The 224,804-nt window shown below is 39.4% G+C and overlaps 1 protein-coding gene across 1 annotated transcript; it reads left to right on the forward strand.

The window, feature by feature from the left end:
* The first annotated feature begins 13,237 nt into the window (after positions 1-13,237).
* Positions 13,238-125,590, forward strand: GABRB3 (gamma-aminobutyric acid type A receptor subunit beta3). Its single transcript, XM_059839446.1, has 9 exons — positions 13,238-13,414; positions 13,581-13,672; positions 13,828-13,895; positions 91,793-92,013; positions 97,926-98,008; positions 99,056-99,193; positions 107,054-107,206; positions 113,293-113,537; positions 125,163-125,590. Exons 1-9 carry the CDS (start codon positions 13,335-13,337, stop codon positions 125,511-125,513), a joined length of 1,431 nt encoding a protein of 476 aa, XP_059695429.1. The 5' UTR covers positions 13,238-13,334; the 3' UTR covers positions 125,514-125,590.
* The last annotated feature ends 99,214 nt before the right edge of the window (positions 125,591-224,804 follow it).

Below are 224,804 nucleotides of genomic sequence, written 5' to 3' on the forward strand. Positions count from 1 at the left end.
GCATTGTGTGATAAAGGACTTCATATTGTTTGCTTTGAATTGACCACCTGATCATCTGAGTGCTTCTCTGTTTTTTCTAATACACATGATAGCAAATAATCATTTAGGCAGCCTATGACTTCATATACATCCATCATCTCCCTCCTCCCTCCAGCTGCCTTCCAGACTTAAGTGTCTCAGCCAAAATCTTGTTCTTCCTACCAATTCCATTCCATAGTCCTAATCATCCCTGTAGCTCTTTCCTGTACGTTTACTGAGCTCTCAAGCTCTTTGAGATGGAAGAGAAGAGCTTCAAGGGTGTGGGTAGAACACAGATTCCTACAATACTGTACTGACCCTATTTTGTTTTATTAATTCCCTCATTGTTCTTAGCACTTGTTTACCTTTTTGACCTCTGCTAAGCACGGAGCTGGAACCTTCACAGAACTATTTGCAGTGACACTGAGATCTTCAGGGTCAGGATAATGGAAAATTTATGCACTGGTCTTGTGTGTCTTTTCATAGCTTTCTCTATGCCTATTATTTTGATATTTGGAAATAGAATGCATTAAAAAGAAAAGAGGAAATAAATTCTGTGGACTAAAATAATGCTATAGAAACTAGAGAATTTAAACTAGAACTAGGCACACTCAAAAATATCAGTGATTAAACGTGAGCAAACAGGAGTCTACAACTTGACATAGCCTCGCTTCATCCTTCTTATCTTGCTCTGAAATGCCAACAAACAGGTTTCTAGACTTGCTAATTCATTGGCATGTTTCTGAGCAGTACTAAACTTCCCATCTCTGGCTGATGTCAAAAGGAGTCAAGACTGGCTTGTCCTCATAGAAGTGGAACTGAAGAGTATTGTTCTGGTAACTGTTTATACTATGTGACATTGTCACTTCCATACTATTTGTGGAGCTTGATGCTGGGAAAAATGATTTTCTAGAGAGGTTATGAAAGATCAAGAATGCTATAATGTCATCATAATTACATGTAACTTGGGCATCAGTATTACATAAAAGCATATTGAATGCTTACTTAACATAACATTTGAATAAATCATGTTTAAAATCATGTTCACTGAAACATTTATTTCAGCTAGAGCTACATGGTTTAAGCTGCTCATACATAAACATTTTTGGCATTATTTATGAAAACTTGGCTTGCATCCACTTAATTTATATTTTAAAAAATAAGAGATAGCTATGTGAATCTCATATTTATAGCAAAAACTTCCATCGTCTGCTGCTTACTGAGGTTTCAACAGATCTACAATGGTAATTCAATAACTGTGTCTACAATATCCTGGGAGTTTTAAACACAGTTTCCCATTTTTGCATTTGACATTTTAGTCTGTACTTTCTTACTTTTCTTGATAGGCTTCTAGGTACTAAAAATAATTAGTTAGTGCCTATCACGCTATGTGACAGTGATGCCCTTGAATACCTAACGTGGATAGCAAGGGTTGAACCTCCTAGGAAAAGTGAATTTTATTGACTCATTGATGCAAGTGCCTCACTGCTTCTGAAGTTTCTGGAGGAAGAGTTTGCAAAGTGGGTCGAATAGTCCTGAGGTAGAAGCCTAAAATCAGCTGTTCTAGGGAGGAAAATTTACACTTGGGCTCTGCCTATGTAACCAATAGTTATTGCACCAGAGCCATGTAGAATGGGCTTCACTTGGCCTCTATTGTGCATGCTGGCTCAACCAGCAACTCTATTTTCTTGATTTCAAAGTGAATAAGGCTCAAACATAATGAGGTGTACATTCCCCGAGCCAGTAGAGAGGGAGTTTAGCATCACAGTTTTTTTTCTTCCTGTTTGAAAATAACTTGTGTGAGATGTATTCTGAGAATTCTTCCCAAAGAAGAAAAAGCAAGTATTTTTCTCTCAGTGGTGGCCTTCCATGTTCAGATGCTTTCAAATCTGAAGCTAAAATATCTCACTTCCTTACTGTTATCATTGTCTAACAAGCTATAAAATTAGCCTTTGTATCTATATTTTCATGCTGAATCATTTTGTTAGACACATAATGTCAAGAGTCCTTGTTAAGCATCCTGTGACTCACTAGCATTGAGGTATAAAATCATAGAATGGTTTGGGTTGGAAGGGACCTTAAAGATCATTTAGTTCCAATCCACTTGCCATGGGCAGGGACACCTTCCACTAGACCAGGTTTCTCAGAGCCCCATCCAGCCTGGCCTTGAACACTTCCAGGGATGGGGCACCCTCAACAACCTATTCTAGTATCTCACCACTGTCATAGTTTGAATTTTTTTCCTAATATTTAATTGAGACGAACTCCCTTTTAGTCAGAATCCCTTTCTGTTTGTCTGGTAACTACATCTTCTTGCAAGAAATACCTCTCCATCTTTCTTATATGTTCTCTTTAGGTACTGGAAGGTTGTGATTAGGTCATCCCAAAGCCTTCTCTTCTCCAGACTGAACAAACCCCAGTTGTCTCAGCCTTTCCTCACAGGAGAAGTCCTCCACCTCTCCAATCATCTTGGTGCCCCTCCTCTGGACTTGCTCCAACAGGTCCATCTCATTCCTGTTCCGGGGATCCCAGGGGTGGATGCAGCACTCCATGTGGGGTCTCACCTCACCCTGCTGGCCATGCTGCTTTTGATGCAGCCCAGGATACAATTTGCTTTCTGGGCTCCAAGTGCACATTGCTGGGTTATGTCCAGCCTCTCATCACCAGCACTGCTTTGTAGTGCACCCTTAATACAGAAAGGATGATCCTTGTTTAAAATTCTTCTTCCATTTGGATAAAAGACTCCAGAAAGTCCAGAAATAAACCATTAACTTAGCAGCTTTTCTGCTTCTTTGCTGCCCACTTGACATTAGCAGAGATATTCTTTATGGAACTCCAACCTAAAGACATCTTGGTCTAATAAACTTTTGTAGGGCAATATGCTCAATGTACTGAAACAGATTTTCCCTTCATTCCCATTAAATCATATGAATGGAATATATCTTAGGCAATACTACCTACCCAAAAGTTAGATGTCTTGCTAACCATGGGCTATATGTTCCTAGTTATTAGGTACTTCTGGAGGGTGATTCATTTACACTATTTTAGTCTATTTCAGCCTCTGGAGTTTCTTTCAGTCTTTGGACTTGCATTTGCTGTCCTCACTGATTATTAAAGTAGTCTATGGTAACTGGCTCAGACTTACATATTTAATCTCTGATGCTTACATCAGCAAGGAGGAATCCCAACCAGAGGCATTCTGACTCATGGTATCATCCAGAAATTCTGTGGTCTTTAAAAAAACACACAACGTTCTAAGTTTGAAGTTCAGGGAAGTCCTAACATTCCAGCATGGGTTGTTCCTAGCATGTTTTTCTCTATTATATTGAGCAGGCCTTCAAGAGAGCTGGAAAGGAAAAAAGGGGAAAAAGATAAACTACTATTTCTGTTACTTTAATAATCCTAAATGCAAAACATTAGCTCTTTCTAGCAACAAAAACTCCACCAGCAGCCATACTGAAACCATATGCCCTCCATTTGATTTACCATCAACAACTGCCTGGCTGCACACAGAGCCTCTCTGCTTAATAGTGGCTCTAGGCAAGTGCATGCATAATATTCAAAGCAGTTTTGTTCTTTTATTAAAGTTGTGATAAGGAGGCAAAGCATTTTAATGGGAATAATCAATTATATAATGATATTCATATACAACAAAGTGCTTTTAATATAAGTACTTTTAATGTGTTGCTTTTGTGACAGGGGAATTACTTCTGTAATACTTTCAGATGTATGTCTTGTTGCCAGGCAGACAGAGACACACTAGGAGACTCCTGAACTCCATTTAGTCCTCATTCACAAGAAGGCATTTTTCAATGCAGGGACCACATGATTTAACCACTCTGCTGAATAAGAGAATTTCAACATTAAGATGTGTCTACATTTTTCTGCAAGAGAAGAAAAGAATGGAGTGCATTATCAGTCTGAATAAAAGCTGATTGTGAAACTTCAACATTTAAAAGATTAAATTTGATTCTTTCCTGTTACGTTTGCCTGATGGTTTATTTTCCTGATATCCTTTTGCCATTGTAATCTCTCTACCTATAAGGAAGCTAATTCCATTCTGCCATTGGCATTTTTGATGATGGATGTCAAGTCATAAACACAGAGTGGCCACACATGATGTTTGCCCAGTTCTGAAAATTTTCACAAATCTACTAATTAAAAAAAAAACTCTATGGTATTCAAATTTGTTTTTATCTCATGAGTATGGATCTATTTAGGTAATAGGACATGGAAACCAGATGCTTATTCCATCTATGCTGTAGGTTTTCATTTAGAAGTGGTGCCCTCTTCCACCCATAGCTAATTTGCTGTTAAGTCCCATGCCAGTTGTCATGGTTACAAGTTGAGCTGTGTCTGTCTCCTAGGTGTCACTGGCTGTGTTTGGGAACATTGTCCTAAAGGATGATGAAGGCTAAGTTTGCTCCCTGACTCTCTGGACCCAGCCTCTGCAAATGCAGTGGATGTTCCAGTACCTTGCAGCAAGTTGCAATGTGCACTTCAGAAAAGAGCCCAGCCATCTCCTTGTCTCAGCATTGACCATCTACCAATATGAGATCCCTAACTATAATCAAGAGATATGTTTGGGTCAGAGTTCAGGATTCAGATTCTACTTCTCTTCTATCCCTCCCCTTCTCTCTCTTTTGCTGAGCTCAAGAAATTACCCAGTGGGGGTCACGGAGAAACAGAGAGCTAAGAAGTGTGGAGAATAAATGAAACTGTACTTGAGAATATCCATCAAAGCTCAACAGAGCAGCCCAGGTGTGGTTGCAGGCATCCAATACTATGATCTTTAAATCCAGAGCAATGTGGTTTGTGAATCTTGATGCTAGAGCAATCAAAATAACATAAGATATTTTGCAATTTGGAGTGGGATTAATCTGAAGATTAGGCGTAGGTGTCTACACAAGACCTGGGTGTTCCCATTATGTCAACAGAGATCTAGTCAACTCAGTTAATGTAGCCTTTGCATAGAAGGCTGGGGATCCTTCTCTTGGGTGGAATCTGACCTGAGAGTTTCAGCCCAGTTCTTCCCACACACAAGCATTCTGAGCCATTGGAATTCTCCAAGATGTCCCCCTGGAACTCCAATTAACTTTCCAGTAGAGTGTGGGTGTCATATAGGTCCTGTGGGGTAACTAGCAACTCTCTGCAGTGTCTCAGGTACCTCAGGGCACCTAAATGGACCAAATGTTGGCAGCCAATTTGAGGCCAGCCTAGCAGCACCCACTGTGTTTTACACAGCTGGCTATTTCAGGGAGATCCAGGAAATGAGAGAGACCCCACATCTCCTTACGCAATGCACAAGAGAGTTGAGCATGCTGAAAACTCAGCTGTTAATATCCTTTAACCAGTGCATATTTAATGTAAAAGGCATAACCACTCCAGGAACAGGGACCAAACTTTCCCATGCAAGTGGAGCTTAATGCATCCAAACTCAGGATCATTTACCCCATGCTTTCAGTTGCTTCTCTTGAACTTTTCTAAGCAGACAGGTAAAGTAATGCTCAGAGACATAAATCAGATTGTAAGATACAAATCAATACTTATTATGGAGTGCCTCTTAGATTCATCACGCCTTCTCAGAAACTACTTAGCTAAAACTTATATTTTATTGCTGATTCCAGCAAAGCCGACACATTTCAGACAACATTTCTTGCTCTCCCTCAAATCACTAGGACTATTTCAGAAGAGTATTTTTTTTCCCCACATGTTCAGGAACAGTCCAACAAAAAAAGTTCAAGAAAAAAACCCCTCTTTTTTATAGTTAAAGAATGCAAAATGTGTTTTGCAAAGTAATGTGGATTTCAATTGAAAAAAGCTCCAAAATATAGACTCCAGCTTTGCATTTTCAATATGTTTTTTTTTATATGAACCTCAATGTTTAATCATACCTAAAAGTATTCAAAATATCAGTGTTAAATTATTTACTCACATTGAGTGCACTGCATTAGATTTCAATGTGTTTGTTTAGTTTCATTTATCAAAAAAATAATGAAATAACTGAATTGGATAATGTTCATCTGGATCAATTGGAAAGCGTTGCTGAGAATTATTCACGTAGCTCTATCAAAAACATATCTTTTCATTGTGTTTTTCACAAAAGCAGTTACTATTTTTTTCTTTTTTCATTTCTTGGCAACAGAGTCATGGATCTATAATTAAAACCCACTTAGGCAATTTCCAAAGGATTATTACAATCTTGTCATGTGAGGGGTTGAACAAGTCAATTTATAGGGGTTATTTTTTCCCATTTCTAAATTCTACAATGATGGTCTGAAAACATTTAGAGCCATAAACAAAGGGGTTTTTTGGCAATGGACACAAGGCCTGCAACTAATATGCTCTTTTTCTCTCTTTTTAGGAATGCGGTTGAAGAAAACAAAAAATTGTATGCAATTTATGACACAAGGTGAGTTACTAAAAGTACTTTAAGCATGTGATTATTATCTGTAATAGAATGTAAATCCTTCAAAATGTTAAAAATTTATTATAAACATTTTATTCCAGAGCCACGAAGTAATCTTTAAGGCAAAATGAAAAATATTTTAACCCATCACACACAATTCTAAATATACCTAATAATGACTTCCCCTAAAATATAGTGACTTCCCCCTCTGAGTACACTGCATATGACAAAGAAATACCATTACACAACCAGCTTAATTTACATGTTATTTCCCAGATGGAATATGGCCCACGATCCTGATCTGTGTATTATGAGCTTAACTGTGTCTGCTTCTGATGCCAGTGCTTGGGGAACGAGAGCGAAGGGCTAGCTGGCACAGCCTGGGGAAAAGAGGATGCCTTTAGAGAGACCAGCAGAGAGCTGTGCCCTGGCAGTGGAAGGCTGCGGATGCAGCCCCTGCATAAGCACACCTCCTCATTCTGAAGCCTTTCCTTTCCCATCATCCTTCATGGACTGGTTCCTGTTAAGGGCACTCCTTAGAGTAAGGAAAAAAGGATTTGTGTCCTTCTCAAAGGATAAGAGCAAGACACACATCAGATTTTCACTTTATTCTACCCATAGCTTTTTCTTTGTTACCCTGGATTTTCACTTCCTCAGTTGTGTCTTGAAACTGAAAAAAAATTCACTTCTTTCTCATTGCTTATCCTGTTTTATGTGGAAGTGTTTGCACTTCCCTCCCCTTGATCTTTTTTTTCCTTGTCTTTCCTCTTTTCCTCTGTTGAAATTCAAAGGGACATTTGGCTGAAAATGCCAGGAACCAACATCTTGGTGTTTTAGCTAGTCCTAATACAGATGCATCAGTTAGGATTCTGGCTTGATCTTCCTTTAAATATACATAATATTAAATATAAGCAATTCAAACAACTCATGCTTGTCTTCTTCACTCTGTATAATCTCCTGCAAAAGGCGACTGGGATCTTAACTTGGAATTCTGGCTGCTGTTAGTAAAAATTGCATAACCAATAATTAACATAAATAAGGTTCATAAAGGCATTGATAAATATGAGAACATAAATATATGGACTATATCCTTCTGATATAGCCTTATGGAAAAAAGGTAACTGCTGCATACTGTTTTGTTAAGAATAATGGCCTCCTGACAAAGGGATTTAGATGAATCCACTTGAGTTGAAACTTAACACAGAAGTCCTATATAAAATAGCACTTCCTCAACTGCAGTAACAGTAAAAAAAATCTAAAATGTCATAACTCAATTACTTATCTGTTTTTCTCAAAAGACTCTGTTTTTATCCAGAGACTTAAAAGAATTGTGTTTCTAATATACCATAGGCTTCTCTAATGTATTTGTGTTATTTCAGTGCATAATCATTAATCTTTATGATGAAAAAATGTGAGCTATAAAGAGCCATGATTATTTCTTCCTCTGCCAAAGTGTCAATGGATTTTTATTTTGACGTGTCTGACTCACTATGTGCATAATCCAGAGGTTTTGCCGCATAAGGAATGGAATGTTGCAGGAACACTCTTTTAAATTCATTCAGACAATTCAAATTTTTGTTCTATGTTTTTTCACTATGAAGAAAAAATGCCCATCTGAAATTTAAACAGCTGCTCAAGACAATTTGGGTCAAGCCTCTTATTAAAGGCAAATTTTCCCCATTACTTCTATGAATTAATAACTTATTCTTTATGTGGCCTGCTGAAACATTCAGATCTCCACCACATCAGAACTGTTGACATAACACCATTAATATTTCTGTATAATTAAATGTAAACCAGCAAATTATGCAACCAAAGCAAATGCATTCATGCAATGCTGCTTTCAATCTGTCTGACAGAAGTGGGGACAATGAGTATAAACTCACTGTCAGTTAAATGAACTGTTGAATATTACCCAACAGCAAATATTACACACCATTTTTGATAAATAGATAAATAGGCATAATCTTGTTCTCCTCACATAGTATGTCAAATAATCACTGCTCTTTATCTGAATGGGCAAAACACAGTGTAAAAACTGCCAAAGTGCAGAGTATTCCCTAAGCCCTAATGCTTCCCAGCATCTGCCTGTCACTCTAAAGCTCTGCTTCTGCTGAGATACTGTAGGGCAGAAAATAAGAAAGTTGAGCTTTCTGAAGGAAATACTAATTTTCTGATGTATATTTTTGTATATTTGTATCATTTTGATAAAAATGATCCTCAATTTTTGATTTCATAAAGTGAAAAAGAAGTCAGGTTAAGCCTAAAAAAAAAAAAAAAAAAAAAGAGCTGAAATTTTTCTTGTGTACTTTTTCTCAGCCAGTTTTATTAATTACACCTTCTCAGCAGGTTAAACCAGCAGGCTATTAAAATTGCTGCAAGGCAACATAGGTAAGCAGCAGCATGGGTCTCAGCCTAGTAAGATTAATGTCCTTTGTTCCTCAGAAGACAGCATTTCAGCCATAACAGCATTCTTCCCACTTACTTTTAGTTTCAGTCTCTCTCTCTCTTTTGTATCTCTGAACACTTTGTGATTGCAGTTTGCTTCAGGATAAGACTGGATCTTTGTCAAAATCAGTTAAATGACAGACAAGCCAGAAAGGAAAATGAAAAAGAAAATGTTTGATAAGTGATTCTGACCTCAGTCTCTAAGTGGAGTTAAGTTCATTTTGTCAGGTGAACCCCTAGCACCGCTTTCCAGTGCATGAGTTCAGTGATGTATTGCACGGTGTGATCAAATCCTTCTTTCCTGATTCCCAAGCCAGGCTTTCTCCTGCATCTGGTGACTGATAGTGGTAGTACTGCAAATCCATCAGTTGTGAGCAGACCTCTCCTCTTCTCTAGCCTTCCTGTCATTGCCTCCTCTGCTGTGTCTCCATTAGTACTGACAATGATGAAGGAAACTGGAATTTGTTCCAAAATTTTGAGTCGCTTCTCATTCCAATCCCACTGCCTTCAACCATTTCTGTCCTTTGACAAGGGCTGAGTGTGCTCTGTTCCAGCTCCCTCTGAAATGAGATGATGGATGCAACTACATAGCATTTTACTGCAGACCAGGACTGTGCTTGCAAAGCGAATCACTTGATCATTCCCACTTACTGTGCTTTGTTTCACATCTCAGAGCAGTCTCAGAGTACATGAACATGACTCCTTTCAAACTCCTTTCGTAAGTAGAAAAATGCACCCCAGCAGCACATTGCTCTAACTGCTAATGAGCATTTAGTCTAGTAGTCCAGACTTCCCCACTTTTCCTAATGGGGTAAAAAAAAAACAAAACAACCAAACACAACAAATGTGTATGGCATGGACGTCAGATGCTCAGCAATGAGTTTTGCTCTAGAGACCAGCCTCTGTACCCTCTGCTAACCCAGACTTAGTTGATGAATCCATTATAATCCAACTTCCCCCAAGGACTTCTTTCATGTGTAGGCTTAGCAGTTGTATTCTTCAACACTTATTTGCATTGGAGCAAGGACAGTCCTTTTTCTCCTTCACACATAATGCTCACCTTTGCAGTTTAGGCTTAACCATTGTTGAGGTGGCCTTTACAATATTGGCAATGCTGAGGAAGTAAAGAACAAATGCTGTGCTTACCTCATTGACAAAAATATGATCAGGAGCATAGATCTTAACTGTCCAGTGGCTCAGAGGCTGGAACATTCACCAAAGTTGTATAAAATATGATGAATTTTAGTCCCTGATCTACAATGTTCAAAGTCTCATATGTTTACAGGGATAGTTTTACTGGGACAGTAAGACTGTACATTGAAAAAAGAGCAAGGAGCGAGAATGAACAATGATGAAGGCACCTAAAGGCAGGAGAGAATTGGGTTCTGTTCCTTATACCACTGAACATTGATTTATTTTGCCCAGTAATTAATTCATGAATCGCTGGATTATTTATGAAATAACAGTACTTCCCAGGCAACAGCCAAACCACTAGGCCACAGAGTAATGTTAATTCCTTCCCTCTCCCCTACTCAACTATTTGCTGAAAAGTGGAACATTTCAAAAAACAAAAGTTTACCTGGACATTTCAAAAAACAAAAGTTTACCCTGAGATCCTGGAGTCTGGGCTTTTCTCAGAAGATACATCCTTGGGGTTTTGTTGGATGGACAACCTACAGGTTGTGACTGGATGCTTTGTTTTGCTTTAGTGAATAAAAGTACCCAGACTCCTTCCAGCCGTGCCTTGAAATAACCTGCTTGCCTTTTGAAAGGAGATGTTTGGGAGCCTAGTTCCAGAAGCAAATTCAGGATGTTGAATTCTGAGGCAGGACAAGCAATCTATTTCTGTGCCCATTTTTTCCTTATTGGCCATATAAAATAGCTTCCCAAAAGCCTGGGCTTCCACTATTTCTTTTAATACTGTGCCTGGTGCAGGTCTTTGCTGGGTCTCACCTCCAGTCCATTGCCACAGAGGCTTATTTATGAGCCTTTCCTGCAAACAAAACCCACAGTGCTAAACTACAAGTGCCATGTCACAGAGAAGTCAAGATGATTTTTACCTTTCATGAAATTCATTGATTGTTTATAGCTTTTAGCATCTTTCAGTTACTGCTAAGCCTAATTGAACCCAGAGTCCCAAGGAACAAAAGCTCCATAACCCACTAAATACTTCCATGTTCCATCAGCTCCAGCCTAGATTATCTTTATGCTGTTACCTAGTAAATGGTTGCTTTGTCAGATCAAGAAGACAAATACTTAAATGAAGTGTGATGAAATACGGCAGACTCTACAGCACTGTTGATTCATTCCTACCTCAGATGTATTTCCAAAGTACCAGGAGAGCACATTAATCAGAAATAGTGCTCTATAACTTTTTTTATTTCTGTTATAAAACTGACAATCTATTTAAGAAAAGTTATTAGTGTTTAAATGTGCTTTTAAACCACGTTAAACTCTTTAATATTTTCTTTGGTGTTAATATTTTCTTTCAGAATTTAGGGGGACAGAATTGAATTAGTACCCTTTCCTACATTGGCTTGCTCCAAAGTCTTTGAAAGAACTAGTCTTCAATACTGCCCATCTATAGCATTAAAAAAACCATCAGGACCCAGGGCCTTTAAATTACTTACAAAGTTACTTATTATTTGACTTTTCATTTTTGAGCCCTTGAGTCATGTATGCTTCATGCCACAATTTTCAAGCTTTCATCATAAGTCTAATAAGGTTTTTAAATAAATGCTAAGATTTTCACTTTATAATCACAGTAATTATGGCACTATTAAAAATCCAAATATTAACATGAAATCACAAGATTTGGCAACACTCAGTTTCTCTTACTCTTATATTTTCCTGCATTGCCTATAGAGCTCGATATTGTTTTTAAAACTGATCCAGCTCCTTCTTTTGTTTGGATCTCTATTATTAACTGTAACAGCAACAAGGTCAGGACAATGGATTGCACTTGTCTTTCTTTTCAATAATTTGCTGAGGAGAGGAAAAGCCGTCCATGTTTTCTCACCTGTACCTGCATTACTCAATGTCCATCCTTTTCACAGCAGTTTCTATGAGGGAAGAGAATGTGTGGAAGGAAAAAGAGGTGTTAAGAGAAAAAGTGCAAAAGAAAGAAAAAGCTTTTATCTCCTGGCTACTGAAATGTTGTGCTTTGTCATGGACCAGTGGCCATTGATTGCAATGTAACCAGAATCAGAAGCTGGCCAAGGGCATGTCTGTACTTTCATAGAGCATGGTGAGGAGCTGGTGGGATGGTGAGGAGCTGCCTCTGAAACCAAAGCCAATATCCCTAAGTCAACATTCTTCTGTTTCCATGCCAATAAGTCCTCATGAATGTACTAATTAGCATGGAAGAAGATTAAAAATAATAGCAGCTGCGCTGTCTTCCCCCAACCAATGTTTTATACAAAGTTGAGAGCATCCAGAAGCTCACAGGAGACAACTCTCACCCTACATTTCTGGTACCAGTGCCACTTCCCTTCATTACTGTCCCGTATGACAAGCCTGGCTACGCTCGTTTTGAACCCAGCAGAGCTTCTGCCTGGCAAAGCAAGTCCATCTCGGTCAGTGCAGCTGGCACCCCCGCAGGCACGGCTGAAGGGAGCCTCAGGCCCGGCATGCACACCACCTCCCTGGCCGTGGCAGAGACAGCTTCAGGCCCTTGCAAGTCAAGGCAGGGCTCCCAGGCCAGCTCCTTCTCCCGCCCCAGCGGCTCACCCCGGGCATCCCTCCCAGGATGCGCGACTGGGCAGGCGGGCACAGTCCCCCAAAACAGAGCGGCAGGCCGAGGGGCAGGGGCGGACAGAGGCACGGCGTCGGGCAGCCCCTGCTCACCCGGCTCCAGGGTGGACCCTGCGGGCTGCCCTAGTCCCGCTGTCCCGCTCCTACCCCGGGGAGAAGGAGCCGGCTGCGGGGAGACCCCGCGGGGGCTGCCGGTGACCATCGCCGACTCCGGGCGGGTACCGCCGGGCCGGTGCCGTGCAGAGGTCGGGCGTGCCCCGAGGCGGTGCCCGGGGAGCCACCGCCCCTCGCTGCCGGTCCCGGCCCCTCCAGCCCCGCTACCCCGCCGCCCCACCTCGGGCTCTCCGCCCGGAGGGACGCCGGCGCCCTCCCTTCGTCCCCTCCCCTCCTTGCTGGCGGGAAGGCGGCAGGGCGGGCGGCGGCGGGCGGAGGGGAGGCGGCTGGCCGGGCTCCGGCGGAGGGCAGCTTCCTCCGGGGCTCGGCGGCGTCGGGCCGCGGGGCGAGCGCAGCCGGGTGCGCGGGCGGCTCCCGCGGGCCGGGTGGTGGTGCTGGGGCAGGGGGTGGGGGATTTTTTTTTGGGGGGGGGGAGGGCGAGGTGGGGGGAGAACGGGGACTGTCGCCTCCGCCTCCTCTTCAGCAGCAGCCGGAGCAGCCGGATCGCGGCGGCGGCTGCTGCTGCTGCGCGAAGGGAACGTGGAGCGGAGGGATGTGGGGCTTTGGGGGAGGCAGGATCTTCGGGATCTTCTCTGCTCCCGTACTGGTGGCCGTGGTCTGCTGCGCCCAGAGGTAGGAACCAGCGTGCCCCGGCGGCGGCGCGGGATGCGTTTCTCCAGGGGAACAAGCTGATGCGCTCCCCCCGCCCTCCCCCTCCCGCCCCGCTCCCGCCGTCGCCCCTGGCCCCCCGCACCCCGGCTTCTGCCTCTCCCGCCCGACACTCTCTTTCTCCCGACAGTGTGAACGATCCCGGCAACATGTCCTTCGTGAAAGAAACTGTGGATAAATTGTTGAAGGGCTACGACATCCGCCTCCGGCCGGATTTCGGAGGTGAGTCGCCCTGCCCGGGCTTGCCGCCCGGCGATCTCCCCCTCCCCCGCAGCTGTCCCCGGTGCTGCCGTCGCTCCCGCACGGCGGGTCCGGCCACCCCGCCCGCACTGCCGCGGCACCTCTCGCCGGCGGCTGAAGGTCTGCTCTGCTTGCAGGTCCTCCCGTCTGCGTGGGGATGAACATCGACATCGCCAGCATCGACATGGTTTCCGAAGTCAACATGGTGAGTAGCGGGCGAGCCCGGCCGGCGCCGGGGCTGTCGCCCGGGTCACGGCCGCCCGTTTCCCGTCCCTCGTTTCTCACGAAGTCGCTGCTGTCTCGGCGGGCGGCGGCGGGGCGGCGCGGCGCTCCGAGCGCTGCCCTCTTCGCTTGAAAACTTTATTTCCCTGGAGACGCGCTTTCCTCCTTCCCCCCTTTTCCACTCTCACTGCCGGCGGCGTCTCCGCGAGTGTGCCGGGCCGCCGGTTTGCACCAACCCGCCTTCTCCTCCTGCCGTACCCCCGGGCGGCCGGAGCTCGCTGGACTCCGCCGGGCCGGCGGCACCTGCCGCGGCCTCGCAGCCGGCGGGATGCGGGGCGGGATGCGGGGCGGGCTGGTGGCGGCCGGCGGGCTGGACGGTGGAGGGCCGCGGCTGTCGACATCTCCCCGCTTCTTGCGCGGTTCAGGGCGAAAAAACCGAAGAGCCCAGCTTGTCTGTGGGTAAACTCTGATACGTGCGAGTGCTTTAAGGCTTGTTGAGCACCCAGTGCCGGCGCGGTTGTGAATGGACTTGGGAGGAATAGTAGTCTAGTCTTGTCTCGGGAAGTGATGCTGTGTGGGGCTGTCGTGATCACCGATGGACAGGGAGGTGTCTAGTACTTTTCTGCGTTTTGATCCTCTCGTCTGTATACCTTGATGATTCAATGCTAGAAGCTACAATTTCTGTTTCTTGTCCTAATTCTAAATCTGAGGTGGATTTTTCATGTTCCTCAGCAAGTTACTCCTTCTCTCTGTGTCTCAGTTTTTTTTCCCTTGTATTCCTTTTGCAAACCTCGTGCAGAAGGACCAGTCACTCTGCAATGCTGTAGTTACATTTATGGCATTAAAAATAATATGTATACATTTGGAAACTGAGCTCTCTTGTAGTACATATGACGCTAACGCAGCACTACCTCTCCTTCAATGCACTGTTGCAGTGTTGCATGCTGGCATATCTTGGCGTGATACATGTTCCCTCTGTTGTCATTAATCCTGCCGCTGCTTTCACCCCCTCTACTTGAAATTCTGAGAGAGAAACTTTTGCTCTACTTCTCATCTTCTGAAAATGTTTTTGACAGAGATACAGTTACCTGTTGGCCGTTAAGTGTCTCCAATGGCAGCCTTTCTACTCATTCAGGAGGGAAAAAAATGAGATAGTTCTTACTTTACAAGAGTTTGTCTTAGGCTTCATGCAGATTCAGGCAACTGCAGAGAGACTTCATGTATTTGACAGGCTTTTCTGTACCTTTAGGATTTCTTCTCAAGTGAAAAAAATGGGAGCTGAATGAAAGCTTCTCTCTGAAGTGTAATTGAAAAATCTGACTTCACTATCCCCACTGCCACCTTCCCCACCTCTGGATATGTTCCAGTCTTAGGGAAGCATTACATGACTCATTAAATTAATATATAACACTGTGTATGTGAAGTGCCAGAGAGGAAATAAATAACAGAGAATGGCATACCGAGATTGGAAAGAAAATGAGGGGATGTATGCTGCTTTTTGTGCTTTTTCTTTCTTTTTCCCTAGCTGCAGGAAAGCCTGTTAGGTTTAAATAACAGCTTGTCCAACCCACTCTAGCAAGGGAATAAGGAAAAGTAAGTAATTACACTGCTTCTTATGCTAGGCTGGGTAATCAGATCCTCAGTGATACAGGAGCTCCTCAAGAAGATGGTCAGTTTGTCCCCAAATTGTGTGTCAGTGTACCAAGTGCTTAAGTTTCTAGCTGCCCCAGGAGTCAGTGCCCACTCTTGCCCATTAGTTGCCAGAGCAGCTATAGAGAAGTGGCAGCTTTTTTTCTGTGCCCTCTCATGGAGCAATGCAAAATCTGAAAAACATCAATACAGATCTTGCAATAGAAAGAAATTATGTGTTTCTGAAGCAAGTTGCTAGAGTTCCTTTACTATAAAAACTGTAGTAGTTTACTTCAGGAAAAATGAGCAGGAAGGGCTTCTGATTGATGAACACCTTACTACAACCAGAGCTTCAGCTAAGCTTGTCTCACCTGCCAGGAAAAGAAGTCATCTTTGACTAGGCACAGCTATGTTCACGTACTACCTGAGTTGGTTACTTCACTTGTTTAAAGTAACTTTTTACTGGTCTGCAAGAATTCTTGAGTATCTATCAATGAACAGCGAATAAGAATGAAGAGAAGGAGCTTTTCAAGATTACTCAAGTATTTATTCCAAGTAGTAATTTGGGCAGGAAAAAAAAGGCCTAGTTAGTTTGAAGAACTGAGGCATAGCTGTTTAACTTCATTCTGGTTGCCAACTAAACTTTTAAACTTTGGCATATTCTTTCATTTAATTCCAAACAGATATTGTGACTGTTGACCTTTAGCCTCATCAACTATTGAAATGTGTTACAAGAATTTCTCTGTGTGAACTGTGGTAGTGTGGACATTAATTCCTTTGATTTAAATCTAGACACTGGTGTAACCTTTTATAAATAAGCTTGTTAAAATTCATCTCTGTATTAAAAATAAAATAACCAGAGATTTACCATTCTTCAATTTTATGGACATAAATAAAATGTTATTACAGCAAGTTTTATTATGCTACTTTCTAGGCAGCCTGTAATAATGCTTTCAGTGACATGATGACAGTTCTTTGTAACAGGAATTACAGCTTGTATCATGCTTTTTTCTATTCATAATCAAACTGTAGGTTTATATATAATATATTCCTCTATGAATCTTTATTTACTAGCTGTTTATTAAGCTTTCCAGCATTTTAAAAATTTATTTGTGCAGTTTTAGTCTTTCTGTTGAAAATCACTAAGAGTCCTTTGCCTATACATCCAGGATACCTGTAGATATTGTTTAGAATAGACTTACATATAGCCATGTACACCTTCCTTGGATTACATGAAACAATTCACATTTTCCTTTATTTCTGATGCTGAAATGCTAAGATGGATCAGGACAGATGCAAGTATCAGGACTGCAGGCCATCAACTTGTTTTACTGAAAAGTTGTAAATAAGCAGTTTCTATTTGATTTCACAACATCTTGAAAATATTGAGTAGCATTAGTGAAATTGCAAACCTGTATTTTATAAAAACCACATGATTAGATATTTATACTTTAAGTTACATATATATGGTAGCAAGAGGGAATTAATGAAGTTGCATATAAGAAGTTCATTGCTCAGGGGAGGGCTGCAGTCTGATAATTACTTGCACATATGTCTAAATCTATATGTCAGTGTGTTTTACTCCCCTGCTTAACCTGTACATTCTTTCCCATAATCATTTGAGTATTTCACAAATGATATGTGTAACTGGATACTTAAGCACCTACCTATTTCTGTGCCTACCGCCAATAATTGCATTTCAAACCACTAAAAATTGTACAGAAATATAAATCTCCAAACAAAATACTGATCAATAATAAAAAAAAAGATGTATAGGGAGAATATACTGCAAGTCATCTTACAGATAAAGAGTATGGAAGATTACTGTTGCCAGGTTTCAAGAATTTACCCATAAATTTTATCATTTTTAATCATTCAGGTTGATTATATTTCATTTTTGCTGTGTTTTCAGGTGTTTTGCTCACATGACATGAATTGAAAAAGAAATAGTTCTTGTGCTTTTACTAGTAGGTCAGCCTATTTCCATTCAGACAAGTGACCACAATTTTCAATTTTTTTAACAGTCTGATTCTTCTCGAATGTTTGGTCTGTGAATCAAATGCGTTAGTTCCAGGCATTCAATTTTCAAGCTTCTAAATGCTTCTGTATCTTAGGAAGTTAAATAATCAATGCTTTGAATCTCCAAATAACCCCCTCTTTAAAGTCATTATTATAGCTGGAAGAGTAAAGTACTGTACTTTCATTTGACTATAATTTTAGAATGTGTTTCATAGTTCATGGGAAATAATGCTATAAAGTGGATGGAGAAAACAAGGGGATTAGTGCAAAAATGAACCTTTCTTCTTAGAGATAATGTTTTGCAGAGAAGAGGAAACGGGCTACTGCTCTCAGAAGTGCTGTCTGCATTGTCTTTGTTTATAGAGAGGACTTCAGAATTGTCCATCTAGGGTTTCTCAAAGGCTCTAATTTTTATAAAATTAAACCAGCAAAACCCAGGAGGCATCATTTACTATAGAGTCATCCTGCTGTTTTGAGAATACTGTAGTCAGAAAATTAGTTTGACATAAAGTCAGACCTTAAAAGAGATGAGTTGTTGTTTCTGAAAAAGATGTCATCTATTCTGTGCTGTCACTCTAAAAAAGATGTAATCTCTTCAATGCTAACACTGTAATTTTTATTTTTATGCATGTGCCTTTATAAAACTGCAAGTATGGATACGGACATCACTGGGTGCCTGCTGATTTTTAAAGCAATTTTGACATCTTTCTGACAAGCTGTTTTAGTTGCTGCCCTAAGGTTGACTGAAGTTACTACTCATTGAGACTTAATAGTGTCTATTTGCCTTGATAGGAATACACAAATAATTTTTTTAAGGTGAATTAATTCATACTTCACCTGAAGTTCTGAGGGCACAGAACGTCATGCTTCTCTTAATGAAATCTGTCACATCTTACTTTTTATGATAAAAAAATGTGGTGGATTCCATTTATGTAAATTGAGATTTTTAGCATGTCTAAGTGAGAGCTGGATTGCTAGACTCAACAAGTGCAGTTAATGGAGATCTAGAAAAGAATGTGGATGCTTGGGCAAAGGTGTTTACCATCATTTTGGTTTCACAGTCTCATACTTGTCCTCCTGTTTCCTGTCCAGGTTGGTGCAGATCTCCTGCAAATCCTCTGCCATGACACAACACCAGCTCCTGAAATTTAAACAACTGAGTCTTGTTCTTGTCAATACAGGTGATACAAGCAAGAGAGCTTAAAATAAAAAGGCAATGTAATAGTGCCTCTTAGATATTTTAGGTGCCTCAAGGTGTTTTGTTTGGACTCCAGCTGCCTCTCTAGAACTTAAGTGAACCTGCATAGATCTTTTGCTGTACCTACCAGCCCTATACGAGGGTCCTGCATAATCCAGGCATCCAAAATGGCATCAGACCCCTTTGCTTAGGTAGCTGAATTGTTCCTTAGATGTAGCCAAAGCCTATCCTCCAGGCTCCCTCTGGAATCAGAAGAAGGAGACAGTCACTAATTTGCAACAGATATCTTAGATGTCTGTGTGGTTGTTATTTTTAAAATTGAAGTATTAATATTTCTGGGAGGTGGCCTTGTTTCCTGAATGGCTATGGAGAGAGCCAAGGCAACTTGGTTCAGTTTTCAGAACACACAGTGAAATGTAACCTATGTTTCCAACTGGAAATGTAGCTTATATTTCCTGCCATAAACAGATATTTCCTAAATATTTTTCAGGCAGAATCTGGATATTACCTCTTGCAGGAAATCATAACCAAGTTTTGACAAACTTCGCTTTGAATATTCAGATGGAGAAATTAAAGGAGTTGTTCGGATACAATGGTTACATAATCATATTGCAAACACAAGTTTTCTAGCTAGAAAAAGATCCATGTGTGCAGTGCCTATTACTAGTTCACAAATCACAGGAGTATAAAATAGAATATGTAACTTTATAATCTGATTTTGCTTTTTTATATTTTACAATTTAATGTATTTAGCGAGAGTAGTAGATCATACTATGGTAGAAAGACCACATAGATAATTTTGCATATATGTGTGTATATGTTTGATACATACATACATCTATTTGATAGATAATATAGAGGGGGAAAAGGAAGCAGAAAGAAGTAGTGCCCAAGCAGGGAAGAATCTCCTGAGGCCAGCATAACCCTGCAAAGAGTGCTGTCACTGTGCTGGTGATGAGCCAGCATCCATCCACTACCAGAGGGGCGCAGCATCAGGCACTGATCCTGGAGGATAGTCTATCTTACAGGTCACCTGCTCTCTGGTTACCAGCTGGCCACAAGATCACCCATCCTCTGCCTTGTCTCCATCTGTTTTTCTTCCTCAGTACAGTACCCATGAACTCCCCCAGCCGGCCTCGCTTTCTCTCTCCCTCCATCTCTGTCATGTTTCATAGTTCTTATTGACAGAGAGAGAGAAAGAAGTGCTTGTAGCAGACAGTGTGATAGGGAAATGACTCCTATTTGTCCAGGGGAATTGATGACAGGCTTCTGCTTATCTGCAGTGGAAAGCAGCTACCCTGAAGGGGAAGGAATACCTGCTCATGCAGAGACAGGGAGGTAGTAAATGTTGCTGGGAGGTGCCAATAGACTATTTAAAAACCAACTCCAGCTGCCAGAGTTGAATCATCCAGACTTGGATGATGAAATAGATATGATCTGTGATGACATCAATCTGGAATAATTGCAAGTATTCCATGGACAAAAAGGGATTCAAAATTATGTTTACAAACTAGAGAAATAGCCCAAATAAAGAGGGAGCAAGCATGAAGTGCTGCATTCTATAAGGAATGATGAATCCATTATTTAAAATTATGCAGATTTGGCTAAGAAGTAGGACACTAAAAAAAGGTCTTGCTGGACCAAAATCTAAAGTAAGTGAAAAAGTCACAGGTGCAGTATAATTGAAAAAAGAAAAAAGACACATCTTACCTTGTGGTACATAAATAGAAGTGTCATTCACAAGACAGAGTTTGCTTTGTCATTAGTTAAGCCTGAGCAAGAATGCTGTGTCCAGTGTTTCCTCATTGGCTTTCAGGGAGATGGAAAGAAGCAGGAGGTGTAAGGAACAGAAAAAAAGTGTTTCTAATTAAAATAATTACACAAAATGCATATGGGGTGACGTTGTAGTAAATGGGTTTGTATAGCACTGAAAGATAGAATGGGGAGAAGAAATAAAAGTTCTAATAAGTAGGAGGCTAGCAGTGAAAGAATGATGATCAGTTCCTCTTTGGAACCAACTGAATTAAGATCTGAAGAAATTAGGGAATTGATTTCCAATTGGTTTTCATCTAACTACATTTTTTGTAGCATCTCCTTTTTTTCAGGTTTTCAAGAAGGGATTTGATAAATACCTCTTCCAGTGGTGTTGCTCTTGCCTTTGGGGAGGCTGGGCTAGCTGATGCTTTGAGCTGTTTTCCAGCACTCTTTCTGTGAATCTCTGCTCTGATTTCATTATTATTTCTGTCAGTGTTCACAAGTGGGTCTTGGTGTGGTTTCAGCTGCTCCTGCTGGTATCATGCTGATGCCTCAGAAGATGAGAAGTTTCCCATAGGACATTTGTAAATAAATGCCAGTGCCATAAGTATATGCCTTGCCAGCTGAGATGTCATTAGTCACCAGCATCGTATATAAATCTTTATTGTGTTCTTAATACCTTTGCATCCATTGCACCAGGTGTCACATATAAGTTCTTTCAAATATACCTAGTAGCCATTGAAAAAAGTTTTGAAGCTACAAGGTCAGGACTTCTGTGCATGTAATCATTACATATTTTTACTTCTGCTGAAAGAATTTTATCATGCCCAGGTAATGAAGAAGTGCACTAATTTAAGTTAACAGGAATAGAAAATTGACAGAAACTTTATTAATTTTTACCTACTCTATACCTATCAATTTTTTTCACTCCCTTGAAGACAGAAAGAAAAAGAGATAAAGCAAAGAGGGACATTTATATGGAGATCTTTATAAGTGCACTGAATTTTTATTTAGATAGTTTAATGTCTTTAGTGATACAGAAAGCTTAGCAATTTGATAAAGGCATGGGAGGCAATCTCATGCTTGGCAGAAGACAAAAGAAAAACATAGAAACTTCCATGACACAACTGCCACCGTGGTCCTCAGTGCCAAACGTCCTGACTCTGCTACTTGCTGGTGCTGGATACTCGGGAAGGAGACCAATAAACATGTTACTGCTTCTCTAGGTTACTTTTACCATGTCCAGTGATTTGTAACTTGAAGAGAGAACCTTTTGTTTAGGTGTCACCAGAGCATTGGGATGATTTAGTAAAAATCCACTTTTCCCCACAGTTTTCCTTTTAATAAAGATATGATTCTATAAAGAATTTAAACTTGGGTAGTATCAAGTGCAATCCATCAATACTGAAGGATAATAAAAAACTTTCAGTGGAAGAGGTTGAATAATATTAAGCTACCATTAGGGGTTTTAGCTTATCCAGGACAAAATTTCTTTTTTTCTCTCCTGTGACATGGAGTCATAAAAAATAGCTGGAAGAAGAATAATTTCAAAGCGATGGTTTATTTAATATTTGTAATTGAATGTCACAGTTCCTCATAACTACAGATATTGCAAGGAGAAAAATCCCCAAGTCTGGGCATGTCTAATTCATTATTCACTATTACAGATTTGAACTGATAACTTTGGCAAAATAATTTGTTCTCTCAGCAGTTAGGAGCTGGTTACAGGTCGCTGTGATAATGTAATCTGCAATATGAATGTAATATTGCATGCAGCAGAGAGGGAAGATAAAACAGCTGTGCTGGGAGGTCTGCAGTTACACTGGATAATTGGCAGTTCAATAGCAGTTAATGACTTTTTTCTTAATACTAATATGAATGTTGAATTTTCATTAGTTCATGGGTATGTCTCCATGGCACAATGCAGCACTCTGCAGAGATGCCAGAGGTACCTCTGGTGCAGCTAGTAGAATTTCTGGATGCTGTGAAGTTATTTCAACATGGAGCTCTGTACAGAATAGTTGTACCAGGGGGAGTTAGGTCTCAGAATAAGACTTGTCTCACAAGCTTTAAATAGGTTATCTGGTGTGTGACCAGCATCCAGCCAGAGCTGATCATGAGAGTGCCCTTTAACAGAGAGGAGCACTTCAATAAGGGAGTATTTTTTGTTCTAAAAGAGGTATTTAAGAGAAGGATGACTTGCCCTCCTGAAGTACCCAGCTGGAGGTACTAGTAGGGTAATGGGATGGAGAAGACAATGAGAGGAGTTGACTGACTTAGGATAGATGCTTTTTTCCAGTTAATGTTGGAATGAATTCCACCTGTTGCTCCTTCTTAACCTGCCTTTTTGAAGATAATTAGAAGACAGCCCTGAACTGGTACACAGCTGAGCTTTAGTTGACTAAGTAGTGTTAGCCAGCAGGTCAATGTGAATTCTGTGCACAGTGTGAACTGCAGAGAGTTTTTCATGTAGATTTTGTGTGAATTCTGAATCAAAATACATGTAGGACAAAGAAGATAGGCTTTGAAAGTAAGCTCAAATCCATGTGATTAAAAATAGGTCATCCCTTGTTCTTTGAATTAAGATACAAGATAGCCCCACTGTCTTACTCTGCTGGCCTGTTAACCCTGAAGTTACTTGAAAGGAAGAGCTCCATTCCCCTATGTCTTGTTCACATGAGGGATATTTTAAGGTTTCCCATTCTGGTGGTTACTTACCCATCATAGTTTTAGCATGTGAGCTCATTGCTCAGCTGCAATGTCAAAGGCTGAGCTGTAATCCAGTGCAGGTGCACCTGAGCTCTGCTGGGCAGGGTCCTTCATGCTTTTGGACTGGGCTGAAGCACAATCAAAAAGCTGAGGGCTTTGGCTTCCAGGAGCTGCACTTGGCTGTGCAGGGAATCGGAGCCCCTGTCACATTTTTCAGTGGGGAAATAATTCAGGAAGAGTAAGAAATCGAATCTTCCAGATTTTGAAGCCTAAAATGCAAACTAATTTTCCTACTTTATCAGATGTTATTTTGTAAACAGATGACCATTTTTCTTGGTGTTTTCCGATGACCATTTTCCCTGGTGGTTTCTTATGCTGCTGTGCCTTTTAGAATGCACTGAAAGTTTGAAGTTAAAAATACTAGATGATACAAAATTTCATTTAAATTCCCCATATTAGTGGGTAATGCAGTAAGTCTTGTGGTTAAAGATACCAAGAATTTATTTAAGCTTTTTTTCATAATATTGCACATTGACATGTCTTTTTTTTTCTCTGCATCAGAAGTGATTTGCTTTAGCGTCTGACCTCCTAGGCTATTTAGATGGGAATCCTATGTTATTCATTTGGACTTTCTAAGCATTTTCCAATCATGTACGATGGGTTTCTATTTGGATAATAAAAATATCTCCTAAATCAACTGGAACTTTAAATAGGAAGAGGTCTTCAGAATTTGCAGAACCATATATATAACCCTTAGTTTTGGTTTTGAGCCACAAACTATGGCACTGGTAAATTTCAGAGTTGTGGTGCTCCTTATAATCTGTAGAATGTCAGTACTTATGTGCTTGAGCGCAGCACCTGTGCTCAGTCATCCACTTGTATGTCAGTCACTAGCATGGATTTGTCTCAGCAGTTTCCCAGGTCTGATCTCTCTGAAGGTCAGCACATGCCAGCTCCGCTGGTAGTTGGCAGCTTGGATGCAGCTAGTTGTGCTTTGAAATAAGTTAATCTAGATAGAAACAAATTGTGCTGTGTATCAACACTTGTCCTTCAGAGAAGAAAACTCCTTGGCTCACTTCATTTGTTAGGTTAGATCTATCCAGAAAGTGCAATTCCTTGCATCCATGTGAGGTTAAGTAGCCATCCTTTCTAGTGGGAGAGCTGTGACTCCCCAGAGGCCCATGCAGCTGATCTGATTGGCAGGTCTGTGTTAGAACACAGCTCATTGTAGAGCCCAATGAGCTTGTAGATAATTCATTGTGCCTTGTTTCCATCCATTCTCTGTACAGTGAATGTGGCTTAAGCCAAATGCTCATCTGTTACCCTTCTGGCAGCAAGTGACATGAATGCCCACCTGCACTGCTCTCAGAGCTGTCAGCTCTTTTTTTTTTCTCTTTGAGAAAATAGGTGAACCGATATTCCCTGGATGTTGGGAAACTGCTGTTGCAGACTTGTTTATGAGGGGTGAGCTCTGTCTCTTGGTCTTGCTTGGCTTCATGACCCTTTACAGCAGCTCCATGCAGTTCAAATGCTGCATGGTGAGCTGCCTGACTGAGCAGAAAGATGTGATAGGTGAGAGACAGCCACCAAAGAGAAGAAGGAGCTTGAGGTGGAACACAGGACAGCTACACTGGGGAGTTTACATGCACTTAAATTCAGAGGAGATGTTGTTCACCTTATTTTAGATAGATAAGGGTCTACAGGTGAAGGACTTCCAGCATACTTTGTGAAAACAAACTAAAGAAAGTACCAGAGTCCCATAAGCAGCCTTTGTCAAGTACATAGAACGTAGGGGCAAATTAATTGCACAGATGAGATAGACTGGATTTCACTTTAACCTTGTGTGACAAAGAAAGCAAGTTGGTTTTGGGCAGTAAGGGCTTATAGAATGTGTAGAGAAGTAGTTAGCAGTAGCTGTGTGTGTTTGTGTGATGAACGAGAGGTGATTAAGAGAAATCAATTTTAAGGAGGAAATATCTCATTTCCTTTTAATCAAAAATGGTGTCTCCTTTGGCATTTCATCCTTTTTTTTCCCCCCAGAAAAATGGTTGAGCTAGCTGGGGAATAACTTAGCTATTTTAAAAATGCTGATTATCTGCCTGCAATTCTTTTTATAAACCATCCCCCTTAAATGGACAGGAAAAAAAAAAAAAAGAGAGAAATGAAAAGATGGGCAGTGAATTAGCAAATGCATTTAAGGTAGTTGATCAGCTTATCATTCCAGTAGACCCACTTTAGTCACATGCTCATATATTATTAACCTGACTGCATCAAGGCTAATACTGTATGTCTTTCCCAGCATACCCATTTATGTGGCATTGGGTGCCTTTTGAATTGGATGCTGGTGCTGTAATTTGGAAAGGGAAGCCAGAAGTTTGCATAATGTAATCTTGTTATCCGTTAGTTAGTTTGCATAATGTAATCTTGCTCTCCATATTCTTTATTGGTTTTATAAATATCTGTGTAATACCATCATGAGTGATCTGGAAGATGGGATACCTTCTGAGCTGGTATTCTATGATTTCATGATCTTTACATTGAAAAGAAAAGCTTAACCTCCGAAGAAGATCCCTTTTGCATAGCCTACCTCAAGGAGTCATCTAGCCCTAACACTTGTGGTGGTATGCTTTTCTTTCATGAGTCACATCTATAAGGATCTCATTTACAATCTTGCATTATATTCCTGTAAATTACTTAGAGACACACATCATTTAGTAACCTGCTGGCACAATAGTTTCTATATGAGCAAGGTGGCCTAAATGAAAAAAGAATTACTCTACTGAGATGTAAGATGAATTTGACTGCTGGTGCTCACTGAGCAGCTGTCTTTAAGACAGAAGTCACAGTCATTTGCTGCTACTTTTTTCCTGCAAGTCCCTGAATGATTTTTGTTAATAGCTTGAGCAAGTGACCAAATCTCATGAGACTCCTGTATTAATCTTTTGTAATTTTTCTTTCTCATCCCTCTTGACTCTTAATTATTCACGTCTTTTGTGCTGGAAAGCAGGAGGCTGGGTTTTTCTCATCATTATTTTTATAGTCCTTTTCCTAGGATATGTAGTCTCAAAAATAAAAAAAAATAAAAACAAACAAAAAACCCAAAACAAACAAACAAACCTTTTGTAGGGAAAACCTGATCCACCCCTCTCCCTGAAAACACTGCTGAATGAAGCTAAATACAAACATAGCTTGCTACTCTCTGGCACACAATTAGCTAGCTCTCCTGAGCATGATACTGCAAAACATGGTAATAAATGAATTCTAAAATTCTTTGCACCTCTAATTGTTTTTAACATTTACATGACATTGAATGTCATCTGTACCCTAATGTGTGTGGCATTGTTGAATTCTATGTCTCTTTCTATATTCATGTTATTGTGGTGCCCTTCATGATCATAAAATGAGAGCAAACCTGAAATAAAATGTTATGATGAATCTATACTTAATGGCAGATCACTTTGGAGGGGTTCGATTAAAACATGGCAATAATGCAGTAACAGTGCTGAAGATTCAGAAGATGGATTTAGTTAATTGCTTCTAGAGGACACAAAATTAAACACTACCTTTCAAAAATGAGTGATAAATCTTCAGATACATGAAAATAATGGGTATGAAGAATTGACTAGATGTAATGTTGATGAAGGCAATCAAAGGATGAAAGTGTCAGGGTTACTTTTCAATCTGTCATTGAATTGTGGTCATCTATCACTGCAACTAGATTTTGTCCTAGCTCTTACTGTGGCCACTAGTATATTTCCATCTTCTTCTCCCTGTTGTCCCTTGCCAAGCCTTCATGTCTGTTATTCTCTGGTCATCTTTTGTTATCAGTAGGGTGATTTTTTTTTCATCAGTTTGTGCAGCATAACCAACCCCCTGCCAGTCAGGCTGTTTCATATTCTTCAAGATGCCCTTGCCTACAGCCAGCACCCTGGCCTCAGTGCTCAGCCTCAAGTCCTTTGCCATGTTGCCTTTTCTGCTGGTGTGCCAGAGCTGTCAGTACTTTCATTTATTTATCTATTATTTATTTATTTATTTATTATGGCATGCTAATTTCTTTGAAAACAAAAAGTGCTTATTTTTAATGACACCATTACACAATGTCTTATTTCTTTACTTATTTTGACTTTTGACTCAAATAGCAGATATTTGTGCTGTATAAAGGAATACAGGAAGAGTTATATTTTTAAAAGGTTGCTGTACAAGACCTTTGCAAAAAAATCCTCCCAGTGTACTCCTACCTGTGCTTTTGCTGCATTGAGCCATACCATAACTGTGACTGTTTCTAATGGCATTCGAGAATGCAAGGAAGGAAGGTGGGAGGGAATTGATCAGTGTTTAGATTACTCTATATGATCACAGTGGAGTGAAAGTTCAATTTTATTTGGTTATCATTGCTCAGCAGGGACAGCGTATGTTGATTGTTTTTCACAAAACCCATTGGTAAACAGGCAGGCACTCAGAAGCAGCTGCAGTCTCCATGTCATCAAAATCATGTATTCAATAATCCTCCAAGTCAGTTATTTTATTGATTGACTGAAAAAACTCCAGAGGAGACTAGTTTAGCATGTTATGTCATATCAGACTTCTGAGGAACACATTGTCTTTTCCTTTCCAGGGCAAGCACTGTGTCAAATTTGGCTGTTACATGCAGTGGTGCAATTCCAGTGGTCAAAGAGAAGAGGTTTTGGCCCATCTCGTGTTGTCTGTCATACAGAATGGCAGAAGCAAATCCATCCAGTGCTAATGCTGATATCCTGACCATCAGTTGTCCCATTGTGTCATCATAGAATGGCACTAAAGCTACAGACTTGCAGATCTTCACACCAAGAGTGGAGCTTTTAAGTATTTAGGTATCATCACCTGAATTTTTAGGTGCTTTGAAGGGCAAGGAATGGCCATGTTTTCAATTCTGTGTATAATCCCTGAAAAACTAGGACCTCCAGCATTTGAGTATTGGAGTGTGTGCTAAAGGCAGCAGCAGAATTGTATGTAATTGCAAAACTGAATTCCAAAAGCACTTCAAGTCTCCATTTCTTTGGGTTTTTTTTTTTTTTCCAGACATTATCTATGTTGGTTGTCCCTTGATATGTACAAATTTTACGTCTCATCCTGTCCACTCCTTTTTTAAAAAAAAACAAAACAAAAGTAGCAAAATATGTAACAGAACTGGGGCTGTGTTCAGTTTAACATCTTCATACAGATGTGAACAGTATCAGTCCTCAGGTTTGCAAGAATATTGGCTGGAGCTCTCAAATAACAATGTGTTTCTAAAACCTGCCCTTTCTCATTAATTACTCTCCAGCTTATCTTTGTTGTTATTAATAGAGGCATCTCTTTTGTGGCCAATAACAATAATTCCAGTTGGCATTCCTGCTGACACCTTTCTAGTGTTGTTATGTAAGTTTTATGTATGAAAAGGGGATTTTCTAACCTAGAGGTACAGGAAATAGCCAGATCCTTTTCTGGGGTCTAGGTGTTGGATGTTGTTTCAGTACGAGAGACTAAATAAGAAACTGAGGATTCTCTTTGGGCATGCTGCTGAAAATACCTCCCTGGAGCTAATACTCTCTTTTTGTCTGGGTGAGATACAGAAAGGAGCTTGTCAGGCTGAGCAGAAAACAGAATTTGTGTGCAATGGGCTCTGTTTGACACTTAGAGGACTTATCTTTCTTATTTCTGTAGTCCTTGCTGTTCTGCAGTTCATGCTGAGGGCTTCTCAGCCTGGCTAGCTTGGAATCAGAGGAAAAAGAAGGTGTTTTGAGACAACTTCTCCCATTTTTCCCTTCAGCTGTTCAATTCTGTCTGATGGAGATCAAAATATTTTCTTAATTCTGTTCAAGCTAAACTCCCAGTGAAAAATACAAAAAATAAATAAAAAAAATTATTTTCCCAACCAATAGGTCCAACACCATTTTCCCCTTTGTTTTCCCTCCACAGGAATAAACAAACCAGAGTATTAAAGATGATAAAAGGGGAGGCAATTTTTTTTTTTAATTATTCAGTAATCTTCAGAGCCTTGGTGTCATTTAGAGTTAGTATACATCCTAAAGAAATTTTTTAAGACTGTACAGTTTAACAGTTACTGCTGGGCCATGAAGAAATATCCCCAAGAACTGAATTTCCCTGAGCTGCTTTTATGTCTGTGTGTCTGTGTTTTTTCTGCTGTCCCACCATGACTCTTGACTTCAGAAAAAAAAGCATAGTGGGGGGATGTGTGCAGACATTGCTGCCATTAGGGTACTTCACAACAGATGTTGGAAAACATTCCTGAATACTCTACCTCCAACCAGCCCTACCAGTAAATTCTTGGAGCACTCACATGTGGTTTTGGTCCCTGCCAGCTGTTACTCTCTTTCCAGGCTTTCCAGACACTGCCCAGGAGTCTGCAAGTGCCAGAGTTGCTTCTGACACCCAGCTAACATATGGACACCCCGTTTTGGAGGGTGAGATAGTCTAACAATAAGGATTTGAGATGCTCATGCCAGAGTATGTGCTTAATATTCTAGTCATGTTTAATCCACGAGTAGAGAGATAGCTATAGAGTGTCTTTGAGAAATTTATCTACTGATCTGCAGGCCTAATAAATTCAGCTTTTTTTTTGGTACCAGAAGTACTGTCTGTACTGCATTTAACCTTATTAAGCATCCTCACTAAGCCATACGTGTTGAACTTTTAAATGGAGGTGAATTCTCAGCAGGAATTCAGAGTTGGTAAAAATTCCCTGCAGTTTTCTGTGACAAAAGGCTCCAGTGATGTTTGCAGTTTAGCTTTTCCCAAATAATTTTTTTCTGGACAAAGTGCATGGCTCCCTACTCAGCCTCAGACCTACAGCTGGTGCTGCAGTGGCAACTTGTCTCTGTTGGGTGCCATGGCCAGTTGTGTAATGCCATCACCTTGTTCTTTTCATCCTTGGCACCATTAGAGTGCTTTTGTGATGCAAATTTAGCTTCCACTTTCCTTTATAGCACTCCAAAGAAATATTTCATATTCAGTATGGATAAGAGATGAGGAAAAAAATGTCAATAAAGTTAACATGGATAAAAATTTGTTTGATGTATACTGATCAACTTAGGTGATTTTTTTTTTCTTAATACCATGTAGAATTACTGTGGAGGCTTTATGTTAACAAAAGTGGGAAATTGTCTGTTTTGGAATCAAATCAGTGGAAAAGGAAGCCAAGAGACATTGCCATTCCTAGCAACAATCTGTAAGATTTCCATTAAAAATGCCTTCTTGGCACTGAGTTACCTGTGTGCTCTGCAGGAGGACCTCACAGGGTCTGGAGAACTTGTTTCTGCCCAAACGTGTCTTGGCTCCAGTGAAGGGTCTGACAAGTGAGATGTGGGTGAGGAATAGGTAGTTTACAAATCCAAGGTACAGCACAGTTTGTAAGGGGATGGATTACCAGAATGTCATGTTTACTATGTGTTTTTGAAATAACTGGAAGTCACTTTCCATTAATAGGTCTCAAAGTTCCATCTAAAGGGGCTTAAAAGTCTTGTGCTGGAGGACAGCAGACAAGAGAGGAAGCATGTCCTAGATTCTTCAGCTGACCAGTGAAACCTGTCTTCCTGAGGTCTGGTCCAGTTTTTGGTGACAAAAGCTGGTACTGTTCAGCCCAATAGGTGAAGATCTGTGGAATGCTGCTGGGTGGCCAATGTCCATATTAAATGCTGAGAGTTTGCTTTGTAGAAGTAGTTCTGGTTTGATTCAGTGGGCATAATTCATAGTTGGTGCTCTAGGTATGCTTATGGAGAGCACCTCTGCCTTGGGCCCATCCCAGTTGTACAGAAAAGTTGTGGATCCCCCCATTGAAGGTCGTGTTGGATGGGGCTTTGAGCAACCTGGGATGGTGGAAGGTATCTCTGCCCATGGCAGTGGGGTTGGAACTAGGTGGTCTTTAAAGTCCCTTCCCATCCAGAACACCCTGTTATTCTATGATTCTGTGCCATGCTCCAGAGCAGGTTTGCAGCATGCTCCAAGGTGGAAATGGAGACCATTTGGCAGATGCACTTCAAAAGCATGTTCCCAATTAGAACGACAATGCTAATATAGATAACTCAAAGACATACTGACTCCTGTTTTTAGAATTAATTGTCATTTCATTTTGGGACACTGAAGCACATCTCCATCTGACGTGTTACTTATTCATGATTTAATTAGCAGCTACTTTGAAGTGACACCTTCCTCTTTACTCTCACTTTTCAGCTGTTTGTGAGTGGCAGTGGTAAACAGGTGTAAGAATTGCTGTGTCAGTTCATACCAAATGTGTCTTAGCCCAGTATCATATCTCTCACTGGGGCTAGTGTCAGATGCTTAATGAACAACAGAAAAAACCCTGTGTTTCCCTGTAAAAATCTCCCAGCCTCTATGACTTTGCTTCAGGATTATATGTGATGGCAATTGGTACCTTAATGCTTAATCTACAGGTTATTAAAATAAATCATTCTCCTTGTTTAGCCTATGTGCACCTACATAAAGGGAATATCTATACATAAGTTTTGGCCATGTTTTTTCTTGGACATCATACTTTTCTACACCATACTGTTGTAATGCTCATCATCATCATCGTTAGCTGCGCTCATTAAATCCCCAGAGCTGCCTGGTGTTAACTACTGACACTGCCATGAAATCTGCCTCTGTGCACACATGCAGATTTTGGAGGTTGCTTACTTTTCCCAGCTGTTTCCTCTGAATGTCAGAAAGCTTCCAGGTGCAAGCAGTATAAGGCAGTGTGTCTCTGTTTGTGGCTGTAACAGGGAAATGCTGTAAACTCTCCCTTAAATTTCTGAACTTTCTAGTCCAGAATTTTGCAAGCGGCAGATCTTTTGCATTAATTTGCACTAGTCCTCAAAAATCTTTCTGAAGTAATGTTTGAATTATGCTACTGGGAACTCAGGAAGAGAAAATCCAAATGTCTTTGAATATTCAGTCATGGATTAATAGAGACTATTCCTCAAGCTCCTTTTGCTTACAATACTGAGTTCCACGGTATAAGGTAGTGTGTAATCCTTGAGATGAGAGTTTTTGATGGCTTCAATGAACTTTAAAAAAAGAAACTGTAATAAATTTTGAAAGAATTTAAAATCTGTGTTTTTTTAATGCAGAATAGGAATTGAGAGCAGATGAGATATTCTTTCTGGAACTCGTGACTCCTCCTTTCTAAAAAGATAAAGCTTCAGAACTAAGTCATTGTGAAATCCGGGACAGGAAATCCAATAGAGCTCAGGTTTAAGTATTGCATCTCAGGGAGTGGACAATAATTTGTATTTGCTTCATTTAAAAAAATGGAAAACAGGATTATTTTCCTGTGGGGAGGGTCCTATCTGAGGTATGGCACCTGAAGACAAACTCCCTTAATCAGGAGTTTGTGATGAGTCCCCCACTGTCTCAGATTAGACATAGTTCATGCTTCCTACTACACACACAGACCTTTCACTGACACAGTCTTAATTTTTCAGTATGTACTTTCTCAGGTTCTTCACCTCAGCATCTTCTTTGCTGTTACCTACCCTGGAACCAGTGTAGAGTTTTCCAGATAAGTCAGTTGCTGTAGTCTCAGGTGTGCTGAACAGCAGGAGGTGAACAGAAAGTGGGCAGACAAAGGGAGAAGCTAATCCTTACTGCAGAGTGCTCAAAAATCCCTCCAGTGGGTTTTTTTCAGTTCAAAGATTTTTTTCACCAAATGACCAGATGGTGCAAGAGAATTCACTAGTGCCTAGACATTCTTCACCCCTCCTTAAGGACAGCTATGAGTTTTTAGACTCCAGTGTGGATTCCTGCTATGATCAGATGGGAGACAGGCTCAAGGTGCCTTTTGTGGACTTAAAACTCTTAGTTTGGCAGGGTATGAAGAAAAGGCTCTGTAGAAGCCTTCTGAAAGAATTCTGGAGTTTAGGGCAGGAGCACACCAAGTAGTAGACTTAGTATTATTATCACAATGCTGATTTTTTTTCTTATGTACTTATAATTTGATATGAAACTGAATAATATAATACTGAAACATTTACAGAGATGTTGCAACAAAACATTGATTTTCTTCAATGACTTTTTTTTTCTAAATTACATTTTCTCAAAATCAATATATTTTGGTAGACAAATTTTGATGCTACTTTTTATCATTGTGGAATTAACTACAATGCTATTGGAATCTACTCATTATGGTGCTAAGCACTCTTGGCAAAGTAAAAAAAGTGTGTAACAATACCACCATCTCTGTGCCTGCTGATTCTCTTTGACCCAAGTGGGAAAATAAAGATTTAAAATGGCTTTTGTTTACTTAGTATTATGTAGAAGCAATGCCACAGCTAACTGCAGGAATGCAGAAGTGGATTATAGGCTGAGTTTTAAAGTTCTTTTGTCGCTGTTACTTTAGACAGCACAGGTAAAAACAGTATTTCAGCATATGATGACCACTCCTGTGTTTTGTAATTTATTCCAATGCATGCTCTAGGAAGTCTCTGTTTGAAATCAGTTTATTGCATAGATATGTTGGCCAGTTTTTTTTTTTTTTTTTTTTTTGAAAAAAGCATGCCTAAAACAATTTACTCCTTCCCAGTGAGATCCAGATGCATCAGATACTTTCAGAAAAGTAAGCATCACATACCTATTAAATATTTCTCTGAGGGTTTATAGTTGCAATCAGTTCTGACTGACTAGTCTCAAAAGATAGCATGTGAATACAGCCCATTAGGTAGATCTTTATGAGCCATTGTAAAATTACATCCACTCAAAAAAGGTCTGCTGCTCTTACGGTGTTGTTTCCTCTGTGAAGTTAGCTGAATGACTGCGTGACATGCAATGGCTGTCACTGTGGACAGGGCAGATGTGAAGGGTTGTTGAGCCATTTCATCTGATGCAGCCTAGGATGAAAGGTGTGGTGCTAGGACTGGGTGTGCCAGCCAGCAGTGTGTGCACAGATACAGCAGCATATCCTTAAAGACTCTGTAAGCAGGTTGAACTGAAGCAGAGCCAGACTAAGAGAGTTGTTCTGTACCAGGACTGTAGAAGTCATTAACTGATGCATGCATTGATTAGATTTTTAATTCCTAGGTAAGACCACAGGTATCACAAAAACCACAGAAAGCCCTCAGCTCTCAGCACAGACTTAGTGCTGGGGCCATGCTGGGATAATTACGTGCTCCTTAAGATCCTGCTGTTCTGCTTACAGTCCAAGCTCAGGAAAGTAGGTCCAGGTATGTGCAGTGATGTGGCATTTTAAAAGCCATTGAATTAGAGTGATTGCTACTGGAGAAGCAAGACTGCTTTACAAATTGCTTTAAAATAGAGGCTGAATCTCGGTGAATTTTATTCTTGATGCATAATTTGCCCATTTATTTTCACATTAGAATTATTTAATATGTTTTTTACACTTTAGCCACCACAGAAAGTACATCTTTTATATCCTCAATAACTTGTGCAGCTACATATATATTATTGAATTATAGTGAAGAGGAAAGGAAATACTCCAGATGAAACTGAAAAGGTTTTTTTGAAGTTGCAGTATTTTCAGTGGTGTCTTCCAGTGAGGCTGCTGGTAGCAACCAACAAGCTGCCATCTTGCCAGAACCTTCTGAATTGCTGCAGAAAGCTTTTTTCTTGTTCTTGGGGCTGACACATGACATGCATCTCAGATGGTGGCCTGTGAGCACTGTCATGCACCCGATACAGATAACAAACTTGTTTCTTTGATGAGATCATCCCATGACTCAAGACGTGTGCCAGTGCCTGCAATATCTCACTTCTGAAATTCGTGCAGAAAACTGTCACTATTTTGTATCAATTGGGAATTTTATTTAAAGGTGCTTTATATCATCTCTTGTATGAAAATAGGATGGTATTCAAATATGCTACATTTCAATAGCTTAGATTCGGTGCACTAGAATAAAGTTATGGATGCAATTGATTGCCCTCCATCAACTGCCCAGGTTTTGCTCAGGTTATTTTTTTGGGGAAAGTGTTGCATTTTGTTCCTTTGCCTGCAGAATAATTAAGTGTGAGGATAGTATTGTTTAACGTTAAACTTTATTAGTTATATCTATGCATAAAACAATCTATTTAAATTAATTGGAATGATGATTGCAAAAAAGGTCTTAGGACCAAAATTTCAGAAACATGCTGATTTTGGAAACATTTCAAAGAGGAATACAATATAATAGGCAAGCAAAAATCCCAGCTTCAAATATATCTCTTTACTGGGTCCTAAGAACATATGAACATAAAAAATTATTTCTTATAATTTTGGGTATATCTTACTGATGCATTAGACTCCTAGTAGTATGTGCATGTGAGGGTACTAATAAATGTAAAAAATATTCATTCAATAGTGCATAGACAAGCATGTCATTATTTATAACTTGTTGATTGCTTAATAGGACATTACTCATCTGGATTGTCATTTTATTTTCCTTTAAGAGATCTCATCATATTAGAAATTAACACAGACAAACTTTGGACATTTTACATAAATATGTCCTGGCCTGTTGTCATTTAATTTTTCAAAATAATTTTTTTGGGGTTTTTTTTTGTACAGATCATGTTTCTGCTTAAACAATTCATTTGCATTTTTGTAGTATCTGAACTGCTTCTCCTCCTAAGGTAGGCATTTGCCTCCAAGGTAGAGTCCTGAGTGTTGCACTCAGTCTTCTGCAAGTCTTTAGTTAATGTCTTAGAAAGGTAAAATCATGGATAATTCTGTATTCTCATAGAGAAGGAAGTAGGATGAACCAACACTAAATGTTGTATTGTTTCACTAAACCCTGTTTTTTGTTCCTGTGCATTAAAAAACAGTGCTTTAAAGAATATCCTTCTTTCAGGCCAATAATGCTAACAAAAATAACTCCTGTTTCCATTACCACCTTGAGCATTTTTTTCCTAGTACTTGGATAAAATTAGAGGATTAAAAAAATTGTTTATTTTGAAATTTATTTTCTTTTGCTGGAGTGTCTGAGTATTTCTTAATAATAAATTGGATGACTGCAAGCAAAATGTAGAGAAACAGTACCAAAAAAGGCTTGTTTTCTTTCTGCAATTGCATTGTTATATTTAGAGTTTTCAAAACCGGGTGTTGACCCACTCTTATTAACATGTTACTGTTAAAACTCTGAAGTACACTTTTTCACTGGTTTTACTGCAGGGACTGATAAAAGCAGTAGCAATTCTAACATTTTCCCTTCTCGCAGTTATTTTAAATGGTCTTTTATACTTGGAGAGTTCATCATAAATTTCTAATGCTAGTGCCAATGAAGTTTGTTACAAGTTCTTGTACTGCAGTGACACTGTGTTTTGTAATGCAGCAGAGTGGCCACCGGAGGAAAAACCCTCTGAATAAGCTGTAAGTGACTTCCAAACTCCCAGAGCAGCCCAGAGAGTCTCTGGAGGCTCTGGGTAGGTTTTCTGCTATGTTAATTAAAACCAATTTCTTTAATGTAGAGAACCTGCCTTGATTATAGTCATACATTTCTAATTCCTTTTTTGTCATCTCTTAGAAGCGTGGATGATTTCTGACAAGAATTATTCATTTTGGCTTAAATGTTTTTATCGTGTTCTTGAGTGGAAATATGAGCAAATGCAGCTTCACCTTTTGGGAGTAGAAGTGGTTTTAAAAGATAAACATGTCTTGCTGTTTTTATTATTTTCTCTATCACAAAGAAATGGAGAAATGAAGAGTCAGGGATCACAAATGAATTATTCTTCCCACTCTCCTAAATTTATTGTTCCGCCAGAAATCAGATAGAACTTGAAATACTTACTGTCCCCTCAGAGCCACTAGATTTAGTCAAATTGAGAATATTTAACTCCCATGCATTTAAGAAGTCCCAGAAGGAGCAGGTTGCTCCAGTGGTGTGAGTGACACGGGTGGGGTGAGGCAGTGAGTGGCTGCTCCCTTCTGGGAGCCTTCCCCAGGAATCGCCATTTCCAGACCCGTGCTGCTCACCCCAGGTGATGGAAAGTTGCAGCAGCTGTGGTGTTTTAATTCTTCTTCCCTCTTGCTGACTGCACAAACCTCTGTACCTGCTTCAAAGAGAGATTGCCAGCTGCAAAGGGAAGGAAAGAATAAACATGGTGTGTGCTCTGGGTCAGCTTTGTCAGTGCTCTGTGCTCTGCTGAAACATGCTCAGCCTCTGCAGGAGCACAGCCCCAAGGCCCACAGTTTGTAATCTGGCTGCAGGATTTCCTTTCAGCTCATCCATTCAAAACCCCCTTGGGACTGTCAAAGTTCTGGGCATTCCAGTCAGGCTTTTCCAGAGTCCTTTTGACTTGGTTCACAGTGGCACTGTGGCAGAGTAATGCAGAAAGGATGGAGAACAAGGGGGAAGCCTTGCCAGGGTTGTTCAAACTGGCAATGATGTTTTAAGTCCTGGCTTTAACATCACTGTGAGGCATGCTCTGCTCAGAGTGTGAGTTACACGCAGTCCTGATGTGAAAGGTTTTGCTAAATAAAAGTGGATCAAAGTGCTTTCCTGACTTGGTGTTGTAACTGGAGAAAAAATGCTTTTAACATATTTTTTGGGGAAAATTTTAGAAAATACCGTTTCAAGGTTTATGGTCCATTTAAAAACACAATTTGATAAATGACCTAATACTTCAAGAGTAACATATTTTCTGAGTAAAGCCTTATTTTTCCCTTACATTGTTCACATGCTTGGCTAGTTCATGTACAACATCATGTACAGTATTAACTGGCACTTTGTTCTATGCCACATAATCTTCTTTACATTTTAAATTTTAGAACCAGAATGCACATTCTGTAGGAAGATCAGGAGTAAAAGTCCAAATGATTGTTAACAATTAGCTAGAAATCGTTTACATCTCAATGAAGGAATGGCAAATTGGCTTAAGGTTTAAGTGGCATCACATCAAACACAAGAATAGTTTCTCTAACCACATGATACACTCTAAATTAACACCCTAATCCTGAGATAATCTCTGCTTATAGTGCACAGATATTGAAAAGATTAAGAGCAATCCAGAGTCATTAGAGGAAACATAACATATGCATACCCATGAATAATTTTTGTGGTGGTTGTTCAGAACAACTGAGGAAGAGGTGGTCAGTGGGATTTGCTGAGCTGTGGAGGAGATTTACAGTTAACTCGTGGAAATCTCCATTTATAAACTCCATACCTACATACTTAAGAAGAAGCAATTTCAAATCATTAAGTGACAAGATGACTCACTCATAAAATTTGAATAATACAGTTTTGAGTGTACATACCTCATTTGTAAAACGTATTTCTTCAATACCATTGTGATCCTTAGCAAAGACAAATGATTGAGAATGCAGAAGTAATAAGCCTCTAATGTTTACCTTTGAAGAACTCATTGAACACTTTTTATCTTCAGTTAATTTTTGAATTGAGGTCTGAGTCATATTCATGACATGATCTTAACCTCCAGGAAAGAGTGTAGAACTGGAGCAATGTGAAATCTATATTCTCTGATAGGAGAGAGAGCCAGCACTGGAGCAGAGGGATGGGCTGGGATAATCTGCCAGAAGAAAGTCAGATTGCTGAGCGGGAAGGTGGCAGTGCTGTGTTTTATGGCCAGGTGTCAGATGTGAAGTCTAATTATGTCTGTCACATCTTGGAACTGATTATGAAGTTCTAATAATGCTTCTCAGATATTAAACCAATTTGTAAGGCATCTTGTTGTGTTCTGGGTTTTGATTCATGAGAACTCACTTTTTGAAGTTTTTTTTTTAATGCAACTATAAGGGCTAGAAACCTCTAAAGCCCATGGAGTTTTCTGCCTCCAAAACCAGAGCTGGTTTCCTGTACCTTTATTTTTTTATGCAGAGCTCCTTCCTAATGGGATGTACCTCTGAACAAAACCTCCAGAATAAAGAAAATCAGAGGGAGGTAGTCAGGATGAAAGAGAAAAGCAGAGGAATTTGTTAGGGTTTGTTCTTGAGTTTTAGTGAAGCAAACATAGTTTTTGATTCTTCTCTCATGAGGCTGGTCCTTCGAAAAGTCTTTATGCAAGGCCCTACACAATATTTCTTGATGTGAAGTTGGAGTACTGTGAGTAAATAATAAGTGATTGAAAGAAGCATTTTCCATTACAGACTAATGTAAAATAAATAGTAGCTAAGTTTCTTCAGTCTTCCATTAGGTTCTGTATGTAATGGAAGTTCTTTTTCCACTTCTGATAAGGGTGGAAAAATTTGAATATAGAAGTGGATAGTCTTCAGTTTCATAGCTGTTTTACTTGCCAGCTATGTGCCCAGATGTATTTCTAGCTGTATGTCTACAATAAGTGTACCTGAAAATGTTGGAGACAGAAAGAGTCCAAATTATTTGAAAGGCACCATGATTCATTATTTCGCCTCCAAGTGAGATTTCTCTGGCTTGACAGCTCTGAACCTTAGCCATTTTATTTGAATTTTCAGACACTTCACAGAGAACATCAAAAAGACAGGTTTCATTGAAATCTCTTGACCCATAAATTATTAAGAAAACACAATAAATAATTCTTCCACTGTTTTGGTATTTTTATAGGGAGTTGTAATGTTTACATGGACCAAGAGCACAGATAACCTAATTTATTATTATTATCATTACTTGAAATCTGTCTACAACATGGCATACTTTGGTTTTGTTAATAATTGAGAATTTCATTAGGGTATGTGCAGTAGGCTCCTTTTCTTTCAGACAATGAAACCAGATTAAGAATTGATAACTGCCTATGTTATGCATGTTTAAGAGTCAGAGTTTAGCTTCAGTGTTTGTCCACTGAGTGGATTGCTAGTCATTTAATTAACTAAATATGTTTTTATTGAACAGATTTGAAAAGATGCAGTATGCAGTGTAAGTGGGTTGTAGTCCCACTATATTTGTTTATCGCCAGAATCACTCAGTTTATGTTATTTGGATGAAAGCTAAGGCATAATTAAATTGAATCAGGTTTTCAAGGCATGTAAAGGAAAAATTTTACTCTCTAATGAAAATGTTAAGAGGAGGAAGAACTAATTTGGCCTGTGTTGTTTACAGCTTTGAGCTTGCATATAATTTTACCAGGACTATTTCAAACCATTTATTTGATGTCCATCCCCATTTCTTTGAAAAATAAGGGAGGGAATGAAGAAAGCTGCTGATATTTGGAAAAGATTGTGCTTTGGATTTGCAGAGGTTTCAGTCTATATGGAAAGCTACTGCCAAATCACTTCACAGCCTGATACATCCTAGGGTACTTAATTAAATTAGTTGGTTGTATTTGGGACAAAGTGTTTAATTTGGGGGATGTTGAAAAACCTATCTTAAACTTTGTGAGGTTTTACTCATTAAGCTGATCAAACTGCCAAAATTTCTCTTGATGACTGGAGTACAGGACTAAGGCTGTTTTTGCATTTTAGGGAAGGGAAATTGAACATAGACCTCAACTACAGGTGCTCCACTTCTAAGGTCACATGTGCTACTGCATGCTTGCAAGGGCTGGGTCACAAATCCCACTTCAGATATTCCCATGCCAAGATGAAAAAACTGATTTTAGCAAACATCAGCCTGGATTATTCGTGCTTACCCCTGTGGAACACTGATGTTCTGTAACACCAGTATCTAGAGGAGAAGCTGCTGGTAAACAAACACATGTAACTCAACATTTAATGCAGAAATATACCAGAAACACAAAGTAAATTGTTTACTTGGGTGGTAGTGAATATTTTAGGTAAAGAAAGAAAGATAATATCAATGGGTACAGAGTTCAAGAACTGATAATACAGATAAAAATACTCCTTTTTTTCTATGAATCCTCTAATGATAATACCTGTCACAAATTATTGCTTGTAGCTGAACTAAATGTGGCAGATATTACACCTGGATCTTAAGTGCAAATCTGCTTCTTCTGCCCTCCACAATCCTACTGAGATATGTACTGGGCTCTTGTTGAATGGCTGCATAACAATCACACTTTGACTCACACTGCTTATTCCAGGCTGGAATTTTGATTAGTTAAGATGAAAATAACTTCTTTGCCTACTTCATAATAGATTGTGTAAAATAAAAATTGGGTGCTCTTAGATGTACAGATGACTTGATAATATTTGTACTCCTTTTAGTAATGTTGGGATATGGTGCCTTTTGTGTCCTTGTAAAATGTAATTATGTATTGAATGTTTGCCTTCAAAAATGTTCAGCCTGAGCTGCTTTTTTTGAGCAGTGTGGCAATAGACCATGAAGTGGAGCATACTCAGGTCTCCTGATGCATCACATCCCACAATATTTTCTTCATGAAATGTTTAGTAATGTTTTAATGTTTATTTAACGGGCCTTATTTACTTTGCTGCAAACTGCAGCTGAGAGACATCAAACCACCTATCTATGTGCTTAAAAATGCATTTAAGTGCCTAGCTCTGTTCAGTTTGGGAAGATGTTAGCTGAAGTGATACACTTGCTGAAATGGAGTAAATACTGTGATAAAACTTGGAAGTTCTTTGCTGTCCATACTTCCTGCAAACCACTATCCTCCAGAACGAGAAATCTCAACTTTAAACTTTATTTATAAAAAGGTCCAGTAATTTCCTCCTTAGCTGAAATATGGCTACCTAGCTGCACAGAGTGTTGTTTCTTGTTTTCCTCTTGCAATAGCTTTTGCCTTAGAGGACACCCCAAATGAAGAGCACAGTAGTAGTATAGGTATGGAAGATAAGTTTCAAAAGAAATCACCTCTATTTCTGCAGCAATGAACAAAATCTGCATTTAAAAATTGATCCCAAGGCCTCTTGCCCATTTTCTTTATCTTTGCCTTACATCATCCACATTCTTTCATTGGAATATTTCTCTGACATAACTGGGGTGCAAATTTTCTGCTTTTTTTTTCCTGTTTGTTTCTTCAGTTCTCTCCCTATTGGTAAAATACCAGAGTGTTTTTCTACTCAAAGTTTTCAGACTTCACTACTCTGAACCAAGACCATGACAGGGCAGTGTTAATGTCCCTTTTCTGGAAATGCCCCACATCCAGAAACAAAAGGCAAGTAGCTTGTGCTACATTTGCAGTCATCCCCTTCAGTGTGGGGAAGTCCATCGAGTCATCCAAGCCAGCTGGAGCAGGCTGCATCCCTCTTCAAGGCTGTGTCTTGGTGGCACTGGCTCTTCCAAGGGCATATCAAAACACACAGAGGCCCTGCCTGTTGGAGAAATGCTGTTGTGGTCCTCTTACAGATCATGGGTTTGGAGGACCTGGCTAGAACTGCTGAGCCATGGTGCCATCCTACTGCATGTGCCATCCTACTGCTGTGCCATGGGACTGAGAGCACGAGCAGGACGTTTCACCTCTCCCTTTCCATTTGTACTGTGTATCGGGGTGTTACTCAGTCCTCTTCTGTGTCACCTACCACACAGAAAAACCTGTCATGTCTAAACAATTTCTGTTTGCAGTGCATCAGATTACTTTGGGAAGCAGACCTGCTCCAGCACTGCTGGTAATTTCAATATATAGGAAGGTAGTACTTTGTGTATAAACACTGAGATATCTAGTCAAGCAGATACTGATTTGCCAGATTTTATCTGTCAGCTTTCACTGTTTGGCCACCTGGATGCTAAAGAAACAGCCCTGGCAGACAATCAGGAGATGAACCTGGCATCATTTTAGTCCTGAAGCTGATCAGGAGGTGCCTACTCAAAATATGCCAAAAGAGTTTGCATTGTGTCCAAGAACTTTGATTCTGAAATGACAGTGGAGTTCTGTCCATTGGCATTCTCAAAGGCTGGTCATTCCACCCCATGGTAAAAAAATTCAGAAGTGAGGTTCCTGAGATTTTGGAGAAGACACTCTTTATTGTGTTGCACTGTTTACCTGAGCAGTCATTGCTTCTTTTTAAACTGTGTGACTTCTGCAGGCACTGAAGCAATTTAAGTTTTGCCCATAGAAATGTTCTGGAAACAGGAACATTAAGCTTGCAAACTGGAAGTCTCACCTGTTACATAATGATTAGTAATAGAAAAAACAATGTCCACCAGTCTTCATCTCATCAGCCTTAATTTAAGAGTCTGCCTCTGCCCTTCCAAGGTTACTGTTTAGTAACTTCTGATTCGAACAGGGGGTGGAATTCTGACTCCATCGAATCCTGCCATTGCAAGGGATGGCATTCAGTAATTTTTATGGCACTTCCCATTCTCTTAGAAATCTGTGGTGTATTCGTTTAAATGCAGCCAGTATTTCCAGAGTCAAGGACTCTACCGTGCCCTGTGTGCAACATGATTAAAGTTAAGAAGAGGTGGTCAGTAAGGAGTTAAATAATAATTTTTGCATTCAGGGCTAGACCAGTGTACAGGCTGAAATTATTTGAATATTTGCAAATCTTGCTTGATTGAAAACTGTTCCTTTCCCCCTTTAGATTCAGAACTTCAAAATGCTGAAAATGTCTTCATAAAAATGTCAGCAGGCTAAATCAGCCTGGGCAGACAGTCCAGAGACTGCAGACAGACTGCAGATGTAACCTTGAAGTAATCTTACAATAACCAGTGTAGGCTTTCTTTAGAGATTATCTGTATATTGTTTATCCTCAGACATTAGGTTGTGCCACATAAGGAAACCCGAGGTTTTTTAAGGCACTTCTCTTCTACAAATCATCATTTTCCTTTCCAGAAACACTTCTAAGCTTGTTTGGCTTATCAGGATGATCTGTACAGCTTGGAAAACAAATCTCATGAGTTGTTCTTGGCCAGTCTGCAGATGGAGAACCCTGGGTGAACTGTAAGCACTGGTGTTTGTAATGATTACTGGCTGTTAAGAGGGCCCATGTGGCAGCAAATGAGTCAAGCTGACGAGATGCAGACAACTGTACAGGTCTCTGTGTCATAAACAGTTTTTGCAGAACATTTTGTAGCACATGAGCTGCAGCATCCTTCACCTTGCACACCTTTCCTGCTCAAAAATGTGGTTTTAGTTGGGAAATTTCTCTGGGTACCCAGGAAATAGGTAAAATCTATAAATCATACTCTTCTGTGATTCAGGCATCCCATCCATTCCAGCTGGAGTGGCGAGGTTAATGCCAGCTCAGCAGTTGTACAAATGAAGATGGATTTTCAATTTAGAAACAGAACTTTTGACAAGATTGCCTTTATTTGAGGATGCTGGAATTTGTGTCAGGTATTTTGCTGATTAGTATTTGTGATGTTGAGGGATTGCTTTAAACCATCTTTTTGTTGTTTGTGTTACCTCAGCATTATCAGTTTGTACTTTTGGTATTTATGGTGGCTCAAGTTCTAGAGGGCCTTCTGATGTATTCATCAGGCAGCAAAACTGTTCTCTCAGAGATTTTGCTTCTTTCAAGCTTTATCATGCTGTGGAAATCCCAGATCTCTTATGTCATCTGGTGCATGTTTAAAGCAATCAGGAGTGTGATTAGACATACCCTTGCCATCACCTTTGCTCTGCACCAGCTGGAGTATCTATTACAACTTCTCTGTCTTTTCCTTTCTCCCTTTCCCTGATTCTGCTGATCATTGTTAAAATGGTCCAATGTGTGTTCTGATGTCCATTATCTACTGTAGCTCTCTTCACACCTGCACTTGTTAGTGAGCAAGGAATCAGACTGGGAGTGAGTAAATTATAATACAGGGCTTTCTCCTGGGCTGCACTCTCTCTGTTACTTAATAGGACGTTTTGCCAAGCCTCCCCTCTCCCCCCAAAAAACCCAAACAAACAAAAAACCCACCCAAAAAACCCAAAGCAAAGCAAAACACACCAAAAAACCCTCGAAAAACCAAAATTAACGAAACCAAAAAGACCCAAAAAACAATGACAACAACAAAAAACACACAGACACACACAAAACAAAAAACAAACCCAAACCAAACAAAAAACCCAAAATCCTGAAGAGAATTGCTAGGTAACACCAAAATATTTGAAAATAGTTTGGGGATGTGTTTTTCAAAACACCAGATTTTCTGGGACTTCCTCATATTTTGGTTTGTTTTTTTTTTTTTTTTTTTTTTGAATCAAATCTGTGTTTTAGTAAAACCATCAGATTTCACTTGGAAAAGAGACAGAGAGCAGGATCTGATGCTGATAGTCCTAACCTTTATGATCAGTTCTTTTATATTTGGGGTTCAAGTGGCTTCTGAAAGGCTTACTGCAGCAGAATGAAGACTAGAGTCCAGCCTTCCCTGCAGTTTTCTTAGGTAATATTAGCAAGTGCAAAATAATATGATACTTGTGTGACACAATTTGCATTGAAAGATTCCCCCCATCCATTCCAAATCACACACATTCCTTTCCTTGCTTTTCCTGTTCAGGATATATAAAGGGTGCCCCAAGTGTCATTCTCTATGAAGAGTTTTTCCAAATTCCCTTAGGAAACTCCATTTTATATATAAAACAAGATAAGGTTTTTTTCCAAGATACTTTCATTCCTGCTGAAGAAGACTTCCTTTTGTTTTGGGTATTTACCTAAAACTACAGTTTGATAATTATCACTGAAGTGCTGCTTTCTTTGTATTCAGCTCTTAATGATCCGGAAAGTACCAATCACTGAAACAGTTATTAAAATTCTTAGTAAGTAGATGTAATTTAAGAGATCCAGACTGTCCAGAGGGCAGTAGACATAGATCTCTATTAAAAATGCAAGACATGTAAACTAATTTTTGCCAGCAGTTAATAAATAGCATGAAAAGTACAGAACTTCTGACACAGTAATAAGTTTAATTATTTTTACTCTGGTAGACAAAAGTTTTTCTAACTCTGGGCTGAAAGCATCACAGTTTCCTGTGATGCTGGGAAATTTTTTGGGCCTGTCAGAACATGGGTCATCAGATATTTTTTTGGTTTTTGGCTCTTCCCCGCTTTCAGAACTGAAATGTCATAATGGTATATGATGCTCTTTAATGCTATAAACACACGGTGTCTAATTTTCCTTTTCCTTTTAAATATCATTTCAGTTACTTAATACATGAAATAGTATAAATTATATACCTTAAGAAGCATTCTGCAAAACTCATGAATTTTTCTTGTATTCCTTGTAACATAAAGTTGTAGAAGCATGCATGTTGTAAAAGACCTCCAAGATCATTGAGTCCAACAGTTAACTGTATCCCCAGGTGCCACTTCTAAATGTCTTTTAAATACCTCTAGGGATAGTGACTCAACTACTTCCCTGAGCCACCCATTCCAATGCTTGACAGCCCTTTCAGTGAAGAATTTTTTCCTCCCCTGGAGCAATGCGAGGCCATTTCCTCTTGTTTTACCACCAAAATGGAGCATGTGTGTGTATTCGACTAATCATTTTCCTATTTTGGGTTGTTTCTGTTTGTTTGGGTTTTTTTAGTGTATATTGGGGATTGGCTACATGTGTGAACAATGGAATGAAGTGGGTTGTGAGGACACAGTATCCCCACCCTTAATAATGGGAGACAAGGAAGCAATACTGACTCTAGAAGATTTGACAGCAAAAATGACTGCTGTCATGATTACTGTGATGTGGGAGTGTGTATGTGCTCTGATTTTTTCAATATTGAACAGGAATATGTGGTCCAGCCAGGTAGTTACATAGAGACTAATTTGCTTTAAGGCTGAAATAGGGAATCCAAAACTGAGAAAACAGCAACTGACAAAGTTTTTACATCACAAAGGATTAGCAATGCTTAGGAACATACAAGTTTTCAAATCCAGGGAGAAAAACAAGCACAAAGCCCCACAGCTTGCCTTTATAGAATTATAGAATATCCTGAGTTGGAAGGGACCCACAAGGGTATAGTTTATTAAGAAAAAATATTAGAAAATCTTGTATTATGATCTCTCTATGGCAGGTAAAGATTGACTTGGAGCTTGAAGAAACATTTCAGATGATTGAAATTTCTGCTGTATACAGATTCATTGCTTATTTTGTGCTGCTTCAGCATTTTTCAGAATAAAATCATGGTACCTTAAGTGAACATATATAATACAAGAGATTTACTTGATGAATTGCTCCAAAGTCTTCCTCGTGTATATTCACTGGAATTGTGCCACAGGTGAAATTGGTTTGTGGTTTGGTTTTTTTTCCTCCTTTACCACTGAATTATATTCTGAGTTATTATTTTGCATCAAAAGGCAAATGCTGATAATAGCAATCAGCTTGCTTAGTCCAACGTCCTAAATGTGTAAGTGGCATAATGATTTCAGCTATGGTGCTTTATCAGCAATATGCTTGGGTCTGTGCCAGCTAAAGAGTATATAGTATAAAAGAGCACCACTGACATACTAGCATTAAGAATTTTTATTATTCCTTAAAAGTACAATGTTTTTGAAACTATTAAACATAAGATTGTTCTCATTCAGTCTCTGACTTGTTTTATTAACACCAACTGTAAGATTTGCTTGGAGAATTGGTAGTAGATAGAATTGCTTTCTCACTGCTGCACTAATCTAAGATTCTACACATGGCTGATATTATATGTGATAGAAAAGAGAAGAGTAGAGAACTTAATTAAATTAAATAACCAAGTTGTCTCAGTCCAAACACATTTGGTCAAAAATTGTGCCAGCAATTGCTGTAACGATGATCAGGCTGACCCCAACTGAAATACAGCTATAATACTGTTTGAATTTTAAAAAAAACCAAACCAATATTAGAAGAAACAGAAACCCCTTAAATAAAGACCTGGGGCATAATATTACCTATAAAGAAAGAATTTACAGCTACTAACTGAAGTTTTGTTTGTATATGCCACAAGGACACACACTTCTTGATGGAGTGTCTTGCTTTGAATTCTGCAAAAGACTTGCCAGAAAAGATCCACAAAAATTTTTTTTTTTTGTGGATCTTTTCTGGCAAGTCTTTGCAGATCATCCTATTTTTCCCAGGTTCCCTGGTGACCAGCACATTATCCATCTACAAGTTCCCCTTCTACACATTCAGGCATTAAAAGGGTTTGTGTGAGAGCCCCCTCGCTCATAAAAGCTGAATTTCCCATATGTGCACAAAATGGTTATTCAGAGTTTTCTGGCTCTTGCTGTCTCAGGTGATAGTCAAACTCTTCTGTGTTCCAGAGGTGATACAGTAATAAGTTGTCAAGCTCATCCTTCATCCCAGACCAAAGCCTAAAAATAAGGCTCTGGCAGCAATAAGCTTCAAATGTGATAATGTATGTGTTTTACATATTTTATCTATGTCTTATATATTCTTCTAAACAGTACTTTGTAAAAGGGAAAAAAAAAAATCCACCAAAAACAACTCCCAACACCTTAGGATTTATTCTTGTTTACTTATTCATAAATAGATTTACATTTTTGTTCATTCATTGATTCTTACTTTCTCTTCAAAGTCTTAAAATATCTTAGATATTTTGTTGTATTGCATTGTGATACTTTGGTGCATCCATGTTTTCTTTGGTAGTAGTTTTTATTACGTAACACACATGAGACAACATAATGATAAAAAAACCCCCCTTCCATTGTGTGTTTGATATCAACAACATTGAAAATAATATTATCTTAGTCATCCATTCAACAGAAGCCAAAGCCTGATAGCTTTATATAGACCACCCTTCTGAATTTAATCTTAGTGGAGCAATACCAGAATTCATAAAAGATTTAAAAATTAAGGGGGGATATTGACATCTTGTTTCAGGGAAAAGGGGACTCATTGCTAAGGGAACTGAGGATGCCATATTTTCTCCACTGACAAAGGTGGCTTTGCTGCTTTCTCCTTCCTGTGCCCCAGGTGCTTCTTTGGCCTTTGCCACCGCTGTGCCAGGTTGATGGTCACGGCACTGCAGTGCTCGCTCCACCTGTGTCAATTATTTTTCAGCTCATGTGCTTCACAAAAGAGCTCTGTAACTGAGGCATTGGCACAATTGCAAAACAGCATGCAATGATACAGGAATTTGAAAAAGCTTTTGTAGATGCACAACTTCATTACAATTTTTGACATGTTTTCAGCTTTCCTTCTAGAAACAGGAACTGCTTTGGTTTATGTTTTCCCCCAGATTTTCCCTTAAAGGTATTGCCATCTTTAAATCCCATCCTAATTACAGTGTTATGAGGGCAATAGATATAATTTGTTTGTTCATTACTGTGTTGTCTTTGTTTGAGGGAGTTTTCCTTTGTTAGATAAACATGCTTTGGGCATATGTCAGCTGGCTAGCCAGCATTGGTTTTGAGTTTGGGCTGTAAACAAAGTGTTTATGCTAAATAACTGTTCCTTTTCCCAGGAGATGAAGTTGGTAGTACTGAATTGCATTATTCCCTCCAAAATAGATATGAACTAAATCCACAGTTTTCCTAACATACACATGCAGAACTGATCATCATGGAAAGACATGAATCTGAACATTCATGCTGTCCATCATTATCTCTTGGTACAGGTACACCAAGAGATAATGATGGACAGCATGAATGTTCAGATTTATGCTGTCCAAACCTTGTGCATGAACAAGCGTGTGGTGATTGTGCCCTCAGCTCAGACAAGAGCTGCTCTTGCTGAGGACACGGAGCTGCTGTCACTAAATGAGAAGCTGGATGCTACCTCAGCATCAAGTGACTGCACTCACAATCCTGCATTCCTGTTCTTGAAGTACACTTTGCTGGTTAAAGTCACTTGCCTGGGGTTCTAGGTGGTTTTACTTCACCAAGGGGTTGGGCTGAGGGTAGTCACTCTCGAGTTGCAGAGTTACAGCTGGAATCACAGGCCTTTACAGGTCACCTGTGATCATTTGTGTGGTCATCTGTCCATCCACTAACTCTCTGCCTAAACTTTTAATATGCAAATTTTTTTTTCTACCATTTCCTCTTCTGTTGAGCGCTCCCTCTCTGCTGACATTTTTGCCTTCCCAATTCTTTTGTGATGCTGCCTATATTTATAAGTGGAAACCATGGTGCTCTCTCTCTCTGACACTAACATGACTTCTTTTGCTGTCATGCTCTCCTTTCTACTTTTTTATTTTTTAACTTTCCTCTTTTTAGAGACTAGTTTGTTTTAGGTAATAGCTCAGAGACTCCTGATGTGGGATCCTGTTTTAAATTAATCCTGTAGTGCAGTCTCAATACAAAACAGTGACACAATTAACAGCATCTTCTGAATTCTGCTTTTGATGAGCATTATGTATAAGTACCATGCATCCAGGAGAAAGAATTTTTAAATGGGCAAAGGGTAAGCTGAGGGAAAAAAATCTTTGTTTTCCTATTGTACATACTTTTATTAGAAATTGGATTCAAGGAAATTGCATGTGTCTTTAAAAATTACAACTACAGAAACATCATTGGCTTCTGTTTACAGAACATAATGCAGTTGGCTTCAAGAAAAATCTTGTATTTATTCATTCCATAAACAGAATTTACTGGAATAAAATATTCTACTAAATTATATGCATTTTGATAGAACTCAACATGTAGGAGATGTATCAGGTAAAATATCAAATTTGTGCAAAATATGTAAATAGATGGTACACATTATACTTATGACTGACAAGAAGTAATTTTTGAGTATAGTGAAAGTGATGCTTTCATCTGAAGATGTCATTTTTCTCAAAAACTAAAAATAGCTTCTTATTCAGATAGATTATCAGGCTGTGTTGCATGGAAACCATTTTTCTCTATTACTGTTCTTATGTAACACTGGCTTCAGGCTGAAAAGCACAATTGTATTTTTGTTAAATTAACAGTTTAAGGTCAGGTTCTTTCTCCCTCTGCTGCTATATATATGTGTGCAAGGCTTATTTCACATATCCTCTGTGTCTTTTTGTGACATAGTGAACTGTAGCATAACGTGAGGGTTCACAGGAAAACCTTGTGGAAGGTGGACTTGAGTCTTTTGCCCTTAGTCAAGCTGATGGGAGTTGCAGCACTAAGTTACAGTTTCTGTCTTGAGCTCTCTGTTGATCCCAGAGGATGGTATTAGTATAAAAATTTAAAAATTGAATTTAAATAATTGTTTTTCTGTATTGCTTATGAAAATTAAGCCCTTTTTTTCTGGTGAAACAAAGGATATCTCAGAGTTACTGAACTGTTTTTTTGTTGTTGTTGTTGGGTTTTGCATTGAATAGCTTTTGGACAGACCCAAGGGTACTTGGATAACACATTTTTCAGTGCTTTTGAATCTTTCCATTTTAGTTGTATTTAACACTCAATTTCCTCTTCCTTTAATGTTTATTTCACTACAGATAAAATACTTTTGTCTTACCATTAGTTATTAAAGTATGTTCTGAGCTATAATTTTAGCTTAATACAGACTTTTTTCTCTAGAAATATATTTTCTGTATATTTTTTCTCTGCAAGACATGGGGACAAACTATTTGGAGAGGAGTTTTCGTGAGTCTGTGCGTTCTTTATTCTACTTTATGATTTTCCATTTCCCTTGCCTCTCCTCCAGCCTTTGGAGAGCTGTGTCTGTCCTCCTTGGCAGTTACTCAGTATCCCTGCAGTCTGCACATATTGATTCCTGCTTCCCCTCCTTGCAGACCTTCGGAGATACAAAGCTGTAACAAACAGGGCTGCGGTCCTGGGTGTTCACTGACACAGCGTCTGTATCTGTAACTGCTGTGATATGCCTTTGTTATAGATGAGGAGATACTTCAGACTCAAGGCTTGAGTTGGTAGGAGCATATGCCCTCTTAAGAAAGGAAAAATGAAATCTTTGGGATAGCCATTTGGAAGCAAACCATTTGACTAAGACAGAGTCACATGTAGTGGTGCATCTAACTGTGAAGCTCTGGGCTGGAAGGTAAGAAGAAGGCAATTGTATAAAGAAATGACTGCACAGAGACTGTCAAAGAGCCTAGGTTGTTCAGAGATCATAAATGGGTTCTAACCCTTTATTTTAAGAGGGAATTCTAATGTGCAAATTTTGAGATTGTATATTTTTGTTGGCTGTAGTTTGAAATCCTTTTTCCCACTCTGTAAATGTCTGGTTCCAGCATCCCTATAAACATACATTAGAAAGTTGTCTGCTACTGATTATGATTTCCCAAGAAGGAAAAACCCTCACAGGTGCTGGAAGCTCAATTAGATGTGCCAGTTATCAGCCACTTTTTCCACCTGCAGCTGACCCTTATCACAGCCTGTGAGCAGAAGCACTGCAAGACTTCATCCTCAGAGAGAAGACTCCAAGACATTTCTTAAATGCTGGACCTCAGCACCCTGTTTAGGGGTCTGGCTGATAAACACTGTGATCATTTTCTGCTCTTCACAGCATCATGTGGAAGAGCTCTTGGGTCCTTTTCTTTGGATATAGGATGCAAAGGTCCATATGTGTGATACTGGGAGCCGTAATGTGTAAGCCTTGGCATGGTAAATCTTCCAGTTTAGTGGTAATATGCTTTTCCAATGCAAACCTAAATGCAGCTTCTCTAAATCAGGTACTAATGTCATGCTGAAAACTTAAAGTGCTGCTGGATGTAAAACTTCTTGCTTGTTGCTGTGAAAAGTGGACTTCACTCACCAATGTGGTAGACAGCTCAGTTCCACCATTTTAGCAGTCTTGTTACTCCTTTGTTTAGTGCAAAACTGTATTTTCCCATAGTTAAGCATAATGATTAGGACTCCAGATAGTATTTAGTAATTTTGCATTCTTTAAAAATCTTCAAAGCTCCTAGGATTCTTCTTATTTTTGTGACTGCCAACAAATAATGTCCCAGAATGCCTTCATGCCTCTTCTAATGGCTCTTTTCAGCTACATCTCACTTCAGATGAGCTTTATTTGAAATTTTCAGAACAGACAATTTTTGGAGATGCAACATGTCAAAAAGTGCTAAGAGACTCTTCAAAACATAATTAGCACCTATTTATCCTGACTATTGTATCTTACAAGGGCTGTATCCAAGCACTGTCAGATTTGGGCCAATGGCTAATGAGAAATATCTGCAATATCTGAAAAATAAATGAGCATTTTTTTGTGTTAGGAGTTTCTTTTGGGTTTGTGTTTCAGGGCTGTGGGGGGTTTGGGGGTTTGTTTGTTTGTTTGTTTGGTGTTGTTTTGTTTGTTTCATTGGTTGTGGGGTTTTTTGTTTGATTTTTTTTAAGTTTGCTTGGTAGTTGGTGTGGGGTTTTTTCCAAGGATATAAAGACTATAGGTGGATTTGAGAATCCTGGAAGGAAAGCAGAGAGCCAAATGGTGCATGACTAGATCTTCCTCTCATTTTTTCATTTTTAAAATCTATAAAAGAGCAGGAGCTAAGAAATTGAAAAATTACTTTATTTCCAATTTTTGGAAGGAATATGATATAGGATCAAGGGACCAAATGTCAGTGAAATGTTTTCTGTGTAATTAGAAGAAAATCTCAAACGCATGGCTTCTCTCCCCTAAAAAAACAGATTACAAATACCAAATCAGAAAAGCATCTTAATTGTGCAATTTCCTTTAGCTACAGAGCTTTTAGTCCCACTGCATTTTCCATTCACCTATGGAGAGGCAGCCTGACAGGACTGCTGTGCACAGCTATTAGGTTTAATTGCCATGGCTTTGCTTTGCTTTGCTTTACCCAGAACATGTTTGCAGCTAAAAATAGAGCCATTCTTTTCTGATGTAGATATAACATCTCTAGGGGCTTAACAGGTTGCATACTATTCACCAGCAGAATAGTGATTTATAAAATACTTACAAGGGAGCAACTCTGTTCGTAGAAAGCTAACATTTTTCAGCTGAAGAATTGTTTTAGATGGTCAAGCCATATTTGTGGTCTTTAATATTTAATCTGTAGTCTTTCTCCTCTGCAGCCCTCTTTTCCTGTTTCCATTTTCCATTTAAGAATTTTTTTTTCCCCTCAAATTACACATTTTGCTCTACAGGATGGATCAATATGAGCCTCATTGAACATGAATGGTCAGATAAAATGAGAAGATTACTGTTCAGTACTTTATATGCCTTTTGTCAATATAAAGAACAGCCCATAGAGTAGAGGCAAAGATAACTATGAACAGCCAGCATGATTTTAGGAAGGGCTGGCCCTTCCTGATCAATCTGCTTTCCTTTCATGACCAGGTGACCTGCCTGGTGGATGTGGGGAAGGCCATGGATATTATCTACCTGGACTTCAGCAAAGCCTTTGACACCATCTCCCATGGCAGACTCCTGAAAAAGCTTGAACAGGTGCACCCTTTGCTGGATAAGAACTGTCTGGATGGCTGGGCCCAGAGAGTCCTGGTGAATGGTTTTGTGTGCAGTTGATGTCCTGGCTCCAGGGGTGTCCCCCAGGGACTTGTTGGGACTAGTTCTGTTTAATATCTCCATTGATGATCTGGATGAGGGGATTGAATACCATTAGCAGATTTGCAGATGACTCCAGGTTGGATGCTAGGATCTAGGAGGACTCTGCAGAGGGATCTCAACAGGCTGAGTAGATGAGCTGAGACCACTGCATGAAATTCAACAAGACTAACAAAGTACACCTTGGCCACCATGCAGCACCACAGGCTGGAGCAGAGTGGCTGGAAAGCTGCCCAGTGGAAAAGGACCTGGGGGTGCTGGCCCACAGCAGCTGAGCATGAGCCAGCAGTGCCCAGGTGGCCCAGAAGGCCAATGGTGGATTCTTCCAGAGAAGGGAAATGGACCTGGTGAAGGGTCTGGAGCAGGTCCTATGAGGAGCAGCTGATGGAGCTGGCAGGTGTTCAGCCTGCAGAAAGGGAGGCTCAGGGGTGACCTCTCTACAACCACCTGAAAAGAGGCTGTGGCCAGGTGAGGGTTGGTCTCCAAGGCAACCAGTGACAGGACTAGAGGACACAGTCTTAAGCTGCACCATGAGAGGTTTAGGCAGGACATTAGGAAAAATTCTTCACAGAAAGGGCAATTAAATATTGGAATAGGCGGTCCTGGGAGGTGATGGAGTCACTGTCCCTGGAGGTGTTTAAGGAAAGACTGCAGATGGCACTCAGTGCCATGGTCTAATTGACAGGCTGGTGTTGGGTTATAGGTTGGACTCAGTGATCCCAGGGGTCTTTTCCAACCCCTTTTAATGGATTCTGTGAGTCTGTGAATGGTGTGCCCCCAGATGGAAGACAGGCCTTGTCTACTCACTACTTTGAGTACTCTAGACCAGCTCCCTAGAGCCAGCTGCATCTACTGCAGTTGACAGGCTGTTTCTCCACTGATTTTGGCAAAGTGAACTCAGGGTTACTATGCAGTGAACATGCTGTTACTGAAAGTAAACTGAAATTTGCTAGCAGCAATGCTAAGTCAATCACCACCTGCCAAATGTTTTTTCTTTCTATTTGTTATGGTAAATTAATTATCATTTCAAACAGCTAGACTTTTTTTTTGTCCTTCTGACATCTTGTTCACATAATGTGCTTGATCTCCTCTTGCAAACTGGAGTATGCTAGGAAATGAATGACTTTTGTTTTCTACTAGAATATAAATCCAGGAGTAAAGAGTGCAGAAAATAATGTGAAAACTCCTTGGGGAGCTCTGTAGCCTGGTTCTCCAAGATAATAGAAATATTATTATTTTCATTTTAGTTATCAAAGATGCAGGCTAACTTATGGTCTACTCATCAGTAGCATAAAAAGTCTTTTTTTCTTTGGATATATTGGTATGTATTTGAGTACAAATAATTTGAGTAAGGACACCATAACAAACAGCTAGATTGGAAACGGTATTCAGTAGAGTGACACTCCTATCTCAAGACACAATTCAGTCACTGCTGCTTGAGAATTATATCCTTAGCTCTTATGTACTCAGCTTAATAGTGCATGCTTTCCAAAGGTCTTATTAACAGAGGTTATCCTGCTCTTCTGAGAGCAGGATATTTCATCTTCCTACATTACTCGAATGCCAGTGAACAGCCCTTCAAATCTGGAATAAAATTCACATTCTGGATTTCATCTGTGGATTTTCAGGTTTTAATTTGAGACCATGTGGCTAGCATCCTGAAAAGCAGCATGATTGTTACACAAGAAGTGGAGAGCCAGGCTGAGATCTGCTCAGGAGCTCACTTCAGAAGCCCAGGTCCCCTGGAGTGCTAGCAGGGGTATAGGAGGGTATTGCTTCATTATGGCTCTCCCTAGTCTGGATAGAAAATCATATCTATCTATCCTCAAAGCAGAAAACTCACAGCCCCCTGGGGAGAATGGAATTCTCTTTGTGTCTGGAGGAAGAAATATCTGAGGGCAAAGTGGTAATTTGTCCTCTATGGCTTTGGCCTCCCAGCTGAGCTTCCTCACAAAGGTGTAATTTAGGTCTTACTTAGCAGCTCACCTTGGTGTGTCCTCAACCTGGAGCATGTATGTTGTGCCCCCTCGTTCAGTGTGACCTCTGCCCAGGCATAAAGTTAGGAATGCTGTGGACAATGTGAATTTATTTAGTCAAGCTTAAAAAAAAGCCAAACCAAACAACTTCTTAATCATCTCTCCGCATTTGTGCCTTAACTATGTTTTTTATGTGCTTTTTAAGACTTCATTAAGGGGAATGAAGTATTCATATAAGCTGTAAACCACACTTGGTATGGAACTGAATGTCTAGCTTTTTAACCTGTGCTGAATTTAGCCTTGCTAGAGATGCTCAAGGACTGTCTGGACACAGTCCTGTGCCATGTGCTCTAGGATGACCCTGGTTGAGCAGGAAGGTTGGACCAGATGGCCCCACCATTGTTCCCTTTCAATCTTATCCATTCTGTGATCCCGTGATATTGGGATTTTTCATGCTCTTTCTAAACTAAACACATTTAAAAGTCTCTACCAGGGAGCTCTTCAGCCAGTTAGCATATTATATCAATAGGAATGGTAATTATTACTGGTTACTTCATGTTTTCTAGGATGTGCCTACAGATTTTCATTTTGCAGCTATCACAATTACACTAATTATACAGATAAAAACACCCTACACTAGTATGCAGATTTCCTTTTGTTTGAAGAATGCACATACTAATGGGATCTTTTCAATACAAATTAAGCCATTTTGAACTATTCCAGTTAATTTGCATAATAGACCTTGCCTATGAAGCTTAGCATATTGGTCTTGATTAAACAAGGATATCTGGGAGTGCACTCATTACTCCTGTGAAGCCTCCCTGCCGTGAAGAGGAAGTGAAGTTTTGTTTGTTTGGATTTTTTTAAAGTTTGCAATCAGATTTAAGCCAAAACATATTTGGGTAGAAATGTTCTTCACATCCCCTCTTTTCTTCGTTCAGCTATAAATGACAGTGAACAGCACATATTTCTAGTGTTTGTTGCACTGACACCCATTTCTACAAACAGGCAAGGAGACTGGGCACAAGTTACCAGGCCAGGTGGCCCCCTCCCTCTCTTCTGCCTTTCAGAAACAGAGGAGCATACCCCAGGTTGCAAGTAGAGAAGTCTGTTGAGCTCGGGGAGAAAGAAGGACTTCAAAGTAGTCTCCTCTTGCCTTCCTCTCATACTTGGTCTTCAAATTGTCCTCCTCTCTGTCAAGAATGGGGTGAGGGGAACAACAAAAGCAGTCTGCAAAGATCATAGAGAGGGACTAGACTGAGGCTGTAAAGAAGAAGGGTGAGCAAACAATTAAGTCAGCTGCAATTCCAGCAGCTGGTCATCTGAAACAGACTGGCATTTCTCGCCACAGGACCATGCATTGAATAATTAAAAATTATGTTACAGACACAACAGTTAAAAAAACAAAATCACAAACAAAAACAAAGTTCTAAATGTGCAGAATATGATTAGAAAGGTTTCTTCAGCATCGGCTGTATTAAGACAAGCTACCATGCTTGAATTTCTTTCTTTTTTCGAACTATTACCTAAGTATTCCCTTTGTACATATATGATAGTTATAGTTTTGTGAATTCTCTAGCCCATGTCTGAATGCAAACTATTGTCAATATATTTTTTATTTGATCATTGTGGCCATTTAGATCCAAAGGTTTTTGTTTCCTTGATCAAGATTCAACAATACATAGATAAATAAGGAGCCCCAGGCTTTCTTTTCCATTCATATTCTATGTTTGTTTAAGGTTAAAACTAATTTTATTTTTTCTCTTTCTGCTTGTAATTGCCAATATCTACTGTCATTTTCTAAAACATGTCCTGGTGTGATCCAAGCTTACTTCCATGTCCTTTAGTGACACTGCCTTTCCTTTTCTGTTTTATCTCACATATTTCTCCTTTTTCCTTCTTCTTTTAAGCACAGATACTGAAAGCAATTGTAGGTTTGGGGTTTTTTTCCCGGTAATTTTGGATTCAGAACTCTCACACTGGGAATCCCTGCACTGCCTCATCTTCTTCCATCACATTCACTCTGTGCTTTTCATCTTCTGGAAGCCACTATATCTTTCCCATCTGGTTCATTTTTTTTATTTTATCAAACTGCTCTATACTCCTCTGCAAAGGGAGCTATCCTCATCTTCCCCACACTTTTTTTCTGCAGTTCTCCATCACAGGTAAGGTTTCAGGCTGCTCGTGTCCCGTTTCTGCTGGAATACCAGTGACGAAGCTCTAAATTTTAGTGCTTTCCAGTAGATTGAGAGGATGATGGAATATGAAAAACGGATTATTACTATTTTAGAATGAAAAGTGGTCAGTATATCAGTAGAATTGGTTGTATTTCTGCCCAAATGTCCTTTTCTATCTCAGTGTCTTTGGGAACATAAACAGAATGAAGACTGTGTTCATGTCCGTTCTCTGCAGTAGCTCCCAAATACAGACCAATCTAAACCAATACATTCAAGTACTGTGTTAAAGCTGCTGTCTTATAATAAAAGGAGACTTTTTCTACCACTAAATACAATTTTAGTTCATAATTACTCCTTGGAGTTGTTTTGCCTCCCTGTTTTTGTTTTGTTTGTTTTTTTTCCTGTTGCCATTTAAAACAAGGAGCACACAGACTGTAGGGACGGATGCTAACGTGTGAATTCAAAGGGAAAGTCCCTTGCTCTGTTTAACATTATGAATTGATGCTTTAAAAATTATCTGCTTCAGTGCTAATTTTACCTTGTGATGAAAGTTAGGCTTTAAATATGTAAAATGCAATGAGAGGGCAGCAGATACTATCAGGAGCCTGGAAAAGTTATCTTGTTTTCCTCAATAAAATTGCATGACCTTCTTCTCGAAGACAGGTCTGTTTTAATTACCAAGTAACTTAGAAACACAGGGAAGTTCTTCAGAAGCTGTCCCTGGTTTAGCCGAGGAGGAGCTGTGGGAAATTCTGAAGCTTAGAGGAAGCCTGAAGGAAAGGTATTGATCTTCAAGTTCACAAATGCTTTTAGGGGTGTGGACATCTAGGAGCAGAGAGCTATTGTTCCAAGGTTCTGCTGAAATAAGGCAGCTGAGTCCAAATGACTTAGAAGACAAAATTGCTATCTGGTGAATAATGTGTGGCATAACAGGGAACAGTGTGTGGAGGGCTTTACAAGGTATGTGGTAACAATAGTAACGTTTTTCATGCACCCCAACATGTATTAATCAGTACATGTTGTATTTTGACTAATAAGAGAAACACAGCTTCTAAATTCTGCAGAGCTAGGGCAGCAGAATTGTAGAAAGCCAAATAGGCCCTTCATCCTTCTGACCCTCCAGAAGTATTTATGTATAATGTTTCTCTTCAAACAGTCCAAATTATCTTGATTTGGAGAGGAAAGCCTCCATGGACTGTGACACTACTCCAAGACAGAGAGTTCAGTATCTCTCCATATAGAGCTGTAGATTTTAGCAAAAAGGTCCTTATTTAAGTCCAAAATAGCAGTTGTAGCCCATTCTAATTACATTATGCACACTCCAACAACTGATAGCCATTGACCTGTATGGAACATTTCCAGTTACAAACTGATTAAAACCGCTTCAGGCAGTCGTTCTGCTCTACGGGGAAGCACTGATGCCTGATGTAATGACCTGACCAGTGCTAAGCAAAGGCAAAGCCCTCTAAGCAGAGTGGTACAAATATAGACAGCCAAAAGGCCACGCACTGTATGCTTCTCGGCTGTGAATGCTGAGAGCAGGTTTCACAGCCATGACTAATCCTCGGCCAGCTAGCCATCCTCAGCACATACCCATGGAGCTGAATGTGCAGGGGCTAATTCCTTTCTGGGCTGAACTGGATGTGTTTTCGAAACTATCTTTGTTCCCTGCATAGTGCAAGGAGTCACATTTATGTCCTGTGTGAATTTGGTAAGTGGGTGAAAGGCATCAGTGAAAAGTCATTCTCTGCTCGTGCCTGTTCAAGCACTTCACCTCCTCCTCCAGCTCTGTGCCAGTCCTAGGTTAAAAAGAGCTGAAACATTGGGGATGCCACTTTCTGCTGTGTGTTTTTGTATACAAAAGGTATGTCCCCTTGTCTGCCAGTAGTCCTTGAGGAATTTTATGTAAAATGTAGGTATTTACATAATTAGGATACACATTTAAGGGCCACTAAACATGAGAATGTAACAATGTTTGACATACTGTAGAGCCCTGAAGGCTTTAGAAACTTAGATTTGCTGTATCCAAATAATGTAGTTGTCATAATTTGATGTTACCCTTCCCGTATCTACATTTGACAATTTAAACCAAAAACTACAATATGCTACATGCCATGCACCCAGATGTGAACATTTGTCCAGGTTGCATAGGTTCTTTATAGTCAGTCTTCATTACTACATCAAGGTGATGTGTGACTTCCCCCACACCAATGCTGACATGAATGTTTAGAATTAATACATTATTGAAATACCCTTTTAATTCTATTGCTTTCAAGATGATGAAAATACTAAAATTCAGATATTTCAGAACTTTTTTCTTGTGATGCATTGTTAAATAAATTTTTTTCACAATTTTCCTGCCCAAAAAAAATAGTGAGAATAACACATCTGGATAGTTTTAATATATAAAATTGGCCTACAATGATGAATTATCCCTCATTGGTATTTTTTATTAATAAAATGGAAAATGTTTTCTTGAAATTTCCTGACACTAACTATTATTCTTGAGAAGATTGTTAGGAATGGTCAAGTTTTGGTAAGTCTTTCAAAATCCAGCAAAGGTAAATGAGAAGGAGGCAGACAAGCATGACAGTGAACGATGAAGAGCCTGACATTGTTTGCAGTTCAGCGGTTTCCATGCTTCCAGGTTCAGTCTAAGGCAGGTCAACTCCCTTACCATACTAATCCTTTCAAAACACCTACATTAGAAATTGCTGCTGTTGTTGATCACAAAAGCAGGAGGTGAGGTGAAGGCATGAGTGGCAGGAGAGGAAAAGTTAGGGATTTTCAGAGCTTTTATGAAGCAGTGACTGGGGTGACCGTGGCTGAGTGCCAGGTGCCTGCCAAGCAGCTCTATCACTCCCCTTCCCAGTGGGACAGGGAGGAGAGAGAAAAAAATAGAAAACTACTTGTAGGTTGAGATAAGGCAGTTTACTAAAGGAAAAAAAAAAAAAGCAAAAGTTGGCACACGCTTAAGCAGAGGGGAAAAAAGGAATTAATCTCTGCTTCCCATCGGCGAGCGATGTTCGGGCACTTCCCGGGAAGCACGGCTTCAGCACAGGTAGGGGCTGCTCTGGAAGACAAACACTGTGAAATAACAAATGCCCCCCGTTCCTCCTCTCTCCTTTAGCTTTTAGAGCTGAGCTTACATCACCTTTGGTATAGGATGCCCCTCTATAGGGGAATAGGTTAATTTGGGTGAGCTGGCCCACTTGTGTCCCCTCCCAGGATCTTGCCCAACTCCATCCTGCTGGTGGGGTGCAGAATGTTGAGATAGCGCTGATGCTGTGCCAGCATTTCTCAGCAGCAGCCAAAAAGCTGGGGTGTTCTCAGCACCTTTGCAGCTATCAATGCAAAACACAGCACTGTGAGGGCTGCCAGAGGAAAATGAACTCCAGCTCAGCCAGACCCAATACAGTCAGGAAAAAGTTCTCTGTTTTTTGGAATATCCTTATATGTGTTCCTTTACTAGACCAGACTGGCTAAGATTTTATTTTGATTAAAGGAGGGATGTGCACATTTGATTGTGGAGTCTAATGGATCATAAGGTCCCAAGTGAAACAAATGGAGAAATTCAAGCTTTTATGGAGGTTCAGAATGAGACAGTGTCCATTCCCCATGTCTGGTCAACAAAAACATGCACAGTGACCTGCATGTCACATAAACTGTTTCGGTTTTTTGCTGGGGGTTTTTTCCCTTCTTTTTTCTCCCCAAGAGAGTTCTGGCCTGTTGCTATAACAACTCTGTAGCATCATCAAAGTACCAAACACAAACAACTAACTCAGACCACAAAGCCTCAGTCCATCCCTTTTCCCTATGCCCTGTTTATTCTTTCAACACTTATTTTATATCATGTGCACTCACAGGGGCCTCCAAACAAATTAAAGTTTCCAGCAGAGAGTATTCAACATAACTGTACACCCTTCACATCTTTTCTGTGTTGCTAGTTGATGGTTATTAGAGGAAGGTGTTTGGCATATGTTTTTAAACAAATTAAATAAACAGCATACATTTGCACTGGTAAATATAATTATTGTGTAAGTTGTTGTAAATATTTTTCTCCTATATTTAAAGTTATCTGGGCCATACCTTATCCATCTCTAATTAAATCCACAAACAAGAGAGAATGAGCTGCAGGATTATGCAAGATTCATGCTTAAGATTTACTGTGACTGTCATTGGAAAACAACAAATAAAGTAGCATTTCTGTGGCTGGCATGAAAGTGGCACATCTTTTTCCTTGGAAAATCTATTTCAGATTCCATAAGTACTATATTTTACTGCAGTAGTTTGGAGATGAAGGGGACTTAGCTTTTCAGAATTACAGAAAATGATGCGGCAGTCCCTTTTTGCTTTCATTCTTTCTTGCACTCAGTAGTTCAAAGTCTGTCTTTCTACTTTTGTTACTGTGATTGCATTTGAAGTGATTGACATTGATTGTGATACTAAGTATTGTCTCATTAGCCTCCTTTTTAATGGTCAGTTTAATAAATCAGCTGATTTGATTAATCCTAGTTGGAAATTGAAAAGGTGTAGCTTGTTGGTACAGATGCTACCATAAGCTGTCTCTCCTATATTTGGGTATGGAAACAGAGAAGGAGACAGCAAGATCTGTGTGGCTCTTGCTCTCCCACACAAGTATGAGTGGGGAAGGGGTTGTGAATGGAAGTTCAGTTCCAGCCTTCCCAGGCATTGTGCTCACAGTGCACAGCAAGAAGCAGCTGTCTACAGGCAAGAAGCAGGTCCCTTGCTGCTGAGATTCCCCATTCTCGACACTTGGAGGTGACATGCAGGGATGGTTCCTGAGATTGAAACAATTGCTTTATTCATAGACCATGGAAAAAAGCAAAGCGTGGCTCTAAAATACCATCTTGGCATTTCCAAAATGTTGGTATTTCTTGGTTCTGTTGCTAAATTATTAGTAAAAATGGTTAATTTTGCTGTTGTCTTTTTTTTTCCCCCACAAGTGACCTACATCTTCTCACTTCAATCTGAACTAAGAGGCACTGTGTTAAGCACTGAGTTGTGAAGAAAAAGGAAATACAAAGGAAGGGCAAAACTATTGCCCATTCAGCATGGCTAATTCAAGCAGAAAAATGTTCATTTAGAATTTTGCAATATTCTGATCATGTCTATAATGCATTTCTGTGTAAACAAATTTTTTACTTTAAAAGCATATGGTTTCTGATCATATGCTTTACACTCTTCTATCAAAATTATTCTAAGTCCTGCTTAGCTGGAGTAATTTTACATTACGTCTCTGCTGGAGTAGCTGACCACAGAGAAATTACAGCATTACACTTCTCAGTTAATGCCTAAAACACAGAAAGTTCTGCCTCCAGGTTTGTTTGCATTTGCTTATTTGGTTGGTTTCGTTTTCCCTGATACTGTTTATGAGTGGGTCATGGACACTGACATGCATTTGTCTCTGATTTGCCTGAAGACTTCAGTTTGATCTACAGATGCTTGAAAAAGTCCATCTGGCATCAGTACTGCAAGCCTACTGCTGTTAACCTCTTTTCCCAGGGAGGTAAAATTGCATTCTTGCTCCTAATGTTATCAGCTGGTATTTAGGCTGGTCCTAGTTATCCTTGTGTGTTTGAAAACAAAAGTATAATTTAGATTTAGTCTCAGTGGTTTCTGTCACTATCCAGAGATTCTCTGAAGCAACCCATGCACCTGTGTGCTTTGGAGCAATGTCCCAGGTTTGTGTTTATCTGCCAGCCTGTTCTGTGCTCTGCAGACAGCCTGGGAACCCTGTGCAAGGAGGCAGAAGCCTGGGAGCAGTCAGGAGGATGTATGGCTTACCTTTGAGGTCTCTTTTAGGACTGCCCAGTACTCTGACACATACATCCAATGCTTAATCATTCATAGTTCCTTTTCAGATGGAACAACTTGCTCCAAGTCCTTGGTCTCTCCAGGCAGCCAGTAAAAGCTCCCCCAGTTATCTGTGCCAGACATGGGTCGTGTTGTGTAGCAGCAGCTCCACTGTGGCTGCACCAGACTGGGCAGCATTATTTTCAGCTTGTCCCTCAAATCAGCCAACATCCACTTGAAATACCTGCAGCCTTTTAAAATTTCCCACTGGAATTCCGGATTTCTTTGGCTACAGTGGCTTGAATCATACTGAAAGCTCCTGCCTTGCTTTGCTCCTTTCCCTCTTTCTGTCTCTCAATCTTTTGTCAGCCATCAGCAGTAGTGAACTCATTGCTGAGCCTGTTTCAAGCCACTGTCTTGGAAGGTCTGTACTGCAGCTTTGCCTGGAGCCATTTTCCTGTTTATCTACCTCTACACAGAGGTATCCTTCCGGTACATTTATCCTGATCAAATTTACCCAGAAAATATACTCAGGAATGGCATGAATGTCTTCTCCCAGTTTCTAATGGACACCCCCATGGGATGGGCTTATTTTTATTTTGCCTCACTTTTTTGCATTTCTTCAAGAGAATGCCCACAATGATCTAGAATTGGTCCTACTTTGTCCCAGAACTAAATCATACTGCCTTTTTGAAATCCCAAAAATTTGTTCAAAAGCTTTTTAATAATTATTGTAAAAAAATGGAAAATTTGTAAAATTGCCTTAATTGAACAACAATTTTCATGGAGTATGATTTTACCCTTCTGTTTAAAGGCTTGTATCTTGCAGATCTTCTACTCTCCATCTGATATTTCTTACCTTGAGTTTTAATGACTGTAAAATGAGTGATGGCTGACAGATACACTTGTGCTATTAAGTTGCTCAATTAATTCGATGTAGAATTAATTAGAACTACTGAATCTTTCCCTGCTTTTCTTGTTGACTCTGTTTTGGGAATTTTCAAAGACTACTTTTGAACACAGGAGATGAATAAATTGTAGACACTCTTCTAGTTTTCAGACATACATATACTTGAATACTCAAACATACACCTTTTATCATTTTAGGTCAAAAAATAGGTAGGAGCTGTAATATTGGTGTAATTAAGTGATGTTTTTATTCCTCTTTCTACATGGAAGGAACTGGAGTGCTTGAACCAGAAGCACAGGTACCAGGTGTGTAATTCTAAAGGACAAATTCTATACCAGCAAGATTAATTCCTTGAAAACACTGTTTCTATATGGTTACTTCCTGTACATATAGAGATATTAAGAACTGATTACTTAGTCAAAGTAAAACTCCTGCTGTCTTTCAAGACTTTGGCAAGGAGCTATTCAGGAAAGTGAGTGTTTACACTACCAGGGCATATATTGTAAAACATTGTTTGTCTGGAGATTTTTGCAGCTTTTACACCATTCCCATTCAGGTAATGTACTCTGAGGGTGTCTGGCTGGAAAAGTTGTAAATTAACATCACAGACAGGGACTGAAAATGAGTTGACTCAGTTAAGTATTTCTTGTAATCATTCATACCTTTTTTTTTTTTTTTTGACTCATTTATAAAGAAAAAATGAAACAATGTGGGGCTTCTTCTATGACTAAATTAGCAAAATAGAACAGAAAGTGGGAGAATTTACACAGGAGACACGAAATTTGCTTAGCATCAGAATTTGTGGTCGATATTTTTGCCTGCTACTTCTGATGTGGTTAGCTATTTCAGTCCAATACCTTTGCAACTTCTGGTCATCTATTTTCTATTTTCTTAATTCCTTTTTTTTTTCTTTCTTTAAATCTGTGTTAATTTTGTAATTGAGAGTTTTATATTCCTTGGCTCAATCACAGGTAGCCAGCATCCTTTGTGAATGTCCCTTTGGGTGTTGCAATTATTCCATCTGGCATCCAGGTACAGTTCCAGGAATAAAGTTCCAGGCTCATCTGACAGCCTTGTGCAGAAATTTTAGCTATCCAAGAGGTATAGGTTTGTACATCTTGGTAACCAAACCCTGCTCAGGTACCAAAGGGACATATGAATCTGCTTCCAGGCCCACCAAAGGCATTATTCCAGGGTGTTGTGAAGCACAGAACCAGATAACACCAAGATCTGCCAGAGCACAGTGCAGAAATGCAGTAGGCTCCAGGAGAATGAATTTCAGCGTCAGAGATCCAGTCACCTCTCTACAATTACCCCTATTGTGATAAATTGCTTGGCAGACAGGGTTTTTCCCCATGCTGTGCTTCTAATATAGAAATACTGACTTGGCTTTGTGATTAATAATTTCTCTAGACCAAGATTTTATTTCTCTGTGGAAATAAGAATAAGGCTAGGTTGGACTTAGAGTCTGATTATGAGTCAAAATTTTTTTTGTAATGTTAATTATTTTATGACTGGAAAATGGTTCAATGGAAAATGTCTTGAGGATGCTGGTCTACAGCCACTGAACATGAGCCAAAGTGTCCATGTGGTCAAGAAGACCAATGACATCCTGGCCTGTATCAGCAATAGTGTGGCCAGCAGAATCAGAGCAGTGACTGTCCTCCTGTACTCAGCACTGGTGAACCCATGCCTTGAATCCCATATTCAGTTCTGGAGCCCTCATTTAAAGGAGGAAATTGAGGTGCTGGAAGTCTGTCCAGAGAAGGGCAATGGAGTTGGTGAGGGGTCTAGTGCTCTAGAGGGTAAGTCCCATGAGGAGTGGCTGAGGCAGCTGGGATTGTTTAGCCTAGACAAAAGAAAACTTGGGGGGACCTTATCATTTCTACAATTCCCTGAAAGGAGGTTGTATCCAGCTGGGGGTCAGGCTCTTCTTCCAGGCAGCCAGTGACAGGATGAGATGATAAAACCTCAAGCTGCACCAGGGGACATTTAGATTGGACATCAGGAAAAATTTCTTTATGGAAAGAGTGGTCAGGCATTGGAATGAGCTGCCCAGGGAAGGGGTCAGTCACTGTCCCTGGAGGTTTTCAAGAAACAATGTGGGACAATGCCATGGTCTAGTTGACAAGGTGGTGTTTGGTCAAAGATTGAACTCAATGATGTTGGATGTCTTTACCTCCCTAAATGATTCTGTGATCCTTCTTTGTTCCCTTACCCCCTTTTTCCTTTCAGTAAATGAAAGAAACAACCAAACAAAAAAGCTTTTCTAATAAATATTGAATTACAGCTTTAGATAGTCTAACCAAATTAAGGTAGGTCTTGTAAATACTAATTATTTATTGATAACTTTGGGATTAGATTTTAAAGTGTATTTGTAAGATGACAGCCACACACCAATGATTGTCCAGTAGTCATTGAGTCTGTCTGGCAAGTGTAAGTGCCAGAATCAATTCTAGTGGAAGTGGGTGTGTTATTTCTTACTTTATTTCTACAACAAAATGTGTGGTGAAATATTTATAGAGACATATGCTGTACTTGAAGAGGTTAGTTATCTGTTTGCTTTCTTGAGGGCTAAGTAGACAATCCTTCCTGTACCAGAATATTTAGAGGCATCAGGAAATCGAAATGTAAAGCTTTTTTCTAAGCCCATTACAAACAAATATCAACTCAAGCTCTAGAAATGTAAGTAGGAGCTGAAATGGGCAATAGTTGCTTGCAATTATGTGGTGCAAATTGGAACAGCAAATCTAAAACTGCATTTGCAGTAGACATTTGATTCGGATTCTGCAGTGTTTGGTTCAGAGATGGCTTTGTTTCAACCCTAATTAGTCCAGGTTGAGTAACTTGCCTATGAAGTCTGTGTTGGGGTTCACATGAGACATCTAAATTATGAGTGCATTTGTCCTAGGCTGCGTATACAGTCAATGGAAAGAGAAGTGCCCCTCAGAGGCTTCAGCTTCTCTAAGATCTAAATACTCTTCTCCACTGGCCTGGGGCAATTATGTGTCTCATTCATGTAAGTGCTTAAGATACAGCAGCGTGACCCTGGGCCTAAGGACTTGATGCTCTCTGAAGAATTAATAGCGGTTTTCCTTTTTCTTGCTTCTGTCATTCATGAAAAAGAAAATGTGGTTGCCATGTAGCCTGTATCTAGAATTACTGTTCATAAAACAAAATACCAGACTGGCCTCATTTCAAGATGTTCATTATAGTGTGTATTTCTTTCCTTAGAAGCTTTTGCCTCTTTAGTGTCCAGCAACATGCGTTATTACTGGCAGTGAAGGAGCTTTTCAGTGATCACAAGTGTTCAGAATATGGAAGTTGTAACTGAAATATGCAATCACATCTTCCTGCTGAGAAATAGTTGAGTGCATCTATGCTCAGGAGGAAGCCAGGGCTGAAGAATTAAGAATGTGATAGACTAGCACTAAAATACAGCAAGAGTATCCTGGGTGAGCTCAAGGAGTACCATTCCTGTTGTCACACAACATTCACATGAGTTTCTTTTCACTGCCTTTGCTGCAGAGTGGTTCTAATGATGGATGTTGCTATTTTTTATAAGAAAAAAAAGAAAAAAAAAAAAGAGAAGAAAGAGACGGGAAGAGCTGGAGTAAGAGAAGCAGATGTTAGGGGAGGGGAGGGGAGAGAAAAAAGACAAGAGTAAAGGAAAAAGAAGTCATGGCTTGGAACGGGAAAATTTGAGCTGTTTTATGAAGTAGTGAGCAATCTACTAGATGGTTCAGAAAATGGTATGTTCTTCTGGTTGCCTGACGTTGCCAAACATTCAGTGTTCTGATGTCAAGTATCCAGTAGAGTGAATCTGTTCTTTTTGTAAAAGATGTGAGATGGGTTACTGAATTACAAGGTCACAAACTGGTGTTTGGATGCCAGATTCTGAGCACTCTGAAAAAGCACAACCTTGAGCACTAAATGAGCTATACGTAATACACTTAAAGACAGTATGTTGTGGACTGGAATAATTTTGCAAAGAATCACTGAAAAAAGTCTTATGAGACCCTAAAATAAGTACTGTTTGGGAAAAAAGCCCAAACTTTTCTAAGTTAATTTATCTCATATTGAGTGTTTACAGTCCTAGATTTGAATAGTTTTTCTCATATTTGTAATGGTTGTTTTTCAGAACAAATGTGACTCCAGGACCACTTTACAGATTTCAGGAAAAAAATGTTATGTTTTTTATGTATATATCCTTTTAAGCAATGTGTACATACCAACATTGAAGCAAAACTGGAAGGATTATAGATCTAGCTGAGTTTATGTCAAATTCTTACAGTGTAACTTAACAGAGTCTGTTGGGTAGAATTTTCTTCTTATTTTCATTTATAATTTTTGTGCTGTTGTTTCATTAAGAGGAAAAAAGGGAATAAAATCTCTTACCAGTCATTGCCACTGATTTTCTGTCCTGTTTTTATATGATGTAATTTTTTTTTGTAAAAAAATAAAGTAAGGGCTTGTACTGGTGTCAGTAGGAAGTGGTTTACATCATTTGCTGCAACTCTCACTGTTTTTATCTGTTGTCACATCAGCATTGTGTATCAGGAAAAAAAAATTTGGCTTCCCCACAGTGTTTACTGATGACCCCAGTTTACCCAAGTTATTTGACATTTAGATACTCTTTTAATCCTTGTCCTGTTTTTATGAGCTCATGTACTGCCATTGAGAGTAACAGCATCAAACCAACTGCAGTGGACAGTATGAATATTAACATATTTTCTCAGACCATAAAAACATTCTGAATTAGTTTTTTTTCAGCTAGAACAGTTTATTTTCTGCAAACTTTTTTGAGTGTTTGCTAAGGCCTGGCAGTCCACAGGCTATCAAAGATGGATGTAAATATGTGTGGGAGTACAGAAGGAGAAGTAGAAAGCTTTTTTGTCATAGAGAAAACTATTTGGCAGGAACAAACTCTTTGAATTAGTGCCAGCCAGATTATATTGGTAGGAGAGGTCACATAATAGTCCAAAGCTACCAAAAAAGGACAGATGTAAGAAAGAAATGTGGTTTTCTCATGTTTATGGGGATGCAAATGATGTGCACTTGTGTAGGTCAAATATCCTCAGAAGCATTGGAGTGGCTGCCCATGGAATTTGGGATTGCTTCTTCACTAAAACTGACATAATGGAAATTTGGCAGATGCTCTGGTTTGATTAATGCAATTATCTTGTTTATCTAAGTAAATAAGATTACTTTTTGATCGAGTTTGCTTTAACACTTGTATTGACCTGAACAAGTGTACAAACAGATGCCAGTTAATGAAGTCCACATCCATTTGCATATCTTTATTCTGTGGCTACAAATACTTCAAATTTATGTCAGTGAAAAAGTATAAGTGCTGGTAGAAAAGTAAGCACTAACAAATGCAAAAATATTGTATCTGTAGTACACAATATAAATTATGTTTCTTTTTTTTAATAAGAAATACAATAAAATCTGCATAGCAGTCTGACAGCTCTACTGCCCTCAGCTATCACATACATCTCCCTAGCTTTAGCCAAGTTGTATCATTGCTTTTATACAGATATTCATTGTGTCAGCTGACATTTTACTGCTTTCTATTTTTTGCAGCCTGAAATGGCAGTCACTGATTCTGAAAAAAAGAGGTGTTTTCACCTGCTACCCTCAGCAAAGGCATTAAGCTGAAGATGTTTGCTATTTCTTAAGCAGGCAACTTGGTTTTTTAAATTAATTTCATTTAATAAGAAAATAAAATTTCTATGAGCAGGAAATTAACAAATCTTGTATTTTAACCACATACTCCAGTTATTGTAGACTGATGTCTTACTGAACGGGAAGCACTGAAATGGTAGCACAGATCTAGGAATGAGCTGATTGAGCTAGCCCTTGAGTTCAATACACAGGTAATTAGGAATTCCTTTGTTTACCTTTTTTTTTTTATTGTATGTATAAAGCAAAACTGTGTGTCTCTATTCTGCATCCACAGGGTGTCAATTATCTCTGCTTCAACAGTGGTGTATATATCAACGTTTGAAGTGAAAAGTAACGTTTTTCTAAAAGAAAATATTTCAATCATATTAAAATACAATAATATATGAACAGCCTCTGAGCATGCTTCCTTTAATCTTCTCCGTTCATCTGATGTTACAAATTGTGTATTCCAGACAGAATCAATTTTTTAAATGCTAAATAGTGAAATTTGTTTTGTGAATATTAGTCAATTAATCATTACAACTGTAGCAGCATGTTTTGATATTACTGTGTTGAGATTCATGTGGAGTGAAGCATACTGGATCTTGTTACCTTTTGGTGAGAAAGGGAAATGAATATGTTTGGTGGTGTTTGGTCTAGCAAGGGTGTTTATTTACAAGGGAAACACACAAAAGTATTTGAAAAGTCTTGCTTTTCTGGTCCCATTGTGTGGATACAAGAGAAATCTCTCTTGTGTTCAGAAATAACAAGGTCACAAGCACTCCACCCAAAACCCCCTCTGTGGGTCTTGGCTTTCTTGCAGGACTACACATGCAGAGGTCTCCTTGCTGATAGTGCTAGGGATAGTGCAAGCCTAGAAATGTGTTTGACTTTGTCCCACACGAGCTCCTCTTCTCTGAACTGGTAGGACATGGATTTGGTCGGTGGACCACTCAGTGGATGAAGAACTGTCTGGATGGTCTCACTCATCTGCTCGGTGTCCCAGTGACATTCCTCAGGGATCAGTATTGGGACCAGCACATCATTCTGGGCTCCATCAAAAGCAGCGTGGCCAGCAGGTCAAGGGATGTGATTTTCCACCTCCTCTCTGCCCCTGTGAGACCCCAGCTGGAGTGCTCCATCCAGCTCTGAGGTCACCACTGCAAGAAAGACAAGGGATTCTGTTGGAAAGAGTCCAGAAGGAGGTCACCAGAATGGTCAGAGGGATGGAGCACCTCTCCTATGGAGTAAAGCTGAGAGAGTTGGGACGATTTATCCTGGAGAAGGTTTCAGGGAGACCTTATGGCATCTTCCAGTGTGTAAAGGGGCCCACTAGAGTGCTGGAGAGGGACTGCATACAAGGATGGGTAGTGATAGGACCAGGTGGAGGGGCTTCAGACTGGAAGAGGGTAGATTTATATCAGATAGAAGGAGGAAATTCTTTGCTCTCAGGGTGGTGAGGCGCTGGAACAGGTTGCCCAGAGAAGCTGTGGATGCCACATCCCTGGAAGTATTGAAAGGCTAGGGTGGATGGGGCTTTGAGAAGCCTGATGTAGTGGAAGGTGTTCCATGGTGGGGGGGGTTGGAATTAGATGGTCTTTAAGGTTCCTTCCAACCTAAACCATTGAGTGATTCTATGATTTTTACTTTGTTCCTTTCTGCTTTTCATATGTATATTTATGAAGATACTAAATCGCCAACATCTGCATTTTCAAATTGTTTCAGGCACTGGTATGACACATAATATTTCTTGCCTAACTGAATGATGTGAAAAGTGCTGCCCTCCTAGTGTTTCAGCTATTTCTGGTCTTTCATCAGAGGTGTGGGTTCTCTGGTGAAAAGCATAACTGAAAAAATGCTGAATTCCATTTGACTGAAATACTTGCAAGGCCTCTTAAGGAAAGTGTGCTAGAGCTTGGGTTTTTTCTTCCAGCTTCAGTGAAAATATATGATGTAAATATTTTGGGGTCAATATTTATTGCATATGGGTGTCATTCTGTGCTCCTTTTATTTGTACTGGTTTAAAATCCATCAGCTAGTGACAGTGTATCATGTGACAGCAATAGATAATCAAAATATTTGTGGCTTGCATTGCCAAACGAGAGAGAGCACAGCCCCTCAAGCCAGGCTGACTTCATTGCAACAGAACATTTGTATTTCCAAACAGTTTCCATCTCTGCTGCTTGGATTATTTCTAGACTGTAACTAAATTGTACACGTGCAAAGAGCTACAAATCAGTTGTGGTGTTTTCTGCAAAGCTGTTTCTTCTTGTGGAGTGACAGCTACACAAAATGAATGGGATTTCATATTATGGTTGGAGGCCCTTGTAAAAACTGCACTGCAGGCTTAACAAGTTAAGGCTGAATTTTTATGGTTTTATGATTGCTCCAGTTTTCTTCTGAGACAAAAAACAGCAAAAAAGGTTGGAAGTTACTTTGTTGTTTAGAACTTGCTGGACCAAGATTGCTGAAGAATTTCTGATTAAAACTTTCTGGTAACAACTTCACAGTGAAAGTGATCAGTGAAGGGAAAGTGTGTACACTCCAGAATATTTTAGTATGTTTTGAGTAAAAGGTGTCAGCTTTTTCCTTGCATGTGAAGAGTAAAAGAATAAAATGTTCAGTAAAGAATGAATTAATCAGTAAAGATGCAACATGTGAAGACTAAAAGAACAAAATGTTCAGTAAGGGCGCTATATTTGGAATAGAATTACTTATTTTTAAAATGGATTTTTAAAAATTGCTTAGAAATAGTTTGGCTAATCCATCTGGAGGAAGTTTCTGCATCCTGGGAAAGTTGTGATATATGTTGTTTATGAGGGCAACAAATAAGGAAATGCAGTCCCTGCATCAGATTAGTTTGGTTGCAATCTACTGTGATTCATTCCTTGGTAATGAATGTTTTAATTATTCTCAACAGTTATCCTGAGGCCTTTTGGAGGCACTGGTTTGAAATCTATATAATTCAAAGGAAAGCCTCCTAACTACTAAGTGCCATCTCCTTAATACTGTATGCATAAATACCCAAGTGGTGAGACCTGAATGAAACAGTGAATACTCCTCCTCCTGTAATTCAACATTAAAACACGCAGCAGTATTAGCCCTTGGAAGCTCCCAGAAAGAGAGGGATCAGTAGCCATTTGCCTTTTTTACCTGCATGGAAATCTTAGAACAAAATGCAGAATGCTTCTGGTTGAACTTCAAAGTCTTTTAGTCTTTCCTCTTCCTTCTGTCTGTTGAATTTATGGTCCTGATAAACATGAGTCTAGGTAGCTCAGATAATATGTAAAAACTTGAGTATATTGATAAATTTTAGGTGGCTTCAAAGATTTGTTTTTTTTTTTTTTTTCCCAAAGTAGGGAGTTATATTTACTACCTACATGTTTTAGAGAGGTTTAGATTAGTGAGATTTAAACTGGTTACATCTAACAGTGAATAAACACAATTGATGGACAGAAAAATGGTAAAAGCTAGCAAACAGCAAAATTTCTAGGACCACCACTGCAGAATTCCATTACTGCTTGTTATTCACAGCACTTTCAGAAGGAAGAGAAATATTAATTAAAGTACTGGCTTCTGGAAAAAGATTGATCCCAACACCTTAAAATGTTCTATTTCAGTTTCTGCACCTTTATATCTGTGAATCCAGACTAAATCTTCAGCAGAGAAATATGGAGGAATCTATTGCTCTGGTTTGATAATACTGTAACAAAAGTAATTTAAAAAGCACATAGTGGCAGAAACAAGTATGGGGGAATACATTTAGAAGAAGAAGTATGATTTCCATGGAAGGAGAAATGCATTTAAAAGCAGAGATCAAATTAGATATACTCAGAAACAAAAATATGGGAAATAGGATAAAGCTCCAGTGACATAGGCCGTATCATGGATGATTGTAGGTTGAATAGTAAAAAGAAAAGAATCAATAAATGAAGAATTTGCTTGAGCAGAAATGCAGTTTATGGAAGGAGGAAGAAATGTCTAGCAGGCAGAACACAACAGAAAAAGCCAATGAAATGCTTTCCCTGAAAGAAGGGAAAAACACATGTTTAATTTTGGATTGTATTTAGTCTTGCATCATAGCTTCTACATGAATCATTATTTTATTGTTTACTGGGAGAAATTAACATCTCCTTTGCACAGGGAGATGATGGTACAACCCCAGCAGAACCTGTAGAGTTCTAATAGCATCACATTAGCTGAATGTGGCCCATTATCTGCAAATTGTCTGTTTGAGCTCAGTCCAGAATCTGAAACACATGATAGAAATAGTTTAAATGGGTAGCTCTTCTGCTGTGGCTGTGTTCTAGAGAATGCTTATCTGGGTATGGACATGCCAGAGGTCTCCATTAAAGCTGTGAATGTACTTTCATCCTATCTAAGTGCAAGATTAACAGTATTTGAGTGCAAGCTGCACACTATCACTGTTGTTCCAGGTTTTTGTCGCTATTTTCTCCATGTGATGCTTCCTTTCAGTCAAAAGTGAGCATAACCCTTGAATGCCAGAATAAGCATACTTAAAATAAGACATCATCCTGACATGATGATGTAGAAACAGTCTGCTTATACCTGAGTTGTAACTTACACCCTGGTTTTGCAAGGTGTTGGGATGCCAAAGAAGAGTGTTAGCCCTGCTTTGTTTTCTTTCTTGATCAGCCTCTCATGAGCTCTTCCCTGTAAGCCAGTCCCGCTTGGACGTGGTACTGGGGCATTAGACCACTCCGAGGAAACTCTGCAGTTCAAATCACAAGAGCACAAAGGGCTGCAGCTCCTGTCCCCTGACTCATCAGGCTGCTCAAACTGCGCCCTCAAAGCAGGGTCTTGTCTCCCTTTCTCATACTCCTGAGGCTTTATGTCACTTTTTTTGGTCAGGCAGCCCATCAACCCCATGGTGTCTCCACAGGCTGCATAGGTGCAGCTTGCTGCTATCAGCCCTCCAATATCAGCAGACTTTGTGCTCATGGTTTCACTGCTCTTGAGCTCTGTGTTTTGGTTTCCAAATGCATGTGTGTGCAGTGTGAAGTACACATTTGAACACAATTGCTATATGTTTGTGGCTTTAGCCCTAAGAGTGCTTGGACAAGTCCCACAACTTCTGGTTTAGGTCAGATTTTCTGGTTTTAGCACTACTTGAATCTTTCATTAATACCAAGCAATGACAGCAACCAACGAATCAGATCAACACTAATTAGCCAACTGATGCCTCTAAATATAATTAATGCTTTTTTTCTAATAAATAAGAAAAAAGATCTGATTACATTATTCTAATGAATTCCTGTTAAAATTTGAACAATTTATTTCCATAGAGCTTCAGTAAGGAGTTCAAGATCATAGGTAGCTTAGGAGCCTACATCCTAACTGTGCCTAAACACCTTTTTTAAAAAAAGGACCTGTTGGTTATTTTTTTATAAAAGTTGGAGTTTTTTTGGACTTTCTGTGAAAGGTTAATGCTAAATGATGAAAAACTGTGTGTGGGCGGTTCTTGAGGCAATCAATTGTACACTGTCTTTGATTACATCTGAGCATGGAGTATTTCCTTCCTTAGGATCAAAGCGAATAAAGCAGATACATGCTAACAGTGTGTTTTGCTAAGATGTGGATGCACATGATCTGTGCATCTCTGGTTACTTAGTCTGAAAGGAAACAGTCCATGTAGTGCATGGATGGAGTCACCACACTCCATTTTTCATGTCACTGAGCTAAACAAGCCAGTGTTTGATTCAGAAGACAGGTGCTCTCTTCCCTTGGGCTTTCATTTGCCCTTCTCCTGCACTTTCCCCAGCTGAAGTTTTTGAAGAAAGGTGACCAGAACTTTTCAGCGTATTTCAGAAGAAATTTGAACTGCTACCTTGTGCAGCTGCACTTTGACTTCCATCGCCTGCTGCATGCTAGGATTATAGTAGCAGCTTTCACACATGCATTTCACTGATATGAAATATCAATATCACTAGGCACATATGCCTGGCTCTCTTGTAACTGTCCAAAGTACCCATCTTCATCAGCTATGACTTCTACTGACTGATCAGTTATTGTTGGTTTTGGTCCCTGGGCATGCAACTTCCCTCTTCTATGTTCCCCAATTTCAAATAATTTCATTCCTTTTGACTGAAAGGAGAGCTTACCTTAGTAGAGTAACTGAAGTGTACCCCAAACTATGACAGTCAAAGAAAGTCTAGTCTTATGAAAGGCAGGAGCTAATTTTCCACAGTTTTCAATGTAATTTGTCATTGTCTTTAATGGAAACACCCAAATGGCATTGCATTTTGTAGACTTTTGAAGACTATTCCCGCAAAGAAATATCAATCAATTTTGAAAATTTGAAGTATGTGAAACAAATACTTCTTCTCCAAAAAAGAAGTATTGCTTAGTGTTATTTTTAAAATCATTAGGTGATCACTAGTGATATTTTAAAAATCACTTCAAATTAAATTAGCCCTCTAGAATTCATAGCTGCAGGTAAAGGTTTTGAAACAATAGCTTCAGTCCTTCATGTATTTCAGGTGGCTTGTGAATGATCACAAATTAGTTTTTTTGAAATGTTGACTAAAACCCAGAGCCTTTTTAAAGCCTAGGTAGGCGAGCCATGTTACTGAAAAGATGAGTTAGTGTGATTGAAAGGCACGGTGTGTCTCTCTCATATACAGTAGCATGGAACAAGGATTTAGAAACTGCATGTCTGCACCTACAAATGCATGTATAATCTGTGCTCCTGATAGGAAAGATAAATTATTTATATTTGTATTTTGTCATTATATAATCAGAGACCCACTTTATGAATCCATTTGCAATATGTCTACCATGTCATGCTATTGTAGTACTAATGCATAGATCAATAACTCAAGCAAAGGCCTTTTTCTGAGCATAGAATAAATCACTTAGCTGGGGAACAGAGTCTGAGTTCAAAGAAAGTCAGTTCTTTTTTTAGTGTAAACACATTTGTTATAGTTAGTTGTAAAAGATAGTCAATGAACCATGTTTTTCTAATGCATCCAATTCTGTCATTACAGCCAAATTTCTGAGATCTCTTTTCCCACAATAGCATCAGATGTTTTAATGTGTTCAGCATCCAGCAGCTTCTACTCTGAAGGTGAGCTGCTGGGTTTGGGACTATGCAGAACAGCTGGTCATATAGGAATTAATTATTTGTGAGATGAACCTGGACAAACATGAAAGAGATAATGTAATATTAGGTTATATCACACATAGATTTACCTTTAGTTTCTGAGTTAGAGATATGGGCTACTTCACGTTCTTGTTTTATACAATTAATGATTTGGTAATTCTGTTTCTGCTTATAGCTGAAAATTGCAAATCTAATTTGAAAAAGATTAACACTATAGATAAAAACAAAAAGTAGCCAATAGTGGAGAAAAAGTATTTGTTTGTATAAATAGAAACAGAATCGAATTTGAATATAGTACAATAAGGTGGAAGAACAATTATATTTAGCTTCTCTAATGATCTATATTGGCATGCATTATGGTTTTAGGTACATCTTTCTCATCTAGTAGAATTTGAACTATTTACAAGTTTTGTACCATGTACAAATTTTGATACTTGGTCGTAAGCAGAATCATTTTGTCTGCATACTGTGGACAGAACCAGTTGACATAATAGTGAAATAAGCATTCTTAAAATTTAAACTGCTAAAAGAATTTTTCTGTGGTTTTAGTAGATACTTTAAAATAAAATATTTCCTCCTTTACTGACATGATCTGTGTGCATGAGATATTGTAACCAACTTTGCATTTGGTGTGAACAGTACGACCTCTTGATTTGAGACTGCATTGCTCTCACAGCAATTGTAAGATTTCAGCTTTTGCTGTTCATATCACCCTAGAAACCCACCACACTCCCTTTCTGACATACTTTTTATAACCCCAAAGGTTCCAGAGACTCTCTAGCAATTTGTCCCTAGACACAGCAGCAAGTCCAGCAGCTGAGCTGTCGACAAGTGGCCCAAAATCCAAGACTGTAGACGTACCTGAGGGATGTGGAGAAGCTGCACAAACAGTTGTGGGGTTAGAGGTTCTACGGGGGGGGTTATGGTTAAACTTCTGCCTGTAATTGTTGTGTTGTGTTAAAAAGCACCATTTTAACTGGTCTTTTAACCCATTTAAAAATCTTTCAATAGGCAAAACTCACTCAAATAAAATGTGAATGGTGTTACAGTGAAAAATAAGGTCAAGGATACTACCCCTGTTGATCAACTCATCAGGAGTTGGACTTCAATGATTCTAGGTCCCTTCTGACTCAGGATCTGATTTTATGATTTCATGAGCTTAAATTGGAAAGAACACGGTTCTGATGTCGAGCTCCAACCTAATTTAAATTTACATATGTATCTATCATCTTCAAACTGTGTTTTGTCTTGGAATAATGTATGGCTTGTGATTATTTGCCAACTTCACAACTATAAAATAGATATTTTAGCTATCTGATTCATTGCCATGTCATTGGCTTCAAACATATTTTGCCTCCTCTTCGCTAAAGTCTGTTTTCTTCATGATCTTACTCATGCTATGCATATACAAGTATCAAAAGGTAATAATTAGACACATCTGCTTACATTTGCCAGGAGCAAGATGCCAGACAAATTAAAGTGAACATGACTATCACTCAAAATCATTAAAGAAGTGACTCTACAATAATTTCTGAACTTTGACAGGCAGTAAAATATTCTACATTGACATATTTGTGCTATTTGTAAAAATCTCATGTTCAAAATCATCATATGCAGTTGGATCAAAAATGAGTTGTATAAGTGTTTCAGGTTACAACTTCTACTTCCTTTCCCCTGGGAAAGATAAGTTGTCAGCCCTGACAGCAATGCTTATTAACACCACAGGACAGTCACATCAGCTCCTGAACAACACTGCAGAGTCCTAAATGACTTCATAGCATGCTCCAAGAAGATAAAGACATGAGAAATGAAGTTAAACCTGAAATCTGCCTTTCTTGGTATTCAGTTTCCTGCTGTGGGCAATGATGAATGCTCTAGCATAGTATAAAGGTAGGTTTAGACTAAGTTATGTTAGTTTTCTGATATTCTTCCAGCATCAAACTCTGAAACTGCTTAGGGGCTTCCTGGGACATCTGCTACTTTTTGGTGTCAAGCAGTGGGTAAGGAGTACCTAGTTTAAACATACATATACATATACATATACATATACATATACATATACGTATATATGAAAATAGGGTATCCTTTCAGTTGTTCAGAGCCCAGCATCTGGTAATTTCATTTGCTGGTCTCTGATTCTTACAAGTGAGGAGGAGTAAATAGCTGTTGGCCTCCTCCACAACGTTATTACAGGTATCTTCAATTTATCACTTGCTTCTTTCGTAGGCAGAAAAGTCCCGGCATGTTCAATCTGGTTTTATATGGAGTTTTGTGCCCTTCATTCCCCTTGCTGCAGTTCCTTGTACCTTGTTATGCTCTGTCCTGGTGGGAACAGGGCCTGAACTGTTCTCAGTATTCAATGTGTAAGCAGACTAAAATGATGCAGTGCAGTGAATTTTCCTTTTTTCTTCAACACTTTCAGAAACCATGGAATGGTTTGGGCTGGACCATAAAGATTATCTGTTTCCAATCCAGCCACCACATGCAGGGATGCCACTCACTAGATCAGGTTGCTCAGAGCTGGATTCAAACTGGCCTTTTTATCTCTTTTTCAAATAGTTGTAATGTTTGCTTATTTTGATTTTACAGAATACTGAATTGATTTATTCACAAAAATGCTGCTTAATACCACAATTTTTTTTCCTTGGTGGCCATAGTTAGCTCAGAACCTACAAAGTAGTCCATAGAATTGTTTTTTGTTTTCCCCCATGTGCATCACTTTGCATCGTCATTGTTTTGGTTTTTTTTTTTTTGTTTTATCACTCAGGCATACATAATGCTGCCTTCTGTCCTCCTCATAATGTCCTTCTGCACCTCCTCACACTCACACCTCTCATTTTTACTATTCAAAGAAATGTTGCAGCAAATGTTGGTACCTCAGTGTTCATCTCCTGTCTGTCATGTTTATCAGGATGATGGAGGCCTGCAAACATCCTCATTCAGGTCTGCAGGTGACCTCCCACTGTTGCAAAAACTGCTGGGCTCTGTTTCTTGTCTTATATGTGATCATTAACAATGTAAATGTAAAAGATTCTTGCTTTACAAGGCTTTCTTTTGATATCATTTGGTGATTTATAGGACCTGTTTATGCCTTTAAAACATTAATGCTTAGGCAATTTTGTCTTGCTTTTTTATTTTGCTTTTCTTGTCTATCTTCTTAGCTATTTTCTTCTCCTTTGGATATGCCTACTTATTTTTAAAGTACATATTTTTAGTTGTAATAAAGTAAACATTCTGGGGTTTGTTTGTTTTTCAACAGTTGCTTTTGATATTTAAAAAATCATATTATGATCACTATAAACAATCTTCTCCAACTTTGAAGCAAGTTTTTGAAATCAAAACCTTTTTTATATTAATTTAGTATTTTCTGTTTTAAAAGAGAATTCCCCAATTCCATCAGGTTGATGAGCAGTGTTTCTGTCACAGCATTTTGCCCCATGACTTGAGCATTTCTCAGAACCCAGTCAGGGGTATCTTGGCTTGTTTCAGGTTTTAGCAAAAGCTTCTCCATGAATCAGTCATTTGTGCTGTCATGTAGTCTCCTCATCACACCCCAACCTGGCATTTACCTAGTCTGTGGGGGGGGGGGATTGAAATTTCTAATTACTAATTTGTTTTCTTATTGTCTTTTAAATCTCTCTTGGTTCCTCACTCACACCACTGTCATCCTGATTAGGGAGTGACAGCTTTTTTTAATATTTCTGTAGTCCTGGTGTCTTAATCTATAATGTGCAACATTCAGAACAATTATCTGATGCAAAGCATTCTTTAACACACACTGCATCCTTTTTTTCTTGCCTGTGTAGTTTGTAGTTCCCATTGACTGCCTTTCCTTCCATCAAGTCTTTCATTCTCCTGTTAGGTCGATATTGTCTCTTAAAACTAAGTGTCCTCATTCCTGTGTCTAATTTAAAACTTGTAGCATTTCAATAGTAGGATGTATGTATTTGATTTGGTTGCTATTTTTTCTATGCTATCTTTAAATGGCATTTTTGGGCACAGAATGAACTTGTGTCCTACCTGAGTTTTATGAACTTCTGTCCTATGTGTCTTCTCAAGGATATAAAGCTTTTTATAATTTCACCCCTCTATGATATATCCCCAAGCCAGATTTTCTTCTGCACCTGTTTTAGTTTCCTCTGTTCTTTAATTCAATCTCCTTCTCTGGTGACCTTCCTGGTCTTTACTTACAGCAGCTTTATCTGAATCCCATTTTTTGCTGTAAAGACTTTGTGCAAAGTTTGTCCAGTTCCTGATGAGTCTAAACCCTCCATTCCTACACCACATTCTGAAGCCAGCATGAAAGACACTGCTGGAGCAAGAGCAGAGGTAGATAGATGGTCAAGGATATAATTTTCATATTTGGGAGGTCACCTAGTCATCCTAGCTGAGTGACTCTGCAGAATACTAATCTCTATCTGAGAGCAATGGTATATAATGTACCTTGCTCACGCTGATTTACACAGACACTTTTTTTTCCACCCAAAGGCCTCATGGGGAAAGTGATTTCTTGCCTCATAAATGCACTTCCTGCCTCTGAGATATTTGACAACAGTAGATGAATGGAGTAAGTAATTGAGCAGTGGTTATCGGCTCTACCTGTGGGAAAGACAACTCAGTTTCTGTAAATAACTTGTCCCTGCCTGTGCTTCTGAATTTGAGGTGTGTCTTTGAAATCAGTGTGATCCCCTAGCACGGATGTATATGAGGAATTTTTCTGTGAGTGCACATTGCTGGATCATGTCCCACTTCCCAGCCACTAACATCCCCCAGTCCTCTCGGGGCTGCTCTCAATCCCTTCTCCATCCAGCCTGTATTTGTGCTTGGCTTTGCCCTGATGCAGGTACTGGACTTTGCACTTGGCCTTATTGAACTGCCTCAGATTCACACAAAGGGGAAAGTAATTATCTCCTACAGGATCAGTTTTGCTCTGAATATCCTAAGTAGACTCAGATCCCTGAACATATCTGCCTTTAGAGGCCATACTCTTTGTGGCTTAAGGAGTTAGGCAGCATTGTAGTTTGAAACTCTCCTCCCTTTTCTTTTTGCAATTGCACATTTTGATTCCCTTCCAAAGGTTTTTAGCAGATCTTTGCAGGATGTTCAGATCCCATGCGGGAGGGGAGACCCTCCTCCAGCAGGATATTTCTCTATAAAATCACTCACAGCCTGATTTTAAAGGACACTGTCAGAAGGACATGCTCTCTTCCACTTCTTCCACAGGTCTCTGTACAGCAAGAAGTTTGTATGGATGTTAAATATCATGTATGCTAGCAATATATCGACTTGGGTGCAGCATTTGCAGGCGTTTGTCCATTCATTTATTTTGTGCTTTGCTGAGTTTCATGAGCATTGCCATGTCACAGGGTGTTTGTCCTACCCACTGTAATGAGTTGTGAGTAAATGCATGTTTTCCTTTTGACTTAGCATGCATCCTGATTTTCCTACTGTAAGATGCAGAGTTGGAATTAGCATTACTGGTGGAGTGAAAGGAAGATGTGAGAGAAGCTGGCAGTGTGACTGACACATCTGGAGGGAAGGGAGGAGGCAGCAGAGGATGGTTCAAGCATCACCTTTGCAAGCCTCAGCCACCGTGGATAAATCTCTTGCAGTTCATTCCCTTGCTCTGAAATGAACAAGATTTCATTGCCTGCTACAAATGAGGCAGCCTCTTACATACAGAGAGCCACAGTGGCCAAGGTGTCTGTGGTGGCAGGGGCTCTTCGTGAAAGGCAGAGAGGCAGTGGGCAGCCAGGGCCATCCCGTGCCCAGCCCAGAGCAGGGCAGAGGGGGCAGCAGGACAGCCCCAGCCCTGGTGTGGGCACCTCCCTGGGGCTGGGATGAGTCATGGGCCCACGGCTGGGCTGGGCTGGGCTGGTTGGCCCTGGGGCAGCTGTGGAAAGTGGAGACCAGCCCTGCTGTGGCACTGCTGGGGCAGGAGCTGATGGACCCAGGGGGCTGACCTGGAGTCCTGGGCCCTTGGCTCTGCCAGGGTGTGGGGCTGCCCTCCAGGCCTGGTACTGAAATACTCAGATTATGTTTCCACTTTAGCATAGCTAAAGCATTTGATGGCTAATGTGTTCTTGCTCTCTCTCAAAAGGTGTTTTGCTCACCATGTCTGTCTTGAATGGGTTTTCCTGTAAGAATATCTGCTGTTTCACATAATTACAGACAGCAAGCTGAACTTTGGGTGTCAGCCTTGGTGCTCCAGTGCGACTGGCTTGCTCCCAGAGTCAGCAAATGGATAGTCTGAGAGATGAGAAAATTTAAGAAATTCTACCCACAGTGGAGTAAACACTCCTTTTTTTTTTCTTTTTCTTAAACCAAAATGTGTGGATGTAAACAGATATGTATTTTCATTCAAGTGCATGTATCCATCAGCTCTCTGTTCCCAAATATAGCTTTTGATTTTTTTGTGGACTCTGGAGTGATTAAAAAAAAAAATCTACAAGTGCCTTTATGGTGGTCTTTTTACAGTTTTGTGGTGACAAAAAAAACTGTAGACTTTACAGCGTGAAATACTGTTTACTGAATTTTTTTTTACATGTTTTTCCTTTTTAATCCCAGCAAATAAGAGGGGCATGGAGCTATGTATTTATGGTCACAGTATTTAAAACACATCTGTGTATGCCCAGCTTTAGGGTCTGTGCTGAAACACCTTGCAGACACTAAAAGAGTGCATACATTCAATTGTCTAAGAAGTTGGAAGACCTGAATAAATATGACAAATAATGGGCTTTCTCAGGGAGTTTTTTCCCTCACAGATTTATATTGATAGTTTAAAAAATGCAAAGGAATGATAAAAGATTATGTATTTATGGAAAGAATAAAGTAGAAGTGTGACAAGTCCTTCATTCTCTAAAAGGGTACCTGGTATATCCCAAATTTTTAACCTCTTTTCATACCTCCAAACTAAAACCAAAGTAAACCTACAGCTTTAAGATGATAGGGCAGTAGCTCATTTCTCCAACTCACTGGTGGCACATCCTGTTACTGTGTAGGAGGCACAATCCATTAGTTGTCAGTTCCCATCTCTCTAAGGTCAGCTGCCTCAGTCGTGGGAACCAGCTGACAGCTGATAGAAGTTGATTTTTTTCTTCCCTGTATGTTTTTAGCAGGATTTCAATTAGTGCAATTAAATGTACTTGTTTTTATGAGGTCTTGTTGGCATTAAAATGTGCTTCTTGAAACAAGTTTAGTGAATCACTTAGCCTTGCATTATTTTTCTTTTGTATGTCTCCTTTTTTTTAAGGGTATTTGATGGTATTTTTTGTGACTTGATCTCTTTGAGAGTTTTCAAGAACAGCATCTATACATCTGGCATTTCTATTCATTTTTCTCAGGAGTGACCTATCAGATACTGAAATTTTTGTTCTATCTGTCCATCAGTAAATGGATTTTTTTAGTAATTTATCACAAATTCTTTGGACAGCTCTTCGGGGATGTAGTGTAAGACCATACTTTTTTTTTTTTGGCTAGCTTTCAGCTCTGGGTCAGAGAGTATTATACCCATGAGGTGTAAAGGTGTGTGTTAGTTTTCCTTTGATCAGTCCTTTGGGAATAGAAATTCTTGATCACTGAGAAGCCTGGGATGTTGTAATAACTGTGACACACTGAATCAGAAAAGTTATATTGAAGTATTCTCCCCCCACTCTCATCTGTCAGGGATTAAATAGCCCAGGCTGTCTTCCTGTTGTCTTATGTCCCTCAACTTAAATATTTGCAGGAACTTGTTTTTTTCTCTATGTTCACCTTCCAGAGCTCACCCCAATCAATTGCTTTCTTGTCAGCTGGTGTCCTCTGATGTTGGGATGGGAGAACACCCCAAGAGCGGGAAAGCATCCCCATCAGTTTGGGGTGGGTAGAGGAGCAGAGAGAAAAGAGTCAATACCCAGATTTTGAAGAGGGAGCTCCACTGGCCATGGCAGGAAGGTGCCATGTACCCCTCAGAGTGCCTGGTTGCTCTCTTCATTCCAGCTCAGAAGCTTCAATTCCACTGCAGTGACCACCACCTGTGCCCGAAAAGCAGTGGAGGAGCTGCTTTGGCTGGTTGCTATGTCAACTGTGCTCTCTTTGCCTGCAGAAAGCCAAGAGCTGGTTGGTATGGCAACCCTCCTCGGAGCACCCAAGGATGCTCAATGGGGAACAGGCTCTTTGGAGAAGGCACTGGGGTATCAGTGGAGGTGGAAGCTCTTGTGCCAAAGGGGGCGAGGGGCAGGAAGGACCCATGAGATCCCACATTTATTTGGAAAAGTGTTTTGTAGAATCAAGTAGGTTCTTGGAGGCTAAATGATTCTTGTTTATAACACCATCTTTTTGTGTTTCAGTAGAAGAGGAAAACAGTAATAGTAATTTTGTACAAAAGATACCAAGACAACATTGATGTATGGAGGGTCACACTGAAATCAGCATGATTGAGCTGCTTTAGCATTTTCTTAATGGAAGAGCATTGTAGCCACATGTTCAGGAAAATATGCACTATGTTTTCAACCTGTCAGTATTATAGAGGTTTTGCATAATGTCAAAGAAAAGCCTGAGTCAGGATCTTATAGGTGAGGTGAACCTTTACTGTAACAGCAGGTAGGCCAAGAAACATTAGAAGAAGAAGCTTTGGTGGACTAGAGTGGATGAGTGTGTCTGTGTGCATGGTCAGGTCTCCTTCACTCAGGCTGTCCAGGAACTCCATCTATTGCCAGAGGCATTCTCATCAGGCAGTTCTCTTGTAAGAAACTTTACAGAAAAGCGGACATTGGTGGCTTTCTCCATTTTCTGGTGATTAAGTAAGAAACTGTATTGTTTAGACATTGGACAACCCAAAATGTCAACAAGTAAAATATAACACAAAAAACAGGTTTCAGGCATTAGAACAGGCTGGCCAGGAAAGTGGTGGAACCCCTATTCCTGGAAGTGTTCAAAAGGCCTGTAAGCATGGAATATGGGGAAAAGGTTTGGTGCTGAATATGGTGGTTAGTAGTTGGACTTAATGATCTTGGAGGTCTTTTCCAGCATTAATGATTCTATGATTGGAAATTCGTTCTTTGATAATTTTTTTCTTTAATATGAATGTTACTGAAGCCACTAGAAAATTTTGAATTCTGAGAAAAATGTTTATGTGATCATCTCATACAACTGAGAGCATTGCTGGTAAATTGTGATTTCTTATGGTTAGCCTTTCTGAAAAAGTCTTTATTAAACTCATTTTTAGCTATGTGAATTAATGTGTGCATTAAGCTATTTCTCAGGTCTCTTCTGCTATGGTAGGGTAACAGATTTACAGATATGTTGTCAAAGTGTAGGTTTTTTATGAGTTTGGCTTTGCCCAAACTCACTTTGGGCTTATTGGGAAGAATATAATTCAATCATCAATAGTGTAACTCTTTATACTTCAGGAGCCGTATCTAATTTTTGAAATCATGTAGATGGTGAGGGAAGAGACTAAGGCATGGATTTTCAATAAATCTTTTTATCCAATGAATGAGTACTTACTTTATTAACTCATCAAAATTAAATAATCCAGAAAATATTGGTAATAGTCACATTTGTCTTTTGGTCAAGAAAACAAGGATGTGAATTTACATCCAAATGCAAATTTAAATCAGGAAACTGCATTTCAGCTAGACACAGGGCTATCTTCCCAAGCAGTGAAATAGTTCTTTTTTGCATAATTTTTTCCAATATTTCCAATAATTCTCAATATATTTTTTCATTTTGCATTAAGAATTTCTTTTGCTAATTTGCCATATTAACAGCATTCCATTTTAATTATTAATTGCAGTGCTTATCTAGCAATCATTTTGAAGGAGCATTTTTACAGCTAATAGAAAACTCGTAACATCAGTGATTCATGATATAGTAAGACAGCAAACAGTGACAGTCAAATTTAGAGCATTATTGCTGCTATAATTATGTTAATGAGCAAACTATATTTTTGAATTTTTCTTTCACTGTTATTGAGTGAAGGAGAGGAAAACTAGAGATAACAAGCCCTGTAATAGAAAACAGGTATTTGTTTCCTTTGCTATTACAGCATGTTAGAATTTTTCATTATTTGGTCTTATAGTCAGTGCATTAGGTACTGTGCATTGTCTGTCTGAAGTGGCTTTTTATGAGTGGGTTAGTTGTGTTTCCTGCATTGTATGCTCGGTCCAAGAGGGACCAATATAATGCAGAAAATGCTTAAAATATCTTTGTACAGAATTATAGACTAATAAATATACAATATTTATTAGTCTATAATTCTTGCTTAAGATATATTAAAATCATAAGCAGCACATACAAAGACCACAGATATTATACACTATTTAAGTTGTGATATCAGCCTCTTTATTTTTGTATCTAAATGTCTTATCTTGATAATATCCAAAGTATTATCTACTATTTGAGGTTTTTTAATTCTGTTTTCCAAGACCCTTGACCAGGTAAAATTGTATTGAAGGAACAGCCATCACAACTTTTTGTGTGCCTTTCCTTACATTAGTGGCATTGTTGCAGTGCTAGAAATTCAAGGATGCCCAGAATTGTCTTTTATCCTTGTAGGATGCTTCAGGGTCTTTAAATTCAAAAAAGAAAGATTGTGTTGCCTGTGCAGTCGAGCTTTTCCCACTCTGAGGACATTTCACCTGTACTTGAGAAGCACTCTGTTTGTTGGCTGTCAGAGCTTTGAGTGATTTTGTTACCATGCTTGACCCGAAGTGTGTTATTACTCGGAGGATCTGGAGAGGTAAATGTTGAATGTTGCATTGTATTGTTTGGGGGAATAAAAGATGTTTTATGGAGGTCTTTGCTGCTGAGAAAATTCTCCACTGCTCTCTGCAGTAGCTAGAATTTCCTAAAGCTGGCAGCTCTGTGTCGTCTTTGACATACAATAGCACCCTAATGCAGAAGCTGTAGTGGTATGAATCTCTTCTGGCTTTAGACATCTACCCTCTTGACCTCCATATCAGAACTAGTCATCAGAAGCTCCCTGGAGGCAGGTGGCCCTTAATAAACTTTGTAGACTACTTACTGAGTGTTAAAAGTTCATTTTCTCATTTACCTGAAATATCTAATTCATATTTTCCAGTCTACACTCAAACCCTTTTTGTGTTTTCCTCCGGGGACTAGACTAGGGAAAAACTTTCTTTATGCATACAAAGTCTTAAAGATTAGTTATCAAAGAATGAGAACTGATCCATATGGGCTTTAAGAAGTATATTTTCTGCAGGTAGTGAGCGACTTTGTGGAGCCATCCTAAGGAACTGGCCTTTCCTGCTCATTTATCACTCCTTGTACAGCCAAGCAGTTTCAGTGCAGTTCTTATATAAGCTTGTTGCTCCCTTATTTTGAGGGAATTGAAAAAAGTGTGATGGTGGCCAAGCATGGTTCATATTAATTCTTTCTGTCATCATCTTCAGAGCAGGTGAGGCTGGAAGAGCCCAAATGTACAAAATGCAAATATAATCATATACATTAATAGACATAGAGTTTTGAGGGTTTTTTAAAATTTAAAATTAAGATGATATAATAAGTAAACAGTTAATAGAGAAAGCATTAGTGAAATTTGTACCTGAGAGCATGTGTTTTGGAAGTCCTTTTTTGTTCAAGACTCAGTAAGTTTTGGATGTTTGATTGTTTTGTTTCTGTGCATAATTTGTAAAGTTGCTCCCTGACATAGTAAAGGTTATTTTAAAATAAAATGCCTGATTATTAGTGCTTGTATTGTTATATATGTTTTATTTAGTAACTAATTGCTCATTCATTAGATGTTAGCATATATTTTATCTTAAACCAAAGGAGAAAGAAAGCTACCCTTAAACTTTTATTTTTAAGATGTACTGCTTCTCTTATATTTTGGTGCTGTCCATTTCACTTCTTTCAATGCTATGCAGTGCCATCCCTTTTCTTTATTTCATTTCTTAGTATTATTTTGTGCATGTGCTGTGCAATTGCACGTAGGGAGCTTTTGGTGTGCTGTTCTTTTGTCCAAAATTTTTATAATCCCAAATTTCTTGACATTGCTGTGCAAACCATTATAGAAGCCAGGAAGTTTTGAATGTTAATCGAAACAAGCTTTAATTAAACAGAGCAAAACAGAGCTGGTAGAGGATATTTGTTCTAATGCATCAATGTTAGAAAACTCATTGCAGAGAACATGAGGAGAGAGGTGGCCTTTGTGACGTGGTAATGGGAGCGAGGCAGGTGTGCCCAGTGTCTCATGCACCTCATTCACTGCTGAGCAGGGACCATCAGTCCCACCAAAGAAAGCTGCTGACAAAAAGGTTTAGAGCTCATTCTCTTGAGCAGTCATGTCAGATTTGAGGTTTGAGGAATGAGATTCCTTCCAGGCAGCTCCACATGGGCTCCTTTCTCCCATCACTGGGCCCTTTTGTTTTCAAAGGTCTCCTATTAGTTTCTTTAAATGGGAACAGCTTTTCCTTGATATCTACAATGATTTATTTTTCTAAGCAATTAAATTTGATTTCTTTAAACCATAGCAGCTCCCTCATTAAAGAGAATGAATCACTGAATCAAAAATGCAAAAGTCTCTGAGTGTGAAAGGCAGGCTCAAGTTTCATATGATTTCAAGGAAAGACCATAGGGCTTGAGGGAAACAGGGCAGGAGCAGTGCCTGGAATTGGATTGTGTCCACATGAAACCCATTACAAGAATGGACCATTCCCAACAGCCGTGCTTGAAAAACTTGAGCATCCTTTTCCCAAAGAAGCAGCAAGCCTGAGGGGTTTTGCATCACCAGCTTGTAGAACCAGATGCAAATGCAGGTATCCTGTGGCTTGCACACCTGCTGCTAAATATTTAAATGTGTTTGGAGATCACATAAATTTCTCAGTATTTTGTGAAGAATCTCATGAAGAGTTTTATTGTTTAGAGCACTTCTGTAATTTGAAAATCAGAGTTTTAATGGCCTGTACTTACGGTCTCATTTATTTCATGTGATTTATTTTTTCAGTTTTGCTGGTACATAACTTTAAAATGTTCACAGGCATTTCTTTTTAGTGTTTCATAATACCATGAAGCTAATGAATGAGGCCTACCATCTAAGCCTTTCAAAGCATTTCAATATAGCATTATTACAATATGAAGAAGTCAGGTTAGCAAATTCTGAAATTAAATAAAGAATTTTTAAATGGATGTTTTAAGCTGCTGTATCCATGTTTAGGCTTTTACATTAGTGGTCACAGCTTGTAGAAGATACCATAAACCTCAAAACTGTCAGTTATGAAAACCAAACAATTATATTAGTGGGACTTTAATACAATTTACTGTTATTCAAAGTATCAGTGTAGTCTGTTGATGAGAAAATATTTGTGTTACTGCAAAATGTAGTCTCACACAAAGGTACATGTATAATCAACATACCTTCAGCTTATTTTTCAGGCAGAAATTTGCATACTGCTTCAAAATACTTTAAATGTTTTTCCATTTGTCTGTCATTTTTAAAAATGGGGAGGATGGCAGTATTTATCCATTGTGTCATTTATCATTCTACAAATATGATAATTTTGGGCAGTTGTCAGTGGAACTACATGAAAGAAAAGCAGGAGCAGGACAAATGATACTGATACCTGCTGAATTTCATAGGAGTCGAAATGCCCCCCTTAGTCTAGAGTGATAGATATGAATGATATTTGTTAAGTGGTACGAATATTTAATTTTTATTAAACATTTCAAAATAATAAATTTAAATTTAATCAACATCAGAATAAGCTATAAAGAGGGAAATTATTCCCCTAGTTACACAAATTATGCTTGACTCTTGTACTTCTCTTTTTTTTTTCCTCACCAGGATTACACTTTGACTATGTACTTTCAACAGTACTGGAGAGATAAGAGGCTGGCTTATGCTGGCATACCTCTCAACCTCACGCTTGATAACCGAGTGGCAGATCAGCTTTGGGTGCCTGACACTTACTTCTTAAACGACAAGAAATCATTTGTGCACGGCGTTACTGTGAAGAATCGGATGATTCGCCTTCACCCGGACGGAACGGTGCTGTACGGCCTCAGGTCTGTGCTCCCACCATGAAGATTTCATCACTGCTGTTTTGTGCTGTTGATGTTTGCTTCCTGGTACAAGGTTATTACAAACATTGGTTAGCTTGTTATGTAACCTTCCCTGTAACTCTAAGAGATGCCAGTAGAAAACAAATGACACACTCGATGTTTCTTAATTTTGCCAGAAGCGCCTTCAGTCAGGTTTTATCTGTTTCTGTACAGTCACCATATCTGGAAAGCCCACTGGCTATAGGAAGCAGAATGGCACATATTAATTGTAAACCTGAAAATCCTTTCCAAAATACAGGCAGTAATATTGAATGTAGGTGCTTATGTTGTCTCTTGATTTGTTCATATTCTATTAAAAAAAAGCCAGAAGTAGCCCTGGTTGGGGAGAGTCAGCCACAGCTAAGATCATGACCCAGTACTTTCAGTGATTTCTTCAAGCAGGAATCAGCACTGTAATTGCTACATTTCAAACCAGAGGTACAAAGTGACCTTACAGTCTCTTACTTTCTACCTATTTTAGGTTTGACTTGCGTTTTCTTTCTTTTCTGCCGTAACTTTTATGGTTAGAAATGCTGAAGTATCCTTCCCTTAATAAACTTAACTACACCAGCAAAAATCCTTATGGAAAACCCAGTAGTATCAAAATATTGCTTTCTTTGAACAGGCTACTTCATTTGCTCCAGTGGTTTAAACCAGCAAAACAAGTCTTTGACAGTGAAAGCTTCTTTTCCATAGTTGGAAGTTTCTTGTATATCTAAGCAGAGATAATTGGTGCACATAGGTAGTGAAGGATAAAAAGTCCCGAATATAAAAATGAATGAGATCAGAAAAATGGTGCAGATGGCTTATACATCCAGTATCAGTATTTTACCTGCTTCTCTTTTTTATCAACAGTAGATCTTTTAACTTGACTTGGGTCTTGGCCCTCACCTTTTTAACTCCTATTACATTATGGAGAATTGAATGAATCTTTCTAGACAAAATAGATTCAGCCTAATATGAAACTTCAAAGAAGTTTGGAATGTTTTCTCTGTAATTAACTGTAATTAACCAGTTTTAGCAAAAGGAGGGTTTTGTTTTGCAAGGTATTGACACAGTATGGAACATTAAAGGTTTAGGATGCCTTTCTCAAGTGGTTACACACAAAAAATTTTCTGAGATATATTTGTTTTTCTTCTTGTCAAGAAATATCCCCACAGCAATATAATTAAAAAAGCAAAGGAGATTAGAATTCTTGTGATCCTAGTAATATGTGGAAGTCTTTCTGTCACTCTCTAAAAACATTTGGACCCATTCAGGTGAGGATTATCTGTCAGAGAGTAGTGTATTTCAAAAAGTTGGCTTCCTCTTCTGCAAAATACAAGTGTCCCCAGCAGATGCATTTCATATAATAGGATTTGCTCAGCTGGATTTTCACCAGTGGCTCATGTGTAGCTCACTTTTTCCCTTTCCTTTTCTCTGAAAGCATGTAATATCCAGGGTGAGATATCCATGATATGAAGCAGCTAAGTTACATAGTGAAGAATGACTGTCTTAAATTAAATAGTGTAAAAATATAGACATTGTGATCAAAAGGAAGAAAATATCTGAGCCTTATATTTGGTGATTTAAAGACCTGTGCTTTGTGTTGTTCCATCACTACCCTACTTCCTCTTTTATGGCTTCAGAGCATCCCAATGGCATTGAGCTCAAGCTGCAGTCCGGGGGCAGTGTGGGTTGAGGCCAGAACTTGGAGTTTTATGTTCCACAAAGCACAGGGTCACTCAGAATAATGGTTGAAATTTTGGAGGGTTGCAACCAATTACAGGACATCCACAGAACAAAGCAGTTCCTCAGCACATATACAATTGAAAGTGATCCCAAGGCCACACTGGATGTATGTTCTCTTCTGAACAATGTAGGATTTATCACAGTTTTGAAGGACTTGACCTTCAGTCATCCAAGGTTCCTCTCTGCTTTAGAGAAAGCACTTAGCTACTGCAGCAGAAATCTGTGATAGTGGGGGGAATGGAACAGTAGCTTTTTGAAGTTCAGCCCATTGCTGGGGAATTTTTTGCTTTGGCTGATACACTGAAATTGTTCTACCACCTTCAGAACAATCTGCAAGGAAAATGATGATAAAAACAGCTTTTTTTTCATAAGAGACTATGGAGGAAATAACTATTTTATAGTCTGGGGATCAAAAATAGAGTCTGACTGCTTGTATGTTTTTCATGCATAAACCTCTTGTTTTTAGGCAGTAAAATGTTAAATATTAAAAGTAACTGGAGCTGAGGAATATATGTATTTAGCTGAAAGGACTCACATAATTATTATCCATATTTGAAACGCGATAGATGTTTGCAGGGTGAAAAGATTAGTTGTGATCAGTCAAACAAGGCAACCACGCTTACCTCTATTCTTTTTGGATGAATGTATTTCTGTAACAAGAAAGTAAACAGTTAGGACTGTGACCTAGTCCCATATGAAGTATCCATATTGCTTAGACTGATTCATACTGTAAGAGTTTTGGGGCTATAAAATATCCTTCTCTCGGTTATGTATGCAGCACCTCACAGCCCATCACAGATGAGGTTCCTATACAATATAGCAGTATAATCAAAGGCAATGAGCCCAGGAATATAGTACCAGAAAAGAATAAGAGAATCTATATCCAGAGGAAAGAAAACCAGAGTAGCAAATCATAAAAAATTTAAAACATTTCCTTTGTGTGTTGCTTTGACCCAAATTGTATGTGTGTCTGTTGTCTGTGTCCCGCTTCATCTTTGTCTGGCTCGTAATCATTCCTCTGTCACTGCCATGATGATGAGTTCTTGAAACCTTGTTGTCTTGTGTCAGGCACCATCTTATCCCATAAAAAGTGAACCTGCTCTTCCTGGGAGCATGCACAAGCCTGAGCCATTCATATTTGCTTTTGGTGTGCATTTGTGCTAGTCAAATTTGATTGCTCGAATGTTCATTCAGGAGGGACCTCTGAGTACTAAACTTTGAAAAAATGAGGTACATTTTTTTCTGTCTATTTCTGGCTGTATCTTCTTTTCTAGTTCATTTTTCTGTAGTGTAAAAAAAATTTCTTGAGCAAGAATGTGCAGTTTCTGGTACTAGAACTTGTGATACAAACCCACTAGAGTATGTGAACAGACCAAAATAAAAATACCTTCCTTAAAAGTCATAACACAATTGTTAAGTTGAATATAAATTTGCCAGCTGTATAATTTTTTACAATATTGTAAAATTAATAATTTGTGTACTGTAAGGCTGGCATTTATAGCTAGTTATGCAACATAATAGTTAAGAGTCTGCTAGCACGTTCCCTTTTGTATCAACTTAGCTCATGTGGATTCTGCTGCAGGATCCCACATGAGACCTAGGTTAGTGTAGGCGAATATTCTAAAGCATGGGAGAGAACCTTCATATCAACAATTTCCAAGCATGCTTACTTGTTTTACTTTGAACACAGTTATTATTTGACTCAGGAGAAAGACTCTTTCATTGCACAATCAGTATGGCTTTGTTAAGGGCATCATTGCTTGCTTATCAATAATCACGGATTTAAGAATAAGTTTTCTCCTCTAAGACTGTATGTTAATCCCTGTTTTATATGCTTAGCTAGAGCTGCTCTTAGTAATCATACTGAGGAGACATTCAAAGAATCACAGAAAGCTTTGGCTTGGGAAGAACCTTAAAATCATCCTGCCATGGGCAGGGACATCTTTGATTAGATCAGGTTTCTCCAAGCCCTGTGCAGGCTTCAACACTTACAGGGATGGAGAATCCAGAACTTCTCTGGGCAACTTGTTCAAGTGCCTCACCACCCTCAAAGTCAAAATTTCATCCTAAAATCTGATCTAAATCTACCACCTTTCAGTGTACATTATTCCTTGTCCTACCACTACACATCCTTCTAAAATGTCCTACTCCAGCTCTCTCTTAGCCCATCCTTTGGTACTGGAAAGCTGCTATAAGATCCCCCTGGAACCTTCTCTTCTCCAGGCTAAACAACCCAGATGATTAATCATCTCCATAGTTAATAGCTCTGTGTCTTACCACCCTGCCTGAGGTTCCAGAAGGGCATTTGCAGATGTTGGTTGCAGAGAAGACATTTCCCTAAACTGCAGGGCAACTGAGGAACTGCCATTTGTACACAGCTCCAGCCCACTGGAATTTGTGTTAACAGAGGAAACAGAGCAATTCCCAGATGCAGCTTGGAGGAAGGCTGACCTAAGTATCCTCTTGTGATACAATACTTTGGCCCTGATATCCTGTGGGACTAACATGAGACTATTCAGAGGACAGCCAGAAGAGCCAGTGGTGACAAAGATGTGATCATGTTGTAGGTAAGGCTGGAAAGCACAAAAGATCAGGTGTGTGCCTTTCTCACTGGCTACTGGTAGGAACCCAAGTTCAAAGATATGCTGAGTAACAGATCCTTGAGCTTTTTCCTCTCCTTCCTCTTCCATTGCCTTTGTGCTCATACAATTGTCTCTCCCTGGGCAAAGAAATGACATTTTCTTGCAAAAGAGCCTTCTCAGTCAGTGAAGGGTGGCCTCTGTTGTCCTATGAGATAGCAATAATGGTCTTCAACTCTTTCTTCAGATATTATGTCGTTATTCATCTAAAATGATCCTATATACTAAAGATAAGCATTTTTTCCTTCCTTTTCTTTGAGATTGGATAGGACATTCGTAATAACAATGTAGGGTTTTTTTTACTGTGAAAGATATGAAGAAAGGCACCTAAATACGTTTTTCTCTTGAAACATTGCCCTGGAATATTAAAGTAGTTTACCAGATTAGAAGACTGTAATTTGAGAAGGTTAATGGGTAGAAGAAAGAACTTCAGAGAAAACACATGAAAAAAACATTAACATTGAGGGTTCTAGCTTATAGAGGTACATTTAAGGCATTTTCTCATCTTGTATTTATTAGCATAAATTATCACTAGAATATTATTTGTTTAGGAACAAACTGTGCAAATCCATGTCTCATTTGTATCAAAAAAGGGCCAGTAAGGAATGGAGCTAGTCAGATTCAGAAGATAATTTATACGAAGCCATTATAAAAACAATGATGCATAATAATGTACATACCCTTGGTGAAGGCTGTGATTCAGAAAAACATCAAAATATGCTGCAGATTAATTATGAGCATATGGTTATATCTGTCTAAAGTTAGAACAAATATATAAATCCATTAATTACAAAATGAAGTGGCAGTGCTGTGTGAAGCTGTTAAGACAGTTATTCTGGTTGCACGTTTGTTGTTGACTCTCCTGATCTACAAGAGGTTGATGAATAATGCTGATTCATCAATAGTGAAATGTTTTGCAAAACGGTCCTTAGGGTGCTAAATGGTTAAATAGACAGAGAAGTGAAAGTGTTTTGTTATTTGAGGAGAAAACCTAAAATTCAATATGGAGCTTCACAACAAAATCCTCTTTCAATTTGAAAATCAGGGAAGTAAGATTTAAAACAAAGCATTTTGCTGGACTTAAAACTTTTTTTCAACATTTCAAGGGGTTTTTTCTAGACCTGCCACAAAACCAAGAAATCAGTTATTCATGCAGCTGCAATCATTTTGACATTTGTAGCAGACTATTTTCTCTTCATGGTTTCTGTTATAAAGTCGTGTCTTTTAATCTCAGCAAATGTTCATGTAATATTTGCATATGAGGATAGGTCCATTGAACCCCAAAGGGGCTGGTTGCATAAGGGTAATTCACAGCCAGTTGTTCCACTGAAAGTCAGTGTAATTGCTGCTCTATTAGGCTGCTGCTCAATGTAAAAGTATGGACCAGCTTCTCAGTTATTGTAAGCTATTCTTCAGAGGGTCTTCACTTTGGAAGATAAACAACCCTATCACCCAAAACCCAGATTACTGGCTGTATGGTAAAACTGTTTGATGCTTGTGTTTCAGAATCACAACCACTGCAGCATGTATGATGGACTTGAGAAGATACCCATTAGATGAACAAAACTGTACTCTGGAAATAGAAAGCTGTACGTACTTAAGAAAATGCATGTGAAATCTAGTTTGGATCTAGTTATGAGGGGTTTTTTAGCTTTATAGAGCTGTATAATATTTACACATGTGTCTATAAACACTATTTGAATCATGTGATTATCACCATTTGGATTTTTTATTTGTCTGTTTATTTGAATTATTAAAAGGTTTAAGAAGTCATCCATTTCTAGATAGATGAGTACATCCTAGAAAAATGAGGTGAGGACAAAATGAAGTCATTTAGTATTCCTGCCTGACTTGGCAGAGGTAGTGACTGGATGCTTATCTTCAACACAAGACATGAATATTTGTATTTTTATCAGATATATTTTTAAGAGCACAAACACTGTGATACACTTTCCTTTCAGTATGCTTGATTGTGTATGGATCATCTTGGTGCAGGACCTCCCATGGGATTTCAGACTGACTCCATTTATGATTTGAAATTGTGTTACAAAAAGAACAGCATTTTCTTTTTCACCTAGTCATGTCCTAGGAATGCAGTATTTGCATTTCAGAAGTACCTGGTCCATTTCTGCTACTGGCTGGAAATTGTGGGCCATATACAAAAAATACAGTATATATTCTATATTCAGCTGTAGTCCTCCACTAGTGGAAGCTTGTGCAAATGATGCAACTCACAGTTTACTGTGAGTAGAAAGGTCTGCCCCAGTTATGTTTCTCTGTGTTCATTGAATAATTAACCTTCTTCTGGTGATTATCAGTGTAAATATACATTTGGTTTTAGTGCTAAATGCATTTGATATCCTAAATCTTGGATAGTGTTTTCTTCTCACTGTGACCATTAGTGACTATTACATGAGTGATTAAAGAAAGGTAAAATAAAAAGAAAGCTGTGTATTTTGCCTAAAATTCCCAGGCAGACTGTAATGGTGTAGCAATTTGGGAGACCTTCCCACAGGCAAAATACTATACAGCTCTCCAGCTGCACCAATTCTTTTTGTTGTCACAAATGACAAGCTGCATGTTTGAAGCTACGTTTGAGTCTGCTGTTATTTCTGACTCTCTTGCTTTGCCTGCAGATGGCTACACAACTGATGACATAGAGTTCTACTGGAGAGGTGGAGATAATGCAGTCACTGGCGTGGAGAGAATTGAACTTCCTCAGTTCTCTATCGTGGAATACAGACTGGTGTCAAAGAATGTTGTCTTTGCCACAGGCAAGTATTGCCAATTTGCACATTTAGTGTTTAATTTTTTTGTGCACGAAAATTACTAATAATTATAATAATAATTAACTATTATTATTATGTTAATAATAATTAACTATTATTACCAGTCACAATATGTAGCCTGTGTTGCATGTTTGGATAAAGAAATTACTTGAAAAAGCCTGCAAGTAGGAGCCCATGAAAATTCCAGACTGGCATTCAGTACTGGATTCAGCTCTGGGGCCTCCAACGCAAGAAGGACATGGACCTGTTGGAACAAGGAAGGCCACAAAGATGATCAGGGCTGGAGCACCTCTCCAATGAAAAGAGGCTAAGAGAGTTGGGGATAAGCCTGGAGAAGAGAACCTTCTAGCAGCCTTCCAGCATTTAATAGGGCCAACAAGAGAGGTAGGGAGGGACTATTTACAAAAATGTGTAGTGATAGCACAAGGGCAAATGGCTTCATACTGAAAGAGGGTATATTTAGATTAGATATAGGAAGAAATTCTTTACTGTAACAGTGGTGAGGCAGTAGGCTGCCTAGAGAAATTGTAGATGCTCCATCCCTGGAAGTGTTGAAGGCCAGGCTGGATGGGGCTTTGAGTAGCCTGGTCTAGTCGAAAGTGTCCCTGCCTATGGCAGTGGGGTTGTAACAATGTAGTCATTATGACCCCTTCCAATCCAAACCATTTTGAGATTCTTTGGCTCCTTGTTTATTTTTATTTTTTGTTTATGTGTGTGATACTTAACTAGAAACCTAAAAATCTATGATCTAAATAAGTGTTAAGTCATTCACCTCTGAATTATGAATTTGAATGTAACCGACAGGGTAAAACTGATCATACATAAATTTGTTTTTGCATGCTAGGTCAATAAACCACCAATTTTATAAACACTTCCCTGCAATTTCAGTGTATGTTTGTTTTGTTGTTGTATAGTGAATGTAATGTCTTTTGTCTCTTGATTTGCACGGATAGATATACAGTACTTTATACATAGCCATCCAGTGCATTTGTAGTCATTGTTAAAGCATTAAAATTAAATCCCTGCTTGTTTCCTTAAAGATGGAATAAAAGTTAGTAGTAACTCACAGCACTGGATGTCTTTAGATTACAAAGTGCAAGGTTGATTTATATTTTTGGTGCTAGACACCAAAATAGGAATATGTGTGGCAAAACCAAAGCAACACAGAAAGCCATCAACACATGTGGGGCCATTACTTGGTTCATTATTGGGGCCTTCAGATTTTCAGTGCTGTTCAGACCACAGGAGTGTGCTGTTCCATCTGTCTCAGCACACCAGAACAAATGAAGCACAGCTGAATCATGTTTGTAAGCATCACTTCACCCACTCTTTGGACACAGCATCTGTTTCAAAGTACACAGAAACACAAGTTGTATTTCAGAACAAAATGTAAATATTGCTGGGATTGAAATGAGTATGAGGGGGTTTGCCAGCTGCTGCTGTTCTCAGTTGCCGTTGTGAATGGAAGATTTTTTAATACAGAGAATCAGTTGCTCTAATCCTATATCCTTCTGTCCTGCAGCTAGTGTCACCTTTGGCAGCCAAGGCTTATCTGCTCCTCCAAAGGACTGGATATGCTTTTGTAGGAAGGCTGTTTTAGACAACAATGAGAATACAGAGAACTTATTTGCGGAGTGCTTTTTATGACAGTCCAAGGCCACCTTTTAGTTCAGTATGAAATATTTCCCTAGATGCATGACTTAGTTATGTAGAGATGAGAGATCTGTAAAAATCAGGAAAACAAGAAATCCAAAGAGATATGTGACAAATACAAGAGAGACTAAAAAACTAGGACCACATATTTCTGTGACTGACCAAATGTTCAGAATATTAATTGTTCTTTTTTAAAAAAAAAACTAGTGAAAGGATTAAAAAAGTCTCATGCTTCAGGGTTTAAGACAGCTTGGCATTAGGAAGTCACAGAGAACAGCATGTTTCTTGTGCCATTTTCTGAAACATTTAATTTTTCTCACTGATCAAGACAAATACTGAATTTACTGTTGCTTTGATATGGGATATTATAAAAATGCTTGATTAATTATGATATTTTATGACAAGTATTTCCATGCAGGGAAACATCACATTTGTTTCTCAAAACCACATTAAATCTAAATCTAAAGCATGCCAGCAGATCGGATACATAAAATCAGCAGACACTTTTCAAGTTTCTTCTCAAGAGTTTTTTACAGTCTTAGTAATTAGGGCCAGTTTCTACATTTTTTTTTTGGAAAATAAGTTAGAGATGTTTTTGGTTTTGAGGTTATTGAAGTCTCAGGGGGAGATATTAGTTCTTTGAGCGCAATATCTCAGGGAACATTTCGGAGATTTCAGTCCTAGTGTGCTTTGATTGAATAAAACTAAAAGAAGACTTCAGAGTCAAGCCATAAACAGCTTTTGGATTAGTTTTTTCTCCTATCCTTCAAGAGAAACTGTGCTGTATAATCTTGTGTAACTTAGGCAAAGGGAAAAATCTGTTCCCATAGTTACTACTGAGAAGCAATGATAAGCATGGGAGAACCCCCATCCACAATGACAGAAATCTGGGTGAAGCTGCAAGAATGCTGGAGGAACAGCATGCCCATTGAAGTGTAGAATGGAAGGTAAAATTTATCTTGCCAATGTAGCAAAAATGTGTCTGAAAGAAGTATAAAATTCAGTATGGACAAGTTCAAAATACAGCGTCTGCATTAAGAATAGAGAATGCCAGAGTATGCCAGGGTTCTGTGTGTAGGAATATAGGGGTTGTTGTTGATCTCAAACTGCAAATGAGCCAATAAGATCTTTTTGGGAGAAAAAGAAAAGAAACAAATAAACTCACAAATCTCATCATCAAAAGAAGTCTGATTTACATTGATAATGCTTAAGCTGTGTATTTTTGGTCAAGGGTAGCACTCTTGAAGACAGTAATGGAGCAATAGAAAAGGATTTATGGAAAATAAGTAAGTGTGAGTGAAAATCTAGAAAATGGCATACCTGAGATTAATGGAGAAACAAGTATGGTCATGCAGTTAAAAAAAAAAAGAGAACAATTGATTGGGAACTGAATAAAACCTTCAGGTGTCTAGAAGGTACCTGCAAAACCATGTAGAGTAGTCTGTTCCCTTTATTCATGATTTTTGAATTGCTATGAAGAAGAAATACCTGGTTTGACTACCTTTCTCACACCCACTGAAGGCCATCCAGGATACCAGAAGATATTTAAATGGCACTGGATGCCCATGTGTCAGTAACTGAATTAAGCCCACAGTCAAATGCTATCCAGTCAGTGCTGTCAGTGAAGCCTAAAGAGCTATTCAGCTCTTGAACACCTCTGTTTTCTCAAATGAATATTTTAAGACACTCTTCAGTTGCCTAAACATAACAATCTGCTGCTTCTTGAGCTGCTGTGGAAGATCCTGGTTAGCAGTTAGGCTGCTGTTCTGGCATCTTACAGCCTTGTGTTCTATGTTCACCATCTACTGCTTCAGTATTGATTACTTAAGTGTTCTGTTCTGCTCTTCTTTAGCCTATCACATCTCAAATGGCTTTAGACACCTCAGTATAGAGAGTTAAATCACACACTTAGAATCAGCTGGCTCTAGGTCTAGATCTCCACAGTTTCCACTAACAGCTCATGCTCCATGCATGAGCAAATACCTGCATTCAAACACCTGAAATGAAGTGCTAAGTCTGTTACCTGAATCTGCCTCCTAAATGTTTGTTATCCCATAATGCTTGGATAGTGAACAGGAATGGGGATATGTAAAACACCACCTAAAAGCTTCAAGTCACATAGCAGTCAAAGCCATATTAGCAACCTGTTGGTAATAGGAGGGTAGTCGTAAAAGATTTGAAAATGAAATATTTGCTGTAGTCTGAAAGATCAGTATGTAAAGTACATTTTCAATTAGCCAAAGAACCTTCCCAGAAGAACATATTAAAATAAAAATTCTGTAACTGACCAACTCTGTTATCTTGCTTCATACTTGGATAAAACAGCAAGAGACTAATTTAGCCTTGAAGCCAGATAATCCAGCTTGCTAGCTTTTAATGAAATTGGAACAGAAACAAGTAATCTCTTTTTATCAAGTGCCCAAAACTGTGAAAAAGGAACATTTGGGGCTCAAGTATTGATTAAGTATTTATTTTCATACTTTCATTCCCAGTACTGTTAGATTGAAATACTTCTGGCAGAATTCTGTTATTCCTGTAGTATTTAAATTGGTCCATATGCATCAACCTGTTATATGAGATGGGAGGAAGGATAACAAGGCAAAACAAGGTTAAAAGGAAAAAACCAGAAGTTTTTTTATGGGAACTTAACTAGAATTTCCTGGCAATTAATCTCTAAATGTACTGAGCCTTAATTGACAAATCATTATGCAATCATAATCAGACAAGTAGCAGTGTAATTGTTGAGCTTACCCAGAAGTCAACTTATATTAAATAAGTAATCCACAGAATGAATCTTTCCAGATAAATAAAGATCTGGACTTACAGTCCTTGCTCCATAAAGGTTACGACCCACCCTTTTCAAAGAGCTTTAGCCATTCAGACAAAGAGGGGGAATTAACTACAGGAAATAAGGAGGGGTCCTTCTTTTAATTGTTTTTTTCCACAGACTCCTGTGGCCTGTTTGGTGGAGGTGAGGCACTGCAGCAGAGATGGCAGGCTGGATGTAGGGTCAATAGATAATTTTTGAAGACATAAAAGCAATTCAGTTGAAAGTAATATAAACTCTCCCAGTCTCAGGGAGAGGTACCTGAAGGAGAACCCTGGTATGATAAAAGACAAGGCTACCAGTTCATGTTTCAATTTCAACCAGAATTTCAACCAGTCCTTAACAATGTCTATACTCTACTAAATGTGTCAACTGCAGCAAGCAGCTGTAATGCCAGCAAGACTTTTGTTTATATTGCCCAGGAGCCTCACACCATCAAAATCTACGCTGAGACTTGCAGAGTCTGGATTCATCTTGTTCTGATTTATGGTGAATATAATTTCAGTGTCTACATTTGAGCTAGGTGTCTGAGTTGGTCAGAATAGAGTCCATGCAGTTGGTGGAGTCTGGAAACAAATTCAGTACACCTATAGGAGTCCATTTTAGGAGGTGGTGGATAATTCTCTAGGTTTCATTTGCTAGATTGACTGGATAAACTGGAGTTTATGTGTAAGCACAACCAAGCTCATGTGTAAGCAGTTCAAGTGAGTTGCTTAATCAACTGCTATTTGAGTGGGCACGAGGCAGCCTTCATGGTATCCACGTGCTGATCAAAAAGATATAGGGGTAAATCATCCCCATCAGCTGCATGCTGGTGTCTGAGAGATGTCACAGGGTGTCTCAAAAGGATCAGGGCATCATCAGATTAGCAACTGAATCTCTGTTACAGTCAACTCAAACTCTAGAGCAGGAAGACAGAAGGCACTGACAGCCCTGGCCCTAAACATGGTTCTTGGGGTTCTAATTTCAGAACAAAAACCTGGTGCTTCAAGCATATTTAGGTTGGTGTCTCTGGCCTTGAGGTCAGCTCTCTGGGGAGTCCCCCTTTAAGGTCAGATCTCACTAGTTTCAGTAATTACCTTACCCAATTAGACAGAAATGGTGCTGAGGTAATGGTTCATGGTCACAGGTGAAGCATTCAAGATAAATGTCTAAAGCTCACTCTCTTATATGTTTTCTCAGTTTGGGATTTCATTACTGAACATTACTAACATATGTGACAGATTATTCCCTCCCCTGTTGATGCACACCTCTTTCACCCACACCATTTTCTGTGCTTTATCAACACCTAAGTTCTCTCTTCTTTCTCTGAATTTCCCCAGTGCATTCAGGGTCCTTGGCTCTGGAGCAAAGCAAGAATTGACTTTGATTCAGTGATTCAGTTCTACTGAACTTTCTTGAATTAATCCTTCATGTTATTTAATCAAAGTATCAGTATTTCAGTTGTCACCACTATCAGTAATATTCCACAGATATCCAGACCTGGACAGGACTTCTGAAAAGTTTTATACACATTTATAGAGAATCCCTTTGATTGGGTAGTGTATTATATGAAATAATTTTTCTCAGCGGAGCTTTATGAAGATTTCTGTCTAATGCTCTACTCTTATTGCAAAAAGGTGATCAGGTCTGCTACATTTTTAATGTATTTCATGATAGCAGAGTTTATATATTTCATTATGGTCTCCTGTTTTATTTATATAGTCTGCAGACACAAGGCCACAGAAGCATTTTCATAAGAATCCAAATGAAAATGTTAAAAAAAAAGAGCAGGGCTGGTTTCAATGAGAAAACCTGTCTTTTGAAATGAAACATTGTTTACCTGAAAATGAAGATGTTAAGCAAGCTGCAGTATAGATGTTTGCTTGCTGAAAATGGTGTCGACTGCTCTAGACAGCAGAAAACCTTGCTCTAATCAGGATGAAATACATCCTTCTGATTCCATGAATATACATCTGTTGGTGAAACTAAAAGGCATTTCATTCTGGAAAAAATGCTACTGATTGAAGTAATCACAGCAACCAGATACACGTACCAGATATTTCTTTTCCCAATGATAGTTGCTCTGAGATTGTTTGATACAACAGCTAAGGATATTTGCACAAGTTTGATATTACCTTGATGCTCCTGCTGCCTGGAAATGGTGTGCCATTTTTCTGTTGTATGACTCAAAGTGTAACAAACTATCAGGAATGTGATGGAGAGAAATCTGCAGTTTTCCATTTCTTCTTTCCCTTTCTTTCTTAGGAAATCCATCATTCATGTCTATATGGGCAAATGTAGTTTCTTAAGCTCATCTGCAAACACATGAATATAATTTAATGGGAAGTTATTAATTTTTCATTTTTTCTCTAGATGTAATCTTTCATAGTTTTTACATATTTACACTAGAATGGGCGGGAAGTGTTCTAATACCGGGTTGGGTTCTTGGTATGTGCTGAAATTTTTTTTAGGATGTTGACTAACTAAATCTTTTAGATGAGCTGTTAGGAGTGTATCTAGGACTGGTAGTGCAAACACTGAAATCATGGAGCTAATGTGTGAATGACTACCTTTTTCTTAAACAACTGTACTCAGATTTAATCATCTTTCCGGATGGTGAAAAAAGACACAATTATTTTTAACAATTTGAGATTTCTAAATATATTAATCTGTATACATATATATAATATATGTCTAAAATGTATTCAGTTACATTAACACCAATTCAGTAAGATATACACCAGTTTGAAATTAAGTTGATACTGAGGTTATTAATTCTTTCCATTTTTAATTTTTTCTGTTTGTAACTGTTCATGAACTATATATATGCACACAAAAATCTTTTTTTTTTGTTGTTTAAAATATGTTAGGATGAAAAATTTGGCTGGCTATAATTGATCTTAGAGGATCTAGTCTGAAGGCTTTTCCTTTAGTGAAAGTCATAACAATTTATTTTTGACACCACAGGCCACATGTTTCTTATACTTCAGATGTTATTAAGAAGTATCATCTCTTGAACAACTCCTCGTTGTAAAGGAAAAAACTATGCACATTACTTATTCTCTCAATATAAATTCTATACAGAAAACTGTTTACTTGGATAAGCATTTTACTTGGACACCAACAACTAACTAGTGCTCACCCATCTGTTCAATAGTCTAAAGTAGTTCACTGTCTCTCTTTTTCTTCCCCAAAACAAATTACTTGGCTATCACTGTATTCACGGCAAGGTTTCTTTTAATACAGATGAGTAATACAGTGAAGGTGTCATCCCTGTTCTGCAGATGTCATACTACCCCACAAAATGTGTAGAAGCTGAAGGCAGCTATCTACAAGTGTCTCTTTCAGTATAAATAACACTGTTTTCCTCTCTCTTTTCTCAGGTGCCTATCCAAGACTTTCACTGAGCTTCAGGTTGAAGAGAAATATTGGATACTTTATTCTTCAAACCTATATGCCCTCCATACTGATTACCATTTTATCATGGGTGTCATTCTGGATCAATTATGATGCATCAGCAGCAAGAGTTGCCCTTGGTATGTGCTAAAAATGAGTGGGACATTAAAATGTCAGATTTAATGCAGCCTTCAGAGGTTGTTAAAAACTACGACATGATGTCAGTGTTTTGAAATTCCAAAATAATTTGCGTCAAAATCGTGTCACCCAGCATTGCCTCAAAAGTGATGTTTTCCCCTTCATGCAAGAGTGTAGCTACCACTAAATCTCTGACATGAGCTGCTCATACAGGTCTCAGACTTGTTCTCATCAAGTTAATGCTGTTGTAATTTTATCTAGGAGACCAGCTCCACAATCATACTTGAGCGTGGGCCTTAGTCCAGCTCAGTGTGGGAGGACAAATGTGGCTCTAAGCCTCCTCCTGAGGTCCTGGGTGCTTTAACTGACACTGGCAGAAACAGTTCAGCATGCAGGGGCACATCAGCTATGGAGCATACTATGCCACCTAACCCTCAGAGTACATGGCGTGTTAAGTGCATGTTTATGACAGCTTAAAGCATCATTTACCTCCTGACAGAGAAACATGGATTTGGCACAGGTATGTGATTCCTGCCCAAGAACTTTTCAGATGAAGGTATCTTGTAAATAAGGGAAGTTCACTAGAAAATTGTGCAGTTGACACATTGGAGGGAAGGGATGCCATCCAGAAAAACCTTGACAAGCTTGAGAGGTGAACCTACACGAACCCCATGAAGTTCAACAAGGCCAAGTGCAAGATCTTGCATGTGAGTCAGGCAATCCCAAGCACAAGGGCAGGCTGGGTAGAGAATGGATTGAGAAACAGCTCTGAGGAGAAGGACTTGGGGTGTTGGTTGCCAAGGAGCTCAACATGACCCAGCAATGTGCACTTGCAGTCCAGAAAGCCAACTGTGTCTGGTCTGCACCAAAACCAGTGTGGCCAGCAGCGTGAGGGAGGTGATTCTTTTCCTTGAGTGCTCTCATGACACCCCAGCTGGAATACAGGATCCAGGGTTGGGGTCCCCAACATAAGAAGGTCATGGACCTGTTGGAGTGAGTCCAGAGATGGGCCATGAAGGTGATCAGGGACTGGAGCACCTCCCCTCTTAAGGCAGGCCAAGGGACTTGATTTTGTTGAGCCTAAAGAAGAGAAGGCTCTAGGGTACCCTTACAGCACCTTCCAGTACCCAAAGGGAGCCTACAGGAGCACTGGAAAGGGACTTCATACAATGGCATGTAGTGACAGGACAAGGAGGAATGGCTTCAAAATGACAGAGAATAGATTTAGATTTAGAAGAGATTCTTGTTTGTAAAGATGGTGAGGCACTGGAACAGGCTGCCCCTAGGAGTTGTGGATTCCCAATCCCTTGAAGTGTTGAAGGCCAAGTTAGATGTGTCTTCAAGCAACTTGAACTGCACATGGCAGCGAACTTAGATGGTGTTTAAGGTCCCTTCCAAGCCAAACAATTCTCTGTCATAGTTTAGGGTTAAGATATTCTCCATTTTAGTGGTACTATTAAAACCACACTGCCACTTGCTTCCCCCTGTCCCCTTTCCCCCTGCGGATGGCTGGAGAGAATTGGAGGCAAAAAAGGCAAATATCTTAGGCTGAGGTAAGAACAATTTACTGGAAACAGCAATGAGACACGAAAAAGAACAGGATCAACAACATACTAATAACAAAACTGTACAAAAGAGAGAGTGATTCCCAAGCAAAAATGCTCATTGAGCAACTCGTGACTCAATGGTGGCCACCCTTGCCCCAGTCTGAAGAGAAACCTTCCTCCCAGAAAAAGACTCTCTTCCTGCAACCTCTGGCAATGATGTGAGGTGATATAGAATAACCTTTGGGTCCTAGCCTTGCTGCCTCCTGGCTACTGCAAAAATTAACCCTGTCCTGGCCAGAACCAGGACAGATTCTATGACAGTAGAATGCTATTCTATGACAATAGCAAATATTTCATCCTTTACAGAAGCATACTCAGGGATAGCTATACCTAAGGAAGATTAAATGGATCTATAAATCCTTATAAATACCTCTGCCTCTCATCTTGTCCCAAATTCTATCTTCAACCCTGTGCTTCTCAATTACATGTACCTTGTCACTTCCCCATTACCCAAAACTTGTCACTAAGTCTGTGCTGTCTACTTGCTGTATTATCTTATTTTCTTAAAACAGGAACATACTCCTTAGTTTCCTTATTTTTCTGTAATGTACCACTCCAAACCATGTCCCTGTGATTCCCTTTTTCCTTACCCCATGTCTCCCAAGGTCCCACATACCAAAGCAGGCAGAGTAGCCACCTTCTGAAGTTGGGTGACTGGAGATACTATGGATTAACTGCAGTTACTGTGCAGTAATTCTGCATATACTGTGGGTTAGCTGCTACATATGGGCATGACACAGTCTGGCATTACCACTCAGCAGCCAGGGCTTGTTTAGCAGCTTGAAGCTAAGTAGTAGCTTAATAGGAAGTGGGGCATAGAGCCCAAACACCTCTGATGTGTTCATAAATGAACTGCTGGATAGCAGAGATCCACCCAGGTGGACCAAGTGATGCAGCACTTCAAACACAACCATCACCATCTAGATACATACTGGCCAGGACTGCAGAGAACAGATGGCTAGACAGAAGTTACCATACCCAGTGACATTCCATGCCCTTCTGTTACAGGTTCATGAGATTTTTCCTTGTTTAAGGAGCAAGACTGTCTCTTGTGACCCATTACGATGTAGCACAAGTTCATCAAGTACTGTAAAACAGATATTAGAACAAAAATCAGAGAGTACAAGGCAAGCTCAGGAGACCAGATGTTCTATTTCCAATTGGTAGAAAGTCCTTTTGAGAGGACAAAAATCCATCTAATAGGTTCTTTTCAGAAAACAATTAGTGCCTTGGTGATTATGTCAGTAGTGTTTGTCTAATAAAGTTCAGTATCACGGGTCTAATCCTGTGTTCCTCTGTATACCCGCTCTTCTTAGTCTTAAGCTGGTATCACAGAATCACAGGAAATTGTGGTATTCACATGCCCTCTGAACAGAGAGAAACTGTGAGACAAGTAGAGAAGAAGGAAAACACAATTCTTATCTCGCTTGCTGTGCCTGTGTTGTGCTAAAGTAGAATGCAATATGGAGATTGTTTGCCCAAAGTGAGGATGTTTTGTTCCCTTGGCCTATCAGGGCCAAGAAGTGTGTGTGTGTGTGTGTGTGGGACTTTCACGGGACAGTCACGAGAGAATCAGAGAGGAGTGCAGTTCTGTGCAGTTGTGAGCAAGAGTGAGTGCCTGGCAGATTCAGTTTAGATGAAATGTACATAGTATAGTATAATAAAGTAATTGATTAGCCTTTGGATGATGGAGTCATATGCATCATTCTCTCCCCTTTGTCGGAGTCGTCTTTGATTTAGAATAGAAAATGGTGAATTGGAAGGTCCCACAAGGGACCCACAGGAGTCCAGCTCCCATCCCTGCACAGGACCATCTCCAAGAGTCACACCATGGGCTCAAGAGGATTGTTCAAATCTTCTTGAGCTCTGTCAGGCTGGTGCTGCGACCACTGCCCTGGGGAGCTGTTCCAGTGCCCAGCCACCCTTTGGGTGCACAGCCCTTTTCTAGTATCCAACCTGAACCTCCCCTGACACAACTTCAGGCCATTCCTCTGCATCCGGTCACTGGTCACCACAGAGAAGAGATCAGTCCCTGTCCCTCCTCTTCCCCTCATGAAGAAGCTGTAGACTGCAATGAGGTCTCCAGGCTGAACAGACCGAGTGACTTGCTCCTCATACGGCTTCCCCTCATGACCTTCACTATCCTCATTGCCCTCCATTGGACACTTTCTAATAGTTCAATACCTTTTTTATAGTGTGGTGCCCAAAACTGCACACAATATTCAAGGTGAGGCTGCCCCAGTGCAGAGCAGAGCAGGACAATCCCCTCCCTTGCCTAGTTGGTGATGCTGTGTCTGATCCTGCCATCCACCTGGACCCCCAGCACTTTCTGCAGCACTGCTCCCAAGCCTTTTGTTTCCCAGTCTGTCTGTACATTGAGGTTTGCCCCATCCCAGGTGCAGAATCTGCACTTCCCCTCATTGAATTTCACATGGTTGGTGACTGCCCGCCCAGTCCTCTAATTTGTTGAAGTCTCTCTGCAGGACCTTCTTGCCTCCAGGGGAGGCAACAGCTGCTCCCTGTTATGTAGTGTCTGTGAACTTACATGGCATCCTAATGTGAACTGGTATAAAAGCTTAAAGGCAATATAGCACCTTTGGACCTGTATGATTGGCTCTGAAAAGCGCAGCAAAGAGAAGGTGTACCTGATTTCCTAAGTATTTGTTTAAGGAAGCATTCCGTGTGCAATTCTTGGGGCACAAACTTTTACTCAACCCCGGCAAGAAGCAGGTATTCTTTGCAAGAGCCTGATTCTATTCATTCACTTCCATGTTTTGCCCCTGTGCCTGATCCCTTGCTGCACTGAACCAAATAGTTGCCTCCAGAGTGAAGCCAAGGTGCAGAGCAAAGGCGAGCTTATTCAGAGACCATGTGCTATGGACACTGCAGATAGACCATGATATAGGGCTGATCTCAAGAGAAATAGTCAAACCTATCAATTCTGCTCTCAACTTTTTCTAGTTAGCCCTAGAAGTTCCTAAATTCAGTGCTTTGAGTGAGGAGAAGAATAATCTCTGGAGTCCTCCCTTGTGAGAAGGACTATAATCACAAGATTATCTTACTTTTTTGTCTTAAGGGAGTGTCAGCTACTTCTCCTCCAGCTGTGCTTTAAAATAAATTATTGAGCTTCAGAAGGACATTTGGCCACAGGATTTCAGGATCTCCCAGGGAATGAATTTCCCGTTGGTTAGTGATAGCTACCTTTCTATTCTGTGTGCCTAATCTTCCAGATCACCAGACATCTGGCATCAATGCACACTTGTTTCACAGTTTAGAGGAAAACCACTGAAAACTGCATGACACTAACCCACTAAATATCCAAAATATCTGTTACACAATCTCATAGGGTATTATTACAGTTCCCTGGAGTGGCACTGCTTACACTGACGGCTTGGTTTTGAGTTATATTGTCTTTATTTCTGTCTCTTCAGGTAAAAGAAGCTGTGCTTTATTATATGGCAGCAATTTTATTTCGTCCTTTATTTTTGTTCTGCCTGTATTTTAGTGACTACATGTAAACTGATGGTATAATTATGGAATCAAAGAAAATAGTAATGGAGGAGAACTAATAGAATGAATTGCTTTGAAATGAGACTTATTCCACAAATCAGTGTTTTCAGCAACCTGTGATTTGCAATTCCCATAGAATTTCCAGCGGAGATACAGATCCTGCAGTTTGTTGTGAATTCAGGCAGACTGACAATAAATTTGCTTTTCTTTCCAGATTTTCATAACAGTCCTCTGTAATATATTTTCAGGTGCTATGTCCATCCTTAGATAAATGCCTTGACATAAGGTTGATATAGATATTTTGTAGATATTTTATTAGTGTCCGGTTTGTTGCTATAAAAATACTGCTCTCCCTTCTTCTTCCTTCCAAAAATTCACATACCTATCTACCTCTCATTGCTCACCTCATTTGTTTCTATGTAATTAGCCTACTGCTCCAAATTAGTCATCTCAAATTCCACTTATACATTGTCCTTTCCTGAAATAGGTATCTAATGTAGATGGGATGAACTGCTCTGGAAAGGTAGCTGTCTCTCCCCATCTACCACAGGGAGACCCTACAGGACTGACATCAACCAAGTGCCTAACTCTTATAAATTTAAAACTGCAGGAGAAGGCTTTCACCGTCTGTGTGAACACTGTTCTTGTTGCACATCAGTTTGGTCTCCATGGAAGAGATTTTCAATTCAGCTACACCTGGCTTCCATGAAGCTACATTAACTCATGGTTAATGGTTGCAGTGATGCCAAACCCCCTGGTTAGCTGTTCCCCCACTTATAGGAAGAAAATAATTGTAACAGGATAATAATGCATCAAGTTTTAATTTTTTTTTTTTTTTGCAGTGATGTCACCAGCAAGACATTTTTACAAATTTTTAAGCTTCTTCCCACTGACAAGGCATATTTGCCAAGAAGGAAATCAAAACTGAAAGCTTGGAGTTGTAAGATATGTGATCTTTTTTCTTTGTGTAGGAATTACGACTGTGCTGACTATGACAACAATCAACACTCACCTGCGAGAGACTTTGCCTAAAATTCCATATGTTAAAGCCATTGACATGTATCTCATGGGCTGCTTTGTGTTTGTCTTCTTGGCCTTACTCGAATACGCCTTTGTCAACTACATTTTCTTTGGAAAAGGCCCTCAAAGGCAGAAGAAACTTGCAGAAAAAACATCAAAGGCAAACAACGATCGCTCAAGGTTTGAAGGCAATCGGGTAGGTTTCTTGAATTTATATATATTCTTTTTTTACATTGCAAAGACTATCAGTCATTGAAAGAAACCAAAAAGAAACCATTTGGTGACAACCAACCACATCTTTTTGTGGACAAACTTGGCCATTTTCATTTTCAGGAACAGCAGACTATATGTAGGTATACAGATGTAGAAGGGAGTATGATCTGGATGACAAGTAGGTGTAAGAAGAAGACAGTGGGAGGGAAGCTAGCTTGAAAATAAAGGCTACAAAGATCAGGTGTTTATTTGTCTAAATCAAATATACTCTAACTGTGATTTTAAGTACCTATGTACATTTCCTGTATAAGATAATCCAAGATCTGAGCACACCTCTCCTCACTTCACTTAGAGGAGATGCGTTTTCCAGGGGAGAGAGCAGATAAAGAAGGATTAGTTGTGCCATGGTATTAAGTGGCCAGCATAGTTCAATGCTGTGTGTGGCATTGTCATCTGCTGCTGTTAAAAACCAGCAGGAAAGTGTAAGTCCTAGAGAAACTTTCAGATTTATTTCTGAAGCATGGTATTGGCAAGGTCTATGCTGATTATCCTCTGGCCTATTCCTTGCCTGGAGTATTACCTTATACAGTAACTAACTCCTTTTTTAATCTTTGGGAGAGAAATTCAAGGTATTCAGCAGTATCTGACATTAACAAGCCATGTCAGTTTGAATAGAACATCTTTCTTTTTTTTTACTAAAATGCTCCCAATGAGGCTTTTTCATTCAGTTCTGTTGAGTAAGACTGGGGGTATTTTTTCTATCAGCTATAAATGAGAAGAATTCACAATGACAAAACTACTACCTGTTTATCAAAACCAGTATCATAAAAGTAATTTCAAGATATATTTCCTTATTCTAATGATTTTGTCTGCTCTGGTAAATGTAATGCAGAACTACACCTAATTATCAGCACTCCTATATGTGAAACAATTCTGAACCAGTAAACATATTTTTTTCCACTGTATTATGAAACCAGATTCTCATCACAGTTGGCAGCTCTACTTAGAACTAAGATATCAGGACAAAGGAATTCCCTTTTCTGGAAAAATAAATAGTCATAATAATAAAAAAATACAGATGGGGAAATAAAAGAGTATCCGAATTGAAGGCCATGGAGAAGATTTTAACTGCAAGCAGGTAATGCAGATGTATGCACTAAGGTTTAATTCTCCTGCTGAAAACCATCTGGTGTATCTCATCCATTTAAATGATTTACATAATTCAGTACAGGACTTGTTAATGGGTCCAAATCTACCCCATGCCTGACAGTTCTTCTATCTTGAGATCAATTTATCTACATTTTTAAAATATTCATAAGTACCTTTAACTTATGAAAATGTATTTTTTTATACCCAGTTCATGCCATTTTTATATCCTGAATCTGCTCATACCACGTAGCAATCTTTTTTTTCCCCCCTGGCTTTTGACTTACAACCTTTTCTTTTGTTTATGAAGCATCCCAAGCAAATATAATGAACTATTCTGCTTTTTCTGCTGGTTTAATATCAACCGTGCATGAATGAAAAATTTCTTCACAGCAAGGGTTGTCAAACATTGGAACAGGCTGCCCAGGGAAGTGGTTGAATCACTATCCCTGGAGATATTTAAAAGATGTTCAGATGTGGCACTTGGAGACATGGTTGTAGCACGGTGGGGGTTGGTCTCTTCTCCCACGTAGCAAGTGCCAGAATGAGAGGAAGTGGCCTCAAGTTGAGTTAGGGGAGGATTGGATTCTATATTAGGAAACATTTATTCACAGAAAAGGAAGGCAGGCATTGGAATCACCATCACTGGAAGAGTTCAAAAGTCATGTGGATGTGGCATGTGGGGACAAGCTTCATTGGTGAACATGGTTCTGGGTTAACAGATTAACTCAATGACCTTAGGGGACTTCTTAACGTAAGAGATTCTATGATTCTGTTAAATAAGGACACAAATTCAGCATACCAGAGTTTAAAGAAGAGTGTGTTACTTTGTCCCTTGGAGTCCCAGATGTGAAAGGGAACTCTGTATGCATTGTAGAATCATATATACTCATATTTACTGTGGATATTTGCTGTTCAAATAACAGAGGATAAATGATATGGTATGGTCCCTTTCTGTGTAGAAAACATTTTGTCCCTAGGCCTCAGCTGGGGAATCCAGCAGAGCTTTGTTCCAGTTTCTGGATTCAGTGCCTTCAGAGTAGTAGTGCAATCATGCAACAGAAACACAGAAACATTAGGTAGAGCTAATCAGATATCTTCCTTTGAAACAAAACATGGATAGAAGATTTATTGGATGTAGGATGTCAGATTTCTCATTTGAGAAACACTGGCAAATGTGAAACATAGGAAACTGATCAGAACAGGCAAGAGATGCCATGAATTTCAAGATGTGCATCTCAGGGAAAATACATCTATCAGACCTACTTTGGACAAAGTTTTCCATGGCTTTGAGATACCACAGCCTTGAAGGAGGAAAATGTCTTATCTTCTGGATCATGTCCCCCATCTACCATGCTATACAGATATCCATGGATGCAGCAGGACTGGAGTCATGCAAGAGTTTTTAGCGTACTTTCTATGGAAGACAGTACCTGAAAGCTCTCCAACCTTGGTTCTGACCACTTCAGGGATAGTAAAGAGTGATTAAGTTCCAATCTCTCCTTTGATGCCTCTTGAAAATCATTGAATCTGATGGAAATAACAGTTGCTTGCTTCTTGCTTTAGAGCTGGGACTCCGGTGCTGGATGTTCCTGGACAGGCTCACAGAGTGTACCCCAGTACTGCACAGTAAGGGAGGCTCAGAGACACACATGAAGAACACTTTGTGCAAGTTCAATGAAATTAATGGTTTTGTGGTTTTGCTGAAGCTTCAGTCTTCCATGGAGTGTAATTCCATTCAGAAAAAGAAGGTTTCTAATCCTGGAAAATATTTCCAATCTCATGTGTTTTGGGGCTGAGCGACATTTTTAAAGAAAGGGAGAATGCCAAAAGCAGGCAGCCCACTTTACACTTACCACCACTATTTAATGACTGTCAAATGTAAGCTGTGCTGGAAAGGAGATTGAAAAATGTTCAAATATAAAACTGGAAGAAGGCATTATTATTAGTTTATACCTGACTACTATTTTGGGTTGCTCTGTTGCTGTTTTGTTTTAGTAATTGAATTTGCTTGTTTATGAACCATGTGCATGAGCTCCCTGCCACTGATTAAGAATACTAGCTCAGGGCGCTAGGAAAAACAAAACAAAACAAATCAAAAAACCAAACTGAGCCAAATAAAAAAATAAACATTATTCAATTTATTGTCCACATCAGATGCTGTAACTTGTGGGTGACGGAACGACTTAGTGCTGTATCAAGTCCAGCCAGAGTCAGGAGGGACTGCTGGAGTGGTGGAAATCCCCTGTGTTGGGAGGCAGCACTAGCAGAGAAGGGGCAGCTCAACACATTGCCTGGTGCTCAGGCCCTGAGTTCAAGCTTTTCTTTTGTGGTTCCCAAGACTGGCAGTGCTGCTGAGACAGTGTCTTTCTCTCAGGCAAAGCAAACAAGAGAAGGCAGTGAGAAAATGGCCCGTTATTTCCACTCACAAGTGTATTAGCCCATGAAAACCAGTAGAACCAGCATGGATACTACTATTGTAGTCTATTTTTTACACATTAGAGAACTGAAATCTGGAGTGCAGGCTTGGTTAAAAACACTACTCTTATAGTAGCAAAAGGGCTTTTCCTGCTTTTCCTATTGGACTGTAGAGCGAGGGAGGTTTTTAGTAAAAAAATGTTCTAGACTACAAAAGGCACAGCTGTGGGTATGTTGGTGTTGTATTTGATAACTTCATGCTCAGTAAGTCTTTTCCATAATGAAAGCATTTGCATTGTCAGAGGTTATGGCTTTGAAAAGCCAAAACTGGCCCAGCCACCCCCATTTTGGTGCTGCTGCTCTGGATGTGCCCCTTCAATGCCAGGCCTTTGGGTACTTCTCTCTGAGTTATTCCTGATATGCTACCACTAAGGCTTGCTGTGTTGAGGAGAGCTCCACGAGCTGCTGCTGCTGAGCTGTCTCTTGGCTTCAATGCTACCATTATGGCTTGCTGTTCAACTCTGTCCATGTGTTGTAACCAGGGAGCCAAATAGCTCCAGGTGTAAGGGAAAGAAGAGCTCCTGCAGCATGGAATTGGCACAGTCAGTGTCCTCACGTTGCAGAGGTGACAAAGAAAAGCAGTGGGGAGAGAAAAACTCTGTGCTGTATTCTCCTGTGCAGCACAGCTGAAGGTGGCATGATGGCTGAAGCACATCTGACTAAATTGAATCTCTGGAAAAGGTTTCAGAAGATTCAGAGCTGGTGATGAGATGAAACCTGAGTGATCCTTTCTGAGTGACTCATCTGTGGATCAGCGGCTGACTACAGAGGAAATTTCACACTTAGCTGTCTCTTCTTTTGACTGCTTTTGCATCACATTTTATTTCAGATAATGCACTGTAAATAGTATTCCTCACTGAATTGTTCCAGCCTATCAAGCAAACCATAGTTACTGAGACACAGAGGATGCTGCTTTTTTTTTGTGTATAACCAATTTTCATACACATACTCGTTTGGGATTGAAAATTCTCTTTTGAAAGCCTCAATGCTCTGCTTTGTATATGAGGGCAAGCTCTAAGATCAAGGAAGAAATTATTTTTTATTTTTCATAAAATATTTCTTCTGTTATCGTATTGATGCTTAAGTTAAAGTCCTCTGATTGTAGAAAAACTGTCAGAAAAGAATAGGTGGTCTCTAAAAATGTTTCTTTTGAAAATTGATTGCCATTGTTACAAATCGATTCCATTTATCCTGTATGTGTTGTCAGACTGAGGCTTCATTTGCAGCTCTCAAAGCTTTTCAGTTTTGCTACATAAGTTGTTAATTTTAAATAGGGCTCAGATAAAGCCTAATTTATGGCTAAATCAGCGTGAGAGGGCTTTAAGGCAATCCTGTTGTCATTTGTTGTTCACTCTTGTGGTAGAGGCTGCTTGTATAATCAGATGGTGAGCATGTGTTTTGGACATGGTTCCTTCTGGGCCAATCCTTCTGGGCCTTCTGAGCTTATGTGATATGTGTTAAAGTCCTCTACTGAAACACTGCTTTTTGGTTCAAACTGTGGCAATTTATGTTTTCAGTTTGGTGGGACCAAAAGTTCAGCCCCAGAGTATCAATCAGGAGCGTAACTATCACACAAGCTCATTCAAGCTTCAAACCCTCAATGGCTGTCAGACATGTGGGAAGAGCTTCCTCTGACAAGAATAATGCAATAACCCTTTATAAAAAGGCCCTTCTCATCAGGCAGTGTCTACATATATTTTTAGCTCTGGAGATTCCTGGCTCCAGCCCCCGCTGTTGGCCAAGGCAGCAGCTTCCCACCAGGCATTGCTGAGAATAGAGGCTCAGGCCACTTACATCTTCTTAGCAGTTTTGTTAATTGTAGCAGCCCTTCTCATAAGTGGGGTTTTATTGAGAAGATTAATATCTTGACTTCTGTGGAAGAATTATCACTCAGTTTAAATTGGAAAGTACGAGAATAGCAAAATTGGCAGTATTCTCCTGTGTGTCTTCATCTTTCCTCTATACTTTTTTCAGTGCTTTTTTTAACAGTGGGAGATTTTTATATCACCACTGTGATGAGTAGGTACCAAATTTTGAAATATATCTGTCAAGGGTGATAAGCACAGTTCTTGTGGGAAGCACACTCATCCTGTAGCTCATGGTGGGGACATTCACTGTGCACTGAGACTCATACATGTACTAGTTTTGTTTTGCAACCAATTTGCACAAATATGCATCGTGCAAATCCTGAGACAGTAAGAAGGATTGGATGTGCCTAGGACATCTCAGAGACTGTAATAATCCAGACAATGTGAAATACAGGGCAAAGGGGGACTATGCATTTGTTTCCTTTTCTTCCTCCACTGAAATATATCAAGGCTAATTGTAAAACTTCATTATTACTTGATAGACAGCGAAAATATTATGGAAGTTCCTAATTAGTTTGCTTCTTCATGCTTTCCCTTTTTTTGCAAGGTCTTTCCATCTTCCCAGTTCTGCTGGTTATCCTGGGCTCATCTACTAAATTGATATAACATAATCACCTCTTCCATTTTTTGATGCTTATTAATTAATATAAACATATTTAAATGGCAGTGAGAGAAGTATCAACTTTTGGACTCAGGGAGAACACTCAACAATTTATTTTTGTTTTGCCTGCAGTTTTAAATTATTTCTAAATATCCAAGGCATAATGTGGTCAATGTACTTACCTTTAAGCACAGATAAAACTTAAGGCCTGATTGCATAATTTTCTACATCTTAGAAAGCCATTTATGCATAAGTATAGAAGGTGAAAAGGCAGACACTGATCTCTCTGGTGACCAATGACAGGACTCAAGGGAATGGCCTGAAGTTGTGCCAGAGGAGGTTCAGGTTGGAGATTAGAAAAAGCTTCTGCTCCCAGAGGGTGGTTGGGCACTGGAACAGGCTCCCCAGGGCAGTGGTCACAGCACCAGCCTGACAGAGTTCAAGGAATGTTTGGACAACACTCTCAGGCACATGGTGTGACTCTTGGGGATGGCGCTATGCAGGGTCAGGAGTCAGACCAGATGATCCTTGTGGGTCCCTTCCAAATCAGAATATTCTGTGATTCTGTATGTGCTTAAATACTAATTTTGATGTAAAATAATGCATGACTAACTACAGAGACAGAGCTTTTCATTATGTTATTTAAACCCCCTATTTGCATTTATATTGCTTCACATGATGGGAAGTGTTTACATGGTATTTGAAAATATGGGATTGATGAACAAAGTAAACATACCTATGGGGTTTGCTTCCTATTTTTGAGCAAAATGCTTCCTCTGAAAGACTTATGAGGAAAAAGAGATTTCATTGTAACATACTCTTTAAAATTTATGGAATATTAAACAGAGAACTAAATGAACTTGAAACAATTCAGACTCTACCTAATAATAAATCAAGGCTTATGGTAATTTTCTGGCCCTAGTAAACTGCTTTCAAACTGGCTTTACAGTTGAAGTTTAAAAAAATGGAGAAAGGTATTTAATAGCAGCTATTATATTTTATTTTTTAAACTAGAATAGCTAACATCTAAATGAGCCTGGATCCTATGCAGAATTAAGAAGTAGATTTAGGACTTCCCAGATATAACAGGGCACTGAAATTTTGGACCTTGAACATATAATCCAAGTTGAGTCCACTGGTGACATGGTGTTCCTTGCTCTTGCAAGGAGCAGGTTCTTTGTCAACGTTGTTTTAATTCTCCTCCTTCTGTCTTCACTTAGGTGAGTCACAGTCATTTTTGGGTAATGACATTAGGCTGCTGGAGTATTTGAATTTTTCACTTGTACTGTAATATGTATAGTTCAGGAATGGTGAACCTTCAAAGGTGAATCTGCTTCTCAAAATGCACTTATGTGAGATTCAGTCACTTCACCCTGGTGCAGGAGCTGTAGTTAGTCAGAGGTGGGAGGGATGGATTTTGATAAAAATTTATTCTGAAATAAGAGCACTGGTTTTGCATATTTTGTATCCATGCTGATTCAGCATAGAATTAATTAATGATTTGGTACTCAGCTGTTTTCATCTGTTTTGATGAATTTACTGGGAAATACTAAAAGGAAACAACCAACCCTTGCTTGTGTTGGGGAGGAGATGTGAGAACCAAACATGGAGACCATAGTGGAGAAGTAGGAAGGAATGGCTTCAGTGGAGCCAAAATGGGGAGAAAGAAGGCTGCGAAAAGAACAGAAGCACAGGGCTGGCAGAGAAGTGAAAAAAGGGAAATGCTTTGGTTAAAGGAGGATGGTAAGAATTGAGTGGAAATTGGCCAAATCCACAGAGTCCTCTCTGGACAGGGTAAAGCCTACTATTAGTATTTTGGGGAGAATTTCCAGTGCACAGAGTGATATTTTTGAGCCAGGTGATAAAATTGTATTCTAAGGCTCATACAGAGTAAAACTAAATTTTATCAAAGACATTGACCTTGTTTGTCATACATAGCCATGACCGCCTGTAATCCAGTCAGCTACTTTTCTTAATCTATTCCTGGGGTAACATTTTCCCTGGAGCCACTGAGCAACACACGTGTTCACTCATGGAGGATTTTGCCTTCCCTGTATATTCAGGCAAGCATGAGGCGACTTGCACAGGTTACCCTGCCATTATTGGTTTGCTTCTTTATTCATTGAGAGAGCTTGTGTACCTTTGTCAAAGTCATTTCAGTCATTGCTTACATGATTCCAAAGTCCTGTTTATGTGCAAATACTTTTTAGCATGCTGCATGCAGTAAGTATTCATACTTTAAGACATCACTTTAACATTGTCACAAAGTATTAGCATATAGTGCTCTAATGTTGTCAACAGCTTAGGTGGTTTATTCAAAACCTCTGAAGGAATCAATTTGAGAGAATAAATCTCAAGAGTATCTGTGGCTCAGAGGCTGATTTAGCTTCTGCAGACCCCTTCTTCTCTCCATCTGCTCCTTCCTCATATTTGACATGCAAGCCTGTTGCTCCATTAGCAAAGAGATGAATTTCTAAAGTATGTTTCCAAATATGTTTCATTTGACATTTTGAGAAAAATGTATACTGTTATGCAGCTTCATAGGACACACTGGTATCTTCAGAAAAAGAATTTACACAAAAGTTGCAACTTTCTTGACTACCTTTCTGGTTTGATGCAGACACATCTAGATGCAGTGACAAACAGTGAAAAGCTGGCACATCAAAGGCAGAAGCTGTGTTAAGGTGGCATGTGAAGTTGGCAGATAACATGAAGAAGGCTATGGAAGAAGGTGAAGAAGGTGCATTCAGGCTTCTTCTGATCAAGGAATTAATTTTATTGCTATTATTTTCCTTCTAGGAAATAATAGGAATAAAATGAATTCCTTGATCAGAAGAAGCCTGAATGCATAGGTGTTTCCTGCACAATACAGGCTTTCAGTTGACAGCTCACAACAGTCAAGGTTCAGTGTAGAAGGACAAAGTTCCCAGGATGGGCTGACGTCTGTGTCTATGTAGGTGGCAGACAGAATCAGGAGAGATCAGGAAGTCCTGAGGGAAAAAGAAATTGACATTTGTGGTGGTGGAAGGAAAAGGTATAGAGACCTGCAAGGGGATGGCAGGGCTCTAGGGGTGAAGCCCACCAAAATGGTCTCTGCTATGACATTTTTAGTAAGCTGAAGGATGTTTCTCAAAGCCTGGGAGGAGATGGGAAAGACAGCATTTGATGCCATGGGGGTCTGGAGAGATTTAGTTTTAAGCTTCACAAGTTAAAAAACAGGTTGTTGAGGTATTTTAGAAATTGCACTAAAAATATTCTGATCATAATTTGACTCTTAGGGGAAAAAAAAAAGAACAGAAGAAACTGAATCAGTTTTTTCAGAGACCAACATAAGTAGTGATGATATCCATGGCTATATTTTACACTTGTGTTTATTCCCTGGTTACAGAGACTGCTCAACAGTATGAACTCCTTTCTACAAATCTTGAGATCTTACTTTTGTACCCAAAGGGTTTCTGCAATGGAGAAAATAAATTCTTCTTAATCACCACTGAGGCTTCTCCATGCCATTATTTTTGTTCATGTTGTTTATTTTTATTTATAGGCACTCATCAACATAATGTGCCATTGCCTACAGCAGCAGGATTTGTTAGATACCTTAGAATTTTTTTCCTACTTGCCTGTATATCATTTGTAACATTTTACATTCCTTTTTTTTCCATTTGCAAACACCTTGGCAAAGCATTACTGATATGCTATCATAATTGTCTTCCCTGAGAAGAGATAAGCTGAAGCATCAATAATTGATGAAAAATATATCCATTTCACAAAATTTCAAAAAGAATGAAAAAAGTTAAATGCATATGGACAGACACATAGCTGTGCATACTTTTAATCCATCTCACAGCTTGCAAAGGACGTGGTATCAGATGACTGTGCAAACTTCAGAAGGCTGTGACAATAGTCTGTTTTTACAATCACTTTTAAACTGATGCTTCTAGAATGAGATGTTCAACTGCTACACAGTTCACACAGCTACATCATGTGGCGCGTTAGAAAAATGTATTAATTGTGCAATGAATTATGGATGAATAAATTGCATATGTAAAACTGGAAATTATCCTGTATTCCATGATTCACTATCTATTTCTGACTTAGAGAACTAAATTCTCTTGAACAGAGTCACACGTGTGTTAACTGTCTGAAAATACCCAGCACATGGCTTTTTTTTTTTTTTACCTTCAGCCATCGTTTTCCTTGGCCCAAAACTGGCAGAAGATCTGGAGCTGATCCCTGCATTACCTGTATTGACTGCACATCCTTCAGCATGTAGGGCCTTGGGGATTGGGGGTTGTGATGCCCCACCAGGGAAACAAACAAATGCTGATTCAGACACCATTCCTTGGAACTTCTCAGTGCCACTCATGGGTACTCTTAAGGTTTCTGGACTGACAGAGCCATACGCAACTCTGTGCTGCTTCTCTTTTGCCACTCAGGAGGACTGGAGAGTCTGGCTCAGATTTTAAGACTCTAAATTATCAGGACCTTTTTCTTTATTACTGAAAATGGCATCACACTGCTCTGTACTTGGAAATTTATATGGGTTTTTATGATTTTTGTATGGAGCTCTCTGTGATATGGCTGACCATGGACCTGGTTTTCTGTCTGTCAGGGTGATGCCTAATCCTTGACTGGGTATGGGTAACTGCTAACACAAACATTGACCTTGATGTAGTTGTAGTTGCTATTAAATTAAGCAAAGTGTTATTAATACTAAACCAAAATATCTATAGAGAAATCACTGTCAAGTTTCTCTGAACAAGGCTTTGACTTTGATAGCATGATAAATATACTTGGTGCTAAACACTGGTCCCTGCCTCTGGAATAGGGCGGTGAATGGGAAGAGTCCCTCCTATTTCCTCAATTCACCCACTTTTCCCTATGCCTTAAGTTCATTGGTTTTTAAGATCAATCACTTAGACAGAAAATCCCTGCAGTTAAAAATTGCCATGATTGGAAAACTATGCAAATGTCTTTGGAAGGAAAACTTCAGGAGATAAGTTGTAAATAAGCTCTGTGATTGTAAAATACAGAGTTCAGCACATCAGAACTGTTCTTGTGGTTTCAACAAACTTCACAGGCACTTTTTAAAATCTTATTTTAGATCACAGCTAGGAAAAAAAAATCTAGCCAGTTTAATTTAATTTCCTACTGCAGCAGTGAGAGGATCCATCCCTTACTCTCTTGCTTCATTGCCAGCAATGCAGAGGTTTCACTGAACTACACCATCCTTTAAGATGTGGCTGGTTCAGAGGGAGAAGAAAATGTTGGAGTTTGCAAGGAACGGTTTTTTACTGGGTGTTTGGTAGTATGATGATAACCCTGTTTGTAAAAGTACTTGCCTAATTTTAGGCAGCTGAATAGTGCCTTTTCTTTTTTAAGTATATCACATGCTAAAAAATAATTACATTGTTTTTCTAGGTATGTATGGGTTTGGAGATTTACATACACCCACATTCTGCTCATCGATGTCAAGTCTTTTGAAAGAATTTATGTTTCTATTTTTTCCCCCTAGGTGGACACCCATGGAAACATTCTGCTAACATCGCTTGAAATTCACAACGAGGTGGCAAGCAACGAGGTCACCACCAGCGTTACAGAAGCCCGAAATTCAACCATATCCTTTGACAACTCAGGAATCCAGTACAGAAAACAAAGCTCACATCGTGAAAGCCTTGGAAGGCGCTCGTCAGAAAGAACAGGCTCCCATAGCAAGAGGGGCCATTTACGAAGAAGGTCTTCGCAACTGAAAATAAAAATCCCTGATCTAACAGATGTGAATGCCATCGACAGATGGTCAAGAATGGTGTTTCCATTCACATTTTCTCTTTTCAATTTAATTTACTGGCTATATTATGTTAACTGAGTGACTTAGTTTTTTAAAAGGACTTCAACTATACCAAGTGAAGTACTACTTGCCTGCAGAGTTTATATATATATTTATATATATATATATTTATATATAAAAAAATATATATATGAACTTTTACTATGTAGACCATACTCATGTATGTGTGAATACATGTAGCAAAGAACTATGTGTACTTTAAAGCACACACTGCAAAGCAAAAATATATGTATGCACACACACATGAACACATTCATTCTGAGGTTATGGACACTTTAACATAGAATGCACTTCACAGGAACTTTTTAAATTGAAAGGCAGGTGTCATCAAAGAAGCAAGCCTTGAGAAAGTAAGTGTTGTATATTATCACTACAAAACTTTGATTGTCATAGAAATTTTTGAACAGCTGTAATCATGTATAAAGTCAGTATTTAGTAACATCCTTTGTAAATGCTGCCATACACACGAATCATAAAGTGGTAAAGTTACACTGGTAAGTTGAAAATAAGTTATTTATATTGCAGATCCATCAACTACCATTTCATCAAGCCAAATTTATTTTTCTTTGCTAAAAGTTTTTGGGTTTATATATGTCATAATACATATTTTCCCAGTCCAGGATGGACATAGTTTTTAATGATCTCTTGCTTTCTCTTCTGCAGTAAGCAAGCTGATCATGGGAGTGTTGTAGGTCTTTGGAGACATATACAGGTTTATAATATTTCAAACAAGCATTTTAAGTGTCCATCAACAGTGACATGAATCTTTTGTAAGTACTGTAAATGTACAGCACATTTTCCTTCCCTTGGACTGATTCCAGCTGCCATGTCATTTTGAAAAAGAACAGCACATTTCTAGTGTAATTTAGCTGAGAATTCAACTACTGTCAATGTGCTCTACATCTGCTGTAGATTTAAAGATTGTTATTCCAGTGAAAGCATAGAAGATGTCTCAGGTTATTTGTTACTTCAACATGAAATCACCTAGCTGTAGCCTTTTTTTAACATGCATTCATATTATTTAACATTCTTATAACATTGTATGTTAATGTAAAATATATTTGCATAATATGCATATAAGTATATTTTCTCAATATTTTTCTTTCCTGTGCTTGCTATCGTGACCGCATGTTATGTCATATTTTTTGTTTCTGTGATGTTATAACTTTTTATTCTCTAGAGTTGAGCAAATAGAGCACTTCTGATACTTTGATTCAGTAACGGAGCATTTTCATATTTTATTTATATACTGAAAGTATACGCCTACACTTACCAAGGTAGTGTGCTGCCATCACAGATCACGAGAGTATGTTTTGTTTCAGCATTAACTGTGTTCTAACATACACTTCATGCAAATGTGACCATTTTAGTTTTGATCCCAGTTCATTCCCTCACTGGGATTCCAACATTTTTCAGTCTAGTAAATCATAGTCATCGAGGTATGCCAATTTCAGATCTGTAAACCTAATTTGTTATTTAGCAGAACTAAATCTTTCTAAAGAAAAGAAGATATATTTTTTGTAAACAGTGTTTCTATCATGTACATTCTCAAATAACAACAAATACAGTAGCATAAATAGATCTAAAAAAAAATAGAATTCAGGCTTAGCCCTGACAGTTCTCTGCATGCAAAATTCCTATGGACATCAATGGGATTTTTTTGACAGAGAGCTTTGATTGCTAGCTGGAGACTTCTATGGGCAAAAATATGTGTGGATATGCATCTAGCAAAACCACCAAATAGGAATGAAAGTAAAAAGGCCATACTGGCTCTGTAATGACTGCCCCTGTTCTCGCTAGGACTTGATTTACCTGTGAGCAGAGCACCGATACTTGGGTTGCTGCCGTGCACGGCCCATTACTGTTCCCACCCCTATTTGCAGTGAAACTGCTCTGGACCAAAATTCCAGTGTAGATGAGCCTGGTGTGCAAAGGTGTTTCATTTCCATCCCCAAGGCTGCTCCTTGAGCATGGATGGGCTGGGCACTGTTGCCTTGCGGCGTCACTCCAGTGCATCCCCAGCCGGGAATGTTCACCGGAGCCCCGGCTGCTGCCGTGGGCAGGATCAGCACCGCAGTCCCGCTGCAGCCTTGGCAATGGTGCAAAGTGGCTGAAGCTGCAGTTTTTAAGCACTGTATCTGCAGACAACCACACAGCATGGAGAGCCTCAAAGGAGCCCCTATAGCTGGAGCAGAAAAACTTGGTGTTTAAAAGCTCCTCAGTATAAAGTCCCATTGGTAAAGCGCAGTGGATTGTGAGCTCTCTAATATCTCTCCGGCCTGTGAAGGGATTATAGAGCACATTGTCACCTTTATAATCAAAGTGACTAACAATTAACACCCTCCCAAAATATGGATTGGAAAGAATTGTTGAAAACCTCTCCTAAGTTTTTATCTTAATAGCAAAATATGTTTAAATAAAACTATCTGATTTTAATAAAAGTTATAAATGGTAGGCTTTGCTTTAGAAAAATTTCCCTACTGAAATTATCTCCAAGCAAGTCTTCCTGTAAGTGCCCTAAAAGAACCACTGTAAGAAGTCGGATTTGAGAATGATCCTGCCCTCATGATTTAACCTCAGCACTCCCTTTTTTTCAAGCCCCACCTCCTAGAAATCACATGGCCGGGCAGAAGCCTTCAGTAAGAAGTGACTTTTTAGTTGTGATAGAAATGTATATTCCAAATCCCACAGAAATCAGTTCTTCAGTGGCTTCACCCAGAATTTCCAAGAAGGCAGAAAATTACTCACTGTACAGAGCAAAGAGGCAGTGTGGATTTTTCAGGGCCCTGCATGTGCAAGAGGGCTGAGTCTCTGAGGACTCTTTCCCTCTTACCCTTTGCACTGCTGGAGGGCATCACATTACTGCAGCCCCCTTCAGGGAACTATGCTCCCCATCTTGCCTGTCCTTGCAGTTGCACATTTCAGCTTTTTCAAAAGATTTCACATTCATTGGTTTAGTCACAAACACCTTTAACCTTGAACAGATCCAAGTCTTGGTTTGACTTGAAAAAAGCCAGGAAAATTTCGCAGTTCAGGTTTGCTTAAGGTTAGCCCTTCATCATCTTACACACACATTTTTTGTGCCTTTTTTTGCCAATTCTGTTCCTACAGTCCCAGCACGACTTCTTACACACAAAAACACACACGTACAACCACGAGTTAAGAACAGTGTTTGCCTTGACCTCCCATTTTCTGGGTCTTGACCCTGTGCACTAGCTGCAGTATATTATTTTAGATTACTTTATTATATTATTTTAGATTACTTTAAGACTAAAAACAGTAATTTCAATTAAATCACACCAGAGTATTGTATTTCATAGCTAATTAACTCCTTTGTTACTCAACACTACTATAAATAACATTTACACATAATTTGTTTGTAAAAGGCATTAAAAAAAAAAAGGAAAACTGGAACTATCTTCTGTTGTAGCCGAAAGGGTCAATAAACAGTAGAAATATTATGGTGGTTTAACTCCAAGTTGATTTCATCCCATTGTAAAGATAAACTAAAACCCAGTCCTTTTTGCTTAAGGCACAGCTATGTATTTTTGGTATTCTTCTGCAGTGAAAAAAAAGAACAGTAAAATGGAATGATGAAGAGATGCTTTATGAAAATATTGATGAATGAATATTAATTTATTAAAAAGGATTTAAAAATTATTTGATTGGGTTTTTTTTTTCTGGGAATGGAGGGAGCACAATGACTGTTTAGCCAAATTTAATCTTAAATAGCATGTAATGATTAGTCTTACACATTTTACAGACGAAAACCAAATACGGAAGCATTTTCTAAACCACACACAAATAGAAGAAGAGATTCTGGAGCATTGAACAGCTATGTTCCCTAGTGCTTTATATAGCAGATAAAGGAAAAAGGAAAAACTACATCCACTGACTTAGCAAGATTCTTAAAAGCAAACCAGGCTGTCTTCAAGCTGTGGCATTGCCAGTTAAGAGCAAAAAGTTTGTTCTGTGCTTTGTATGAAAAAGCCTGCTTCTACCCAGGACACAAAAGAGGTTTTTGATATCAAAACAAGACCATGTGTATTTGTATGTTTCAGTAATCAAGTACCCTGTTCATTAAACTTTTTATTGCTATGTAAGTTATTTTAGAGGAGTCAGGGCACAGAGAATTTTATGAAAGGGGATTTTAAAGACATCTTGATATTAATGCTACAACCTCTTCCCCCAAAACCAAAAAATACCTTGAAAATTTGGAAGCGGGAACAAGCTGTCATATAGTTGCTTAAATCTCATAGTAGCTAATGATACATGTCACAATTTTAGAAGCAGATAAAATATTCAGCACCATAGTTGTAATGGCCTGTTAAATCAACAGAAAGGCTCCCTCTTATTTCAGCACGTTTCTGCTCACTTTTAGCAATGCTTCCCAGGTTGTAAGTAACATCTATGCTCTATTTTTTCTAGTCCAGACTGCATTGTAGAGTAGGAGAGATTAACCTCGTGGCAAGCTTAGTTTTGTGATGGGGAATATTTGCTAAGAGATGTATTTCTTTGTGTATTTTGGATATGATGAATGGACAAATACTATTTAATTGCTTAAGTACTACTCATTATATCAAAGGAGTTCAGGTTCTAGTAGAAATGATGGGTTCTTTTCTCCAAATCGTTATGGTCCTGTTAGTATCAAGACTATTTCCACAGATGTTGGTTTTATAGTCACAACTGTCACAACAGCAAGTGCCACCTGCTAAGAGAGGTACAGCAGTAGCTGAAAAGTGAACTAAAACCAGTGGGAATCTCAAGGCTTCTCTGAATTGGTTTTGAACAAAGAAATCTCTCATAAGTGCCTTCAAACTCCTCCAAATACAGGGTCAGAGCTTTACAAAAATTATTTCACATAGTGGGTGTTTAATTTATGTGGTTCTTATAGCTTGTGAGAGCTGACTTGTGGACTCTGTCATACACATTCAGAAAATCAAACTTTTTGACAGTTTTCCCAACATACAGCATCACTTGTACTTGAAAACTAAAGCTCTGTGGATAGAATATGTAATACTACAAAAATAAAAAACAACTGCCCCTAAAATCAGCCAAAGTTTAAATCACTAATTAACTGAACTTAAAGTAATGCTTAAGCAAGCACAATATTTGTTTGGACAACATCCCTTAGCTTTGCAACATTCACTGTGGCATGTCTTTGTCCCAGCACTGCAGCCTAATTTAGGTTAGCAAGTTTGCTTCTCCCCAGTAACAAGAGAAAACCCAGAAAGTGGCCCTGCACTGGCATAGTTCCAGCAGGGCAAAGGGAGAGCACCTCTCTGGGTTTTCCCTACACTGAGCTCTCCAGAAAGAGTCTGATCCCATCTCTGAGTTCCTCCTTGGAGGCCCTGATCATTCCTTTAACTCCAGAGGGAGCCTTAGGCTAACTCTGAGTTATCCCCCAGCTTACCACCAGCAGTTGGGTTGTTTCAGCAGTTACTGCTCCTCCTGCAAAGACCTAAAGTAGCTGTTACCCCAGCTGTCAGGAGGTACACTGGCAAATAGCATGTGAACTCAGGGCTAAGATACATCATGGTAATCTTTAGGTTATTCATTCTAACATTGTATTTAAATATAGTTCAGTTATGTTCTAGCCTTCGGGGTTAGCACACTTGTCTCCAGATGCTGGTGCTTTTTATATGAATGTACCTGGGACAGAGCATGAGGAGTTTTTGAAACACTTTAAATCTGCCCAGCAGTACTCTCCTGGGCATTTCCTCCATCCCTCATCCACATCACAGGTCAGAGTTTGCCTTGCCCCTGCACTGGGTTAACCACCCCCCCTACGGAGAGCCCAGACCTGCGGGCGTGTGCTGCCAAGTGCTGACTTGCTCAGCTGTACCATTAAATCCTCTGCTTGTTAGAAAGTCTCTCACAGACCAGATGCTATAATTAGTCGAACAACGAGCTGCTGCTTCTCACCTTCTCCTAAAATGCCAGCACTGCCACTAGGGACCCTGTTTCCCCATCCTTTGAAAAATACTAGAAAAAGAGGAATTTACAGGCTGTCAGACAATTAAGAACCTCTCTCCATTCTCCCAGGCTCACATTTTGCTTCAAGTTAAACATTTAATCTACAGGGACAGAAATAATTTGCTACAAAATTTCCTGCCCAGGGCTACTCTTAAGAGTTTGCAGTCCAAAACACAAGTAATGTAGGTAAATGCGGAAGTATTTTAAATTTCTAGCAACAATCTGTATATCTTTTTTTCCATTGGAGATACTTAATGTGAAAGGCACCAACAACTGCAGGAGCAGGAACCAGCACAGTTAATCTCCCTGTGCAAGCTGGCCAAGAGCTGGGCTGGAGTCAGGCACGTGTGCTCCTCTTGTTTTCAAATGTCTTTCTTCTTGGCTGAGCAGCTGGAGAGTTTTGATGGAAATTCCAGCTCAGCTGAGAATGATCCTTGAACGTGACCCAGAGCACTCTTGGAGCAAAAGCTTTAGGCATCTGCCTCTGATGTGAAGAGCTGACAAAAGCACTATATCTAACTGCATCTCAGACAGAGGGGAGCCTCCTGTCATGAAAAGGCTTTGGGTGCCAGGCATGTCTCTGAGTGCCTTCAAGGCATGGATTCTCCCTACACTCTCTGTTTCTTGCCACTGCTCCTGGACACTTGCACACTGGATGTGCTGCTTTGCCCTGCAGAGCTGTACTATTCTCCTGCCACAGGAGAGGACACATGGACTGAATTCACTCCATCCCACATGGCACATTTATCTGAGGTATCCAGTTAGTCCTTCTATCTTTGTAGACCCTATTTTTAACAAATGAAAATACATATTATCATCCTGGCTATTTAAAGCATACATTTGGAGTTCCAAGCCAACATTTTTAGCTTCATTTCTTCGACTAGCTGCAAAACCATCTCCGGAGAAAGATTTGAGCAGAGGAAACCTGTGCACAGAACTGCTGTTGCATGCTCCTCTGCAGCTGGAGTTGCTGTGCTTGGATTTTACATGTGATGGGGAGCATGAGAGAGAAATAATGCCAGGGAAATGGAAATAATTCCTACACTTGCCTATATTTATGTTTTGGAAGAAACAGTTTCAGTGCAGATGACAGAAGACATCCTGTGATGTGAGTGACCCCCTGTCATGACCAACAGTGGTCGCCTCCTTTTGGTATCAGTGAGAGCTGAGTGTGGGTTCACAGCTTTGGCTGAAAACTCAGAACCACATTGGCTATTGGAAAATTACTTCAGATTGTTGGGGGATAAGAAAACTGTGACATGACTTCATTTGCAAATGGGAACAATTTCAATACATGTTTTCCTATGAACTTAACAGGCCTGACTTTGTCTTATTCTACGCTGGAGGCTACTGCATCATTAATTAATTTTTGAATTACTATTTCATTTTTCATTTTTTAATATGAAGCACAGAGGGTTTCTGTTGCTTTCTCTAAAAATACAATGCCCATTTGCAACAGGAAAGTAATAAACTGTTGTTATAAATGCATTTATAACACCAGTAATAAACTGGTGTTATAAATGCATATACAACTGCACATAGTGCAAGATATTAGAAGTGAAACATTCAAAAGAATACCCGTTACCTGCAGCTACTGCTTGGGCATTATTTAAAATACTGCTGACAGTTCTATTTGACAAATATGCTTATTTTATAACAACACTGATTGGGTATTCTATAGGGGAAGTTAATATAACACGCTTCCATGTATCTCATTTGCTTCGACAAGGTAGTTTTTGGTGAAGCCAATGCGGGAACAATTTGCTAACGACTTCACTGATGTTAAATTTCTCTTGATCATGATTTCTTGCAGACCTGTAACATCCTGAATGCAGATGACAGTTTTGACATTCACAAAGATGTAGGTTTAATTATCATCTTGATTACTTGAGCTGCGTAGCCAGATGCCTAAATATCAAGAAAGGTCGAGTAGAACAAATCCTGATCGTCGGTATCTTTCAGTTTTGGAAAGGTTGCTTGGATTGAAAGGTGACAGAGAATAACAACAAGTAATTCCTTTGCATAACTTTCTTCCTGCACAAAGGAACAATTGTTTAACAACGTTTAAACAAGGATTTGGTCCTAAAAAAGAGAAAATGTGAGCTGAAATACCAAAGACATGTAAATCACCTCAAATAAAAGAGAACAGAAAGGAGACACCAATATATATAAAGACCTGATAGTTTTTCCCAGTGCCCCATGACAGGTAACACTTTATTGTTGAGAGGCTCAAATAAAGCACAGCAAGCCACCTCTTTAATAGCAGAGAATTTGTCAATATCCATTTCCTTTATGTGCATGATTTATAAATCTGTTTTCTAAAGCAATTTGAGGGTTGTAAAATCACACCATTATTTAGTACACAGCTCCTCATGGATTCTGGTTTATCAAGTATTAGGTAAAGAGGGGAAAAAGCATCTGCTAATCACTCATTAGATAGAATAGATTCAAGCAAATTACTGCTATTATGAGTTCTGATCCAAAGCCCATTATAGTTGAAAGAAAAGCTCTCAGAGGTTTCAACAGGCTTTTCATACCACCTGAAATTATTATTAACAAGACTGCTGGAAAATTTACATCTTAATTGACTATACGAAGATCAAGATATAAAAATTTCCAGACTATAAGATGACTATAGGAAAGATCAAAATACAGTAGTGGACTGAAACCAAGAATTGCAATAGACTCAATGGATAGGATTTTTTGTTATTTTAGTTTAATCAACTACATTGTTGATGTTGAAGTGAAAAACAACCAGGTTGTTTTTCTTTATCCATTGTTGTCCACCAAACCCAGGCTTACTCCTTAGCAGCAAAATGCTGAACTAAATGAAAAACCCTACAAACTGCCACCAGAAAATGGAAGCAGACCACATCTGGCAAGTCAGAAAACTCTCCCCATCTCCAGATGGCTGGCATCCTACTGCAACAGATAGGTATTTTAATTATTCTTTATTAACAAAAATGTTGGTATAATATTTAAAGTATTACTGATGTTTAATCAGACATATTTCATGCTTTGTTGGAAAGGAAATGTTTATCCAGACCTAACAGTGTTGAACCATGTTGAACTTATGGGTGAGTTCTAATTTGGGAAATGAAGAACTTTTGGCCAGAAACTTTCCTATATACAAAACTAAAAACATTGCCTGGCTCTCATGCTGCTTCCTGCCCACTGACACCAGTCCAGCAGTCTCAGAGTGAGTTACTACAGGTTTAAAGAACAGAGAAATCACAACAACCAAAATGAAGGAGAACCTCCAAGGAGGGGCTACCTCCACACTGCCAATAATTTAGCAACTTTGAAAGAATTTCTGTCTAATGTTTATTTAGGTGCCATTTATTTGGAGTTCAGTACTGGTTGACATGTCAAAGGATTTTGAAAAGCATATTTGGTAGCTTCAGTTGTAATAAGAAAATGTGTTGGTAACTTCTGAAGCACTGTCTTCACAGATATGCAATTTTTTCCATTGTAAAGTGGTTGTAAAACTTGAAGGTAAGAGCTTCAGGGCACTGGCTGGGTGAGGGTGAAGCCAACTGTGGAAATTTTTGGTACACTCAGTCTTACTGATAACTGCTAGCTAACAAAAAGGCTGCAGCAAATTCTCCCTTTATTTTCATTTTCACTAGCTTTTCCCAAAGACCTGAGCATTATGAGCATCCTGTCTTGCCAAAGCCAGGCAGTCCTGTCACTGATTCTTTTCCATGCAGCAATCAGGCTCTGGTTTTAAATCCCAGATGTTGCCCCAGTGGCACCAATTGAGAGGACAGTGCACACCCTTGCTGTTCAGATGGGTAGAAAGCTCTCTAGGATGAAAGCATGTATGGCTGATTTTCCCCCTTTTGCTCTTTTGCCAAAATTGCCCTCTAGCTCAAATAGCCCTTCTCCATCTGGCATTTACTCTTGATATATTTCTAGAGAGAAATCACATCCTTCTCAACCTTCCTTTTGCTAAGCTGAAATGAGTTCAGTTATTTTAAGTCACATTGTGTGCTTTTCTCCCCTGACCACCATCTTAGTCTTTCACTTCTTGCAGAAAAAAAATAATAATAACCGTCTTTATGGATCATAAATGACAAAATTATTATATACTGTTCCTACTGTTTTTATTCCTCCTTATCATGTCCTCTCTTGTGTCATTTCAACACACTCTCCCAATAACAATCGTCAGTCCCTTCACCTGCCCAGTCCTTAGCTTGTAATTTACTTTTATTCATCTTTTGAGTCTGTAATTCATTTCTCCCTGCTGTGTCCACTTGCTTTCTGATGTAGGCAAAGGATATTTCCCAAGACGCCACGTTTCCTCCACGAGGTCTTGGGGCTCAGACCTAATACTCCTCTGTTACATCAGCATTAATGCTGGCAGGAAGAGACTTTAAATGCTGGATTATTTGGGGGTTTAAAACTGAAGTCATTGTGCATATGTGAAGCCAGGTGCTCAGGGTAAGGTTGTGTCAAACCTCAGAGCCTCCTTTGCCTGCTCAGCTAAGAATGAAAAATGCTTACAAATGTCACCCCTAATGAACACCAGGGGAAACCATTGGCAATGGCAACAACCAGCCAAAGTGCAGAGCAGTGCACTGCAGACCTGGCTGCCCAGTGTGTGTCGTGCTCCACTTCCTGGGAGGATGTGTACTCCCAGCTCCAGGAGAACTGATGGATGGCCATCCCTAGAAATCTTCCTCTCCCCTTTTTCTGAATAATGATGGAACTGATGGGATGCCATATCACCCTGTGTGCCAGGAAAAGCCTCTCTGTGGCTCTGGGCATGCTTTACAGTTCATCCTAAAAGCCTGAGAAGATGCCCTGTAAAGGGTCATGCGCAATACCAAGAGCAATTTGTAGATTAAATACGTATCTTGTTTGGATGCCAGTTCTTTTTGCTTTTCCATTCATACAGTATCAAGCATGAAAACAACCTTGAAGAGGCATTTGTTGAGTGCTATGCTAAAATTCATTCTCATCAGAGCTGTCACTGAAGGACAAGAGGATTATTTACGTGGTTTTTTTTTTCACATAACAGAGTACTTGTCACAGCTGCAGTTGTGGGCTTTTTAAAATCTAATTGCAGACTTGAAATGCAAATGACTGTAAAATTTCCCAGACTTATTTTAAAAATATAGATTTAACATACTACTTTTTGTTGCCTGAGAGTAACATTTTTTTTGTTGTCTGGGGGTGCCTATTTTAAAATTTCCCAGGCAGTCAGAGTGCCAAGCTTACACTGTAGAGATGCATCTTTGTACTATATTTGAACTATAGAGTGCCAAATACAGATGCACGTAATATTAGGGATATATTTTGCTTGTACTGAAGAACAAGTACATTCCAGAGAAGCATGCTCCCTGCAACCTTAATTCCCATTACTCTGTATTAATAATGCAGTATATTGCAAGTCCTTATCTGCATAATTTTTTCCTGCAGTATTTACATGCCAGGGTGGGCCAAAATTTCCACAATTGTCTGCTAAAATGTCTGAATATTTGAAGCTGGCAGGGGGATGCTTGGATGCTCAAAATCCTCAATCAGAAGTAAGCAAATGTAAATTTGCCCTCAGGAGCAGTGCTCTGTGATGGTGGGGTCAGGTTCTGGTGTGCAGTTTGGACCAGGCAGCTGCTCCATGGATCCTGCAGCTGCTGACTTGGATGCAGTGGTGCTGGTGGTTCCTACCTTTCTATTTCTAAGGATCTAGGCCTTTAATATTTGTGCTGGAGTGTAGTTGTGTACTCACTAAGAAAAGCAGGATGAATCCCAGTTGTTGGAACAAATTGCTTTCACTGAGAACAAAACCAAGTGGTTATTAACATAACGTGCCAGTAGGAGCCTTGCCAGTATTGACTTAGGCCTCCGGGCAACAATGCAGTGCAAATAGCATTAAATTGCAACTAAAAGCTTAAAACTGAGGAACAGAAGAGTTTCAGAGCAGGTGTGTAGCAAGCAGAAAACTAATAGAAGAGGAAGACGTAAGAAAGATCTCTAACAACACAGAAAGTCTGGGCTTCTCTGCAAAAATACCCCAAAAACTAAGCTGGCATGTCAGTGCCACAATTTTTTATGCACATGCATAGAATCATAAAATTAAAAATTTATCAAGGTGGTAAAAGATTCCAAGGTCATCAAGTCCAACCATTGGCATAATTCTTCTGAGTCCACTACTAAACCTTATCCCTAAGCACCATGTCTACAAATTTTTTAATACTTCCAGGGACAGTGACCACTTCCCTGGGCAGCCTGTTCCAAGGCCTGACCACCCTTTCAGGGAAGAAACTTTTCCTAATATCTTATCTAACCCTCCCCCTAACACAACTTGAGGCCATTTTCTTTTTGTCCTATTGCTTGCTATTTTCAAGAAGAGGCCAATCCCTGACTTGCTACAGGATTCTTTCAGGTGGTTGTAGAGAGTGATAAGGTCTCACCTCATCCTCCTTTTCTCCAGGCTAAGCAGCTGCTCCTTGTAAGACTTGTGCTCCAAATCCTTCACCAACTCCGTTGCCCTCCCTGGACATGATCAAGCACCTTGATGTCCTTCTTGAATTGAGGGGCCCAGAACTGAACACAGGATTTGAGGTGCAGCCTCATCAGTGCTGAGTACAGGGGACAATCCCTGCCCTGGTCCTGGTGGCCACACTGTTGCTGATAAAGGCCAGGATGCCACTGGCCTTCTCGGCCACCTGGGCACACACTGGCTCATGTTCAGGTCCTGTCAACCAGCACTCACAGGTCCTTTTGGCTGGATATTTTTCCAGTCACTCTTACACAGGCTTGTAGTGCTGGATGGTGTTTTTGTGACCCAGGTGCAGGACTGTTACTTTGCCTTGTTGAACCTCACACCATTGGCCTTGGCTCATTTGTCCAGCCTGTCCAGATGCCTCTGCAGAGCCTTCCTGTCCTCCAGCAAATCAACTCTCCCACCCAAAGAGGAGTTATCTTTAATGTGACTAAGGGTGCTCTTGATCTCCTCATCCAGATCATGGGTAAAGATATTAATCTGGGCTGGGCCCAGCACTGAGCCCTGGGGAACCCCACTGGTGACCTGCCACCAGCTGGATGTGACTCCATTTACCAACACTCTCTGAGCCCAGCCACCCAGCCAGTTTTTTGCTCTATGAAGTGTGCACCTCTCCAAGCCATCCACTCTAGTGTACCTGAGGGACTAACTCGTTTTCAGAGATAGCTGCTTTGAAATTTCTCCAAAAATCAATTTATTGACATCTGTCTCAGGCTGGGATATCCAATAACAGGCACCTAAAATTGCTTACTACCTTAGCTTCAATCATCAAAGGAAAATCAGAAATCATTTAATGACAAATGTAAACTCAAGGTGGATCAAGCTACAATCCTGTTACAGGCAAGTTATTATGGATAACTCAAAATTTTTATTCCTCCTGATGATGGAAGCTGCAGAGACTTTTATGGGGGTTTTGTTCAGTAGATTCTTTAATGTACATCAGTGCTTAGTCAGTGGAGATGGGTAATTTTAAAGATATGTTTAAGAGCCTTAAGGATTTAGCAGAAATCTGGTGTCTGATATTTATACAGGCATCACATACAGGGAGGAACACTCAAAGGGTGTTCCTGAGAGACACCTGCACTGAGCTGCCTGTAATTTTTTCACCAACTAGAAACAGCATGAGCTTAACTGGAAGCAGAAAAACTGTGATTCCACAGCTCTTCATAGAGTGTAGCAAATCCTTCTAAGGCAGAGCTTATGCGCTCGATGTGGCTCCCTTATAGCTCTGAGATGAGAATTTCTAGTGACGTGCATCTCTGGGCTGTGCCAGCACACAGCTTTTGTCAGCATGAGTTCAGACATAGCTCCACAAGGCTCCATTGCATCATGTAAACTCACCCTTTCTGTCCCTCCTGTCACTCTCTGAATGGTTTTAGTGTACAGCGTAATCAGTCGCATGAAGGCAGAAGTATAAATAACAATAAAAGATTAGGAGGACATTGCAATTAATCACAAGAAGGCAGGCTCAGTGAACTCTTGCTGCCATTTTTAATGAACAATACATTATAATTAGAGACACCCAAGGGGAATGGGAAGCACTTGCCAGTGCAGAGATTTCAACTACAATAGTACCTTGTCGAGAGCTTGTTCTTACCATTTCTTAGGCTGTTTGAGAACCATATGCTGTGTCTCAGTGGTGGCTAGAAAAGAAAGTGAAGAAAATGGAAGAAAAGAAAGTGAAAAAAGAAAAGAAGAAAATTAGATCCAAACTCTTCATTTATGTTTCTTTAGAACTTCATGTTGTTCCATAGGGTCTTCAAGAACTGTGAAAGTAGTGTAGAAGGAATCCCTCTGTGACATGCAAATTACAGATGTGTCATTTGAGGGATCTCAAACAAAACACCAGGAAAAGAAATTTATTTCCCTTTTAAATGACTAATCTGATACAGAAATTCCAAAATTCACAGTAGGGGATATCAGAATGCACAATACTGCCCACCCAGCTTGGACGAAAAGCAGTTTTGGCACAATTCATCTCTGTGTGATGGAGTCTGATACACCTAACATAAGACATTAGTTATGTCAGCCTTGATGATTCCTTGTGTGAATAATTTATGTGACCCATATACAAGGTTAACAGGTTTTCCCACAGATGTTTCCTGTTTTCATTAATTTGATAAGCCCCCCATTTTGTATACCATCCATCAATGTATAGCTTTTCAGATAATTTATTCTTCTATGAATAATTTTCCCCAATAATTTGCTTCTCTGTGGACTATCCACCAAATGATATTTTACTTCAGGTATATATATCTTAAAACCTAGCAACTTGTTTTTATTTTTCCAAGTGTGATTTAGGATGGATTTAATATATTCTTGTTCACACACAGATTTTTCCTTTAAAGTTCCCAGATTTCTCAGGGTTCCTAGAATTACAGAGCTTTAGGAACTCAGGCACAGTCAAAATGGGTTCACAAAGGGAAAGCCCTCTTTAATCAATTTGATATCCTTCTTTGATAAGGTCACCTGTCTTGTGGAAGAAAGAAAAGGCAATGAATGCAGTTTTTTGGATTTTATTAAGCCTTTTGATTTTGCTCCTCACAGCATTTCTCTGGACATAACTAATGTGTTTTAGCTTTTGGTCAGTCCTCAAGTGGTCAGGCAGTTGGAATAAATTATTGTTGTAAGTCCTTTCTTACAGAAATAGTGTATTCTAACAGAGTATGTGCTATTATGTTATACTGCTATAGTATTTGTATACTATATATATGTATACCTTTACGTACTTGTATAGCAAGCACATAAAGTAAAAATATAATTGTATATCTATTATTCCACAAATTTATATATGTGCCCTTCTGAGTTCTTATTCCTAAACAGTAGATAATTAGGACAAAGTTAGCAAAACTGTTTCCCTAGATTCATGCATTTGTTTTCAAGCTACAACACCTTGGATGGTATTTCTAACAGACTTTCAATAATATTTAAAAGACACCCTGACATTTTGAAGAGCAGGGATGCAAAGCTACCTCCGGAGTTTCCGTGAGATAGCTGGTGATTTGATTTGTTCAGTCAGACAATATCTATAAGTCTCATTCATATACACAAGTGTTCAGAGGAAGGACAAAATTGCTGAGAGCCTGAAGTAAGAGCCTGACAGCATGCTTAAGTGCTTTTCTCCCCTTGGAGATTACAACTTGCATGAAATGTGACACAAAATACTCTAAGCTAGGAGAGAAATTCAAGAAGGCTGGAGAATAAAAAAACCAACACTTTCAAGGGCCTTCCTGAATAATTATCTTGTTTGGGATGTATCTGAGATCATCCTTAGGGTCAAAGACTCCTAAGCATCTAATTCAAAAATTTAAGCATGGTTAAGGGTTTTTTTCCTCAGGGTTTCCCTTTCTTCAATTATGTATCTGAGAAGAGCCATCAGGCATCACCCAAGGCATTTTGTAAGCAGATGTAAGGAATAGGAATAACATAGTGGTGAGGTTTTTTTGGGATTGAAAGGCACATAAAGATCATAGCTGCACACAGCATTGCTTGAGAAGCATGAGGGAGATGACCACCTACCATTAATCACCTTCTCTGAATTTTAAGAACTTGAGGCATGTTCATTTTCAATTTCATTACTGGCCCAAACTGTTTTTAAGTGGTAGGGTTACCAAGCTCCTACCTTCACCAGAAATACTCCAACTTGCAATTAGAGAGAACATAAATCTAAAAGAGAGAAAATGGGACATGCTATAAAAAGAAAAGTTGGATACAAGTAGTCCTTTTGGTCACAGGCAGTCATGATGACTATGCACACAGTGTCAGGAGGCATTGCCAGGCTATACTGACCTCAAAAAAGATTTTGGAGTGGGCTTCCAATGCAGATACAGGTCATACTAATGAAACAGATCCAGCAGCAGGGCGATTGAATGGATGACGAAAACCAGGAATTTTTGCGGAAAAAGAAAGGTCTTGCTTAATATTGTTGCCACCATTTCACTTTCAGATAAATATTGGACTCCTAAATACCTACTTTTATCTCAAAGTGAAAAGAAAACCTTCAATACCATTGAGTCAAATTAGCATTTTTTTGTGATTTCCAGTGAACACTTTTTTTTTTTTTTACTAAGGCATTGAACAGAATTTTCCCTCTGTGTAGGTCTCTTTCCCTTTTGCACACATGCACTTATATAACCTGACAATTATAAACATCCCAACAAATGGAAGATCCCAACAATACCATGGGAATGGTACGAATCTGTGCCCCCCCAGCTGTGAGTATTGCTGTTGCTATTGTTGTTTTCTGTCCCCAAAGTGCTCTTCATCTGTAGTGGCCCTCGGGAGGAAGCATGCAAATATATGCAGACCCTTAGGACAAGACAAAAATGACCATATGGCTACATTTTGTAACTAGATACTAAAATTGCAGGTTCAGAAATTCACTAGCTTCCACAGTTCCTGCATGGTTGCAGAGCAGTGTGTGACAGCATTAGGAAGCAATGCCCAAAGACTTTTTCACTGAGAAAATACTGTCTTCATGTCAGCACAGCCCTACTGACTTCATTACACTCATTGCTGATTTAGCTCAAAGAAAACTTAGACTTAGTGGGGCAAGAATTTGGTAGTAAAAAATGAAAACATCAAACAAAAAAATACCAAAAAAGAGATGACAAATCACAGAGGAGAACAAAATGTTCATGATGTAAGAGAAACATCTGTTGTCCAGGTTATCCTTAAAGTACAGATGGTCTGAGCTTCCTCTTAATCTGAATTAGAAAAATTACAGGGAAAAAATTGTCCAGTGGAAATATAGACCTGTGAAAGCACTGTGCCATTTTCCAACATTTTATAAATTGTCCAGTTGTGTTATGCCTTTGTTACACTGTTCAAAAGAAAACAATGATTCTTTTTTTGGGACCAGAGTGGTCAGACTGAGCATTTGATGCCCTCATTCACAATGACATCAAAGGGAACTCTAGACTGAAGCTGGGGTGCTGTGGAAGCTGGGCAGTCGATGATGCAAGTCTCAATGCAGAGCACTTGTGCTTTTAGTCATTTGTCTCCCTGGAATAAACAATTTCGTTTCAGAGCAAAACCTGTGCCCAAATGAGAGGCTGCACAAGTCATCCCTAACAAGGGATCTTCTGCCTTCTGAGGAGTAGGGCTTTGCAATGGTGGATACCAACCATCTCCACCTTTCATTTTCATGCTATTGCTTTTATTGTCAGGGAGGAAGGTTATTTATTTAGTTGTTTATTTATTTATTTATTTATTATTTTAATGCTCTTTAACAGTCTGAAGAATAAATACTTGACTGCAACAGGTTAACCAAAATTTGTAAAACCTCATGTGCCTCTTCTCAGTTCATGTGTGCTCTCTCACCAAAGTGTCTCAGAGTCTGAGTCAGGGGGAAGGAGTCACTTTTCTGCCCTCACTGACTCGCAGAGGAGATTAGGTGAACATCTTAGAGGAGATCACTAACTTATAGCTAGAAAAGGTGACCACCTCACCTTCCTCACATCCATCCTCAAAATGGCTGGTAAACAGCCTGGCTCTGCCTCATCTAGAGCCACAAGAATCTTACTGTAAACAAATTTCCAGAAGTCCACTAAAAATGGATTTCTAGTTAAACCATAGAATCAGCAGGTAATACACTTTCTCTGAGATCAAAAGTGGGGCTGAATGTGTGCTTGTGTACTTCTCATCTAACTTAGCTAGAGGAAATACACAGGTTGCCTCTGGAACTCAAGATATTTTCTAACAAAAGCACTTGTCAAGATACTCTCTCCTCTGATATGTGCTACTCTGCTTGGAAGAACAAGGGGAGGTTTCAACCAGGGACTATATTTGTATTGAGACTCTGTTAAGGTTCGCACGCTCTTTTCCTAGGCACTGTACCTAATCTTCAGAGGCAGAGTTCCTCTCAAAGAACAATTTAACTTAGTGACTTTCCTCCTTTCTTTTTACCCTCTAGACATTCCTTATCTACTCTGTTTTCTTCATAGAAATCTAGGTTCAGACTCGGACACCTGATGGTAGCTATTTATGTATCTGAAGGTCACTTCAGGAACCCACTGATTAAAGATGATCTATAAGTTTCATAAACACACTCCAGTCCCACCTGTACCTAGAGAATATTTGTGCCTGCAGTCATAAATGGAAATCCAGTAATTATTTATCTCGTAAGTTGTGAGGCCATAAAGACTAAAATATATCTTACTGCACAGAACACAAAAGCTTTTCTTGAATAAAAGCAATTGCAAGATTTTACTCTGAGCAATATTAAAAATATAAAGAAGCCATCTGTTTTCCTTTCATGGGGAATGATTTTGTGTGTGCTATGCAGTCATTAATGATGCATACTGGAAGAGTTCTATATTTAGTTGAAGTGAAGCTAGCACTGCACCTAATGGAACACCAATTATGGTTCCTAGAAGTCAAAGTGCTGTGGAAATAGATAAATGAGTTACCTAGCTATAAAAAAACCCAAACCAAAACAAAAAACCATTACCACATTCATCTACTCCCAATATAGAAAAACACAGACAGCAGGATGCAAAAGCCATATTTTTTGAGAAAATCTTCTATGGCCTCTCTCTTTGTATGTCTGTTTTTAGCATAGGTACACAGATGCCATTCACATATATTCTATACAAACAAGTAAGCAGAGTTCCATTTATAGTTTACTTGAGGAAGTTGATTGAACAATGTGTTGTTAGACCTATCTACATGAGCTTACTTACATACTAGCAAAACTCTCTATAGAGATAGACTTTGTAGAGGTTGAATTCAAACATGTGAAAGACTGAGCTATAAACATGCAGCCAAAGCAAAATCCATAAACTGTTTAAAGGGCATTAGTGCTCCAAAGTTACGCAGTAAAAATAGATGGCATTATGCAGTTCAGTACATACTGCCTCTCATTAACTCCAGCACTGGCTTCCATGGAACTCGTGAAGCTAAAATAAAACTACTATCGTTGCCAAAAGAAAAAGCACTCGTGAGCTGGGAAAACTCAAATTTTGCTTGCATAATCAAATGTAACACCTCTCCTCTACTTTCTATGCCATATGAGAGCATCCTTACATGTTCTGACACTACTTTTCAGTGTGACACTGGCAGAATCTAGTACATGTGTCATCAAAGACTGATTCATACCTGATTCTGACACTGCTTATCTTTGAAATCATTACATCTGCAAACAGCATTATTTCAGTTTTTTTTACAGTGTTTTCACATGAAGACTTCATAGCTAAAAAATTATAATGAAAAAACACAAACAGAACCAAACCGCAAACAGAAGAGAAACTCAAGGCTCCTTTATTCGCTATCTTTTTTGACACAGGTTTGTGACCCCTTAGCAACAGAGGTGCTATGTCCCCACCTGGTGTGGCCCCCACCAGACCCAGTAAGTCACACACTCTGCTGAACATTCATTTCAGAGCTAAATGTTAAAACTGAGTAAGACCAATACTCAGAGTTTGGGGATATAATTCTCCATCTCCTCCCATGTGTCAGCCCAAACTCTAAAACTATCAATATGTTTTTGCCTCAAGTATGCTCTCTACACACTGACCTCCTCAAGTTTACCTCCTCTTCCTCATCCCTCTCTCCTATTCCCCATTCTCACAGACAACCAAATTGCTGACCTGGTCTCCATTCTTGTGAGCTCCACATCCCCCTTCCCACCTCCTTACCCTAAGAAACACTGTCTCCTGCTCTGGGCAGTCAGCCTTCTCTGCCCCAGACCTTCTTCCCAGTTCTGGGAACTCCTAGGCTCTCAGCCTTCTCATCAGTCTTAACACCCCCGACCAACTTTAACTGAGTTAATATATGCACCTGGAGGGCTCCTAGGATTGTGCATTCTGGAGAAAGTTTAAGAAAAACAGAGTGTAAAATTTTTCTTCATAAACAAGCTTACAAATCATGTGATAAAATCATAAGAGTGCCATGAGAGCATGGAATAAAGTTACTGATAATCAGTGAAACAGACCAAATTGTAGAGTTTTGGGAGCTAGCAAATACACTCACTCTACATCAGAGGAAATAACTCACCTTGCAGAAGAGACAGCAGGATCTTCCCCCATAGTTCACTTGCCCCTTGGACTGAGTTCTGGAGACCATCTAACCACCCAGCTGAGGCAAAGAAGAAAAAAATTGATTTAAGAAAAAGAAGGAGAGGATCTACAATAACTCTAGAGGACTCAGTATTATGTGAGGAAGGGTTCACATTTGATTTCTTGTTTCTAGTGACATTTGCAAAGCCTGAGCAGTCTGTTGCAGCACCAGCAGTTATTCATCCCAATGGTGAAGATCTAGGCTCTTATTATTTTGAAGCACGTGAAGTCTTAAAAAATAGAGCTATAGCTCCTTAACCTGTTGCTTATTTCTTCATTACTTTCTGAGGAAGAAAAGGATTTTCAGATTAATTTATTATAGCAGTGAAAGAAAACAAACAAACAAAAAGATAATAATAGGGAATAATTTTCCCTCAGTTCAGAAGGAGCTGTGGACTAAATGGAATATGTTTAATGAAATTCTCTTTCTTCTTTCTTTAAAAAATCTGTTCTGATGCCCTAATGATGTACATCTGTTGAATTACTGAATTATTGCTTCGTCATTGATGGCATTGAGAGCAGGAATTTGAAACAGGAGAACAGGGGAATGGGAATTTGAAATAAGAGAAGGCAAAGCGTGTCTAAGTGGGGCTGACACCAGAAGGGGCTCAGAGAAGAGCTGAGCCATGGGATCACAACTCTTGGTCCTAACTGATAAGCCAGGAAGCCCAGAAGTGGGTCTAGCTTCTTTTGTTTGTTTCAAAATTTTGAAAGCATGACAAAAATCATGTCTTTCAGACATAAGGGGAGACAGATTTCAAATTTCAGGCCAGACAGGGTATGTGTTCAGGACTATACTAATTACAGACTCCATGAAAGATGAGTCCTGAGACTGAATAGAGAGATGCAGCAAGGCAGGTGGTATCTCTCACCACTGATAGCTGAGATGGAAGCTATCCTTGGGTTTTTAACCTCTTTAACCTGTAACAATTGGAGGTCAGCTCTTTTTCTTGCACACTCCCTCAGGTTTTTCTGAGAAAAATACAATTACTTCCTCAAGCTTAAATTGGAGAAATAAACCTTGACTGAATATATATCCAAATTTAGTCATTTTCTCTCAAAGTTGTTTCTTGTGAATGGTGCAACACTGAACTTCATGCTTATGTCAGCTCTCCAAAGTGGCTGTGTCCCACTATCCAGTGCCATCGTTTGTTTGAGAGTATCCAAACATACTGCTCTTCTTATTACCAAAAATACCAGGGCAAGAGTGACTTGAAGGTCACATTAAATCTGAACAATCATGCTGGAGTCTGTCACTCTCTGGCCCAAGAAGGAGTAATGTGGTAAAGGCGGAAGAGTTTGGAGGACTTCCTGGGGAAGACATAGAGGAGAAACCTGGACTCTTGTGTGTGTGTGTGTCACTCTGTCTGTAATGTGGAATGCTTCGGGAATTAGTTTTGTCTTTTTCTCAAATATTTGCATTCTCCTCATACATTATAGAGCTATTTCTTTTTCTTTCTTGCTTTCTTTCTTTCTCTTATTTTTGGGGGTCTTTTGTGAATCTTGATTTTTTTTTTTTTTGCATCTTTTCTTATGTCATTGAGTCCATGGTAGTTATGAACTTTAGCTTGGAGTCACAACAAGAATAGTGTTCAACTTCTGTCACTTTGATGTATGGTTTTTCAGGGAGATTCAATTTAAGATTTTTCAAGGACTTTGAAGAAATTAATGCTTAAATCCTATAGATGTAGCAGAAGCTTAATGCATCTCCCTATTAGTCTCTCTGCTCCTAACTTGTGGTTGTTGGAAGAGTATATTTAAATATTTTCCTCTTTCATGCTACATCTTTCAGTGTGCTTCTACTTTAGTTCAAATTGCTTTCTGCTAATATGAAATATGGCTAATTTTTTTTCAGCTTGTGGTGTACCTCGTTTAGTGAAACCTTATGAGCATAACTGTAGATGAGTTTCCACTGAATGCTCAGAAATGAATGACCAATCTAAAGTCTCAGACTCAGTCCTCAGGATAAAACACCTGACCATCCTGGGACCCAGACAATATCATGTGGTCTCATCTGAAATCTGATTAATAAGCTTGATGTCCCTGTGAGCTGGAGGCTTGCACTTAACAATGACTGGGAGAGGCAGCTAGAAGTGAAGCGAAGCAAAGCATGGTCTGACCCTGAAGGGCAATATTAAGTATTTTGGTTTGCTTCCATGAACATCAGAGTGACAGGATGAAATATTTTAATTAACCTAGCTTTTGGCTTTGCAAGCTTGGTCCAAACTTTTTCCCTCTTTTAAAAACAGACTTGCTCTTCATCCAGGCTCTTCCACCAGATGTCTCTCCCCTGGCCTTTACCCATGCTGAAGCAACTTTAGTAAAGGTACAGAAATCTACCTTGGCAAACAACTTGTACTGCTAAAAATAATCTCCCCTATGCACTTAGCAGTCAGGCAAAGACTATATAGAATGTGTACACATTGATCCTATCATTCACATGCCAGAACTAATTGCTCCCTCTGAGCATGTTTATAGATCTATACTAGCTCCTGTTTTCCTCACAGCATGTCAGGACTGAACAAAGTCTTCCACGAATCCATGTGGTTTCTGGAGCACGTGGAGAACCCCAGAAGTTCCTGTGGCAGGTCTGGCGGAAGCTGATCACATGGGACAGACTCTTTGGATAATCAGTGTTGACACAAAGCTTCACAGGCAGCTGGAGCTGCAGGAGCGACCCTGCAGCTGGAGGTGCAGGAGTGCATGTATTTCTCTGGGCTCTCACAGGACTGCTGACATGCTAAGCACAGCAGATTGTTTCAGCCAAGTTTTCATGTTCTGTACTTTTTTCTTCAGGGAACTGTGAGCCTAACCTCTCTTCCCTCAGTTACACTCCAGGCTCAACCACAGTTTCTGTGCAGTTTAGAAACACTTGGAAATCTGGAAACTGATTTTTTTTCCGATTTTGCAGAGACCTAAAGATCTTTACTCTCATTCTGGCCAACTTATAGGGAAGGCCAAAGCTCACTCCAGGACACCTGGTCCCTCCATTCCCCGCACTGGACAGAAACACATTTTTCTAATGTCTCTCATTGTGGCTGACAGGATCAGTCCATGGCCTGTTGCAATTCACCAGCTGTGTTGTAGTGCATAAGGAGCCAGCTGCTCTCATCAGTGCAATGCGAGGTTTCCCAGTGATTATAGCTCTCAAATATCCTCCATCCCTTCTCCAATATCTCCACAAGTCAGAGCTACCCAAGCCTATTACTGGTGGAAATGTGCAGCAAATAGTATCAAAGCCCAGCTTGCTCTGACTATGTCTGCAGGGGTGGAGAAAAGCTGGAAAAAGGCTGACTTCTGGTACCATAGCCAAACAGGAGGTTTATAGCACCCTTACAGGAAACTTGTATTAAAGACAGACAGTCTGAGGACATCAGAACAGAGTTAGGGAATGAGCCAATAGTTAAGCAAAAATATTATTTTAAATTGATCCCTGCTCCCTGGTTCAAGCACCTGTGACAAAAAAGAATCAAGTTCTTCAGCTCTGGCAAAACACCTAGCTCTCTTGGGTAATGCAAAATTCTCTTCCTCCCGCCCTCCAAATGCCTAAAGAGAGAATAACAAAGCCTCTTTTGAATTAACTGAAAACTTGTCCCTTAGCATGTTTGCTCTAACCTTCTGAATCGGCCTGTCTCATGGGACTTGGTACCTGACACTCTGATGTGACAGGCAGCAATTAGACAGCACCAGGACATCTGCCAAAATAGCTGCCTACAACTGTGTGGCCACTGAGGATGCACATTGTTTAACCAGCAATCCCAAAGCAGGAGCACCTTGAACATTTGAAATCTTCATTTGTGTCTCTGCTACCAGAAGAGCTTGTATGTCATGATCTAACTTCAAGTCTCAGCTGAGCTCCAGGGAGAGGTTTGGCTGCAGCCAAAGGTAGGATTGAGAATAATGAACTGACTTGGTTTTGAAATATAAAACCTTTACTGTTGAATTCATTGCTGACATGGCTGACAGAGAGCACTGATGAGTGGGGAACCACAGGACATGAGGAGGTGACAGGTGACACTTTGGTTCTGTAGCAGCCCATTCACTTTCCCAGAAGCATTGGAATTGGAAGGAATTTCTGGTCCCCTGGTTCTTCCCTGGTTGGTTGGATCCTCTGGTCCAACTCTCCTGCCAAAGCAGAATCACATAGAGCAGGTTACACAGGAACACATCCAGGTGGGACTTTCTGCCATTGCATTTGAATTGTCTGTAGGAAAGCCACAGAAACAGGAAGACGCAAAATAAAAATCAAGAGAGAGCAAGAGACCCGGGTTCAAGAGCAGGTAACTCAAGAAATTACCTCTGGTGGGGTCTGTTGAAGAACTAATTAACCTTAAGCCATTCTAGTCAGTGTGTGAACAGGGAGGGATTTGCAATTTGGTCTATGCCTGAGGCTCTGTGAATGTAAAATAAATGTAAGTGAAAAGGTCAGAGTATTAACTGGCATTTAGATGGGAGAGATTTAGAGGTGTTTCCACCATTGCTGTTCCAAGAGCCAAAGAGATAATTTGTCTGAAAACAAAAACTTGCAGACCCCAAACCCAGCAAACTTTGCCCTTATCCAAAAGATCAGTGAAAAAACGTCTTCCCTCAAAAATGCAGAATTGGTGTGATTAATTAGCATCAAAATACTTGTTAAGCATCTTGCATTAAAGGAGGGCTTTTGATAAAATTTTGTATGAAGAATTATATAAAATTAACTCTTGCCAAATATAGAAGAAAGACAAAAGAACTTCTATATATGTATTAAAATATCATCCTCTGTTTCCTTGGAGGGTGGAATGCTAACAGTATGATAAGGATGAGTGTGGCTCTTCTGACAGAAAGCTTAAAGGGACAGACAGGTGAGAAAATGCAAGAAGAGAGGCTGAAGTACCCAGTACTTCAGGTATGCCTGTCATCACTGAGGGTGCTCAGGGACCCCCAGTTTCAATCACAGAACAGATCCCAACATGGCAAGGATGTCCATGCGATGTGAGGTACGTGGTCAAGAGACAAACAGGTGAGAGAGAGAGTGTGTGTGCCAAGTACATAACTGTGCTTTGAAGAGGTGTTGTGGAAGCAGGTGCTGTGAAAAATACACTGAGGCTGACACAGAGCAGCCATTTTGCTGAAAACTTAGGTTGATGTGCTTCCACTCAAGACCAGAAAAAGACCCTTCCTGCACATGGTATGAAGACCCCCATTCAAGCATCCCACACCAGAGAGAGGTTACTAGGTTGTGAAATGTGCTTTTAACCAGTTTTGGCCCACAGGTTTCGTCATATCTCAACATTTCTGTCAACTAAAAGAAGACAGGAATTTGCTTACTAATTTACTTACAGACATTCATCTTCTCCATGTCTGTTATCCTGGAGGACAACTAGGTGACCATGTTGATACAACAGTCCTGAGTCTTTCTCTGTATCTCCATGAAATTTTTCAAGCAACTCACACTGTGGTAAAATTGAGATCTTCAGTGGTAAGTGGACTACACACAGTACTCTTGGGAAAACACACCTTGGTGTGTCTAATCATTTAAACTCCTTTTTCTTTCTGCAGTCATGAGTTTATCTTTGTTAAGGGAAATACAAACATCAAATAGCATTGGCACTTGTCTTGTGTGGTAGGGGGATTTTTATACATCCCTTTTGGTTTGATGGGGAATAGGAAAGGAGATACTTCTGGCTCATTGTGGCAATTTTATTTTTAATTGCCATGGATTCAAGAGTGAAATAAATGCTGTGATATTATATTATGATTTTTTAGGTCATATGCTTGAATTAGATATGTAAAAGGACCTGTCTGTGTGGGGAAGGAACACAGGTTCAGTAACTGACATTCTGGTAGAGCTTATGCTGTCCTAGACTCTACAGTGATTTGGTCCTGCAAGGCTTATTTGTGGAATTCAATGCCCACTAGAAATAGTAATTTATTTTGTATGCCAGTCTTCTGGGTTTTGACTTTTATTTGGTTTCTGTTGTGTTACTTTTAATGCAGATTTACTTCCAGAAAGCATGCAATATTCCAATGCCCAAAACAAGAATCACACAGACTGGGACCAGTTTGTGACTAGACCTTTTAGGGTATAGAGTGAAGAACCCCAGATTCCTCCTATAACACTCCTATACAACTCAAATCTCATTCTGCAAGGGCTGGAGACACCTGATGCTTATACTTCTGAGAGTTGTTGCAGGTCATTGGTGAAGGTCTTTATGTAAGGTTATGTTTATAACTGTCATATTTTCCTTTAGAAAAGCAAAATACTAGAAGTTTTTGTAATTTTTTTTTGTAAAAGTTTTGAAAACAGCTCAAGGTTACCGTACACCTGCAGTTCCAATTAAGATGCAATATTATGGATAAATGATAGTAAGTGGTAAACTTCTTTACAATCACAGTTCATTAATTTTGCTGTTAATAATGAAGTACAACTAAATACAGTATCTGATAATGTTTTGCCCATGAATGAAGTAGTTTTGTGATCTGCACCCAGGAACACTTTCAAAGCGTATTTACTAACCACCTTTGAAGATAAAAACAAATTAAAATAAATTAAAATAATTAAAAGAGATTGCAAAAGCAGGTGCCATCACCCTCTACTTCTGGGAAATTAAAAACAGGTGTTTTACCTACTCTTTATATATTTCACGTAGACTTCAACTATACCACATGATAATAAACCCCATACTTAGTGTTGGCTGGTTTAAGCCAATCAAGTTTGTTAAAATGGCATTATTATATTAGCAAAAATATTTTTGGATAGTTACTAGTTTATTCAGATGTTGTGTAAAAATGCACATATCCTGAAGGTCAGGCTGTATTGCATGTGTTCCAAACAGACTGAATCCACCCTGGCAATATCACGATCCAGACAGTTCACTGAATTAGGCTTGTAGATACAGATAGATTCCCAATTTAAATCAGGAAAAGTTACAACAGAAATAAAAACACAAACTTTTTTGAGTTAAAGCCACTTGTGAAACGTTTTGGTTTTTTTGAGCAAGTTAAAAGTCACTGTGATAAATAGAATATGTAGTCCTTAAAAAATCCAAATGGTACTTATTACCTCTACATCATTAAAATTTCCTTCTTATAGGCTATTTCTTAAGCACTGTGGGCTCTCATCTTCTGATCAGTGAAGCCAACTACATTCAGTGAAATACCATCATGCTCACACTTGGGATAAATTCTCCTCAGGTCATGAATAAAATGTATTAGGCTGCTACTGTACTGATTCCCCAGAGAACACTCATGGCAAAGCCAGCATCTAATTCTCCACTCTAAACTTCTTACTGCAGTTTGTAGGGTTTTTTTCTAGTTCAGTTTTAACTTTCATTTTTCAGTTGCTCAGGGGTCAGATGCTGCCCCAAAATTATTTTTACAGAGATGATTCAAATAAGGTCAGGACCATTGTTATCCCAGCTTTTGATACCATTACTCCAGCATCACTGTGCACCTTGATACATTCCTACAGGATGATCCAGCCACCTGCACGTAGACAATCCATTAAGAGTGATGTTCTAACAAGGCAGGGGTGAGAAAAAGGATTTAGTGTCACATACATTGGAACTTGTCTTTCTGCTAAGACTGATGGCAGAATCTTTATTTGCCCCCAAAGTCCACTCAGTAGTCAGAGTTCATTTACAGAAATACATCATTGCAGGGACAAGTGTAGTAATGTCCTACATAACCAGGGGAACTCTGTAAGCTTGACTGGATAGGTTCTTGTGATGGACATGACCTCAGAAAACTTGCTTAACTCACATGACAGTAAACTCTGACACTGAAGGCAGCCTAGAGTGATCAACCAGCCTGCTGGCTTGGTGAATTTTGAAAGATGAGCTTGCCCACATACTCTTTTCTGATTTCCTACAGAGACACCAGTTAATCTGCTGGGAGCTGGAAAACACTTATGCCAGCATTTCATTTCATGCAGCTCTCACTCCTTTTGGATAGCTGCATTGGTCTCACAAATAAGGCCATAACCATACTCTATTCTAGCTATTAGCTGCAAGGGCAGAGCTGAGGTAATCTTGCTGATATGCACAGATTCCTCTTCCATTCAGTGGAACCTCAGGCTCGCAGGAGATGGTGCTGCAGTTTCTGGGAGCTCCACTCCCATTGGAAGGGCTTTGAACAGTGTTGGAGGAGAAAAAAGGGAGTGGTGGCATCAAATAGGGATATAACTGTGGTGGCAAATTAATTTCTGGGTGTCCTTGGGCTGATGCATATTGCAGGCTTTTTTTAACAGAAGCAGTTTCCCACGTTATGGTACCCTAAATGCTGCTATATTTAAAATGCAATATTTCGCAGTCCTACAAATATTATCTCAGAACCAGAGAAGCAGCTTGTGAATCACCAAACTTTATTTGCAATCTGACCATGGTTTTAATGTAAATGTCATTCTCTTAGCATTTATCAGTTTGGATAAAGCTGAGAGAAAATTTTCTTGCCAAGCTTTCTCAGCATGCCCCCTCCCCACTTACCTCAGTTGTCGGCCTCATGCACCTCTTTATCACACAGTTTATTCAGTGTGCAAACTGGATGGAAAATGACAGAGCCTCAGCCACAAGCTTGCTTGGCTGAAGTGACATTTCTTGTGAATGACCGTAATGCAAGTGGCATTTACACGACAGCATTTTGAAAAGGCAACAAATGATATGGTGCTGTCAAACAACTTTTTTTCCTGCATTAAAGAAGGATGGACAGTTGCCATTCACATCATGACTATCAAAATACTTCTATTTAGAGTCAAAACATCTGCTGCTTTTGTCATGCTCGATTTTCTAATCTACTTAGGCCCGTCTGATTAAGTGCTTGTCGGAAACTGATGTTGAAAGTAATGTATTTAACACATCATTCCCCGCTCCGAGATTCAGAGAGACAATTTTCTTATTTTCTCATAGGGAGAGGGAAAGAAGCAGGTTGATCTGAGCTGGATTCAGAACTGTACCCAACCCAGATGTGTTTGGTCTCTTGGTCTCATAGACCATAGTCAAGAACAGTTTGCTAAGGCTCCTGTGGCTCAGACCACAGACCGAGAAAATACACACTGCCTGTACTTTTCCATTTAGAGGGATGGCTGCCTTAATGAACTAGGGAAAAACATGAATTCTTGCTGAAAGTCTGCATTTTAACAGGGTCCTGGATTCACCACAGGTGTGACTTGGCCCTACATCAACCCTTTTGTAGGGGTTGGTGTAGGCCAACATCTTCTTGTCAACCTTCTACAGAAAAGAAGTCCAAATGCTCACTCAGGCTGGAAAAAAAAAGAAAAAAGGAAAGAGAAAAAAAAAAAACAGCCATGCCCCGAACCATATCTTGATGTAAAGATTTGGGATTGAGGACTAGTCTGCCTCAGCCCATGAATGTCTGGGAGAAAAAATGGCATTCCAGTATCTAACTAACCTCTGGATCTGCCTTTGTTGCCTTAATTCTTCCTCCTGTGATTTAGCCAAGTTTTATACAGATATGTCACTGTTAGACCTGAAGTAATTAGAGGGCTTGGAGCTGCTGCTGTGAATAGAATTTTATTCCAGTTGTTGTTCCCCATTACACTAACCCCTGCAAAAGGCTTTATCAATCATTTCCTATGACAGTCTCTAATTCTCAGCTTCCTTGACCACAGCTGTATGTCATTTCTTGTCATGTAACTAATTAGGACATGACATTAGCAAGACAGAGGCCTATAACTTGAACACATCGAGCAGAACAGAGAATTTGCTCAATTAGGGCCTTTGCTTCTTGATTGCTTTATAAACTAGAGGGACTATTGCCCCAACTATATTTCTAGGTGAGGTTATGTGCTGGGACTTTTCCCTGTGAAAACAAAGACTCACAAGTTCAGCAACACCTGAACTCTTTCTAAATGTTTTTGCTGTACCAGTTCAGTTCCCCAGGATGACATCTGGTAAAAGGATTTATTTTCAGGTACATCAAGTCTTCACTCTTTTCAATTAAGGCATTTAGAAGAAATCAAAACTATACCTCTTACTTCTAGCTTGCTAGTTGCAACTCTTAATCCAGGTTTTTAAACAGATTTGACTGACTGGGTTATTCCATTTTATAAAACTTGAGGGGTGGACATATGCTCAAACAAACTTAGTTCATGGCAGGCTAAACCTACTGCAGCTGTGAGAAAAAAGGCTGTAGCATTTCATCATCATGGCAAAGAAGCTGTGAGAACCTGTTATGTTGCTTTAAGGTACTTGTGCCAGGAAAAGAAGGTAGGTAGTGCTTCTTTGGAAAACAATCCAGTGGGATAGGGTGAAGAATGATTAGAAGCCTGAATAATAGTTAAAACATAAAAGAAGACAAGATTTTATATATATATATATATATTTTTTTTTTTTTTTGCAATAGGGATAATGCTCTGCAAGTACCAATCCATGCATTTTCTGGGGAGCTGGGGAGGAGGATTTGATACACATGACAACTGACGAAGATGAATGATGATGTGGTCACTAAAGATCTTGGCATCCCCCTGAAAAAACATTCTTGGTCCTGCCAGATAATTTTACATCTGTGTTTTTTATATAATCTTGTATACCAAATGTCTACCTATGTATTCCTAGCCCTTGTTGTCATAATATTGATGCCCCTCATTGCAGTATATTCTCATCTCCATCCTTATAGTGTCTCATTGTTGAGTCAGACAGACATACAGGCTTTCTAAATAAGGATGTTTTGCAGCTGTGACTACACAACTGTAATAAAAGATTCAATTGCAGCTGTCCCAAGGACTTATCCCAACACTGCTTATACAGTAAGATTGTATTCTCTTTTGGGCTTATGTCAGCATATCTATATGTTGATTCAAAAGAGTCCCACAGCTGTCTGGCAGTGATTAGGAAGTCCAGTCAGGGAAGAAGATCGTGTCTATCAGGACTGGGGAAAAAAAAGCACAAAACAAAAAACCTAATCCTTTCCCCAGAGAGTTTTCACTCTATAAGCAGAAAAACAACAAACATAGCAGGTAAATGAGAGGGTTGTACTGCAGAGGCACTGGGTGTATTGGCTCCAGCATGCCAGCAGGCTAGATGTTGCCAAGGCCTTTGCTATCTTCACAGAGAAAGAGGAGGGACTGAAGGACATAATTTTGCAAAGGTTTAGAGGACTTTGTGAAAAAATGCAGGTGATGCCATAGACTGGAAAAAGTTGCAAGAAATCATTTTGATTCTGAGCAGAACTGAAAAGTCAAAGATGTTAAGAGCCTTGAATAAGATCACAAGTGGCCTGTGACTGACAGAAAAGAACAGAAAAAAGCCCAGTCAAAAGTTTCCAAACCAAGGCAATTATGATCAAAATTAATGACTCATAGAACAGCACTTTGCAGCAGCAGTCTGAATGGATATGCAAAGAGAGGGATCTCTTAAAGCAGAAGAAAATAATTTTATACTATTAAAGATGTAAGATAGTGAAAGCCTGGATGAGTCATACTGTGTGACGGAATTTTAGCAGAAGGAATCAACAATAGTGTGCCATGGCCAGAGTGTGAAAAACAATAAACTGAAAACACTACAACTGAACAATGACCTGGATAGGGTTGGCCACAATAAGTCAGAGGAACATTGTTGTGGAGGAAAAAAGGTGTGGGTCCACAAATTGGTTTTCACTCTAATCAACAACCTACTGGCTGGGTTTCCAGATACAAGCTTCAGTCTGCAAATAATGTGCTAACCACATGCAATCACAGAGCTCCTTCCACAGAGGAGAGGCCAGCTGCGTACTTGTGGATAAACTGCAAAGGCATTTATGCTGGGGGCTGTGTAAAAGACAACAGCATAAGAAAGATCAAAATTTGATAAAATGTATTCATATTCCTATTACTGTGTTTGTGCTTGGGATATCATCACAGTCTATTAGACCTTATTCACAATGAAGCAGGCTGAGACATCAAATTATCCCAATGTTTGGTGAAGGGTGGATTTGTGCTTCCCTGTGCAGAAATACAGCAAACAGGCAAACTTCAGAAATTGAAGGGAAATTGAAAGCAGAGTAATTGCCTCAGATGGAGTTCATATTATTGCTCTAGCGGTAGTGTGGATGGAGAGAGGTAGAAGAAGGGTATTTAGTAGAGCAAGAATTCAGCATATGGGAGAGTCACTGCAAGGCATTGGTCTCAGTTAAGGCACACACATTGCTCACCCATGGAAATTTTACTGCAGGGAACAAACTACCCATCTAGTGCTGGACTGAGAAATGTGTTAGTAGGCAGGAATGGATGAAGAGCAAAATGGGTGCAACAAATATCAAGGGGGAGAGAAGAAGGGGAGCTTGGGCAAACCTGCCTGCTCTGAACAGTAGGCAGCTGTGCCATCCAGAACATGATCTAAGGAGCAGCCTGAAACACACAGCTGGGAAAACTACTGACTAGCTGGGGCAAAGTCCTTTTCTCTGACATTGTTATTGGTGGTTATGGGTACAATTACCACTCTCAGCAAACTGAGCAGTTAAAAAATCCCTCTTCTGGGAGAATAGGGGTTGCTAACGATTGAAGGCCTTTTGATCAAATCTCTGTCTTAATTGTTAAGATTGATAAACAGTGGGTAGAAAGATTACTTATTATATTTTGTGCCTCCTCTTCCTCCTCACAGAGTTGTAAGTCTCAACATGTCATGCTCATCAAATATGTTAGTGGAAGGCAAGTCTGCAAATGTATGTAATCTTTTTCCTTAGGGTTGAGCCCAAGTGTCCTGATCTTCCTTGGTACCTAGAAAATTACTCAATTTACTGAGACATGAACAACCATATGTGACACAGGCTTGTGCATAGGGTTGGTCTTTAAATCACATCACATTCCTGCAGGCACCGCTGACTCAAATCCATACTGAACTGTGACTATCAGAGACCATACAGATACAATTACAATGCCCTTGCTTGCTCATGGAAAGTCACTGCAGTATTGCCTATTAAATGGGAGTGATATATCTAAAGAGATCATGGGGTCACCAGGACAGTCTCTGCCACCAAAATGGCCTTAGGACATGCTGCTCTTCAGGCTTGACACTTTCCTAACTCATCCAAGGAGGTAAACGGCAGGTGGAGACAAAAAATTCACATTTACAGATTACATCTGTAGATGAGAACAAGAACTTCTATGCTCAGATGAGTATGAATTGATGAGATTCTCTGTTCTGCTATCACTCCAAAGAAGTGGAAATAGCTATTTTCATTCAATTTTACCTTTATTTTGATGGAACAGCCTTTTCAATAGATTGCACTGAGCCTCAAAAATCTTTTCTAAGGGATGATGCTGAATTCAATGGCTAGGATTTTCCTTACCATTTAGCTCTGAGGTATTTCCATAAACAAGCAAAAGAAAAAGCAAAAGGAAAAGTCTAAAAGTATTATTAAACACTGATGGGAATCAAAGCACTCAAATTTTAATTTAATCAGATTGTAGCCTGTAGTTTAGGGAAATAACTTATCTCAGTTTTATTTTTTTGATAGACTTGTGAAGTAAAACCTGTAATTTAGTGAATGCTAAGCAAGTAATGAGTGCTAAAATTCAGCGCAACAAATTTATTTGAAATATCAATCATGAACTTATGAACATAAACTCATCATTAACACAATTACAGTTGTGCAAGCTGTAAACATTGACATTTAGCATAAAATTCCTAACAGTCAAGAGGTGGAAATGTAAAAATTAGCTTTCAAATTGTCACTCATAGAATTACCTTTGATTCCAAGTTTTTTGAGGATATCTTAAATCAGTATTTTTTAGTTTCAGTATTGATTATAATATATATATACCCTTATTGGGACAACCTTCTATGCATTTCTTTCTAATGTGTCTATAAACTGCTTCAAGTATAAGCCACATTTTGACTCCCATAGGAGATGGTCTAAGGTATTCTTGCAGGTGTAATTGTAAACTAATCAGAGATCTGTTAAATACCTTGTGATCTCCAAGTTGCAGAAAGGCATTATGCAGTAACCACTTCTTCCTAGTTTCTCCTACACTCTCTTCTCTGGAGTACATTATCTGTCTTTCACCTCAGGACACAGGCACTCAACTTTTGTACACCTTTGCTGTGTTTGGTCCCTCTTCATGGTCTCTGAAGGGAGTAGATATTGTGGGGAGGATCTGGTCCCTTCTGCACAGTTGTGGAGGGTTCCCAGAGCAGCAGAACCCTCTGCAAAGGGAAGCTGGATTTGGAGATATTGAAATATGACGATATTCTATTCAAATCTACCCTGCCTCTTAGTCTTCCATGGATATCCTTACAGGGGGTACACAGCTGGGTAAAGGCTGAATGAAACCTGGAATGTGACTCTGCAAAGGCTTGCTCTGAAAACCACTTCTTGTCGAGTTCCTATGGTGTGAATTTACTGTTAAATCAGTTTTCATGGCAGAAGTCTCTCTGCTGAGTCTCTGTCATTTGGCATGGGATTCTTACTGAATGAGACTTTGTCACTTCAGTCAGTATTGGTCTCTGTGTTTATATAATTTGAAAGCAATAACAACCTCTAGAAAATTTTTGTGCCCAAACACTATGACATTTTTCTTTTAATGTGATTCATTGATTTAGACATCTGACTGAGAAAGTTACAGATACCTTTTCATTTACAATAAATAGTTTCATTTTTTTTTGTAAACAAAACAGACTCTAGGAACATGAATACCTCGTACAACCAAACCAAATCTGTATTGCTACTTAGAAAAGGAAATAAAAAGATTCTGTGTACTTTCTACATAGTTGTCCCTGTATTGTTGTACTTCCCTGGCCTATAGCTTATGGTGTGGAGTCAGTTCCCCCCACTGCTTTCATAGTCTTTCTGCTGAAAAACTAAAATGGCAAATCAGCACCTTGTTCAAAGAGGAAGCTAAGAATTTCTGCTTTTTAAAACTACTCAAGTTATGAGTATCTACTCGCTGGACTGTTTAAATGCTATAATCCCCAAAGCTAAAGTAGAGTAGGAGCTACTTTTCTTTGGGATTAGCAGAGAAAGAATAAATGCTTTCTTGTGGATGAGGTGCATATGCTGCCTGGGACTAAGACACAAGCCTGGGCAGTGAATACCTCTCCTTTCACAGTGCTGTTAATCTGGAGTGTCAGACAGGAACTTTTGTGTGAGACACCTGATGATTTGATGAAGAAAAAAGAAATGCAAAAGTGAACAACATTTCACAGAAAGTCAGATTTCAAAATAGAAATATCCCCAACAAAACAAAGGCTGTATATTGTTCACAATTCTGACAAAATGGAACGAGGGACCTGGCACTCCTTTTTCCTTGGCAACCTGATTTTTCCAACATTGCCTTGACACCCTTGGAGGCCACAAAGAAGATGGCATCTAATGGATCCTAAAGGCATGAACTTTAGATGGCTAAGTTTGGGCTAGCCACAACAGTCTCCTTTTAGTTATTAAGGAGAAATGGCCACCTCCAGAGATAGTTCACTCCATCTGTCTTGGACAACTGTTTTAGGGTAAGATGAGTCATTTATGGAGGCACTTTTTTCCTCTGAATCATCTTTAAGCCAACCAACTACAGGTACTCAGCCTAGATCTTTAACTCCCAAAGTTGGGGTAGAGTAACTTTCTCAGTAACTCATGCAGTGTACATCATTGAAGATTCAGCCCACTTAAATCAAACGTCCTAGCATGAAATAAGGATTTTAAATTAGGATAAAGCAGGTTTGTTACAAGCAGGAGTAATTGCCTATTAAGTCAAGATGCTGGGAACACCAGCAAAGGGAAACCCTTACCTTCCACTGGGGAAGGTAATAAGAGGGCCTTTGAAGCTACAGTCCCTCCAGTAATACTGAATAGGCACTACCAAACTCCCCCTCTTCCCCAAAGTAATTTGATTCCAAGTGGAACTATAGTGCTATGTTTCTAACACCATAAGGCACTTACTGTATATTACGCATGACACTATTTTGACTTTTTGTCTTATGGTATTTCAAAATAAACTCATTTTCTTCATTTTAGCATTGCTAGGAGGTTGCTTCCCAAGCTCACCAGAAAAAAATTCTTCCCTGAAAAGGTTGTCAAGCATTGAAACAGGCTTCTCAGGGAAGTGGTTGAGTCACCATCCCTGGAGGTATGTAAAAGATGTGTAGATGTGGTACCTAAGGACATGGTTTAGTGGTGGACTTGTCAGTGTTAACAGTTGGACTCATAGATGTCAAAGGTGTTTTCCAACCTCAACAATTCCATGATTCTCTGTTTCCAAGTGTAACACTGACTTAATAAAAAGCTGACTGGGTCTCCAAACTCCACTAAATGTGTTGAACTGGGCTTGGTGCTGTCAGGTAACCATGAGGAATTCAGAGACATTTGGGAAAGAAATCCTTATGGGCTATCAGTTATGACACAACCCCTTCCTAGGTTCTCCATCCTGAAAGACAATCATGACACTCTGAAGTGGCAGTCTGATAACTTGGAACACTTAAATAGCCCATGGATACCTATTTTTAGGGCACCACACTCCACCCCCATACTCTATCATCCCCCTCTCTTCTGTTTCCGTATGCTGAGCAGTTTCAGATGTTTTTCCTTGTTTCTGAGAAAAATGTGTAAGGCAGCCAGGAGCAACCCAGCAGAGAACAGCATGTGGAAAGAAGGCAAAGCAGAATACTGTGGAGAAGATCTTTCTTCAGGGACTCCTGAGGTTTTCCCTGTTGGTAAAGAGGTGCTGCTCTTCTACCTGTCCTAGAACACAACAACTGCATTGATGATCATAGGCACATCTTACATTTGTGTTGATATCAGTCCTGAATGCCCTGATTATCAGTTAAATGGATGCCATCAATTAAACTGCTTTGATCCCCATTTGATTTACACTGAGATGAGCTTTTTTATCCCATGACCAGGAGGCTCTGTCATGTTCTCTTCATATCTGTATTCACTGTCTCAAGATAGCTTATGAAACAGATTTGTCTTTGAGAGGGAGGCTCAGTACTGTGCTCAGCTCTTATTTTCCTGCTAATGGCATTTTTCTCATGTATTTTTTGAGCACAGAAACTTGTGGGAAGGTATTAGGACAATGCCAAACACAGACACCTCAGTTAGTTGGTGAGAAGTATTCACTGAGGCTGAAGGCCTTAAGAAGTTAGGAAATCCCTTCAGATTTGGTGGCAAAGAGGGAGACTGCCAAATTCTTTTTCCATGGCCTTGTAACTCTTAAACTCAGGGGTACAAGACAGACAAAAGGATAGAGCCAACAGACTTCTATATTTTGATGGTGATGTCCATGACCAAGATTTTCTGAAGACAGATATTTAATCCAGAGTAGCCCTTGAAATATCTTTCTGATTTTTTAAAAATTTGATAAGGCAAGAGCTATAAGATTATCTGTCTGAAAATAAACCCTTTGAGATGTTTCTAATGAGGCATAATAATCAGGCACATGGCACAAAGGACCATTTAAAAAATATTTGAAAATATATATGGCAAGCCAAGGGTAACACAAGAATTTACTCTATCACTCCCAGGTGGTATTTCCTTTGTCTTTGAAATACTTTTTATCTATCAATGCAATAGAAAAGGACTGTCTTGGCAAGTAGCAGCTTCAACTGGTCTCCTTACAGGATTGCCCTGTCCTTCAAAGAGTATATTCCCGGTTTGTATCACATTAACCAGCTCATCCTCAGCAAATATAAATCAATAGAGCTGGAATTACATTCCTGTATCTATGCTGACTTTTTTCTCTTGAGGATATGCACTACCTCTGAAACTTTACAGCATAGAATAGAGGGACTTCTGGATTATTAAATTATTGGGAAATATTGATTCACTTTGGAAACAATACAATCCAGAACAGGAGCCAGAAACCAGAATTATAAGATCTCCTAACTTTCAGAAATTTTTCATAACCTAAAGAACATGACCAGTTTTCTCCAGAGCGTTGAAAAGTTTTTTCTTTCTTTACTTAGGAAACAGAGCCATTTTGTAAACCAAACTTATGGGGGGTGGATCACTCAATCTCTTCATAGAGAGAAAATATTGTTCATAACTCGAAGAAGAGTCTTGAAATGCAAGGTTTAGAAGACATTGTTTAGAAGTAGTTTTTGTTATGGAGGGTATTTTTTTGCTCAAAATGCAATTTTCTGACCTGTAATAAGAGAGTAAAAAAAAAAAAAAATGCATATTTTTAACCTTGTTTTCTCTTTCATAGCTCAGTAGCAGAATTGGGTAAATTTACACATTAAATGGAAAGAAAAAATAACTCTCTGGCAAGTGCCAAAATTGTTCTTAGCTAGCAGAAAAGAACAGCAGAGGGACTGAATTAAAAAAGAGAAGTCTGTTGGTAAGGTACATAAGCAATGACTATCAAATAGTCTGAAGAGAGAAATACTTTGGGTATTGATGCTTGCTAACATCATCCAGGCCACTTGAAATAAAGTCAACATCCTCACACAGAAATAGTGACACTGCGCAATCTTTGCCAAATCACAAAAATAAATTTTGTATTTTAGGCCACAAGAGCCCTACAAGACATGTTTAGGAACAACCTGGAATTTTATGTGTGGTGTTAAAATGTTTAACTTTTAAAAGATTCTTTTAAATTATTTGCTTTAGTGGAACAATTTTCCTTAAGTAAAATGCAGACAGGCAGTCCATAGTAAATTAAGAAACCTTTTCCAATTGTCATTTCCTTGTCCCTGTTTTGGCCCTAACTTATTTAAAAGAGCAGTGGGATCAAGACACACAGAGGTACAATAGAATATCTGATGAAGAAAGTGCCTCCTAAGATGTTTTTCTGACTGATATGACTTTGCATTTGCAGTCTGGTCTATCCATGAACCTCTTCAGAGGCTAGATATGGGGTGGGCAGTGAAATCAATTTCCTGAACAGTTCCATGTCTTGAACTTTTTGTAAGGCTTTGAACACCTACAGTGTTGTTTTTCTGGATGTGGTTAAGACAAGGAAGAAACATTACAGAAATTTTCTAGGGTTTAGAAAGAAGAATAAAGTAGAAAACTTTTGACTATTCAATAAAAATTATACAAGTTAGTTGCCTGCCTCAAATCCTGCACTTCTGTTGGTAGGCTTAGCTATGAAATCCCTGGGTCCCTTCCTGGATGTAGTCAGGCACAACCATTCCTTTGCTACAAAGACATAGCAGGAAAGCAGAAGGCTATGATAAGGGCAGCTAAATCCACCACTTGCTTGTAGCCTTGGGCACCCTAAAGGAAAAAAAATCCCTGACACCTGGGTCAGATGGTAGTGGGATGTGAGTTGCCAGCTTCCTTCATCTCATCTGTGCATCCAGCATGGGGCTGCCTACGCCCTTGGAGTCATGTACATTGCACAGCAAGGGAAAAACACCGTGATAACTCTACCATGAACTCAATATTTCAAAACTACTGGGAGGTCTTTTTAGAAAAAGGCCTTCAGAAGGCGAAACAATGGCTTCTCCCTGACCTCAAGGGCTGGGACAGAGCTAATGAGGGCAGCAGAAATATCTGCACAATAGCCATTGTTAACAGGAAACAATATTTTGGTCCCTAAATGCTTGGCAGTCAAAGATCATCCCACTCCCAGCCAGGAGCAAGGCCCTGGGAGCCACTGGCTCATCTCCAGCCCTGGGCTTTGGTACCTCCCTGGGGACAGGAATGGGTTATGGCCCCATGGGTGGGCCCTGCCCAGCTGGGCATGCCCTGCCCCATGGCTGAGCAAGGAAGGGCTACATGAGGCTGAAGACCAGCACAGCTGGGGTGTGGCAGAGGCAGGGGCTGACAGCCTCAGTGGGCTGATGTGTCATCCTGGGCCATGGGCAGGGCAGGGGAAGTAATGGGAGGCCACCAGGGACAGTCTGTGGGGGTGGCTCTCAGGCATCTGGCAGTGGCCCAGGCAGTGCAATGATTAAAGAAACCAAGGTAGATGTTGGTTATGTTCTCTTTAATAATTGTTTTTTAACCTCAGTTTTCTACCTTGGTCAAAATGTCTACTTGACAAGAACGGAAACACGAATAGGACTTTAAAATAACATGCCTTGCACATATTTTCAAGGAAATTGCATGGTGTTGTACAGGTTTTGTACAAATTGTATTGCACTATTTTGTTTTTTATTTTTAAGAAATAGTCCTTGAAAAGAGTCCACCCAGGACTTCTCCTGTGTGCCTATCCACAGACAAGTTGCTAGTTGCTTATCCACTGGTTTTGATTTAGAAGCTGCATAAAGTTAACATACGGGTTATTTTCACCACTGTTTGGTAGCCACCTTTTAGCATTGATAATAAAAACATAACAAAAATAGTGCCCAAACAACTACTGCTATTTTAAGAAATATTTGAAATGCGGCTTGACATTGTTGATAGCTGTGAATGAGCCTAGAAAACAAGGCAGATCCAGCAAGTATCACTGGTCAGAGATGAATAACACCCTCTAAGAAAGCATCTAGCAAATAATATCAACTAGCTAAAATGAAAATTTTATTTAACTGAAGACTATTGCATGCCTGGGTTGTAGATAACAACAGCTGTCCTTTAAAATAACTCTCTAAAAATCTGTACAATTGACTTTTTTTCAGTGGCCTAAAAGAATGAAGAAGCATCAGCTAGTCCATCTTGTGTTTAGTCAGGTAAACCACAGGGAAAGCATTCCACCTGGAACATCCAACTGCATCGTACAGGGTAGGGAATACACATCTCTAGACACTGATTGGGTCTAAAAGGACCTGTGGGTCATCCTGAATTGCTGTCAGAGCACAGCACTGACCAGATGCCACAACAGGTAGAGGGTGCTTGGGGTGGCTATGGGATCCTGTCCTCACCAGCCAAGGTCTGATAGGATTCAGCAAACCTGGGGATTGTGACCAGGTAAACCCAGAGCCATGTGGCTGCTCAGCATGGTCACAGGGCCAGGACAGGGCTGAGCTCCAGTCAGGTCAGGTAGGTGATGGTTAGTGAGGTACCTGTCCAGGTGTGGCCATGCCTAAACCAAGAGTCAGGCAGGCAACAAGCAAAGTCAGGCAGAGAGACCATGAGTTCAAATGCAGCTCCAGGGAAAGAGGAGCTCTTTCTGTGCCAGCTCTTTCACAAAAATGTGACCACAGTTTATTCAACCAAGCCATAGCAAAGCTGGCCTGAGGATGTGTAGCCAGGCCCCAAGGAAGGGGAAGTGGTTACAGAGCCTGTATGATGCACAGCCACAGCTGTCGACACTAACAGGAGTTTTTGACTCTAAGGTACATTTCTAAGTCAAAGCTTTCCCTCTTAGGGGGAGTTAGGGCTCAGTGGGAGTATTAGACTTTAGTCAACATCCCCCATCCCTGGAAGTGTTCAAGGTCAGGTTAGATGGGACTCTGAGCAACCTGGGCTAGTGAAAGGTGTCCCTGGCCATGTCAGCAGGGCTGGAACTAGATGATCTTTAAGGTCCCCTCGAACTCAAATCATTCTATGATTCTATTAGCACCTTCAGGAAAAAAAAAAAAAAAAAAGGGAGAAAGAATGCTCAGCAAAAGTAAACAGATGTGTAGAAAACCTGTTCTATGAAGAATGAATCCATGAATGGCATTTTTTTAGTTCTGAAAAATAGTATTCTTACGCACATAAACAATGCTTGCCAAAAAAAGAGAGGGAAATGAGCAGTCCTGAATGCCCAGGTGGTTGAATAACAGAAGGATGAAAAATTAGATACTAGATGAAAAATGAATTGAAGCGTTAAGAGAAATTCTGTCATCAGGTAAAGTTATGCCCAGGAACTGTGCATACCTCAGATTGGAAATTTCTTCTAGAACTGGATGGCCTCTTGAAAGATTTTCAATGCCTTGGTTCTGTATCTTCCCTAAAATATTCTGACTAAATGTTTTCACCTGGATTTGGTCTCCACTGGTTTTGGAGTTTACCATGTTTCTATAACTTCAAGACTGGAGATTTGACATCCTTTTTGGAAATTCCTGATGGAAATTCCTTCAGCAAATCCTATTTTTAGATGCAGATCCCACCGAGGGAATGGAAGAAACAGTTCATTCTTAATGGAAACATCTTGTACTATAAGCATTTTGTCTCCAAATGTAATTTTGAAGTGGTTATCCTTGTATGCTGTAATTCAGCACACCACAGAGTAAGGATCAATAGCTGTCTTCATTTGCTGTTTGTCTGACAACACGGAGCATGTCCCTTAGGGGCCTATGCTTAAAGCAAATGTTGTTGCTAAGAAACCCATTAAAGTGTGTTGTTAATTGACAATGAATGGCCTTCTAGTTCTTGGGAACATTTCTTACCAGCTGTTTCTTGTGGTGTACAAATGAGACATCATGTACTGGGAGCTGCTGATGTCAATGACACTGGTTTTTTAAGAAGCACACACAGCAGGGGATGAGAAAGGCCACAATTATCAGATAAGGGAAATGCCTTTATTTGCTTTGATGGTGCTTATTTTATTTGGGTGGTATCACAGAACTCTGTGTGACTGAAAGGAAGTGAGCAAGAAAACAGAAACAGATGGGTTTCTCAGCCATGTGGATGAGCTCATGTAAAGCATTCCTGTTTGCACGCGTTTTCCCTATGCCTGAAATACTTCTGCTTTTCACAAGCTTCCTCCTAGATTCCAGTTTTGTTATAAGAGCTAATCATACATATTAAAACATATAGTTCTCAAATTTTCGTGCATGCAGCTACCTCATTCTCTTGGCCTTTCATCTACTGAGTACTCAATAAGCCCTGGGTTTGTCTAGGTTGTAAATTGCTACTTAATACAAAGTTCATCCAACAAATTGCATTCTTAATCACTAATCATTGCTTTGGCTTCCAAAAATCTGCAACACTTACACAAATTAGAAGCACAGAAGAAAATAGGATTTAAATGAAACCAGACATAAATCACATACAGATATATACCAATGTTATCTCACATAGACTTTTCTGACAGAATACTGCATGTCTGTCTCAGGAGGTGTTAGCCAATGATTTTTAAACAAAAATAATACATTTTAAGAATTTAGCAATTTAGTTTTTTCATTTCTTTATTCATATCCTTATCCCTATTTTTAATTGATAGAAATAGCTTATTCCAATTTAATCTTATATGCTGGAAGGTGCAATAAAAAGGCCTGATAATATAACACAAAATGTTTTATGTGAATCTTTTCAAACAGTAAATATTTTGTTGAGGAGCATAAGAGAGAATTTATTTCTGAAATTAAAAAAAAAAGGAACATTGCATGTTCATGCAACTTACATTTTTTTTAGAAAATAATTTCATTTTCTTAGACATTTCTTTAAGTTTTCAAAAGATCAATAAATAAATTGATCTAATCCTATTAAAAGACTTTTAATCATTCTTCTTTCAGAAATCATAGAAATTTTTTAGATTTGCTTAATTTTAGTGTTGGAAAAATTTGGGCATTTAGGATATTTAATTCAGAATGCTTAGGTGGCTGACTTAAATGCTGACTTATGAAAGCCAAATCAGCATTTAATGGAGAGCAATAAAACATTAATTCTAAGCAGACGGGATTTTGGAGAGATATTAAAATCCTGTTGGTCACTTACAAAACCATAGAGTTGTTGGAAGTTGAAAGAGACCTTAAAAACCACCTAGTTCCAGCCCCCTGCTATGGGCAGGGACACCTTCCACTAGACCAGGTCACTCAATACCCATTCCAGAAAACTGTTAATTTACAATAAAGAGAACAAGTTTTGCAGCATTCTTTCAGTTCCCCTCCATGGTGCAAAAAAAAGAGAAAAGTATAAATAAAGTAAACTCTGTATTTTCAAAAAAAAAATAATAATCGCTCAAGAGTTTCTCAAGAAGAGCCTTTCTAGCTCTTTCCTATGACAAATTTATTGGATCAGTGTGTTTGACCGGCCAGCATGGTCTATTTATCCAAAACAGGTATTTCTGCATTCAGTAACCTCTAACACAGCAGGATCCAAATCAGGATCCAAAACCTGGATGTCTGTACTTTTCAGTTTCTATGAATTTTCAGGGTAAGCTATGGGGAATAGCTGGCACTGCTACTGCTGAGTTTTTGCACAGTGCCCTGCTTAGTATATCAGATATGTCGGGATGTTTTCATATATATATAGGGAAGTAAAGTGACCCAAATTATGAATGGTTTTTTGCCATGTAAAAGACATTTTTCAGATTGAGAACTGATCAAAAATTTGTCTCCAGAACCAATTGCTTTTGTTTCCGCTTCATACAGAGCAGAATTCACATCGCCTTCAAACTTAGCTCCTGGAAATCTCAAAAGAGAGACTGAACACAGGATAATGGTCCTGTTGCCACATAAATTCATGAAGTTCCTTATGTTGTATCAACTCCAGAAAACTACTAAAGTCTACTTAGGAAGATTAACTGTAATTTTCTTCTTTGACAAAATAAATTAAACTTGGTCCCAAAGCTAACATTCAGTTTAGAATAAGAGCCTGTGGTAACCACTTACTACAATGAGAAATTTGTTTCACCAGGAACATATACAGAAATGCTTTGCTAATGAAAGACTGTCCATCCTTTCCCATGGCCTCTTCCTTTGAAACAGCTCTTACAATATGTATATCAGTCTAAGTATGCAATTGTCATGTTTAATCAAAGATTAAAAGAACAATTATTTTCATCATCCATCTCTCCTCAAAGATATCTCTGGGTCAACAGTGCAGGAAACTAAAGTTATTAACTAGATGATGAAGGAATTCTGCCAAGAACTGTACATGACTGCTCCCACAAGATCTCTAAGTAGCACTGCTACTTTCTTCAGTAAAATTAATCCCTGTTCATTAATGCAAAACACTGAGCAAATTCTGCAAGCTTTAACTTGACAGCAGAGCCAGTTGTGGCCACACAGCCTTTACACATGCCAGGCTTGGAACTTTGAGGACAAGGAAATTCAGCTCCTTGTAAAGGTTTTTACATTCCTCCCAGCTGCTGCTTCCTGGATAATTTTCTGGGAGCTGTAGAGGTATAGACAGTTGCACACACTCAGCTGCAATCTGGAGAGTGGTTGTGCATTCAAAGAGAAGCTGAGAAAAAGACTTTCTCCATCAGGAAGCAAAAATATTCAGTCAATGTGGTTGACCAGCAAGATGCAATTTGAAAGTTACCAACTCATGTTTCTGCATTTCCTTCATTGCCACTGAGGGCTGCTTGCTAACTATGAATCTTCCCTTCCCTTCCCTTCCCTTCCCTTCCCTTCCCTTCCCTTCCCTTCCCTTCCCTTCCCTTCCCTTCCCTTCCCTTCCCTTCCCTTCCCTTCCCTTCCCTTCCCTTCCCTTCCCTTCCCTTCCCTTCCCTTCCCTTCCCTTCCCTTCCCTTCCCTTCCCTTCCCTTCCCTTCCCTTCCCTTCCCTTCCCTTCCCTTCCCTTCCCTTCCCTTCCCTTCCCTTCCCTTCCCTTCCCTTCCCTTCCCTTCCCTTCCCTTCCCTTCCCTTCCCTTCCCTTCCCTTCCCTTCCCTTCCCTTCCCTTCCCTTCCCTTCCCTTCCCTTCCCTTCCCTTCCCTTCCCTTCCCTTCCCTTCCATCTGATGCCTATTACAATTAACCCTGACACTTAAAATGAAGCTGTACCTAAGCAGGTATAATGAAGAGATGTACTAAAGGCATTTCTTTGCAATGAAAACTCTAATTCTTTTATGGACCTGGCAATATCTGTAAGTCAGTGAGGAGACCTTAACTGCCTGAGTCCGCCATGAGCATTTAAGGACAGCTGTGAGGAACTGATAAAAAGAAAAAGATTGAATTAGTGCTATTGTAATGTTAAAAAAGTATTAAAAATAATACAACAACTGCTGCCAATAACTTTTCTTTCCTATTTTTCCCTTTAGGGAAGCAAAAACTAAAACAGTACAAGTGAAACAGCAAAAAGTGACAATCCATGGATACTTTTGTTTCTGGTTTGATTTTTGACGTGTTGATTTGGCAGATTTTATTGACTTCATCAGACGCATTTGATGGTAACATTTTCAAGGCCAGCTAAACAAGTTAGGATCCTAAGTCTTAAGACTTTCAATACTCTATTGAGTCCTAAAATACCCTTTTAAGTCAATTACACTTAAACTCCCAAGGGAGTTTAAAAAGGGATTTATATGCTACAGTAAAAGCTGAAATACAATTATGTACACATGACTTAGGCATAACACCCTTGAGATTGAAAAATAACTACATGTTAAGAGAATTAGCTCCTTCATCAGGCATAGTCAGTGCTGAACCCACAGCTCAGCAGTGCCATGGCTATATGGCACCTTCTCCAGGCTACCAGGCTGGAGAAAAACTTCCATTTAGGAAAGATCTGCTTTGACATCCACCTGTGGTTATCTGTTTGTTTTTTAAGGTTCTGCCATAACAAAGCAGGAATTTGGTACAAGCTCAGGTAGGACAGGCCAGGCTGAGCCTTTCTCCATTAGAATTGTGGGATGCCAGAAGTGAGGAGACCAGCAGAGGATTCAGTCCCACCCACTTCAGCTGCTCACTGTCTCACTTTAGTGACCACACAAGGGTATGGAACAACTTCTGATGTCTTAGACTCAGAAAAAAAATTAGGAAGGGGGAGATGTTAACAAAGCAGCATATGTGATCTTATTTTGCCTGAAAAGGTCCAGTGAGTGATGACCATGCCAAAAAGTCAAAACTTGTAGTAATTAAAATGTCTGTGCCATTTTCCATTGACATTTCTTCTTCCCATGGTATCTGGTCTAAGATGACCAAATTAGTATTCTATACACCAAGGTTAGAAAACTGGGTATTTGCTGTGCATTTTACTACTCTTTTCCTTTCTTCCTTTTGTTACTGCCAGCGTTTTTATGCCACTGGTAATTTTCCTCCAATTGTTTTCTTCACAGCTACTATGAAGGTTCCTGTGGGGCTGAGGCTTTTGTACAAGCAAGGCACCCACTGACATTTCCACTCCAGTCTTCCATTCTCATATCCTTTGCCTCACTGTCTGGCACATTGCAAGCTCTTACTTTCCATCTGTACCTCAGCAGCACCACTGACAGTCAAACACCTAACTTAGCACTGCTGTGACACTGCATCAATCAAGTGCACACAGATCTCTTGCTGGTGTGTGACTTGAATGAAAGAGCAAACCTTGTTCTTAACTCAGCTAATCCACTTTTACTTTGGGGAAGGAGTCCATAGTTAAAAATGGACTGACCGACTTCTTCCGTGGCTAGAATTTAACTGTTGACAGCATGCTCCATTCAAGAAAGTTGATATGTGCAGTTTCTATATGTTCTACCATGCAGGGATCTCCTGAAGCATCCTTTTGCACCTACATCCGCCCTCACACTAGGCTTTCCTCCTTGTGTGAGCCAACATCATGAGGTGAGTGGGCATACATACGCCTGATTCTGTCCTGTCACCCAGCTGGATGACCCTAACCTGGACCAGCAATCCTTGTATGGATGTAGTCCAAGCAGTGTGATCCATAATGGCCCATAAAGGCCATTTTTTTCATGAAAATGTTTAATTTCCATTGCAGAATCCCTCATCTTTAATTCTTCTTTTCTGTTTTGAGAATCCCATCACAGAAAATGGACTGTGGCATTTTGGGGGGTAATGGTGTTGAAATAAGTATATAAATAAAAAGAATATATAAACAGTCTTTTTCCAGCTCCCAGATTTGTGATTGGTTTGGGGATTTTTTTTCCTACATAATGTCTGCTGTGAGTATAGCTAGTACATGACAAAGTTTGTCAGAGAAAGCTAATTATTGCTGTATGAGTCTTTTGCCCTTATTCTATTATTTCTTCTTTTTTTAATCATGAGAAATGGAAAAAAACAGGGCTGAAATGAAATACAAAATCTATAAACTAAAAACTTTTGAATCTGGTAATAAGACCGTAGTCAGGCCCCACTGTTACATCAACAAAAAGCAATGAATTTTTCATTAGCCACAAGGCTAAATAATTCACTAGGAGGAAAGGGAACCAGGAGAACAACTTCAGCTCAGCTGAAACTTCACCTCCACAGCACAAATCTTCCTTTCTCCTGTGCTCACACTCCAGGAAAAGAGCCTTATCCTCAGACAGCTTGCTCCATAGAATAGAGCATGCTCTTCACTTCTCCTGAAACCCTTCAGCTATGTGGAAAATGTGTAACTCTTCAGGGGCACTGAGACTGAGACCCAGCTGGTCTCTGTCCCCAGTGTCCCCTGGCCAAAGCAGCCAGCTGAAGATCTGCCATAATACAAGTCCTGGGTATATTCAAGATGGTCCTGGGTATATTCAATCCTTTGAACAGAGAGGAAAAGCTGCAATCAGAGGGTGAGAGGAAGTGGAAAACTGCCCTGTGATGTTGAGCCTGCTCACCAAGACATGAGCAGGGAGGATCTGAAACACGTGGCAGGGATCTGCAGGACTCTGAGGATACTGGAAAAGCATCAAGTCAAACAGCAAATTCCAGATTAAATGGTGTGGAAAAAGGAACACCAACCAGACATTAGATTAGCAGAATAGTATATGTTTTGACAAAAAAAAAAAAAAAAAACAAAAAAACCCAAACAAACAAAAAAACCAAACAAAAAAAACCCAACAAAACCAAAAAAACCCACAAAACCCCATCCCCCCAAGAAAAAAACCAAAAAAAACCCCAAAACCAAACAAACAACCCCCCCACCCAAAAAGCATACAAACAAAAAAAAAACCAACCTTGCATGCTAAGAAAAAGAAAACCATTTCACCATAAATCTGTGGGGAAGTACCTCAGTAATACCTTGCCTTCATTTAAGTCAGAGTGGAATACTTGTCAGACCGCAGGGGGCTTCGTGGAAGTGAGGAAAATTAGCTGAGACTTGTCTTTCACAAGACTTTTAGGAGACACTCAAACCTCATTCTAAGGAACTTGCAAATGTGCTTCAAGGTGAAACCTTTTGCAAGTCTTTGTTGGACAGCCACTGTGATAATTGAGGCAGTGCTGTGACTCCTCTCATGTATCAGGAATTACACTCTCTTTCCCACTCCAGATGCAGCTATCTTACCTTACAGACTTACAGAAGGTTATTTATTTAGAACCTTTACTAGGGCCCATGAGGAGTTAATATTAAATTCATATTCATTGAAAAGAATGTTGTCATACAGATTTTATTAAATTCCTGCTTTCTGGGCATGCATTTGTCAACCAGAAATTGGCAAAAATACAAAAAAATATAATGGAAACTAATTTCCCTAAAGGAATAATTAAATCTTTCTCCTCCCTTTTGTCTCCCCGTTTGCTCCTTCCTCTTACTTCATGGGCTGCAGTACCAAGGCTTTTAATTGTCTGGATTGTCAGGTTTTGACATCCTAATTTCTCACTATGAGGAGACTTGCATCTTAGTAACTTAGCATCTGAATACTAAACATCTCTTGGTTCACAATCCTGCAACTGAGCCCCAGTTTGCATCAGGGTCCAGTTTGCATGTCTTAGCCCCTCTCGTGCTCTCCATGGTGTAGATAAGCAGCTCAACATTCTTTTTAATCTGACAGTCAGGATTTCCTAATCTTTAAAATTTACCTGTAACAGAAAACCCAGGTAGTCACAAAAGAAAATACTGCTATAAATTGTGCAGTGTATTTCTGCCAAATTTTGCACCAGTGATACCAAGAGAATTTGCTGATTTCCACCATCAGAGCAGAGGCTGGTCTTGTACAGACCATGCCACCCAGACCTGGGAGCCTCCTCTTCCCACAGGGAACATGTAGAATCAAAGCCATAAATTTTTACTCTACATGATGGCAATCAAACCTACAGGTGACATTCTCTCATAGTGATTGAAATGAACCTGGGAATCTCCAGGAGTAAGGAGTTTGGCAACAGCAAGCTACATGTATGAAAGGAGGCAGGCAGCCATGGTCTTGTTTTAATGGAAATGCTCATAGGAGAAGAATGAAGAAACGTGCTCAGAACAGAGAAGCAAGGAACTGCTTATACTTGACTGACTAAATGCAGGGATCAGTTACTAATTACTGTGCTTGTTTGGTGGGTACTTGTACTGTATTTGTGCAGTTAGTTCTAATTAGCTAATTACTGAGCTTGTTTGGTGGGTATTTTCTATACAGAACTGTGCACCAGTTACTCTGCTGTGAAAGGCTGGAGTTTTTGTTCAGGGCTCCACTAGAAGAAAAGGGACACCATGAGAGGCTGTTTTACTTATTGTCTCTAAGGAGTCTCTTTTAACAGCTCTTCCATGGTCTTGCAGGTTAGATATGCCAGAATAGTGCCAGACAAGACACAAGTCTTTCCCTCTGAAAATTGCTATTATGTAGTACTGAGCTTCTTCTCTGCTATAATTTTCCTGTATTTCCACACAGACACATATATATGCATATATTTATTCCATTAGTGATAGCATACCTTTTTCCTAGAAAAGGCTGTTACCAGTTAATGTATCTGTAAGGTGCTGAAGTAGCTGCTGGCAGTGCACTTATGTCCATTATAGAGATACCTGGAGGACCAGGCAGGCCCTACTGTCATTAATTTTTCTTTCAAAATCAATTACTGTCACAAAAGAAATGGGAAAAAAGGAAAATGTGAAAAAATATAACTACAGTGTTAAAGCACTGGCAGTTAATGGTGCTTTACTGGAAGAGAGAAATTCTGCTCAGAAATTATTCAGCCCAGGAGAATGCAGCAACTGCACAGAAACACCAGAAATCTTCTGTGCCTGCGTGCTCCCTATCCCAAATGCTCATGAGTCTTCCAAACCAGATTCTTCCAATATAGCAAAAAAGCTGTGGTCAACCACTTTCAGTTGCTTTTGTAGGTGACAAGGTCATAGTGATAGCAGACCAGGCTTGCTGGAAGGGGTTATTCAAGCATGTCTGAGGAGAAGTACTTCTTGGAGTCCTTAGGAATCTGGGCAAAGCTTGGTTGCACTAAACACTCCTTGGCAAACCAACAGAGAAGCAGAGGGTAGAAAAGATGGATTAGCATTACCTTCCTCCAGTCATTTGTAAATATGCCCTTGAATGCTTGCACTACCAGGATCTGCAGCCCACTCTCCTTCTCTGTGGGCAGTGTCAGATGCAGGGTTAGTGAGATTGGAAATCTAATGATTTTTTTTGTATTTTTTCAAAGGACCACACACACTGTGAATTGAAGAGTTTTATTTTTAAACAGCTCACAAAAACACTGTAAGGATGGCAGTGTAGACCGAAATGTTTACTTGCAGACCTTCCTATGCCACAATGACAAACTCTAAACATAATTTCCCATGATTTGAAGTAGTTAAGCATTGAACCCATTTATTGATTTATTAATGACAGATCATTGACTCAAAATCCATGAACCCTTTATGCAGAATCAATTTTGGAAAAACTTTTGGTTTTGTTAAGAGAAAAGCAAAAATACTAGACAATTACAAAATATCAATGTAACCTATGAGTTTCTAAAATTACCCTTCTACAGCTGATCCCAAGAAGTTCTGATCTCAGATGTGCTTGCACACGAGGGATGTGGCTGCTCTGGCTGCAAGTCTCCCAACTGCTCCCACCACTCCACAGTGGGGAAGCCCCCCCAGCTCTACCAGGACATCCTGGGGGGTGTCCCCCCAGGACAACGGGTCCCCCTGCACTCCACCCACACGGTCACCCCCTCTGGGTGCTCTCTGCATTCCCATCCCTTGTGTCCAGGGAATCTGCCTGGGCAGGCGCTGTGGAGCCCCGGGGCCACACTGGTGTTCTCTTCCCACTCCATGCCCTCTCTCCTAAGATACAAATAGTTTATACTTCTTTTTTGCTAATTTTCAAGCAAATTTCAAAAGTGTCTGTGCAACTCCCTGCTGCAATTGAATCCAGCAGTCATTTTCCTCCTCAGCACTAGTCCCTCTGCACACTGAGCATGATAGACCCATATGCATCATTTGCTGTCCCATTTCTGTCCTACCCGCTGATGTTGTCCAGACCATTTGACATAGGAAAGAGGGCCCAGGTGAGCAGGATCAAGACTGATGGCATAACTTACTTTTTCCTTCTGAGCAATACAAATTTTTGAAGACTCAAGGAGTATGCAACAATAAATGCTGGCAATGTGCTCTTTTCACTGATATCTATTGTTTTACAGTTTGCCTAGAACTAAACTGAATAATTCACGCTTGAATAGTCTGTTTTAGCTGTGTTGCTGCCTTCTGAATTATTTCAGAGACATTTTGGAAATATATAAAAGCCTTCTTGCACAGATAGAGAATTTGTATTTTAAATGTTAACATTTAAACAAATCAGTCAAAAGTTGGGGGTTTTTATTCTGAACAGAAAACCAGCCCACACTTTTACCTGAAACAAAACATGCAGCTGAAAATGTTGCTTCTAAATTGAAACTGAAGACTGAACATCCTTTGGTTTCAGTAGCTGAGAGGACTTTTGCTATGACTTACAACAGTTTTCATTTCCCACTGAGAATGCATTAGTGCTGGCTTATTTTGACCCACTGCTGTATTTAGTTAGTCTTTCAAAGCAAAGCAGCCACTTCTGTGTTTTTCTTCCTGCCACCTCCATTATCACCAAGGGCAGGGGACTGCCTGGAGCCCTGCAGCCAGCACCAATTAGAGCCAGACCCGCTGTGTGGGGCTCACCTGACCAGATGTCCAGATTTACACTGTAGATTTTCACATCCTGGCCTTACCATCCACAGAGAGAGGCAGGCTTTTCTGTGTGCCATTTAATCATGGATGTTTAAAATGAGTCAGAGCAACCAAGTTCCAGTGACTCCAAACTGAGCCTGGGAAGACGCTGTCACGTGTGGGCACTGACACAGCCGGCTTTGAACAGTGAGGCGAGGTGACTCCAGCCCACGGTGCCAACCCACTGCTGTTCCCATAAATTAGCACCAGGGCAGAAAGGATGGAAGGGAGGATTTAGCAGATAGCAAGTGTAAGTCTCAGTGGTGCTCCAGAGGTGAGCAAGGTCAATTTGAACACCAGAGGAATGTAAGCAATGTTCAGATTAATCCACCCACTGCTGTCCTTTGATAGCACATAGATAAGTCACAGATATCTCAGTGACTTTGATGGGAAAGATGCAGTGTGTTCTCCTAGCACTAAATTTACCACTGTGGATTTCTTTATCTCTGTCTTCTAGAGGATCACTAGGTTAAACATCGAAAGAGTCTTCAACATTAAAACAGAACCAGTTATTTTTGTTGCCTACCTAGGGATGTGGTGTTTGTAAGTTACTAGGCTCTAGTTTTATAGTAGGAGGGTACTGGAGCACAGCAAATATATGAATATATTTATATAAATATAAATCAGAGATAAGATTCACTGTCCTTTTTTTATGGCATGCCAAGAAATTATGTGGGCTTCCTCAGAAGCTTCAGTTTGGAGATGAATACAAAAATTGTGTATAGTCAGGAGTTCATATCAATTTCTAAAAGACAAAAATTACATTTTATGTCCAAAACATATTGGAGACAACAAAAGCTCTTCTAGACCTTCTTTTGAAGGGTAAAAGTAAATTCAGTACTTCAGTAGGGATTGGTATCTACTCCATACAGGTGTACTTGACCTGATGTCATTTGGTAGGAATGGAGAACAGTTCCAGCTGCTAAACAACACATGTTGGAATTTTCATGCTTCATCAAGAAGCAAGTATATTATCACTGCCAATGCATTCTGTGGATGTTTTAGACTGTTGAGGGAATGAGTATAATTTTACATATGTTTATTTTATATATATATATATATATATATATATATAATATACTGTAGAAGGTAAATGTTCTCAGAAGACTCCAGGGAGAGTAAAGGCTGTGTAATGTTATGAGTGAAGAATTTATGTGATCTTCATACTGATACATAAAAAGAAATGAAGAAGAATATGGAAACAGTCTTCTTGGCATTTAATGTAAGACCAAAAGAAAGTCTCCTCTTCTGGTGTCAAATACAATGAGGAAATGAAGAATACCAAACACAAAATGTTCAAGAGGCTGAAAAAGAGGCCTGTAAGGGTGAGATTTTACAAAGAAAAGAGTACAAAGTAATGACATAGAAAAGAAGTTGCCATAAAGGAGATCAAAAGATTATTTGATTGTAACATTTAAGACCTGTTCCAGGAAGAAAAATGTTATATATTAAAATATTGCTTAATCTAACAGGGAGTAGAAAATACTAGTATCCAGAAGCATATCAGACATATTTAAGAAGTCATGTGCAAAATTTTAATAGAAAGACAAAATTACCAAAAGAAATTGACTTGAAGATCAAGCTCTTTCTCTTTGGAAGAAATAGTTCAGTTAAATACAGACTGTAGTATTTAATTTGGGGACACAAGAATGCAATATAAGAGCCTTGTCTCCAAGACAAGGAGAACCTAGTGGCACCTCAGACTCTAAAATCTCTGAAACTACAAAGTCAAATTATATTAATCTACAGTTTTTAGCTTCTCTTGGGATGGCTGGGGGAAGAAAATAAGATTTTTAGAGTAGAAAAATGCAACTCTTTACAAAAAATTACTACAGTTCACCTATACATTTGCAAGAGAGAAAGAAGCAGGAAAATGATGTGTATACAGACTGCAGATGTTAACACCCAACAGGAAAATGCTTCATTGCTAAAAATTTTGCTCTTGAATTTAAATTTTGATGGTGTATTATACAAAGGAATATTAAGAAGACAATGATCATTTAGAAAGATTAAGATATTCATGGTAATGGCTTTGCAAGCTAAAATATCAGGAACAAAAAAGGCTCCAGGTTTTCTATGTCGCATCCTTTCCTGAGCCATATTGAAATGTAAAATTAAAGGACCACTCATTTTTTCAGATTATTCTGCTCTTCAATATAAAATTATTGTTCCTTTGCTGGGAATGAGAACATGCTTTGTTTTCTCAGTCTGCTTTTGCAGGTGTCATTAAGAACCTATCAATGCAATAATACCTGTGTTCTTTCTCATTTGCCTTATCTCTCTATACATAAGCCTTTCTTTGTTAGGTCCATTTGCCACTTTGCAGCTTATTTGGGTCTTTAAGATGCTGGGTGAGAGAGGTTTAAGACTAAAAGTCATACCTGGGTAAACAGTCTTTTTTTTATGGAAATGCGAGAATAACTGCACACAAAGAAAACGAGATAAAGCAAAGTGAAAAAATAAAAGGAATTAATGCTTGAAGCACAGAAGGAAGCACTGAAACTAGTTTTCATTTCAAACTGCTTGTTCACCAGAGAATCTGAATTGTCACAGAAGTGGATGCGCACTAAAAGTAGGCAAAATGAAACAAGAGCTTACTCCATCCAGTATTATTCTCAGGGGAAGGATGTGCTCCAGATCTTTATTTTTATGCCATTTTTTCATAGCATCACAGAATAATCTAGAGTGGAGAGAAACCTTGGTGGCCCTCTAGTCAATACCAAAGAAGATCCAGTCAGCCTGTATTGCTTAAGGTTGTTTCCAGCTGCAGTTTAAATGTCACCAGGGATGGAAATTCAACAGCCTCTTTGGGAAATTTTATCTCTTCACTTTCCTAATCAATCAGCAAAACCAGTAGAAGTTTCATAAAACAGTCTCTTTCCCACAATGAACAGGTTCCTCAGTCTCTTCTCATTTGTGGTGTGCCTCAGCCTCTCACTATCCTGGTGGCCGCCACTGCACTAGTCTCAGTATGAAAGAGCCTTTCTTGCACAGTGCAGCCCCAAACTGCACAAAGGTCTCCAGAAGTGCTCTCACAGGTACTGAAGGGAGGTGAAGGACCCCTTGCCTCCCTGACTGAGTGCTACCACAGCCCAGGTGTGGTTAGCCTTTGTGTGGCAAGGTGGGGCAGCGCAGCGTGGCCAAGGCAGGGGGTCGTGCTCAGAGCACTGCACTCCTGGGGCACCAGGCTCATGTGGGATGTGCAGCTTGGGGCTCCCCAGTATGACAGGAATAGAAAGCTCTTAGGGTGTGTCTGGACTGCAACAAAGATGGTGAAAGGCCTCAAGGGCAAGCCTTTGGAGGAGAAGTTGAGGTCACTTGGTTTGTAAAACTTTGAAGAGAAGACTTAGAGGTGACTTCATCACAGTCTGCAGCTTCCCCGAGGTGGTCAGTGGAGAGCAGGTGCTGATCTCCTCTCTCTGTGGATGATGACAGGACCCATGGAAATGGTGTGAAGCTGCAGGGGGATGTTCAAACAGGACATTAGGAGAAGGTTCTTCACACAGCATGGTTGGTCACTGGCTCTCAAGAGAAGTTGTCACAGCACCGAGACTGTCAGAGTTCAAGGACCATATGACATGGGCCTTAGTCATATAATTTTAGTTTTAGGTGGTCCTGCAAGGAGCTGGACCATTTTTTTTTTAGAGTGTTGTTTTGTTTTGATTTCTAAAGTGTCTTTTTGCTCTTTGTTATTAGAGTTTGGTTTTCTGAATTCACTGAAGTTACTTCTTGCAAATCCATCTTCCAAAACTTTGAGAAAAACAAGGAATGGTCAGGGAGATTCATTCCACATTAAAGAAGGTGACATTTTGAGGACATATGCAAAGCAAAAAAAAGTCAGAAGATTCAACATTAAAAGCAGTGCACAAGATGTTTTACACATGAAATATTTTAAAAATCAAATGAAAAAAAAAAAAACTGAAGATAACTGTAGACTACTTCTCCTTCTTTTTTTATCTAAAAAAATATCAGTCACAAAACTTCTGGCAGCCATGGGAGAGCAAGAAAAAACTTCTTTTATGTCCTCAGAGACCAGCCCATTCTCTTCACTTCTCTTAGCAGCATATAAACTTGCTGCTGCTTTAACATCAAGGTACATAAAGGCAAATACCTTTCTGAGTAAAACCCTTTCATTATTTTTCTCTGTATAAGTGATTCATGTTCCCTTATAAAACATGACTGTAGAAGTTTGGTTCTTTCAAAACTTTTTTATAGTCTTTACTCCTAGGCATGGAGACTGGCTTAGGGAGATTCATAACTAGAACTAACATGTTTGTCAGCATGATTTGTCACTGCATCAGGTGAAAACTTTGAAGTTAATTGGTTCATATTTAAGCCATGCTTTGAAAATGCAAACTCAATGCAGCTTTTTTCCATAATGAGGTCCATTTCTTATACTGACTGATAAGCAGTCAGTATAAAATGATGGGCTCTTAAATCTCTGGGAATTGTACTTAATGAGAATGACTTTGATTCTCATTATATTGATTTCAGTGGGAAAACTTCTATTCATTTTAATGGGTACAAGACCGACCCTTGCTGAGGATTTGGAGTCAGTCCAGTAAAGACCATAAGTTTATGAAAGGGAGGTTCAACTGCACATTGCCTTCACTGCCTGAGCTCCTGGTATTAGACGGTGCTGTCAGCAAACAGTCCTGCCTGAGTTGATGGGATGAGCTCGGCATTTGAGACTGCAAAACATCTGGAGACCCTCTGATCACATATATTTGCCTAAGCTTCACATTTTGGACCCTAGATAAGGAGCATTAAACTGTCTTCATATAGAGTCCAGAGCCTGCATTTCTCCCTAAGAGCCAGATGCTACAGTCAGTTTTTTAATGAGTAAGACACACTGCTTCAAATGGCAGGGGCTACATATCCCCTTTCTTACCACAGTTTAGTAGTTATAGCAATTCATTATGAATTCATTGAACCCAAGTTCAATGCCTTGCTCAAGCATGTTCTGTTCCCTGGGCCCCAGGCTAAAATATACAATGAGATTTCTCAAATATTCCATGAATTGCTTGTAAATATGAAGGGAATAGTACAAAATTAATGAGGGAACGTTGGCAAAAAAGAACACAAATTGTTATAAAACAGCCTTTATTCATGTTGTTTTTCTGTTCCTCAACATTTTAAAATAAAACCTGTGTTTTAGTAAAGAAGATAAGATTAATAAGCATCTTCTTAAAAGTTGTCATTTCCCAGAATTATGATAATGATAGAAGTACAAAATTGCAAGATAAAAAGTGCACCCTAATGGTGCTTTTATTTCTCCAATTCTTCTGCTAGTTCTGAGATCTATTTTGAAGCAAGTCAGTACTCTGAAGCACCCTGACACTTTGGGAAGAATTCCAAGATCTGGTCCTAGATCTTTAATGCCACTGAGGTGCCATGGAATAAGCCCTTTGTCCTCCAGCTGCCACTCTAAAGGCAAAGCATCTCTTGTGTTAGATTTCCCAATCCTGCACAGCCACAGCATGGTGTCTAGAGGGGCCAGCTGGAGGCCAGGCATGGCAAGGCAGGTAGAAAACTAAATCTCACTCTCTAATGTTGCCAGACCTGTTGCCAGGTCAAAGCTCTGGCAGGAATTGCAGCTGTGGCTGCATAGAAAGTTATCAAAGCTGTGTTGTTGCATCTCCTCCTAACTTCTGACCCTTCCCAAGGACAGGAGAATGTGCAGCACAGTGCTGCGCAGAGGAGTCAGCCCAACTCCCAAATCCAGTGTGGCTGCCCTTCCATGTCGCTGTGCTTCCAAGCCAGCCATTGTCAAGCCATATATCCAGATGGATTTTCCCATGCTTCCCTCAAATCTTCCTTCACATAACCTGTGACTTAGCTGCAAATATGGCTACTTACAATGCTTGCAAGTTGTTGTAAAATTGCTGCTTTGAAGTGCACTCCAGTGCATTATTTCCATCAAAGTAATTTGCTGCTCTGATTACCATTCCATTTCCACCAAGACAAAAAAAAAAAAAAAAAGATGTAAAGAGAACATGCAAATTGTTCTTGATTCAATGAACCTTCTGCTTTAAATGAAATATCCAAATAAGCTTTGAGAAAGTTTGGTTGGGATGTAGGTCTGAACTATCTTCACCCCTACGCGATATCTAGCCTGCATTTCTCTGAAGACTGAGTTCCTTTTTATGGTTTTCCTTCTCTTGTGTAATTGCACTGATCTGGAACATCTGTACTTTTCATGAGATAATTGTTTTAAGAGAACATAGATTTTCAGCAGGAGGTATCTGAGGTGAGTAGGAACATGATCTATTCACAAGATAGGAGTTCCCCCTGCTCCCCAGGTGATTGTAATTAGTCAATATAGCTGTGTCAGCATTTATTAAAGATGCTAATTCACATTTTCAGATATATGTCCACCTGTAATTTTTTTTCCTACTGATATGTCTCAAGAGCTCTATATTTATGCAATGAGAATATATGGAAAGATACTTGGTGCTTACAGTAAGCACCCATAATAAGTGAATCAAAAGAAGTTTAAACTGTTTAAATTTTGATTAGAAGAGCTCCAGAGAAAAAGGTGGCCTGCATTTTTTCTCATCATCCTGAGACTTTGTCTTTGCTAGAGCCTGTAGAAATATGTTCAACAGTGGACACCCCTAATTTCAGTGCTTGTAACTTGATAATTCCCCCCATGCAGGTATGCCATTTGAATTTGGCTTTTTGATTGTCCTTGACACCATTTGAATAAGTTACTAGGAATCAGTTTTAAATAGTATTTATTTAGTTCCATATCTTTTTTTCCCCTTGGTACAAAACACAAGGAAAAGTTCTTTCTGATACATGTCCATTATTTGCAATATGGAACCTCTGAGTACAAACACTGAAGAAATGTGACCAAATCAACCTGCACAGAGTCTTCAAATAACTCTTTTTAAAGAGACCAGGGGGACAGACAAAGTTTTTTGGTAATGAAGTCTTACTCTTGCAAATATGTGCTTTTGCCTTTATTGTCATACAGGTTATATACTGTGAAGGTATCATTCTTGGTTTGGTCACATTCAGCTGTAGATCACAGTAATCACTCATTTAAATAGCAGTCTGATGATCTTTTCAAGACATAGGGTTGGTGGTGCTTAATTTTCTCATTAATCCAATAGTCAAGCTGACTCAGGCTGAAAAAGCTCTAAGTCAAACACTAGGAAATCTGACAAATATGGGATAGACGACTTATCACTGAGGGAATTTTTTCTTTCCCTAATCACCTACAGTTAAAAATGAAAACACCAAGGTACACCTGTAGTGCCAGTAAACGAGAACGGTTGCAGTACAAATTATGAAGAATGGTGTGTTGCCAAAAATTCATGCAGAGAAATGAATGTCTTCCTGATGGGCATCATTTTCCAAATGGGCTCTTGCATTCTGTTGTGGTTTGAATTATGAGTTTCATGCAGACAAAATCTGCAGTTCAAGTGCACAGGCTGGTGAACAATAGCTGCTTGTCTAGAAAAATGAAAACAACTGATAGCCTAGTAAATGAGTATGGTAAATTTAAATTAACAGAGAGGTTGTCTGTTTTAATCTCTGAGTGAAGGGCACATTGCTTTCCAAAATATCTCAGTGAGAGAAACAATTCCAGTAGAATTAAGTTTTTGACTTGTATGATCTGTAAATGTAACTTTGATAAATCAAGGAATTAAATCCTTCTTGTTGTTGCTTATCACCTGCAAGAAACTCTCTTAAATGTCTTATTTTTCACAGAACCTGTAAAAAAAAAGTCTGGTCCCTTGCTCCTCTGTGAGCTATTCAAACTGTTGCAATTGCTAGCAAGGGCTGGCTGCTATATTTCCATGTAGGAGAAAGTACATACGCCATTTGGAAGAAAGTGAACTGGAAATTTATTTTCCATAAATTAGACCTTACTGACAATTTTCAGCCTTTTACTTAGAAAACATCCTTCTTTCAATGCCTAAATAAGCAGTTTTCTGGGCTATGGTCTCATGGCTGTCTCCATGGGCAATAATCAGTGTGTGTATGGGGGACTTCCAGATCTGCCAGGCCCAGAGGTCTCAGCAGGCACAGCAGAACAGTAGCATGGCCTCACATTGGTGCTGCTCAAAGCTGGTCCCTAGTGCAGCTCTTCCCTGTGATCTGCAACACAGCAAACCTTGCTCTGCATCCTTGCATATGGCTTTCCCCTCAGGTAATTTACCCTTGAATCTCTTTTTTCCCCCTGACTTATTAGTCCTGGAATGTTTCAGCGGAAAGGCTTAAAAAAATTGTTAATGAAGCATTTTCTGTACTGTTAGAAAAGATAGTCTAACTTTATTTTTCATCATCATAGCCTCTGAAGTACTTCACAATCTTTTTCCTCATCTTCACAATTTCCCTTGAACAGGGAGATGTACCATCAAATTCACCTTACACCTGAGGAATGGAGGCTCCTTAAAGCAGACTCTGACAACAAGTAGGTGTCTGAGCTCAAACCTGTGATCTGCAAAGTCCCATCAAATCTCTCTGACATCTGTAGAGGCTGAGACACTCACTGGCCTAGTTTGTTCTTGGTGTAACACTTATCTTTTTTGGGAATATCTATATTAGCATATAAGGTCAGTCAGGGGTGTGCTTTGGAAGCTGATCTCCTGGCTGTCCTTCTCACTGTGTGTCATGGACAAATCTCACTAGCCTGAAGACAGATCCCTTTTAGATGGCTTAAAGAGGAGGTGAACTCCCAAAATGTACCAAATGCTTTTCAGCTGGTGATGGTCACTGAGTCTGGGCTGAGGCTAGAGCCACTCTGCGGAAGAAAGTGCACAGCATGAATATCAGATACTCCACACCACCTATCTCATTCTACAAATTGGATCCTTTTCAACCATACTATTTTCTAGCTTATACAGAGTTTGGAATGGTGATGAATACTGAGGTCTTTACCTCGCAGATCTGACTCATCTGTAGTCCTCATCCTATGGTACAGAATTTGATACATGGACACACAATTCACTCTGACCACAGGCAGGACAATAGAAAAATTAAAAACTGTGCTACAACATGATTTTAAAAAAATGTGTGATCTTTTTAAGCTTAACCAGGTCAAATTGTGGTGTCTGCAGAGAAGCTGTGAATAACTCATCTCTGGAAGAGTTTAATGCCAGGTTGAACGGGCTTTGAGCAACCTGGTCTAGTGGATGGAACTAGGTGTTATCTCTAAGGGCCCTCCCAACCCACTGTATGATTCTATGATTCACAGAATTTCCAGGAAAATGATTTGTCATCAATCAGACACCTGGGGATGTCTGAATTTGGTTTATGAAATCTCAAGTTATAACACGCAAACGTTATCTTTAGAAGATAAGTTGCCTTCATAATACTCATCTGCTCTGCAACCTAATGGTGCAATTATGATTTATTTAATTTTATTAAGTCATTCAAAAGCCTATTTCCTTTTTGAATAGCTACAAAAAATGCATAAAATCTTAATGGGTTGGGATACTAAAATATCAAATCAAAAGAAGAACAGTTCTTGAGATTTATGAAGCTGTGGTACTACTTCAATTTTAATAAAATATAGCCAATGACAAAAAAGAAATATAAAAAGATCTAATTATAATTATATAAAATGTAATTGTTCACATTATATAAATGTAAAATTGTATTAAAAAATTTATGGCTAAGCTAGCCACATAATCACATCTCTATTGAAATTGGTGGGTAAAATGCAGCTGGCATTCCAGACAGTTGTCAAATGGAGAGGCACATTTATTTTCCACCAGCATAGTTAATTTCAGGTATGCTTTTTACATTTTGATTCTTTCAAAATTTTTTATATTATAAGTACATTTATAATATAACTATATTTGTAGTATAAGTTTATCAGCCCATGCCTTTTCCTTTCTTCTTTATTTTCATCTCCTCCTAACCTGGTGAGCTACAAGGTGAATGCCTGCATGTGAGCAATTGGCCTGACTCCATGCTAGTCAATGGCAAACTATCAGTGGCAAGAGCAACTCAGTGGTCTGAAAGAGCCACTCTGTAAACCACCCTGTATACACCACTGCTTGTTTACTAGATCTCTGTCAGCACTAATAGGAACTAAGGGAGATCAAACTTAGACAACAAATTAAACTAGATTAATCCAATCCAAGACATCTCTTCTCTTGGTCCTTTTCATTCACCAACATTTATATGCTTATGTTGCTGTGACTTCCCTTTCTGTAACAAGTTTTTCTTGTTCTTACCAGTGCAATTCATCAGTTCTGTGTTAGCAATACTTTTGAAGTGATTGTCTGGTCATATGTTATATGTGACTTCCTTTCACAGTTTACCATAAACCATACTACGTGACATTTATATAAATGAATGCATTATAATGATTCGGTAATTCTTTACACCAATAATCATATTTAAGTCTAGGCATATCTTCCAAGACACTTAAGTCTTAAATGCTTATATAGACATTCCATTTGCTGTATTGAGAAAAAGGTCAATGACTTCAGATTGCTAAGATGCCTACCCATTTTTGTAAATATTTGCAGGCGGTGTTTCTGGCATTTTTCCAGTATGGGTACTGTTGGGGAAATATTTATGTTCTGTAGCAATATGCAAGAAACTGTTCTCAGAAACTTGATTTTCAGTTTTCTTCCAGAGCAGTTTTTTATTCTTCTCTTCTTTCACTACTTATCAACCCCACCCAATTGTCAATCTCAGGTTTTCAGCCTGGAGAACACTCCAGCTTCTTCAACTCTAGAAAAACAAAGCAAACAAAAAAAAAACCAAGCTAAACCAAACCAAACCAAACCAAACCAACATTCCCTACCGCCCCAAAGCCTCACCAAACCCAGATGTAAAAATACAAAATAATATTGATATTATCATAATATTAGTTCATCAATAAAAGCATGGGCTTCAAATTAGACCATCAGACTACTGCATTGACTTCAGCTTGCTAAGTTAGGCAATTTATCCTCAAGTCATTCAAGGTTTCTGGTATTCACTGAGTGAAGTATTAGTCTGCCTCCAGGAAACACAACAAAACTTCACCCTGCCCATTATAGTTCAGACTGTGTTTGTGCCTTTTGGGCAAGATTATGATTTTAACCACAGTGATTCTAAAGGTGATGATGTACTATTCATTCTCTAGCGAGAAAGAAGCTAGCCAGCTACTGATGCATGTCTCATGTAGGTAGAAAAACTGGAGGAACAAAATGGGCAGAAAGGCCAAAGTCCATCCCAGTGGAGTAAACAAGAAAGTCATAAGAACTGCTTCCTCATTGAGAGGAGGAAATCACATTAGGCAGCAGATAACGAAGCAGTAGCTGGTAGCCCAGAGAAGGATTTGGGTCCTCCTAACTTATAGAAGAGTGTTTCTTCCATTTTATTGCCTGTTCATGCTAATTTTCAGGAGTGGAATGCCCCAGGGAAAAATGCACATGTTAGAGCACTTAATGCTAGACCAGATGGATCTCTCATGCAGCTTGTGATACCTTTCTTCCTTAGATTGCTGCTACTGTCTTCCTTAGTTTTCCACACTGCACTCAATTCCTTAGCACTCTTTTGTAGCCTTTTTTCTTTGAAACCCTCCAGACTGACAACACTTGTCTGGCAATTTTTTATATTTGGTAAGAAAGCAGTCAAGGTGCGGTAGATAAAGGCCACTTCTTTCCTGTTTCACAAGTTTTCTGGGTACCCATCTGCAAAATTATGCTGTATTTTTATTCCATCATATTGCATTAGAGACATGAGTGTAAATCTCTGCTCACTATTGCCTTCCATCTTTTAGCATTGGGGCAGTCCAGCATCTTTTCTCTCTCGGAATGTTTATGATGGAATTTATTGTTATGCTACTCACTGTATTTCAGCATTACATTTTAAAGTGTGGGTTAATAAGAAGATATGAATGAGGGAAAGAGATCCAATGTTATTATCATGTGATTAATCATGTAGGCTATAAAAGAAAATAACAATCACTTCATATTTAGTAAAGTTTTGCAATAGTGTAAAACTATTAATTTGAACATGCAAATTTTTAAAATGTAAAAATCCCAAGAAAAACACAAAGTCTTAGATTCTTGTTATAAACCTATATAGAGAAAAAATAATGTGTCCACCTTCCCTTGAAGTCATGTCACTTCTTTTAGCTATCCAACATGTAGACTTCCATTTTAAACCTGGTTTTGGGGTCACAGTTTTAGCATATAGGGGGATAAAAGCACCTTCCTAAATTGATGGGAGAATTACCTTCTGGATGTGCCTGTTTTTCCTCATTGACCATAGAAATAGGGTGTTGAGATGTGTCATCATTGAATTCAAGCATCTGAAGCCTAATCTACAGCTGATCTCTATCCTTTTATGGTCACTAGACAAACAGGCCTCCTCCACGTTGCAGTCCATCTCATCCTTAATATTGGAAGGTGAACTACTCTCTCCAGCTGTCTTTTACTTTCAACTTATAAGAAAGAGGTACTTATGAAATAGACCTCTCGACTTTAGACACCTCAAATTTGGTGTGATGAATTTTGTTCGGGTCAAGAAACCTCAGACTCTTCCCCAATGCTTACAAGCTGAGGAGACATCAGAGTTCAGAGGAGTCAGAAACATCTCTGCCCACTGTTATGCATAGAAATGGAACCTTGCTCTTCCTAAAACGCGTGGGCTTCAGAATGCAAATGCACAGCTCTGCTGGGAATCTGGATTAATTATCCAAGCAGGATAACACTGTCTGTAAGCACAAACACACTGCTTCCAGCCAGTATCTGACTGGTGTTGTGGCAGATGAACAATGCAGGCACACTAGCTCCTGCTGAAGCAGCTCAGGTACCTCCATCATGGAGCAAGACCAGGGATGAAGATGGTTTCTAAGTCTGCTGCTAGAAGTGAGAAGTGTATATGGAGCAATAGGTAAACAAGTGAATTCATTGCACTGAAAAAGGGCCTTCAGAAGGTAGTCATTGTTATGTTACCTTTTCAGGAGAGGCCAAGAAGTAATCCAAGAGAAGGACTGTGTAAGAATATCCTACTATGAAACTGCACACCTTATAGTGCTCACATTCTGAGATCAAGCACACAAAAGACCTCTAAATTATTTTGGAAAATTTTCCATTTAGCTACGGGAGTTCTTTATAGTACAATTTATTTCTATCCTCTTTCTGATCAGCCCCTTGGAAAGACCAACTAAGACATCCTTTCAAGAAACTCTTTTCACTTTTGGTCTATTGTGACTCAGTTCTATTGTAATTCTGCTCCACCATAGGGGTTTTTTTCTCAGTATTTTTTTTTTTTTAAAGAGATCTATATTTTTTTTTTTTTAACTGAATGATGTCCTTCTCTTTCCAGTCTTGCTCTGATTAAAATCACAGAGCTTGTTTCAGAGGCTGGATCCAGTAATTAGTCTCTCATGTCATCAGAATTCTTTCCTGCTCCTCCATGCAGTCTGATCCTCCTGCACAATGGGTATCTCTGCGTCATTGCACCTCTTTCATGGTCTCTCCCCTGTCATGGTTCAGTCTGAATTTCATCTTTGAGCACATTCTGAAGCTGTAAAATAACTGTTGGCTTAAATATTATATTGTTCTTCATGATGGGAACTTCTCAAGCTTATCTTTGCGGTGAGAACCAATATCTAGCTGCTGCTCTCCAGGTTTTGCAAAGATGGAGAATGGGATGCGCCAGAAGTCCTACTCAGACATCCTCTAGCCTCAGCAGTGTAACAGAGAAGGAGTACTGCTGCCCCACAGGTGAGGAGCTGTGCTACCTCTGACCATGACAAGGTGTGATGGGAAGAGAGACTGACAGCCCATCAGGAAGAGGCTCAGGACCCTTGATAGCACAAGAATAAGATGAGGTGCCAAACACTTATTCTATATCTGCATGAAGACGTATTTCAAAATATTCTCATTTATCATTCAGAGCAAAGAAATGACACAAATAAAAGCAGTAATATCTGTTCAAATAATCTATCTTTTGTTTTTCCAAGATGAAAGCCAAATTATAAGTCTTGCAATAGGCCATAAAAGTCAGCTGTCCTAAACGGGGGAAAGAAAATAGTCAGAAAGCACTGAACGGATGGCCTGCATGTCTTGAAACCTGTCAGAACAGAGTTCTACTCATTGAAACATTCAAACCATATACATACCATCGATATAGAATATAATAAAGTCAAGCATTAATTCCCCACAGTATAAACAAAAGCTGTCCCATAATGTTGTCTCAGTATCAAGTGTGAATGTTTTTTAGGTCTTTGTTACTGTGTGAGAAACTGAACTCATTAACCTTTTAAAACTGGGTTTTTTAGTCTCCTTATCTCCCTGATGATTTTATTGTAGCATTATTAATTAGCAAAAAACCCAAAAAAACACTGTAAGTAAACCTTTTGTTTTTATAACTGCAGTCTTCCTTCTACAATATTTTAGTCTTGATAAGAGTAGCTGTAATTTTTTGAGAATTAAAAGCTCTGCTGGATATCTGTTTTCCCTTAACAGAGCTATTGATTTCAATGTGTAGTTCTGCCTATCCTCTCTCCTCCAGTTTGTCTTTGCTCTGTCCTCAGGCTCTACTACTTCTACCTAATGCTGTGTTTTCCAGTGCAACTCTCTGGAAGAACCTGCATCTGCCAACAGCAGGGGAAAGGTTCATGAGTGTTCTATGATCTGACTTAAGAAACTCCTTGGATTGCAAGCATTTTTGAGAGGGGTGATAAAATCCTCGTCCCCTTAGAACTGCCCACATGAACTTACTCATTCAGTAATAGTCTGGTTTTAGAAAATTAATTCTGAAGGAACATTTTGTACACCATTTATTATGATTGCAGATAAGGAGCCAGAAACTGATGAGAGAAAACCATATTTTACTTCTGTAAATAAACTCCCTGATCGTAATGTAAGCTGTGCCCCAGAAAATGCTGTGTCCTATATCCTTGCTTAGTTTACTCAATGACTTGCCCTGTGCAGTAGCATGTTGCTGTAGGGCAGGGGCAGTTAGGAGCCCCCAAGGACAATTCTGAGTGGTATCCCATTGTTGTCTCTTCCCACTGCTTTCCAAAACCTGCACATAAAAAACCAAGCTGATTTTAATATCTTTACACAATTCTCACTGTCCAAGAGAGATGACTTTTTTTTACATTTGGTTACTGCTATTGGATCATGTTTTTAAACTTACATGTGCCTGCTTGCCTTCCTCATATGACATTAAAACTACCAACTGAATCAATCAACCATTTACTTTTTCCTGAATTTAAAAAAAATATTGACAGGCCCCCATGAGATTTCTGAAAAGCAGTTATAAATGAACTTTAGAAATGTGAGAATACAGTTCCCTGAAGTAATGTTTTTAGCCTTTTACACTTAAGCCACTCTCCATGGTTATGCATTTCTACCGGTTTTCTCTTAATATAGCAGCCCTGTGGTAGACAGAATAAATGTGTCTCCCATAAACATTATAGCTCCTGTTCATGTATCTTCTTTTTTAGGAAATGGAGGGTGGGGAGAATGTTACAGTGGCACATCTCCACCAGCAGCTCAGGAGTTAGGTACAAATGCCTTCTAATTTTCCAGTAGTCATCTGTTCCATTTTTGAGTCCCTCAGCAGACATAACGTTCATAAGGGAGCCATATGCTATCACAAGAAAAAGGGAGGTAAACATGTGTCATCTGTGTACAAATAAGTTGAACTTCTTTCTAGAGAGACAGTCAGTAATTAAAAAAAATAATAAAATTTTAAACCAAAATACTAATATCCCATTTATTATTCCCTTTTCCTATTTTGCTAATTCTAAACAGGGATTATTGTCCCTTTACTTGGACCACAATCTCTTATTTTCAAGCAGCGATGGAAATTTAAATTTAATTTGCAACATTAAAAACATATTTTCATACTGGAAATTTAACATTTATCTAGTTTTAGAAAGCAATGTAATCATCAATGGACACTGAATTTACACAGAGAATGTGTATTAGGCCTCTTTGCAGCCCTGTCTTATTGTATGTGAGAATTCAGCTCTGTTACTTTTGAAATAAAAGAACAGCATATTGTATGTACCTCCATAATGATTAATGGTCTTTTTCCTCCATCATGATTAATGATGGAGGAAAGTGATTCTATTCAGTCAAGTGTGATGAGTGTATTCAAATGCTTAAAATCAGAAGTGCATAAACTATTCACCCATCTTTTTGGTCTCTTATTACTAAACTCGAGGAAAAACCTGGTCCAGCTGATGAAATTCCAAATGCAAGCTTTTATTTTGAATGGAGGTGAAGAAGGTCTTCTGGCACTGATGATATCTCAGTACTGCTGCTTGTGCCTTTGTTCACAGGAATGGAAAGAACATCAAGCACACTTGGTTTCTGGCTGATCCTGGTACTTAAACGAGGTTCTACTGCAGTTCCTCTGGTTGAACAAAATGAAAAAGAGCTTTTTGCCCAAGTAAGTACTGTGCTGTACTGCCAAGAGGACTCTATCATAATAACAGAACATTACTGGTATAACTCTAGGATACATTTCATCTATAAAATGTTAGGTTGAAACCCAATCTGCTTTAACAATTCTGTGTGTTATTGACCTTCTATTTATCTGATTCTTTTACTTCCAAGAGCATTTTCTACCACAATAATAAAACTTTGGAGCAGCACATTGGAACAGTGTACACTTGTGCATAGTAATGAGTTCTGACCCAAACATGCACAAGGTTTTTCATAATTTTCACATATCTCTTATTAAATACAGTCAAACATTGTATAAGATAGGGTGCGGCAGTGATATTTTCTGAAAAATCCCTTGGTCCAGCATTTTCTCCTGGGAAGCTGAGAAGCCTCAGAGAAAAAGGAAAACAATTTCTTATCTCATTTGCTTCTCCTGTGTTCTGCTTACAAGTGGAATGTGTTTGGAGATTGTTTATCCAACAGGTCATTGGTTCATTGGTTTCATGTGAATTGTTTTGACTTATTGGCCAATCAGGGTCAAACTGTGTCAGGGCTTAAGAAAGAGTCACATGTTTTCTTTATTATCTTGTAGCCTTCTGTAAGTATCCTTTCTCTAATCTTTAGTATAGTTTAGTTTAGTATTCTTTAATATAATAAAGTATCATAAAATAATAAATTAGCCTTCTAAGAACATGGAGTCAGATTCATCATTCCTTACTTTGTCTGGGAACCCCACAAATACAGGAATAGGGATATTAAGAAAGATTTGATATAAAATTTCCCTTTCTCAGTGGAGACTGTGCAGGCCTTACAGAAATGTATAGGGAAGAGTAAGGAAAAAATCTAAGGTTCAGTAGATGCTGGAAAGCTGCTGCTCACTCAGTCTATCATTTCTCTTACTTACACTGATGTAACTGAAGGAGGAAAAGCAGATTTGCAAAGAAGCTGAGTCAAATCTATAATACAATATTGAGATCCATTTCCTAATGCAAGCAGACTGGTTGCTTCTCTAGGATTATGCAAAGATATTAGCATATGTTTGTGCCAACAGCAGGACCAGTCCAGCTGGGCACTAGCTAAATGCAATTAAACTTTGTTGTGTATGCCTTTGTGTTGCACCATGTCTTCTGTTTAGAAAACATCGCGTTAGAGTGTGTATGAAAAAAAATTCCCAAAAAGGTGATACATTTCCTGAAGGTGCTTTTTCCTTGCTTTTGAATAACTATCAATCCCAAATGCACAAAGAAGCTGGAAGGAAGAGGAGGAAGAGGAAGCAGTGGAAAGAGAGAAGCAGCTTCCATGGACTGAAGAAGCTGTTTCATGGATTTACCTTCACTGGAGTTATGCATTCACGAGAACCATGGTTGGTGTACAAGTTCAAATTTTCTAGGTTTACAAGCTGAAATTTGTATATATATGTGTATGGTGCACTGGAATACTTCCAGTAAAAATGAAGCCAGAAAACAACCCAAATCCAGACTGAAGGCCTTGATGGATTTGGATGGTGAAGTACAGGTGCAGGCAAGGGGCTTTAGAAATCACATAGAAATTTTTAGTGAATCATACAGCTTGACATGTAGAGCATGAGGTGGAGTGGGTGTCACATGCTAATTAAAAGCTCCTGTAAAAATGATCTCTTGCAGCTACAGACACACCGTAGCATAGAAATTTCTGGGAAGGATGCAGATTTGTTACATCCAAATATTTGGAGCATATTAAGAGCAAAAGAAACCATTCTGCAACAAATATTCAAAAATATTTTGTTTGGTAATGTTCTCATCTAGGACAAAAAGGGGATAAAATATTATTATGTGTAGAATCTTCGTTTTGCCTTTAGAGTACCTTCGAGATTTTATGCTGGACAAAGATTGATTGTCTGTTTACAAGTGAGTTATAAGACAAATAAATACACTGCAGATCACATCTGGGTTAAGATTATGGAGGTGGCTACATCTAGGTGATAAATTATTTTTTGAACTGGAGAGCAATACATGATGCCATCCAGAGGCATAATTCATAATATATTAATATGTAAGTCTGAAAAGTGAGCTAACAAGAGATTTACAGGCTGAAGCCTCTCTACTACTACAGCATGAGACAGCTTCCAGAGCAGCTTTTGCAAACACAATAAATGGTAAAGGACTCAATATTGACTGATGGGGCTCAACATAATCAGTTTCAAAAGGATGTGGAATACTGAGAAAGTTGTTCAACTTAACAAATAAGTGGTGGAAGCTTTTCTAGACATACAGAAAATGAAATAATTAAATTGCCTACCTGGTTGCTTATATATAGAGTGCTATGCTTCGAATGTAATCCAGCAATGCTCCAGTATCATGCCTATTTTTTAAAAGGCACATAATGTTCTAGCTTTTGCTGGTTTTATTTAGTTTCTGTAGAGATCTAACATTGCTGGATTTAATTCTTGAAGAGAGCGTTAATTTTCCAGAGATTATATGATGTGCTACATATAAGCATTTAAAAAATAGTATTAATTAAAATACCAATTGCATCTAAAATACCAATTTAATACTGGGTCATATTAATATGCAGGAGCTGTAAAAAGTTTTAATAAGAATATTAAAAGTGAAAATTTCTTTATTTTAACATGTCACTGTTCCCTTTCCAGCCTCACTAAAATCAAAGAGGATCTTCCAGTGAGTAATTTCTCAGTATAAGGAGAGATGAGATCACAATACAGTTTTGATCAGATCTCATTTTTAAATAATGTATTATCAGGAATCTCTGGATTGGTTTATGATCTAAGAAATTAATGATTTGGACATCTAATCTGCTGGTACGCTAAGAAAAAATTAAATAAAATAATTAGGTATGTTGCCTAGAAATCAATAGTGTAAAAACAAGTTGTGAACTCTTACTCAATTTTCATTAACTGATTAAAGAGACAGGCTAAGGAAGAGGAACTGGAGCTACTTAATTCATTGATTGCATCTCATTTGGACTATGCAAGTACTGGTAAATAAATATTCCAAAGACCACCCTCAGGCATTGAGGTCAAATGGCACAGAAGAGCCCAGTTACACTATTAGTGCTCTCACTCCCCAGAACACGGTGGCTGCATGCACACTGCCTTTCAGGAGAAATGATTTGCCCATGCTGTTTTCTGAGCTGTGCTCAGGAATTTGGCCCACACTGTGTCACTACTCATTCCAGACTGGAAAAGGAGACTCATTCCAGAGCCTGTAAAGGCTTTCTGGCAGTCATTAATTTAAAGCTTTAGAGCTAGACCAAAGATAGTAAAGAAGGGAGTATACTGTTTGGAAGGGTCTTCTCTCCATTCCCATCTCTATCACTCCATCACCAATGGTCAGGATCTCCAGTTTCAGCCTCTCACCAACTTAGGCACCAGAAAGCCTTTTCCTCACCCTGGACATAGAAAGCTTATTTTTCTGAAGTTGCAGTGGGTTGAATTCTGCCCAGAAATAGACACCTCCATGTTTTTAGAGGACAGAACCAAGTTCAATAATGTGACTAGTCACCCAACAGAGCAGGATGCTTGTGATGGACAGAAGTCCTGAGCAATGCAGAAATAAAAATAAACATTTTAGGCCAGACAAGACCTTGAGTTGGTCATCCTGAAATGAGTTTGCCTGTGATGCTCTTTGCTGAAGGCTTTGAACAAATACCCTGTACAGCTCTAACAGTGCTCATAGGTTGCAAAGTCATCAAGTAACTAATGCACACACACATATTTTGGTGTGAGTACTGCACTGAGGTCTTCCAGGTTCCCTATATTGTGCTTACATATATTTTTGGAAACAAGAGGAATAAAAAATAAGGTTTCAACTGTGAGTTTTATAATAAAGTGAAGAGCCTCTTCTGGTTTCACTCAGCTGTATAATGAGATGATCCTGTGTCTAACCACAGAAGAAGAAAGAATGAAATGTACCTATGCACTGTTATGTAAGATGATTTATGGCTGATCAGATTTGTGAAAATAGAAAAATATGCTTTCATCTGCTAGAATAAGCCAGTGCTCATATATGTTTGAAATGGTTCCTCAGTATTTTGTACAATGATGAGTGTTTAATTAATAGGCAGATGTGTTCAGTTTTTATACAGAATCCTCCTTAAGGGAAACAAAATGTTTGTGCTTCAGCTTTTGCTAGTTTTTTCTTCAAGCTTTTCAAATAATTCCATAAAGAGTGACAGATAACTCAAGTAATAAACAGTCTTACTTATGAATTCAAGCTAATTTTCTATATATATATATTATAGACCTTATAATTTTCTCAATCATATAGGAACAAACTCACAAAGTTCAATGAAAGTACACACATGAAACCAAAGACATATTTCTGTAAGTATACCCCTACAATTAAATGCTCCTGAAAATTGCTTTAACTTAATGACCCTCAGCTATCCCCCAGTGGATTATGGGAAAAACAAGTACATAAATAGAAACACATTGTTGAGTTTAAAAACATATATATCTTAAAAAACTGATATAAACAAAAACCCTTCAAAGAGAAAAAAGATAAGTCCTGGATCAGCAGGCAATGTTATTAAGGCATTGCAGTTAAGTGCAGGTGCTAGTAAGACAAAATGTGAGAGCTACAGCAGACTCAGTATAAACCACTATTTTAACAGTGTGAAACTAGTTAGAAACTGACAGCATCACAATATTTTTTTTGCATATCTAATGATTTTTCAGATTGATTACATAAATGAGTGAAAATAATGACAAAAATGGAGTTCATATTCACTTAAAACTTTATGGTTTTGACAGAAAGTTTAGACAAACACTTCATTTTCTGTACCTTTAAAAACTGAGTTCTAGTCAAAGTAATTTGACAGCTGTGAAAGAAATCATTATCCTCATAATTATTGGTTTACTGGACGGCAGCATGGTATCCTATCACGTTTACAGAGATTTTAAGGTGTGGGACACACTGCCCTGAATTATTTCCTATCTAAAGAGAGTCTAAAGGAAATACACCAAAGAAAGGCAAAGGAATGAAGTAGATATAGCATTTAAAATAGCTGTGGCCAGTTTACCTAGAAAAGCTTGAAAGAAGAAAGTAGCATAAAGGTGGACTTCATGTTAATAGAGTAAAAAGGTATCTCATTCCTGGTATGCAGCAAAATAAAGGGATGAGGAAAGAGGACACAAAACCTCCAAGAATTGAAGAAGAACAGCTAAAAACAAGGACAAAGCAGGGAAAAAGCATCCAGGTGCAGAGGCAGCTGGCTTGAAGTTCCTAGATCTTGTAACTACTGCTGCCCGCAGCACCTGTGCTAAAGTGCAAAGGAGGACATCTCCAAATGGAGGCTGGACCTGATGGCCTTGGCAAACCTCTTCCAGCCTAAATGAACCTGTGATTTTGGAAACCTGCCTGGTAAGGTCTGCCAGCCTGGTCTGTGACAGGCAAAGCCTTGGGCAAGTGACATGGTATAGGTACAATCCCTCTTCATTTGTCAGATGCTATGGAGTTGACTCTCTTGCCATTATGTACTTTTGATGTTTCTGAAAAGCTTTTGTACACCTGATAACAACAAAACATAGGTGATCTGGTCAGAGAACAAGTGGACCTCAAAATGTTGGCACTTTGACATAATTTTTTACACTTTCCCAAAAACCACAATTGGGTCATGAGTAAAGGAAAGAATATTTATCCATTAATTGACATATGTCTGGATGAAAAAAGGATACCAGAGAGAGAAAAGAAGACAGCAAGCCCATCTTTATCAGTTTTGTGAAAGAAAGTAATGTTGAAGTCTATATAAATAATTCTTGATCATTAATTATCTCAGATTCCCAAATAATATGCAAAAGCCTCACTCATAACTGAAGAGTACAAATCTGACATAGAAATTTCCTTCCACCATCTCTGCACTGCATCTGTAGGCCTGTGAGGTTTTTAGTAGCTGTGTCTTATAACAAAGCAAATTAATCTCCATTTTGCAGCTAAACAAAGTAGAATTTTACCAACAACTTGCTCATTAGTTCTGCACTGCAGGCTGCATCTGCCTGATGCTGTCCTCCCTACAAGCTTTTATTGTTGTGGTTTTTATTTGGTCATAATTATCTCATCTCTACCTACACCAACCTGTCAGAGAGAGTGTTAGTTTTTCTTTACTGGTTTGTAATTCTATTACACAGCCCATCAGCAGCTTGTTTCTGATTATTGCAAGCATAACACCCTTCTGGTAGCAGCTGTTAATATTTGCCCTTGCTTTATTATGCAACAAGTGCATGCTGCTTGCCTATAATAATGTGGAACTAACAATGATGTCCCAGCCTGCTTCCTGGGAAATTATGCTCTCCCTTCACCTTTCTTTATTTATAGAATACCAACCAGATGTTTAAACAGCTATTTAGTATGTCCATCACCTTGGAAAGTCACAAGAACAAAGAAGGCCCAGCAGATATGGCAAGAAGAAAAGACTGCATTAAAAACTTTCTGGCTGAGCTCACAGCATGGAGCCAGGAGGGAGATACCAGAGTATGTGGGGGAAATCAAGTCTTGTGCTAACAGAGGGATGTTGTCATCATGGTGCAGCCAAGACCAGGGCTGTTTAAGGCACCTTAGAGACTAGTTTATCCTGTTTATTCTAAGAGCTATTTACAGGGAGGACTTTTTTTTTTTTTTAACAGGGACAGTGCCAGACAAAGAAATTTGTCATTTTCTTTTTGCACTGCAAAAGACTGAGGAGAAAAGTTTTACAGAGATTTATCAAATATTTGCAAGCTACCAGTTCCTTTTTAAGACTTGGGTTTGGTTTTTGTCCTCTTTGTTGATCAATGCCATTCTTTGGACTGTTGGAGGATCTCACCCCCCAGTCACAGAGAAAAACTATTTTTCTTTGAGATACTAGTAACTGTTAAAGGAATAGTGCTGGTGGCTGCACACAGGATTTCATCTCTACATATTCATTCACAGTTGCTGTTCTCACTTTTGAAGAGTATTTTTTTACCAGAAGTTTCAAATTCCTGACTTTTTAAAAATATCTCTTCACACTCCAGATGTCTACAGATGAGGGATTTCGAGCTAAGCTACTGAGATTGTTTCTAAACAACTTTATTCCTGGGATGCAGAAACCTTTCAAGTTACACTGTGCAAAACTATCTTTTAAAGTTATGCTTTGATAACATTCAAGCCAGTAGAACTGAGGTAAGTGTTGATTTTAAAATACTCAATGCTGGGAACTTCAAAGCTGTCTTCTATCTGAGTGTCCCTTTTCTTTCTCACCCTGTCTGCCCATCAGTCCAAGAGGGGCTTGTTCAGATTTACAAAGAAGTCAAAATCTGTTTGTACTAAGATTTACCTTTAATTTTACACATATTTTTGTACACTTTTTAACTTCCAGGTGTTCACATGTCAAGATTTTAAAGAAGAGAAAATTCTTACCTTAAAATTTTGTCTTCTTTCATTGATGAATGAGTTAAGACATGGATAAATCTATTACATTAATTTTAGCGTAGAAGTATGAATTTGTCTTAAGCACCTCTTACACCCCAAGAAGTATGGTTGTGACTCTCCCTTTCAGACTGTGTCAGAAAACTCTCAAAAGCAGGAGGGACACCCACAAAAGGTAGACTGAAATTCATCAGAACTTGGAAATGGAAAAATTGTTGAAAAGTGGTGTTTTGTTCTTGTCTTCTGGCTATGAACAACATCAGTTGGAAGAAAAGTACCAGCTCTGGAAAGAAATGAGCAACCAAGTCAAGTGAATTTTTACCATATGTAATTAACTTATTACTTCAAATTGATGTGCTCTCTTCCAGAGAGACCTAAAATCTTGGGATGCATGAAGAAACTGAAGAAAATAATGACAGTGTCCTCACCCTCTGCTTCCTTGGGTAGGAGACTTGCCTCTGATGTCCACTTTTGTAGTGTCAGTCCCTAGGGATGTGATTGAGAGAAAGCTGAAAATGTTGTAGCTGCCTAAAAATAATTCATAGCCAAAGGCTGACCAATGAGTTTATTGAAGTGGTGAGATCCAAGCAATGTCTGCAGTACTTCTCAGCACTTAGGAGAATATCAGCTTCCTATCTCAAAATCCCATCTTAGCTTACCCCATTCAGAAAATTTTGTCTTAAATATATGTAGCTTTGGACAAGTAGAAATCAACACTTTCTGTTTTGAACTGGGGCTGCATAACGACAGTAAATCTGATGGGAGATTCTGTAAAGCTGTGGAGCTTTGTAGCCAGAGGCAGTGGGATGAAATTAGAGTGAGAAAAACTAAGCTGCAGACCACAGAAGTATTAGACTGAGACTTGGGTGCCTATTTTAAATGGTGGAAGGTCTGCTCTCTGTGATCCTTGGTACTGTAGTGAGCTAAACTTGAATTTTCTAGGAATTGCCTTTTATTGTAGGGAATGCAGGATCAGCAAGGCTTTGGGTGAGATGACTGAATAAGCTTTTGCAATATCTAATTGCAATACTTATATGAAATAAGCTATAGAATAAATGAGGAGAGGAAAGGAAAGAAAAGACAATGCATGATTGGAAAGTGGAATCTCTCTCATGCAGAATTTCTAGACTTGGTGCAAAGAGGTGTCAGTAGGATATTTACCTTTTTTCTAGCTAGATTAAAAAGTTTTTCCTCATTGCAAGCTAGCAAAGGACAGGTCCATCTCAATCAGTTCTCTTTCCCTACATTTTACAAGGAAATTCAGGAATATTTTGCTGCTCCACTTCCTTTGTTGTGTTATGCAGTCTCCAGGATTGCAACATACCTGGAGGTACTTCTAGCACTTGCTAATAAGAGATCTTAAAATAGGGCCTGGAGCCAGCACTTTTATCACATTCCTTAAAGTGTCACACAAAATATTCACTAAATAATTAATTCAGCAGTTGGCATCATGTCACAAACAGTTGTGAATATGCAACAAAATGTTGGCAAAGTGATAATTTAGATTTAAAAATCTCACCGTAAATAAATTTCTGAAAAGATAAGTCTTTATGCAATAAATAGGAGTAGAAAAAACTGAAAATTTGTAATCGTGAATGGGTGTCTATTACACCACCATGAAAGAGATAACAACACTCAAAATACTCTCAATGTTAAATTGCAAGAAAGGTTTGTTGGCATATTTTTGTACTGTAATCATCTGTGGGATCTACTGACCGGTCTTATCTAAAGCAGGCAATTGTTAACAGCGCTGGTAGAGTTTTCCTGGGAGTGTTTGATAGGAGATTCACAGAAAATCTACAAGCAGGACCCCAAAATATTTGATGCTCATATTGTGCTGGATCTTATTTCAGGGCCTAAGACCTAATCTTCGGTTCACATACTTTATTAAACTGTCAGACTTTGGAATGTATGTGCACAACTTGAGCTCTGGGTACTGCAACTTCTAGAGACTGGGAGATAAGGGAGATAAAAGGCTCATAGAAGCCTTATCAGAGAGACAGCTGGTTCAGAAAAACTGCCTTCTCTATAGTATAACTCTATAGTCCCTGGACCCATTTGTAAAGGCAACTCTTTACAAAAGCCTTGCGTGGTTTTGTTTTTTTTCCTGCATCAACATTTGATAAAGTTTTTTGTCCTCAGGCTCATTGGCTCAGATTCCTCACCCCACTCATTTTTGGGCATCTAATTTGTCTCCTCAGTAAGGAGCCAAGGCACCCAGTGTTGCCAATTAAAAGAAATGAGCTCCTTCAGAAGCAATTCAGCACTTGGGAGCTGATTCACCCCCAATGAGCATGGGTGAATGCCCATCTTGGCCATGCCAAAAGCCAAGGGAAATTAACTCGGAGAGGAAATGAATTCTCCTCTGTCCCTGTGTTCTTGCCTTGTGTGTGCTGTGTGAGATTTTGAGTGCCCTTAGAATTATAGAATTGCTAAGGTTGTAAAGACCTCTAAGATCATTCAGTCCAGCCATTAACCCAGCATTGCCAAGTTCACCACTAAACCATGTCCTCCATGTCACATCTATGTGTCTTTTAAATACCTCCAGGGATGCTGACACCACCACTTCCACAGGCAGCTTGTTCCAGTGTTTGACAACCACTTCAGTGATTTTTTTTTCCTATTATCTAATGTAAGCCTCCTCTGGTGCAATTTGAGGCTGTTTCCTTTTGCCCTATTGTTTGTTTCCTGGGAGAAGAGACTGCCATCCACCTCACTAATTTGTCTTCTTAACTAAGAACAGGAAGACTGTGAAGGCAATTTATAGGATGCCACATTTCCCCTGGAAATGTCCTCATGTCCCTGTGGAGTGTCTGAGATGTAAAGCCTGAACTAAAGCAGACAAATTCCCACAGAGATCTGAGCCACCATTCCTATTTTGCAATACGTATACTTGGTTCAATCTAAGTGAGTATTTTTATGATATTCAGGTTGGAAGGTGATGTAAGTGGCATCCAGGGAAAACAAAACAGCAGTTTCCTCAAGTGCAGAGAAACAATACTGGTAACAAAGCTTGCAAACTTTTGAGGACCTCAAAAACCTACAAGACCTGTTTAACCCACTATGAAGTGGTACAATCTGGTGCTCAGGGGATGAATTCAATCAATGCTTGCATGATTTCTCAGGGGATGAATGCAATCCAGAGCATGTGGTATTTCCAACTAGCTAAAATCTTGCAGTATGCTTGTCTATTAGCTGACCAAAGCAGATTCACAGAAACCCTTTTCCTTGCCTTTCTTTGCTCCTTGTTCAGCTGCACTCATGAGGTGGGAAAATAAGGGAGACACAATGCCTCAGTGGGATTTAATGACAGTCCAGCCAAGTGGTAGAAGTCAACCCTCCTCCCTTTCAGGCTTCAAGCAAAGACAAGGTCTACAGATTGCAGACAATAAAGCAAAACCTCTAAACCTCATGAGCTAATGGATTCTGCCCTCACTTTTTCCATCATTTTACAGTTTCATTCATGATATCTTCTCCTGGGCTACCTGCAAAATAGATTGTCCTTAATCCTTCACCAACAGACTTATCTACGACAGAAAATTTACAGTTTGGACTCAGGATGATCACGGCTTACATTGCTTTTTTTATTCCAAAACCTCAGTCCATCTAATAGTGGCTTTGTTCCTGGCACTTCAGTGGATGGTAAATGGGCTTCAGAGGTGTTCTGCTTGCACTGGGTTGTTGGTAGCCTTCAAATAACCTGTTGTGATGAGTGTGTACACTCGCTGCCCAAGAGGTGCCATGGTCACGGCTTTAGATATAGTCTGCAGAGGTGTCCTGAGCCTCCCTCCACGTCTTCCAAGAGATCTGGGTTTCAGTTGCTACCAAGTAGAGTCCAAGGGAAGCAGGAAACAGTGGGAGATTGAAGCAGCAGTTATTTCTGAAGAGCAACACAGGTTAATAATTATGTTTGGAAGGAACCTGTGGCTGCAAATAGCAATAATCAAGTGAAATGGTCTGTGATAGTGAATGGTTTTATCTCAGGGAGGAAACGCAAGATGGGAGGAAGAGCAGGAGGGCAGCAGAGCAGGAGGGTGCCCAGCTCTTTTAGAACAAGGTAGCCCACATGGGGGCTTGCACTGCTGGCCTGAGTAATTTTTAAGATAACATGACACTGTGGCCCAAAGGGAGGGCCCCTCTCAGCACTAACACCCATTCTGCTCACCAGCCCTCAGCTGAGACAGACAGCAGTACTGCTGAGTCCATACCCTCCCTGTGTATCTCCCCCCCTTTCTAGAAATGTGTCTAGGGAAGAGAGGAATATATATGAACCCTAGGTCTCTATTAATTTTCTTGATAGTATAAAGATGGCAGAGGGCCTCTGGATAAACAATGTGGGAAGGAAAACAGAGTGATGAATAAATTAGACCTACATTTCTATTATTCCATCTCCTTCTCGCTATGGAAATAGGTGATAGTTGTTTTGAAAAGTCAGATAAATGGTGCAGCACTTCATCCTTTTTTATGATCCACTCTTCAAGCTAGCTATGAAATAGAAGCAGGATGTTTAGCTATATATATATATATATATATGTATATATACATATATATATATATATATATATATATATATATATACACCAGGTGTGAATGCTTATTCTGAAATGACTCTCTCCCTCTTTAGGTGCATAGCAGTCAGAAACAAATGATACTTTTTACCAAATATGAAATTCTAATTAAAGGAAGTAGGAGAAGGGTCAGTTAACAATTACATCAAAGTGCTTCATGCGAAATTGTTTTCTCTCCCTGACAAGAGTGTTAGACATTAATTTATGTCTATGGTAAATGATTTGTATAAAAATCTCTCTTCATCCATTATGGAAAAATAAAAGATGCTATTGGGGTTGCTTTCTTTTTCAAAATTCGTCTTATTTCAGAAAAATTTCTGTGACACATAGTGTTTGTAACACGAAAATGCTTAAATCCAAGCAACAGACTACAACCCATCATACTGGGTGCTGTCAGAAAAAGTTAAGATTATTCCTGACCCATTGCTCTATGTTTTGCAACTTCAACACTTGACTGTTTAGATAGGGGAGAATGGAAACTCTGTGGGCAAAAAATTCCTCAATTTTGATCAACACAATGGTCAAATGATCAATGATGTCTTGATTCATAGCTGTTTTCCGACACAGAGGAAAGGCTGCAGGAAGTATAAGCCAGAAAAATGATGGAGGAGAGGAGCAGACGAATTTCTTCACGATTTCCAGAAGAAACCAATAAAGCACCAAGAGTGATACTCTCTTTCCACTGAGCTGCATCTGTGGAATGGACCCTTGAAAGGCAAAAAACCAGCTCTGTGGAACCCACTTATGTTTTCAGACACAGGAGCCTTAATTTCATGCTGCAAGAGAAATCTCCTCCAGGCCTCAAGGGAGCAGAGCACATCAATGCATTCACTAGTCCTGCTGCACTAGTACTCACAGATTTGCTCAATAAAAATGCTAAACCCAATGCCCAAGCATCTTCAGTATTTCCCTTTGTACCTTTTAATGTATTTCTGTTTCCTTTCAGTCCTGGACAGAGAGATCTCTACATTTAAGGCAAACTTTTCAGGGCTACTCCCATGCTGGATATCAAGAGGCAGAACTTCTGTCAGCCCCTGGCATGTCCAGGACCTCCCTGGATTTAGGGTAATATTAGTGGGACAGGTTGTGATCAGTGCCACTGCTGAGCTAAGATCTTTAGAAGAGCTGTGCATTTTGGTAGTGACTGACCTGTTTTGAACTCTGAATATGAGCTCCATCCTGGTTAATGACAACATTGTCAGTGGTTTGAGACTGGCCATCATTTCACACCCAGTGTTTTTATCCAGCACCTGAAAAAGGGAATGTAAACACTTCCTCATGGACACATACAGATTTGGAGAATATTTGGGTTCTTGATTGGAACACCCACACTTTTGGAGATGATGTAGGTTATGCTGTAAAAATAGATAGTTAAACTATATTGCAGATGTTTGGAAGAAGTCTAGTCACAAAACACCTACTTCTCCTTGTTTCCAGATGGTTTTGCAGATGTCTGAAGTGTCTTCTGAAAAAAAAAAAAAGAAAAATGGAAATAGCTATATCTTGGAATTTTAAAAAATCCAAAATCCAGCAGCAAGTTCAATTAAAAATTCTTTCTACAGAAATGTGACATTCTGGATGAAAATATGGCACAGGTCCAGCATGAACCAATGCTGGATGATTTTCAAAAATGTAGTAGTCCCAATGCAGGAACTGCAAGATTTTTTTCCATAACCTTATGCTGCATGAAAGGTTAAATATAATTATTTAATAGATAACCTCTTTCTAGTGAGAGCCCTAATGAAAAGGCTGTTGACCATTGTCTCTACCCATCAAAAACTTCTGGAACAAAAACCCACATCAGACTTTTGATGTAAAGATTTTTCTCCAGTCCAATGTTAGCTATTTTTGAAGGAGGAGCTGCTTTTGATGTCTTTGGACAAGACAGAAAAGAAAAGTCTCCATAGAGGATAGCAGTAAGAGAGAAGCTGGAAATACTCAGGAAATACCAGAAAGGTGCCTAACTCAACTGGACTTTAAAAAAGTCTAAAAAAACCAAAACCTTTTCCTACCAAATAAAGTAAAAATAATAATAGTATTAATTCATCTAACACATATAATTTGTCAGAATAAGCTGCAAGACTGCAATGTAAATTTCAGATTTCATGATTTGTCATACTTTGATGTCTTAGGTCCCCAGGAACTGGACCTAAACTCTCAAGCAGCTCAGATAAACTTTCTAAGTAACCAATCTACTGGCCAATTCTTTGCAAATCTTCAGAAAAAGTGTGAATTTCTCACAGATTTTTCTCCTGGCCTTATACCTTTCTTTCCTAGGAATAGTGACCCCCAACATTTTACATTCTCACTTGGCCAAACTACATGCCACATACATTTTCTCATTAATTTCCTCCTTGTCACGCAGACTAAAATCAGAGCAGCCATTTTGCTGAGGGCTTCCTACTCACAGATTTTGTATTTGAAGATTCTTCAGCACTTCTCTGTGGCCACATCTCTCTCCACAGAGAGAAGCAGGCATACTTCTCGCCTCCTTTTTTTTTTTTTTTTCCCAGCTAATAAAGTTAGGACAGAAGTGCTTCATAATAGAGAGAGGATTGTATGTGAGAGCAATGCTAGAAAACACTCCTGTTAGATGCTGTCCATCCCATATATGATTGAAAATCCAGGACAATTAAATGAAGCAGAGATAAACAAAGCTCTTCTAAATAGAGAATTGGTCAAATTATAAATAAAAATTATTTTTCCTCATGCCTCAGGTAAAAACAGAAATGTGAAGACTTCTGAAATGAGCATTGCATAAAATTCAGGATACTGATAGTCAAGTGTAATAGAAATATGATTTGCTAACACCAGTTCTGTTTAATAACTACATTTTCTTTGGATCAGCCCTCCATCTCATGAAGACTGGCTCACAAAGAAGAGAAACACAAAAATTAATGGAATAATGCTCTTTAGAATCTGCAGTCACCTGATTTCTGCAGGATTATCTTTTTAATTATGTTTACGCTACATAACAAGCAGAGAAAGGAAACCTTGAAAGCCTGATTAAAAGAGAGAAGGTGCTCTGCAGACACAATCATTGATTGTTGAGGTCCACAGTGGAATGAAAATATTGATGCCCTGGTATGGGTATCTTTGCATAAGCACAAGCAATTGAATTAGTATTTCTGGAAATGTTGTTTTCTTTACAGGAAGTCTGTTTTTCCACAGCTAGATTGTGGTAACCACCTATCTTTCTTGGGTGTAACACTGTGAAGTAAAATGTTTTCCTGTTCATGATCTCGTGTCACAACATCGATTTCACTTACCACATCATTTTAATGTGATTCAAAATGCAAAATGTTGCATGTCACAAATGGCTGAAATCTGATATTCCACTAACAGTTCCATTAAGACTCTTGTTGATTTAAATAATTGATTGTACTTCACGTTCCAAAGGGCTTTGAAAGCCAGCATGGTCAGTTGCTTTATCTCAGCTAGAGAGCAATGCCTTCCAGCTATGGGGTTGTAACTTAATTACTTTTTAGCATTTCCCTATATACTGAGACTTCACTTATTCTACTAAAAGGAAAAGAAAGCCCAACCAGTGACACTATGAGATTACAGAGCTAATCCGTGGCAGAAACCCCCTGGAATCAATCCAAAGGCTTGCTAACCTCAGAGAGCTTCAGTCCTGACTAAACACAGAAACCTGTTTGTCACTCAAAAAAAAAAAAAAAAAAAAGAAAGGAAAGAACCCCACTCCACAGCAGTATAAGTAATTCTTCCCCCTTGTACAATGATTGAGCACTATCCTGTTAGCCTGCAAAGACAGATATAAGCAGGAAAAGGAACATCTCAGGCAGATACATAGTTTTTCTTCAAAAATTAAAACATTTTCTTTCCCTAATTAGTCCTATGTATTTAATGGGCTATTATTTGGTTAGTTCCATTAAGCATCACTGCCAATTAACTGAGGAAATACCCTTCTAAGGCTGGATAGGATGCTTCATAATTTTGTATATTACTGTCTAATTTGCATAAAGATATCATGAGTCTCAAAACCTATAGATGAAATTATTTGCAGACCAGAAGCATACAAACTGTACTGTATAAATCTGGTGCACTTTTTTATGATACTTACCTTTTGCTTCATGAAAACCTACTGAAAAATGTGGGCTCACAAGCTCCTGAACTGGAAATGTTATTATCAAGCAAGTCTCCAAAATAAAAGAGACTGAAAATGCTTAAACAAGGCTGTTGCTGAATTAAGTTCTCCTTACTTTGGGGATTCTTTTTTTTTTTTTCCCTGTAATTTATGTATCTACTTCCACTGCATTTGCTAAAGCCATTAAATATTTAATTTGTACTTGATTCTTCTTTCATGGCTGGAGTTCATTAGCTACCCTTACTTGGAGTAGGTACTAATGCTGACACACACCATGCATTTAAAGGAACACTCCTGTAGGCTTGTACTGGAATGTGAGTAATTATTAACAAACGGTAAGGCCAGTTTTCTTTCTGCTTAAATGTCATTTGGGCTCAATTACATGATACTAAGATGAACAGATCATTAAATTCTTTATTGATCCTAGTTTTAGCTGAGCTCTGTTCATTTTTTATTTGAGCTCATTTTCTTTGATTTGAACTTTGACTGTGTCATTGGATTCGAAGTTATCTTCCATGGAAATTCTTGAGAGGATGAGGCCTCACACCCCTGCATACATCCCTGTGTTCTGTTTGCTATTATTTTTCCAGGGCATTTTTTCTCTTTCAAGATACTGCACCGTGGCAGCAGTGTTCGCAGTCTCACAAGTCTCTAGGACCCAACACTTCTATATTTATCCTTATGGCCTGAAAAGGGGCTGCAGTGAGGAGGAAAGACTCCAAGAACAGGCACATACACAGGATGATGGGAATGGGGAGGCTGAGCTCCTTTCAGACAGGGGGGACTGACTAGGCAAAATCCTCTGGGTTTACAGCTGGTGGGGCAGCAGCAGTGGGAGCAGGGGCTGGCATGCAGCAGCCAGCCACTCCCAGATAATTCAGCTGAGGGCAACTTCCCTGATGTGGGGCTCTGCCCCAGAGTGGGGCTTCTTTGGTTCTGTGTGACTGTGAGAAGAGCCACTGCCACTTCCAGTACAACTTCAGAGGTTTCAGGAGGTGTAGAGAGAGAAGAGTTTGTTGGGGAGGCAAAGCTTTGGTGCTGTGCCCATCTGCAGCCTGCTAGATAAAACTTGCTAGAAAGGCTCCTGAAGTCAAAAAGTCCAGTCTACAGATCCATGAGTGACATTGCTGAGAAGCTAAATGGGATGGATAAGAAAATTTGAGAAATAAAGCATCTCAAACAGGGTACAAAACTATCATATTATATTTCCTGGGACTGCCACCATTGCATGCAGCAGTGTTCAACAATTGAAAAGAGATCACGGTTCAAATGCACTTTTCAACTGGCTTTCTCATGTGGGGAGATTCTTAGATGAACTACACCATTTTTGCCAGGGAAAGGAGTAGTGTTTCTGGAAAGGAGAGCCTGCCCTGTTTCAGAATTCATCCTTTCTCTAAATGGAGGTAATGACTGCCTCTTTGAGATAATTACACAAAGTGTCTTTACCATTACCATGAAATATGATTGTTGATGATGTATGTGCCAGATAGGAATTTATAAATAAACACTTCCCAAATAAATCACTCAGGGGCCATCCAAAGCTCCCTCTTCAACATTGCAATGACAGGCTGGGTATGAACCTGCAGACCAGAAGGGAATAATCTGGCTATGTGAAACCCCTCCATGTTTTTCAGTCAACTTATCATACCCTTGGAGCTATGCAGGAAGTGTCAGCATTTGCTGATAGAGACCAGAAGACCTAGGCTGTCCATCTTTAGGTTTTTCTAACCTAAAAACACTAGAATTCAACCAAATTTTAGCCTTCAAACGTCACAGTGATACAATAATTGCAAGATGAGGGAAGGACTATATGGGCTCTTCTGGGATGGTACTAGAGGTAGAGACAGAATGAAAATCCAATCCATGTCTGTGGTACCATAGTTGTGTCAGTTGCAAGAAAAAGAAATCATAATTAGATGAAGAAGGGATATGCAGGAATGTGATACTGTCACTGTTGACTGACCATGCTGCAGCAACATGAAGCTAAATTCTTTCAAGCAGGGAGAAAAGGGAATTGATTGCTCCCAATTTCTTGCTGAGCACTCTATTTGTCTGCTGCATAGATTCCTAGTTCAATTATTAAGCTGATATACAAAATTAGTCTCTCCCTTTTTAAACTGTGAAAAGACACACACTCTCATCTCATTTAATACTTTGACCAAAGAATACTACTGCTTTCAGGGGTCCATGCTTTCCATCCAGGGCTGGCAAAGATACCTAATTCCCAGAAGGGATAAGGGTTTCACCTTTTTCTTCTGGCATGGCACAGAAGGCATGGCACCTGTGGCATGCCATCCTGACACCTGGCCTGCACTTCAGTGTGTGAGCACTGTCACTTCCCTCTTTCAAGACTCCAGGTGTTTTTGTGCCTTAACTCTGACCTCTATAGCAGGAAGCAATGCTTACCAGGCAATATCCAGCAGTTCTGTGTAAAGTGATGCTTGTGTTGGTATCACCAAAGATAATGGTGTTGCATAGAGACTTAGCTCTGTAGAGAAAACTTGGATTTTGTGTGGTTTGTATGTTTTGTAGAGGGACAGAGAATAAAGGGAAAGTGAACAAGTGTTGACAACAACAGGCAAAAAAACGACATTCCAGTCAAGGGGCACACCTGAGAAAGTCGGATATAGAAAGAAACCTTTCCCAGTTTTCTATCCCTGTTTCAGGGATGCCTCTTCAGGGGAGCAAGCCAAAAGCACCTGACTCCTCTTCAGGACTTTGCAGTTTCCTAGTCTGTTTTCTCTCACCCTACTGCACATTTTTTCTCTTCGCTTGGAGAACTAGAGCAGCCTGTAATGAGCCATGTTTCTCATCTACTCCTAGCCCTAGGAACCCTATTGATTTCATCACTGTTAAATTAGCCTTGATAGTGATATGGTATTTTGAGCACTACTAAGCTACAATGCTGCCACCTCCTAAAAAAGCCACAGGCTTTGTTTCAAATGAACACAGCAACAGATTAATCAATGCTGAAAGGTTATCAAAAACTACCTCCTGATAGCAGGCTTTTATGATGCCCAGGGACTTTTTATTTCCTCCCAGTTATGTGAAAAGACATGGGTTTTTTAGTGCTTTTACTGCCTTCTTCTGGAGCCTTATTTTCTCCTTCAGGCAGTCCACCCTTTTCCCACACATTCTCCTGACTCTGGCAGAATTTCTCCTACCCTTCTGCCCAGAGGGATCACAAGTTGGTCCTGCTTTCCAAAGGAAACCATAGTGGGCTGGCTGCTGGCTGCTGTGGGTCTAACCCAAACATCTACGTGTGACTGGCATGAACAAAGTGTTCTAATTCCCTGAAAGGGTCTCAGTCTCAGGGTTGCTGACTGCCTGCTACCAGAGAGCGGAACACTGAGGCATAAAGCTCCTTGAGAACCAGCCAAGATAAACATGGCCATGGAGTGCTTCTACCCTCTGCTGGGTCTACTCAAAAGTTTGTTGGGTTCTGTGATAAAAAGAAAAGGCTTGCAGAAGGAGCAGGGAGGCCCATGATAGGAATGGCAGGTGAACTCCATGAAGTCGACTGGCGCCACTGGATTCCCCTGCCCTGGCCCCTCCTGATTGTCACTGGGAGCAGCTGGGTGAGACCCCCTCAAGATGAGTCCATGGGAGAGACTCTGCCCAGGTCACTTGAAAGATGGGGAAGAACTGCCTGCAGGAACAAGATTCTCTAATGGAAAGAGCGTTTTGGATGGGATGTTTAGAGAAAGGAGCAAAGGTGGTAAAAGCAAGGGAGCAAGTGGAACTGAGAAGAAGCAAGTACTGGCAAACAGAAATGGGACTGGTGCTCTTTGAGTCCTGCTCTGTCCACAGGTCCAGTCAGCACAGCCTCTCCTGTCTTCCCTTTAAACTCTGTTTCTGAAGATTTTCTCAGGTAAGTGCTCCCCATCTCCTGTGCCCAAGTGCTGAAGCACCAAGTGCCCACCTTCCCACAGGGCTGGAGCCATGGGCCAGCACCTCAGAGAGGAGGGCTTGTAGGCTGGAGGTGCAACCAGGGACAAGGGAAGACCCGTGAGGAGGGGACAATGAGGAGGTGACAGGCTCATTCTGGGCAGCACCCTGGAGAGAGCCAGGGCTCTGTCGGCTGGTGGCTGCGTGTGTTGCAGTGCGTGTGCCTGTCCTGCCCGTTGCAGTTCCTGCACTGCCTTACACTGTGAATCACTGACGTGCTCAAGTGAGAATGGGGGGGATGACTCTACAGGCTAATTGTTGAAACAATCTGATATGGGGGAAGACTCATGTTCTGGGCTTCACTTATAATGAGTACTTAAATATGTGATATAAATCAAAGAGGATTGGGGGAAAAAATGTCTCCGTAGCCTACACAGCGCTTGTAGATAGCAGCTGAAGTACTGCTTGAAACATCCATCTCCCCTCTTGTCAAGTAAGCAAGGAAATGTTGATTTGAAAAGGAATAGGAAAAAATGAAATCTTAACTTTAAAAAACTCTAAAGGAAATGTTAACATTCTTCAGCATTGTCAGGGCTTTTAAATAAAGGTTTGACTGCCCTAATACTTCATAAGAAAAGGCATTAAGTACCAAACTGAGGTATGACATTCTGCATCCCAAAAAGCACAAGGTGTGTTCTCATAGCCCTGAAGGGTCTGATGTGGATTTCTTTCCTCTCCTTAGCATCCTGGATACTCTCCCTGCCTTGAATTTTCTACAGATTCCATGTTTTAGCACATCATCTTCCCTGTTTTGATCCACAGCACAAAAGGGGCATTTGAGAATGGCCAGGGAAGCACCTGTCTGCCAAGGTGCCTTTGCCTTGACCTGCACGTGGGTCCAGTGCCCTCCTGAGGGGACAAACAGGTTTTTCCAGAAAACAATTTCAATCACCCATATTCATAGAACCTTTAGAATGGCATGTTTATTGTATACTAGATTGTTAATTCTTTAAGGTTCACTTTAACAACAAAAACAGCTTTTTACAGCATTTGTCACTTAAAGGAAATATCAGAGAAAAAACTTTCAGCTCCCCTTGTGTGCACATCCGGCTGAATTTTGGTTGATTCTTCCCTTATTGAGTCTGGTCCTAAAATGTACTGAAGGATTCCTTCCAGAATGTAGAAATTCAATATATTATGCATACTATATACTGTTAGAGTAATATATAATATCTGACATATAACATTAATATATTCAATACATTTTAAGAGATATATGTGATAAGTAATATACATCATATAACATGTGATATAAATTATGCATTTGGCTTTTATATCATGGTATATTTTATATTTTTATTATATATTGTGTATTTATGCTTTATTTATATTTCCAGAAGTGCAAGTTGTGGAGATTTCTGATTTGATATTTCCTTCAATTTTTTGCCACTTGAAAAAGTAACTTCTTTATGAAAATAAACTTTTTTAGGCTGAGGAAAGAATTGCTCTATTAAGCCATCCTGTGCCTTTTTCTGCTCTGCTGTCACCCTACACAAATTACACCTTTGATTGCACCACCTCCATCAGACCTTCCCTGCTTACACAAGCACATGGTCCTCTGTACAGAAATGTCATAGCCTGTCCCTACCTACTGCCTACGGTTTCAAGGGGAAAACACACATTTCTGGAGAAGTTTTTATGCACTCTTCTGCCAATGATCCCCCTCCAACGCTGACCTATGGAAGCAGCAAATCTGTATGGTAGCCAGAGTCCTCTGTTTATTATACTCTTAGGGTTCTAAATTGAAATTTTGTTCCATTAGACCCTTTCCTCTCTGTTAGCTGGCAGTATTCCCCACTTGCTACTGCCCAGCAAACAAGGTCTGAGATGAAGATGGATTTTTGTTCAAGAAAAAACAGCTGTAAAAATTTCCCAAACATAGCACCAACTTCAAACTCTTTCACTTTTTACCAAGAAATTTTATCTCAAACAGTGGAGGGAACTCTTGGTAGGAAGTTTCCTGAGAGAGAAGAAAATACTGTTCTCTATCAGTACTTGCATCTCTGGCACTCAAAAACCCTTGTTGGGTTTTCTTATTTCGACTTTATTACAGCTTTTGGAAGCACTTTTCCAGTGTAGTTATACAAAAAAAATTAAGCTTAGCATTATCTTGTTATGAGGTGGAGAACTTGTAAAGCTGAATCAATATGACTTTGAAAGCTGCTATTTAATTAGTTTCAGTTGATTAGACAGACATTTGAGTTTATAGCAGTGCAGCCTGCTGGGATTAACAGGCAATAATATCTAGATATATTTTCTGGAAACAGTTTTGTCCATGTCCATGTTATAAGCACATCTGCAGATGGCAGCAAAAAAAATTACTCTATGGGAGGTGAATTTACCTATTAAAATGACATATGATATAGCATTCTTCCACCTTGTCTAAGTGGTTTGACTGTTTTGTGTTCCTGCCCTCTTCATCCAAAGACTTCCAGAACAAGAGGTGCAAGCAGGACAGTGAGTCAAGGCATTAAGGGGATAACTCTCATACCCTCTGTGACCCATGAAAGAGACTCAACTTCCACCACTACTCCAACACAGCTTTTTACTGTGAGCACTACTTAGAAATAGTGGTGAGGTTATAAAACATATTGTTCTTGAAAAGACCACCAAGATCCTTAGACATGCCTGTGATGTGGCCCTATGGCAGAATATAAAAGAAGATTCAACTTTGAATAAATGACAAAAGGGTCAAAAGTCTTTTTAGTACATTTTCCTTAAACAGAAACTGTAATTTTGCCTACCTAATGCTTTCAAAAAGAAAAACACTGTGTTTTCATTTGTGCCAGAGGATTTCCAAATTTAATACGCGTTAGCAGCTGGGAAAATGCAAAAATGCAGCTGCTACAATTTATAAATTAGTGCAGTCCCCAGTGAAATGAAAGTCAAATGATTTAATAACAAACTACTATTTGTTGAGTTATCTTACAAAAAAGTAAAATGTTGTGACAATGTTATCCAGCACAGACTTCTTGCAACCCACATGTAGGATGAAAGGTGGGGCTCGATGACTTGATCTTTGATCCCAGTTCAGACACATCACCTGTTAAAACCAGCAGCCTAACAACAGTGCCAGAGCCTGAGCATCCGTCGTAGTCCTTGCACACATGAAACTGCCTTTCATTTCAACAGGAGTTTTACCTGAGTCATCTTTGGCCCTGCCTAAGGAGATCAGCAATTTTTAGAGACTACTAAATCCCTTTCTATGTTAAAATAACTAGATTACAATTTTAATAAATGCTTGATTGTGGAGGCTGAAAATTTATCATCCATGCCAAGCAGACAAAATTGAACTGAATTTGCAAAGAATAAATGCTTTCAACATTAAAATTATATTTTAAGACAGAAGCTGTCTTGTAGGAAATCTAGGTTATCATCGGCATATAGTGAGTGCCAGGCAGGTGGAATCCTTCCTAGTACACCCTTCTCATGAGGCTTTTCAAAGCATAATTTAGCATGCTATTCCTGACATCAAAGTTCTCTCCAACAGGTTTTGAAGAGAATTTTTTTATTCATTTGGTCATCAGGGCACAAAATCAATAACAAACACGGGGAAAACATACTTGCAATTCCAAAGTCCAAAGTCAAGCCTGCGATTTCAGTCTCGAACCCTCCCTTTCTTTGAGAGATTTCTTTGCACTACCTTTACTCCTCTCCCATTTTTGAGATGAGTTTTGAGGACCAAAAAAACTTCCCTGCAGCTACCACAGTTGCTAAAGGCAATGAAGAAGCACTGTGCAATTCATACAGCAGTCTCAAGAGCTGCTCAAGAGAATACTAAAGGGATCCAGGAGAAAGTTCTGCCTTAGGAAATGGACAGGACAGATCAGAGAATTCTAGAATGGTTTGGGGTGGAAGGGAGATTAAAGATCATCTAGTTTTAAATACCTTGCTATGAACAGTGACCCCTTCCACTAGACCAGATTGCTCAAATCCCAAATTCAGCCTGGCTTTGAACACCTGGAGGGTTGGAGAGTCCACAGCTTCTCTGGGTAACCTGTTCCAGTGCCTTGCCAGTCTCACACTAAAGATTTTTCTTCCTAATATCTAACTTTCTCTCCGTTTCTCTCATTCTCTCCCTCCTGTCCTGTCAATACATACTCCTTTTGCTGGCACCACTGTGGCCACAGAAGTGACATTGCCAATAAAAAGCTGAATAATATTTGGGGAAAAAAATCCATGTTTCAAAAGTAAAGATGGTGGGGTTTTATTTCCCATGATCTCAGCTTTAAACCTGTGGAAGAGGCAACCAAGATGCTACTTCCATGGTATTTGAAGAGTCTCTGATACTGTTGGTCCATTTTCTAATTTTTGCTGGTGGAACTGTAAGGCCAAGGCAGGGTGTTGGAAATTCACTTCTGTTGCAAAGCTTTGGCATCTGAGCTCCCCATCTTCTGTTGTGTAAGCACCTAGAAGAATTTCTATAAAGGAGGAGATGCAAGTAGTGTCTGAGATCCCAGCTAAGGTAACAGAATGGGTTCAAGGTGCGACAGAGCCTTTCTTTGGTCCCCTGCCTTACAGCTGTTTCACATTTCCCCAGTAAGCTTTTCAGCAGTGCAGATTTATTATGCACATTGTAAGGAGTGAGAGGCTTTGCATACTGGAACACTACAGGTACTGGGAGGTTACAGTGTAAAAGAGGGTATCCTGAGAAAAGGCAAAAAACAGAGGGAAGAAAATCACCCTCAGTGCTACTTACCTTCACATGTAAATACCCCACAGATTATCAACCAAAGAAAATTAATGAAAAGCAGTGAGAAAAGGAGAGAGACAGACAGGGAAAGAGAGACTTCTGCATTAATCCTCAAAATAAATTCAACCCAAACCAACCAACCAACCAACCAACCAACTAACCAACCAACCAAACAAACAAACAAACAAAAACCACAACAAAAAAACTTCCAATAATCCTCTGGATGGCATTCTTGATGTTATCTATTCACATGCCTCCAATGGAGAAAAAGAGTATGTTGTCCAACACACAAAATCCTTTCAGACGACCTCTCATGAGTTACCTGCAGACCTCTCATGAGTTACCAATACACAGCACTGACAGAGTGGAGCCCTCACTGAGTAGTCAACATGAGATTCACAGCTGCAGAGACAGCTTAGACCTACACCTGCATGACCTCCTTGGAGGAGCAGATAACCACCTTTAGAGTATATCCATTTGAAGTGCTCTTTACCGTGTATCCAGCAGGGCTATGGCTACAGAGTAGGACAAGAATGAATGTTAATTTGTACTTGGGTGCCCACATCCAAGACAGTCTTAGGGACGATAACTAATGTAATGAATTTCCAAAGGATTTGGTCAGCAAGTGGCTAAGCTTAGTGAAAACCCCAGACAGAAAGAGTAAGCTGAGGAGAGAGTCAATAACTAAGGAGGTCATTCATTTGAAATGTCAATAATGTACGGAGTCTCTGATCCTTGAACACTTAAGCTATGTGATTAAAAAATTAACAATAGGTATATTGTTAATGTGAAAATAACAGTACAATGATCCACTTTCTTAATTCTTAGTTCTGCCCTGACAATAAAAACATTGTACATAATAGTGAGTCAAGCCTTGCATCAGCGCTGCAGGCGATGTTGAGGAATGGAAAGCCTTTTCTTCTAGGACCAGAGTAAGGATCTGGAGTACAGAAAACAGTGCAGTACATTTCTGTGCTTCAGTTTACAGACTGGTGCTTGTAATTTAGGCTAACCCAAGCCTGTTTTACTGCTGAAAATTAGCTGACACTACAACAGCACATAGCTGGACTACAAGGGAGCTCAGGCAAGGCAGAACCTCCCGTGTGGTGAACCCTGGAAGTGCTGAGATGGCCATGCCACAGCTGCAAGACTGAGGCAGTGCAAAGTGCTGGTGCATCCATAGGGGTCTGCAGTGCTGGTGTGCAAAACCCTTGCCTGTTTTATGTGGCTGACAGCTGAAGCAGTAGTTTCCAGATGAGGTATGGTGTAAAGGTTCAGAAAGCATGGTGCAACAACCACCCTCCCATCCACTTGTCCACCCCCAGGGATTTCTGTACAGAGGACCATCATTCAGGACATATTTGCATTCAACCTTATAATCAGTAGCAACAATTTTACTTTCATCATGTCCTTGAGAAGTAAGGCAATAAACTGAAAATAAAGTAAACACCCTTCCTTTAGAAAATGCAATTTGGGCATCATATCCAAATGAATAAATCATTCCTGAAAGGCAGAAGCAATATTACTGTTGAATTAGTGCTGGATGTTCTTTTGTTAAATTGTATACAATCAAAGCAAGGTGCCAAATTACCAACTAACTGTCTGGAGGTCGATTTTTAAATTCATGGATGAGCTAATGCATTTGTGCCAGTGATCATAAAGGGAGGAGTTCACCTTGCATTAGCCTTGACTCATAACTATAAATCCACAATGTTACCAGAAATAGATGTCCTATTTCTTGTCATTGATCTGCAAGCCATAATTTAAACATTTACATGTCCTAATGTTGAGCCTTCCAATTGCCTGAAACATGTCTCTCCAGGGAATGCCCTCCATGAGGAGAGGGACTGTAAAAATAAGAGCATCTCTGGTAAAAACTGGGAACCTCTGACATCTTGAAGTTAATCAAAGGTCTCATAAGTCAAGGAGAGTCAAAACTGAAAGATAAAAAGATATTTATAAGGGTTAAATGAGGACATAATAGAAGTAAAATAAGCATACACTAGATTATAGTGTTGATGGGTAAAAGAAATTAGAAGTGAAGGAATTCTGCATGACTGTTAAGCAATAAAGCTGTAGGAATTGCTATAAAATTACCACATGTATTCTCTTATTTTTCAGCAGAGCTAAAATCATTACAATGGAGTCATTCATTAATAGAAAAATCAGAGAAATGTTGTTTCACTTGAAATAATGATATGTATTTCCCTGGCGCTGATACTTTAAAAACAATACATATGTAAAATGAATGAGTCACCAGTTATGAAAAGATGTATCATTCAGGGGAAGTGAAGCACATGGCAAATTTAAAGGAAGGGGTTTCAAGGCTGTAGTATGGACAGATGTCATTAGTAGGGGAGATGGGAGAGTGCACAGATTAATTTCCAGGCATATTTGTTAATTTCATAAGTGCACAAGCAAACTTCTTGACTGTTTCTTGTGAAGTGCTCCCTTTCCTAAAGAGTGGAGATTGCTGTTAGATAGCTAATTAAAGCAGTGCAATGTGAATGTCCAAACACCAAAGTACCTGAATATCAATGTGAGTCTCAAGAGCTTTTGAATTTTTAATTTAACTGGGTTTGTTGAGACCATAGTTCAGAGAGCTGGTGGTACAATAAGACTGAGAAACCCTGCAAGGAGTTCACTGCAGTATTATAGTAAATTTTATATGTTATAATTTTTATATTAATTTGAATATTTACTGCTCCTTAAAATTTCATTCTTTATATAATCTGCAGATGCTGAGTTCTGCTGAGGCCTTTAAATGAGTCTCATAAATAGATAATGATAGAATTTTTGAAAGTGTTGTGAAATTCAATAAGACTTTGTGGTCTTTCATCATGATTCCAGTTATGAATATAGTGCTGCACGTTTAAAGCCTACCTGACTTCATTTTTTCTGTTTGCCTTTTGTAGTAGTGAAAAACCAGTAGAACAAAACTCTCAGTCTTCTTGCTCAAATATATCTTTAATGGCCTGTAATTTTTAATAAAATTACTTTTTAACTACTCTTTAATTCTGGATTGCTCCATCTTTCAGAAAATTCCATGCAAACAAACAAACAAACAAACAAAAGCCAAACAAGACCAAAAAACCCCAAAACTAACCAAACAAACTAAAAAACCAAAGAAAAAATGTCTGTGTATTCAATGATGCTTCAATTGTCCAGGTGGCCCAAATCTACATTTAAATGCCTCTCATGATATCGCCGGATGTACATGCATATGTAAATTTGGCTTGTTTAAATTCCCTGCTAAAATGGGCAATAATTCAGCCATTTTTTATTGTAGGAAGGAATAAATCCCAGTGGCTGCTCTTACCTTCTAAGGTGAGCTCCAGGGGTGCTCCCTTGGTGGTGGTCTTGGGGAGCCCTGCAGGCTGGGGAACCTGCAGGATCATGCCCTTGTCCTTCCTCAGCCCCACACCTGGGCTCCACCTGATGAAAAGTCAGCCTCAAGAAACAAGGGGACTTTGAGGAAATGGATCTCATGGCCTGGGACCAGGAAACCCCATGCAGGACAGGGAAGCACTCCTGAGCCCCAGAGCTCCAGTGGAGTCAGCAGAAGCATTTCCCAGTGCACATCAAAGACATAGCTTATTCTGACATAGACTCAAACATCACTGCTGGCCATGTTTGCAAGTAGTACATGACATTTTGATGCAGTTTGGCAAGACCTGTGCTCATATTTCCTAGCAAAGTTTTATGATCTTAGTATAGCTTGAAGGGAAACAGGGAGGTTTTAGTAGTTTTGTATTGATCAGTTAATCAATTTAATGAATAAAGCAAATTTTCTGACCTTGGCTGTTGGCTGTAAAGAAAGAAAATTTCTTTGATTGTTACTTGGTGCCTCTGTTAATATTTTTCGGCTCTTACATATCATATAAAATTTAATATCATGTCTTTATATAGGAAAAGCTTGATCCTGTTTTACAAAAGCTTGTGTGCACTTTTCTATTGCTTTGGGAGAGATTGTTTTGGATATCCTAAAACATAAATTTTTGTCTGGGACTTTTCAAAACATTCTGCAGCAGAGAGACGACGTCTAAGCTACCCTGACAGAGACTTCACATGAGTTTCAGATGTGTAGAACTTCTTCAAAAACAAAATGTGGAGTTCTATCTCTCTTCTTATCTGCCTTTTTTGGCACTTTAACTAATAAATCTCTTCTTATTCTACTTATCCCTGTAATTCTCCAGACACTTGTATCAATCTTTTAAATTGTAACTTCAGTGTTTTATCCAATATTTCATAATGTAAGAAAAAATTTTGCTGTTATTACTATTGAGTTTACCTCCTTTATTTCACTGGCAGTCCTCATTGTAAGTTAAAAGCTTAGAACATTCTAAAAGCTCCTCACCCATCATCCTTTGATTATTATAATTGAGAATATATTTATAATTTTTTTCTTTGACTGGCATCAAACTTAGGTGTGGCGACAGTGCCTTCTCCCACCAGATGCTGAATGTCTCCAAATTGTTCCATGACATCCTGAGACAACACTGTGTTGTGCTGAAGAATTTTTTCCCCCTATATCCACGTGAAGTTTCCCTTGCCAAGCTTGCAACCACCACCTCTTGTCCTTGCACCTTTGGAAAGTATCCAGCTCTTCTTTCCAACAAGGTCCCTTGGAAAACAGGTAAATTCCTCTTTTTGCCTTCTCTTTTGCAGGCTGACCAAGTCAAGACCCCTCAGTGTCCTTCCACTCATGTGTTTTCCAGTGGTCCTTCCACACACTCTCTTCTGCTTATTGATGTTCTTCCTGAATGAGGAAGACAAAAGCTGACCCAGAATCCCCCCCAAAGCCTTGCAAATGCCAGGTAAAAGGGAATAATCACTTCCGTGCTATATTCTTGCTAATACAGCCCATTCTCTGCTAGTCTTCATCATGATGCTGACTCATGTTCACCCTGCTGTATACCAGGTTCTCCTGTTCTTTTTGGGCAAAGCTGCTCCTTAGTACCTTGCTCACTCCCTGCACAGTTATACGGAGTATTCCTGTCCCAGGGGCAGGAATTTGTATTTTAGTTTGTTGAATTTCATTGCATCTTTCAGCTGATTCTTTCATGGTGGTTCTTGTGAATGGCAGCTCTACCCACCAGTATGTAAAGATCTCTTTCCAGCCTAGTGCCAGCAGCTGACTCAGTGAGTGCTCTCTCCTGTTGAGGGTACAGAATTTTTGTGGAGACCATCAACACTCAGTCTCAATATCAACTGCCATTAGCTGGTGCAT

The sequence above is a fragment of the Haemorhous mexicanus genome, chromosome 2 (genome assembly GCF_027477595.1).
Source record: "Haemorhous mexicanus isolate bHaeMex1 chromosome 2, bHaeMex1.pri, whole genome shotgun sequence".
In the NCBI taxonomy this organism is placed as follows: domain Eukaryota; kingdom Metazoa; phylum Chordata; class Aves; order Passeriformes; family Fringillidae; genus Haemorhous; species Haemorhous mexicanus.

Bases quoted from the DNA above. Each gene is read 5' to 3' on its own strand.
- GABRB3 (XM_059839446.1), top strand. From the start codon at position 13,335: ATGTGGGGCTTTGGGGGAGGCAGGATCTTCGGGATCTTCTCTGCTCCC. The intron at 13,415-13,580 runs GTAGGAACCAGC...TTCTCCCGACAG, and splicing joins GTGGTCTGCTGCGCCCAGAG to TGTGAACGATCCCGGCAACA. The intron at 92,014-97,925 runs GTCTGTGCTCCC...CTTGTGTTTCAG, and splicing joins ACGGTGCTGTACGGCCTCAG to AATCACAACCACTGCAGCAT.